Source organism: Sparus aurata, chromosome 6 (genome assembly GCF_900880675.1).
Source record: "Sparus aurata chromosome 6, fSpaAur1.1, whole genome shotgun sequence".
NCBI lineage: Eukaryota > Metazoa > Chordata > Actinopteri > Spariformes > Sparidae > Sparus > Sparus aurata.
The window spans coordinates 30,382,280-30,639,922 of NC_044192.1; the positions used below are offsets into that span (position 1 = coordinate 30,382,280).

A 257,643-nucleotide genomic window follows, 5' to 3' on the forward strand; every position below is an offset into this window, starting at 1 on the left:
TTGTCTATGAAAGATCTATTCATTATGTATTTTGTGCCCTAGTCCGTCCCATTGTTCAGTCTTTTGCCTTTCAATCCAGGGACAAGGCTTAAACTGGAGCCAAGGGTGAACTTCTCATACCTTTAATATCATAAATGTTGTCTTAACTTTAAATAATGCTATGTTGGCCAAAAATCAACATCTTTAATTTGTAATGGTGATGCACTATAATACTGGCATGTCATTGACATTGTACAATAAAGGCTTTGAAATGACATTTTTACTAGTTTTGGCACAGCATCGTTTTTTTTTGTAGTAATTAGCTGTTACAGACCCCTGCACATAGGGAATGCTATAACATTTGACTTCTGGTGTTTCATCAAATATCACAAATCTAACTGTGCTTTTAGACATATCTCATGATGTTAATAAGTAGAACTCAGAAACAAAAAAGAGTTTTACAGCTCAAGAGGTTTTAGGAGTAATGATCAAAACCAAAAATTGTTCCAATTGCCCCTTGTCTCCCCTAGAGGTTTGAAGTAGCCGGTGGAAACACTCATGTACAAAACATTTTGAGTACCTTAAAATTGTACTGAACAACTGAAACTACTTTATGTTTTATTCCACCACCGCTGGTGAGCACAACGTGCTATCTAGCTGGTGACTGATTATAAAATCATCTTTCCCCCATCATATCCTCAATATGTTCACAAACACAGAAAAATAACCCCTCTGATCACGCGTTGCCATGGCAACTCCAGCTTGAGCACCGTGATGCTACAAGGCCATGGATGTCGCTGTGATATCAGGCGTTTGCAGTGAAACAGCACAGTTTGTCTGTGACCAAAAGTATTGGGTGCCCGATTAAAGAAAGGCATTGTGAGGATGGATGGGGACATAAAACAAAACAACTAAGAAACTTCTGAGGTAAAAAGTAAACCACAGATATAACCCACATGATGTGAGGACTGCACAGAGTCTGCATTTATCAGACTAGTGAATAGAGACACTCTGTGGCTGGACTGAGAAAGAGATAAAACATGCGTTACAGCCAACCCCGACACGAAGAACTTGCCATAATCCTGGAGCTGCTTGTCATAAATAGCTCTATTCTCCATGTTTGCCCATGTCTCTGACCATGTGCCACATTCACGAGGAACCACAGAGGATGAATTGATCAGTGGACACACAGGTTCTCTAAGGAACATGTGAGACTTCTGCACAACGAGGAGCTGTGGGCCGGCCCTGAAGAACATGACATCCTGGTGACAGATCCCCAGCTGTCTCTCCGGTCCCAAGGTTGAGAAATGACAGCTGAGTCTACATTCTGCAATAACCGCTGACTGCCTCATTACATCACTGATATGGTCGTGACAGGAGACAAAGTGACTGACTGTAGGTGCTGAACGTATCAGACGACGCTCTGTGCAAGCTTTTCAACCCTTACCAGGCGCTTGCATTGCTAATACTGCCTTCTTTCACACTTTTTACAATCCTGACAACCTGCTGCATGATCAGGCTTGTCTTGTGCACAGGCATTACTGAAGGGTACATGTGTTGCTTCATTTGTAGCGCTTAACATGCCACGATCCCATCAGACATGTACTCCTTTTGTTGTCAGACTGTTCAGATTTATGCAAACAAACAACCTTTCAGGAAAACCATATCATTTCAGACAGGTGAACAACTTTAATAGAGTGTACCCACCAAACCCCCCTTAAATCCAACTGAACACCCCTCATCTCAACCCCCAAAACACTAAAGGCTAACCTGGCTCCAACCAAGAGTTAAAAACTGCCTCTAAAGCTCATTAAACAACGTATTTTCTTTATTTCGATTATACAAAAAAAAAAAACCACATTGAAAACAGTGACCAACCAAGTTTGAACAGAGCTAAGCTAGCTGTTCCCCATGTTTCCAGTTTATGGTAAGCCAACCGTCTCCTGGCTATAGCTAATGGCACACATGAGTGGTAGCCTAGCGATCTCGTAGCGTTCAGCAAGAAGACTAAAATTCCTTTAAACCTGTTTGATGAAGGATAAAGGACATTCACCAACTTGTTCCTCTCCAATAAGCTAACCGTCTCCTGATGCTAGCTAACGGCCAACCATTAGAGTGGTAAGCTATCGTTCTTTTCTTCCATAAAAGTGAAAAAAAAAGGCCCCTCAGATGAAGGACAAGGGGCCTGCAGTATTTCCCATAACTTGCTCCTCTAAAGAGTGAATTTCTTAACAAAGCCCAATCCCTTAGAAAAGAGTGACCCTGCTGCGTTGTGATGCTCGTCCATCGCTCCATCATAAGAGCGGCCAAGCCTGGCGAGCACGTCGTGAACAGCTGAAGAAGCATGAACCCAGTTGGCAGGAGTTGTAAATGGCCAGTATGGAAGCTTGGCTCCTCTCGGTGGTTGCAGATGGCACCCAGCGACACCGGGGTCAACGTTCTGCCTGTGCCCCGCCAAAAATACTCGTCCTGGGTAGGAGGATCCGTCTTCACCTGCCTCAGCACATGTGGGTGAGGAGGCAGCCGTGTTCGGAGGAGGAATCCAGTCCTGTTCGCGGGAGGTGATAGAACAGAGATAGCTTATACATTAGTGCTAATTTATGCTTGGCAGGGACACAGTTTGAGAATGAAGAATTAGCATCCTATAACACATTCAGACGCTTCGTCAGAAAACCTCGCCATGTGATTCCAGTTTGTCTGTAAACTGCTGGATTCTTTTGACCTTTGTTTCCATCACTCTGAGCATATGTGCGGCATCGTACAGTATCTGTCACATCGAGTGAAAAACCATCTGCTCTCTGAGTGTCCAATGTCTCGATCCATGATCATCCACTGTTTCCCGCTCCTGGTTTTATGTATATGTTTCCCTTCATGCTTCGTTGGTAATATGTGTGGACATGCGGACCCTTGAGGGTTTGGGTAAGGCGCAGAATGTTAGAGCATGTTTTCATCTCCGGATACAATCAGATGTCCGGTGTAGATGTATGCACAGCTTCACTCCAATTACATCAAAAGCCTACATTCTCATGTACAACTTCGAATTGAGCCAGGCTGATCTTTGGTTTTTTATCTGTGCAGGTTTTGAGATATCTTTTTCTGAGACCTCTCTTCAGCCACAACCTTTTTGATGTCACTGAACTACAACCCTGATTTGTAAAAAAAAAAGTCACAATGCTGCGTAAAACGAATCCAATCCTTGCTTGTGAACGACAGAACGATATGCTTGGTTTGATACCAGAAGTGTTGGTGAGAAGACACTGTTTCTGAGTTCTCTGTGAACAAACTGTCAAAGAAAGGCTGGATAATCTGACAGATGAAGAAACAGCTCCACAAACACTTACATCCCTGCATTTCGATCGGGAGGGACGCCATTTAGAGCGAACACTAAAGATTTTATTGCCATGAGCACAATAAGAGAATGTAAAAGTCTTTGGCGGTGAGACTGCATCGTGATGTCTTCATATTTGTGGAGGAGGTGAAGCTGTGTATAGTGTGGAGTCTAGACACTGGTGGTGGTGGTGAAGACAGAATTCTGAGAATCTGACGGTAAGGGGGTGGGGGGTCAATTCTGGTGAGTTGGACCTGGCCACTGGATATGAAGAACATTCACATGATTTCCTGGAAACGACAGCTGACGGCTTCTGAGAGGAGACAAATTTTTAAAGTTTGACTGCAGCGACATAACAGGATGATAGTGTTCTCGGCAAAATCAGGTTGGTTAAGTGAAGAAAGAGGAAATGAATCGCATGTGGTCAGCCGATTAGAGGAGAAGAGAGAGGGAGAGGTGGATGGCAGAGATCGTGTTCTTGATTGAACTCGCGCTAAGCTTCAATTATCTGAAGCTCATAAACAGATCAACTTGAGTAAGCAAGCAATGGCTCGTTGTTCGTGTTAAGGATGTAAAAAAAAAGTTGCTATTATTGAACATCGTTTCCGTTTCGGTGAATGAAGATCCATTTAAGATCCCCTCATTTCTCCACTTGTACATTGTAGCGTGATGTTGCTCCACTTAACAAACATGTCTTTCCGATTCCTGTGCCAACTCTACAGTATACTTCTATAGATATCTCAGCGTTTTATCGTCTGCAACTTTGTTTGCTTTGTATATTCTGTTAAAAGTTTAACATTAATTTTTGTATATAGTGTTTTGAAAAGGTTTCATCAAGGTTAGCTCGTCAGCTAGCCTTGCTGCCCTCCTAAAAAGCTCTGCATACGCACAGTAGTAATGCCACTCATCCTTCTCGCTGGATCGTTATTTGAATCCTGTATCCAGTAATGAGGTTGGATCTTGCACAAGACAGTGTACGTCCGTCAATGCCACTCCTTCAAGCACTGAGTGTAAAAAAGCCTAACAGACCTATCGTTAACGTGCGGGGAGGTAACCTCGCTCAGACTAATCTGTCTTCTCTTGATGCCTTTCCATCTGTAACTTAGTTAAAATATTTCACACATCCTTGAATGAGGTCGGAGCTTTAGCGTTCCCTTTAACAAGAGTCAAAGCACCCTGATGTTAGCGCGTGGCTAGCTAACATCGCTAACGGTTACCTATCGAAATGACCAAAAATGTTGAAAACACTTGCCAAAAACGAATGGTAAACTGTTAACAATATATACAGTTGGTCCATGACCTGTATTGTACAGTGTCTGGAGTGCTCTCCTTTTATTTTTATTTTCAGAGTCTAACCCTTTTTTTTATTTTTATTTAATTGTCTGTTAATTGTCAAATATGCATATTCTATATAAATAGGCTGGAAGCGTTGCAGTTGTTTTTCTCCCGTCACTGGCAGGGCCAGATTTGGTCACTTTCCCTGTTCGGCCATTGCTTGCAAACAGGAGGATCCATCTCTGCGCCAAGTCCCCCAGTGAGAGCAACAGGCTTTGAAGACAACTTCTGCAGCGGCCAAACTGTGTAATTGCACCGTCACATGATGCACGCTGGCCCCCGAAGACTTTTGCCCATAAGCTTCCATTGTGAAAGAAGCAGCTGAGGTGGATCATTCTTTTGAGCATCTTAACCCGGTGAAATGACTTGTTTCACTGTCATTATTTGAGCCTAGAGGTCTAGAGGAGCCGTACAATTGAATTATTTTATCCCCCTTCAAGTTGGACGTGCACTAAACCGGACGCTAGCCAGCTCGGTCGATGGAAGCGTCCAGTGCGCTCGCTCTATGAGCCCCACAACACGGAAGATCCGAAAGTCAACGCTCCACTGAGCAGCTGTCATGCACCTCAATCACTTTTTCAAGATTTGATGTGAGGTCCCGCTCTCTGCCTGTTGCCCCAGCAGGCAGGACCGCCTCTTTACGGAGTTCTCTGTCCTGATTGGCAAGAGTGGGCAGGGATACCAGAAATATCTTCCCTCTTTCACTGCGTGAACTCTAACTGGCGTTAACTGCTGGAACACAGAGCTATTTAACACTGACGAAATAACACTCACAGTGGCTTTAAGTCACAATATTAAAACTGCCAGGAAACACGTTATTAATGTGTCCATCACCTGACGAAGGCAACAATAGAGAGTCTATATAATTAGAGGCAGACTAATGATGTTCAGGTGAATATGAAACGAGGTAATTTCTGTTATTTATAGTGTTTTATGTTTCATTTAGCCACGATTGACATTTTAACATTCAGATTAATGTTTAGGGAGGGATGAGCCGCACAGGTTAAAATGGTGGTGGAGTGAAAGTGAGCAGTGTGTGCCGGTGGATCAGATGGAGCCACAGGCTGCACACCGCAGCCCGCTGATCCTCTAAACTACAACCCGCCCTGTACATCCGGTCCGCTGGGATCTGGACCCGCTCAGATTGCCTCTGACCCCGCTCCTCCTGTACGCGCGCTGGCTGACCGACTGTCCTATCCGCGGTGCGCTCTGGACTCTCACCCTCCTCCCCTCCTCTCCTCTCCTCCCCTCCTCTCCTCCTCACGGCGCGGAGCTCGACGCGCACAGGCACAACAGATGGTACAGTACTACAGGCTGCAGGAGCGCAAGAATCTGATGTAGGACAAGAAGAAGAAGAAGAAGAAGAAGAAGAAGAAAAAAAAGAAGAAGAAGAAACAGAAGAAGCAGAAGAAGTACTTTTATTTACCCAAACTTCACAGGAACGTTTAGTGTAGCAGGAGCGAGGGGGGGTTCTCCGAGGACCGACTCGACTTTGACAGTCACTGGATCCTACGTTTAAGAGGCGGAATTTGGTGTCAAGGTAAGTTGTTTTTTTTTTTTTCTCTTTTTTGTTTTTCGCTGGGGAGCCGTTCACATTTCCGAACCAATGGATGCGCAGAGGCACCAAATGCGAAGTGTTCGTCTCCTTTTATCGATGAATGTAAGTCTATTATAACACTTACAGTTGAAGTTTGTTACATAATATTTTACAGAATGAAGGACGATGGATGAAATAGCGCTCTGGTGTCAATTAACCCGCCATCAGATGTCTTAAACAGGAATTCCAATGAGGTTTCACACTTGTAGATGTTCGTTTTCACGAGGAAAATTTGAACTCTTTTACAACTCACTGTTTCCTGTAACTAATCTAAAGATATCCTAGAAACGAATTTCTTCAAATTGAGACGCAGACATGTTTGCCACGCACCGGCAAACTTGCCACAGGTGCAGCATTAATGAGGGTCTGAATTAAGAGCAAACAGACACATTAAACCTCCTCACCATCCTGACCCACGAGAGCCTTTAAGTGCCTGAGTTGTATACAGCCCCATCAGTCTCCTCCCGGCTCCACAGGACGCACGTCCGTGCAAGATGCTGATGCTGCAACTCTGTGGGGATGCTGCTGATGCCACAACACTGAGCAACATTCAAATGATCATTTCTACTGACTTACTTACCCCTCCCTCCCTCCTCCTCCCCACGGGGCAAACTTCTGAATGTGAAAAACCGCACAGGCAGCCCCGTGTCAGAGGTCAGTGATGCTGCCTGACAGCGTCTCTGGTGAGAGGAGGTGGCTGCTGAGGTTAAAGATGTTTTTTTTTTTTTTTTTTAAAACAGGGCGACCTCAGGCAGCAGTGGGACGACGATGACACAAGACCTCTGAATATGAATCCAGGAAATCTAATCATGACATGTGTGGAGAGCGAACGGCCCTCCTCGCTCTGCCTCGGATGCGTAATGAGATAAAAAAGCTTCGAGACGTTTTGAGGTTAACAGTCATCGAGCACAACGCGCAAAAGAAATGAACAATTTTTTTTTTCTCTCTTATTGTTGTTATTCAAAACACACGCGCTGACGACCTTTGTGAAGACATGAAAATTAATTAGCTCTGTTTTGGAACGGTGGCATACTCAGTGTTTAAGCATTCTGCACGGGGGCCGGAGTTCATCAGGAACGACTCCTGCTGCCATCAGCACGCAGGGAACGGATCAGCCTTTTCTTTTTCTTTTTCTTTTTTTTTTTTTTACTGTAACAGCCTGCCAGACTCTTGACACTAATCTCTCTGAACTCTCGCATGTTCCCTGCCTCAGAAGAACATCAGAGAGACACTCGCTCTCAGGTCTCAATCTGCCTCCTGACAGTCATTATTATTAAGCCGCTACTTAGATATAAATTCAGGTCGGAACCTTTGGCAGCTGAGTGAGCCAGCTGAGCCACAGAGGAGGGGGGGAAAAGGAAAATCCACGATGGGAGAGTTCCATTCACCCGTGTGTCGCGTCTTTAAGATGAGCCATGTGTGCCGGGTCACCGCTGAGCTGTATCTAATGATTTGTTCCGCCCCAGAGGAGGTCCAGACCTGCGGTGGACCCCAGGTGGCCCCCCGTGGCAGCAGCAGCTACAGGAAAGAGCCGCAGATTAGCACACAGCCTCGCAATTTGTACACAATTAGATCTCCGGGGAGAGCCGCTCCAACTTTGTGGTGCATCCGGCTCTCGATCCAGCTGCTGGCACGATGGAGGGAGGGGAGGGGGGGGGGACGCGTGGAAATGCGAGGATCGGGTTTGAGAATGGCAGCGCAGATGTAGAAATGTGAGAATACTCGTGTCATGACGAGGGTGACAGTGAATGGACACAAATAGGTCCGTCAGAGGAGGAGGTGCTCGTGGGATCGCTTCAAGTCTGCTCACCCTGATGTATGATTTCTCTAAAAAGTAGCGCACCAATACATTTCAGCACACAATGTCAGTGTAATGGATACAATCGATTTCTGCCTGTACTGGTCCTGTGGCTCTCTCTCTGTGAGGGGTTGGACCCATGTGGTTTTTTTCAGGGTTGATCCAGATGCTCATGAGTAATCAAGCGTTCCCTGTGACTGATCTTTGGAACTGAAATACACACGAAGTGAAAATAAGGTGTTCAAATTCCAATTAACCAGTGATGGAATGTAAACGAACCACCATTTACTGAGGTACTTTGCTGGAGTGTTTCCGTTTGCTGCTACTTTATACTTCGACTCCACTACGTGTATTTGATAACTCTGTAGTGAGTTACTCTGCGGCTTCAGGTGAGTCTGTGTTAGATAGCAGCGTTGGGAGGCTTACTTCAGAAATGTATCCTGATACAGTTACTGATTTCCTGTTGAAATGAATGTAGTCTGTAAAGTAATCCAAGTATCAAAGTATCAAAGTGATGTTACTCTCCGTTGCTTTTGGATTACTTCAGAACCAAACGTACACAAGTAAAGACGAGAGGAGATACCAATAAGATTACTTTTATTTAACGTTACACAACACACCAGTATATCATTCTTTACTTCGAAATTGCAATCAGTTAGTCATCTGCTTTCATACAGAATGTATCAGTAATCTAATCACAACTCTTTGTTCTGTGACTTTGCCAGAATACAGTTACCTTTTTTCCTTTCTTGTATCCTAATTATGTAATCCCATTACATGTGTTTCGGTTACTCTTAAAGAACTGAATCCGATTTTGATGATCAAGATATACATTTACAGTAAATATATATATATAGTCCTAGACTCCTATTCTTAATGTTTAGATGTAACTAAATGTAACCAACTACAGTTGACTCGTGTACATGTAAGTACAATTTCGAGTATTTCCACGTCATGCAACTTTACGCTTCCGCTCTGTGACGTGTATCCAATCACATCGAGTTGTGGGCGGGACACTGAGTGAGAACGCAGAGCGGTTTCAAAATTGCTTTTTGGTTAATCGGCGATCAGACGCAAAGAACACAGGTAACGGTTACTGGAAACGCCGGTCCACGTCTACTCTCTGTTTCCTTTGTCTCTAAGATATTGCACTTATATTTTTCTCTCCCTTGCTCGCGGCTTCATCTGCGCTCATTAAAATTTTTATGGGACCTGCGAGAGCCGTCAGTCACTAATGCTCCTGTGCGAGAGCCACACTGCAAAACTCATTTCGCCATGTGTGCTCTTACACAGTCGAGGGGAGCACTGTGCCGCTGAGTGCCAGCGCCTATCAAAACACACACAGAGCAGCAATATTGGAGTGTAAATCGGTGTGTACTGCAGCAAAGATATCACAGAGCGGGGAGGGGCGGGGGAGAGCAGAGAGACTAGCCAATATGTGAGATACTTTACTTTACATTAATCAAGAACACTCCGACAGGTGGAGGCTGTGGACGAATGCGGAGAAGTTTCCTTGTTTGTTTGCCCAACTTCCATGTGTCAGCATTGGGAGGGCAGGGTCATCCTCTCTGCGGAGAGTGAGGTACTCATTTTGACACTGAAGCGCAGGAGCTGTCGCCGTTGCCGACGTTATTGCGGGGCCAGGTACGCTCCTGATGTGGTATTTCATTATACTGTCGGTGGTGTTGTGAGGAAAATAAGAATAGCGGGCCCTTTGAGTGTGAGCGAGGGACCCGTATTATAAAAGAGAAGGGAGTTTAATGACTTAAGTCAGAGACAACATCCCTCAAGTGTGGAAGGGTTAGATCTAAAGTAATAAGACAGGACTGGCTCTTTTTATGAGAACTGTGGTGTGTGGACTGCGAGCCGAGTCTCTCGCTTTGAAGAGTGGAATCAAAAGCGTGTGGATACTCAGCCACTGCAGAGGCTGACTGTTGTATTGACTTTACATAACCCGCATGTGAGGTAGAGCTCATAAATACGGATACCTTGCCACACAAGCTGGATATTCTTTGTATCTTTCCCGGTCTCCGTTGACGGCCGAGCCTGTAGAAACGCTACGTAGCAGCAGAGGAAATCGAATAAAGTGATACATGCTTGCTCATTAGGAAACATCCCCGAAAACAGCCTGCAGATGTATTCTGTTTCATAAGTGTGAGGTCATGCAAATATGAATAGGATGCTTTTAAAAGGAGCTCATCCCCGTATACTAACACAGCCGTTCTGTGTCTTTCCACCGCTGCCACCATTAGCTCGGATTGAGCGTGGAAAATTTGAGTCAGTGGGCTCCTCCAGTTTCCCGGCTGCTCCCGTCCACCCATCACACCCGTCACCATCAAACGCTGTCCTCGCGTGACTCGACCGGCCGAGGTAAACGCAAGCGACGCCGCGCACTCAGAGAATATCAGCGGCGAACATATGGGCTATTTTTTGAGCGCTCTCCATTTACTGCTGGATCAATATCCCGCTGTGAGGAGCGAGCGAGAGTAAAACGGGGGGGGGCTCGGGGGGGGGATACTACAGTGGATAAATCCTGCAGTGATACCTGTAGCAGCCGTTGAGCAGCCGTGCCGTGCAGCGTCTTGACATTAAGCCACCTAATCTCAACATGAAAGGGAAGATGCTCGTATTTGTGGACGGATGATTGATGCGTTCAAAAAATGAACGCACTTAAACGTACACCGTGTGTGCATACATTAGTGGTTGATTGTCAACATCTTTGTTTTAAGAGCTCCTCCATGCACATTGTTCTCTGGTGGCTATTTATTCATCACTGTGTGTCAGTAAATGTCTGCTTCGCTGTGAGCGATCATTCAGCTCGTCTTCTCTCCGCTGACACACCTCGCAGCTGCTTATTAGTAATATTTCTACTTTCTGACTCTCATTTAGCTATTAGAAATCGTAACGTCGTTTTTCAGAGATAGATATTTTTGATTGCGGGAGGGCCAAACAAGGTGGGGAGTAGACACATCTCACAATCAGCTATACACACACACACACACACACACGTATATAAATATATATATATATATATATATATATATATATATATATATATATATATATATATATTTGTCTACTAGCGCTCTGGTAGTATATTTGGAATTGATTTTATTGTAGTATGTGTAGTATATATAGCATTAAGTATATTGTTGTACATGTTGTATATTTAGTATTTTATAGTACTATTATAATACTACAGTATTATTGTACTATTACTTTAGTATTTGGTATATTGTATATTGTAATTTATGTAGTATAACTAGTATTAAGTATATTGTAGTCTATTTAGTGTATTAGGTTTTAAGTATATTGTCTTCTAGTCAAAATGTCTCATTCAACTCAACATAAAACACAATCACATAGAAAGTAACTGGTCAGTGAGATATGTGGACTTGTTTTTTTCACCTTCATGGAGACATTTTAACTTGTTCCATAGCATTTTTGTACTTAACACAAACAAGAAATCCAGTTGTCCTGTTTTTATAGTGGCATTTCTTCCAGTGAGGAAACGCATGTGATGTCGTTGGACCGTGGAAGTCGCCACAGTCGCTCCCATTCCCTTCACGCAGGCAACACTCAGCATCTGCCTTTGGGCATTCATGTAGAAAAAATGAACATGAACGCAAGTAAAACAGAGCTGCTGTGCAGTCAACTGCGCAAACAGATTTGGAAACAATTCAGGTCCTTGAAAGGTCCTCGGAAAAAGGCAAAAGAAAAAAAAGCAGTGGGAAGTAATCATTCTTCTTCCCCCTCTTCTTCTTGAATCTTTATTTTACTAAAAAAAACATTGAGGAGGTAACCTCACTCAATGGTTAACAACAAGACAGCAATGTATTATAACTAAACGTTAAAATACAAGATAGTGAGCTAATGAGCCAATGAGAAAATAAAATTGGAAATGAATAAGATGTGTAAAGAAATAGAATAGAAATAAAATAGAACAGACGTGACTTGAAAAAATGCATTTCACCCTCTTCAGTACTGATTAATGTGGAGCAACATCTTATTCTGTGAGCGAGGCCCATGATTATGTGAGCCAGACTTAAAAGGGATGAGCTCCACTAACCGGTGGAAGCATCCGTTTGAAAGACGTGTAATATTTCTGCATTAAAATGTATTCAAGCTAGTCCTTTGTTGTATATTCTGTTGAGTTGTGCACTTACATCATTCCAAATGTTTCTAATGATGCTCAAACCCAGTTAAGGTAGTGGTGTGTTTCGTTTGAGGCACATTTATGCCCCCTTTACATGTGATAATAGACGTCAGTTCCAAACAGTATGATCACCACAGCCCATATACGGTACTTCCATGAGTTCTTCACCATAAAACCTTTCTCTCCTGTCTGCTTGGTTGGTCCGTATGCTTAAAGCTTTCAGAAAACGTGCAGAAATACAGATCAAATGAATGCAGAGTACCAACTGAAGGCTCCATCCCTATCCATACAGTATGCAAATCTGACGTAGCATAAATGAGCCTTTAGCCGCCTGCCACTATAGCTTCCTGGAGAGCGTCAGGGAGTGAGGAAGGAAGTCTGTGAACGTGTCTCAACGTAACGTAACTTAAAAAAATGGCCATGCTGTGAATATTTCTGCTTCAGTCGCATAGCTATATTTTTAATGGCAATAGAACAATGATCCTACACGCAGTGTTTCCCACACATTCATGTATTTGTGGCGGTCCGACACGATATCAACATTGGCCGCCACATGTTGATTTTCTAGTTTTGGAGCTGTGCGTCCCGTTTTCCCTCACTCATGACAGCGCACCCGTCAGTGCATAGCATGACGTCATATACTCCGATACAGTTGATGGCGGTGAGGTTTTTAGTCTGCCGGTAAAACCCACAAAGAAGATGAGGAGGGCTCTTTAGCGCAGTTGGCTCGACCGTAACTTCCTCTGCAAAGAAGCCTGTGGGCCTCATTGTTGAGATCAAGCCCCCACAAAGAGCGCCAGGCCTGGAAGCCAGCTTTTGTCGCGGCCAAGCCGTGTCATTACATCGCTATGTGATGCACTGGGGACTTCCTCCCAAAAGCTAATATAGTGAAAGACGCGTCTGTAATGCGGTTACAAAAGAACCACAGCCCCCGCAAAATGGTTTGTTTTATTGTCAGAATTTTGGCAATTCCGTCCAGTAAAACATGGAGAGTCTAAAAGAGCTGCCCGATTGCATTTTATCCTCATCCAATAAGCTTGGCGCTTAACCAGAAGTAAGCCGCCTCGATTGGCTGAAGTCTTTAGTGCCCATGCTCTAAAGTCTGATTCTGTGGGAAACACTGTACACAACTTGTGTGTTTTGTTTTCGTCTCGATTGAGAGACACATAGAAGCACAAACTGCATATTGTGCATTTAAACTGGTCCTGCCTCACAGATGAAGATGGCCAGGCAACCTATTGGGTTAAAGATGCTGAGTGCTGTAAGGATCACTGGTACCAAGCATTCAGGCTGAGTGGTAGATGGCATCTGATGATTTCAATGTAGAGGCAGCAGCTTATCTACTGTAGATATAAAATCCTCATAAAACAAAACATAAAAATATTGATAGCTCAAACATCGCTTACAGCAGCTTAATCATGTCTGTATGTTTTCTGTTGTATCTGTGTTATGTAATGTAATGTCAACTAACCAACTGATTTTCTGAATGAAATTTGTGATTGCGGCTGAAAAAAAATATTCAAAAAAAATATTCCTACAAATCATTCTCGAGATTTAAAAACCAAACCAACACAGACGTTACAAAACAGAGTAGCTGATTTTACTTATTACTTACTACTGCTCTAATACTGCTACATCCTTAGCTATTAACAAGTAATGCTGTGTGAAATATAAAAAACCTTATTTCAGTGGTAAAATAAAACCAGTACACTATCTATATATACGCCTGTACACTTATGTATTAGGAAACTACATTTCTGGCTGCATTCCAACTTCCTCAGGACTATTGACTGGCCTTTACTTCGTGTCAGATTCGGATCTCTACTTTTTAAAGACATATTCTCTGTCTCCGTCTCCTCTTCAGGTTCTTTGCAGACCTGCAAAGTTTGTTTTGCCTGTCAGTGTCGTTGAGGGAGGTAGTGTCATCTTCTTCAGGAAGGCTCGCTGTGGATTAATCACTCTCATCTGTGCTATTCTCTCCTGGCTCGTTTTCTTCTTGTCGCAGGTACCTCGGAACAAGTTGCTGCCTCTGTCATCAGTCAATGTGAGTTGTACCAGAGGGAGCGTTAAACAGCAGTTATGTTGTAACAACATGTCCCACTGCCTGTGCTGTTTATGAGACGGAACAATTATTGTTGATGGAATATAATTCCGCTGGACTGATTTAATCAGTGTCATCAATCGTGATGACGACAGCGGAAGCGTCCGCTGCGAACCCCAAACAGAAGCAGTGGTTCTGCCCTCAAACTTTATCTTTAGTGAAAGGGTTACTTGTGGCACCGTGCAGCTTCAAAGAGCCACCCTGCCTCGCACCCACAAATAGAGAAATTTGAAGGGGAATTTTAAATGGAAGTGGATTAATATTTCACCTCAACATTGATTCATGCCGCCACTGTAGACATTCTCATCTGCGAGCGAGCCGCTTATGCAAAAGCATGCGGTGACGTGACCGCGGTCCTGATCTGGCACATCCTCTCCTCTCCGCCGTGCATTAGAAGTAATGGGCCTCCTGTGTGGAGCATTGCTGTCAGCACCACTTAGATTGTCACCCCAGCTGCCTGCTCTGTCATTTCCTCATTCACAACAGTGGTGGAGATAACAGGGGCTGATAAAGCGATAAAGACCGACGTGGATGGGAGGTATTATTATTGACTTGCGGTGTTTCTGACTGCGTCCTGAAGAAATACATATCATTTTCCATGATATTTGAATGGTGACATTTGGATGCATTAATTCAGGTCTGCAGTGTGGTTCTGCTCTGTGCAACAAACACCTGATGAAATGGATTGAAATTTCAATCTTATGTTGCTCATCAAAATCAGTGGAGAAAAAAAAACAAAACAGTCAAGCTCCAGAAGATGTAACGCAGAGAAATGTGTTTTCTGAGGGAAAATGAAAGATTAAAGCTTCCAGGTTCTGTTTGTCATGTTTCATGCGTCAGTCCAGTTATTAAATTCTCGGCCCCTTTAATGCTGCCTCCTCTACATGTTGTAGCGGTCTCCACTGCATGTTGCACAGGTGAAGGACAGGGGAAATCTATTTTCATTAAAGTTGCATGACAGAGCCTGAAGACAACCTGCAGCTGCATCACTACAATCGATGCTGCTCCCACATGCTCTGGTAGTCTGTCACCGTGGTGACGCTGATAGAAATGCACTTTGAGTAGGCCCTTGAATCAGGATTTAATGACGCTCTGTCATTGGCTGACAGTAATACTACTGCACTGTTTTTAGACGCCTTGATGGGGAGGCTGAAAAGGCTTTCTTGTCTGTGTTTTTCTGTTTTTTGGATGGATTTTTAGGCGCACTTACAAGCTCAGCTTTGTCAGTTGGCAATTTTGAAAGGTGTAACAGTGCAGTTTTGGCTTCTGGCAAAGCAGGAGGGGGAGGAAGGCGGGGTATAGCGGCTTGGTAATGGAGCAGAAAACCTCTGTACAGAGAGTATGCAATTAAATCGGAAATGTTAAAGGAGGCCTGAGTCACCAGGGGGAGCAAAAAGGAATGAGGTTTTATCCAAACAAACAAAATTTAATGACAATGTGCCCAGCAGGCTTGATCACTTACAGTACTTTTTATATTACAAATGAGTGATTTGCAAATGAAAACAAATGATTTAATAGTTTAATTACCATTTAAAGTGCATAACAAAGTGAAATCATGGGCATCTGCCAGTATCTTTACTACCCAAGTAAATCAGAGCAATAAACCTGTGAGAGTATCATAATTATCACCTTTTAAGTTCACACAATGAACTAATACGTTAGCAAATACTTGTTTACATCCAGTTGCTACAGAGCAACGTTCATCCAATTAAAATGATGTCCGTTTAATATTCTCTCTCGTTTAGCTCTGTTTTTGGTCTTTACCAACCCTGGAGTTAAATATCTGGCTCTTTAGCTGCTAAATGTTCCAATATGTTCACTAGCTTCTTGCCAGCGGCTATTTGGTGCTGAGCAGTGAGTGTACAGTGGGTTTGAGGTCTGTGCAATTAATCAAAATATTATCCCAACTGCAGTATGGGTAAGCGCAGCATCCAAAACACACACAATATATTTTTTTTATACAGTGTGTGACAGAACAGCACTATAATGGAGTACCTTGGTGCTGCGGAGATGTCCTGACCCTCAAATCTTGTTCTCCAGATGTAAAAAAAAACATGTTTGTTTGGTACATACCCCAGCAAAAGTCACATCCTCATGATTTTAATGGATTTTTCAGTGAAAAGGAAAATTGTGACATGACATGATCATTCTTGCAAATCAATTAATTTTATCTCAATTGTAATATCAAAATAGTTGCATTGTTATTTTTCTGCCATATCATGGAGTCCTTCTTGGTTTTTAGAGATTGTTTTTTTTTACTGTTAACAACTGTCTGCTGTGGCCAAATTCAACATCATGAGAGCAGTGAGAGTAAACCACAACAGATGCAGTCAGACAGCCAAACAGAGTCGGCTGATAGTTCTCTGTAGGTTCATCGCTGTGAGTGTCACAACGGTTGCTCTGTTTGATTAGGCACCGATCGTTATCGGCTGATAATCTTTGTAAAAAGTTTGATCAGTTGTCTTCAAGCTAACCAGATATAAATAAAGTAAAGAAACATCCCTTTGATCACTGTTCGGTATCAGCTAATATGCTTCCAGCGACTGGTGATGGGCCCTTAAGCGACACCTTTAGCAAGTGTTCTCATTGTCATTTTATACATTGTTATAAAAGTGTAAATTACAGTCACTTTAGGAGAACTGGAGCACCATATTAATGGTTATCAGATACTTCCCTCAAATGATGTAGTCAGAGCTTGTTGAACAGAAGGTTGTAACCTTTCTTTGCCTCAGTCTTTCCCACATCTGATTCCCCTGGTAGCCTGAAAAGATCCCCGGCGAGGTTCAGTGTGATTCATAAAGTCACACTGAACCTCGCTCGGCAACAAAAAAAAAATATATTCTCACCTTTGTCTTCCTTTGTCTGTACTGTAAGAGAGGAAAAAATGTGGGCATGATATTGTTTAGAAAAACCTGAAATAAGTGTATGCTTCTGACCTGTGGGTGCTTCATTAATCAGCCTAAAGTTTTAAATTAATGAGATGCAGCGATTTCACATTGAATGAGATCCACTTTGCAAAATCTCTGTCAACAGATAAGGAGGAGGGAAACCAGGCTGCGAGAGCAGGTGGTAGACATTAATGAGCCGATCCAGTAAGATTCATTCAAAGCGACTGTTCCCACTCCTTCTGTGGAAAGACACAATAGTCGCACTGATCCATGCGGTAATGCACATGAATATTTAATCAATACTTGCTGTTTGAAGACATAAACAAACCTCTTGGACCTCCGAAAGACGAACGTGGAAAAGAGAATCTTCTAAATTTAGCAATATGCAGCATTCAACACGCACCCTCCTCCAAAGCAAACGACGCTCCTCTCTGCATTGAGCAGAAACGGTACTGTACTATGATGCCACACTGAAGGACTTTGTAACCAAGGCAACTAACAACAGGCGCAGAGAATGGTCAGATTAGCCGGTGAAGTGTGAAGAGGAAGCATTTCAGATTTTACATAAAGCAATACGCCGAAGCCGTTTTACACTAAAATAGTGAAAAAAACATTTCATAGCTCTTGTGCAGTTGTGTTAACGCATCAGTCTTTAAGGTGCATAAAAGAATGCGGCAGCTTTTGCTTCACAACCAGATGTTTTGGAACAAAATCAAGATTTCATCCCAAGTGCAAACACACAGTGGAATATTTGAGCACAGGGCTCAAAGGCTGAAGGCACGCAGCTCAACGCAGGGTTGGAGATGAGCTAATCACATACTTCAGTGAGAGAGTTTGGTGGAGGTGGATGCCTCCATTAGCGACAAGGACTCACACCTCAGTCATTCATCTCGCCACCTCCCACCGCACTGACCCCCTGTCACATGTTCTGAGTCACCTGGCTCCTCGCCACTCCACCCTGCATGTTCTCTCGGTGCGGTACGTCAGCCTCTCTCTGTCTCTTTCTTCTCATGGCGCACACGGAACACACCAAGAGCAGATTAACCGTATCACTGCCTAGACAAAGCGAGAAAACAGAGGAAAGTATATTTAGGTACAGACTGCTACAATTGACTGGAGAAAGGCCTCAGAGATATGCTTTTCATTCACGTGGGACGAAAAGAAGCACGAGTCCAGCTTTGTGATGGATAGTAGGTTTTTGTAGAGCAGTGAGCCTGGACTTCCAGCCATATGAGCTCATACGAGAAAAGCCGACCCTGTGGGCTTTCAGTGTTACGGCTCCAATTTTCCCAGCACACATTTCTGTGTAGACACTCCAGTGTTTTCCGATCGTTGCCTTTAGGGGGCATCCCACCCCCTCAGTGAGACCCCCCCCCCCTCAATGAAATCACTTATGTTATGCAACTAATTTATTCTCACTTTCAAGCAGGCGCGTTGTCAGTCCTGGGCATTCGGGGCTATTGGATGTTTCGGGAGAAATACATGGACCCCTGCTAAAAAAAGACTCTATCTGCACACAGTGATGCTGATAACGCGTTACTCTAATCTGACCAGTTTTTTCAGTAACGAGTAATCTAACTTGTTAATATTTCCAAACAAGTAATCAGATTAAAGTTACTTATTCAAGTCACTGCGGTTACTTTTTTTTGTCATTTTCCTTCGTAAAATATATATTTTTGCTTTCTTCTTGCGTCTCGGGGAGTGATGTCACGTGTGCGACAGGTCACGTTTTCAGCTTGAGGACAACTCACGTGTAACACCACGCAGACACACAAACAACAGTGGAGGGAGGAGAGAGATGCGCGTTTTCTAGCTGGAAATACAGTCATTATTTTGAGTTTGTGTCAGCTAAAGATGAGAATATGAAGGTTTGTTGTACACTCTGTGCTGGCTGTACTTTTTAAAGGAGTAATCAGTAATCAGATTACTTTTTCAAGGTAACTGAGGCAGCACTGTCCGTGGGGCTAAAGCCCTGGATGTTTTGCACTCCTAGCAACCCCCCTGTGTGAGAGTATTTACTGTGTGTTGCTGTCATTTATTGTTGCACTAGTTTCTCTCCTCTCTTCTGCTCTCTGTGTTTGACCGAGGGCAGAGAGCCTCTACACACACACACACACACACACAGAGCAGAGCAGAGCAGAGCAGAGGAGAGACAGATGAAATGAGGGTAACGCTGTTGCTACTGGTTACAAGCAGGCTCAGTACATGCTGAGGGGTTCTGTGTTTATAGCTGAGCTCCCCACTAGTTCTCTGGGAAATTGGGTGGAAGTGATGAGTTTTATGTGGAGTGTGCACTGGACTGGACTCCATAAAAAAACAGCCTTTTAAATGCTACATTGCTTGTCAGCAAGCAGTCATATGGTGACTTAGGAGGCAATTTGGCCTTGTGTGCTCTGATTAATTTGGCATGTAGTTGAGACACTGTTTATAATTTGGTTTTAATGAAAATGCAACTCCTGGCTTTGGCGCCTATCATTCTGCACCACTGTTGAAGGAAGAAGGAGATAATAAAAGAAGTAGGTATTAGAAGTGACATATTGTCTTTTAAAGTAAGTGCTGCACTCTGGCTCATGTGGATTTCGAGATGACTAATGATTATTCTCTGGTGTGTACGTTGGCATTTAAGCACAAATGTAGTATTTGAGAACAGACCTAGTTGTCATGGTCGACTGTGCAATGGCAACGTTTATTTGGGTGCAATGGAATCCTCTTTTGGTTAACTAAGTTAGAGGGTTAATTGGTACAATTCTGTCAACATCAGCACTGGACATTTTCATATTAATAAAACAGAACCGAAAGAGTGCTCAAACCTGGGGCTATCCGCCCTCTTAAAGCAGTCATCCAAGTTTGTTTACTTCCATGCCGGATGGATTTAAATGAGTCACTCAGTTCAGACCGGTTTTATCATGCCTGCACAGTTTCATGTTATTTCTGCCAGGAACACTGTCGTCATGAAGATAAAACTAGAACAGAGCCACATGTCACATATGACATAACACAGATTTCAGTTAAAAAGGCTCCAACATGGATACATAGCGGCTTTGTTGGATTAATAAGGACGTAGAAGAACAATTATTGTACAGAACATGCTCTTAAATGTAACGTTATCATGTTTTGTGTATTAACAGTGTTTTTTCTCTTGACCTTGGAAATGTGGCAATGGCACCTCAAGGTCCACTCACAGGTACCGTTCACGTGATCTTTATTATACGACTTTGTCCAATCGGAATTGTACATGTTTAAAAATAAGACAATTACTCTACTGCCATGCTAGCAGCTCTGAGAGGCTGTGCTTGAGTGTAGTTTGGCGGTGCTTTGAGCTAAGTACGAATGACTCTGAAGATGCCATTGTGAGGGAAAAGTGTCACAAGATGCTTTAAGGGTCACAAAGTAAATAATAGAAATACGCAGATCCCGTTGAAACTAATGCACCAGTTATGTGTGCTTGCATTTACATGATTGGCCAATGCAGTGCCTTGCTGGACAATGTTTTTTTATGTTAAGCAGGTTTTATGTAGGTTGCCAGAGCACCATGCATTGGCACCCTCGCTGTGCCAGTCGACTAGCTTCATTTAAATGAATGAGAGCGCTGCAACGCCATCTTATATTGTACATCTGTTGCAAAACCTGCAGACGGCTGTGTTTTTTCATTTTAATACATAGCAATACAAATAGACACGCAGCTTATGATACTAAATTTTAGTTTTTGTGTATGGAGGCAAGAAAACTGCAGAAATAAATGAGGTGTTGGCAGCTGTGTTTGATGTAGAGAACGTCATTGGTGTTTTTTGGGATCAGATGATAATTTGCTGAAGGGGTGTGCATGATTTACACATCCTGCCTGAGCTTCTTGCTGAGTTGATATAAAACAGTTCGGATGCACACATTAGCTCCGTTCTTTCTTGTTCTACTTCAAAAGTAAGTTTCTCTGGCTCAAACTTGATGATGCTTCATCTAAAAGCCAAGCACACGCATAAAAAAAGGGTTACTGGATGGATATATTGGACAACACCCTTAGCTACATACAGCAGAATAGCTGAGTTGTAGTGCAGCACAGGACCGGTCCAGCTTTGGACCTCGCTCCCTTTCCCTTTGAGAAGGACAAATGTGTTCACACTGTGGGTGTGAAACATGCATGAATGCCTAGAACAATTTAAGCATTGGCTGAAATGCAAAGCTGGATGACGTTTTCTGAGCGGCCATGTGTCCGTGCGTGTTCAACGGGAAGTGTAGCCAGCATGGGGGCGGGGTTTGGCTCTGCTAAGGAGCAGGTGGGTCTGACCGGTGGGCAGGCGGTGTCGTGATTCCACCGGGACTATCAAGGCCATATCGGGACAGCTCTCGCCCCTCGCTCGGTGTGTGTGCCTACAGTGAGCTGCAACACATGTACTCTACCCCGGCCTGAGGAGCGGGAGCGTGTCCGCCCAGCAGGAAAAGTTGTCCCTACGCTAAGAATATGTCGTCTCATGCATATAGAGGCGGTCCGCTTGTGCTGTGTGGCCACCGTGTAACCATGGAGACAGTGCTATCACCTACACTAATTTGAAACTTTGAAACCACTGCAGTGTTATTCAGCCTGTGATTATGACTTGGACTTTCTCTGAGCCATTCAGCGGTGCCTCCGACATCTGTTTACCTGCGCACAGCGAGACATACAGCTGCTCCAGTTTTACTGTCATTTGTAAAGCAGCTAGGAATTGAGTGCAAGCTGGCTTCTCTTTGCTAAGTATCCAGAAGCACACAGCAGTGACACAAGCCTAATTTTCGTGAACATTCTGTCAAGAGAGATTATGCATCCCTCATCCTGCTGGGTTTTCTCCCCCAGAGAGAATAGCTTGTAAACATGATGAGGCTGCGGAGGATAGAACAGAACTGACTTAGATTTCATATTTAGTTACTCTAGTTTTTTTTTTTTTTTGTGGGGAATGCATGGTTGAAACTACAGCTCGGAGATATATTTCTTGGCAAAAATCATTTTAAGATCCAAATTTAAGGACTGCACTGGTGCGGCTGTTAATCCGGCAGGAGCCGTCGTTCAGCAGCAGAAGCTTTGCAAATGATGCACGAACACGTTGAGAGTTGTTATTCCCGAAGATGACACAATGAGTGAATTAACCTGCGCTCGCTGCACGTCTGAAATCATCAGGGCATGACTGTGTTTTAAAGACCTCTGCAAACATCCTGCATATTTATCCCTGCAGCTCTCTATCTGCAGGGAGTCTGTCAAGTTGTGTCTGATCTAATTAATGACTCCTCGGCAGTTTACCGATGGTTCATTTGCACATGGCTGCCCCGGCCCACGGGTCGTTTTTTTTTGTGGTGACTGTCGCGCCAGAACGGCTAACTTATCAACTTTGTGTTTTATTCATTCAGTTCATAAATCATAGTCCGATTTTTCCGCCCTTCCCCCACTGCCGAAGCCTGCACGCACTCACACAAACACACACACACACACACACACACACACACACACACACACACACACACACACACACACACACACAGAGAGAGAGAGGGCATTCATTTGAGAATGTGATGCTTTCCTCTGCTCAGCTTACAGTGCCAGGAGAGTGTGGCTGTCAGATCAAGGTACTGTATTTGGACAGTTATTATGAATCCTGTCTGCTACACATGCATACTGATCAGTGTTCTGCCTGAAAGCACCAAACGCTTGCTTTAAAACAATTACTACAACACAGACAAAGACAAAGAGACATTAAAGAACGTGTCTGAATAATTTGTGAACATGACACAAAAAAAAGCAGCTTATAAAGCACACGATCGACCCATACTATGTGTTTTATGTTTATCAGAAAACATATACAGTAATTTGATTTCTTTCAGCACACATATGCACTTAATAGGCTGAAAGGTTATGCTGTACTTTATTTATTTTGTCAACTATGGCAAGGTCTCATTTCATTTTATTATACAGCATCTTTAGTTGTCTGACAGTAGGCCTTTTCTATTACATTTAAAAACAAATTTATTTAAACTTCTTATTTAAACTTAAATTCTTAAAAATGACTTTTTAACCTATGTTCAATTTATTGTAGTTCAGGATTCAGTCAGAGTGCTGCTCGGGTGTGGAAATTGTTGTGCCTCTGGTGCTCTGAGGGATCTTATTTGTTCAAAATTGTTAAAAAAAGTCTGAGGCACTCAAGAGAGTAATGCATCATGGCTGTTGACTCAGAACAAAAATAAAAACATGCCTATGTGTGTCGGCCATTATCGCTTTCAACTATAAAATGTCCACCTGACATTTATAGGCTAGCAGGAAGTCACATGATCAGTATTGACGGGTTAGTAGTAACATGATTGGTCACACACATTTGAGATCAGTTTGGACACTTTTTAAAAATGTGATTTAAACTGGCAGCACTTTATAATAACCATAATCAATAAATGGTAGATTGGTAACTATGTAGCTAATTAAACTTGACTTAATAATGATTTCACCGTTAACAAACAATGAAATGCTTTAGAAACTATTTATTAAGCAGTTGTGTACTGTGAAGTTGCAGCTGATGTTTATAATACTTTGTAAATGGTTAACACATACTGTGTAGTTCATCTGTAAACATTAGTTGGATGACCATTATGTCAATAGAAAGTTGCAGCTGATCTTTATTGACCTTAACTATTGCTTAACAAAACATTTCATTGTTTGTTAACAGTGGAATAAATAATAACTAGAGTTCAATTAATTTGGAATTTGTTTCATTTTCATTTATTTATTAATGATGGTTATTATAAAGCGTTAATGTACCATAAAACTTTACTGGACATTTCAAGTCTGAGGTCCAGCAACATCTTTTCAAGTTATCTTATTTAGATGAAATGATTATATTGCTTATTGATGAGTTCTGTCCTCATCTGTTCACTGCTTACTTCCACTGACACGAGTAAAGCCAATAGAGGCCAGAGAGGAAGCAACCTACAGACATACAGTGATAAAGAAAATCGTCTTTGAAAATGCATTTCAGTGTCAGCTTGTTTATTAAGCAGCAGAAGTTTTAGTTCCGGTTTCTGTTAACCTCAAAGTGAGGTGCTTGTATCTTACTATCGCAGACTGTTAACAATGCAGATTCAGTCAAAAACACTCAACAACGACCGTTGTTGTTAAGGCGCCCACTCATTTTCTTTAGCTAATTAATTTGATCTAATTTTGAATATCATGACTGGCGATGAGCTGTGTCTCCATTCATTCTCAAAGACAGAGCTGATGATGCTCTTATGTTCTTGTTTGCAGGTCTAAAGACACTTCTAGAAGTTTTAGAAAATGTTTACTCCAAGGTTTGACCGTGTCAGACCAGTCTGAGTCATTCAACAGTGAAAAATAAATGACCCAATGTATGGATATGTGGAGGCTGTGAAGCTGTATCACCAAAACCATGAACTGGAAAGACTTTTTTAAACAAGATATGAACTCTCTGCCACCTTTGAGTAGCAATAGATGAATTATGATGATCAGCTAGGCTTTCAAGCAACTCACACATAACTAACAATTCAGTGACTTGACTGCTGACCATACTGTGGTCTGTCATTATACTGTGGTCTGGGTGCAAACTCAGTAGTGATTGGCTGCAGGGTGACAATTAACTCCTGATATATCACCCCAGTGGACTCCTCAAGTAGTTCCAGTGAAACTGTTCACCATTCTAATTGTATAGCCTATATCTTATCAGATTTTTTTATTTACAACATGTATGTACCGTCAGATTAGTAGTAGTAGTGAACACTGTTTCCATTGCACAAGAACCTTATGGGATTGCAATGATTGTTCCAGCAATTTGTCAAACCCTCAGGTGAACTTTATATTTTGACCTAAAAACACATGAAAATATAAATTAGATGTGTAATTCTCGTCCGGCATCATCCTTTACTTGTGTCACATTTGGAGCGGGTAATTGTAACAAACCACCAAATAAAACCATATCAGTATGGAGTCCCACTGTTTGTTTTGTTTGGCCAGCAATTCAATTTGAACTCATGTTGAATCATTACAGTTGGAATATGGTGCCAACGACTCAGTCCATGTCCTCTTCCATTAGTCTCAGAAGTAAAGGCAGTTTTACTCAAATAGTGTGTCTGTGAGCTTTAATACTAAAGAGGAACACACACACACACACAGACACACACACACACACACACACACACACACACACACACACACACACACACACACAGAGTTAAAACAAGTGTATGCTCATAACATACATATATAATGTATTTTTCCTGCCTGAGGCTTCATATGAACATTTACTATAATGGTTCATTACTGAATTAAAACCTCCGGTCCTGACCTGAAGGCTCTCTGCATCTACACATGCATGTGCATTCAAACACAATAAATGTGCATGCACCTGCACAGCTGAGACATTCGTACACGGCCCACAGTTCCCAGATTTTAGGTAAATTACTGGAAACATTTTAAAGTGGGATTAATAAAAGACGTGATCCGACTCTCATTCAGGTACTCAATACCTCATTCCAACAACTGTGCCTTCGACGCTCATCCCTGACTGTGCTGCAGCACAAATTAAAACAGCAGAAAGAGTTGAGACAAGCATCACATTAACTAACACGAACTGATACAGTATCATTGTTCCATTTTCTAGGCTTCTCTCCAAAGCAGCAAGCGTTAGAGAGAAACTTCTCTTTGATTTCACACCAAGCCCTCAGACAACAACAGCTCTGCAGCAGCTTCTATCCCCTCCAAGAACCTCGTAACACACTTCTAACAGGCAGCGGCATGGTGCCCTGGCCGTGAAGTATCTTCATGCTGTTGAGTTTTATTTGCTCTCCCAGAATGAAAGAGAATTTAAATGAATGTGCGGACTGCTTTAAAGATTGGACTTGGACGGAGTGCTAACAAAATCCCAAACTACTTAACTTGAACAATGATGAGGCCTGTGTACAGGACTGAATCATTCCCCCCTAAATGGTTTTCATCTGCTACACCGCATTGTGCTCATCTGATTCCACTATGGAGTGAGCCAGGTTGATTCATACACATTAAAACCTTCCTCTGCAGTGTCCCTGTTTTTTGCTGACTCACAGTTTCCAGCTGAATATCAAAATCTGCTCCACTGGAGCTCGAACTGTGGCAGTTAGTCACAGGGCCGAGACAACAGATCTGTACTGCTCAGTCGTGTTGAAACAGGCGTGATTTTATTGGCCTGACTTGAATTAAGAAAATCCCACAATTGTAAATGTTATTGGCTTGCTTTCTCTTATGCATATTTTATGCACATTTCAGCATCATTTGATCTCTTACATAAAATATTTTGAAGTATTTTGCTCAAAAGTGCAGCCTTTGCACTGCCCCACTCCCTGCAGACCGAGGCTATTTCATTAGCAAAAAGACATCACATAGAATGAATCTAAACCATGCAGATAGCCACATCTTCATCATGCATATATTGCCTTTGAGCAATGTATTCATCATAGCCTGTTTCGGTTTCAGTTGTGCTGGACTTCAGACAAAACCCTCCTGATCTGCCTTGTTTTAAACATCAGGCTCCGGGTGCCTGCAGCAGCGGCAGCAGCGGCAGCAGCAGCAGCAGCAGCAGCAGCCCCCCCTCTGTCAAAGGCATTTTCATGCCCTGAACTTCCTATTTTCAGTTCAGTGAAATGATGATATAAGAAGCCTCCTCTCCCCAGTGCAGAATAGAGCTGTTCAAACTGAATGAGAAGAGAGAATAAAAGATGGAGCTGCAGCACGCAATGCCGCGCAGAGATAGAGCGGAAACTAATGAGAGCGTTAGACACAATATATTTACACAACAGACTGTGTGAGAGCACAAGGAGATGGTGCTGGAAAGATTTCATTGTCGTGCAAGTGTTAAGGAAAAATGTGTTCTCTCTTTGTGCCCGCAGAAAAGATCTCCGTCTCTTTGCCAGAGAGATCAGATGGATGACTGTCTTTTTCTCAGTGATGAAACCTTGTTGCATTTTCATGGACGGCGATGTCGTCCGGCCTGGTGGTCGGTCAGTGAACTGGTACATCAGTTTGTTTCAAACGGAAATATCTCAACAACTATTCCACTGATGAAATCGATGAATAGTCGAATACTTTTTTTTTTACAAACATTCATGGTTCTCAGAGGATGAATCCTCTTGATTCACGATATTATCCTGACAAGCTTAAGAATATGTTTAACACTCATAAAGTGGCACTAAAACAAACTGGCCGACTTTACTTTACATTTTGTCTAATGATGGAAGGTGGTCAAGCAGATCGGAATGCAAATTCGAGCTGCGGGAGCAAATTGCTCCGGCACTTTCTGCAGGTGTGCACCTCATCTCCCTGTTGTTCTTTAGTTTGGTATCCATCATATTTCCACACATCCGATTTGACGGGGATATGATGAGCAAGTCCAGTGCTTGTGACAGTTCAAAATAAATCAGGAAATCAATATAGGAATGTAGGCTATCAAACCACAAAGCTTTTTATAGCCACTCATGAAGATATTTATGTTCAGGATTATCCTGATTTACGATCCACTTTAAAATCTTATATTGTCCCATCCCCAGCAGCGTTTGGCCCAATGTAAAAATGTTCATACCGGTTTGATATCAAGCCAAATACTGGAATGGACCAGTAATACAGAAGTTTACCAGTCACTGTGACAGCCGCTCACACCTGAAACCTAATGAGAGCCCATGGATGAGAGTGTTGCGGCACCACAGTGGCCACCATGAGTAACCATTGAACTCCTTCTTCTGGAGGTTAACATCAAAATGACAAATGAAATAAGACTTTGGCAACTGGAGAAAAATGCCACATTTGGAGTGCATACAGGGACCTTGCAAGTGAGTCAGTCTTTGGTAACATTAATAAAGCCTTGTTAAGATATTGTCCGCTAAATCGCTGGAAGGCTATTCATTTGAAATGGATCCAGGAAGTGTTGAGTTTGTATCAACACCGTAGGGAGACGGGAGGGAATCAAACAAAGCCTCCTTGCTAAAGCGAGCGGCATAACCAGCACCATCTTACTGATGAGAGTTCCGTCTTGTGGTCGAGCTCTTGCTAACTATCCATGTGCTACGAGTCCCTATGTGTTTTTCAGGAAGAAAATGAAATATAGATTCTGCCCTTGTTAATACTGCCCAATTGACTGCTGGACCTTTTGTACGAACTGATATATTAACTATGAAAGTGCTGTAAGCATGGCCTTTGATTCTCAGGACTGACCAGAACTTCAAGTATTTTCAGGTTTATTTTCCTCCAGTCTCTCTCGTTCTTCCTCCCCGGCTTATCACGCAGGTCCATAAAGCCATGGGACGAATTTTTCTCCCGCGTTCAAACATTTGCCGGTGCGGCCACTGGAGCTCATAAAGTACTGACAGTTTCGGTTTTAGTGTCTCTCCTTCATGGGCCATCACAGCTGAGAATGCTAAAAGCAGATTCGGGAAGTGGATGAGATTAGAGTCGGAGGTGGCTGTCGCTGCAGGTGAACACAGTGTGAGACAAAGGCAGAGAAGTATGTGCGGTGCCGAGGCAAAGAAGCAGAGAAGGGTTCTGTTGGTTCGGATAATGTGATTTACAACTTTTTCAACATCAAGAGATATCAGTCGACGCGAGAAACGCTGATACCTTAGCAGACGGAGAGCGGCTGATCGGTGTACACGTGTACCGCTATTCTTGCGTGGTGTAATGTGGCTGTCATCTGGAATTCTAGCTGCGTTAATAACCGACGAGACGTATCAGCCGTCTTAACACCCCGCACACACACTATTAAACAAGGACCCAGGGCGGATGTCGTTAAAAAGAGACTTTATTGTACAGTGAGTCTAATGCTGTGTCGAACAAGACAATTATGTAATACCAGATGTGATACAGGAGCGTCATGAATGGGAAGCCAGTGCGTACGTGTTGGATGATATAGAGTTAGACTGGTCCACTGTAGCCTTAAATTGCCTTCGGCTGCGGTTCAGCTACAGTGCAATACGTGTTCCCTCGAGTTGGCCTCAGGAAATAGTCCATCCCACAATGTGGAGGCATTCACCATGGTGTACTATTGTTTGCTCCCAAATGTCATCAATTTACAGTCTCCTCCTGTCAGTTTCATTAATGGGCTTTCTTCAATTTACTGCTCATAATTTGTGTCTCTTTTGCTCTATCAATTTCACAGTCAGCACTCTGAGGGGACTTTCAATTAGAGCGAGCCTGACATTAACACCAAGCCAGCTTTATTTATCTCTGCCGTTAGATGATAATATTTCATGTAATGTCGATTTTATGCGCGGCAATTAAAGTTTCTGTCCACTGAAGCAGCGCAGAGGAACTGAAAGCTAATGAGATTTGGCCGTGCGAAGGCTCGTGTGTTGTAGGAGAAGTTGAGCCACTGGGGGTACTCACGGCAGCAAGAGGCAGGTTCAGGTCTCTGGAGGAATTAACATGTTTGGCCATATCTGCCAGGGAGAAAAAATACTGCTGTTAACCTCAATGTTTTCCAAAAGGCTAGTACAACAACATCTGTACACGTAGAAAAAATTTACCGTCAGTGCACGCAACTCTTTTATGATAGTAACATCTTTGAAGTTATTCCAATGGCGTATGTTTTTGTTAGTATAAAGTGAGGGAATTACAGGCAAAATGAGTGCAGTCTAATTCTTGCTTTCCCTTTTTTTGATCAGTGTCCCCTGCTCTGATGCATGGGCCTGCATTGCTACATTGCTCTGTGCCACAGTGTGTTTGAGGCTACTACCATTAGGTGGAGTCTGAAATACAAATTCTAACGGGAACTACCAAGTAAGAGGGCTCAAACTGTGAGGTTCGTATACTGTTATATAGCTTTCAGACAGCAGAAGAGCATATGAGAGTAACAACGAAAAAAAAAAAAAAAAGGTTCCAAAATATGAGTCTAGCCATAAATTCACTTGGCAGTTGATTTCACGTAGACAGCAAAAATACAGAGTGCACAGGATGAAGAGGAGCCTCTTCCCAGGGACAAGTCTGCGATGAAGGCAAAAGAGACATATATCTTTATTCTGAAATCATACCATCCACAGACGAAGTCAAGAAAACAACTTGCTTTGAGAAAATATTGTGGTTCGTGTTGAAATGTACGATATTTCTCATATTCCTGTTATAGAAAGGGACCTACGTAACGTCCCCTACTTCAAATAATATGTTACATTATGTCTACGCTATTGAGGTGTTTAAATGTCTGTTGTCGCATTTACCGTCATCCACGTCATCACCCTAATAAAAATGTTTAACCCTCCTAACAGCATCCTACATTTGAATAAAATGATTCAACAGATTTAATAAAAGGCTTCACTCACTTACTATAATAGCGTTAAAGCAGACTTTTGTGTCGTTGTGGTTGTGTACATTTAATTTATAAGGCGAGGTGTGAAAAGTAGTCGGGTCTCATTTTCCAGGTCGTCAGATGCTAACGCTTTCGGTTGGTGGCTCGTCTCTATCTGAAGACCTTGGAATGAACTCAGCAATCAGCAATCTTTCTCCAGAATTGCTGAGTACACATTTAAAAAAGCTTTTTTGCATTTGCATGTTGATTTGGAATTTGAATGCCAAGGAGTGAGGCTTCAAAGTATTCGACACAGCCCTGCTCTTACATTGACCCAGTCAGTCTCACGCCCTGTCTGAACCTGCTATCACACGTCCTTTGAGCTGCATCTGTAATTGGGGCGTTCAGAACCGTCTCTTTCCACCTTATGCTGCGATTCACCGCGCTCACACCAACACCCTCCTGCATGGAACTTAAAGTGACATAAAGGTACAGGAGTTTTGACAGCGGCGACATTTCTTGGGCTAAATTTAGAAACAGTGTGTGTACCCTTTGCAAATAGGAGAGGACACAAATGTTCATAGTACTGCCGAGTTGCCTATATGGATTCACGTCGTAATGCACACGCGAGCGTTCAGGCATGCGCTCGTGTCCATACGCTCACACACAATATCCTCCCCCTCAGGACGGACTGTCTGTCGCTGTTTTATCAAAACAAGCTGACATTTGTTCTCACACACTCTTTCCATAGGGAAAGCACTTATAAGCCGTCTTACCTGAAGAGTAATATACTGTATTTATAGGCTGTCCAGGTCACGCTGAAGCACCCTCAGGCAGACATATTGGAGGTCAACAGTGGCCGTGCAGCCGTGGGTGGACTGCATTTCTATGGATGCAATTGCCGCCTCAGCAGGTTCAGTTGTCACTGTGATTTATTTTCCTTTGTAGCTGCTCCTGACAGACGGATTTCTCAACTTCTTAGTTATTTAATCAAATGTATTTCTTTTTAGCTATCTGCAGAATTTCCTGGAAATGTTGCCAATGTTTAGTCATTGAATAACTCGTATTAGATTGCAGAAGCGTGTTACGGAATGATTCCTACCACAGGCAGTTTTAAATTGGCCAATGAGCACATGAGCCAGCCATCCAGGTTAACTAATCTCCTGAAGCTAGAAGTCAGTGTTTCGTAAAAATGGCTGCACTAAAGATAACATTCCTCTGGCAGTAACCTCTGTTGTACACTATCAACACAGTGTGTACATTATGAGTTGTGATTTTTAAATAACCAGTGTAGGGCCATCATGTAGCACTTACTCTTTATTGCCCTCCACAGAGGGAATCTGATGATAGGGTTAGATGGCAGGGCAAAATTAGGAAAGTTTGCTCTCTCTCATGGATCTAACAATTAAAATCTGTAAATATAACTTAGAAGATGGGGCCCAGTTCATTCCTATAAAACATGGACAGTATGTCAAGTTAAAAAAAGTCTGACTTCCAGGGTATGAAAATATCCAGGCCCTCCACGTCAAGTGTGTGCACTAGAGACATCCACTGACTGAGCCGGCTAACTCCTGGTTTAGAGCCCAGCGAACTTGAATAGGTATACAGTGATTTGACCATTGATCTTTACTTTCCAAATAATATTGGAGCGAAAAAGCTCAAATCATGATAGTGAAATTAGTCATTTTTCGTGGGTTGTGATGCTCAAAGAAATGTATCCACTGTTTTATAACCACTTCTTTTACAATGTAAGCTTATGGGAAAAAGTCTGTTTGGGCCACAGTGCATCACATGATGTTGCCAATATTCTTGCTGATAGTTTACTTGTTGACACTTGTTACATGTAGTTCATATAAAATGCATCAGCATGGAATTGAGACTGTTTCATAACTAGCAAAATGATAAATGGCTGCTCATTTATTATGTTTAGAACTGAAGATCATTACTCACTTACTGCTTTGTCCACTAAGTTTTGATTTATGTAGGCTAACTTGTGTTTGTAGGCTGTTTTGCAAGACGTATTTGTTAGCGTCAGACTTGTAAATGACTCCAAGTCATGACCAAAATAATTTAAATCACACTGTGTGCCAAAAACTCTCTACGCAGCAATTTTTAAATGCAGGAAATGAAACCTCTCCCCCTGGCGAGCAGAGTCGAGCCCACAATTACCATTCAAGCACAAGTAGCTGCGTCAGCTTATCTCCTGAATCAGTTTAATAATGGATGTAAGAAGACCACAGCAACACATATTCAGAATGTCTTAATGACTTACAGGTTTTACAGAGATACACACAAATGCAGAAAGAGGCCTGTTGGCCCTGTTGAGTCAGCAACTTACTGTTCTTATTAAGGTGCTTCTGCTTGGATGGGACAGGAATGAAAACCCACTCCTGTGTCATCCTCCAAGTCCCAGAAGAATGACCCGTCACACACCCATGTTTTGTGTGTGTTTTTATTTTGGTGTCTGAACCATGCATTGTTAATCCACTGTTCACACAAGTTATATATCACATAACATGCAGGTGGCTGCAACCAACCAGCAAACAGAGCTGGACAGAATAGAAAAGAAAACAAAAGCGAGAGACCGTCTTTTAATGGCGGTGCCCCACATGTTGATGTTCTGACTCATGACTGCTCAGCAGTGCAAAACGTGGTGCTGGAGACACCTATTGTAGCGCGGACTACTTGAAAAGCAGCCCTGAGTACTTTGCCAGGTGTTTATATTTCTGTCTGTGGACAGATTTTTGCCAGTCTGCTACAAAACAGCTAGGAATCTTCACAGGTGTGTAGTTGATATAAAAATGAAGGCCGAGTTCTGGGTTACGGTTCATGAATAGTGAGATTGAGAATCATTCTGCAAAAATATCTCAGGAATTCCCCGAAACGTCAGCCTGTACTTGGGTTGTTGTGCTGCACTGTAGGGTTTTCGGTTATCTGTGTTATTTTTCTGTGTGAGACAGACGCGGAAGATGAATGCTATCAGCGCTGGCACCATTAAAGAAGACACTAAAGAACCGTGCAGTCTCAGGTTCAAAGTGGTGTATTCCAGCTTTCAGGGTCACTTCTTGTCAGCTGTTTGTATAGATTGGTTCTTTCATTTTTGCCAGAGTGTACTGAGCCAAAGGAAACGAAAAGTCAGCCACTGCATGTTGCCATCCTGCTTCCTGGCTGTAATGCACACAGGCTCTTACCAGCTCTTCACTGGCTTCGTAATAATGAGTATACTGTAGGTGGTAACAGAAAGTCCTGTGCCCTGTCCTCCCTAATTCAGGCAGTGCTTTTTGTCTCCCAGCTCCGCGGCAGAAAAATAATGGTATGGTGGGCAGCAGCTGTAGAAAGGGCAGCCTCCTAGTCCAGGGAGGGGGCGCGATTTATCGACTACAGAACTGTGCACTATATGTTTCAGCGGGGGGGCTGTGATTTGCCTTGTGATCCTTGTAAAGTGTCAGGTTAAGGCCTGCGGTGTCCCTGGAAGTGATTCGAGAGGTTCTGAGTGTGACCGCGAGGGAGTTACAGCACAGGAAGTGGGAATGAAGTGAAGTGGACGAGAATGGGTGTTTTCTGAAGCGCGCACTCTGCTGCTGAAGAAGCCGCCGCAGTGTTCTCTCCTTCAGGAGAGAATGCAGCCGCGTGAGTCAGATATAGAACCTCGTTTTAATGAATGACAGCACATAGACTGTGACCGCGATCCAAAGGAATGATCAGGGTCCCCGGCCTTGAATAAGTCATTGAGAAAAAGTACAAGGTAGATTGCGAAGCCATCCAATCCTCCCAATTCTTGAGAGAGTTGCTGTGCGCGATGCTGACGCAAGCCCCAACGAGCAGTGCGGCGCAATGAACTGGGATTATGGGAGGGCTGAAGAGAGAAGGCTGGTAATTATTACAGCACTGCCAGAGCTGCCATGCCTCTGCTCCTAGCACAAGCACCCGGGGACACAGCGATTCCTCGATACAAGGAAGACACGTACCGCAGGCCCAGCGAGACACGCTGTGAAAAACGCCATGAATAATTAATTCAATTGTGTGTGCGCCCACTTTTGAAAAAACCTTTGCCACCATCTTCATTCTGATCCCGCTCCACGCATGCTGCTGATAGATGCAACTTTCCAACTCCACATTTATTTCCTCCCTAGCGTTGTGCGCCTGCTCCTTCTCCCCTCGTTACGGACCTTATCGCGCTCCTCTGCCGGCCCTGCAAAGGTTGAAACGGCAAGCCTAACATGCCGCACTGCAACTTTAATTAGTGTAGTAAAACCCCCCGGAGGGCAGTGCATGCAAACTTTTCTGTCAACATTTTGCAAGAAGTCACCCCCCATTAAAGTCAAATGTAAGAGGACATGATTCTTGTGAGTTGCGGTAATGAGGCGGTGTGATGATGCCGCCGAATGTTGTTTCTTTTCCCCCGTGCTTCCATTAATACATAGAATAGCCAGTGAATTAATGCATTTTTCACTGTGTACTGTGAAATAATATATAAAGCACTTTGATTCAGCCTTCATCTTGGTTGCTCAATAGAAATATAATGTGTTGAAATATTCAGGGAACAGCGCTGCGATAATTCGCCAGCGTTTTCAGAGGCTCTTTATTGCATAACATCAATATTCCACCTTTAGGATGATGTTCAGAGAGTAGATCTCAGCACTAATGGATTCTCTTGGCCGTTGGTTGAGCCCTTCATCCATGAAAGTTCAGTCAGAGCTTTGGCATTATTGGGTTTTCACTGTTCCTGTGCAGCAAGCATAAAAGATCATTGGCCCATTTATATTTGCCTGCCCGAGGCGCATAATAGCCGTGAGTTCAAAATTACATTTTTTATAAATGTAAATTGTTCAGAAGGTTGTGTTTTAGTGGGAAAATTGCAGTGTGGCTTCCTCGCACTTGCACACTATTCACACCTGGCACTTCGGTGATGTGTTATGTGTCAACACATGGCTTCAGGGGATTTTGTTCAACACTTGCGTCAGTCTTTTGTGCCTTTAAACTCCCTTTGTTGTCCAGCTTCTTAAATGCCATGTTCCGCAAGTAAAATCCCCGTTTTTTTCAGGATCATCCGATGATGTCAGATGTAATGCAAACTCAAGTCACGTCGGGTTGGTCCACACTCACGACCTGTGAGGAAAATCTCTGACCGGAATATGGCTAGACCTCCACGTGGCTAGAATTTAAAATAAACCTTTTTTTTTAACAATCATGTCAGTTCTCAGATCAAAATAAGTATTTAGTTAAAAGTACACCCACAAATCAAAAACATGTATTTTTCCTCTTACCTGTGGTGCTCTTTATCCCTCTAGATTGTTTTGGTGTGAGCTGCCTAGTTTTGGAGACATTTATCGTAGAAATATCTGCCTTCTGTTGAATTTAGTGTACCTAAATGGTGCCAAGCTTCTTGAGCTCAAAGTGCCAAAAATAAACCTAAAAAAAAAACCAGACTCAACAGCAATGTCTCTTTCCAGTAATCATGACCTGGTTTCTGAAGATAATCCACAGACCTTTTTGTGAGCAGTTTCATGAAGGACTTAGTTTCTTCCGGTTGTATCACCATGCAGAAGGAAGTGTGCGTCTACTCACAAGAGGCTTGTGCTTGTGACAGCGCTGGATGAACACAATGATGGTGTCTGGCTAAGCTGTGACTTTAGCTAGCATAGTTAGCTCAGTTGGCCAGCCTCTCATCTGTGAGGAGCTGCACATGGTGAAATGGTTGGTGGTTAGTTTGGTAGAAAGTATGGTGGAAATTCTTGTTTAGAAGGAAACAAATATGACATGATTCACACAAGGTTGTCTTTGTGTAATTAAATCAAGTGTTAAAAGCTAAAAGTAAACAGAGTTAACCAACCTTTCAGCTGAAAGGCCAGCCTCATCCACCAAGACAACCCTAGCAGAGACTGACCAAGACTCACAGACAAAGTCAGTTTATAGCACACTCAGAGAGACCTTGAGAAAGGGAGATTGCACAAAACAATATCCAGATGGCCAGACGGCCTTGGATGTACCCACAACACCCGACAAGCACAGAGTGCTATTGTGGACAAACACTTTCCCATTAATCAGCGAGGTCACTGCTCAAAAGTAAGTGAAACAGTTCACACTTAGGCGAGGTCACCATTCACAGTGCTATCAAGAGTAATAAACTGTTACGTTATGGGTCAATACTTGAAATAAAACAGTGCAAGCTAACGACATTACATGTGGTTAAATGCAAATCATCACTTTTGCTACAACAGAAAGAAAATAGTTCACAGCAAGGTCTGTGGATAATCTTGAGTAATGTAATTTGAATGACTGTTATTTCTTGGCCCCTTTCCTTTAAGCATTGCATAAGTTCGGTGCTCTCAGGTCAAGTCCACCTAGAACTTGTTTTCTATCGCCCTCCTGTCCTTATGTCTGCTCCTGGTTTAATAAGCACAGTTTCCTTCCGTTGTTTACTTGCAATCGCAAGAAGTGCGAGCGGGAGGCAACCAATTGAGCATCTTTCCTCGCACTGGTCTCTGTTAAGACACAATTGTCGCCTTGCCCATCTGTGTTGACCTTATCTTCTCCCTTCAGCTGAAGGCAGAATGCTATCGCAGTCTCTCGGGCAATCCCAGGAGATCAGCAGGGATGAAAGAAAATGAATGTCAAGGATGTTTATTTCCTAATAGCTGGAGAGTGTGTCCTTGTGGGGCTGAAGCTCCAGCCAATCTCCAGAGGGAAAGGCAGAGCGGTGGAGAGAGCGAGAGATGATATTTTAGATGGCTGAGCAGAGCCTGTCAAAACAGAATTACGGGTTTGTCCAAAACACTCAAGATAGGACCAGACTTCAGGGAAAGAACACAAAACAGTGCTGTGTGAAGATGTTCAGCCCAAGTTCAGTCAGGAAGTTTTTACTAGTTATTAGAAACTAGTGCATTGCCCATAGGAAGCATGTATTTCTATAGAAAAGTGGGAGGTTAAGTAGCTTTTTCATGGATGGCCAAATGAGGCTGTGTTTCAAGGTGGGACGTCAGGGATATAATTGGCTGTTTTTGATTATACCATTATATTTCACCTTAAAAAGTATTTACCTTGCCTTACTTGGTGTAATTATTTTTAGCACAACCTCACATGTGTGACTGTACAGTTATTTTTTCATTTTAAGGTACTATATTAACACTATGGACCTAAAATCACAAAATAACATAAAATCAGAGTAGAAAAAGTTAGTTTTTTTACTGTGAAAACCACAAATATGTTTAATGGACCAATTGCATTAGTTATATTGCAAATATAAATTGTTGTTTGCTAAATTGGTGCATAAGTTTTTGAAATTTACAAAGCTATGTGTAACTATTTACATTTAAATGCAGGCAATGCCTCAGGCTCAGGGCTCAGCTCATTCCTGCCTGTTCCACATTCAGCCGTCTCCTCCTTGGTTTGCCTCACAACACGACTCCACTACTCACTAAACACACCACACCCAACACTACATAACACACTAACTATACACTCCAAACACGCTATATGTCACAAATCTCTCAACTCTCAAAACTCGCTATCTCTGTCGCTGTCTCCAACACATCACTGCTGCTGTCAATCATCCGCCGATGTCCCTCCTACATCTTCCTGTTCCTCAACAACCAAACTTGCTGCTTGGACACTTTCGTGACAAAAGCACATTTTTACTGTTTCTTCCTGCACCAGACATAAAGCAAACATAACGCCAATGTTCGCAAAAAAGCGTGTTGGACATTATTTAACCTAAATCCGGTTTTGGACGTGCCGGTGCGCCCGCTCCGTCAACTCGGTAGGTAACGTTAGGCCGTGTGGGTCGGCTAGCGGCTAGCAGCTAGCTACACACAAACATCCACAGATTCTGATCCCACTTTGTTGACTGCGCGTCTCAGGATCTCCTCAGACCCGAACAGACTCAGTCTGGACTTGTTTAATCTCATTATAATCCACAACAGTCAGTTTAGATGAACAGAACAGAACAGAATGGGGCCGAACTGCCGGCAAAATCCCAGTCCAGCTCGCACCGCTGCAGGTATAAATCCGCTTGTTTTTTAAGGTATGTCGTGGGCTTGAGCTCTGCAGTGATTGGCTCTGGTGCCCACGTGACTGTGGTGGCTCCGGTGGACAATGCTTGCAGAATTTGTAAAGCATTTATGAAATAATTTATTCACGCTATCATTGCAGTCCAAGCAAATGCTTATTGCACACCACTTAACCACGCAGCAGCAAGTCTCAGGTCAGTCTGATCCTGATCCGCAGAGATATTTGAGGAACACACACACACACACACACACACACACACAGACAGACAGAGATTCCTTGTATTATAGATAGATGATAACAACTCTTAGCATCAGATCAGACAGCAGTGGTTGGTTTCTGAATATCAAACCACTTCCACAGCAAGTTAACAATATAGGGACCAAGAAAAGTGTGTATGTTGAATGCAGGTGAAAAACTGCGGCAGTACAACATGCTGTAACCACAGTAGTCTCACAAAATTAAGGGCAAACGCGACAGCCAACAATTGCTGACTTACACACTCATCAGACACAGAGCAGCATTGGCATTTCATTTAGAGTCATGTTTCTGGCTGCCTGATGAATGATATCAATCAATATTCACTCTTCATCCTGCTTTGTTGTGGTCAGACTCCTGAGGGAAATAACTGCCTCTGTAGATGCTAAATGTTTTGCTACAGCGTATTCACACAGCGGCCATTTTCCTTGGACTTCACGTTCAGGGTGGGAAGCTCCAATGCTGTTATTAAAAGGATGACGTTGTGATGCTGTGTTCCAGGACACAGGTCATATAAATGTACATAATAATTATTTTCTATTTCCCAAATTCCAAAATGATTAGCAACTGAAAGAAGATGATGGAAAGTACAAATCTTGGGGGATGTAATGGTAATTCAAGGCGAAACAGCATTTGACAAACCTTCAGCTAATGTTAGCATTTAACCAATTCCTCGCTCACATTAGCGTTTGATTACATCAAGTGCATTTCATTTCCAGACTCAAACAAATGTGTCCAAGATGTGCGCTGATATTTTAGAATTCATTTACACCTCTCCTATCATATTGTGTAACAGCGATGTTAGCTAGGAAGAAGTTGAATGCTAACATTAGCTGCACTTGAAGCTAATGGGTTATCAAATGTGCTGTTTACCTTGAAATTTGGCTTGATATCCCTCTGGATTGTCAATATCCATTATCGTTCCAGTTGCAGATAGATCAGGGACTTCTGACATCACGGTGATGTAAGAGAAACATCACTGGCTGCTGTGTGAATATGGTCTGTAGCAAGTTGCCATCCTCTGTTTGCTGCTAAGTAGTTTTTTCCACTGAAAACAGCTGCCTTTTGGGACGATGGTGCAAGTGATCCCAAGTTGGAGGCTGTAAAACCAAACTAATGACCTGAAAGATGCTAAAACACTCCATAAAGATAATCCAGAGTGATAGAAAAAGATATGGCAGGAATAATGACGGATCTTGATTTTAAAAATCAGGTCTATTTAGAGGGCTGGTATCTACGAGTGGGTATTGGCACTGGCAGAGGTATGCACTTACGTAACTGAGTGCCATTCTATTTATAAAGGTGATGCTGAACTTTATACCTTCAATTCATGATGTTTCACTGTAACCCAATATCCTAAATTCTATGCGCATATACGACTCATTTGATATAGGAAATGTCTGAAGGAAATGTAATTCAGCCCAGATGACATTTTATCCGGACACAATGTGCAAAGGTTTCCTTAAACATTTGGACCACTGATTTGACTTAGTTGACAGTCTTTTAGTTGTCTGAACTTATCAGCATGTAGGAGGCTTGGTCTCCATGTCAAAGTCCATTTCAAAGCAAATAAGCCAAATTTAGTTTGAAACTGGCATTGCGTGTGATTTGGCGCCCACAGTTTGCGAGTGCAACACCACTGTCGTAAATACAAACCCCGGGTGTATAACGCTGTGATCCTACCCTCTCACTGAGGTTACATAGTGCAGAAACAAGTGATAGTGTGGCGAAGTGGCTGAGACAGAGACACAATCCAAGACACTGTACCATCATCATGATTTTGAAGCCGTCATTTTGAACAAAGTTACACTATGCTGACTGAAATGCACATTAGGATAAGGCGCAAGTGGTGAGAGCTAGTCATCTATCAGAATGATGTACATTTAATTCAGAATATTCTATTTGATCATTTCATTTTGCTCAGGTGAGTGTTGTCCATGTAAAATACTGTTTGTTCATAGCTGTTGAGGCTCATCGCTGCTGCGGTTCGCCTTGGTAAATCTGTAATGACCTACAGTCAGCACAAGTGTGATGCATGGGGTCTGATCTTTACTGTGCATCCTCATTAAGTGGCTGCTGAGCCAGAGGGAGAGTAAATGCAGGCCGGGGTGAAAGGAGGACAAAAACAGAGCTGAATCAGTGAGCGATAGCTTTCCAAAAAACAAGCGAACACTAGTCTCTGCCTCTGAGAAATTTCATGGTGGGATTAGCGCAAACCGCCGCTCACTCACGTATGTAAAGGCTTAACAGACACCAGGCGTTTCCCTGAAGCGTAGTAGCACAACCTTACACGAGAGCAGGTAAAATAATCCCTTTTACTGCTGCCCTAAAAAGTCCTGACACAGCGCACATAAGTGCTGCGTTTAGCCTAATCTTAAAGTTCACCCAGATACAAGCGCAACAAGAGTTTCATCGATTCCAACAGGCAAAAGACAAACCTCATCATCTCATCGGCTCGCCCAGATGGAGGGTGTGTTGCGCTGCGCTCGCCTAATAAGCCATAGATCTTTATCACTATCCAGCTTGCATCCTGTAAATCTCCACCACATCTGCAGAAAATTCCGTGGTGATATATAGCGCGCGGGGGGGATCTGTCCCTGCAGGCGGACGCAGGCGTCACACTGGGCCATAAAGCATCGCGAGCCATCGATCGGTGCGCCTGAAGGGCAGATAACAGTCAGAATGCGGGGTGATAATGCTTGAATGTTGCCGATGGTGGTCAGTCCAAATGGGCCCATTATTGCAGCTTCTGTTACGTGATACAGCCGGCATCCTGCTCTTACAACTTGAAATGCTTCACAAATTCTTCATCCATTACAGCAAGTCGCACTGGGGGGGTGAATGGGAGAGGCTGACCGAGATGCTTTGAGGAAGTGCTTTTAGGTTGTTGTTTTTTCTTCGCAGAACCGATCTGCCTGTGGATTGTGTCGGCCACTGACTGCGCTCTGAAAAGCTTTTCCGGAACTACAAAGGTTCTGTTTGTTAGCTGGATTCCTTCATTAGATTTATTAGATTTCATCAGCATCAGAATTGCTGTTGTACTGTCTTTCTCTCCGGGCTATTTTCCCTCTCTGCGATGCAACAACTCTCCTGTGGACTGTTAGAGCTACTTGCAGAATATAAATGTTCTCTTGCGTAATATAGATGTTTCCTGACATGCTCGGTAATGCCGTGCTTCTGCCATATTTACTCAGAATTACCTCCGTTTAAGCCGCTGGCCCTGCGGAACTTGCCGCTCTCCTTTGCGGCGTAACGTCACGGAGCCGAAGCTTTTGCCACGGAGAGACGCACTCGCTGCATTGAGAGTGAAACAGAGAGAGACGGGTAGCGGGCAAAGGTCAGCGCCTCACGCCGAGCACACGACGCACTTTCGGCTTTCACCCGAAACGTCTCCGCGCCGAGCCTCGCTCATTTAGATTGGATTACGAGTCGGTTTACGCAGCCGCACCGAACAGATTGCCCTTCTTACACATAACGCACATACTCCTTACGACGGCTGCGCTCATTTACATGTGGACATCCATCACACAGACTGTCGGCACAGATGGATGCTGTGCGGCTCGGAAAATAAATATTTCTCAGACTTTATTCATCTGGAATTTTGCTGCGAAATGGCTTTTCGGCACCGCTTTGCATTCAAGCGGCGTCCCATAAAGAATATTCACAAAAGCAGTTTAGAGCTCGTCAGTGAGAGTGAGGCTGCGGTGTTGTACCGTTGGCCTCGGAGCAGCATCACTGGAGTAAAGTGCAGTGGAGCGCCTTGATCAGGGAGACATCAGTGGAAGAGGCAACAAATGTTTTCCCTTCAGATTTGATGTGTCCGTGGAGAGATTTGAACCAGCAGAACGTCTGATCGCACACTCGCTTGCTGTGACTGTTCTCGCTTGCTTTTTTTTTGGTTTCGCTTTTCTCTCACACTAACTTTTTGGAAAGTGTTGCCACGTCCGTGGTCGGCTAACGTTGCATCTCGAGCTGCACTGACATACACGTGCCATGCCCCGCTCTGCACACCCATCCACCAAACACCAAACACAAATCTCCCATCTCTCTGCTTTCTGTGTTCCTGTGTGGGTTTCAAAAGTGAAGGTAAAGTAAAGTAAAAGTTAGTAAAGGCATGGTTCAGCGTGTGTGTGTGACATCCCCTCCCCTCCACACACACACACAGAGGTTCACTGACAGGGAAGCGTGAGGAGTGTTAGCTTGGAAGGTATGAGATTGGAATTTGAGATGATGCTTTTCTGTTGTTATTAAACCTTAATCTGGAGGCACACTATGGAGGATCTGTTGATTGCTGCTTGTAAAACGCCTCTCAAAGTCGGCCTCCTCTCCTCAGCTCATCGAGGGAGACGGACAGAGACGGAGCGGAGGAGAAGGAGTGCTGGTGGCCTGAACAACGCAGTGGATCAGAAAAATAGATTGCTCTTTTCCGATTGTGTTACGGTTACGTTTTAAAGCGCAGAAATTGTCTTATTGCCAGATCTTGCGTGAATAGAGCCAAAGTGTAGGCCTCATCCTGTCTGCTGTGTGTGGCCACTGGCCAGCACTGTGTCTGTAATATATGTGGTTCAGCCACACCCATGGCCATGTTCAAACAGACACACACCTGCAGCTCAGTCACAAGAGAGCTTTTGGAGTTTATTTGCAGCAGCGTCATCGTGCAGAGACCTGTGTCACGTCACTTTGGAAACATTTTTGGAAGGGCTTGGGTATTACATTGGGCTACATTGTGTCTTGTGGTGGCTGTAGTTACATTTTTGACAGCGTAGCTACTGAGATTACATTCATAGCTGACACAGCTGCTCTGTAAATCCTTGATCCAGAGCTGAAAGCCCAGCTTTAGAAACACCGTCACTCAGACGTAGTCTGTCCATCAAAAAGTACTTTGGTAAAGTTTGTAACATTTTTGTCCCACCTGGCCACTGTCTTGACCTCAAAAACTGAAAGGGCAATTAAAAGGTTCTTTATACCATATTCTCTGCCAGTGTCTCAAAACAGATGCAGTCATTGTTCATTCACTCTATCAAGTTTGAAAAAACAAAGAAAACATCATCCGAACACACACAGCTCACTAAGCTTAGATCAAACTGTGAAAAAAGGCGGCGCTGATCGAATATGAATCGACTCTTATGTCTCTAGAGTCGCATTTAATTGTAATGCTCTGCAAAAAAAACATTAGAAACCTTCCTTCCAGGCTGCCGCGTTGAGGACTCTGGCTCCGGCTACCAAAACAAAGAACAGAGAAGCGCAGATCACAACACTGTATCCTTCCACAGCGGACAGTTTGCTGCTGTATTAATGTTCACAACATCATGTATTTGACCGTTAAAGATGATTTTTTTCCCCCTCTACACTTCAGTACAAAGACCGGATTAGACTGCGGCTACACTTATCCACGCTCCCATGCACGCACAAACAGAAACACACACTGTCTCGGCGGCAGGGGAGCATGAATGTTTGATTGTTGCACACTCACCAAAAACAGCTAATTTCTCATTTGTTTCACGGTCTCTCCTCCCGACTACAGCACAGCGAGAGAAATGTACAAAACAAATCAAAAAACATCTCTTCCCTTGGAACAGAGTAACAGTAAAGTCGCAAAGACCGGCCTCAAATTTCCCTCCATGCCGTCTGAGCGAGGCACAGGGAGGCTGAACCGCAATTAGGTGCCCGAGTGTTGATGCAGCGCTGCTGAAGCACTTTAATTCCTGTCGGAGTCCGGGGGGTGCTGGGCCTTTAATTGCTGCCTCCCTCGTCTTGATTGGAAATGCTTCACTTGTTGCAAGCGGTTGCGGACCGTATTAGCCGCCCGCTCCGTCTGCTCCCTGACCTCTACGGTACACAGCGTTCACCCCACAGAGAAGCGCTGGCACATCCAGTACATTCCCCTCACTGTTTTATTACTGCTATACGTTAGCACAAAGGCCCACCGCGGCTCTGCCCTTTATTAACGCAGGATCATGAAAGGCTCTGTTACAGCGTGTGGAACAATCCTCTGCGTGGATGCTGCCTCTGGTGGCTCTTTAGCTCTCATACTTCTGAAAGGCTTTCTCAGCATCATTGAAGTAATACTTTTCGACCGAGGGGGGGGGCTGCGTCTTAAGCCAAAGTCATCATTCAGCGTGATAAAATGGCACAATGTGGCGCCGGATTGAGAAGAAATCATCAGCAAGGGAAAAAAAAGAAGGGATTGAAGACAGAAAGTGTTACCTGTCCTTTTATTCCTCTCATCCTCTTCCATTTTTTGTCTCTTCTTGGATTTGTCTTTCCGCAGGTGAGGAGTGGCCATGCCATTTGGCTGTTTAACGATCGGGGAGAAGAAGGATTATAACAATCCTTCGGACGTGACAGATAAATATGACCTGGGTCAGATCGTCAAATCGTGAGTATCACGCCGGCTTCATCCTCAGCATCTTCCAACAGACTTCTGAATGCTGCTGTCTTTTCTCGCGACACCTTTGTGATCTGGGTTCATATCTCTGTGAATCCTTTCAGGGAGGAGTTCTGCGAGATATTCAGGGCCAAGGATAAAACCACGATGAAAATGTACACGTGTAAAAAGTTCCTGAAGAAGGATGGGAGGAAAGTCCGCAAGGCTGCGAAAAACGAGATCCTCATCCTGAAGATGTGAGTTGTCCGTGGCGGCGAATGTTTGTCTGGGTTAAATAGTGCATGATTAGTTTTGTGATGAGACTGTCAAGTTCTCTGTTTGTCTTTTTTCTTTCTTAATCCTCTTAAATGCTCATTTCACAGACGGAAACAATTTTGGAGAGGAGAAACAAAACAGAAAACAAATCTTTTACCTTGATGAAAGAAAAACGTCAGGCAGAGCTCATTTTACTGAGTGATCACCCACAGTCTCTGTTTTCTAAGTGCCTTGTTGTGTCTGAGACATATTTTCTCATCGCCTCTGTAATTATCTACTTTACCTCTGCCAAGGGGGTTAAAGTGTCTGTTTGTCTGTCTGTCAGCAGGAACTACTGGTCCAAATGTCTTGAAAATTCGTATAAACGTGTAAAACAAGCCAAAAATGAAGCCATTAACTACGGGGCGGTTGCACTAATTATTTCATATATTTCTTAACATAGTGAGAGAGAGCATTTGGCCTCGGCAGCATAAATGACAGACATTGTATAATCTGGTAGACGGTGGTAAAGTTCAGTAACGTCAAAACCTGAGTGCTGCAGGGATGATGTGTTGTTGTAAGCTAACCTGGAAGTAAGCCTCGCTCTGGCTTCCTCTGCAAAAAGCCTGCTGGACTTTTCCACTGAATGTGGATTACTGTAGAATATAATCTCAGCGGCAAACAGAAGTGTTCGGTGCTTCTGTAAAAAGCTTATATGGTTATAGGCTATGAATGAACTACATTGCGGTCACATGACTTCAACAACCCCACCCCTAAGCAGCATCTACGCTGTATTATACACACTTTACTATACATTGGTCAATCTACTAGTACAGTTAGAGTTAGAACAGTTTGCAACTCGTGTGGGCGTGATGATGTGTTGTAGTCTTATTTAGACAACCACCTTTTAAAACAGGGTATTTGCTTTGTCTCGTGGACCGAAATGTGAAAATCTCTCAAGCTTCTCTGAACCACAGAGCCTTTTTTTTTCAGCCAATTAACCCAAAAACCCATTCGAAAAACCCCCTGATTTGAAGACTAGGAAATTGGTTTGAGGGCTCATTTCTGCAGCACTCGGTGTGAATCTTCCGCAATAAACTCCGCCCGAGATATCAAGGGAAAAGAAATTCATACATACTATGAATGTACCTGGTTACGTACGTTGCCTGGATGAAAGTCCTGTGCTTGTGCGACCCGATCCTCCCTAAAATGACTTTTTCTGCTTTATACTCCTTGGCTTCAGTTCTTCCTCCTTTTCCTGCTGTAATAATTACTAAAGCTGTTAGAAGTTGCTGCCAGGCAGGAAACGTCGATACAGGTCGTAATAACCTGCTTTCATAGCGGATCTATATTGTCGTTTTTCTGATGAGGCGGGCTGCTTCATGAGAACAAGCAATAACATCGACCAGGAAGTTTGCAGATTTGCATATCAAAGAAGAGTGGACTGTTGACCTTGGTGGAGGTCTGCGCTCTCTGAGTGCCCCTCTAGTTCTAACCTCTAGTAAAAAAACCTGGTCATCGGCCTAATCAAATTGTCAAAGGCTGCGGATAATTGCTGGCAAAACATCAAATGCTGTCACATATTCGGAGATTCTGGATTTCGTAATCAGAGCAGAGTGGATTTGATTTTAAGAATTTTAATGAGACAATTGAACATTTCATTGCGGAAAAAACCCGTATCCCACTCATTTTCATGTCTTTTATGTCTAGAGGAGATATCTAATGGTGAAATAAAATTGGATATACTGTTAATATTGGTAAGACAAACCTTATATAAGGAGATAAAGAGGGTTAATCAGATGTGCAGGCAAAGGCATGCAGTGCACTTACACTTCTGAGTTTGCAAAAGTCACTCTGCTCCCACATGAAATCACAATTCAAAAATGTGCTTTAGAAATCCTCACAATGGAACAGTAATTGTGCAAAGGACGTGCACCACCCCATCCGATAACGCAGTGCTTCTTCCTCGGCTCCTGATATAACAGATATGCAAATCAGAGTTATGCAACGCTGTCACCACCTGTCAGCGGTGACGCAAAATGATAATGATGCATAAGTGTCCCAAAACTCAATGTCCCTTTCATTAAGTGAAATGGAGAGTCTTGATTAGACGTGGAAGTTATCTCCAACACAGATTTGAGTTCTTTTCACATTCAGTGCAACTTCAGAACTGATGAGAACGATCCTGAAGGCAGCAGGAATATTTTGTACCTTCCGGCGGGACTGACAGGCAAAGAACAACACTGTGAAGCCTCAAATACAGAAACTTTACCGGGCAAATTCCCCTCTGATGCCGTGGCTGTAGAAGTCACGGTCACCTGCTCTCCACCACACTGCTGATGGTCGTCTTCATGCCCACATGGATGCGCCTGATTACATAAATCTGGTCGTCTGTGTATGGTCAGTTGAACGTACAGTTCTCAGTGTAGTGAAGTACAGTCAGCTGATCGTCGCTTCATTTTTCTTCCTTTCACGGCTGCTCCCGCTCTCAGCCGGCTGGAGCCTGTTATTCATGAGCATCAAAGCAGATCTTTTGCATTATTTCTCCAACTGAATGAGCGATGCAGACGTCATCTCCCATATAACTCCCGACATCATTCTCCCTCTCTCTTTGTGCTCCTCTGCCTGCCTTCTGCTCTGTGTCACATCTCCTCAGGGTGAAGCATCCCAATATCCTCCAACTGGTGGACGTCTTTGAGACCAAAAAGGAGTACTTCCTCTTCCTTGAACTGTGAGTTCAGATGTCTGATGAGTCGAGGGGGGGGGGGGGGGGGGGAAGGCTCTCTGCCTGTCTCCGCAGCCGCTCGTGTTGGTGAACTCAACGTGTTGATTATAGACTCATGGGGAATGAGCTGCTGTAGCCTGGGGCCTGCTAGATATGAGAACAGCTCTGAACTCCACTCATTTGGTATTCAGATATGATTGCTTTCTAGTGGTGGAGGAAGTATTCAGATCCTCTCACCGCACTGTAAAAGATACTTAGTTACAAGTAAAAGTCTTCACTGAAAATGGAACTTAGGCTAGAACTCGAGTTTTACTACGAAAATGTTCTTGAAGTATTAAAGTAAAGGACCTCATGAATGAAAAATGTCCCCTGTGACTGACACACTGTTAAATATTATATGGCTTGATTATTATTATTCATGCGCTGATGAAAAAGCAGGATTTTTTATTTATTTATTTTGGTTTTTTTTGCTGTGGTTGCTTGAGGTCGAGCATTCTGAACTATCACGGATTAACCCGCTGATTATTTTCTCAGTCGTTTGTGAAAATTCTGAAAATAGTGAGAAACGCCATTGCAATAACCCAGAGCTGGAATTAACACCTTCACTGAGCCTGTTTAATTCAGTCAACAATAAAAACCATAAAAATCATTAGAAATTATCTGAAATGATTGAATTATCTACAAGAAAAAACTGCATATTTTCACATTTTGCAAAGGTGGAACCTGAACATGTTTCTGCATTAAGAATGACGGTTATCAAAATAGTTGGCAAATAATTTCATTTCCAATTAACTAATCAATTAATCAACTAATCAATTCAGTGGTACTTTTTTATTCTAAAGGCTCCTCATATGTTATATTTTTAAAGTAACTCGTAACCAAACAGTATGAATACAGTGGACTAAAGAAGAAAGTTCTTTATATGGCAAGCTTCTCCTCACTAGAATCCAGGCTGTCGCTCACTGTACAGATTATAAAGCCCACTGAGGCGATGTGATTGTGATTTGAGGCTTTGTCAATTACATTTATTGCTTCAACACAAAAGACTCAAGTACAAATTCATACCTGAGTGCAGTACCTCAGTACATCTACTCAGTTACATTCCACCACTGATGCTCGTTAGCGGCTCCGGTCTCATCAGCATGTGTTCTTGGGGAATTTGATACATTTCCATGTAAATGCTAATGTGCAATAGTTGTCACGTCTTCTCAGGGCACATGACTCGAGGGTTTAGGAGTTCTGCTTACAGAGAAAATGATCAAACACAGAAAAAATTTCCAAACCAGATCCACACTTTCACATTCCCCATGTCTGATCTGTAAAGCTCTGAATTTTAATGTGGTAAAACCAGACACTTTTTTTCCTTCTTTGTTTATAAGTTTTTACTATTAAAAAACTAACTTTATTTAAATATTATTATTTTTATATCATATTATTATTATTGTTGTTGTTATTATTATTATTATTATCATTATTATTATTACAAAATAACAGGGGAAAAAGTCTAGGTTACTTGATTCTTTCTGAAAATTGCCTCTGCTTAAACAGCAGACACAGCAGCAGGCATCACTAATTAATAGACTAATTAGCCAATACTAACAGAATTATCACAGGGCCAGAAGGATGTTGTCAAAGGGCCGCATTCGGCCATGTGGCCACCAGCTGAGTAGGTCTGATCTATAGGAAATGATTTCCCTTTTACAGATGTGGTGAGTTGTTTAAAAAGTCTGAAATGGTTTCGAAACAATATCATGACTAAACTTTGACATACACCAGTCTGTGATAATGCATCAACCTATGTGCCTCTGATCCTAACTATAGTCAAAATAATTCATAATTCCTGCTTATTTTACTCAAAAATTTGGTATAATTTCATGGAAATGAGCTTTATTACACCATACATTACAAAAATGAATGTCAAATTTGTGGTAATGTGTCGGAAACAAGTTGACTAAAAGGTGTAACACAAAATTGTGTTATCATTTAATGCTTTAAAAAACAGTCAGACAGGACTGGGTCAATTTGACCTGGGAGGACAACAGATGTGTCTAATTGCTGCCATTAAAAAAATTGAAATGGTTTCAAAACAATATAATGACTAAACTTTGACATATACCAGTCTGTGAAATTCCATCTACTTCTAGTGAAAATAATTAAGAATTTCTGCTTTGTTTTACTAAAAAAAATAGGTATAACTTTATGTAAATGAGGTCTATCATACCATACATGACAAAAATACGTGTTGAATATATGTTAGATATGTAAGATATATGTTCACTAAAAAGGGTAAACAAAAAAATTATTAGCAGTCAAAACAGACCGATCAATTTGACCCGGGAGGACAAAAGGTGCGTAGTAAATGGGAGGACAATACGAGGGTTAATCTTGTCAGCAATATGATAACTATTTCACTTTAAATATGAACTCTCTAATTAAAATTAGAGGTTACACGGTGCAAATCTTCCAATGCTGAACTTTCAACATCCGGCATGAAAACACATTGCTGCCCTTCTCTTTTCCACAGTGCAACGGGCAGAGAGGTGTTTGACTGGATCCTGGACCAGGGCTACTACTCAGAGCGAGACACCAGCAACGTGGTGCGCCAGGTGTTGGAGGCTGTGGCCTACCTCCACTCCCTGAGGATTGTTCACAGAAACCTCAAGGTAACGAGCTACAGGAGTGCCGGAGCGCAAGTGTTCCGCTACTGTGATGACATCTTACTGTTGTAAGACAAGCGTACGCAATAAAACTGTAATATATGTAAAGGATTTCACTTTTGAACTACTTTTGAACTCACGAGTGCTCAGGAGCTCCTGGAGAATCGGTCATGCGGTGAAAACGTAGTGATCTAAATGGTTCTGAAACAAAGATTGTAATCTGAAAAACCTTTCATCTGCGAGCCCTCTCGGTGCCGTTTATCAGCAGCTCCAACAATAACCCCCAGTAGACTCTGCTGCATGAAATCAATTTCACTTTAATTCAAGCGAGCGAGCCTGCCTATAGTACATATGGCTGACGGTCCAGATCAGCGGAGCAGAGCCGGAGTCACGCTGCGATGGCTGCCTGCAGTGAGCTGCTGCCTCGCACATCTCTCGCTTTGCCGGACCAGAATTTCGCTTAATTTGTTTCATGTGTGTTTTCAGATTTTCATGAAACGGTGTGATTATTTGAGCTCTATATTTGAAACTCTGCGCGGAGTAGGTGACAGTAACTTTCCTCTGAGGAAAACTCACCACAGGGTTCCCGAGCTGTCAGTCATGGAGGGGAGAGCCCTGTGTTTAAAGGGGATGAAAGCAGGTAGCCTACCTATAATGTATGTTAATGTATTCTTTCTGATCCCAGCCTGTTTCTAAGTGAACCTGGTGGGTCGGCCACAGAAAAGGCAAATATGTGATTGGCATGCCTGCAAGACGCTGGGCGGGGTGCGCAGAGTTAAAATAATGTAACGCTTAGTCTCTGTAGTAACAAAGGAAGAGGAGCTCGCCATGTGATGACTATTAATAGCAAAAGCTTAATTAGCTTCTCTACCTTAAATCCTTTATAAAAGTCCCTGTATGGGACTGTCAGCTTAAATGAAAATCCACGCAGCAGATATATACGCCAAACTTGGTCGAGACATTCATCTTTTGTCCGGTCACGATAAAAATGACTAAATTAAACTGTCTCTCGTTTGATTTGACTGGTTTTAATTTGCACTGGCTAATTAAACTTTTTAGATGCTTTCCGTCCTCTCATTATATTTCCATCAGAAAATGATCTCACAACCGCCTAAACGGGGACCAGATGATAAACTCTGAAGACAACATGAGTAGTATGTTAATAGTTGTCATCATAATGTCTTTCTTCTCTAGTTGGAGAACTTGGTTTACTACAACCGCCTGAAGCACTCCAAAATTGTCATCAGCGACTTCCATCTTGCCAAGCTGGAGAACGGACTAATCAAAGACCCCTGTGGGACACCAGAGTACCTGGGTGAGGATATACATAAGATGCTATTAAGCAGACAGATGAGTTGTGATGTGACAGCCAGAAATGATGATGCGTCTTGTGTTGTCGTGCAGCTCCAGAGGTGGTTGGCAGACAGCGGTATGGCCGGCCTGTGGACTGCTGGGCGACAGGTGTCATCATGTACATACTGTAAGTGATGGCGTAAATCCTGAAGAGAGGAGATGAATGACTCCAAACATATGATGACCTCGCTTAAAGGATACACGCTCATTTTCAAGTTCATAATCACATTTTTGCCATTTGCCTTTTTTGACGCTCTTCTCTTCTTTCGGCTAATTCAGGCTGTCAGGCAACCCTCCGTTCTACGATGAAACCGATGACGATGATTACGAAAACCACGACAAGAACCTGTTCCGGAAGATCCTGGCAGGCGATTACGAGTTCGACTCTCCGTACTGGGACGAAATCTCTGACTCAGGTGCGCGCTGGATAAAGTTAACACTGTGGAAGCACACAAAGGCAGCTTGCTTTGTAAACATTTCAAATGCCGCTGATTTCCTTCCTTCTTGCCTCTGCCGCGGTCAAAAACATGTCATGTTTGTGTTCCCATCCGTCAGGAGAACAAACGCCTTTTTGTTGAGCGTCTTCTGTGTATTTTTCTCTGACAGCTAAGAGTCTGGTTGCACGTCTGATGGAGGTGGATCAAGACCAGAGACTGACAGCCCAGGAGGCTATAAACCATGAATGGTAGGCAGCGGAGCTTTGATATTAGACTCTTTCAACTGTACTGAGACTGTCGACTGATCTGAACAGCAGCAAAAGAGCAGACTTTCTTTCTTGTTTGACGTGTCCCTTAAAATCACATCGAGAAACACAGTTCTTAATGAGTGCTCAGCATTGATTCCGCTAACAACGAGGCTGATGCTTTACTTTACAATAAACCTGAGCTGCCACCGGGGCAAAAACTATGAAACTAGGAGCTAGAGAAAGGCCGAACCAAAAATATGATCAGAATAATCCTCAAAGGTTAAACTGTTCCTGTAAAAGTAGCCTCTGGTATTAAAAGATAATGGAAGCTCTGTTGTGACGCTGTGTTTCTCCCACTTTTGTACAACAGGATCTCTGGCGGTGCAGCTTCAGATAAGAACATCAAGGAAAATGTGTGCGCACAAATAGAGAAGAACTTCGCCAGAGCTAAGTGGAAGGTGAGCCCTTTTGTTCTCTACTCCAGGAAGCTCCTCATCACAAAGTTCAACAGTAGTTGTGCAGTCCTTGATCAGGAAACTGTAGTAGTGTTGAGGAAATCCAGTGAGAGTTGATGTTCTTTGAGTAAGTTTTCAGGTTACAGTGCCGTCTTTGAACTCAGCTTGTTCTCCCTCCTCCTGCAGAAAGCTGTGCGGGTCACCACCATCATGAAGAGACTGAGAGCACCTGAGTCGAGCGAATCGAGGGCAACTACCCCTGCAGCTGCTGCCCCAGCGGACGCTGCGGCCCCTCCGGCTGCCGCCGACCCCTCCGCAACGTCATCTGCACCCGAGGGAGCACCTGCTGCCGTCACAGAGCTCCCCGCCGGAGCGGAGATAAGCCAACCGGCACCTGAGGCCGGAGCCGAGGCGGCGGCCTCAGCCGCGGAGCCACAGCAGCCCAGCCCGGCGCCGCAGGAGCCCGAGCCCACATCGCGTTGTAACGGAGAAGCTTCAGCTGCTCTGCATGCAGCCACTGAGGGTGGGGACGAGCAGGGTTAGACCCCCCCCACCACCCCTCCCTGTGTGACCTCTGCAGTCCCCACCACCTCCTGCACACTGTACATTAGCTGCTAGCATGGTGACACTGACTCTGCTTCTCTCTCACTTGCAGCATTAGTATCATCTCATGGAGGCTGTGTGCTACCTTCCCTGAGTGCTGCGTTGCGTTAGCTTTCTTTCTACATCTATTGTGTCTTTTTCCACTGACCCTCCGGTGTTTTACGTCAGATTATAGAATCCACGTCTCCCTCCGCACAGCCGGGTTTTAGGGGCAAAAACAGATCTGCTGTCAAACTGTGGCTCAGAGCTACAGCCTCCTCTCTGATTCTTCTCTCAGTGATGAGAGAGTATAGGAAGACATAATTGCGCTGAAAACGGCTCCGATTCCTTTTTAATGAGCCGACTTGGGAAACTTCTCCCCGTCAGTCTTTCAATTACCATATTTATCCTTCGAATCGGTGGAAAAGTTTTGCTTCTGAAATTTTGACCTTGTGCCGCCACACTCAGTCAGCGCTGGTCCTCACGCGCGGAGCAGATCATGTGTTGCTAACACAGGGGAGATATGGTTATCCCTCTTATCTGTTATTGTCTACACTAACCAGGTGTTGTGCGTTAACAATGCTGAGATTGGTGACTGGGAGTTATTTTCCCGAGTGCTGTATTTTGAACTACAGGCAGCTTCACACATAAGCACACACACACACAAACACTATGTTCCTTTGCTACTTCCTGCTCAGGAAAGAACCTCATAGCTGTAAGTGTAAAGATTCTGTACATAGAGACCTTTGTAGAAGTAGCCAAAACAGCATGCGTTCTCCCTTTTTCGCCGTTCATTTTACATTCGCGGCCACTTGGTGGGTAAAGACGCGCCACTGCCGACCTCGTCCGATCGTAGGCCACCGCTCCGTCGCCTCTCGCCACGTCGAGGCTGATGTTGTTTCCCGAAGCACACCACACATCAGACCGTCCGTCGCCGCTGTTCATTCAGCACCGCAGCTGTCTTCATTTCATAGCAGTTCTATGCATCCAAATTGATTTGTAGCTTTCCTTTTTTAGAAAGGTCACTTCACGACATCTTTATCCATCACGTGTTGGATATTTTTTTCTTTCTTTCGCAAGATCTCACTCTCCTTTGTGTGTTCAGTCACGTCCTCTGTTGGGATATTGACTCAGATGCCATATTGGTCTTAATATCTGGTGGTAACTGTAAAAACAAAATGTGCATTAACTGACCACACGCGGCTTTCAAGGGAAGACATGCATCATTACTGACTTTGTGGTAACTAGGGTCACCTTCAACACCTCAGCTTTGCTGACCTGTATTGTACTGAAAAACATGTATAAAGCATATCTTTGACATTTCTGAACTTATTGTTTGTTTTTTTTTATTTCTACTTTTTTATTTCTATATCTCTTCTTTGCCTCGTTTCAGTCACTTGTTAATTCCGTAGACTTTTGAGCTTATACTTGATCAACAGTAATAACTATCTCTCCTTTTCTGTCCCTGGTCCCCTCGAGCATTAATAACGAGCTACAGAAGGAGTTCTCTGTAATCCCTCTAGAGGAAATTGAGCAATATTCGACTGGCTGCAGAAACTGTGATTCCTGGTGTCCTTTCGATACAGTCCATGTACCTGTAAGTACAAGTCTACAGTCCTCACCAGCTGTCCGTTACTTAACTAACCAACACAGGGCTGCTGTCAGATAAGTGTGTGTGGGAGAGGGCCAATGAGACCACATGTGCTCCCCTGGCCTGCGAGTGCCCACATGATTTCCTGTGCTAACACACACTGAACCGCGGGCTTTTAATCGCCGGTCACTTACAGACAGCGGGCATCTCGTCAAAATTAGATTGATATAAATGAAGTGAAACATGTTAAGGCTCGTGCGCGGCCGCTCTGTCTGACTCTACCCAGTCTGTCGTCAAATTACTGTGAACACCTGTGAATTTATATGAAAGTGTCCACCTCAGATAAAAAAAGAGACTCTGGAGGAAACTTTATCGCATTTACTATCTGTAAAAAGTTTGAGTCTTTTATTTCTACGCGTCTCTCCTTTGAACTTGTGCTACGGTGGATTGGTAGACACGCCAATCATTCAGATAACACCACTGTATTGTTTCTTACATTGTTAAAGATGAATATTTAGATTTTAACGAGACGCTTAAATAGAAGAACAACAGATGAATTTTTTTATGTGAATAGATTATTTCATGTGGTCCGTTCTCTTTGTTTAGATGGCAAATAAACCCTGTTCGGATACTGTTACACAGTTTAAAGCAATGCTTTTTTCCAATACATTACTCACTGTATTTAGTACCCCATGTCTGTTCATTTCGCCATGCACTTACAGGTGTTTTTGTAGATGTGATGTTTGCCAGGACCAGTGGTCACCTGTAGGTCCTGTCTTGCATTTGTGAGCTCTGTACTGTACTCCTTGACTGAGTTGATGACTTTGATGGTAATAAAGTTCTACTTCATCTGTTCACTCATCTGCGAGTCTCCTCATTTCACCGAATCCTCTCGGAAACGAGAGCTCGATCGAGGATCCGCAGGATTATTTCGAGAAAATGTGGGAAACAGCCTGCGTCATCACACTCGCCCCCCCCCCCCCCCGAACTCTGAGGAGAGCATCTGTGTTACACGCTCTCAATTAGCACAAGCTTAGTGCCCATCCTGGTGGGGTGTGAACTCGTGTTTCGAAAAAATCCCAGCAGTGCCATTTGGTGACACTTTCCAGGATACTTGAATTGCATCGTGTCGGAATGAAAATGCAGAGAGCTCGCTTTCTAGGCCTTTTTGGGGTTTCAATAGACCTCCCCTTGGGAGATTTCCTCTTTTTTCGAGCCCGTTGTACAGTGGCACGCAGCCATCCACGCTGTCGCAGGGTCTCAGGGGGATCCTAACTCCGTATCTCTCTGTGTCATTTGATGACTTCATTAAGAGTGGTAGGGTGAGGGAAGTGTCAGTTTCCCGTGTGTCTCAACTAGCAATGTGGAGAAGAGAGGCTGCTGATCAGAATCCGTCCTTGCCGAGGGGAAAGGAGAATTTTTACAAGGAATACCAACATATTGCACGTCCTCTGGGCAAAACCAAACTCACAGACTAGCTAAGCTAAAAGAGGAGCTGCCTGCTGCACGTTGCAGACGGAGTTATGTGGAGCGATCGATACAAAAATACTTAGGTAACAGCAGGCCAGAATGAATCTACTTACACAAGTCATTGGGTTTTAACGCCGCTCTGCTTGTTACAAGTGTTTTCCTTGCACTATTGATGTTTCCATCTTGGAGGAAACTCTATCAGCCATCAGATCCAAACTGATGACAGTATTCCACGGGAAGAATTATGAAAATGATGCATGGATGCAGTGTGTAGCATTGATTTATTGGCACAGAATGGTTGGAAGGTGATCGATCACTGCTGCAGCCACTGAGGACCTGCAGAAAACACATAATGTTGCAGCTTCTTCAGTTATTAACTGTGATCAGTGTGAGGAGCAGCCACTGACAGTGATTACATTTTGGTTAAATCAGGTTTATAATTAATACAGGAAACACTTTTTTAATAAACATCATTAATGATGGTAAGTTAATAGATCATTTAGCTTTAGTTATTATTTAGTAAACTTATTGTGAACAACAATGCAATGCTTTTAAAGCATTTATATAGTAACTTTATTCCGAAATTTCAGCTGATCTTTATATTACTCTGTAAATGGAGAATAAATAGTGTGTAGTTCATCGATAAACATTTGGATGGCCATTCTAAAGTTTCAATTGAAGTTTATAAACCTGCTTAATGAATGGTTAATAAAGCATTCGCTGTTTATTGACAGTGCGATCATTTTAAAACAAAGTTTAATTAACTATCAATTTAACATTTATTAATGATGGTTATTATATTGTTATAATATATAGTATAATTACAACACAGCTGGTTTAACAGCCTATTTGCAACTTTATATTCATGGAAATGGTGTAGTGTATGACTGCTCATTCCTCTTTGTGTGACTAATTGCATTTACTCAAGTAGTGTACTCAAGCGCACTTTAGAGGTTCTTGTACGTAACTCGCACATATTCATTTAATGCCTCTATTCCACAGCAGCTCGGAGGGAAATGTCTTGCACCGACACGATCTAGAGCAGAGAACACAGCCTGTCAACATGAATCTCTTGCGGGATACAGGAACATTCATGTTGACTGGGAATGAGGTCAAATGAATCAATATGATAAAAGTCCACAAGACCGATGTTTATAGCAGAACTTTTCTTCTTCTTTCCTGCCTCAATAAATCACTTCATAACCCCCAAATTGATCGCGTGGCTCTTGAGAGGGGGCCAAGCCCGAGTTAGGAAAATACTGAGCTAAACTTATCGACTCTAACCCCTCACTCAGTCCTCCACACACGGATAAAGGCTACAAACGCGCTGCAGAGTCGCTATTGATCTCATAATGTTAATACCATAACACATCATAATACAACAGACACATGAACTATTTTCCGGCTGTGTGAGTACTTCTAGTTTAAAGTATTTGGGTGCATTTTGCTGCACCTATGTTGGACACATGGTTTTGACTTGTAATAGAGTATTTTTACTTGAGTAAAATGTCTGAGTACTTTCTCCAACACTGGCTATTTCCATATTTCATGTAGCAAACATTTTGCAAACAACATGTAAACATCAAAGTACAAATTTCATAATTTTTTAAAAATTTTATACATAATAACTTCAATCTTAATGAGTCTGTTTACTGTGCACATTTCTAAATGGAGGTTTTGTGTGTTTGCTCTCGATAAACAAGCCTTTTTGTTCCATGTGAACGGTCCTGCTGACCCTGTTGCCTCCTGCCATCTGCTGGTTGATCACGTGTAATGCAGCTGCACCCCTGTTGTGATGGCGCAGCAGCAGCAGAGAGCAGTGTTGCTCCCCCCCCCTCTCTCTGCTGTACTTTAGAGGGCACTGGTGGTCCACAATGGTTATTCCACACTTTCCCCAGAGTCTCATCTCCGTACAGTTGCTGCCTGAGAAAGTCTGACAATGTTAGAACTCAGAGCTCACGGGTGCCAGAATGCAGTGTGATGCGTCAAATAAAACACCCCGCGCTAAACTCTTAAACCCAGTTTGTGACGGATCCCAGGTCGGGGCATTAAGTGAATGTCAGCTCATCAAGCCTCTAATGGACTGAGTTTAGTTTTCAACGGCGGCCAAGGCTGTAGGTCTTCAGAAGGATGCCTGTGAACAAAGAACCAGCCTCATGGCATGCCAAATGTCTGCCTCTCACCGTCCAACTCCCGAGTCTCTCTGTTCCAACAATGCGGCGAGTGTCCGGCAGCTCTCGCTGTGAGAGAGACGGAGCAGATAACCAGAGAATGCCACGACTGCCTCTGAGCCACCAGAGCAGCAGATCAGACTGGACGATAAGACGGCGCTGGATTCCACGTCTGAGAAGTCAACTGAATGATGCGAGTGATGCCGTGGCCTGGCTTTATGTCATGTGATATGCACTGTGGAGAGATAATGGCCCCGCAGAGACACATCTCTGCTGTGTTGTGCACAGAACCGGCTGATGGGTCAACCGTCTTTGTGGGTAGTTTTGAATTTCCGCAGTGTTGATCAGCCTCTTGGTTTGAAGCCAGTTTCTGATTCAGAGGCGGAGGTGGACGGATTTGAAGCGATGTGGTGATGATGCAGATATAATTTTACCAGGCACTGTGTGGGAGGCTGACCCTGAATATTGGTGTCCTCTATTGAGAGCTGTCACCGTGACCCCCCCTCCTCGTCTGCTCCCTGCTTGGGAATCAGATAAGCGGAGAGAACAGAGCTCAGTCTATGCGGTGGAATGAAAAAAGTGGACAACAGAGTTCTGTAGGGCCCAGATGTCATCTGATGCCTGGAATGCCCCGTGATGCTTTTCAAAACCGTTTGACCTATTGTCTGCTTTGTCCCGAAACAAACCCGTGCTGCGATGAAAAAGGTGTCTCCAGACATGTTCTCATCTCTGCATTTTTCCTATATGTCATCCGGGCTAACTGGAGCGGAGGAGGTCCTCCTTGTGGGACAGCATTCGTGACATCCGCATTGAGCGACGAGCGCATCCCGAGCCCTAAACAAGCGTATGTAACAGGGGTAGGTATGGTGCACAGCTGTGAATTCGCAGTGAAGTACAAGGAGCACATCTGCACTCTGATCCGCTTTTTATTCATTATGTGCGTGAGTAAAAACAAGAATGCAACATGTTTTGCATCAGTGCCTTTTTTCCGGTTTCCTCATGTTTTAACTTTCATGAATTATGAAGCATCCGAGTTGGCCTGAGAGTTCGGCGAACATTCATCCCTCGTCACTTATTCCCATCGCAGTTTGTTTTACGGCTCTCTACACGAGCCAAACGTCGACGCTCGAGGGTCGATACCTCACATTATACAGTAGCCCACATATTCATCTGGAGAAATGATGAGGTGCCTGCAAACTTAATACGATTGTTGGCCTTTATGAGTGAATTCAGTGACATTTCGTTGAATGAATTTCATTATAATTGAATCCATTTTGTGGCACAATAGAAACAGTGAGACAGGTGTGCCAGGGAGCTCTTGTTCCCAGCTCCTTTTTGCCACGTTACCCACAAATATGAAAGCAATGCGGCAGGTCTTCTCGTGACCCCTTGCAGTCAGACATGACCTACAGAGTCGGTGTAACGTTGTGAGCAGTGCAGCTGAAGACGGTTTAATTAGAAAAGTATTGAGCGGCTTGAAAAGTATGACAAATCTGACAGTAAGTCCATGACGTCTTCAGGGAACAGCATTCGTTCAAAAACAGTGTTTGCCAGTTCGTCTAAAAGAATCTCAAACCTCCTCCCTTCAAACCTTTCCAACGTCTGAATTCAAGGACTGGATAGTTTTTGTATTTTACCAAAACTGACCCTCGATTATGTAATATAATCATATAATACCTTCATATTCCCTCACACCCCCGAGGACATCGCCATATTCCCATTGGTACGAGTCACTGCATCTTCAAGTGTGTTCATGTGGAGCACCTAGGCACTTTTTCCTTAAAGACGCAATATGTTCGACTTTTTGCTGAAAATATTTTTAAATAACTACAAACACTAAACAGCACTTTTGATATAATGTCAAAGACATCTATGTAATGGGCTGCAGAGATGTCTACTGAAGTTACTGAACTGAACATGCTAACCAACTAGCCCTGGATCTGAAAACGTAGGGAGGAAAACCTCTACCGGCCGTCTGAATCTTGTGTGCCAACAGTGTAAACGCCAACACTCCCCTGGTAGTCTAGCAGGCTGCACAGCTAACTGAGCTATACAAGCTGCCATCATGGATGTATCAACAGATTACAGATATGATGCCCATATTTATTGGGATCATCATTTCGAAAGGTGGCCAAACTTTTCCATTTTGAACTATGTGTCTCCTGATGAGCCCTTGTTGGAGTCCCGACTCTAAGTAAGGGAAGAACTGCTTGCTATTAAAGTTAATGCCTATACATTCCAGGTTTTTTTTTTTTTGTGTGTGTGTGTGATTTATTTGCATGTCAGTCTATTTTTCTCCGACTGTTGTTTTTGTCTTGAGTGCTGTCAAAGAGAAGGCCAATGTTACGCTGTGAAAAAACGATATGCATTTTTTTCAATCAGGATGTGCAGAACAGATGTCAAATCACGTCCCAGGAGGAGCAGAAACAACAGAAGATGCCCCACGTAGCCAAAGCCCAGAGGACCTTATTATCAGACATGTGACGGGAGAGCAGCTTTGCTCACGCTGTGCTGTGTGGTGTTTCTCTGGGCCATCTTTCTGACTGGAACTGAACACAGGTAACAGATCCATGAGGCGGTGGAACTTCTCTTAACTTAACATGTAAAATGGGATATACTCAAGATGTAGGATGAAGACAAGATCATCATGGATGATGTTGAATCCGTTTTTTGTTTTTTCTGATAAGTTTCGATGCAAAATGTTCGTAGCAGAGTATTTTCGCATTTTCTCAGTCATCTATTTGTCAGGTCCTCGGTGTGTAAAGGCCCTGACAGTGTCTCATGTATTTTCGTATTTCTTAAATATATTAGATACACCAGCATACTTCATTAGTAATGCATTTACTCACATTTAAGTATAGGTTTGTATATGCACGTTATGTACGTAATAATGAACCTACAGCCCTTGAAGATATTCTGGGAAATGTAAAGATGTTTTGTGTCTCTCATGCGGTGCAGACGTGCTCTTCCTCATGGCCTTTTCCTTCTTTCTCTCCTCTTTTCTGCCACTTTGCTCCTGACCTAGATTGCTGTGGGAGTATGTGAGTCACTCTTGAGCTGATCAGGGGTCAATTCCTCCATCAAGGCTTTTATGAGGTGAAGAAAGCCTGATGGGCTTGACTGAAGCACACTTGTCTGACCTGACAGCAGCCTGTTTCCCTCGGGTGGTGTGAGCCAGTCTCGCCTTCATTACTTCCATCGCACATTTCTTATGATTCATTATGGGATGGAAACAAACTGCTGACCAAGCGACCTTGATAGTTGGAAACACGGACAGTCATGGTCAATAAATGTTTATAGAATAACAACTGTAGACCTTAATGTGGTGATTTAGGCATCCACACCTCAGAGACAAACCTCAGAGCAGGGGACAATACTCTCTTCTGTGCTGTGTTCCGATATTCATACTTCCATGAGTACACTTAAACGTAGTGCACTATCCGCACTTACTAAGTACGCAGATTTCAGCAGGTGAGTGTTGTTCCAAATCTAAAACTCTGTGGTGCACTTGCCGGAAATTACGATTGCGACAGCCGCTGCGGCTCTTCACCCGCCAAAAACATCCCACTGTGAACGGTGAACAAAAGACATCTACGACTTTACTTTTTAACAGTTACAGTCCTACAATCCTGCAATATGGCTCCGCTGCAGGCGCTGTCGTCTCAGTAGCCCTTAAAACATTTTTTTCAAGATGAGTGCCTCTGCCTGGCTCCACTTCTTCCGCTACGTAGACAAGATGGCGGCCGTTGAGTGCGTAAAGTGTACATCGTTGCACACTCAACGTTTTTGCTGTTATGAGGGCAACATCCGGGTCCTTTAGGTACACTTCTTTTCGCCGCGATCGATATCGGAACATCCTAAGTACTCAAACTAAGTATAGTAAGTACGGGAAGTATGGATATCGGAACACGGCACTGGTCTTTAGCTGAACCCTTTTGCCTGGAGTGTGATGGAGGTATAGACGTCTCACAACAATATTTAGACCTGTAATAAAAGGACACCTATGGGTGTTACTAATAGTAATGCAATGATATTAAAAGCCACTAAAGCCCCTAAATGACATCACAAAATGTCAGCCCGTCCTCACCTGAAAAACACCTGTATAGGCCACATCTGAACGAACCACATCATGTTTATTGTTATGCTGGCACCTCTAGTGGTAGTAGTTGTTACGATGGGAGAAAAAGAGGAAATCAGATGATGGAGCTACGACCCAAATCTGCACAAGGACAAGGATGGAGTGAATGTCTGATGGTTGGGCCAAACAAGCACTCAGGTTACCACTATTTATGTCTTGTGTGAGAACCAAAGTTGATGGTGAGTCCTTTTAAGGTACTCATTTTGAAGTAATACTTTTGTACTTACTATGTCACAATGTAACATATTTTTAATGTCACAAACATAGCTTACTTGTTGTTACCCAAAACTGTGACCTTTCTTTTGCTTTCTTTTTTTTTTTTAGGTATAACCAAGTATTTCTGTTAGCTAAACCTGACACAACATTTTTGCTAGCTAAAACTAGCCAAGTAAACCAAGTATTTTTGTGCGCTTAGCCTATTGTTTCGTTTTCTTCCGCTTTTTCCGTGAGGGTCGCGGGATGTTACTGCTTTTATCCCCCTTTTTCAAGGGGTCGCGGGATTACTGGGGCCAAATCCAGTGAACCCTATGGGCGAAGGCCAGTGTACACCCTGGATGAGTCGCCAGCTCATCGCAGGACCCTTACTGATGGAAGCCGCACAAGGTGCCAACTGCACATCAGGAGCAATTTTGGAGTTCAGTATCTTGCTCAAGGATACTTCGACATGCAGCTCAGTTCCGCCCCAGGGGAGCCAGGATTCAAACCAGTGACCTTCAAGTCTCTGATCCACCAGCTCTACCCACTGAGCTACAGCCGCCCAGCCTATTGTCATTTTTCAAACCTCAACTTAACAAACTGCAACTATTTTAGCACTGCTACAGTTTGCAGGTTATCTCCAGCCGTCATATGTTGTAGTATCTGTGTCAGTGTGGGGTTTAATTGAAGCGATTTGTCTCAGTTTATTGTAAAATAGACATGAGTGAGATTTGTATGTAAAAGCAGATTTAGTATGATCAATGCAGAGAAGTTTGTTTGGTCATGGCTTACTTTATCACTGCGCAGCTGAAAATGTGAGACATTGTGTTTGTAGTGATTTTTGCAAAAGCCTCTGGCCGACTTGTTGAGAAATTTGGATTGATTAACAACAAAATCAATCTCCCAGAGGTATTTTCTGATTAGCTAGCATTATTAAATGCTGGAAATCTGAATTAATGAACTTTTGAGCACTGATCGTGCTTTACATGAACATATTAATCGAAGGGGATTAGGAATTTGTATAATCAATTCCTCTGAGGCTCGGAGGTGAAGACACACTAATAACAGAGAGCAATCTCTTCCCGTGTCCTTTCATTGGAGGCGTTTTACCTCCCAATGGATTCATTTTAACACAAATGCAGTGTGTATGTTTTATACAAAGTGCATACATATCTCTTTAACAGGTACAACTTTATTCCAAGGATCCAGAGGGTTCTGGGCAGAACATGGAAAACATCCAGTATCAAGCCAATCACAATGAAGGGGGGGAGCATTCCATTCTTATAAAATATAGAGCTTTAATTTATTAGTCAGCAACAACAATGGAAAGGGAAGATAGAGTAATTTACACGAGTCATTACAATAACATCACCTCTGTGCATTTAGTTTTTTTCTCTTTTTTTTTCTCCATAAAGTCTGATGATGCAAAAATACAAAACAAACAGAAACACTCAAAAAACTACAGACACATTTTTTTAAAAATACCAACAAATTGTACAACCTTTTCTTTGCATTTTTTTTTTTTTTGCTGTATAACCCCTGGACTCATTTGAAGGAGACCACCAGAAGCTGCGATTGATTCTGGGAATGCAGACAGACATCCCACATTGAGGAGCAGATACAGATACCCCCCGTATGAATTATGGATGCATCTTCCCAGAGGCGTTCAACATGACTTTTACACAGCCTGAATGGACGATAGACAAGGTGTATTAATTGCCTGGAAATGTCAGAATGATATGAAAATTAATTTGCATCTCGTTCCAGATTTGTTTTTTTTGTTTTTTTGTATCCTGGTCATATATTTTTATACATGAAAACGCTGTTAATCATACTTCCTGGAGAAGTGTTTTTAATAGCACAGCGTACTCGGGGTGAGCATACAAATTCTAATCAATAGAACTATCACTCATATTTAATAACAGCTCGCTCATTAAATTCAACTCTTTGTCTATGTAACTAATATGCTGTTTTATACATTTTAGATGATACCATATTATGTGCTATCCAAACGCGTACTTGAGATGATTTCATTCAATACTCTGACGGAATCTACGTCAATGAAAAGATGCATCACACGCTTGACACAGGGAATATTTGAAATGAGTGCATCTTTAAAGCCTGTGTTTTCCACATCGTCCTGTACTGAGACCGCGCTGTACACCGCTCGAGATGAAAAACAGAAGGAAAAAAAAACAAAAAACGACCACACAGTTATCAGAATTACAGTACAAATACAGGTTCATGCACACAATGAAAGCCAGCTTCCCAATATTTTGGTTAGTGTCACAACATTGTTACAATGCTCTGTTGTGTATACGGGCAATTATTTTTTTTTTTCCACACATGAATGTCAAAGGAAGAAAGAACAAAAGATGTCTCGTGTGCTCAGAGCTAAAAACCTGCTGCCTGATCCGGGCACCTCTGTCATCTTAAATTGGATTCGTTCTTTTTTTAACTGAAGTGAGCTATAGCTTGCCCGAGTGTGCTTGTAGCATTTGGCCCCAGCCAATGTCCCTTGAAAGTAAAAGAATAATGCCCTTTGTGCAGAACCTTGACCCGATATTGCACCTCAATCTCTGTTCAAAGGATGTTTGCATTTGAAAAGAACCCAGCTATTATATTTAATATATAATAGATGTCATAAAAAAAAAAAAAAAAAAAAAAAAAAAAACTGATCTGTTGCTTGTTTCTTTAAACTCGAGTTCATGGCCAGAAGATCCGGAAGATGATTAGAGCCACATGTGAAAACTGTATGAGTTGTGAATTTAGAGTTTAAAATCAGAATTAGTTCAGACTTTTGTTTCAGAATTTCAGCTTCTTTCTCAGAAGTCCTAGTTTCTTTCTCAAATTCAGACTTTTTTTTTCTCAGAATGTGAGACGGTTGAATACAATACGTTGAGAACAACAAGTACAACATGGCCCGATGAGCTACAACGGCCCGTGATTAATTCTCATTCTCAGAATGAGAGACGTCCGAATTCTGACTTACAACTCATCACTCTGACATCGTCCTATCCCTCTGCCGTAAGGAGAAGCTTCAGGTTAGTCGCGGGTACAACTGGGAATTAAATTATCAACATTAGTAACTGGGCTGAAAAGTAGCAAAGATGCTGCATCATTTTACAATCAATCCTCCGGTCAGGAAGGACATAACAAACAAAACAAAGGTTCTTATCAAGAGGCCAGAGTAGACCGGCGAGAATATCTGACCAGTCATCTGAACATCTGGGTTCCCATGGAGAGGGACTTTTTTTTCCCCTCAATAATTAGGACCACGTGTCGATGGTCCCCTTGCAATATAAAGTCTCTGTCCGCATGCAGCCACAGGGAGGCTGCATCGCAGGCGTTCCTGGAGTGTCCAGAAATAAAAAGAGTCCTGGCATCGAGTCAAAGCAAGAAGCAAGAAAACAACAGAGATCCCGTCACCTCGTATCAACATCTCATCTCCTTGTCACAGAGAGCTTCCTGGAGCTCGCCTCAGACAGCTTACACGCCTGATAACACATTCCAAACAGTCGCCAAGGTCATATGATGCTGACAGATGAGTTTTGTAATGACAGTAACAGCAACAATAAAATTAACAACATCAATAATAACAATAATATTTGCCCCAAAGGTACCTATACACAAAGAGCATGTTTTTTTTTTCTATAAGTACAAAGAAATCCACAGAATGATACTATATACAACCTACAATAAATACTGTGTATCATATATCTTACTGTTTGAGAGGATGTATGTTGGGGTTTTTGTTTGTAAGCCTATCTTTTTTCTCAGTTTGCTCTTTTTTATCGGTTTGTGGATTTTTTTTTTTTCACGTCGCTACTCTCAATGAGTCTCTCCCAGTTTTCACGGGGTGGGGGTGGGGGTGGGGTGGGGTGGGAGGGTGGCTGAGGGTGTTTCCGACACAAAGCTGGGCTCCTCATGTCTCTACCTCCTCCTGCTCCTCGTTCTCCTCCCCCTCCCTGTGATGCCGGCGGTTGCGGGGCTTCTTCTGCTCTTTGAGCTCCTTCAGGTCTTTGGCCTTGAGGGCGCCCATCAGCGGGTCTCCGAACTGCCAGTAGTCCTGGCAGTACTGATTGATCAGGGTCATCTCCGGCTGGCTCAGGATGGTCAGCAGGTCCTTGTACTGGCCTGCGCTCGGGGTCCACTGGGTGCTGGAGTGGAGGGAAGACGGCACCAGCCCTCCCGCGCCCTCCACCAGCACGTTGTTGACGGCCCGGCTGGACAGAACCACCAGCTGCAGCTTGACCAGCGCGTGCTTGAAGTTCTTCTCCGTGGCCGTACACTGGTACATGCCAGAGTCAGATGGCTGCAGAGACCGCAGGAGGAGGCCTTGTTCTGTCTTCAGAATCCGACCATCGGAACGCATCTGCAGCGGCAGAAAAAAAAACAGCAGCTCATTAAACACCTGTGAAGTGACACCCTGTGGATGTTAAGCTACTATCTGTACCCGTTTGATTTACAAAACAGCTGTAATTGTTAGGGTTTATACTGCAAATGGTCAGGGCTGACACAGAGATTATCCAGACCACAGGCCACCGACAGATAAAGAAAAAAAAACCAATCAATTCAAACTCAATCAAACAGCGTCTCTCTTAACCCATCTGTACACCCACAGGATGGAATCTGATTACGGACGACAGCTTTTTAGCTCCGGATCCGATGAGCGAGGCATCAGCGAACCCGGTTCTGCTTGTGGGAACGGAGACCGTCCGACACAATAAAAAGGGAGGCAGCGATTCTACATAGCTCGATAATAAAACTGTCAGCAGTGCCTCGGGGTTATATATCATGGCGGAGAGTTTTTTTCACAGCTCCCCTTTGTGTGTCCTTCCCCCGGGTGCTGAGGACCGTCGGAGGTCTGTGTGAGAAATCAGGCCTCGCTCAATCAGAGCCTCGATCGCTTAATCGTGTTAGCAGATTATCGGAAAAGAATTACTCCGGGGTCATTTCTCAGATGTGTCAGACTGCATATAAAAAACAAACAAACATGTCTCTCCATGACAACGAAGAAACAACACGAAATGAAATACTGTAGTTGTGGAGTGACTTCCGCCCCCATATGGACATTTTTCACGTTCATCTGTGGAAATGCTCATCGTCAAAGGGAAGTTTTCGAGCCAATGCGAGACATCAGGAAGTTTAGCAAGGGGGGGGGGGATGTGTGTTTGGGTAGAGTAAGCAGCATCTCTGAGAAACACGGTGAGTGGCAGCTCACCTCTTTCCTGCGGTCGCTGTTATCTCTCTGCAGATGCCATTTAATGACAGCGTGCGGAGAGCGGGCCTGACACTCCAGGAAGGTGCTGCTTCCCTCCACCCCGTACTGCACCATCTCCAGAGTATTCTTATTGGCTGCGGGGCACAGAGAGAGAGGGATTTCCATGGCAACCAAAACACTCATTACCATGAACTCCTTACAACCAAAATCTCAGTTGTGGCAAATCAAAGACCTTTTTAGCGATACGGCTTTCACATATTACCATAAAGCTGCCGGAGTACAGTCATTACAGCCCATAACAATGACAACCGCGAGCTGTTTGGAGCGGCGGTAATGAGACGTGTCGTTATTCTCAACCTTCTGAGTTCATTAATAAACAAATGGAAGTAATGGAAGCAGAGGGGGAAACTCAGGAGGTTGTAGAACAGGAGTCTTACCGTTGGAGTTGAAGCCTCGGCACTGGCGGATGGGGTTCCCGTACTTGACGTCCTGCCTCCGGCTGCGTCTAAAGGGGTCAGACCAGTGTTGCCGGATAAGGAGAGAAAAGAGGCATAAAGCAACTGCAAGCCATTCAAAGCCATACAACAATACATGACGCTATTAAAGGTGCACTGTGTAGTTTTGGTGATGACATTTTCATCGGACGAGAAGGATCCTAAATAAATAAACAAACTCTCTTCACTTTCATGACTGAGTAAACAGACTGACCTTAAAGGACAACACAATTTCATACCCTTTACTTTGCTTTTATTTGGCGGACCCCGCCACCTTTCTAGCTTCAAACAAAACTTATTTTCCTCAGAGAACAGCTTGTTTATTCAGTTACAGACAAAATAAATATTTCCGAGTTGTGTTATTCCCCCCCATAATATTGTAAATTTGAATTTCTTCTCCAAATCTACGTCATGCCCCTTTAAAGTAACACATTTCTCAACACAACCCATCACATTATACGTATTAATATATCGCTGCATTACAGGGATGTTTATCAAAATCATTTGCTTTCTGCTTAAAGCTATAATACCATATGAATATGATTTATTAGTCGTCCGTTAACCACAGATAACCCAAAGACTATGACAAATATACTATTAAAACACATTACAAGGCCATTAAAACAGCCGTTCAGCCATCCAGGCGGCATGATTCGAGCATCACTCAGCACACCAAATCGAGTCAGTCGGTTAGTGACGAAGTTAGCATCGCTCATGCTAATACCGCTGTCGGCGCTCACCTCTTCTGCGAGGCGGAGTAACGGGAGCAGGACTTGCCGTCCCAGGCGCAGTAAGGGTCTCTGGCCAGGCAGCAGTCAGCACAAGCCTCGCCGTACACGTCGCACCGGTGGAGAGCCAACTGGGTGAGCCCTACTCCAGATGATACGTACAGCTGTTGCTGTGGAGCAGAAGAGGATGGAAAGTGGGGTTAGACACAGAGTTGGAGAGCAGTCTGACACTGAGAGTGAACGGACAGAGAACACAACCTGAAGTTGCACTGAGCGGAGTTAAACACATGGAGGGAAATATGGGTCATTATTGACATTCTTTGTATTCAATTTTGATTTGTACAATTTCATAAGCTTCTTTTCCAGTATATGCATGTTTTTAGGGTTAAACCATTCATAGCCCAATATATGCTCATTTCTGATCTAACAATACATCTGGAGTCAAGAAATCTGGTTGATCAAAGTCAGGTAGTAAAATTGTAGATATGAAATTCAGACCGGGACATCTGGGATACCAACGATGAGCAATCAAGCCTGAGCTCTTCAGTTAACTATCTGAATATTTGAAGCCTAAAATAATGATTAGCATTACGAGGCTAAGCCTAACCCTAAGACTCGAAGACTGTTTTTGGCCATTTTTTGCTTCCATACAAACATTCTACAAACCCAGATAGATGTAATGAGATATATGGAGAATCAAGTCCTGTGCCTAAACCAGCTCATCCTCAGCAGGGAAATGTCCAGAACCAGGTCTGTAGTACGACAACCATGACAACGACCTATTTACATGTGAGCTAAGAAGAACCTCATTTGATGTAGTATAAGAGCGACACAGGACCAACACAGGACTTTTTTGGTCTTTTGTGAAACCCAAAGTCAATGGTGAGTTATCTGAAGTGACGTGACATGCTTCCTTACGTCATGTACATAACAGAACTTAATGCGACTCATTAAATCAAACCTCAAATCATGATCTTTTTCTAAACCCAACCAAACTGCGACCGTTTCATGGCATCAACCATTCGACGACCTCCGTCTGGCATGCCTGTCGAAGGAGCTCTCCAGCTGTGATGTGTTGCTGGGAGTCTTTGGCCAAGGACCTATTCAGTCAGCTATGAGGACGTGTTGGCTGAAACAGCGGCAGCCTCTGGATGATCTGGGACGACATTGAGCTCATCCCTCTCAGGTTGCGATCATAATTTTATGATCAGCTGTTTGAAATCTGTCAGTCTGGCAGGCTGCGTGTAACACTAACTCTCTGTCTGAGGAATGATGTCATACATGTGTAGGAGAAGCCAAGTATTTTAATCACTTTGAAAGACAACACCGAACCTTTAGTGTCTTTTCCATAGTTCTTCCTCTACTCAGACTAGCCGCTGATCTATGAGTTACAGTGCGAAGGACCCCAACAGTGAAGCACAGCTGTATTCGTGCAGCTTGTAACCTTTCCAAATCGCATTAATGTCATTTCCTTTCACTGGAGGATGGTTTTTTTTCTCTTTACGTTAGCAAAGGTTAAGAAAATGTCTTGCGCAGGCATGCTTACTCTTTTGGATGAGATCTTCATTGTTGTAATCGGAGTGGGGACCTGGAAAGAGAAAAGAATTCACCGTGAGCACAGTGTGTTATCTTTATAGCAGATTCAAATGTGAGTACGCAGAAGGGAGCAAATTGGAGAACAAAAAGGGGATAAGAGAGGACAAGACAACAAAGGGAGGAGACAAAGCCGAGGACAAAGATGAGGGAGCAACGAATCAAGGAGAAAAATAGTGGATCGAGCTCACCTTGAAAACCTCCACCTCCTCCAGGACCAGCTCCTCCGTCTGCAGGTCATCTCTGGGCAGAACGATGACTTTCTGAACTGTTCCCTTGTCTGTGGACCACAACACACACCTGTCAGCCACGTACCTGCAACCTCACACCCCTGCGCCTGTCAACAGCCCCTTGGATTCCCATTTTATTCTCTCAGCGGCCTCCAACAAGGGCTAATCCTCGTATCAACAGGCTCCACTGTGCTCCTCAACCTCTGTTACGCAGCTTCTCCCCAGTTTAACCTTTACTCAATGACGTGGCGCTCTGTCCCACTTAGTGTACTCGCTGCCACCACCATGACAAACCTCTTCTGTCATCCTCCGCTCCATCGCTCCATTCTTACTTTGACCTATTCATCTGGATACCATAAGACCCTCCCTGGCCTTCCCTGGCATGTTTCATTTCTGTGAGCAGGATACCTGAGATTTATTATGACTCATTGGGACCCGGCGCGGGGCTGAATGGCCTCCTCTGACAGCGGCTGAAAGGACATACATTCCTCGGCAGTGGCCGCCATCGCACACAAACCCATCAGTCTCCTCCCCGTAACGCACACATGAACAAAGACGGCGTCATATGCAACATGTGAGGGCTGCATGCTGTGCTGTGGCCGTCATACTGAGGCCTTATTAAAGGCTGACAAACAGATTATCTCTCTTACACCAGTGGGCAAGATTAAGGTGATGGATATGCGAACTTTACCCCTCCTTCTCTTCCCCTTCATACCCCCCGTTTCTCTTCTCTCCCTCCTGCTGCTGATCCACCCCTGCCCTCCAGGTACAAATCTTGTCTTGTTTACTTCTTGTGAATGGAGTGAGGCGCAAACCCTTTGATTGGTTAAATTTCCACTCGAGCACAAAAGGCAAGAATGCTTTTCTCTTAATGATAAATGATTACAGGGGAGACAAGCCCTCCACTTACATGGGATTTATTTCCACGGGGGGATTTTGTCCTCCATTATTCAACTTCCCACTGACACTGTCATTCCACATTCAAAGGGTTCATGGGATCTCACCGACTTCGTGTTAAAAATAACCTTAAAGAGGCACTTTGTAGTTTTGGAGACGAAATTCGAACTGAGAATTTTAATGATTACAATATTAATGAGGTAAAAGTATGCAATCTTTTCCAAAACTGAATAAACGAGCTGTTGTTCAGAAGACACAAAGGTCCCCAGAACACTGTAAGAAAGTAGAAAAGGTGGCAGGGTCTGCCACATATAAACAGAGTAAAACAGTATGAAATTGTGTTGTTAAGGTTTGTTCATTGAATGTATTCAGTCACAAAAAAGCAGACTACTTAGAAGACTTATATAAAGAGTTTGAGATTGAGATTGTTTTCTTCCCCAAAACTATGTAGTGCACCTTTAAAAAGCTCCCATTACTTAAAAAATAACAATTTTTATTAACCTAAGTTGAATGTAAAGTCTATCAAACACTCACCAGTCCCTAAGAAGAGCACCTCATAGTTGCCGTCTGCAGCTGTCACCTGGTCCACAGTGATGGTGGTGAACTCATAGTCCACGTTGGTCCGAACCACCAGGGGGCGCTTGTGTACCGGGTACACGGCGTTGTACATGGCAGGGTGATTCCTCATGAAGTTAATCACTTCATCTGGGTAGTCCTTAGTGGACTTCATGTTGGGGGTGAACGTACCCCCAGGGCACTGAAAGAGAAAAATAAGCACTTACACTCTGGAAAAAAATGGACATAATGACATAAAAAAACATATTCAAGAGCCAGTTTTAAAGCAATATTATCATTTGGGTTATGCTGATGCCTGTATCTTGTTCAGATGGTTTCTATTTGAGGTTGAAGTCGGAGAGAAGTCGCTGTTATGCCAGCTCGCTGTGGGATTCCTGTGTGGAGACAGTGTGGATTTGAAACTCACCGTGCCGGGTCGAGGGTAGGGGATCTTCCCAGTGTAGGCCACCCACTGGTAATTGGGACCCTCCTTGTGGGCGAAGGGTCCGTTGAAGACCATGCGGATGTCGGCCATGGAGTAGACACAAACTGCTGAGCCTTTAAACACAGAGCTGTGATGAGAGGGAGAGATAGAAACGTCAGGGAAACGTATTACATTAAAAAAACAACTTGGACGGTTTATCTTATAACATGTTGTGCATATCCAGGGTGTGTTACATTGCACTGACCCAGAGACAGAGAAGACTCCATATATCACAGGGTTTTTTGTGTCCTGTGTCGGCTGTATGTAAACATCTCCTGCAAGAGAAAAGAGAAAATCACGTCAGTTCAAACAGAACGGCTGAGGGAAACATCACGCTCCGCCGCGCAAGCACTCCTCTTTACTAATATTTACACAACTTTCAGCTAATACAACCTCTCCTAGCCCGAGAGACCTTTAGGCTGGACATCCCTGGAAGGACTGACGCACTAACAAAGAAGCTGAACCTTCATTGTGGCTGAAAACACACGGAACACACCACTGGATCTGGATAATGAGCAGAGTGGGATTTTGTATTGTCTCTTTCCGCTTTCTTTGAGAGTCCTTATAATCCGTAAGTGGACCAAAGGAAGAAAGGTCAGGGGTTCATGTGAGAAGGCAGGCTACAGTAGGAGCCCTAAACCAGGCGCCGGCAAGTTGGAGTTCAAAGACCAAACAATGATACTCTCCAAACTGTGTCCATCTGACTGAGGTTTACAGCCACGCTAACCGCAACACTTATGACACTACGCAATATAATGATGTCCAAAATAAGACAATACCTAGTCTCCTATCAAGGTTAACAGTATAATATCTGTATATTGCTGTCCCTAGATTAATATGCTAGAGTAGCTAAATAAGCTCAATGGTCACAAAACATTAGTTAACAGTCTAATTGAAATGAGAAAACTTCCATCCAGACAGCCGCGCGGTCAAGATGGAAACAGTCGGTGTAAAACCACAGCAACAAGAAACTGAACAATGGCCCCAGGAAGGACACATAAGGTGAAGGTTTTATTGACAAGACGCACTGAAGCTGATCCTTGAGAGGCTTTATCACCTAACAATCCTAAACGAAGCGATTCAATCCGAGCGCCTGAGCGATGATATTTAACAGTAGAGCAGTAAAAACCAAACAGTCCGCCTCTCTGCAGTCTAGACTGGAACGACGTGATGGCTGAACCACCTGAGACTGCTCCTGACCGGACAGAAAATTTAAACACGATGTGAGATTCTCCTCTTCCTGCGTCCATGGCTCACGTCTTTCACTTGGAGAGAAAGGAAATATCTCTTCTCTCCCCCAGGAGAAGAGCATCATATACTCTCAGGCCAATTGTGGAGGTCTCTAAATCACGAGCTCTCACGCTGTACTCCGTCCAACAGGGCTCTGACATCGGACACCGCCTGATTTAGATGATCCTTTTGTTAATACCGAGGTAAGGCCCACAGCAACAAATAAAGAGGGGCTAAACATGTGATGGGTGATAAGTCTCGCTGTTCTGTACCTGACCTAAATACTAGTCCCAGGAGGCATGTCCGCTGCCAACAATAGGACGAGGGCCTTCGGCACAAAATGGAGAATGTGCTCCCGATCTATTCGTGCCGGGGGATGACCGCAGAGGGAAGGCGTGATTGGCGAAAGACGGAGGGATCAAGCAAAATATACGACTATTAGAGAGTCAGAAAGTGTGGAAACAGAAGGAGAACCGATCGATGTAGTAAAAAAAATAAAAATAAAGTAGACAAATTCAGATTTATGCGCTTGTAGTCCATATAGACCAGCATGAGAAATTGGCTGTCAGGCTGTAGAATGATACATGGAGGGGCATTGTGTTTGAATCTGAACTGCTGACATGAGAGCGTCTGTACGCTAAGACTTCCTCTGGGGACCGTCTGCAGCCATACGTGAGCTCATTCCTCGAGAAAAAGGATAACACTGAGAGATAGCCGGCACATTGTGCTTATTTCTCAGCAGCTAAAATTCCCAAAAGTCACACCCATACACACACACACACACACACACACACACATACACACCCCACCAAGCCATCTTCCACAGCTGCCCCAGCCAGAGCAGTAGAAAGTTAGCATGGACGCAGCACGACGGGCTGCCACGGGTGTCACACAACAGATGAGCCTCGTCATGACATACAGCTGCCGTACTGCAGAAGCGGGCGATTTGCACGCAGGAGCAGGCAAGTGTGAGTACACGCAGACAAGATAACGCTCAGGCCAAGATAGAGCTATCGCGGATGGTCGCTAAAAAACAGATCAAGGCTTCGGGAAAACATGGGAAGGAAAAAAAAGCTTTGCGATTTGCAATAAAAGCCGTCCTGACAGGGCACTGATGACTTAGCTCCAGGGGAACTCGTGTGTTGATAACAGCAAGGAAAGGATCCAGTTTCCACAACCGTTTCCTATGTTAGTATGGCAATAAAATCTCTGTCGCCATATATATCATTTCCTGGAAAAAAATAATTTTCTGCTTGATCAGTTTATAAAAATATGCCGTCTGTTCCTCTTAGTTTCTGTCCTTTTTGTCTCTCCCTCTCTGCCGTTTCATCTCTCCAGCTTTTGATATTAAACTTGTTTTTAAAGTGTTCTACATCTAAGATGCAGGAGAGTCTTTCTATTTTTAATGTTATTGAGTAACAGCGCATCCCAACGCTGTGTTTTAAATCAATGCGGGTCATTTAGGTACAAGTTGTCAGGTAGAGCCAATAAGTGCAACATATTCCAACTGTAAAAACTCCCCAGGTCTCAGCTGTGCCATAATGCTTTTTCTGCACAAGACCACAGCAGCAGGAAAACAGCTGGTCCAGACATTTCCACAAACTCCTCAGTAATGACTTGTGGAGTCGCTTTTTATTAAAACTCTTCAAGAAAAAAGAGGGGAAGATTAAAAATCTTCACACTAGAACAAGACCGAGTGAGCTTTCCCAACGTGTCCTGGCATGAAACAACCTCCAGCTCTGCTGTGTAATGAATCTGCAGCCTCATTATACCACATGCCGTATGTAGGTACACGTTTAAAGAAGTAGTTCAACATTATGGGAAATATGCTTGTTTGTTTTCTTGCCAAGATTTTGATCAGAAAACGAGTCTTGAATCTATATTGTAAATATTAAGCTACAGCCAGAGGCCATTTAGAGTAGCATAGATATTGGAGACAGAAGGTAAATAGGTAGCCTGCTGGAGCTCTGTCCAAAGGTGAATAGGTCACCTTCCAGCACCTTTAAAGGTCCTGTGTGTAGGATATCAGGGGACTTTTATTGGCAGAAATGTATTATAATATTCATTATTATGAAGTGTTTTTACTGGTGTGAAGTTACCTGAAACTAAGAATGATTGTTAGATTGTGTCTTTTATATTCACAAAGGAAGGGGGGGGGGGGGGGGGGCCTCTGCCACAGAGGCCGCCATGTTGCACTGCCATGTTTCTACAGAAGCCTAGAGTGGACAAACCAAACAAAAGCTCTGAAGAGGAACTTTCTTGTTTTTCACCCACTGAGGTGAGGGGTATACAGGGCCGGATTAAATGGACAGATTACTCTAGGTGGACCTTTTTCAGGGTCCCACTATATGGACATTTTGATATTTGGTAAACAGATAGAATTACCTAACTGCCACATGGTTATTATTATAGTCATTACTTTATTTATGTATATATTTTTGTTAATCTATTACTATTTCGGTAGTTTAGATGCAATTGGTAAGTAGTATATGAAAAGTAAATCCACCCTTGCTCCCTAGTAGCAATAAGGCCAGAGACATTTATGCCTAAGTCCTGCCTAGTCTGTAAACAAAGCACTAGATGCAACTAAATCCTACACACTAGACCTTTAAAGTGAAGGACGTTCTGGAGTCTCCATTAGTTCAGATTGATTAGACAAACTTTGTCATTATTATTACACAAATAGACCGTATGTATGTAACATGTTAATCAGCTTGAGTAAGCTTCTGACACACTGGTAGGCTGATTTTGATACTTTGGTTGTAGCCAAGTTAGCTGTTTCTCCAATCTATATGCTGTCACCTGGCTGTCGCTTCATATTGAACATCAGTGGTATCAATCCAGCTCTCAGACACAATGAGACATTTCTGAAAATGCCCACCTGTTCCTTTAATTACCTACATGTGCGTTCAGTGTGCAACCGGTAAAGACCAATTGGCCCTTGTGAGATCAGGAAAATTCCACTTTCCTCTGTAAAGACAAACTCTGGCAAGACAGCTTCATAAACATTCAAACTGGACAGTAAACGTGAAGCCATTAGCATGAAACTCAATCAGGTCCAATTTACTGTCCCCTCCAGGAGTCCTTGGCAGGGACGGCTGTCCTGCAAACTGACGTGCAGTCTTTCCTTCTCTGTGGGCATGTCTACCCTGGCGCTCCTCTTCTCTTCTTATTTAAGCAATATATTTAAAAACCAATCATCAGACACTAACGACTGTCTAACTCCCTCACAGAACCACTGACCACTAAAGGCAGTACCCTCATTCACAGAACAGCTTTGGGTAAAGTGGCTGCACACACGAAAAGGCCAGAGAGTTTTCAAGTGTGTGCGGCTTTTTTAAGTTGTGCAAAGAGGGATAAAATAAATGTCACCTGTAACAACATGGCAGTGCTTTTAGGACTGCAGGCAGGTCGAGATAAAAGCAAAGAATGTGTCAGCCGGATAAAGAGACAAACGACTGCCCTCGGATTCAACAGGCACGGCACTTGTCATTCTTGAGATTAGTTCAAGAGCAACAGTAGCCCCATGCATCAGTCCCCTATCACTCTTTGGCTCTATTTTAAACCTGTGAGACCGAAAGAGAAAGAGTTTCCCCCGGAGAGGCTAACGGTCTCACAGTCACAGACATTCCTGCTCAGAGATCGAATCAGGCCACCTCCTTACAGGCACAAAATAACAGACACTTTTGTTTAAGCCATCCTGAGAGAAAATGACAACAACAGTGGTGGGAGTGTGTGTGTCATTCCCATTACAGTGCGCTATATGGACCATATGATGGGAGTGGGCTGCCATATGGGCCAGTGACTGAGGTCTGGAGTGTGTTTGCACAAGTTGACTGTTGGCAGGTGCTGCAGCGGACTGTTCTCTACTTAATATTTCAGACGTGATCATACATGACAGGAACCTGAAAATGAATATGTCTGAAATAAATCCAGCCATGTCCTTTTTGTCCTTTTCCTTCGCCATTTGATACCGACTGTCAAAATGATTAACTGCGCAGAGAAAAGATTTAGTTTCTTTTTAAAAAAAAAAGCTGTGGGTAACAAAAGTTTTTCGGCTTATATAAAAACTTACAGGATTACTTACTTAGAGGATCTTTTGGAGATATTGACATTGACACAGATCATCGCTACTTCATGTCACAAAGATTTCCTTTGCCATTTCCTCTCATGATATCTTTTAATCTAAATACGTTTATCGATTTATGTGTTTTACCAGCAAAAGAGGTAACCATTATCTAGCTGCAGCTTCTGTTATGTGAGAATTGGATTCTTTTCTTTGCCGTATGTAATAGTAAACTTAATATATTTTCGTTTGGGGGCTGGCAAATAGTAATGTTCTCTTTTGTAATTAATTTGGATCTCACAGCTCAAATAATCACTCAATTAAAAGGTATATAAATACTGTGAAAATATATAAACGCTGAGCTGAGCTGAGCTGAGCTGAGCTGAGGTCGCTGCCTTCTCAGGCCTGTGACAGCTGACCATTCAGAGCAGGTTGAGCTTTTCGGGGCACAGTGGCCATTAAAGAGACAGGCACTTAAAAGAGCTTTAAGACAGAGGGTGAACAGAGGTGCTGCAGCAATGAACAGTATGAGTAAAAATGTTGTTGTTTTTTCATCCTTATGTGTAAGATTATAAATATGTAAGAATTTATGTTCAAAAATCTACTAACTGAACAGAATGTGGAGGAATAACTGGGTTGATGTTTGGTCAAAGACATTTCTATTTGTGCAGAGGAGATATCTGCTAAAGTTAGCATGCTAACCAGCTAGCGCCAATCCTGTAAACCTTTTTCTCCAAGCAGTCCAAAGCTCCTGTGCAGCAGCCCAGCTAGCTGCATGGCTAACTGAGCTAACAAGCTAACAGTGGCTTCAGTCTTCGATGTATAAAAAGGATGCAGTTAGCAGTTAAACTGGTGATAAGCTGCTCCTACTTTGGGTTTATGAACAGCAGGTGTCCAATTCTTAAATAATGCACCTTTAAAGCAGTCAAAACAATGAAAATAAGCTAAACATGGGACCACTAATATGAAAAAAGAATCTATAATAATCGTAAATTGCCTCCCAAGGTGTGTAGGATGTAATCTGGCACAAGACCAGTGAAGCACCACCTACATAAAAATCAGAGGAAGAGACATGGCTGACATCGCTGACAGCATGTTTGATTGAAAGGAAGTCTAGACACCACCCCCACCCCCAGCCCCACCATGTAACCTGCAGATTACCACTCCAACTGAACACAGCGAAAGAGAGCCGCAGCATAATCTCAGGGTCGTTGTACTCACGGAGCTCATCAAAGTGCGTCTCCATGCCGTCGGCCCCCGGCACCGAGCAGATGAGCCTGGCCTTCAGGAAGGTGCTCCACTTGTTCACCAGACAGCAGTGGCCTCCGTCATCGTTCTGTATATGAGAGGGCGGAGACACAGTCAGGAGCAGTTTCTCCATCACTCAAACTCACATCCTCCTCTGTCGCCCCACTGAAAACAAACCCAGGTGGAGCCACCCACACACACTATACAGTGCATGTTGGTTTGCAAAGCCAGGAAGCTAAAAGGATGGAGGGTGGGGGGGGGGGCTGAGATGGTAAACACCGTCTCCTCCTATTTAGACTCTTCCATCTGTGGTGGAGCGAGGCCAGAATCTCTCCCAGTAAGAAAGAGCTGAGACCAGTATGTGCTTTAGAGTCCCTTTCCATAATCAGAGAAGATGTCGCCCTTCAGCGAAGAAGCAAGAATATCTTAATATTTCATTCAGAACTGTGGTTGTGTGCTTCAAATTCCTCACAGGCTTCTGTCGAAACATTTTCATAATTTCCAGCGTAATCACAGGTGAGTGTATTTATGGCGGTGTGCAGCGTGCAGAGAATGGCGGTAAGAGCGTCCAGATGTGTGTCCAAGTAAGAATGGCAGGACAGGGTCTCTGGAGGCCGCGGCGGAGCCCACTGAGACGGAGATGAGTGTTTGTGTGCCGGGTCAGCGCCTGACCCCCTCAAATAAATACAACGGCGAACAGCTGAGGCGCCGAGCACACGTAGGCCACATTTTCTCACTCATACCCGTGCTCGGACACCCGCTGAGGTGCTCAAACGTGCACGCAAGGCCATTAGGGACGCATACACTCGCACCCACACCGTATAAACACTATAAGGTGGGCAATAGGCCTTCCAGAGACATTTGTTGTTATTTGTTGTCGTTTGTGTTTCTAGGACACGGGATTTCGTGGAGGAGGGAATCAAGAGTATTTTTTTTTTCTAAAGGCCTCCATGTACACTTAGAGCCTCAAGTGTTTCAGGACTACCAGGGAGAAGAGGTCAGGGGATCACAGGGTCGGAGGTTAGGGGGCAATCTCACAGACAGAGGGATGCATTGTAGACAGGAAGGTTAAAGACACATGTGGATTCCAGCACATCAGCGTTGGCCAAACACTGATCCGGCGCCCGTAAACATTCAAACACAGCGGGCGACTCGCCTCGGGAGTCTCCGGCCTGTTTTTCATATCGATGCAGGCTTTCTTTTCATTATGTTTACGCCACAAAACAAACACGCCTCGCGCTGTGTACACACCAGGCAGATGCGTCCTATGCGCGACTGGGTCACAGGAGTCTGGCCCATCTCTGAGGACTTCTCCCGGAAGAAGAAGTACAGCTTGTCGTCGTTCCTCTCGGCGCTGTCCGGGATGAGGTGCACATGGATGAAAGAGGGATCTGTGGGGAGAAGAAGAGGTGGTAAGTTTGTGAAAACATCTGGCCTGAAATCTTTTATAAACTGTTAGCATTTCCTGTTTATCGCGTCTTATGAGGGATTCTAAACATATGCGGACACCGGAGTCTTTACATTTCAGCGACACATCTGAAGTCCTGTTTCGTATATTGAAAAATTCCTGCAGGGGGGCCGCACAGGCCGGATGAAAGCCATACGAATCATTTATACGCTAAATAAGACAGTTACCATTCAACCATCTGGAGTTGTACTGATCTGTTCGCATGGCCGTCTTTGTCCCCAGAGTACGGAAAATGGCAGAGTCTGTTCCCATAAAGTCAACATAGACCCCAGCATACAGTTCACCATCTGAGAAAGAGAGAAAACAGTTCAGTTGGGTGAAATTCCTCGACTCTGACATTATTCCAGCACCACCCTTGGCTCAAAATACCAAAGGCTTTTATTTCAAAGTGTATATTTAGAGCCCAACATCTCAATAATATCTCAATATTCTAAAGTCTTCATCTTCACATTTGCCCTCATTTATAGGATGATTGATGAGAGGCGCAGAGCGGGATAACACTTCATTTCAAGGGGCCCATATAACTGATAATGTGACTATTTAATGTACTATATAAGCCTGATTTGTTATTAATTACAGGGAATGCTAACAGCATTTAACACAGACTTATTTAAGCCCCACCCCCATATGGCCTGCAAACCTTACATTTTTGCATGGTATTTAAGCTAAGATGTGTCATTTTGAAAACAATCACATTCAATCGTACAAAGGGGTAAAATAAGAGCCTTCTTATTTTAAGTTGACTACCATGGATCTCGTTTCTGCTGAAATAACAACTGCCACAAGAGGCCTAGCACTTATATAAGTTTGTTGTATCATGGGAGCTACTGTCCTGGTTGTTGACCACACAGCAAATGACAAAGGAAAACCATTCCCGATCACAAATGAGCAATACAAACAAGGTTTACGACGGACTAGCTAGCTAATTCTGGCTAGTTTAGCGACTTCCTTCCTCACTCTGAGGCATTTTGCCCCTGAAGTAGAGGGGGAAAAGGAGATGCCCTTTACTGTGGGAAATGATGCTACCATGGTTGCTACTGTAGGTAGTAAGCTAGTTAGCCGGACACGCTAACAGTTGCATCTTACATTAAAGCTGATAAAGACCGTCCAAAGCTTTTCCAAAGTTTTGATTTTTAATTTGTTGTGTAGTACTTGCGCACAGAATAACATTTTACAAATATAAACAAATGCATTTTCAAAAAATAAAGTTGAGCTTTAGGTAAAATTGATCTCTATTAGTTACTATGTTATTAGTTAGTTTAATTTTTAGGACTTTCCTTGGGATATTATCGACTGCTTATAAAACCCTACCGCCTACTGAGCCACTGTAACATTTCCCAGCTGTTTTTGTAGTTCTCTCTCTAAAAACGTAAAATATATGTATTGGAGTTTTCTTTGTGATGCGTATCAATTTAAATTCTTCTTTCCACAAAACCAGCGTGAAATTACAGGACGCGTAAAATGAATTGTTACCGAAAAAACAAGGCCTCAAACTTCCTGAAACAGCCTTCACACGCACTCAGTAAAGACATAAAATATGAGCACATCCATGTGTGCAGCCTGACAAATGTATACAGCAGCCTTGTTAAGCCCCAGGAAGGCAAGGTGTTGGTTCTCCAGCTGCTACGAGGGCCCCACTGGAGAGCAGGTGTGACTGTCAGAGCTCCCAGAGATGGAGTGAGGAGACAGCAGGAGGTGGAGCAGAGGAAACAAGAAACACTGTCCGACCACCATTATATTCAAATGTCATGGTCCTGGGCAGCACTATATGGAGATTGATGTTGCATCATTAAAACGTCCACGGATGATGAGAAGTCTAATGTGGTGGAGAGCTGAGCAGTCGGTGGTCAACGGTGAATCTATTGTTGTTGTACAAGATTCTTAATCCTTATCCACACTCACTACGGTGTCCCTTGAATGATGCTAACTGGTGGGAGTGGGAGGTAAATCCATCTTGGATGACAGCACTGGTTCCATACTGGTCAGCTGGCACTGCGCTAATGTGGGAAAGCAGTGGCGGTGATTTACACCCGCTGTCTCACCACACAGAGGGAAGATCGCCTTTCACTGGTGGCAACTGTGTGGTCTGGACCTGACTAAGTGACCTTGGGCAGAGGGACAGGGGACACTGCCTTTGTGAATGCTACAACAGATGATAAGTGTAAATGTAAGTTATTATGATATGATGGATATTATGTCCTCACTGAAATAAACTGCCTAATTAAATTTTGTATATTTTGGTACAATGACATTCCTTTCCATTATAAACCACGTTATAAGTGTCTTAGTAAGCTATTAGGCCTTTATAAGTCTCCAGAACAGGTTCCTTGGCACTGATTCTCCAGATGGACCTCTATTGGAGGGTGAATGCCGTCGCACATGATGATCCCAACTGTCCCATACGTGTCTATTGGGTTAAAATTGGCTAACTGCAAAGGCAGCAGCTTATAATTATCTGGGTTTATTGTTTGGCTGCAACCTCTAGTGGCCATAGTCATTTTGAGGGGAGCTAAGGAGGAAATCAGGTGAAATAAAGAATGACAAAATCCAGACCAGGCGGATAGGGCTGGGAAAACCAAGCACATTGTATTTCTTCAGTCCCTTACTTACTTTAACCCAAACCTTGATCTTTTCCTTGACCTATCCAACAAGTTTTTGTCCCTAAACCTTATTAAAAGTTGACTGTTTCAGTCTGGTTTACCTGTAAGCACTTTCTTATGGTCAAATGTCATAGTTTTTGTGGGAACAGTCATATTATGTCATTTTGTGAGTCCCTCGGTAGCAGCCTGAGGAGGTAGTGTGGTCGTCCATCGATCTGAGGGTCTGATGTCCGATGTATCCTTGGGCAAGACACTGAACCCCAAAGCGCTTATGGTGGCTCATCGATCAGTGTGTGTGTATGAATGCCCATCACCCCTGAATAGCAGGTGGCGCCTCTCATGTTAGCCCCTGCCACCAGTGTGTGAATGTGTGTATGAACGGGTGAATGCTGACTTGTCTTGGTCAGTAAGTTTTAACAAAACTCCTCATAAATGCATTCCATTTACCATTTATGTCATTGTAGGAGTCATTGGCAGTCGACCTATTAAGTAGTTTGGTATGAGGGCACGTTGGCAAACAACCCTAGGGTCCGTGTAAAAATGGGAATAAATACTTTTCAAATGTTTATGTTAGCACTGAAGCGTTTTCCCAACATGTCCTAAGTGTTTTGATTGGATGCCACTAACTCCCCAGTGAGGTATTCGCATATTAATAGGCACATATTACTGTGTCCATCTCCCCCTAACAAGGGAAAATTCCTTAGCAAATAATAACGATTGGGCTGATCAGACTGAGCAGCTCTCTGTGGGAAATAGAGACAGGATGGAGAGGACACTTGGCCTGACCTTCTTGACTTTTACTTCAATGGCAGATGATAAATACTTTCTGCTACCAACATTTGCCAAGAATATAAATCACGAGCGGCGAGAAGGCCATATAAAGAAACAGGAGATAAAAGATGAAGAATCCATATGGGATGACACTGCCACTGCTGTGGAGACCGCTGGGCCTGACTGTACCCATGCCTATGCCCTTGTGTGACCAAACCCAGATGATACTCACTGATCAAAGCTGACACGCTGTTGAGCTTCGGGTCATAGGAGCACTTTCCCTTCCCAGATTCCACTTTGCCCGGCTCCAAATGGAAGATTTCTTCCTGAAATGGAAAAATCATATGGAGGCGGCAATAAATTCACCGCTCTTCATCTTGTCACTGTGATTCCCTTGTGTAGGGAAAACGAGCCAGCCAATGTGCTCTCTCTGACTCCTGTGGGACATATGCGGCCTGATGGGGGATGAAGTATTAGAATAATGAGCGTGCGTTCATACAGAAAAATACATGCAGGGGAAGCACAGAATTCCTAATCCATCTCAATGCCACTCTACTGCGGAAAACAATGTGTCGTGGGCTGCTTCTTTCGGCATAATAAGCTGCATGCCAAATATCTCTCAACCTCTTGGTGCCTATGGCTGTGCATGCCTACCGCTGACACCTGTAATCCAGCGAAGTGAAAACAAAGCTGGGATGGAGGCTGGATGACTGATGCTCACAGCTCATGGCGTCCCTGCACGCAAGCACTGAAAGGGTGATTGGCAGGAATTTGCGTATGAGAGCGGGGGAAATGAATCAGTGGCATGCAATGACATGTCCTGTAGCTCCGCCCCGCAGACCAGAGCACGGCCAATCCCCGCTTTTCATTCCCAACGGGTGAAGAGATGGAGACATCTCTGTCGTTGTCCATCAGCGCTACAAGCAGTGTGCCAAACACTGGATCATACACGCACCCTTTCGCAATTCCCTACTCATCATTGATTAAAATCACCACTCGTGCAAATAAGTAGGTGCTGGCAGCTCACTCCCAGCCACGCCAGATGCTGACGTGTAAAAAAGGTCACAAACATTTATGTGCACCGGAGGGAACCGTGCCCTGGACATGTTTTTACAACCCCGCAGTAAAATACGACCCTTCAGAAAAAGTTGCAACACATTAAAAAAAGAAAAACTGAACTAGAAAAAAAAAAAAAAACTTGCAACATTTTCAAAGTGTCGCACTTCACCTAAAGTCCTTATGTCCTTCAAAAGTCCCTTTCTGTGTTTCAAAGTGCTTGGAGAGCTCAAACAGTGGAGGCATGTTCAAGTATGCGGCTCTTTTATTTCCTATACTGCACAGCTAGTTGGCTACAGATGGCTGGTGTTTGCTTTGGGCTAACACAGCCTGCTGTGGGAGTGGGTCAGATGCTGACTAGCTCTGCCGCCTCTGTGGGAGCGACTGCACCACATTCCTACAGAAGGTGGAGGGCTCGGTGGGGTGATGGACTGATGGGTGGGACATCCTGCATTGTCCCAGATAAGCAGAATGAATGATTCTGGTATCGGTTGTAAAAATAAATGCTAAATATATGCTAAATAAAAGTGATAAGGCCATGCATCGAACAGCAGTGAAAGCATTTTTAATTAAATTTGCGCCTCGCAAAAGTCAACAGATTTTTTTGGAGCAGCCTGAGAAGCCATTTCCACTTGATAACCCAGCTCTGATGCAAAATATGACATTTAGCACATAGGCAAAGCACAACAAAAAAAGACAATGACTGATGCGAAAGGGTGCTCAGACAATGAGACACACACAAAGGAAGTATGGGTGAAACACGGGACGAACAAAATGACATGAAATTAAATGCAGTTCCACATGACACAAGACTTGAGGATTGTGCACGGACTGGAAAGGATGCATGCCAAATGTTATGGAGATGAACAAACGATGGCCGAATTAAAGATGGTGATGACAAAGAATGTGCTCAGACACAAAGAGAGGGAGCATGCTGCTGGTGACCACGAGCCCAGGGAGTATGCAGGGCTGCGGTGCAGACAGGGCCCACATCGCACCTTTAGTCCGAGGGTCTCGTGCACCGCGCTGGCATCAGCTGCGCGGCTAGCCCTTCCTCTGGCCTGGGCCATCTGCAGATACATGGACGTCTAAAACAGGAGACAGCAACACAGTCTGGATGTTACGCCGCTGAGGAGGAAGGATCCCGAACCTGTCCTGACTTCCAGACACGGTGAGAAACACCCCAAACCAACGCTCAAATGAACAAAGTGTAAGTGCATGAGGAAAATATATGAGTGTGTGCAAGATTGCTAAGGGAATGTGTTCAGCTTTATTTGACCAGATGGCGGAAAAGGCAACAAAAGTTCTCTATCCTGTGGTTGAGTCAATAAAGGCGCTCGCAGCATGCGACATAGATTTCCCTCAAAGCTGCTGCCAAAGCAAAACATTTGGCTACTACAGTTTACAAAAGCTACAACTCCTACTTACAGCACTGGAGAACTTAAGCATATACCCTGCAGTGGTGTAATCAAATGACAATCCATCTGACTGTTGAAGTTATAATGAAAGAACACGTTTCCTGATGTATGTCAACGTACGTGTGTGCATGTGTATCATTTGATGTTTTCAGACTCAGAGTGAACTCCCCGGCCCAGCTGAGAAAGGTGCTCACGGGGGGACGACTCAGACCTGTCGGTTCAGTGTGACGGACAAAAACACAGCCCCCTCATTAATGGACTAGAACTGGAACATTCCACCGGCACCCTATAATGGGAGCTCCCACTTCCAATTACCCAACGTCTCACATGGTGGAGGTTGGCGGGTGGCCTGGACGGATGCATGAAGGGGTGGATGGATAGGTGAGCGAATGGATGGAAGCCCTTCGTTAGTAAAGGGTCGTGTTGGAACTGGATGCAGCGAGGGACTCGTGCAAGCCCTGCTTGCCTAAGCTCTCTGCGGTGTACTGTATGTGCATCTCTAGGGAAAGTCAGATGGGAAATTTACTTTTTATTTGCCCGTGTTTAAAAAGTCCCCCGGCCGTCATTAGGGAACAAGTGTGATATTTAAAGAAGAGTGAGGTGTTAAAGTTGAGTATGGCGAGGTAGTGATGCCTGGTTTGGTTTAGGAAATTCAAGAGGTCCCATTAAATGCTGAGACTAAACAGAGTAGCTTTAACAGCTCGCTGGGGATGACAGCTGTGTGCTGGTGAAGCTGAGCTGGCTGCTTTGCCAGACGCAGCGACACAGCACCGCGAGCAGGCTTAATGATGGAGAAAAATCATCATAAAGGGAACCTAGCGTCAGGTAGATGGAGAGCAGGAACTTGGGTAAGACAAAGGAAAGGGAGAGGCCGAGCTGTGCCATTCATGATGCGGATGGAGAGAGCTGATAGCTGAGTAGATGTACCGAAAGATCATTTTTGACCCTTACCTGAGGCTTGCGTCCACGGTTGACAAAGGTACAGACTGGATTGTAAGCTCCTGTCCCGCAGACGTACAGTTGGGTCCGGTTCCATGGCTCGATCAGGCGGATGAAGTTTGCACATTCCTCCTGGAGACACAAAGACCAGAGTCAATTAAACTGCAACTAATGAAAAGCCAGTCATAGCCTTATTTTACTGGTACCCCTCCTGCAGATTTACCGAAAGTGACAAAAAAGAAACCAATAAAGCTGCCCTTCTACATGAATATATTCAGACAATATATCAAACTGTCAGCCGGTGGTGTTGTGGCTGGCAGAGAGGAGGGAGGTGAGACTGACTGAGATTCTTTAGTCCAGTTCATTCCTGTCTCCTTGGCCAGACAGAAGGGAACCATCGCTTTTACTGGGCCAAGTCCGAACTCCACAGGTGAGTGGCTTTTATACAGGTTCCCCGCATTAAAACCAATGTGCACAATGGAGACAGCTGTACACTTTTGATTCTGCGCATTTGAAAAACTACATCAGCCTATCAAGTCGACGGAAATCACCTCTGCTGAACAACCCTGCCGAGGTTCTGAGCGCTGTCAACAGGCGTACTTACATTGGCGTCCTTCCCACTCACAAGGCACTCCATCCTTCTTCGCTCGGACACTGGCCAGTGGATCTACCAGGGGGGAACAGAGGACATTATATAGTTACAATCCAACCCGTTATACATCACTGGCATTTATGAGATTTCTGGGCTAAAATTGCAAAAGGGATATCCACCCAGCCTAATATTAGTCCGGTTGGGATTGTCATAACCCAATTACAGGGTTTTTAATGACCCAACGCTCGGAAAACTGCACTCCAACAAAAACTAGATGGGAGCTAACCAAAATGGCTGCTCCTTGGGCAATAGAGCAGAATATTTTGCCCTGGGGGGCAGCTGTTGTACCACTGAAGGCGCTTGCTTCATCGCAGTGTAACAGCCCATTAGAGGGGCCACAGTTCGGGGCATGGGAATTATCTTACAATATGCGGGTCCTTGTTGATGTCATGGAGGTCCAGGGACAGGATGTGGTCCTTGCTGCCGACGTACATGCGGTCATGGTCCTCGTCCATACGCAGGATCCTGTAGTCGGTCGTGTTGAGGATGTAGGCGAAGTGATGAGCGGTGCCGGTGGATCTCAGCTCTGTTTGGGGACAGAGATATGTCCATTAATGACAGCTGTGGTGCACATGCACATTTTCACACAGACACACACACACACATGCATGCACAACTGACACATTCCTCGTGCCACTCCTGCATACCCGTGTGGAGTTATCTGATGGTTTTCCACCAACACTGCTGTAACTTAACACTGCACATTAGACACAAGTGCTACTGAGAGACTGTCACACTGTGTTGACGGCTTAATACCACCTGAGTGGATCAGAAGATCTAGAAAGCCTCTCATCATGGGCGGTGTGTGACTTCCAGTCCGAAGTCAGAAAAGACAAATAACGTTGACTGTTATATGATGATAGCTACAAGCTCTCGCCCATATGCATGCAGGACTCCAGACTAAATTGCACAATGGTGCAGATTTTTCACTAAGATGCATCTACCAAAAACTTCTTAACACATTGTGTAAATTATTTTCTACAGGAATAAAGGAACAAATGCTGTTTTTTTCTTAATTCTATAGAAATTCTAATAAAAAAACAACAAAATTGGGATACCCATAACAGTTCAAAAAATAAACTCAATTTACTCAATTTCAGGCACACCGCTGCAACCGATGAAAATGTTGAGATGCACTTGACAGATTTTTGGGCGTATGTGCAACAAAAACAGTCACACCCTGACATGACAGGGCAAGGTGGGTAAATTGATTAAAAGAAGACATGATATTCAGATTTTCAGGTTCATAATTTTATTAACTACTAGAAAAGGTTTATATGATTTAGTGCTAAAAAAATGATTAGTTGCAACACTTCTAACAACAGCAGAGCATCTTTGCTAAATACATTCTTATGTGCTAAACTAGCTGCTAGGCATAAGTTATGCAAATGTGTGACATGTTGATGTCACAAGGTCACAGAATTAAAGGCTGGACAACTGACGAGGCGTTTCAGGAGCAGTGTTTTCTGTGGGAGAGAGGAACGTCTTTGACCCTTTCGACTTTCAGGATCTTTTACATGCACCAGAACATAGAGTATAAAACACTAAAGGAAGGGAAGAAAAAGAACGTGACAGGTCTCCTCTAAGGTAGGTTTAAACTACTCTATCCTTGGTCGGACACAAGGTCAGAGGAGTGTGCGCCTCTGCTAGCACAATGCAGTCGACATGTCCTCTCATGTCAGGAGTAACCCAATCTTCCTCCAGCTCTGCGTTGGAGTGTTTGTTTGATATGTTCTTCTTGGTTCAGCAACCGCGTGCAGGCAGGCCAGAGAGGCCGCAGCAGAAGGCCCCATGCCACGCCATAGCCAAACACACTCCTCCACGATCTATAGGAGGAGGGTGGCATTCACATATTGTTGGACAAACACAGGGGTTTCACTCAAACAGCAGGAAAGTCCCGTTTCACTGTTTGGCTTTATTCTACAAGCAGCAGACCACAGAAAGCTGAAACAGGCAACCACACTTTGAGGTTACCCTGAGTTCTTTAGTGTTGACTTAGCAGCCAAAGATGTGGTGGAGGGAAACCAGAGGGTAAACTGTCAAATACAGTTAGCTTTGTTTGACTGTTTACAAATGACATATCAGACAGAGGTGTGCCAGTATATAGTAAAAGGAAGGAAGTGTGAAATGTAGTCGACGTGGGGAGTCAGACATTTAAAGCAACAACCCAGACTTATAAAAATAAGAAGCATTTCAGGATCCGAAACTGTTTCGGGCGGTTGAAATGTGGCTCTATGTGCAAAGTCGTGTTCAGTGTGTTTGAAGTTACCAAGAAGCATTCCTGTGAAGCTGTTAGGTGGTTGTGCGGAAGACGTCTGGACACCGAAGCATGCAAAGACATCAACATGTCCTCCATCGGGCCTTAAAATAAACACCAACTACAGACCTTTGGAGACAGACTCCCTATGGAATCTGATATTACCAGTCTTTCCAGCCAGATCTAAATTTAAAACGGGGTTACGTCAATAAGCAAAGATTAATAGCATTAGATTGGCTATATTTGTACAGTTTGATTTAATAACTGTGCCCACCAGAGGAATGTTTACAGGCCAGCAGAGTGACTGACAGCTGTCAGGGCCCGCGGCAGAGGAGCTGCAACATGTGGTCAGACCCTCTGATTATTTGTGTTGGAGACTTAAGTTGAATGATGAGTCCCCATACACTCTGCCTATGTGTGTGTGTCTGTGTGCGTGCGTGTGGGCAACAGACCGGCAAATTGTGCACACACACACACACACGCGCACACACACACACACACACACATTCCGAGGGCCAATCGTAGCCCTTCCTGTGGCAGGTTGTCAGCGACTCCTCAGTGTGTGTTTGCTGTCAGAGAGTAGCTGGATGGGACCATCTGTCAGCTGAGGAGGGATTGTGAACTGTGCATAGTAACAACACACAGAGCCACAGATCAAGAAACAAACACATGTGTAACCTAATCTCATAATCGTATGATAATGCAAGGGGCAGCCCGGTGTGAACGAACTCCGCAGCACGTCCAATTTCCACATCACAGCAAAAACACGTAACGAACTCTGAGGGAATATCCTCGCTCACACCTCATCCTCCATATCTAATTGTAATGTAGACAACGCCGCAGAGCGCTACGCCTGTTAGATGTCAGTGTTGTTGGAGAAATCCAACCCCTCAGAAAGCCCTGGTCTTTTATTATGAAGGAATGAATCAGGGCTTAAGTATGCTTCGAGGGACAGTTCAAATGTATGCTTTTCCTCTAATACGTGGTGCTATTTATCCATCTCGAGTCTTTTAGTGTGATTTGCCACGATTTGGAGACATCAGCCGTAGAGATGTCTGACTTACCTCCACTCAGCTTGTGGTGCTCAAAGTGGCAAAAAAAAGATGACTAGAGGCTTTTGCTGGTGACAGCGCAGGAAGTAAATATTAATGACGTACTCCTCGGACGCACAGAAAATGTGCATCAACGCACGGATGAGAGGCTAGCTAACAGTAAGCAAGACAGCCAACGTTAAGGCTAAGCCAGGGAGGGCACTGTCAATGTTTACATCTCGCAATGTCATGTGCATGAGCCTCACAAATTCTTTTGCCGCTTTGAGCACCACATGCCAAGTGCCATTTAGTTCCATTATATTTGATATAAGGCAATCATCTCTATAGCCAAAACCTCCCAAATTACATACACAGATAAATAGCACTACAGGTGGGATACAAAAATATGCATTTTTGATTTTAAATGTGCCTTTAAATAATGTATATTTAGAGATAATGATGGTCATGCTGAAGCGTAAATGTCGACGGGCCTGCTTATGCCATAAAATGTGAGTTTCAGAGTTTATAAAAGGAAGAAAGGGGAAGAAAACTGGTACAAAAAGTGTGAAGTCATTCTCACTATTCTGTCAGCCAATTTACTCCCAAAGTCAAGCCTCGCCTCAGGCAGGGCCACACGGCATTGTGCTCCTATGAAATGTTGATCAAGGACGTATAATGGCAGCAGACTGAGCTCGGCCGCTGCACTGCTCCGGAGGTCAGGCCGCCTGTTGAAACAAGCCCAGCAGGTCCCCGGACTGAGGCCGGTGCCAGGCAAACACCCAGTCACAATCAGCTTTGGAGAGGCATGCAGAGAGACAGCGGCGCTGTGTGCCAGATCGACTGATGCCGAGGAGCGGCTCTTGTGGCGCCTCCACTGAAAGGATGAAGAGGAATTTGTAGGATTATGTGTTCGAGGCATGTTTTCCCCCCCCTGCTTTTATAACAGATTTGAAGTTTCATGGACATAACATTTGCAAAAATATAAGAGATCCCCGATCTATTCCGCCAGTCACATATCACTGAGCTCAGATATATTCCACTGCATGCTCAGTCCACTGCCTCCCCTGCAACACACAACTACCCTCTCAGAGATTACAACTGGAACAGGAAAGGCTGAACTACTGTGTTCTTTGTCAGCCGCATTAAGGCATGACAGCATTTTCCGCACACGCAGACTTATCCTGGAGATTTAGAGGCTGGGAGCAGCGTACGAGTGTGTCTATTAGAGCCAGATAAACTCTCAAAGTAGCCCATTACTGCGTGTACGGTTTAGGTTCACTCTGGGGGGTCTGCACACACACAGCGGGCGCTTTGTTTCAGGCAACGCACCACTTCCCCCCGAGGAATGGCAATGGCTCTATTAGAGGTGAAAGTAAGCCAGTGAGGGAACCTGATCCTCGTACTCGATGTCTCTGCCTTTACTCTCACTCATTCACAGACTTTTTTTTTTTTTGAGCTAGTACCCCTGCACTTACATGCAAATAAGAAGAGGTCAGGCATTTTTTTTCTTCTCATTTTCAGTCTTAGTAGCGCGCATGTAGTCGTACACAGAGAGTTAAGTGATTACACAGGAGGGAGCCCATGCGTCTCCAGCGAGAGTCAATCCGGTCAGCTCTCCTCAGTCTGCTGAACACAGACAATCCTCTCCTCTCTCCCTGCATGTCAAGGTGCTGCTGGCTGACACAGCCCGCTGCAGGTTCCCACAACTCAACACTCCGCTCGGGCCGTAAGAGAGGTTCCTTCCTGCCCGTGTTTGTGAGAACATGGCGCCGAGTAAGACGAGTCCTGATCGCACTCTGGCTTAATGTCAGCGTCAGAGCCAACTGGGTCCAATCGTGACCCATGGGTTGGAAAGCAGTGCATAGCTTGACCAGCCACAGCAGTAACATGCTGCGCACATACTGATGTAACTGTATTACAATCTATAAATTATGTCATAAGGGACATGTTTCCTTACAATTACGTTGTTTTTTAAGGTAGAATTAGCTGTTAAATGTCTGTACTTCTATTTAAGAGAGATTTAAAATGCAGGACTTTAGCTCATAGTGTTCTATATTGTGGTACCGGTACTTTCACTTCAGGAAACGATCTGAGTACTTCTTCCACTGACAGTTGTTTTCAGTTTTGTGTCCGTTGGTCACCTGGAATCAACAGCATGACCTTCCCTGAGGAAAATAGGATAGCAAATCAATCCCGCTGATTAATGTGCCGAGACATTTATCAATAACATTCCAGAGAAGTTTTCAAAGTGGAATATAGCCACGAGCCAGAACACTGGGGTTTTGGTCCACTGCAACATGAGATCTGTACTATTGATTATCATGTCTTTCTTTTTTTCCCCCCTTTTTTTCAATGAAATGCATGCTGTTGAGTTTTAATGACATGGCTGTTTCCATCCATCATCTTTGCATAGTCTTTGCAGGGCCGTGGAGGGGCTGGAGTCAGTCCCAGTTTTTTATTCAATGCTAAAGTCAAGTTCTTGGCACACAACTCAGCGATTACCCAACGTTTATGATTAAAAACACTTATTCTCAGCGCTCATGTTAATACTGACTGATGTTCTTTGGCTTACATGCATACACACATGTACAGATGCTTCCAGGGAATTCCCCCAAGACTCCCCTGCAAACTCAAAGCCCTTTAAAAAGCTATCTGTCCTTACGCACACCATCACTACCTGCGCCGCCTCGGACCGCTCCGAGCCTGGCGTTCTGAGGTCGCTTCTTTCATCTCTCTGCCTGCACGAACAACTGCGAAATCTCAACACCGATATGTTCTCTGCATGAGAGAAAGAAACGGGGAAGTCTATCCAGTAGCACTGAAGCTGGGCCAATGCTGAAACCAGGAGCCAAACAGTGAGAAGTACACAGATGGTTTATTTCATTTATTGGCTAATATACTTTTATTGCATTCATTAGATTTATTTTCCGAGATTGAAAACAGGTTGCTGTGACCGAGTACCTGAGTACCACATAAACTCTGCAACGGTGTCTTCCTTTGCGGATATTAGCGTCACACATGCATGTTTGCAGACTTTCTTGCTAAAACCGCAGCAGCACTGGAGCGGGCCGGCACAATGCAGAGGTTGTACTGGGAAGTATTGGATGCGACCCACCATATGATTACAACCCTTACTCAGACTGTTATAAATATGAATGTATTTTTGTCAGCCTGCCTGGTTAAATGAGGTATAGAAGCTCAGAGGAGAAGGACATGCCTCACTGTCAGACTGAGCCAGCCCTCCTCCTCCTCCTCCTCCTCCTCCTCGGAGAATACTTGGCTGCTGACGGTGATCTCGGGGGCTGCAGGCCTGCATGTTATAGCATATCTCTCCATCTTAAATTAATAGCCAACGGGCCGAGTTTGCTTTGGAAATATGTTTGGACAGGAAAAGTTCACTGGCACGCCGCGCACTCTCAGGATCGCATCTCCAGAAATAAGAAAGCTCAGCGGCTAACGCTGTCTTCTGTGAAACGATTTCCCACCACACTGTCACACGAGGGGAAGTAGGGAGGCTGGATTTGACCGATCATGTTCGGCTGTTCGCGCATCCTAATACTCTGCCGGTAACATCAGAACTTCCTTTGCGTTGAGGAACGGTCACTGCGTGCACCGCTTTGAGTGTGACAAACAATACACACTCCAAACTTTCCTGGCAAAATCACAAGAAACATCGGGGAGGCGATTGGATCGCGGAAAACTCCGGACTTTGTGTTTAAAACAAAACATCAAGGACAGAGGGAGAATTAAGAGGGGGGGTAGATACACGTCCTGCCACTTGACAGCGCGGCAACGTGACACTCATGTGTGTCCCACCCCGCTGCATATTTCTCTGCTCTCAAATTGGGTAAATTAAAAGTGCAGGCTGCTGCCAATGACAGTGCAGAGCATGTTGCCGCTTGAAGCCTGCAGAGAGCTACTGAAGGTGAGGAGGATGGGGGATGGTGAAGGCAAGAGACAAAAAGTTTGCGGCCTTTTGCTTTGACACCGAACAGGAAGGGAGCGATGAGCAATGCGGAGCGAAGTGTGTGTAGCAATCACCTGCTCAATTCACAGGTCTGTGGTTTTCCCTCGTGGAGCGCGTGGCTGATAATTAGAAACTGCAGCCACCGCATCTTCTGTCCAACGATCACAGGGGAGCATTAAATCCGCGACACGCACGCTATGATCTATCCTGCTGAACGCTAAATTGAAAAGTCTCGCGTTAAATAAGGTGTAATTCAGTCTGAGGTTGTGCAAGAAAATGACAGAAATACCCCTTCAGCCCCCCGGCGCATCGTAAACAAGCTGCGCTACCTGAGCGCCGTCCTGAGGCAGTTTCCAACCCGTCAGAAAGAGGTGTGTTAGTTCACACACACACACACACACACACACCGGAGAGGCAGGAGTGATAATTGGGGTGTTTAAGAGGGGGCGGGAGAGGTGGCATGCTCTCACACATCAAAGGCAGCTACTTGTCAGGAACCCTGGCCAAATGTTTTGAATGCTGTCAATGCAGACGGGGGGAAGACTCCAGTCAAAACAGTCTGATCACTCCTCAGAGCGAGCACTTCATTTAGACGGCAGTGATGGAGCTCTGCACAGAATAACAGTCAAATTGGAAAATTGCGAGGTTGCCTGGTTGGCAGTTGGGTCCGCTTTTAACGAGGAGCGGTAATGAGTTGAGACGCCACGGGCGACAGTGGCGCAGGTTTAGGAGACCTGTATTACCTTATGGAAGACTTTATTAATTTAGTGTTAGTCAGAGGAATATTCAGCGAGTGTCTGCTGCCATGTACCTGCATAGAGGTGCATTTGTTCTCTTGACTACAGCTTGGATTGTTTGTTGATGTTCGGGGTTCAGCCACTTTGGTTCATTAGCTAATATTCAGCAGGTCAGAAAAAAAAAATGCATGAAATACTTTTTTGCAACAGAGCGAATCCAAAACACATCCACAAGTACGACACGTACAGCCGGGACTCCAGTGAGACAGGAGAAAACACTACAGTCTAAACACAACGTTTACATTTCTTCTTTTTAGAGTTTATCAAGCACTTTAAACATCAGCACTTAAATTTTTTAAAACTATAATGGTTGTAGCAATTTCTTAATCTCATTGTCTATTAAGAAATATCTTAACCTTTATTCCTGCGTAACATCATTCACATGAATCAAAATGAAATCTAACATTGGGTGCATCTGAATTTTGTGCTGGTGCCCCTGAAGGAAGAGGTTACGTCATTCAGTCCTCATCGTACCGTAACATGTTTCACCAGAATTCTTCTCCTTACTCATTAGAGACATGCCCGTCGCTCTCTGCCGAGAATAATTTGGGCTTGCGCATGGTGACTTGCTGTGTGGTTTGTTTAACAGTTAGGTGTAAATGAATAAGCACCTTCCTGCGAAGTGTCCCAAAGCCGTTAAAAGCACAAAAATAGTATCAGCCTGTACACCGGCTTTTCTTTGTGCATCGTGGAAAATTGGATTTTTCACTGTGAGTACAGTTTGTTGTTTATTCTACACTGAGGCCGCAACTAACTACCGTTGTCATTGTCAACAAGAGTTGATTGTTGAGTTTGGGTTAAAGTACATCCAGAGGTGCCCCCCTGGTGCCCCCATGTTGGTATAAATGCTGTGAAACTGCCCTCTTGGATGCCCCTATGGTAGGTAAAACATGATAAAGTGCCCTCTAGGTTGCACTTCTAGTGCCCTTTCTGCACGCTGGTGCCCTTTTAATTTTGTTTTGCCCCTGCCCTTCAAACTTTCTGAGTCCGCCAATGTTTGCCTACAACCCAACGACATTCAGTTTACAGCCACAGAGAGAAACATTCACTCATAAGAAGCTGAAAAGCTCAGCCCAGAGAAGAAGTCCCACATTTTACAGACTTTGCATAGTTCGGGTGGAGTTGGCTTGAATCCAGACGCCTCTATCTGAGAGCTGCTGTTCTCTCTCTTATCTCAATCTTGCAAAACTTTCTCACACTGATTTCCTGTTTTCTCTGCTGGATGAGGAAGCGCCTAATATAGGGGCGATCGCTGAGCTCACACTCATCAAGATGGAGATTAAAGCGGCCTCTCCTCTGCACGGACAAGCATGCGGCCGCTGGAAGGCCCGAGCCAGCACCTGCGCGGCTATCTTGTTAGCGCAGTCGCTTGTAATCAGCCGTTCTCCGGGCCCACAGCGTCTTCCTTCACTCTCCTTCAACAGCGCCTTTCAACACGACTTGTCTTCATGTCAAACATTTAGAGGAGTTATTTGGGTTTGTGCAAAGCTGCACGCTTCAAAGCCAGTCGAGAGGTGACACAGTTGTTAAAGAATGCCTGTGTGATTACTGGAGAGCGGCTATGAGGTTAGCTGTGCAGCTAAATGAAAAGGAACGATAACAGCATGTGAACGCAGCAGCTGCTCGCCTCGGCTTAGTCACTCTGCGGGACGGAGGATAATAACAGCGGTCAGAGCTCGGCCACTGTGTCACATCAGATAGGACGAGTCATTCAGCAGATAACAAATATTCAAGGGCACAGGATCCACAGATAGGATCTGGCCCGCTGGTAATGCCAAAGATCCCGGCCAACAATGAAAGGGGAATCTTTAGTGATGTGGTCAAGCTTCGCTGAATCCTCTGTATGTGTGTGTGTGTGTGTGTGTGTGTGTGTGTGTGTGTGTGTGTGTGTGTGCGTGTTGGAAGGAGAGGCTCTGCAGCTTGCTGCTAGGAGAAAAAAACACAGACATAACAGCATGCCTGTACAAACACCTGCCTCATACATACACAAGCACCTTCACTCCCGGCCACATTCTACCTGTTGAAATTAACTAGACATGACACCAAGAACAGCATTACAACAATCTGCACAGTTACCGCGGAAAACACTGTCTCAGATCAACATTACTATTCCTCATTATCTGTCTCAGTTTAAAGAGTGACTTAAAGTCCACTTTTTTGAGTTAACAAAATGGATGCACAGTCTCTTTCAAACTCTATTGATCCTGTTGCAGATTCTGTCCTCCAGGCTGTTAGGAGTAGCCTTTTTTTAATTTGAGAAGGGGGCGTGTTCAATCTTAACAGGGTGTTAAGCTGCTCTTTAAAGACAATTAAATGATTAACTATACATTTGAAAAAGAAAAAAAAATATCAGGCTGAATTCTTCAAATGTTTTCAATTAACCGCTTGATCCCTAATCAAGCTAATTTGTATGACATGTCATACAAGCACACCTGAAGGCATTCCAAATGGACACACTGAGAACAGGCCTCCCTTTAGGTTCTCCCTGCAGGAGTCTGGTTGGGCTCAGCTCACCTCGTCCAGCTGCGAGACCTGTTCGTCCTGATGTATCGCCAGGTGATCATATCTCATTGGAGTGGATAGATACAGAGATCACATTCAGACTTCATGATTATCATCTGAAAAACAAAGCCAACGGATATCGTCCACCCTTGGAAACTTAAAATAAGTCTTGCTAAACATTCCCTCTTGAAAGATTTCTGCTTTGTTGTCAGGTTAAACCACCACTGAGGTGACAAACCATGCTGTCTGTGCACTAAAAGGCTGCGGTTAATAGCCCAAAGTGGAAATACAAAACCAACTTTGACAGCCTCAAATGAATCCCAAATTACGATGAGCAGATAAAAGGTGCAGCTCCCATCCACACTGCAATAAATCATGATTGTACTGTAATTTAGAATATAAGTGATCTGACTCCCTGCCGGGCTACGACGGCTCTGAAACCACAACAAAGTGAAGCTGCTTAGCTATTCATGGCGTGCTGTTTATATCCTGTTGCTGTGCGCCACCTCACCAGGGAAAAGGTGTGACCCTCTCTTGTCTCAACACATGTTGAATGTGATCCGTCATAATGGATGCGCACTTAGAGCGTCCCGTATCACACATCATTAAGCGCCCCACCGTATTCACAACTTGCACCATGATGCTCTGTGAGACGTGACACCTCGCTGTTTACCACCGTCGTCACCTCGTTACCACCGCACCCCCTGCACCCGCCCACTCCCCTTCGACCTGGGGGGCACACCCACTCTATAATTAGGAGCCACTGTAGTGCCTCCTCTGTCCAACCGCCTCCGCCCCCCCCCTCCTTGCTAATGGCACCAATTTGTATTCACTGTCAGCTCTGATGAGCTCTCATGCGGAGAGATGGCCTTATCACAGGGCCTCTGGCTCCCATCACCTAAGCCCCTCTCCTGCTGCCTGCCAAGCCCGGCGCGATGACGGACAGGCAGAGAGGGTGCAGGAGCGGGGGTGGATGTGGTGGAGGAGGTGCACATTTGTCTCCATTTTCATATGAACGCTTGTAACACCAGACAGATGTCCTCTGGTACAGAACTGGGTGAACAACACAAACAGAAGGTGTTGAGGAATCTATGACCGAAACCCAAATCACACCTAACATTGGTGACTCTTTTCTAGACCTCAAACCAGAGCCCTTAATACATTTTAAGCTAATAATGTGACCGGTTAGTTCCCTCTCTAAACACATATAGACCTTTCTTCCTCAATCTAGCAGAAACGTATAAAGGTGGAGGTCCAGCTGAGGAGGATGTGAAATGTGGAGAACTAGTAGGGAAGGAGATCCTCCCATGAGAGTCTTGATCTAATCGCACACATCTGCACAAACACTGCTGTGTTTTAACTGACATGTGTTTTATTAACAGTCTCCAGCTCAACAGTGACACATCCTGCTCCGTTCCCATCCCACATGTCCATTCCATAAATCTACCGTTTAGATCTGGATACGGTGGAGCCGCTCAGCTTTGCTTCCCATTTCGCCCAGTGGCCACTTGCGGCATTGCAGAGAGAAATTCCCCTTCGGCCCAAAACGCACAACCAGAACTGCAAGCTGGGTCAGTTATGAGTCTTTCCATTATGAATTTTTGATCCATGGATGTTTCATATTTGTAAAACTTTCCTCTGACCCAGATAAGTCAATGAGCCAAGTAGGAAAATATACAACATTTGTCATATTTAGCGGGTCGCACAATACTGAGACTTCACCAGGTATTTCTCCTTGGAGTGGATCCGTGCCATCAATACAGACGACAAGGCGGCCAAGCCAGAGACCACAGATGAAGTCTGTCGTTCAAAATGTGTGAGCGGGACACCAATGAATATTTTTAAGGAAACATCTGGCCATGTTTGTGGCAAAAAAACCCAATGTTTATGACAGAAAGTCGGGACATCTCCAGGCTAGTTTGTGGTGATATAAACAGGTAATTTAAACCGAAACACTTTGTTTTCCTAACCCTAACCCTAACCAAGCACTCTTTGTGCCTAAAACTAACCACAACATCATCCAACACTGTGACAGGAGAAAAATGTCAAATTGAATGAAATGTGAAGTTTCAATACTAAGAAGAGTTTTGCAAAAACTTACTTTGCATTTATTCTAGCGTTGCGTACCAACCGTTGCTGGTAATCCACTGCATTTTTCAGTCACGGGGAACTTCACTGAAAATGTCAGTGATTGCTGCCTACATCGAAAGCAATCAGAGCTATTGAGATTATGATAAATGGTAGACGGGCCTCTTCTGCGAGTGCTGGTCAGCAGGGCGGCTGCAGGCTGGGCCAGGAGACGTGAGGAGGTCAGAGGTCGCCGGGCGGCAGTGGCAGCGCTTTATGTTCTGGTTTAATCTGGGATTAGCTCAGGGTCAGGGTTATCTCTCCTCAGCCTGAGTGGAATCAGGAAACAGGGATTGCCTGGGGTAAAGTGGCATTACTGCATGGCCAGTGCAGAATTGCAATGAGCCTGTATTCAACAGGGGTAAATAAAGGAAGAGGGAGAGAGAGAGTGCACGTCCAGTATGACTCACTGGGCTCAGGGTTGTAACCTCTCTGCCATCACTATAACACTCCCCAGCCCTGAGTTCCAGCTCAGCAGAGACCCACATGCTCCGTTGAATTACTACACCCCGTGAACCAATGAATCACTGGTATATGGTGTCTGTCTAGCCGCAGTTATGTGCATACCTTCTGGTTTCCTGAGTACATTTAGCATGGTAAATTCATTTTAATGCTGATTTAGTACAGAGGCCACAGGAGGCAAGCATACGCTCAAGTGTTTGTATCCGAGGAACAAAGGAAGAGCGCTGCAGAATTAGGAGGAGAAGAAGAAGAAGTAGGAGAAGAAGAAGAAGAAGAAGGGAGCAGCCACAAAGACTAAACATGAACCCTGAGTGAAGAGCCCTGTTACCTTTAGCCTCCCTTATCTTAACCTGGCATGTCTCAGCTTCATGTCAGAGTGTAATCCCCACATACTGGACACACTCTACCATCTCTGGTTCTGCTGTCTGGTTCCTGAGGGCGCTGCACCTGGAGGCTACGTCAGCTCAGAGACCAGTACAGCCTTGTTGTGATGAATATGGATCTCTCTCAGTCTCTCTCTCTGTAAAACGTTTAAGCCAGTGAAAATGGAGAGGTCTTAAACTCAGGCTCTATAGGAATGCCGAGAGTGAAATACGGAACCCTGCTGAGTTTAACCAAAAACAGAACTAGGATAGATACACTATAAGACAGTTTAGGGGGAGCAGGCCAATAAAAGTGAATGAATCCACTGTCTCACAGCTTGGGATGCAGTGATGAACTGATTTCTCTGTTAACACGGGCCCTGTGAACTCTGCAATAGACATGATCTGCGAGTGCCTACACGGGTATTTCTTAAGTATTTTTAACTGCTTGATATTCCTGAAATCTGTCCAACCTATGCTATAAGGTTATGTAATGAACAGAACAGTGTTTAAATGATTTAGTAATTAAAAAAAATATATATAAAATTTCATACAATTTTACTAATTTAAAAAACAAAACATATTGATCCAAAAAAATTTCAAATGCAGAAAGTGAACACAGTATTTTTCAACACTCCACAACTTGTTCTAACTATCTACGTGTTTCAGTTTTTTAAATATGCTATTTATGAGCAGCATACAAAGGCAATTTGAGAGTTTTGCTGCAATAGAATCATTCCCCAGTGCTTACATTTGTCTTTGGCTTATTGTGATGTCATTTTTTCATGACCTTCAAATGCTCAAAATGTGCACAACTACAAAACTGCACCACAAGGCATTGCAAGTCACTGCATCGCACTGCAGTGCAACGCAGTGTAGTGCAGTTGTTCCGTAGAAAACATTTAGAAAATATAAAAAACTGCCGGCACCAACCAGCAGGCTGCAGGTGAAATGAAAACATTTGCTGTGCAGAAACAAGTTTAGGTTCACATGAATGTTGACCTGGCTTTTTCTTGATTTTGTTTATTATTCTGTGCTGAATTATTTGGTTACTGGATTTTTCTGTTTTGAAACTACTGTACAAAATAAAAGGCCACCAAGGAATATTGTGGGGAAAAAAACCCATCACTGCTAGCTCATGTGATCTTATGCAGCATCGTGTAGTGAAATTAATTATTGCATTATAATCGTGAAACTGGGATCTTTAGTTTAGAACAGTTTTGCCAGAAAATCTCCAGTTGTAGTGAAACTGCCAAAATCTGTTGTCAAAATTCAGCACCAGTGTGATTCTTTGATTGCTGAATCCACAGTGGGTCTGTCATTTTTTATACGAACCTGCTCTGGGAGTTCCTTGGAACATATTTACCGTTCATCATAAATGTCACAGTGTAGCCTAAGATGATCTTTGTGATAGTTGTGGTTTGAGAGAGAAAATATTATGCTAATGTCACCTGCCACAAACAACAAATCCATCAAAAAGGCAGGTTGAAGCTGCCACAGGCTGACTTCCACCTGATGTTTTCAATTTTCTTTTTTGTTATTAACTTCATGTCAACTGTTTTCCACGCTGTGCTCTGACAAGCATCCTCTGCAGTCCAAGTAGTTTCCATCCAAATGAGGAAAGATGTTTTATTTGTATCTACGGAGCAACATCTCCTCCTCGAAAACAGTGAATTTAAAGGAAAAAGACTTTCTTGGCAGCCTGAATCCGCCACTGAGAAAACTACGTCAGGCAGCCCTGAAACATGTCTCAATGCAACAATACATCCTTGTGTCTCTCAGGTGCATCCTGACAGGCCGCTGGCAGATTTACAATTGAAGAGACACAGGATATGGCGACCTAATGTATGTGACACCAGTGGCCCACTATCATGCCCCGTGGTTATGAATGCCTTATTTGTTGAAGCAGTGTGGGGTCACAGTGTGGGAGGCCAGTTGTTGTTCCTGTTCGTCCTGAGAATGACAGGAAGGCAGGATGGTTTGTGACAGTAACCATTGTGGCTCTGCTCCAGGTCTTTTCCTCCCACCAGGCTCCTGCTGCTCCTCCACCCTGAGTAAGTGCACGCTGTGCCACCTCAGCGCTTGTATTCCCGCTCCCCGGGGGGGAGGGGCAGGGTGAAGGAGAAGTTGTGGGCTGGGGCAGGAAAGCCTTTACCATTTTATTTGAGTCTCTTTGGCCTATCATCTCATACATAACAAGAGGCAGATGATGTTGACTGAAGCAGGAGGCTGACGGGACATCCCCCTGGTTCATCCCCTCTTTGAACATCAGTTGACTTCCGATGAGTCCCTGATTCCCAGGCCCTGGGGACAGGAAGTGGGATTAGCGGACAAATCCCATTCTTCAACGCGTTTTTCAGCAGCGTCATCGCATTTTGCCTCATCACTTACTTTCTCTATCCAAAGGGCGCTCATCTGAAATGAAGGCGATTAGCTTTTATAAACAGCTCTGTGGTTTCGGCTGAAGCTGCACTGCTAGGCTCTTCGGCCAGAGGAAGACTAAAATGGTCTGCATCTTTAACACATGGCCCCATGGGAATGGAGGGTCACCAGGCTAAAGCTGCTGGTATGCTTCTTCTGAAGTGCTTTCCAATGTCATAGTTGGGGAATGAGGAGTTATGTCCAACAATGTCTGTAACTTTCTGAAACCACCAATCCAACATTCCAAATCCATGTGAACCAGAGCTTCAAAGATTAACGGATTATTGTCAACTACCAAATGAATCCCCTACTTTGGTTGAACTACTTTGGTTATCAATTAATCACTTCCGGTCAGTTTTTTAAAAGTCCAGTTTGTGAAACAGTCGATTATTGAGTCTCATTCCAGCTTTGGGCCGGCCACAAAGCGTCAGTATTTAATGAGTTGGGGACTGAGAAATTTGACCTTTTAAGTTAAAAAAGTATTATTTTCCCGATTCAAGCTTCTTAAATATATAATATATACTTTCTGCTTTCTTTACTTCACTATGACAGCAAACTGATTATCTTTGGGTTGGGGACAAAACATTTGACACATTTGATGACATCATCTTGGTTTTTGGAAAACACCAATTGATATTTTTTTCACCATTTTCTGACATTTTATTGAGAAAATGATGGACAGATTAATCAACGAACGGCAGAGGCTAAAGATGTAAAGCAGGTTGTCTGCTAATTGGAAGGTCGGCGGTGCCATCCCTGGCTCCTACAGCTGCATGCCTTGGTAAGATAAGAATGTGTGTATGAATATGTAGGCTGAAAAAGCGCTATCAAAGTCAAAGGTAATTTATTATTTACCATCAACAATGGGCATAATCACTTCCACTGTCTAGTCTGACAAATCAGAACAGCTATAAACACATTAGATCTATTTGCGCTCAAGCACAATCCTACAATAACCCCATCTGAACCAGCCGAGTTCAATGGCCACAAAAGCTCAGAGGTCAAAAGACAGTGAAAAGCAAAAGTCCCTGACTCCATCGTGCTCTCTGACGTTATAAGCCTGCTGTTCGTAAACCGTGGTTGTTTTAAAGGGCCTTCAAAGGCTCTGGACTCTTATCCTCTTTCCGAGTAAGAACGAGATAATAGGTTCCCTTAAGACCTGAGGAATCAATCCGGTGTCCAAACTGACCAATTTATGTTGCTGTATCTTTTCACAGTTCGGTTTTGGTTGATATAATGCTCTGAAGTGTAATCCAGACTTTTGGAACAATTACAAAGTAATGCCTGAATGTTGTCCATAATCCTAACACTTGATCATGTTTAGAAATTGTTATCAGAGAAGGTTCATTTAATTTCCTCTATTTGACATACTAACTAACCAGTACTGCATCCCAACTCCTTTGTTCATCATTCTAATTCCTAATTCAGGTTGTTCCTCTGACCTTTATCTGTTAAGACTGTTATTTTGGCAGACCACGCTCTACACCCATCTAAGGTGGTGTTAAGCAGATAGTGGCCCGGGGGAGGGGGGGCCCGGTGGTTTGCAGGGTCAGCGAGTTTACCAAGCCGATTTAGCCATCCCAGTTTGTCACTGGTAATCTCCCTGCAGCTAACAGGGTGATAAAATCGGCCCGATAACTGCAGGAGATGGATAAAGAGAGAAGCAGACAGAGTGGGTGAGAGAGATGAGCTGTGTGTGAGTCTGCATGACTTCTTGGACCTCATCCCTCAGTATATCACCCACACGTACAGATAATATGCATAGCATACACACATGGACACGCAAGTGAAGTTCCTCGCACACAACAAGTGTGACTCCTGATGGTTTAGACATGTGGCAGCTGGGGACATTTCAAATCACTGGAATCATGAGATTCAACAATTTTGTAATAGATTGGGTTCACATATGAAGACGTTCGTTCGTTTTCTTTTCCGCTTTTTCAGTGAGGGTTGCGGGATGTTGCCGCCCTGAGGGGTTGCGGGGCTTACTGTGGCCAAATCTAGTTCTACTCATGGGCGTAGGCCAGGGTACACCCTGAATGAGTCGCCAGCTCATTGCAGGACCCTTACCCCTTACCCACATGGTGCCAATTGCACATCAGGAGCAATTCTGGGGTCCAGTATCTTGCTCAAGGATACTTCGGTATGTAGCTCAGTCCCACCCCAGGGGAGCTGGGGATTCGAACCACCGACGTTTCCATCACTGGTCCACCAGCTCTACCCACTGAGCTACATGTCTGCTGTGAAACATTGGTGCCCTGGCAAACAAGATCCCATCCATGCCCTTGCAATGTTTAAGACATTTTAAAAAAAAACGTCCTGGGTGTTTATACAGATCTGCATCACATGTTAATTGAGTATATTCCGGGGCAAGACCCATCCTCCATCCATGTTTTGTTGAAATTTATACATCGGTATTTGTGTAATCATGCTGACCAACCAACCAACCAACCAACAAATCATTCAACCAATGAACCAATCAATCACCCAATGAACCAACCAACCAATCATCAATTCAGCCAACCAACCAACCAACCAACAAACTTCTTTTAATTCCCTCTTACTCCCTCCATTTCTGAGGGAACACACTACTCTCTGGTGTGGCGCCTTTAAATCTCGGTGTGACGACGGCACAGGACTCATTAGTCAATAGTCGGTGGATGAGGCCAGACTTAGTCATGGATACAAACTGAAAGTGTCCATTACAGCAGTTTCTCTACATATGCAAAAGCAATGAGGTAAGTCCAGATGGGAGACACAGAACTGGCGAAAGCAAGAAGCGTGTGAAAGGTTCATATTGGTTCCTCTGAGGTGGAATATGGAGGTGTTTGCTTTGGCAATGTTGGCGAAAAAAACCTCAGCGCTCGGAGAGAAAAAGACGGACACACAGCCAAAGCATCCCCACTCCCTTCCTTTCAAACCCCCTCAGTGTGGCCTCTTGTTGCCCCACCATAAACACTTCATTTGTTTTCCAACTCAGACAATATGCTTTCTAAATCACGGGAGGCTTCTCTGTTTTTCTAACATTCCCAGCCAAACATAATTAATCTGAAGAGGTGAGACCTTTGTAAACAAAGCTCTGCTGCCTGTCTGCACCAGGAGCAATGCACACAAGTTATCTTAAATAAGAGGCTCATAAGTGGTGAACTTGACGGGTCTTACCTTCCGCTGACAGCACAGCACAACCTCATTTACCCACGTTTTAACTTCAACACATTAAGACGAAGCTTGCTTGTCAAAATGTGTTTCATGACTTGAGGCGTAACCAGGTTAAACACTAACATGCAACTCTTTAGGGTGAAATGCCACTCCACAGGTTGTGTTGGCTGACCTCTAACTACAGGGCTATACGTCTTCTTTTCAACAATGTGTATATATTACAGGACTCAGATGGCTAAGAATAACACACAAAAAGTGTGATTTACTCATTCTGACTGCATTTAACAGCACAAAAACGGCCCTGTGGTTGTTTCAGAGCTCAGCTCAATTAGCTGTAGCTGTTACGGCGGACTGAAGCAGCACATCCCAGCAGCATTATGTCTAGCCAGGCGCAGATATAGTGGCACAGAGATCGATTTTCCTCCTCTCTCCTCTCAGCCGTGTTCTGTCCTGCTCTTGCGGCTGAAGTACCACTGTGATTGAAAGTCGTTCTCTCAGCTCGACCTCCCTCTGGTACGGCAAAATCCGAAGAGACAAAACAAAACCCTCTTTCTCACTCATCACTTGATTGCCCCGCAGCTCTTCCACACACTGAAATTGGCAAAGTGACCTTGATGAGAGAAATACCAACTGTCAATCATTGATTACCAGGACTTTTTACACATTCACTTAAGGGCTCCCCTTTCAAGTTTGATCAATATCAGCCAAAAAGTAGTCGGAGAGTAACACACAGGAGTGGCTATTAGGGGAGCATCGAGCCTCAGGGAAGATAGGGTATTTTAAATGGGCGGTCTATGCAGAGGAATGGGACGAGGGAGGGGGTCTGAGCACACCACCCTTCAAACTGCACCAAACGGACTTCTGAAATGAAGACACACACTTGATCCTGCATCTATCTCGCTGTCGTCTGCCAGGACGCGCACAACAGAGCGGCTTGTAAGGATAATGTTGTCGGTCAAGCATGATGGCTGCAAACAAGTGAGCATTGTGAGCTCGCTTGGTGATGTCACCGTTAAATGTGCATCCTAAAATTTTCTGTTCATTACGAGCCCAGCATGAATGGTCAGAGCCACTATGAGAGCCGGAGGTAGAGCCTGATGAAGCGACTGCACACAGATTAAAGGATCATTCATTTAATATAACTAATGACTGATGTTTCTGTAGTTTTCACTGTCTTCTCTACTAGTTATGATACATGGTACAAACTCGGTAAAAATTTAGAAATGTAGCTAAAAAGAAGGTCAAAAGGGGCAACGAACACAGGCAGTCAGACGATCAGACAAGATGTAAACAAATGTTTATTTGGAAGAGAAAATGAAAGCGAGAGGAAACCTCAGCTGCCTGTTGTAAACATCAATCATAGCTTAAAGATTAACCCCCTGGTTCTGCGTTGACAGGCTGCACAGTCACGGTAATCTGTGCAAAGACATTATCACCAGCGTTCCTGGTGAGCTCACTCAAAGCAACACTATGTAACTTTTAAAGAGATTCTGGAGAAAGACTGTTGGTTCTTGAGACTTGTCTCAAAAAAGTAATGTGTTAGAGTAGTCAGATTACTTTTTTCTTGTGATGAGTAACGTAACATGTTAGTTTTGCATTTCAAGCATACCGTTAATATAAGACTGCTAGTGTACTTTGCAGTATTTCGCTATGTCACTGAATTTGACAGTATTTTGCTGAATCTCAGTGTTTTACTGTATTTTGCTGTACTTCACTATTCGTATTATCCTGACCAACATTGTTTCGATTACTAATATTATCCCAATAATGAAAATATTCTTAAAACCTGACCTAAGCTACAAACCCTGAAGAGTCAGTATTTGACTGATGACACTCAACAGTCAGCTATCTTTCTCAGGAAGTTACATTTTGATGCTTTTAACATGTAATAAACTGGTATTAACCTTTAAACGCTTTTAACAGTGATCTTAGCTGGGTGATACCACCTGTTAAGTGCCTACCCTTTACCAGCCAGTTTTTTTTTTCAATAGAAGCTAAATCCTCTTTTCACATGAAAGAACACCTGAGACCACGGGGCAAAGACGAGCGCCAAGCCTTACGTGTAACCACCGCATTCCTCAGGAAGGCAGAATCCATAAATGGGAATTAAAATAAACCACGTCAAGGTAATAAACCTACTGGCTGCTCTAGCAATCTGAAAAAGTGTCAGGTGAAAAGGTTGATGCCCTGTCTCATCATTCCTGGATAGCATATTTGACAAGGAATCAACTGTTAATCCAGAGAAAATCCCGCTGGGTTTTTCTACCACACTGGCCTCGCTGCAGGTCGGTGGGAAGCAGCTGAGGGATTGCTGGGCTGCGTTTGCCGCTAAGCCACGACTGTAAGCATCCCGCTCTGGCAGCGTTTGCGGCCAGAGCTCTGCACTCCCCATAATGACTCATTGATCTGAGCTTCTCAATCCCTGCCTGCCTTATCTCAGCTAATGGGGCGGCATCGTGGTCTGTCACAGGCAGCAATCTCTCCGAGAGACTGAGTGCACTTAGAGGTCAGCGCTGGCGCTTACTAGCAGTGTTGCGCTACAGCCAGGTGGGGGAAAAAAAAGCTTCCTGTATCTCTCCGAACACTCGCTCTTCTTATTTGACAGGTCCATACTCCCTCTAACAACCATTGTGTTGTTTTTTTGGACTGGGATGATATACTGTCCCGCCAGGACTTCCTTTTATCGTTTCAATAACAAGCTCGCACTTCACACATCCATGATTCTTCTGGGTGCATGATAGCCTTGATTTGACCCCACACTTTTGAAGCTTACAAAAGGGACTCCCCTACACAAACCAATGAAAGGCTCCCAAATCCACAGTCGTTTATAACTTTTGAGGCTGGCATGACAGCGGAGCGCAGGAGGAGGGGGAGGGGGCCGATGGGAGGAGAACAGTAAATGGAGGGTCTATACGGAGCAAACAAGTTCACTGTACTACAATACATGCCCCCCCATGGCCCATTTAGCCTGCTTTCCCTATTGACCCGTGCTACTGAGAATACAAGTTGAAAGCATTTTCTCCGAAACAAGTCAGAAAACAGCAACTTCAAAACGTCTATTTGAATGAAATCCCAAACAACAGCCTGAACTGTGATCTCGTTTTAAAATGCCCTGTAGACTAGAGCCAGACTAAAGGAGGGTTAGGGTTAGTTGCAGTTTTCCCTATAATTTGCATTAAAGTTGGTTTAACTTTTTAGGCACAAGCTTCTCATCTGCCATTTTTGTAGCCGTAACTCTTGTTGCATGATTTGCCATCTATTTGTCTCCATCACTCTAGTGGTCCGGTCACGTAGCAGAGATCCAAATAAAGCTATGTAACGTTTGGAAACAGATGTAAACGGACATTAAATATCATGATCTTCTTCTTCACCTGAAATGTAGATTGTTATCTCGTGATGCAGATGGATTTGCGAGATCTCACAAATCCATCTAGCCAGGCTATGTGCATGGTTTAGGTGTGACGACCAGCAAAAAAAGCTGCCATCTAACAGCACTGAAGGCTTTTCAGGATGGTCTGATATTCTTGCTTTTTTCTCAACAGACTTCGATAAAACTGTCTTTCTTTTGATCTGATGGCTTGAAGTTAGCCTGTGATAGACAGATGCTTCATCCAATCACCTGCACAGTATTTTTTGACTGTCCACACCCTTTTCCAAACAGTTGCTAGCTTCACCTTTGCAGATGGCTCTCTATGACGGACCCAGATAGCAAAATTGTACCAGACACGGTCATCTGACATAATGCGTGGAATGATGGCGCTTGGGCGGTTTATTCAGCTCGCGCCTGGCTGACATCTAGCTATGGTATGGCCGGCTTGTGGCTCAGATCTGGCGAACAGAAGTGTGTCGCCCAAGTGCCATCACTCCGCGCAATTCTGCTACTGTGGAAACCATCTGGCACGTCAGGTAGAATGTGCTCCCTCCAGATCGATTGCAATCTAAAATCGGTCAAGACTGCCCATCCCTACTGTAGACTGTGACTCGCCTTTTCAATGCCATGTTCCTTCAGGGTCACTGGACTGAGAGGAAGATTGGTGCAGTCCCAGCATGCATTTCTTTAAAACCACTCTAAATCCTGTGGTGCATCTACTCTGTGCGCATAAACTCAGCATCCACCCACTGGTCACAATATTAATCCCCTACGACCCAGGGTCAGCACGGGGTCGACATAAAGAAAACACTTTCAGGGCTGATCACTCCCCCCTCCACACACACACACACACACCTGCAAACTCCTCATCTACGCCCCACCATCTTCATCCCTCTTCCTCATTAACCCAGAGGAAATCGCTCTCTCTACTCACTTGTGCCTGAGGTGACAGCCACACATGCCAGCAGACATACGACGAGCTTGACAGCTGTGGAAATATACTGAGCTCCGGAAGAAAAAAAAAAAAAAAAAAAGAAAATCAAAACTCGGCCTCCCTGCAAGATTTTAATGACTAGTCAGTCCTTCACCACTTGGGCTTAAATCTTCACACCTGTCAGCCCCGATGTTTGACTGACAGGCAGGATATCCTACGCTGTGACCCTGCAGCCCTCCTCTAGAGCAGCTCTGGCAGCGGGTAATGAGCTGCGGGAGAGGTTCGGAAGTATAGATTGCAAAGTGGCCAAAATACAGCTTTTGTTCCGAGTGAATTCCTAGATGGCAAAGACAAGAAAGCAGCGGGGAGGAGGCACGCCGGGCCCAAAAGTTTGCTCAGTTCGAGACAAGTGTAGCTGAGATAATTGCAGTTATCTCAGCTTTATCCCAGTTTGAGGCAGTGCTCTCGCTTTGATGGACCTCGAGGGCTCCTCTTTGGAGCTCAGACCTAAGCGGGTGTTCAGACCAAACATAGCACGGCGTAAGTGCTGGTGGGGGCGCGTTGCTACAGGTATGGGGAGGATTAAATACGATGTAGGAAGTTCAGTTTGAGCAATAGATCAACGAGTCTGAAGGCTTATCGGTGGCCAAAACACAGCACTGGGGTTTATAACACCAATTATCAAGGAGTATCTTATAACCTGTATTTCATTTGATCCTCCCTCTCAGCTATCGTGAGGTTAATGGTAGAACATGCCAGGAATGTGTCCTTTAATGTATTTATCTGGCCAACGCTGCTGCAGGATGGAGCGTGGCCCGGCTAAAGTTTTTTTTTGTGCATTCTTCTTCTGTATCATGCTGAAAATATATCCCTCAATGTAGCTGTGTTTACATTATTTCATTCACTTTCTGACACAGGCAACAGAGGGAGGATCTGTTTTTTTTCACTGTTGGATATGAGAATATTTCGCGCATTACTTCATGTATGTTGTTTCATTCATGTTGATCGCAGAAGCTCTGCAGGGAGGACGGCTTTGCTGAAAAGGAGGAAGATAACGAGAGCGCTTTAAAACGCCGCCTAACGCATCGCAATCTCAACTTTATCTACGTTAAAAGGCACAATTTTATTTTTTTGCCTTTTCCCACTTAGAAATGAATAAAACCCGAACATTCCAGTTTACATGCAACTGCGCATACACACAATCAGCACGCCCTAACAAGTCGTTTATCACGTCAAGAAATGGATGAGTGGATCGGCTGGAGCCACCGGTGACAGAGTTGAGACCTCCCACCTTCATTCCTTCAACCACTTCCTTGTGGTAATTGTTGTGATATTTGCATATCCAAAACCTTGTTGACATACACGTCTTTCATCATGTTATAAAGTAAAGGTGTTTCTCCTTCTGTTCAGAAATGTTGGCTTTTCCTTAAGGCATGCGTCCTTACACCAGCCTAGCAAAGGGTTGGCTAATGAGTTGATGCACAGCACATCCATGACAATCCACAGAAGTGACCATAAACAGGCAAGAGGTCAAAATCCCCACACTCTGAAAGCTCTGTTTATATGTTCAAAGAAAGCCCATTAAGCCTGAATAATATCCCCATATCCCACATGTCTTCACTGTAGAGGAGTTCAAACATGCAGCCTAACCCCATATTTAAATTAAGCACACACGTTTAAAGTTCTGTGGAGCACCAACGCAAACTCAACCGCGGCGTGAACTGCCTCGTTCTCACACTCTTTCGTGGCCTCGCAGCAATCGGCAATTAACCGCCAGTATGGTATGAAACCCATCACGGGTCGAGTCCGTCTCGTCCCAAAAGACAGCATTAATAGATTTCCTGCACGTCGCCAAACGGAACAAATCTCAGCTCCAATGTGTGAGCACTTAATCTGGCATGTTATGATTGGCTCCACTGACAGCAGATACGCAGAACACCATGGTGATAACCGCCACTTCAATTTCAATAAGGACTGCTGAAGTTAGAGTCGGACGGCCACACACCTCCCTCGTGTTTGAGTGACTTCATCCATTCATTTTATCATCAGTTTTGCTCAAATCTGCTCCATGGCATTCTCCTTTCTTATTTGATGACATACTTTAAATCGTCAGTACAGCAGCCAAGCCTTATCTCACACTTTATACACTTTACATCTTGATAAAGGTGCCCCACGCTTACTGCTATCTCAGAATTATACGATAATCTGATTTGGACAGGAAAACACACCTAATGCTCGAGTTCGCCCGTTCACCACTTTGGCTCCCGACCTCACTTTCTCTCACTCTCTCCCTGCATCAACACTGCTGGCAACACACAGCCACGAACAAGACAGAGCCTCGCACGGTCCTCCCGGCCCCTGTCCCGCCCGCATGATCTTCCTGAAAAATATTTTAATTGACACAGCAATTAAGCGGGACGTGTCAAAACAGAGCTCCTCTGGAACCTCTGTCTGTGTGAGGAGGGAGTAATCTGCTTCCCCGGGCAAGTTTATCTTGAGAATGTCGAGCATTCATCAGAGCAGCACGGCTCGTATCTCAGCCAGAGAGAGTTCAGTGCAAAGAAAATATTTGGGAATAATGTGTGATTAAGTGCAGGATATCACCACTGGGAACGGCGGGAGATGAATTGGTGCGCATCTCCATTATAGAGTCATGCCAGCGCTCTTGCATATTTTAGCCCGTTTGCTACAAATCATGTGTGTTGGATCGCTGCCAAGCTTTTTTAGCCCAGTCACCAGGACGAAATGTTGGCAGTCGACGTTTCTGCAAACCACTGGCATATAGTTGCAAGTGTCATTGGTTATGTACCATACTGCCATTTCTACAAAACGTATCATATCATACATATCGTGTTTTCCTTGACTTCACTATGAGTGCAGTGGATGACTGTACAGCTAGAAGCAAGGCAGCCGGCAACCAGTGACCACAGCTCGAGACTGCGTTTCTACATTTGTAAGCATTACACCACTGAATATTATTAAGGAGGACTCAGGACAATTTCAAACTGTGTTTGTGTCGGAATAAAAGATATTTTCAACAGGAAGCCAGCACATTTCCAGCCAAGTTTCTGGCAACAAAAATCAACAATAATACATCCATGATTTGCAGATACGAATATTGCCAACAACCATTCTGGTTTGGACTTTTTACGCCTTTTTGTCTACTTCCAACGTGGTTTTCATTCATTTCTGTGCAAAAAAATTTACCAAGTTCAGGCTTGAAACTCACTGAAACAACTGCTGTTATGATAATAACGCTTTATTTTCATACAACCTCCAACTTCTGGACCAAATACACGCAAACACAGACGTCTAGATGTGAGCTGACTGTGGGTCCTCGCAGTAAAAACGTCGCTATTCAAGTTATTTCTTAACTTTCAACTGCTTACATGATCTCAAACAAGTGTCAAGTTGAATCTCACACCGCACTGACGTTGTTGAATGTCACGCAAATCTGAGAAGAAGAGAACTACATGATGGTTTAGATTACGGTCAGCAGTAAAGACCATGTAATTTGCAGTTAAGGGAGTGAGACGTGCATTATTGGAATGATCCCGTAAAGTATATCATCCATTTCACCGTTTGCATAAACCGCACTGGGTTTGGCAGCGGCGTGGTGTGGGTGAGCTGCTACGTGCCACAGACAGAAAAAAGATCTGGGAACCTTCATCGACGTATCACGATGCAGACGACGAGTTAAAAGCTATTTCTACATGTGGACGTTATTGCCGGCACTTTACTCCGTAGTCCCAAGACAACATGACGCATCGCTTTTGTAGCCGCAGTTTTTCCAAGTACTTTTCCTGACAAGAAGGGGATACAAGTCGTAAATAAATATCTGCTCACTCCATAGCCCGCTGAGTTTAACAATGATGTATTGCAGGCGAGGGCTGTTTTTTTTTTTTCAGATGATATTCATCACAATCAACCTCAAGGCCTTTTTATTTCCTAACAACCATGCGAAGGATGAAATCTTAACCGAGGCTGCGGCTCCAACGTCCACTGGAATGGAGCGTTTAACTGATTTTAGCCTTGATTTATAACATTCATCCCTTGTCAATCTTAATTTCGGATCAAACTGATCGTGCGCCACGTTAGGGAGGATAAAGATCTAACGGTATAGTCCTCCATCTCTCATCTCCCCTGGAAAAAGCATTTCATTAAACTGGAGATATGTCGCTTCTGTAAGAGACCGATAACATCCACAGGCATCAACACATGTGGAAGTCTCCGTCACAATAAACTCAAAGTCATGAAGGAGGAATTAAAAAGGAGGGGGAACTCTCTGACAGCCCAACTCTCAGGTGTGCCAGTGATCGTCCGGGGTCATGACAGCTCTTTTCAGTGCTGGTTCACACTTACCCTCCGGTGAGAGCATGAAAGTGAATTTCCGTGACGTCTCGAGAGGCAGCCACCGGCGAGCAGCTGGTGCACGTTGCCAGGAGAGAGGACAGAGGACGCGTTAACGTAAGAAGGACGAGGAGGCAGGAGGTCGCCCCCCCCAGCTGTGAGAGGAGTCGACGCTACTGTCCTTCTTCTGTCTGCCAGGTGAGGCTATTTTAGAACTTTACCGCAACATGTATCTTGGATGAAGATGTTTGTCTTCCTGCCATGTTTTGACAAGGTGATGTTGTGCAACTCAACAGCGCAATTTTAAAAAATGCTGTGGTTTCGTCTCCCTTGTTGATTTTTATTTCAGTTGGTTTCTTGCTCGAGCCAGGAGATAATCCCTTGTCTCCTGCAGCCATGCAAACCATAATAAATAGAGCCATTGTGTAATGACTTCAGAGTTATAAAAGGTTTTTGATGGAGCCTTTGTCCCCATCTGGAAACAAAACGTGCGTCCTTGCCGGTGAGCGATCATGGACACGTACACGAGCGGGATCACGTACACGAGCGGGATCACGTACACGAGCGGGATCACGCACCGTCCGTCACGTGCACCAAGTGCACCTGCCACCCAGAAAAGGCCCAAGCAAAACAGACACTCCTAACAGCAATTTTTATTTCCAACGCAACACTTCACCAAAGAAAACACATTTCGGACCTCAGCTCAAAAAACAACTTAAGAGTCACGTTGGAAAATTCACTCGATTCACTAATAATTTCCACACGCTCCGGCGCAGCCAGCGAGTCCTCAGGTGCCTCGGAGGTTAACCCGCTAACGCGAACACGTGACCGGGCTTTGAGGAGTTAACTCCGCCGTGCATTCCATCCCCACAGCGCGTCGTTATAAACACAGCGTCTCACCTAACCATCATCTATCTCTCCAGCGCTAATTAGTTCCGTACAATTACCTACACTCAATGCTGCTACCACGTTTAAGAAAACAGGAAGTGCTGCTTATTCATGGCTGCTCTTTTTGCCAGTCTTTTAAACGTTCCCTCGGGTTGGTTCCACTACCTAGGGCCATTTTTTTTTCTCTCTCTCTCTCTCTACTGGGAGGCCTCCATTAATAAGCCATCGCTCACCACTGGGTCCAGCAAGTGACGGAGGTGGGTGCTGGGACCCTCGGAGCCCCTCTCTGGTCGCGCACTATGACGGAAAAAAAGAAGGGAGGTTGACTGACTTAATTAGAGGCTTTAAAATAGCAAACACGGTCACAGTTGAGCTGCATTACTAAGCGCCGTCTGACAGAGTTATGAGCTAAGGAGGAGAAAACACTGCGAAGGTGGGCGATGATATCAGTCACCTGAGGTAAAGTTGGAAAGTTGGACGTCTGCCTGATTACACACAAGTGAAGTGACAGAATACGGACACGTCCAACAGCGCTCAGTTACTGACAGGACTTTCTGTGTGTGCAGCACTCGACCCTGGGAGGCTCATCTAACAAAAATTCTTCGGCACTTTCTCGCAGCTCCATTCCTCACCGAGCGCCCTCACTGTCTGTCTTTTATTTCCATGCTGGAAGGTAAAACATAAGCATGTCAAAACTTGGAAGGTGGGAGAGGACAAGAGGGGGTAAAACTCGATCCACACTGTAGCCCATGAGAGAGACTTTGGACTGATTCAGGCTGAGGAGGGAGAGAGAGGCAGGAGTGAAATCCTATTCCTCCTCTCGCCGTCCCCTTTCTCTCCGTCTCGCCCTCCCTCCATCACAGCGCTTCATCCTGGACTCCGGGCCCGTTTGTCTTCTCACAGAAAGGAAATGCAAAGCAGGCTGCTCCGAAACTCTGGGAAACGCCGCAGGACGTCCCCGGGGGGGAAATTAAATACGGCCACTAAGATCCACACAGTAAAGTGGCAATAAAGTATTCATTAACCCTCCATTGAGGGGCTAAGCAGGAAAACAAGCAAGTTAAGAAGTCAAACAGGGATTTAGCGCGCGCAGCAACACCACCCCCACTCATTTTAGGATTTACAAAACAATGGGAGGACTCGCCGACCATGTACATCCCGCTCAGACAGGCAGGGGAGATCAGAGAATCAAAGACTGGGGGGGGGGGGGGGGGGATTTGACAAAGTGAACAACATTAGGGCATTACCAAATAGTTTCTCAAACATTTCCCCTGAGACTCATAATCCTCTGTGCTTTCATATTGCAACACATCGCCCACTACTGGTTTGGCCGCTTGCCAGGCCGGAGTGGAGGATGTAAACAATGCCCTCCGCTCCTCTTGACTTTCATTTTCCCTCCTCATTTTTCACCTCCATTCTACACCGCTGTCCTCCCTCAGCGGTGCTCCTTGGACCTGGGCTCGGGGGGAATCTATAGGCAGCACAGAGAAAGGCCCGCGGGACGCTGTGCGCCGCATTCATTGACAAAAAAGGCCCGATGCCAGTTTGACGCCCACCCCCGGGTCTCCCAGAACGTGAATGAACTTCTGTGAATAAGAGGCAAACCTACACAAACACCCCTGCGGCTATAGGACCTTCACAGCGGGAAGAGTGTGTGGGCGACGCCAAACAACAACAACAACAACAGGGGGAGCTGCATGCCAGGGTTCCTCTATTTCACCCCTTCAGAGGAGGCACCGTCGCAGGAGGGGGCCTGAAAGGATGGGCCGTTGACAAAAACGGCCTGTCGGGGGGTCACCGCCGGCCCCGGCCCGGCCTCAATGGATGTGAATGAGAGTCCGTCCCCACACATTGCAATTAACACCTACTCCACCAACAGGCAGGAGGCAGCAATGGGGAAATCTCCAAATCAGCATTTCAAAACCACGCCACAACAAAGGCATCAAAGTGCACGCATTGTAACATGCCTGAGTGCTCTTATGAGCTCAACTCTTCAGTGTGTCTTCCAAACAGCCTCATTTCCTCTGACAAAAACAGAGTGGCGTATGACCTCATCACTGACCAGATGAGGAGGTGGGCGCAGGGGCGAACATGCTGAAAGGATCGGATGAGGGAGTCAAGTGCTGACTGCAATTTACTCCCAACACGCTCGAATGAACTCTAAAACAATGATCAGGAGAGCATCCAGTTCCTGTGATCTCAACTTAAACCGACTTTCTACCAAAACCACAGGAGTAGACTTGATATTGAGCACATGTAGCTTGTTAATTTGGATTCTCTGAGTACAAACTGCTGCGCCGTGTCTGTATTCTATCATGTAGGTAAGACGTTTCTCAACCTGTGATATGAAGCCAAATTACAGCCGGTCTGGTTCAGATCAGTCTCCCGTTTCACCTTTTGATCTGATGTGTAGCCCAACCGAGACAACGCACCAAACTGCGCTGATTAACTACTGATTAATAGCAACCACGCTGCAGATTAAGTTTATCCATATATGGCTTTCATTCTTGTGTATTGCACATATATAGATCTGCGTCTTGAACACACTTGGCTACTTTAATACCTAAATCCAGGAGATCAACTCACCTCAGTCGGCATGACGTAATGTTTATTCAGGTTTTGTGGTCAGTATTTGAGCAACTTGTACCGATCAAACATTCAACTCATTAGCTGCTCTATCCAGATCTTATAACCCGGCAGCGGATCCAAACAAGTGCTTCTGTCTTTTAAGTCCCTCCAACTACTGCAGATATGACAGATCGTTCTCATTACTTTAACTTTATGTACTTAATTAGACTGCATACGTAATGTGCCTAATGTAACGTGATGTAATGTAACATCACACGCTCATTCTAAACCAAATCTTAAACCTAACCAAGTAGTTTTGGTGCCTAAGCCTAACCAAACTGTAACCATTTAACAACGATTACCAAATGTTAGAAAGGCTTTCCGGCAGTCTCATTCAGACGCAAAATGGTACCTTAGATTGTGACAAAACCATGTTACTTGTCGACCTGGACATACGATATGACATAATTCTACAATATATTGTACTGTTTGCAAGTTCCACTTTGGTTGCAACACAACAGAGAGTCACATTCCATAAAGAAAGTTGGAAACTAGAAAGAAAGACACAGTAGCTCCTCAGTGTTTCTCTCTGAGCTACTTACAAACTGATGGCCCTGTACAACATGTATCTCCACTTGCAAACTCAAATGCCTATCTGGTGTGTGTGTGTGTGTAATCTGTGAATGACACACAATTATTCTCCGCCTCACTCTGAGGTTATATTACAGCACGCTGTCTCACTCATGGTGTATTTACTGTAGACCTCAAAGATGAGAGGTCACATTAGAGGGCCCTGAGCTGCAGCTCCGAGGCAGCGAGACGCGTCTGAAACTGAATCTCCCACTGACAGAGGGTGAGAAATTATGTTGATGTGTAGATCAGAGGGGGGCCGTGGCCTTGACCTCTCCAGTGAGGGTCACGCCCGCCCACTTGACCTTTCCGAGAGACTCTCATATACTTAACGTCTACAGGGATCAACGCAGGCATGGAGACAGGCGGAAGAAATCCTCGTATGCACTTCTATTGGCCAGGAAGTACACCATTCATATAAAGGAGGCCCAGTGATGCAGTCTTAAACTTGGCCACTTGTGGATGTTGATCTCAATGCTTGATCCAAGCCAAAGTCAATCAAGATCGATCTTCATTCTAGAACCTGAGAAGACCTTTGGATGACCTGCATTCACATTAAAGGCCACGGTGTTTATCCAGAGGGACACACACTATCTGCAGCATTACAGTAAACTTTATTCTAAGATTAACATGGACAATAAAAGAATGAAATCAGATCTAAGGATACAGTCAGAATGTCGTTCCAGAGAGATTAGTGTGAGCAGGAGAGTTCAGAGCAAACATGACTCAGAGATTCACAGGGATATGAAGTACTCCTTGAGATGACAACTTCAAAGAATGGCAGAGAGGGAGTGACTCTGCTGCTCAGACCGGAGTGCTGTAACCATTTAGGAGCCGTAAGGAAGGGACAAGATTGAACATGTGACGGCTTGGCTTTTTGGAGCAAAGAGCTCGCTTCTTGCACCTTAACACAGCGCAGGGGGGGGGGGGCTCAACCACTGGAAGTACAGAATTGCATCCCTTCAAAGGTTTTGTGAGCCAGCGCTTTAAATATGATACAAGCAATTACAGAGAGCCAGTGGAGGGAGAGAGTTTCTACACGAGAGACTGCAGACAAGGCAGTTTGCAGTGTTCTGGGCGAGTTGTCCAGGGACTGAAGGCAGTGCTTTGGAATACAAGGGAATAGGAGTGCGAGGAATGATTATTGTTATTGTCAACTGATCTTTCGGTATTATTTTCACGCTTAACAGATTGATTGTTCAGTCCAGTGTTCCTCCATCCTGACCCTTGGGGACCCAGGTCCTGCTTCTTTTTTTTTTTAGATGTTTGTTGCTCCAACACATCCGATTCAAACGAATGGTTCCTTATCAGGCTTCAGCAGAGCTCCATGATGAGCTGGGCAGCAAACATTTAAAACATGCAGGACAAGGAGGACCAAGATTGAAGAACACTTAAGTCCATAAAAAGTCAAAAATGCTCATCACAATTTACCAGAGCCCAGAGTGACGTCTTTAGATTGCCGTTTTGCCCAACTAACAGTCCAAATCCCCCAAACTCTTCATTTACTGTCATGAATGACAAAGAACAGCAACAAATCCTTCCATTTAAGGAGCTGGAACAGATAAATAGATTATTCATTTTCTTTCGATTGACTTATCGATTTATTGACTAATCGCTGGAGCTCTCCAAGGGAACTGATAGAGCCAGATAAAATTACCATTGCCATGCACCAAATATCAAGCCCAGTTCTTTGTCTGCTGATATCAGATAACAAAATCTGTATGTGGATAGCTGAACGACATTGGTTGTCAAATCAACTCCTTATCCAGACAACAAGATAAAGAAGTACTTGGGACGGCCAGGCACATCTGGTGGAGCGTTTTCCCTACAATAACAGCCCGGAGTTTAATCCAACCTGTGGCTCTTTGCTGTATGTCATCCCCCGTGTCTCTCCCCAATTCAAAATATTTTCCATTCTATCTGAATAAAGGCTAAAAGCCTAAAAATAATGATAATAACAATATTTTCTGCATTGCATATTCTTACCCCATCATAACCAAGTCCTTTTCCATTGTGTTTCCTGTTTATTCACAGTGGTTTTTGTTTTTTGTTTTTTTTTGAACAAGAAACACTTTGGGAAAAGACATCACCGTTGAGAACATTCTCAAGTATAAACCCTTTATGAAACCATGGTCGCAGGTTTGAGCTGGGTCCACGCACACATCTAATCCGTCTGGACCATTATTCCACCTGACACCTTAATCTGCCACAAGAGAAACACTAGCGCTAAGAATATACAGTGTTCGGCCCCAGTGGCGTTCCCAGAGACAAAGCCAGTCTGAGTCCTCAACCTGTTTATCCAGTCCACACTAATGCCTTGCTTTCACAGGTGTGAAAAGACACAAAATCCCACAGGAAGTCTTAATCATGCCACCTAGAAAAGGGACCAACCTTGACGCTTGGCAGTTGTGCTACATAACGGGCTCAGATGAACCTGGCCACCTCGCTCGCCTCAACCAATATGTCAGGCCTGAGAACGCATTTCCTGAACAAAGGGGAAGTAAAGTAACAAAAGAGGGTGAGTGACAGTTTTCTCCACATCACTGGGAAGTTTCATAAAGTTTAATCACACCTGACAGGACTCCCACGATGTGACTGACACGGTCTCCAGCTACCACAGAGAGGGAGAAAACCTCGCCAGGCAGGCTTTGTGATTACAGGAAATAACCAAGTACAGACTTATTATCCATTTTTTTTTTTGGACCATGTGGGATCACTTACTGCTCGGACATGTTTGTGCATATTCTGCATAACAGGCATAAAAGGCATAATTGCGTCAGCTCTGCTCTGTTTGTAATGGCTGCTCTAATTCTGTTGTTTTGTCCATTTCATGTAGAGCTGGGTGAGGGGGGGAAAAAAAGTACCATTGTAGTTCCATAAATAAAAACACATGGATGGGCGGAGATGCTGCACCGGTGGGGAGAAAGTGATTCACAGAATCCGGACAATTTGGTTGGTATTTTCCAGTGCGGCGGGGAGGGGTTCAAGGGGAGGGCAACAGATGCAACAACATGCCCGTGAAAGACAAGACGGACAGACAACACTGGGTCCTCAGTCTTCTGGAGAGACGATCTCGGTTTCACCGGAGGCGAGGCACTGACAGAGCCCCGTAACCCGACTCAGGAGGCCGCTCCACAGGTGAAACCCTGACCAGAGAGGGAACGCCACGCTCTCAACACAACATATCCCTCTTTCTGCAGATGCTAAAAGAGAGCAGGGCTTCCATGCCAGGAATCCCAAACACCTCGGTCCCCGTGCATTTACTGCCCGTCCAGTGCCAGGGGAAGAGAAATGAGAAGGAGAGGGAAGACGGACCGAAGTGCAGCAGGAAACCGAGCATTCAGAGATGAGTGGGACTATATTTAGACGGCACTGTGTCACCTTCAGTTTCCCCTGCCAACGATAATACCCTGGAGATGTTCTGAATACTTGTTACCTGCACACACATAATATATGCAGCAGCCATTGGCCAGATGTTGGGAGAACCCAAAGACAAAGCACTGATAGTGTTCCCTCTTTCATCAGACATCAGGACCACCCAAGCAGCCCGCGATACACTTTAAAAACCGGCGGCCATATGGCATGAGAGTCAAGTAGCTCAAGGTGCCAAGTGGCTATATTCTATAACACTCAAACACAATGACTCGATTCATCGCTCATCATAAAGAAAGGCCTGTGTGCGTTTAACAACCCTGGGAAGGGGAGAATAAAACAGATATTCCAGGAGCTGCAGCATCAGCGCCGGGTGGGAGGCGCAGACAGCGCTCATGTTTGGCTCGCACGGCGCGGGGATGACACCGTGACGGCGTTTTTCATTTGCAAAAGGGAAACTGGCGCCATCAGAGACGGACACGAGATCACTGCTGGATTCGGGGGCAACGTGCTGAAAGGCGCCAGCATCTTCTTTTTTTTTTTTTTTGGAGGAGGAATATCACACGTCTGTCCCACACATACACCTGACAGGCAGCCGGGTGAGAACAGGAGCAGTGCTGTCTTGCAAAAAAAAAAAAAAAAACTGATGTGGCTGACAGATTTAATAGTTGAGGTTAAATGCTGAGCCTTATGGAGGCGGATTTGTGCAGCATAACATTCCTTTTTTATTATTGATGAGTGTAAAACATGCTCAGATCAAATGCAAAATGATGTTGATGGATCTCTACAAGCAGAGAGGGGAGATTTGCTTCGAGAGCAATAAATGAGGAATCAGCGTCAGACGCGGATGTTAATATTCCACTAATAATCAGAACAATAGCCCACTCAGGACAACACATACATACACTTCATCCAAGTGTTTCCCTCTGGTTGGAATAAAAAAAAATAAAAATTCTGCACGTGTTTGCCTCCCGTGTGACTAACAATAGGTGGAGTTGCATTCGTGAGGGACAGAAACACCTGGTCTTTGCACCAGAGGACCCACATGTTTCGAAAAAACGCAGTGAAAGTGCCCTCTTAGATGCCCCTATGGTAGATGAAACACGATACGGTGCCCTTCCGGTGGTGAAGTGCCGCCAAGGGTGCCATTCCAGTGCCTTTTCATTTGGCTGGTGCCAGACCGCATACAGCTGGTGCCCTCTTTATTTGTCTTCGCCTCTGCCCGTCAAACAACCTGAGTCTGCCACAGGGTCTATGGCCGACACAACTTCTTTGCTGGCCATCTTGAAAGATATAAGGATTGTTTGCTCCAAATGCAGCCAGAATCCACCAAACCAGAAACACAAATATTGTTCCAAGGACACAACGTCTTAAATATTGAATCAACAGGCGTAATGAATGAATGAGCTGAACTGAATTTTCTCCTCTTCTGTCATATTTCTGTCAGATTAGATGCATCACAGCAGGCGAAAACCACTTTGCATATGAGAGTTACATTCTGATTGAATGCTTTGGGGCACGTAAACACATCTTATCTGATCACTTTGTTCAGTGTGAACGATTTCGATCAGATCCGAATAAATATCATCCGTGCATCCGCAGCCTTTGAAACGCCATCTGCACAGATTTCTTGAATTCCAGTGGCGTTGCTCTTTAAATGTGACCAAACACCATGTAAATTGCACTATTGCCTTTTGTCTCCAGCTGTCATGATCATCTTCATCGCATTCAAATGAAAACAATGAAGCAACTGGACCGGAGATAAGTGCAAACATGTTCCTATCAGTCATCCGCCAAATAGGGGGCGTAGTTTAGGCACCAGGGTCTCAGAGGCAGACAGCTAATCAATCTCTGATTCCTAACCTGTCACCCTGAGACTATTAGACTTATAGACGTTTAACGATTGCCTCTGACTAGAAAATCACCCGCGCCTCGACTTCGGACGATGACTGCGGCCGGTCAGCAATCATATTTTATATCAGGATGATTGTTGTTATTGGAATGCAATGATGAGTACAGAGACAGTTTGACATGTATAACTATGTGCTTTGTATTCAGCTTTGTCAAAGAGATAAATGGATTCCAAGGTGGGCAACATTCAACTCTGACATCAATTCAGCTTTGAACGAATCGCGGGTTATTGTTTGACAGCGCAGAGATAAAGCAACTTGATTTTCCAGACTAGGGCTGCGCGATGTCACCAAAACCTTTTATCCCAATATAAGGAATTCCATATCTGCGACAGAAGCAGCCCCTCTTTTAGGTATTAGTTTCTCGTTTTGTCTCGACTTGTCAGAGTCCCCCTGCTGTTAACTCCATTCTGAAGGGCTTCAGACTAACATTTTAAATAGTTGCACTGGTGGGCCGAACTGTTTCATTTATGTGCACCTGAAATCACATTTTTAACTGAATTGTAATTTGTTTTCATAACATATTTTGTAAATGATTTAAAACAGGAATAAAGGTGTAAACATGTGTTTTCATTTGAATCACAGCACATGCAACGTGAAATTGCGATAACCTCTAGTGTGCCAGATTTCTGAGTGCGTGTGCAACCAAAAAATAGTCGCACCCTGGAGCCCTGTAATGTTTCACTTTCACCATTCTCCATCTTTGTTTGTGTTGCCTTCATGCAAATGTCTTGCCTACATCCATGTTGTGCCGAACACAAAGCCTCATCCAAAAGGAAAAGTGCTGGTGACAAACAATAGAGCATAATACCAAACGATAGACTTTTTTTTTTTTCATCATCGTCACACTGCACACCTCTATTCTGGAATAATACATTGACAACTGAAGGTTTGTTTGCCCTGCATGAGTTTTATACCGTTCCACGGTGATCCGTGGTCAAAATGGGTCACAAATTCCACTCCATTCAGTTTGCCGTTAGGTAACCTCCCCGACACAAAAACACACACCTCCAGATGCATTAGCTCGAAGGGATCGTGATTCTGAAGTCATGTGCACCACAGTGGAGGATTAACACAGTTTCTGGAGCACTGGGCTCAGACCAGACCTCCCACCACAGCCTTCTTTTTGCTACAACACCCCTCGACACCCACTCAGTCCAATATCAAATGTTTTACACTGTTAAGGATGGCTCCCGGCCAACCGGGACCTCGCAATAAAGTGACAGTCTCGACAGCTGAATCACAGCAGAGTGCGAGCTGTGCCGGACCAAGCTGCGTTTGCACTTAAACCACCGTCACCACCCTGCCGACCGTGTTCAATGGTTAACCACGGCGCTACAAATGACTGCCGTGTGCCTGCTGAGGGAGAGGAGTTTTACACTAAATATAACCTGGCTTAGGCTGTGGAGAGAAGCTGAGGTCTGGGGCATGGCCAGAGAAATAGTGGTTTGTCAGTCATTACTTCGCTGCCTCGCAAACAGTAATTAGGCATTGCAGCCAAACATCAGCATCGGTGCCAGACTACTGGGACAGTGGTTTTGTGGCTTCTATATGTGGTTTGACAGGACCGTGACATTAGAGTCAGGACGGAGGTGTACAAATGTGCTCCAGGTATCCTGATGATAAGACACAGGAGGCTTCATATTTGATCACCTCGAACAAACGCACAAGTCACGTTGCGTTTGCCTCAAAGTGCAGCCAAAGAAACCACATCATAGTTGTTCATTTAAACACACACTCAGGCTGCATGATGTCACCGTCAATCAGTGATAAGAGCGTCATTTCGACCGCTAATGTGTGCCTCGGCAGCGCAGGGAAGAAAGTGACCGCAGGAATGCGTTGTGTGAACGACAGTAATAAGAGTTTAAACATTCACCAGTGTAAGTGACAGGGCGGCAGTAAAAGGGAGAGCCCAGAGATGAACTGATAGCAACCCGCTGACCGATCACAACAACTACTTCACTGTATGGACACGCTCCTAAGCTGCTTTTAGCTCACATTTTCACATTTAATCCTCATCTGTTGGTTACTCCTGAGCACCGAGAACATACCTCCGGCATAACAAGGGCTGACACATGCCAGAATGCCTGGCATTTAACCCCAAAGGGGAGTTTCTAACCCGCTGCCCACTCGAACGCACTCACCCACACACTCGCACCCGATATAGACTAAAGACTTTGCTGAGGAGTATAAATAGGAGCCTGCTGTTAGCCGTTCACAGGAGGGCGTGCAGATGAGAAATATTTGGAATGATGATGAGCCAGAGCCGCTTCCTTTCACTGCCACCTGCCCCAGCAGCGGTGAGCTTGTGCGCTGTGGCAATTCTGACCCACATTCTGGTGTCGTCTCTGAGGATTTGGCCTCGTGTGTACTCAGAGGGAGGAGGATGGGGGGGGGGGCTGTAATCCTGTGTGCTGTTATGGTATTTAAAGGACTTTTCCTTTGTACTGAGAGACCATAATTCCATCGCTTTAGTTGTCAGAGCAGCCGTTTCAAATTTCATTAGCACCAAATGAGCGGTGCGCTGTGTTAATTCTCGCGCGGCTCCACCCTCGGCTGTAGGTTACGTCTGCATGGCCTTTACGGAGTGAAAATTTACTATCGTGCAGATTGTTGACCCTGTGCCTCTGTGCATCCTGAACCCGTGTTTACCTGCTGTCTGCTTATCTAAGCAGGCTGAGAGAAGCCTTGGTTTAACATCTTTAAGATGTCTCCAAAGGCTCTTTAAGTCGCCATTGTAAGCAAGTGCACATGAAGCGCTGATGTTTTGTGAATGAAATCGTGGGAGCCCAGATGAGGCGGAGGTTTATGTTGTGCTATAGGAGTTGCAGAGTCACAAGCGTGGATTTAGATTGGGATCTGCTTAATGCATCAACTCAAACTCGTCACAGAGGGAATGTTGGCCAACAGCAGTAACGTCACACTCTCTGCAAAACTTCCCTCAGGAGAGCTTCGTCCATTCAGAAAATGAGATGTCTTCTGTACCTCACAGTTTGATATAAAAGCCAGAATGTAAAAAAAAAAAAGCTCTTATAAATCAGCCGAGCTCTTAATGGATTTACGCCACAGAGGCACTTGCGTGACTTAGGAGTCTCACGGAGGGGCGACGCTCTCACACGATCCTTTCACATGTTAATTCAGGGTTTCGCTTCAGTGACGGGCAGCTTAAAAAACTGTGCAGACGTGATGGCACTAAATTTGAAAAGAGTTTAATCAAGAACGATGGCTTAAATATAGGCTATATTATGATATACAACCACTCTGCTCCTGTTCACAAAGAACAATATTGGTCTCATAATGTAACACCTACACAGCTCCACGGAACTTAAAGAACTGATTCAAGTTTAAAAGTGGCCAGGCTGGGATCGATTTATTATCAAAGTGAAGTGTGTCATTATAAAATGCTGTCACTTTGAACTTAGATCTACAAGCAGTGGTCAATTAATCAATTAATCAGTTATGAGAACAATTATTGTCACTCTTTATATTTCATATATGACAATAAACTGAATGCATTTTGGTTCTGGACTGATGGCTGAATAAAATCAGTGATTTTCATATATCGGCTTGAGCTATGGGACTTTTTTCTGACACTCCATAGGGAAAACAAGTAATTGATTTATCATGAGGATAACAGGCAGATTCATCAATAGTGAAAATTAGTTGCAGCCCTACTTGAAATGCATTAAATGTGTAGTTCAGGACTTGTACTTATAAATCAACACACGCTTCATTCAAGCTCTTGCCAAATTCACCAAGTTCACACAACACTGATTAAGCCTATCAAATGTAGATATACTCTTTGTATTTTGCAGTGTAACCGAGCTTTTAAATCTAGACACTGTGGAGATTTTCCTGTGTTGGCACACCAGGGGCGATGCCTTTTTCGTCAACCATTAAAGATTGGTTTGCCAGAGCTGACCCAACAGCTACAGTCTACATTCAATAGGACAGGTCACTTTCTCAGCAGAGCGTGTGTAGAGTGAGCACAGATTGTCCACCAGTTGTCCTATCACCTCGTTCTCTTGGACAAATAAAGAGTCGCTAGATATATTTGGCAATTGATATCCCCAGGCGGCCCACAAAAAAGTGAAGTTTATGTGTGGGAAACACTGACATTCATTGTTAGACGTTGACCTCTAGTGGCTGTTGTAATTAATGCGGCAGCAAAGGTGGAAGTCAGGTGACAGGTGAGTATAGAGAGGGACAAAGTCTGCATCAGGAGGCGGTTGAGTTGGACAGAAGGGTCGCCGAACTTTCACCCAGGAGACCGCTGTTCAAGTCCCGTGTGAAACCAAAAGTCGCATACATAAAGCAACATATGTAACTTAACCAACGTAAGTCTTATTTTTTTTTATTTTCCAATTTCTTTTGTAAACCCAACCACGTAGTTTTCTAACCTAACCAAACTGCGACCAACTGCTGCTAGTATGCTTCATGTTGTTTTGGGAATCGTTGGTAATCAAAGGATGTGGATGTGTTGGAGCAACCACAGCGTCAGAGTGAGCTACAGGAACTAGCAGTTTGTCACTGCCAGAAGGGAGAGACAAAAGTTCTGCACTGCAGATTTAAAGAAAAAAACATGACTCTGGTCCAAAACAGTGAACCATTTTACAATCAAATACCTTCACTCTGCACTACTAGCCCACGCTATTCTTGAATTTCATGCCAGGGGTCAATTTAGGTGTGTGTTAACTCATAAGATCAGATTCTCAGCAGTTCCGCGTTGACTTTTTAACATGAATCCTCTCTTGGGGGTTGCTGGCGACAGCAGTCTTGTCTCAACTAACCCTAAACTGCCAAATGATTATCTATGGCGCGTTTGCCTCACTCCTTTTCCTCATTCTACGAAACACTCGCTGTGCTCATCTGACACTGATTACACCTATCTTCTGTCTAAACTGAGGCAGACTTCTTTCTCCTGGCTCACTCTGCCCTTTCTCCTCCTCGGCTTACGAGCGCAGGAGACGTGATAAGCCTGAACAAAGTCTACTTCCACGGTTTATCCCTCAGACTTTACAGACTCTATTGAAATGTGTTTATTTTTCACCCTCCATCCCATGAATATTTGGAGACTGTGTTGGCTTCCTCCAATACCACAGGAGGTTGTCTCCCCGCCATAAAAATCTGTGCACACTTTAAGAAGCCAAAGCAAAGCAATTAGGTCCCATGATTTACTCTACCTGCTTTAATAAGGGAAGTGTGGGCCTCCCAGATGGAGGTCATGGTTGTGAACCTCGCTCCTCAGCTACCGAGTTAATCAGTTTGGAACATGTGTAGAGAGAAACGCTGGGCTTTATAGCTGCAACTTAAGTTTTTCTTAAAGGTGACTCGCTGCCATAATGATCAATAATTATAAACAGGGGACTGATAATTAAACACATTCTTTCCACCGCGTTAAAAAACCTGCATTTTGTCCACACTTGTCGAAAGACTGTGTTCCATTAAAGTCGCAGCTCAGAGGCAAACTGCCTTCCCCAAACTGCTCGAGCTAAAAAAACTTAACACCATCACGATGCATCAGGGGAAGTGCAGCCAGCTTGCCAAGGTAAGGACTACATGGGCCTCTCAAAAAGCAATTAAGGGAGAGAGAGTCATAATATTGAATGGAGAGGGGGGTGCACTCCTCCGAGAGAGGCAGCAGCAGCAGACTGTGAAATTCATATTGACTGGAGAGGCAAACACACACACAGGTAAGCAGGAGAGCAGAGCCTTTTTCCTCCAAGCCTGCGTGTCAGCCGCAGAGTAGTCGGCCGCTTTCGGGTGAGCTCAGCCATCCAAAGATGCACTTACACAAAGGCATCCAATCAGTGTGCTCACAGAAAGGCACCATTTGCGGAGCAGTCTGAAGACAACGCAGCGTTTGTGTAAAAGAACTGACTAAAATGATATTTTCAAAAAAAACTGCTGAGCTCTGGATGTGAGCTCACTGATGTGTTAAATCCCACTTGATTAAAGCAGGAAAACGCCTTCGACAATGAACTGTGCCAGTCCACTTAATTAAGTCAACTTGTACTTGGGGGGTGGGGGGGGTGGGGGGGGGGGGGGGGGTAGCGCTGGGAAATGGAAAGCAAAGCAAACAGGGGCGCTGCTGCTGCTGCCTCTGCCTCTGCTCGCTCCCTCCTCGGCTTTTCTCTGGATGCTAATCAAAGGCTTGATCTCGGAGCAGGACAGGCCTCGGGGACGTCGCTTTGCTTGGCTGATCCTGGCAATTTGCTCTCGATAATACCCCCCCCCCCCCCCCGTCACTCTGCACCCCTCGGAACCCGGCAACCCATCTCACCTAATCTGCACGGAAAAGCACAAGAACGGCTCCCCTGGAGTACACGCCTGCCTCGCCAGGGGAATAATCACATAATGGCCGTGGAGTTATTACATGCTCCTTATTATCCCAGCTCTCTTTGTGGCTCCAATTTAGGGATTCCATAATAAAGATGATTGAGGATAAAGACTCTGCGTTCGATTAACTAAAACAATAATCAAGTGTATTGTTTCAAAATGAGCCCCGACAACATTCACACAGTACATTCAATATGTGCATCTGCTCAGTCACTGTTTGCATTTTTAATTGTTTGCAAGTCAGTGGAAGCATCTGGTGACTATTACACTGAGGAGGGGGGGGGGGCAGAGGATGGGAACTGCAGGATCTGCTTGTGGTCTCCTCTGTGGTGTAACATGAGACCCTCAGCCCGTATCAGAGCCGCAATCGCTCCACTTACACAACCGTCGTGTCATCAGTCACACGACGAGCCAGCGGAGTTTGAGAAACCAGCAGAAAGTGGGAAGAGTTGGAAACACCAGTTGCAAGCCAGGAATGAGAGAGAGAGCGGAGGATTAGCCTCAGGTTCCTACCTTTGAAGGAGATGAAGACGCGGGGCGCGGCCATCGGATCGTTGATCACCGGGTTCCCGAGAGCGAAGCCGGACAGTGCCAGGAGGGCGTGGACCGTCCACAGACCGTCCAGCTGCATGGTCGACCGACCTCCAGTCGCTCACAGAAAGTGTTTCTAAAAAAAAAAAATCTCTGCAGGGAACAAAACAAAGAGAAGACGACAGGCGTGAGAAGAGATGCTCCTGCCACAATCAGTCTGTTTTTCGTTCACTAATTTATGTGACATGTCACACGGCGGGCTCCCAGGGGCCCTGTCATCCCCGCAAGTTTTTTAGGCGATGCAGCAGCGAGGTGTGGAGATTACACCCAGATCTGTGGCAGCTCCGAAGAACTGAGGAGCCAAGCTTTTTTTTTTTTTTTTTTCTCAGAGAGACGTGTACACACTTCCATTTGGTAGAAATTATGTTTGTTTTTCAGAGTTCGTGCCTGCGCGTGTGACGAACCGATGGGAAGATCGCGCTGACTCGAGCGAGAGGAGCGTTTCTCCTGGTCCTCTCCCAAAACACATTCCTGCCTCATGACACGATGTGCTGCTCTGTAATTACTGCTTCACCTAATGCCAGGTTGTACCACGTCCTCACACTTGCTAGAGACAAAAAGATGTTGTGATCGGTGCAATCGAAAATAAAATATTAACTTCTGGCTTAAAGGGGTTACAAATGATGACAGGCTCAGACGCCTACTGCAACAAGTCTTCCAGACAATGCAGCGGTGCTCATCAGTAAAGTCCGGAGTTAATGAGTGATGGACACCAGGGAGCGACCACAATGATCCCCACAAAACGTCACAAATCATCAGGGGGACTCGTCCAACAGGTCACCTCTTGCCCTTCCCCATCGAATCCACTCACAGAAGGTTGGATGAAACTTTTTCCCACCAGGCTCTACATCATCCTGACCTACAGACCTGCCCTCCTTGAGCAGGTCTCCATCCCTAACGCACCCTCGGAGACGTCAGCAGAGCCAAAGAGCACTCAGACCGGTCGGCTCTCCTGGCTTTATGAGCAATAACCAGCTGTTTAAACCTCGGCTATTTACTGACAATTTGTAAACCATCCAGCTGTTTGTTCTGAGACCGAGGCCAAGTGCTTCACACAAGCTGATGAAGTCAAACAGGGCACTGCTCGGGAGGCTGAGAGAGACCACTCGCATCACACCACGAAGACAAACACATCTATTCTGGGTCATTTTGTGTCGTACAATGAGTGTTCAAGTTTACAAGAGGACCATTTCTGTATGAAAAATGCCATCCACTGACGCTTTCAGCTTCTTCTTTCTTTATGTGTGCAATTTGTTCACAGCCACATGTTGGACAAATGCAATGCAACCATTAAAACTTACAGTCCTACAGTCAGAGACAAAACAAAACCAAAAAAAAGCAAATGCTGGTCAGGGATCAGTGTGTGAAGTTGCAACACAACCCTCCTCCTGAATCATGCGCTGGTTTATTCAGCGGACAATAAAAGGATCCATATTCTGGAGAGCTTCCAGATCATTACAGAAACACTGAGGATGATGATTTGTCACATTTGACAACAACTGAGACAAATAAAAAGACTCCCACTCTGCTTCAGCTCGAAAGGCTGGAAATACGAGACTGCAAACAGTAGAAATTTAAAACTTGATTTAATAGATTTTCATGATATGATCTGCTAAAAAATGTACGCAATTGTTTTTTTTTTGTGTGTGTTTTTTTTTTTCAATGTTGCTGAAACATGATATAGAGTAGAGAAATGTGTGCGTAACAGACTGGCAGCCTTGGCTACACATGGACGACAGAACTGTAAACAGTCTGGTGTGGTATTAGAGCGCACGGTTCAACAAATAGTGAGACTGATTCATGGGAGAATTAAGGGTGTGATCAGTCGGAAATCAAAATTATGGTCAGATATTTTTTTTTCTTTAAAGGAGGAAACAGAACAGCATTGAAGGAACGCTCCACATGATACAATACAGAGATAGAAAAAAATAAAAAAGCGCGCGGCTGCGGACAGGTCACCTTTATAAAGCATTCATAATAAAGCAGGTCTAATAGAGGATAGGAGGGGAAAACAGCAGCTCCATGAAGCTTACCTTGTTGTTACAGCTCTCCGAATATAACTTCAGATCCGACCTTACAAGTCATTGAACAAACCAATTCCAACAGCTCGCTCACTTTCGTCTCCAAGTTGAGATCAATAACAACAATAGAAAATCCCGGTGCAGCCTCAGCTCAGTCCCCGCTCAGGAGCGCAGTCCGTACCTGTGCGCACTGCGCGGTCAGACACTGGCCCCGGAGTTCTCAGTGTGCACTCACAAAATAGCAGTTAAAAAAAAAAAAATATTACAAAAACAAAACAAAGGAGGAAATGTTTCTTTAGTTCAATCTAAGAGAATCGCGAGGCGAGGAGACAGTGTCGTCGCGCGGCCACAGCCAACATCTCGTGGGAAAAAAGCGGCGTGTGAAACAAAGTCCCCGTGGCGCACAAGAGGTCCAGGCACGCAGCGTGTGCTCCTCAGGAAAACTTGGGCGCTCCTGACTGTAGGGAGGCAGGGCGCTAGCAGGTGGATGCAGAGGCCCATTTGCCTTAAACACACCCACAGGGCGGGCAGCGGCGAGCCGAGCCGCCCATCAGCCAGCCAGGCAGCCAGCCGGGGGGGGGGGGAGACGTGATTTACTGGCGCGCTACACCGTGTAGGCTGTCACAGGAGCGGGCTGGGCCGCAGGATGGACCCTGCTCATCCATATTCAACACTCAACGTTTATTACTGTCGTTTTTTTTATTCATGTAGTCATCTTTAGTACCACACCAGTTCAAAACGTGACGTTCTAATATGGCACCTTTTATACAGATGGTGTCACTTGATCACTGGTTAATCAATCATTTACTTTATGTAAGCCTGCCAGTAAGACATAAATAACTGGTGATAATGTTGTTTATTATGTTTATTGCTTTATCTTCACTTATAGATATAACAGATCATTATTGATAATGGATGCTGTTGTAAGTTGTAATATCTCGGTCCTGGCTGTCTGAAGCCCTTCTCTTCAAATATCTGATCAAATTGTCAAACCAATCAAAGGCAGTTTCCAAACTCTGGCAGCCCAACAGCTGTTCTTATTAAAGGTGCATTGTGTAGTTAAAAAAAAAAAAAAACAGAAGAGAAAGAGCTTCCTTGGCTGATTTTCTTATTCCTAACTTGAAAAATACACTTGCTTTAAATAAACTGAATAAACCAACCGACCTTAAAGAACAACACAACTTATACTGTTTTACTTATATATGTGGTGGACCCCGCCACCTCTCTAGCTTCAAACAGTGTTCAGATGACCTTATTTTCCTCTGTGAACAGCTTGTTTACTCAGTTGTGGAGAAGATACATATTTTTGTTCAGATTCTATTATACCCTCATTAATGCTGTCAATATTAAAATCTTGAGTTTTAATTCCTCCAAAACTTCACAGTGTCTCTTTAACGACTTATATCAGTTCTATAAGTATATATATTCAATTATTTGAGCATGGTAATTAAAATTATGCCCTCATTTGAGCAATATTGTCTAAAATATGACCTGTATTATTAAATTTGAAAATCCAGAAATCCATAAGCAGATGCAAGTTCAGATGACATTCTCTCAGATGGCACAACAGGACTTTTAAACCAGCAGCAAATGATCTTTGGGGCCGGGGAAATAAAGCTGAACCACAACACTGACAGACATTGTTATCAAACTCAAGATATGAAGCGACTTAGTATTAATTTGGTTCTGTGTTTCAGTCTATAATGTAATCGAAAATGATACAAAGTACTTGAGTTCACTTGAAGGTCCAGTGTATAGGATTTGGGGCCACCTATTGGCAGTAAAATCATTTTGAATATGATAACTGTGATTATGTTTTCATCACTGTCTCATCACCTGATACTAAGTACCTTCGTGTTTTCATTACATCAGAATTAACCTATTTTCTAAAGAGAGGGTGAGTCCTCTTCCACAGAGTCCGCCATGTTGCACCGCCACATTCCTACAGAAGCTCAGAACGGACAAAATAAGCACTGACTCCAGAGAGGGCCTTCAGATTTTAGGCATTTTTAGTGGCCACCGTAGGACGGGGTGAGACGAGGGGTTTTCAGTTGGTCGCAATCTGCAAACACGCCACTAGATGCCACTAATTCCTACACACCGGTTCTTTAATTTACACTAATAAAACAGAGGAAGAGAAGCACACTTTGTGGCCATAACACCTTTCCTAAGTGGACATTTAAAAAAAAAAAATGGCTGAGCTAAAAGATGCTGAAAATTTCTTCATACTTGGTTTTAATTCTCTGTGCGTTGGTCACTGAGCCGCACCTTCCACATCTAGTTAAGCTAGAGAAACAATACATTCTGAAATGTAACCTGTTGTAAACTATTTATGGGAAGAGGAAGCAAAATATTATCGTGAATCCAACATTTTGGGTCTGTTGGTTGGCTGAAGAGATACTGCTCGTATGGCGATGAGATGACGGTTGACACATTCAGTATCATCATCAGCTGCCTGAAAAGCATAGCGGTCTATATGGGTTATTAGTAAGTAGCTTGAAGTGATGCAGTTTTTAATGCTACTCATGTTGCTATTACTTGATAAAATACCAATACATCGTGAACTCGGTCTCTGTCCCTCCCACAGCTGCTGTAGTAAGATGAGCGTCTCCCACAAAGGAGGTGTTTGAATCAGTAGCCTGTATTTCCGCCTTCTATCGCTGTGACAACCTGGCGAGCAACCATCTGCCACCCACGCATGAGGTGGGGAGGGAAACCGTTCAACGGGGTTTGGCTTAAAATTGGTCTACATGTGTTCTTTTTCTCTCAATCAACAAGTAGGTGGATTTAAAGCAAATCCTTTTTACGCATTCTCACAAGTTCACTTTAACCTACCTGAGTTATACTTTCAAAAGTGTGCACTATGAAGACCACTCACTGGGTAAAAGTTTCATTATGCAAGTTTATCACAGTGTAACTTGACTTCATCCCATTCACTGTTTGACCTGCCCAGTCAATTTTACTCGACTTGGAGTGCAGACAATGTAATGATTGTTGGGTCCAACTTATCAGAAATTAAAAGCCTTATCTTGGTTATGTACCCACTGATTTGAAATAAAAAAAGGGGGGCGAGAAATGAAATTCATTTGATGGTACACGCAAAAAAAATGACGATTAAAATGCTTAATTTGCCGCTCTATTCAAACACTGATTGGACGCTTCAAAGGCGCAGAGTTACCGCCTGTGAAGATTTTCTAAAGCTCATTGAGAAAATTAAACATTTTCCCATTTTTAATCATATTCCATTCAGTGGTCTTTCACACCTGCATTATCTGTCCCCCCCCCCATTCAATCTGGAGCTTTAAATTACGTGTGCTCAATTCACCATTAAGCCAGTTCGTCGGGGGAGTTGGAGAGAAAGTTTGTCAGTTATTCAGGTGTCAGCTCAATGGGGTCAAAAGAAGCTGTCCGGCTCAACTTTCTCTTCCATATGAAGCCGTGATGTTGGCTCTGCGGTCTGACCCGACATAAAGGTTCTTTTTTTAAAGTGACTTGGCAGAAGTCAAATAGAAAAGGATCACTTCGATGAGTGCGAGTAGACTTCTTCCTCTTTTTTATCTATTCACCGTGGACACGGCATTTTTTGTGAGGATCTGGGCCTTCAGCGCCTCCAAAGCCACGTCGCTACACATTCCTCACTCGGTCCAGCTCTCTGAAAGAGACAAAAAGGAGCTGTCAGCCCTGATCGCCTGTAGATTTCTGCTTTGACTGTAATCCAAGGTGAGCTGTGTGCATTACACCCAGAAACGTCTCCTAAGTGGGCCTGGACTGTAATAATTCAGATAAAAATCTTTGCCAGTGCACGATTTCCAAGCTGCTGTTGACATCTATCTAAGTGGTGTATGAAGCTGCTTTAATGTTCTGCAGAAGGAACCTGCATTCCATATGAGGTGTGAACGCTGCTTTCTGCGGCGCTCTGCCTGCAGGGCATGAACGGATGCCAGGAGTTATATCAGCATTTGCGGTTCTTACACAGTTCAAGAGATCATCCGTAACACAATCCCGGTTTCAGTGAGTGTGGAGAGATGGGACACTGTTGCATGCTCCATACAGGCTGCTTCGTGTGTCTGTATTGTGTTGAACCATGAGAGGTTTCAGCTCTTATCTCGGGCTGGTGAGATGAAAACGCGGAGATGAGAGTTTTGTCTCGCTGTTGCTCGTTTTTCATTTACTTCACAGCTTTCGGATCATCTTTCCTCCACAGCCCTGTCTCTGTTAAGTCTGAAAACATAAATCATGACCAGTGTTGGGTAAGTTACTTAAATATCAATCAATTACTCAGAATTACTCAGAAAGTAAAAGCATTAACTAATTACTCGGAGGCAAACATATTAATTAATATTGTTCCTTTACTTTGTTGCTTAACTTGTCACATCTCCTGAATTTAACCTGCATAGAAGATGGAAGAAGTATTAATGTAGTTTAATCAAATAAAAGTAGTAATCCAACAAAGTAAGAGATTCTATAGTGATGTACTTTTAATATTTACTTTTAATGTGTCAGTGTTGAAGCTAATTTGGTTAGCTTAGCAGCAGGCACTGGGGCGGTTTGCAGCCGAGCGTGAAGTGGTTTGAATGCGGATCAGCACCTTGAAGTCCGAGGCCACGGTTTCTCTGCCTCCTGGTCTGTGGAGTGAGCCCCTGCCCCAAGTGAAGGAGTTTAAGCATCTCAGGGTCTTACCAACGAGCAATGGGAAGATGAAGCAAGAGGTGGCGAGGCGTTTTGGTGCGGCGCTGCCAAACTTCTGGCGTAATTGATTGTTACTGGGCAAACTAACTGTAATGAAATTACTGAACTTCTCGTTTTAATCACTGTTTGTTGCTGGCAAAAGGTAATCGCACTTTAACAAATTAGCCCTACTAGGTAATGATTTTCTGATCACAACCTGAGGTGCTGGATAGTCCCTGGCCCGCTCTCCAATAAGTGAATTTAAAGCACAATGTGCTCTTTGTTTCACATTGGCCCACGACCACCTCACTGCCCGGCATCTGAACATAGGCTAATACTGATTCCTGAAAGTATTAGGTCCGCAGCTAACACACTCTCTCTCGCACACACAAACACACCCACATGTTTGTGTGCACTGCAGGTACACAACAAGAAAAGCCTTCAAACAAAGCTCCAACTGCCTTTTGTCGCGCCAACGCCGGGACTTAGTAATATTTCAAATTCTGCAGGCGGGTGCTCACCTTGTGCTGCCACCAGATAGGAGAAAAGCTTTGCTCCCAGCACTTTCTGGTGATGATGTCCTCAAAGCTATTAGCATTTAAATGAGAAAAGAAAGGCATCATATCTAGATCACAGCAAAACTCTCAATGGTGTAGAACTTGTTCGACAATTCGAGTTGTGTTTAGAGCAAACTTTTCTCATCCCCTGAGAATGTGCCTCAGTTAAACAAGCAAATGAACAAATTAGGCGCGAGAGCAGGGAAGAGGGGGATTTCAGCCTCTCTGATCACACCGAATGGAAGTATGCAACTCCTCAGAGCGGAGATTACAATTCAGCGCTTGGACCACCTTCCTTTTCCCCTACCTGCGGTTGGTGCCTGTGACCAACAGTTTCCTCTGTTGACTTTGGCAACGTGCGGCGCTCCATACACTTCCCAGACTCTGCAGCCTCAACGATACTTTACTGCCAGTCTCGCCCCTCCTGCCCCAGGGAACCACAACCCACACCGGCCCGAATGAAGGAAATGACTTTGATTTCCTTCCACTTTTCACACATCAAATGGACAGGGGATCGACGAGCGTGCGCTTGAGTCCCGACCGAGCTGGATAAACAAACTCATGCCACAGTGTGTGTGTGAGTGTGTGTGTGCGCGCGTGCATATTTATTTCTGTGTCATTTAAATTGTGCACGTGTTCGGACACAATATAACGTGTGTGTTGAGGAACAGGTGAGTTCATTTCTACCCGCCGCTGCTCTACATCAGTGTTGACATTATGTGAAAGGTAAATGCTCTGTAATTGAATAAAATCACAAACCGAGACATCGGCCCGAGGAGAAATAGCCAACCCACTCCGAGATTCTCAATACACCTCTGTTCTCCGAGGCTGGACGCCTGGGTTCTCTTTTTTGGCTGTCACTGTAAAGTTGAGTGGCAAAATTTGTACAAATAATCCATCTACCCAAGTTTGAATGGTGATTTCATTCAGTTGAGGACTGGGCATGATTATAAAAAAAGAAAGCCCTCTAGGTGGGTCAAAAATGATTCATACTCAGTATGCATCATACTTCCTCATCACGCTGACTTTCTGGGAGGTACTGAACTAGGACAGAGTTTATGTTGTGCTGCGAGGACCTTTGGGAGAGGTTAAAACTGGATTACATCACTGAACTGCTGAAGTGTTTAGATACGAAACAGAAATCATTTTCACACATTGCCTGATTATGTATCAGAATCTGTAAAACTAGTTATCTGGGAGGTCCTGCTACCATCCAACAATATAACCGTAAAATTCACAGGAAAATGGGAAGGGCTCTGACAAGGGTCATTCTCCTCAACAGATTAGCTGTTACATATTGCCTAATACAGCCTGCCCATTCTCCAGAAAACTCCCTGAGTATTTCAACACCAGCAGGACTGCTGCTGCCCACCGAGTTTATCTATTGTTTACGTGAAAGGCTTATTTGATAATCTAAATTTCATGTGTGAATGAATGAATTGATTTTCGTGTCATGGAATTATTCAGACACAATGACTTAAAACAAATCAAGACATTTGGCATGTTAACCCACCATCATTTAGTAGCATAATACATCAACAGGGACAACATCAAACTCAGTAGTCCTCCCCCATAATAAATATTATCAAAGAGGTGTTCAATCAGAGCTCCATCCTCAATACCTATAAAATCTTAAAGTTGATTATTTGTTTAAGATGTAAATCATTCAACCAATATATCAATAAATCTATATGATGGAAGGAATAGATTTGGAATTGGAATTGAAACTTTCAGAAATACAACAACTCACACACCTGCATAGAGTTCGATGAGAAGATCAACACCACTCAAGTCTTGTGCCAGTAAAGTGTAAAGTATATTGCAGTAGGATGCTTGGTGTTGACGTTAGCCTAACGTTAGCTTTTCACTTTTGGTAGTTCATTTATGCCTCAAAACGTGGTGTTCATCTGTGAAAGTTCTCTTGCTGCACAAAACTTGGAAGTATCATAAACTTGTGTTTGCCACGGTGCTTAAGTTCAGCAATAATCCAAAACCCAATTCAAAAAACCCCATCTGGCTTTTTGCAGAGGGAACCAGGGCAGCGCCAACTCTCAGGGAAGCCTAGAAAAATTCATCATACCCGCAGCACTTTATACTTTTCTGTGTTTCAATACCCGAGTAGCAGCATTTATTGTACTAGCGCTGTAGTGTATTGGCGTACCACAAAGGACAAAGAGAAGAAGATGATCCGAGCGTATCTGTTCGTACGTGTGTGCTCACACTGGCACCAAGACATTGTATAACTTGAACAACACTTGCATAACAACATTGTTGACATGTTGTCCTGAAGCTCATTACTCAGAGTTTGCTTGGGGCATGTAAAACTTGGTTGACAGGCCAGCCTCCATCATGGTAGCTGTTGTCCCGGATGGTCCCACCCGTTGTCTGAATGAAGATTTCACCCTTGCTTGTTGTGTATGATAAACATGTGGTGCCAGCAGCCGGTTAGCTCAACCGCCGCTAGTAGCTTTTGTGCTCAGTTCAGAGACGATAAAGAAGCAAGAGGTCTCACTCCTGAGCAAATTCTGTTATCAGCTCTGAAAAAAAACAACACGTCTCCTTTGGAATGTTATTGAGTTAACATTAAGGATATTGAACTTGTACTGTTTATTCGCATCTCTCAGCTCAGGTTGTTTCGTGGCCAGATTTGGTGCATTATCAGTTTGTTCAGTGTTCCTGAGATGAAGTGCTCCCTCAACGTGTGCTGATCATATTGAAAAGCCGGCCGCATGATACCCACTCTGTTCCCACAGCTGCAGCTACTACAACTCTCAAACACTTACCAGAAACCCATTACACATCCACCACACTAATAACTACAACCACTCTTTCTGCCTCCGTCAGCAGCTCCTGCGTGCCTCCTCTTTGGGTTGACAGATTCAGAGTCCGTGCCATAAATTCTCCTCCACAAAGTTAAACTCCTCAGCCCTCTGCCGAAATCCTGACAAACACAGTGGCTTCCTAGTGAGTTTTAAAAAAAACAAGCGTGCACTCTCTTCCATTGGCTTGTTATCTATTGTGCTAGTGACTTGGCTTCATGGATGTTTCCTGAGGATGTCATGGGACACATAGTGGGTAGGAGCGCCACGCTTCCTCCAGGATTCAGCTCTCTTCCTGCCATTGGATAGGACACTGAGGTCGTGACCCCATCAATCGAACACATATTCACGTTCAGCTCATCTGACTGAGCGCCTGTCATGTTTGCATCAGCGGTAAATACGGTGGAAAACTCTCAAACCTGCTTGGCCAGTTGCACCTCAGGTGCATGTCAAGAAGATGATTGCAGACATCATTAGCAAAGACTGATGAGATCAAATGGATGTCAACGTTGTTTGTTAACATGGCATGAATAGTGAAAACAGAAGCCAGATCACGGATCGCTTGAGGGGCTAATCCCATATTAAAAAGACTGATAAAGCATGCATAATTATAGTTACTGAAAAGAGAGTGAAGGAAGAGCTCAACCTGAAGGTTTCTCTTGTCTCTGATCTATCATTTCATTTTCCAATTTACCATACCGAGTGTGAGTCAGTAAGACCCTGACATTAATTATTCTGAAAGACAAAATAACCACCAATTTCTGTGCTATAGTTTATCTACACTTCACCAAATCAAGTGCAGAAAAATGTGAAACAGTGAAGTCTTTGTAGATAATGCAACCCACCGGGCGAAAACCACAATTGTGGCGCCACTTTTGTTTTTCTGTGTCTCTATTTCCATGCCAACCGTGTAAACCAAGCCCGGCTGAGGTGTTGGGAGTTGCCACTGCCAGAGCTGAAAGGTTATCTTAAACTCTCTATGGGAACTAATCCTGCAAACTCTCAATACCGGCTCGTACAACTACTGTATTGTTTCTTCAGGGACAGGATACTCCCTTCCTCTCCCACACCCTCACCCGTGCCACCATGAAGTCACCCCGAGAATATCAACCTTATTGTATTTACTTGATTTACTAATGTAATGCAACTCCAAACATAGGATTTATATCTTTACTAAGATTTCTGGGTCTCTTTCTCTTGCACTGATTATTATACTTACCTTTGACTGTCAGATCTTTTTGTTTTGTTTTTGTTTTTCATATAAAGGACACAGAGTTGCAGGTTGGACACACTGGCTGTGTAAGCAGCACATGTCCGGTGTCATGTCTTGCTTTTTATTTCCGTGTCCATGTTAACAAGTTAGAGCAGCCACACTTCCTGCATGAGTCAACCTTCTCAGGCCTGTGTCAAACAAAGCTGCAGCGACGCGTCATTCAGAGGGTCTATTCTTACCACGGCCTGGAAACCACCTATAGACAGTCACATCAACACCATATCAGAGTTTCAATGTCTTAACTTTTCTCATCCGGTAAACCTCCTTCTTTTTTTTGGCTCTTAATAGTGCTGTTTCTCGCCGAAATTCTGCTGGAGGAAAGGTCAGACATCTCCTCCAGGAGTTGGTGAAAGGCATAATGGAACCTCTGAAAGATGAACAAAACAGTTGAAGGTGAAGTGTGGACATAAAAAAAAAAAAAATTTAATTGGATATTTCACAACATCTCTGACGAGGTTGGGTCAGATTATTTTGAAACGTGTAGTACTTAACACAAATAACATGCCAATTTTACATAACATAATATAGCAATATATTTTTTGTAACCAGATTACGTAATTCTGAGCGCATGTAATCCATTATTACCCAGCCCTGATTGCTGGGTAATATAATGTACTGCTACATACAAGTGTAACTCTAATCATATTTCAGGTATTTAGCACATTTTTTTATTTTCCAAGAGAGGATAAAACCCTTTTCTACATATTTGTGGACATAAAAATGTTATGTTTTAGGCATCTGGAGAGTACCGAGAGTAAGTCATTGTGCTGTATAGCGTACAAGCATTATACAAAAATGTTTTTCCTTATTACAGGCCCACATTGTGCGATCTAGCACTTACAACTTAAGTCATCTGTCCCTTTATATCAGTCAGCATCAGGGAGGAGATGTTGATGTTTTCATTTCACTCAGAGCCTGGAAACTAGCAAGCTGTGCTAACTTCTTTTGACTCGGAAAGTTTAAGCCAGTTAGCTTAGCCTGCTAACTTTAGCACCGACTCCCGCTAGACGACTACTCAGCGCTGGCTTCATCCAACATTATGTAAAGAGCTGCGTCTCGCTAACACGTATCTTCTCTCTTCATTGGCTCAGTTGTCCTGACTTTAACACTCACAACGAGTGGAATCCACAGCAGTCTGTTTCTTACACTGTGATTTAACAAAGGCAAACGGTTCTGGCTAACATGACTGAGGAACATAATGAGTTGGAACCAAAAGTTGATGTCCCCCGGAGAACCCAAATACAGAGATCATGGAAGACGGATGAATAAAAACTCAGTTTTCTTCTTTTGGTAAACAGCGTTAAGACCAAATAACGATGCCAAATTCGATGAGTTTGAATGAGACATGAAAACCAGCTATCTCACTAACAGGAGCTTTAAAGAGAACTGTTGACTTATTTTGTCCTTAAAGGAAGGATGCTGTGCCCTCCTTATTTCCTCTTTCCCCGCTGACGTTGGCGGTTTTCCTGTACACCGGCTCATGGGATACCCCGGCCATGGTTACAGTACCAGTAGTTAAGGGTGTGCCTCATACACACATTAGCGGGTGACTTGCATGTGAACCGCCCAATATCGATGGAAACCCACTTCTAAATATAAAGCTGTTGTGGCTGTCATGACATGGCATCCCAAAACCAAAATTTCCCTCCTGTGCCAAATCCCTGTTTGCTGACTCATGTTATCTCTCTGTTGCCGTGCCACTGTGACTGAGATACAGTAGGTGTGAGCCTGAGGAAATAACAAAAACACACATACTGGCACCTCAGTATCTCCCATAAATCTCTCAGCAGGATTCCAATAAAGGCTGGCAGCAGGAAGGATCTGAAAATGATCTGATAGCCATCTTCAACTGTAGCAGTTGCACGCTGCCTGTACACTTTGATGTCCTTCAGCTGAGGTTCAGTCCCCCCACAACGGCCTCAGCCTATGGGACGGCGCAGACACACGCCTGCATAGGGGTTCTGAGGGTGACAGGAGACTTAATAACGCTGCATTTCAAGTACTGCGAAACTCCCGCTCTCTATGTGAGGTACTTGCTGTCTGCCATAGTGCTGGAGGGGCTGTGGGCCCGGCATGTCTGGGCCGCTCTGCTGCTCAGCTTGTAGACTACACAGCGCCAGCAGGCACCGAAGGCCAAAGCCTGGATTGAATTAATTTCTTTGGGAACACAGTAACACTGTCAACATCAATAAAGGATAGGTACTGTATACTTTAACAGCTTCAGGTTTAGATTTATCCTTAATTACTACAATAGACTTTTGCGGACTTTACATAAACAAGATCAATCCTTTCTGATACATTAATCCTTAACTGTGTTTGGGTGTGAACTAAACCCACTGGGACTGAATGATGTCATGGGAGTGGCTGCTGCGCTGAACACCGTGTGCCCCTGGATGTCTTTAATAACTCCTCCTGACTTTTAAAAAAAAAGAAAAAGCACAGTGAGGTGACGATTGCCGAGGAGTTATCAGGCGTTTAGACCAAAAACAGCACTGTGTTAAAAAATGCAGTGGGCTGTGCTGCTGTTGGTACGATGCTTCGACATCGGTACAAAGTAATACCCTTTTATACCACGGTGAGGTAAACACAGTCTATTAACTACTATTGCTGTGTTGGTGTCGCTGCTGAAACATCATCAACGTTGCCTTTTGTAGCGCCATAGCTTTGTGACTCAGAAATAAGGCACATGGGAGAAGTTAACACACGTGGTTATGTTGTGTGAGGGTCTGTTTTAACCCAAATCCTGTTTTCTTAAATCTAACCAAGGAAACTAAAAGCAAACATTAATGAATCTTGCTTTTTGGCCAAACTCTGGTGACACATGTATTGAAGTGTATGGGAGATGCATGGAGAAACACATACCCTACCACAACCCTATCTTCTTATATCTGTCACCACGGTACAACTTGGCAATGCCATGACCTGCTCAGTCTTCCTGCTGCATCCACACTCTTCAACTAGTTTTATGCACGAACCATGTGTCAGATATTCTGTCAATTAAATGAGTTAACTGTGATTTTGGCATGAACATATAGAGGAAAAAAAACAGGTGTTAACCCGACTCTCTGAAGTGTGTTCTTTGATTTTCTGGAGGTATGTTGGGTTTAAGTGTGTTTCTTCATTTATCTTCCGTAGACATCAATGTAGCTGTCAGTGAATCTGGTGTAAAACACACACACGAAAATCAACAGCGTAACAAAATGTTCCAACAGGACATGAACTCCAGTCTCCTGTACTTAACCAGCTTTCTCCTTAGGTCACTGTTTGCTGAGTTACAAAGACGATCCTGGAGCTTCTTTAATTATGATGTTCCAGGAACAACACCAACACGAGCTGCTAAGCCATGACATCACAGCAGTGTGGTCGGTCAGGTGCAATGATGGTCCTGGAACACCATTAATTATAATGTTCTTGCAAAAACACCACATCAGCGATATCAGATATACTGCAGTATCATCTTGGCCGTGACTAAATGACCATGCTTGTTATACCTCCATAACACAACTGTAGGGTGCTACTGGACAACAAATGCCATTGTGCTTCCATGGAGCAATGATACAAGTGTATAGCCACCACCAACAACAACAAATGTATAAAGCTTTTCTTGAGAAGCTTTAAGCAGGTTTGATATTGCCATGAATCTGACATCTACCAACACTGATTCTGCTGCCATTTCAGCACAGTTGAGATGAACTGCCTGTCGTTTGTGGCATTCCCTGGCACTGAAAATGACATTTCATAAATTTAACAACACTGTGTCTTTCAGGAGAGAACGTTCCTGTTGCTCAAGATAACCCACAGACCACACTGGGAGCTGTTTTTCAGCCGCGAGATGTATTTTCTACCCAGAAACCAGTCCTCAACCGTGAACAGTATGTGCTGTTTCTGGAGACAGATGTTGGTGTTGAACTTTTAAATGTAGTTTTTCAAGGTTGTGAGCCCCACAGACACCTCATCTCTATTGTATTACTGTGGCAACAGAAATCTTCAAATCTGTACAAATAAAACCATCTGCATGGATGGATACCGCTACAGCTGGAAAATATGATTTTTTTGTCCTTTTGTTCTTAATTTGGACAAACCACTCCTTTGATTAAAAGCAATTGACCCTATCCATCAAAAGCAAATACTTATTCTTTCCCATTAATGGCGGTTAAAAAAAAAAGAGTCACTGAGCGGTAGTTCAGATGTGAGTGGACGAACTAGCGGACAGCTTTAAAAGACATCATGATCAGATGACATCCCATGCCCATATGCTGCAGATGTTTAACCCGGGGCTCCAGGTGACAAAGTCATCAGGGTTTATGCACTTCTAATTATTGAGTGCCACAGTGGATCGCCCGCTCCTCAGATGATATATGAGCACGTTACGTGATGGCCCGTGCCAAGGGGGGGGGGCCCCATACTCCCCTAACCACCATCTGTCATGTCCTTTAATAGTTTTCTATTTAGCATTTACACAGCGGTCCTGTCAGTAACGCGCTGTTTGAAATGACACTGGCTTTCATTTCATTCAAAACAAGAGCAGGAGACTTCATCAAACAGCACTCTGCATGAACCTTTTGAACCACAGACTGTTTCGGTCTCGGGGCTTGGCTGCGTTTCTGTCCTCCCCTGAAACCCTTTGTGCTCTCCTTATATGACCTATTGGCAGTGTCACCTCAAGAGGGTTTTCCAGCATGGATCTGCTCCCTGGCATCAAACATTAGCCCGATGCACGAATTTTACTAAGACCTCTGGCACGTCAGTATGACTCACATTCGAGAGACACCCTTTCACCCGCAGTCAGAAAATACTTTGCTTGTGACTTCAAAGCGGACTCTTTGGGTTTGCATAAGGAAAACATATTTGTGCAGGAGTTTACATCTAAGTAGGGACAATGCACAAGCCTGTCACCCAGTCGGACTCATGCCAGGTCATTAAAACAGGCCACAGATGGATCAGAGTCAAAAACACGACGTATTTCCAAGGGTGGATCTGTTGCTGTTAGTTCCTTGGAGCCAGTATTGATGACAGGCAAAGCACTCTTTAAAAACGCAAAACAAAAAGGAAAAAAAAACAAATCCGCTGTCAGGAGGGACTGTCCTAATCCATTACGTGACTAAAGACCACCTCACAGCGGCACAGACTAGAGCCAATGGATAAGCATGTTGGGCTGGTTCTCATTGAGGGGAGGTTCATTGTTTGCATGATTTGGAATACAAGTTTAAAAGATTCTTTCCCAGCTTGGACTGCAGTGTCCAGAGCATCAGTTTGATTTAGAAGTAAATAGCCGACAGCGCTATTGTTATGGCTCCGTTCTTATAGTCTGCCAATTCCCTTAAATGTTTGTACCACTCGCTTGTCTTTATTGGAAGTATACAGTAGGAAATGACCCTCTGTAAGCAAATATCTCCAGGGCACAAAGGCTATTTCCCTCTCGAATAAGAAAGGATGAAAGGATCTTTTGTTGGGCCCTGGAAGGACTCCTAACTTTTACATCGAAAGTTTTCTCGCGAGAAATACCTGCAGGGATACATGCAAATTTATGGCGTCAATAGTGACCCTCAATGGTGAGTAATTGGAGGACTGTCCCTACTTAGAAGGTGAGAAAAGGTCATGGGGGAATATATAACACAGGGAGGGCTAAAGAGGAAAAACAGCACCTGCAAGTAAAACTTGCAGCTCTCCCTGAGAGAGAGAGAGAGAGCGACGGAATGCAGTGTGGAACAGGTGATCAGATAATCCCCCTATCCCAGCAGGCAGCCCGGCAGCACACTCAGGTATTAGCAAGCACCTCTCTGATGGAGGTCTGGATAGTGACACACAGCTGAGCGATGAGAGAGGAGAGATAGGCGACCAGAAGATCAAGCATAATGTCTGACAACAAAAGAAGTGGAAGAGATGGGCACAGGCTGTTTTTTTTTTTGTTTGTTTTTTTTGCAAGACTGCACCACTTTATGTTTTTCTTGAATTTTTTTAGTACTGCAGGAATAACTGAGTGGTTGGTGTCAGTTTCATTCAGCTTGTGCAAACTCTTGGCGGTTTTGACATTAAAGAAAAGCCAGGAAGAAATTTCTATTTTAATTTGGTTTACTTTAACATTTCATATTGGAGAGGAATAATTAGGATTTGTTATGATAAGGGATTAATTTCATGGCACAATAATGTATTACCTTGAGTCATAAGAATGAATCATAAAATACTGCAGCCATGCCAGCAACTCTGTGATGATGCACGGGCATTGAAACACAACGTTAGCGTGGTCACATCATGCCAATGTCAATGCTTTGATGTTTAGCAGGTAATGTTTAGCATGCCAGAGGGTCTTTCAGACACAATGTGACAATCGGCACCACTGCACTCCACAGCCCGTTATTTCCATGACAGCTTTTTGCTGTGCACCACTCAACCAGGTTGAACCTTACGCCATAGCATTCACTGATTAGCGCTACACATGAATCAAAGCTGACTGATTGGTATTTCAATTGTTTTTCAAAGTCTTTGGACAAAAATCTAATTCGAAATTTTACCTGGTGAGTGCCCAAATCAGACCAGAGTTATTTAAAAGTTCCTGTAGTGGGCAGGAAGATTTGTTCATCTTAAACTGAAATAAACTTGATTAGCCTATTTAGCGAAGTCAGCTCATGAGTTAAATAAGAGAAAATACGACTCTCATGAGAGGACATAAATTTAAGGAACTTGAGGAAACAGGCTCTGTAAACTTAGAAATTCAATCCACAACCGTTAAATTGATACTCAGCGCAGTCACATCAGCTTTTCATTTCAGTTTGAAGTAACTGCGCTATATTTGACACAAAGATACTACTGTTGTTGCGCCTCACTTGGAACTGTTCTCTTTTGGTTTTCAGTCATTAGCACCTGATGCGTGTGTCAGTTCTGAGCAGACACTTGTGGGTGAAGTTAGCACACTGCTGGCCACTGAATGGTCAGAGAAAATCATCACTTGCATGATATAGAGCAACCACAGTCCTCTCATTGTCTGCACACTGATGTAGGATTTCCCAAACTCTCCTGTGCTCTCTCTCACGCAGGCTTTTGTCTTGTCTGCCTGTTCCCCTCTCTTGCTGTGTCGATAAGCCAAAAATCAAGAATCAAGAACTCTATCCCTTCGTTCCCTCTTCAGTGTTCTTGCATGTTTGTGTTGCATTAAAGTTGATTTCACGTCAGTTTTACTCACCATCACAATGACGATCAGCTAAGGGCCCTGCCTACATTGAGGGAGCAGTGGAAAATTAAATTAAGAGAAGCATCTCTTACCAAAAGTCACTCAAGTACAGAAGAGTCAAGTAGAGCCAAGCCGTACCATACAGTGGAAACCCTGTTGACAGTTATGTTAGCACAACTACCATGCTGGGCAGTCAGCTAATACATTAATCTTGTTTCTTCAGAAACTTAATCTGAACGAACTGTCATTCAATTTATCAAGTCAGAACAACTCATGTTGTAATAAAATATTGCTTAATTCCACTAAATGAATGTGTCATCTTTACAATTTACCATCATCAAGTATAAGGATTCACCCTCTGGGACCATGATTAAAATGGCTAAAATCCTGTCACCCACAAACATTGCTGATTCAAGAAGAATTTAAAATGTAAGAAGCGGGCATCCTGCCGTCTGTTTGAATTTGGTAAATTATCAGCTGATTTGCTGAAGAAGACATTCCCTCAGTTACAGAAACAAACCCATCCATGGCTTTTCAGCTTGTGCAAACAAACACTTGCAGAGGTTGTGGCGAGCGTGCTGCTCAGTGAACTCTGACCCCGCCTGATGTGACTTACGCAACCCGCGTCCGACAGAAGTCTTGCTCTGTCTCTTCGACCCATTTCTTCTCTCCCTCTTTGTTCCCGTCTCCTCCTTTCTCATGCACATTCATGCAAACACACACACACTCACACACACGCTGACCCCCCTCCACTGCATACACACACAAACATGCATACACGCATTCATTCGACCACTACCTGTACCCTCACCTCAGGCCTTCCCTGCTGTGTGTATTTACATCACAAGCAGCTGCGGGACCCTGGAGGTCCATTGTCAGGGAAATGTGTCTGTCATTAAGAAAACGGTGTATTATTAACAGCGGCATCACACAGAGATCAGTAAGAGTGTCTTTCCAGGAACAGCAGCTCGCTGAGGCGGTAGGAACATTTCTGCTCCTTTACTTGCACAGTTGCTGCTCGGTGCTCTCCTGCCTCCAGGTGTTTGGCTTGTTTGCTGTTGATGTTTGCTGGCTTTTACATAATAAATGCACTCATGTGTCGTGCCTCTCGTTGTGTTTTTTTACTGCTGCTGTTTGGTGAGTTTCATCGGAAGGGACAATACAGTGAAGTGATGCGATGTGAAGTCAGAGTTAGCACAGGAACAGGATGTTGACTATGACTTTTGGTTCGAGCAGTGATGAAACAAAGGCAAGGGTCCAAACCGGACTTTGCCACCTTCTGCCCAGGACTGTCCAAGACTGTTTGACAAGGGCTGTTTAAATCCACAATTCATCAAGAAGCTTCGCTCACTGCAGAACTATTGGATTGACTGCTATGATCAGACAATCACCAGAGCATGAAGCTGTTTGACTTTGCCGACCCCTTGCCTTTACACACGTTTTCCAATATTCTGGTTGGTGACGTGCAAAAATGACATTCTCACTGTGGGTTTACAGCTAATTAGCAAATGCTACCATGCTAACACATTAAACTGAGATGGTGAACATGATAAACATTGTACCCTCTAAACATCAACACCTGACACATTGACTTTGTAAATGCATTAGAATATAAGTATTACTATGAAGTACATTTTCAAAGAGCTGCTACACAGGTGTTCAGCTAAACCCACTAAAAATTTGGTGATTTGACTTGATTTCTCTTTGCCAGATGACATACCTGGTCCGTGACCCAGTGACTGAGGTAGTTTTTTTCAACACTGACAGAGCGTTGTTCAGTGATATAAAAGATATAAAAGGATTCACATGCTAGTGTCCTTAACTTCGGTACGCGTCATGGCGTCGCATCATTTGAGCAGGGAATGAAATCCGACCGTACCCTTTAGCATGGAAGATAAAAGCCAGATGTCATTGGGGGTTTTGTCCAGTGTGAAAGGGTAGTCTATGTTCGCGTTAGGCTTAAGAGTTTACACAAATGACTTACTTGAGTTTTTTTCAGAACCATTTTGAAAAAAAAAACTCAGAATTACTTTATCGGTACGTCTTATCACAAATACACATCCTATTCAGAAAACATTGTAATTGCCTTCTTGACCTCCACTACAGACAGCTGGGGGGACAGCAAATTGTGATAACTGATGCGTTCTAAAACTATACAACCAGTTCTTATTTTAAAAAAAACTTTGGCCAGCGCAGGTTTAGGTGAGTTGGAGCTTACGAGATGCCACTGTTTGATCCAGACTGACATGGAGATGGAAAGGGTGGTGGGGGGGGGATGAATAAACCAGATTGAAATTCTCCAGCCCTGCACTGTTGCTCCCACGAGAGCAACCAAGCAAAAGGAATATCTGATAAAAACAGAGAGGAGAAACAGGCAGAGAAACTTTGGGCTTTAAATTATTGAGGCTTTTTGAGGTTGTAGTGTGTGCATAGGATCGTGTTTCATGTGGGAGACCTCATGAATGGATGTGTGTGTGCAGGATCGTAGTAGCACGTCCTCTGATACCGACGACGTGTGGTGGAGTTAACAACGTGTCGAGTCAAATCCCTCGTGATCTGGCCCCACCACCCATTTTTCACCGTATTCAAAACGACGAGATGAAGGTAACTACGGTCATTTCGACAGTGGACCCCCCCCCCCCCATCCTGAGATAGTTCACCGGGCAAGAAGAGTCAAAGCTTTCATTTCTGATGCTTTGGATTTTCTGAGGTAGTGTGGCCTTCACACAGTGCCATGTGGAGAGTAATAGAAATTGGTGTTGAGTATGTGGTAACCATGGTGACCACCCCATAGTTAAAGGGAGGGTTTCTCTGCCAGCATTGTGTGTCTAGACCCTGTAAGTGTCTCCAGTTGGGCGAAGCAAGCCTGGCGCGTCTCGCTTTCATGTGCTAGATCAGAGCCATGCTAATGTTACTTTCAGCCGTATTAGCGGCTCTCAGCTCAGCCTCGCTCTCATTGTCAGGTGGCCATAGCAACCGGCGATTGTGAATAACACTGTTGGCTTTTTATTTGTTGGTAAGAGCGATGCCAAAACCATCAGGTCACCAAACCTGCTGTCTCTTTTATTGTGATTTTTCAGAACGACGTTTTTCTAAATTGAATCATTTGGGACAGTTTTGGTGATGTTTGACAGCCAACATTTCTCTCACATCAGAGTGCAAGAAACAACCCGTCTCATTTTAAGAGCATTTGTGGGAAGTTTTTAAAGAATTATTAATTTTGGAGCAACTTCTTCACTCGCCAGAATTTTGTACATGAAAGCCTGACATTAATTCAGAAATTTGACACCCAACCTTGTGCAAGTGCTGCTACTGTAAGACTTCACTGAATTCAATATGAATTATTGATGAAAGATTGAAACATATGTGTTTACCCAGTGAAGAGGGAAAAAAAGCAACTTTAAATGAGATATCAAACTTTCACTAGTGAGAAGAAGCTCCCATAAATAGCTGGTGCCCCGCTCTAAACATAACGGGCGATCAGAGAGGGTTTATGGGTATTTATAAATGTCCTCATGCACATGCCTGATCTAATCCACACCAACAGACCTGCCCCGTAAATCACTCTGTCGACCTACAATTCTACACATGTAATTGACATGAAATGACAGATTCATAAAGAGAGGATTTTTTCCAGTTCAACACAGATCCACTGAGTCCGTCCGATCATGAGCATGTCACAGTCCCCCGAATAATAATAGTAATTTTCAGCTTGTGTCTGGTGGAGCTGATTTGTCTCCCTCATAAACGGCTATTATTCACCACCCTGTCATCTCAGCAGTCTGCCAAACACTCAGCCTGACCGTGAGCAGACACGTCCAAGAGCAGCGCTGATGTGCGCGATCAGGACATCTAAATATGTGTGTTGAAGTAACGGAGACACTAATAGATATGTGGGCACAATGCAAGGTACTGAAATGTGATATATATTAATGTTGTCACAATACCAGAGGCACTTGCCTTAAAATAAAAAAAAAATATATATACTTGACACCTCTTTGGATCCCAGGGCATGAAGATAAAAAGTCTCAGCCACACAAAGTGGATTCTTTATTTTCATTAACAGCCTTTGTGCAATGTCGGTACAGAAAGAGTCACTGAGAGCACACACCAACACATCTGTAATGTTCATATCTGTGTAGCCTCAGGTTAAAAACGATTGTGGATCTATTTTTATTAGTTTTTGTACTTCTGATACAAGTGAATGTGGATAACATATTGATTTCAGTGCATGATATCGAAAGAGTATCAAAGCAGTGCTACCTTTGACAACCTTAATATATATGTAGTTGACTTTGGAATGTATGGTGGTCATAAACGAGAGATTTTATGCATTTCAAGACAGGAGGTATCTATTTAACTGTAGCATCTTAATTAAATGCAGTTAACGCCACTAGGGGGCTCCCCATTAAAACAAAATATGAGACATTAGCAGAGTGTTTTGTGGAGGGAGCCACTGCTCAGCTGCTCAGAGGCCCCTAGAGTGTCGGAGCTAAACCAGACCCAAGGAACAGACAGTCACATCGGATTCTGCTCTGATCTGGAGCAGTTTACTGATAGGTGATTATTTTTTATGTCACGATCGCAGTCTCTGGTGAGTGCCAAATAGTGAGAGTTGACCTGAATTTAGACACAGACACACTCTTATTGTGTGCCATTGCTGGCTAATGTTAGCTAATGGCTAATGTAGTAACGTAATCTGGCTGTTTCCAGCGGATAAACACCACATGAGTAAAGCAAACAAACACAAATGATCCTGCAGTCAAACTCGCTTCGCTGGTGGTTGATACACCATCAAACTATTACAGTTGATTTTGAAAATCTATATGATGTAAATCAGGCACAAATGGTAGTTTTTAAGTTTTATTTATGGGAAGTTTTTTCTTATTCTATGACTTCCCTAACCCTTAAGTGACAACAGCGAAACAGACTGTTAGCTTGAGTAAACTTGTGGATTTCTCTGGTTTGAACATGGTTGGAGACATTTGTGATAATGCAAGTACAAAACTCAAAATAATATGTAACAAAGGTTTAATCATATTTAAATGCAAAATCTCTGTAGATCCATATCTTTGATAGTTTAAGGATGGACATATGAGAACTGGAATAAAAACACAGTTTGGGTGACCTACTCAATTCATGGCATCAATATTCAAACTGGTCTTTTAATGTGATAACGCAAAAACAGATATTGCTTTTGAACCAACACTTAACTGTAAGATTAAGCGTTTCAATACACCAAAACATAAAAAGAAAATGGGGTTTATTTGAGAGGGCATCTGGACAAATCACGCTCATAACCATTTAATGAGAGACACTTTATTCACCCCAGTAAAACAAAATGTCTAAAGGTCATATTTCTTTCATTTTCATGCATTCTGTACAAAATAAACTCCATATGCAATGATATTAAGGTTAATGTAATGATGCAACAATAGTAATATTATTATTTTTCTCTGATTTTTATGTGAAACAAGACAAGTTACAACTCCTCTCTATTTGACAGCAGCAGAGAATCACAGTAACATGCAGATGTGTTCACACTTCCCTCCAGGGCAGCATCAGTTCACAGAGCTCATCAGTGAAGCCACAAGCCTCAAATAACACGGTCTGCTTTGGTTACAGTGGTTTGATGTTGTGGTATTAGTTAACCGTTGTGTTTCCACGAAACCTGACAGAGCAACTGCTCCTTGTCACACGAAAAAAGCAATGAGGTGTGAGTTATGGAGGGTTTGCGGGAACAAAGTCGGGGCCAAGTGTGAGTTGGATGTGCGCTGTAGCACCTGTTCATGTCTGCAGGCTAAAGCCACCACAGTGTGTCCGCACTGTGCTGTCACCTCGGCTTCTGAGTCCTGAAAGAAAAGTTGTTGTTTTTCTAAATTAAGCCTTAAGTACCCATAAGGGATATTTGGAAACTTGGCACAGCATGTATTGACCAAATCAGGTCAGAATTGTCCTTTTTTGTATCCTTTTAAACTATTCAACAGTTGTAGAATGGTTTCAGGTAAAGATGTGAATACAAACTGAGAACACACGTCAGAATGAGGCAACGAGATGTGTCAACAGCTGGTACTTGGTCATTTTAGGCAGTTATGGCACATCCATATTGTTAAGGGTTAATGACCTGTACATCCAGGCACAGACATAAGACACAGTGAAGATATTACATTCTTACTTAATGACCTGTTTGGCTTAACACTGGAATCATTTGAGTATTGTCTCTGAACATGGCCCAACTCATTATTTACCTGAGAGGCAGTGAGACCTTGCAGACCTGTGTTTCCTTTCTGTCCATGTCAACATGGCCAATAAAGCAAAACTCCATAAAAGAATAGAGTAGTTTCATATTATGAGATAAGCATCTGCAGACCCGGGGGGAACCTGGGAGGGGTCTCTCGAGGCTCCAATAAGCACTTACCACCTGTTCCCCAGAGATGCAGATCCTGGCATTTGATAGCAGCTCAATCAACATGGCACTGCTGGTATTTGGCAGCATTATCGAGTGACAGATAATCACCTCATTGTGCTGCATCCATGCCCTGCCACAGCTCAATACCAGGGCTGCAGCCAAGCAGCAGTGACCCTTAATGAAATACTGTATTCCAGCATCCCTCTGCTAATCCAGTCAGGTATCTCATTAGCTATCTGGTTGTGTGGTATTTGGAGCAGGTGGGCAGCCTCGTTGCAGATGCTGACTGACATCCCCTTTCATCTCAGGCCCAGACCTGCTCTTTCTTTCATGGCTGTGAGCCTCACAGAGAGAGAGAGAGCTGAGGAAAAGGCGATGGAGACTTTATTTCAGACACTGGCTGTATGTACATTATTTCTGGACAAGCACAAGAGGTATGAACGAGGTGTTTTTATAATAGCATTTTGGCTCACACAGAGAAACTATAACTATAAAAATGACATACATGCTTTAGAAAACATGTAACGGTGTTGAGTGAGGACAAACTGTATTGTATTGATCTAACAATGATTTATGAATGTGCAAAAATGCTGCTTGTCGCGGGACCATTCATGGTATCTGGGGCAGTCCGGGGTTGTGACCTATCACACACATTCACACACAGACTGACATGCTTTCCCACACACTGACCTCATGGTTGGCACACATGTTCCAGTATTTTACCACAGAGTCTTAAAGCCAGCAGACAGCTGTGCAGCAGCAGCAGCTCTGTCACACAGCAGGACAGTAACATGGACAACTGACAAGGAAGTCAATACAAAACATGAAGTAGACATAAATTACAGGTGGCAGCTTTGATTTATACCTCTATGGAACCACTTTCAAAACTGTGTTCAGGTGGGAAAAATTCCTTTAGTGTGTTGGTTAAATGTCAATTTTGTTCTTTTTATGCATTTAAATACACGTTTTCCATTCAGTGGAGTTGCTGTTTATTAAATATTTGTGGATATTCATACACTTTGATTACATTATCTCTAATACTATTATTGTATATTCCGAGTTAGATACATTATAATAATTTAGTTATTGAAATTCAGCTGCAATTAAATATCTATTAAGTTAGAGTTGTGGGTTTTCTTAAAGGTCCCATATTATACTGTTTTATTATCATATTATCAATTTCACACAGCTGTCAGAGGTCCAACAACACTGTATTTGATATGCATTGCCCCAAACCCATCCGTGGTCCTGAAATTCAGCTGTCTAAGGGCGTTTTCACACCTGCCTTGTTTAGTTCGGTTGAATCGAACCCTGGAGCGTTTACCCCCTTGGTGCACTTCGTTTGGGAAGGTGTGAACACATCAATCGCATTCGGGTGCAGACCAAAACAACCGGACCAAGACCTTGTTGAAGAGGTGGTCTCAGTCCGGTTCCAAACAAACTCTGGTACAGTTCGTTTGTGGTGAGAACATGATCCAAACTCAATCCGACCCAACTGCAGGAAGCATCAGTGCTTAACCCCGAATTTCCACTGGATACGTGTCCGCTGCGTTACGGCCCGATCAGGTGTTTTGCTCCGCTGTCCGGTAACCCCCGGTTGCGTTTCGAGTCAGACACAGTGCAGTACGGTAGGCAGCTGGCGTCGTGAGGCCAAGGAGTTCCCGCGATAATCACATGATCACTCGCGACCGCAGTTATAGGTCTGTGTCATAAAAACAACAACACGAAGTGTTCCCGACCGAAGGATCAGAAGAAGAGCTTGTGTTTGTCTCTTTTTTGAGATTTGTGTGCTGGTGTAAACACGGAGTGTTTTATTTTGAAAAGTAACCGGATGTCAAATTGTTGTTGTTTCAGTGCTTGACTTCCTGTCTGCTCGGTGCTAAATTCAGCTGATTGCTGCCTCGTTTTCGAAATTTAGACCAATTAGAGAGCAGTTTCCTCGCGCATCACGCATTTTGGTCCACTTGTAAATGCTGCTGTGTGAACACAAACCAAACTCGAGGCAATATGCAACATTGTAACAAGTTGGTCCCTCATTCGGACCAGAGCAAACGAACTATAGGTGTGAAAACGCCCTAAATGTCGCTCAAGTGAGCTCTACTGAGAGCAGGCTGTTTCTGTGCCTGCACCTTTAAATGCTAATGAGCCCCATCTGTCAACGCCTGCCCTGCCTGCTACACGCCCCTCTCAGGGAGAGGATGCCGCTTACGCTAGCGGTAGCATGCACTAATGTTTACGGTGGATGTATACATATGTATCGCTATGGCTTGCCGAGATGGTTCAACCATACTAGTATGACCCAGAATCGGACCCAGAAGGAGAGGCTTCTGAAGAAGTACAGACTCTGTGGCTGCAGCAGGACGTTTCTGAATGGTTAGTGTGTCATGATATTATTTGTTTGTTCGTATGTGTTGTTACAGTTACTACCATGTAGCTAATGGCTAACAGCTAGTGAAAGCTGTGTTTGTCTCCGACACAGTCTCCAAACTCTTGGACACTGTTTGCATCGTCTCTGTTTCCAGTCTGCACACGTTTCCAGACTTTTTACTGTGACAACCAAACTCCCTCGTAATATTATTAACATTAAACTCGCTTCAAACGCCATTGCATAGCGGACCGAAGCGGAGCTAACTAGTTAGCCAATTTCCAGCTGACTTCACCATACTCTTAGGCAACTGTAAGTACTATTAAAACGTGGCGACACTTACCTGTGGCTCGGGTGCAGTTGCTGGGTCCGTATGGTTGGGACTGATCCTTTTACGAGGGTCAGTGTGGAGGCAAAGCCAGCTTTGTACTGACCCTCGTTACTGAAGCAGTCCGATGTGAAGTGGTTAGCACACACATACAAGCTAACAGTAAGCGTAGCCGGCATGTTGTCATAAAAAATGAAACGCAACTACTGTCTATTCTGTTGTTCTGTAGCTGGGACAGAATACAGAGCGTGTCTAGCTCTGAGCGACATCATTGCGAAACACTGCTAGCTTACCACTGGACACACCGAACTTCACCTCGGGGATGAACGCCCCCTCACAGATATCTCCTATCATCACGCAGAGGAGGCCGACCTATGAACATCTCTCCTTTCATTACATAACGACAGGAGCTGAATCTGAACAGCCTGTAGGAGCGCTGTTTTACCAGTGGGTGGGCTGCAGACACCATGAAGGACTCGTTTGCTTTCCTCATTCTGGGAGTTGGTAGGCTCATGGAGAACCAGTTTATATATGTAGAGAACAGAGAAAATGTGTTTTTCATAATAAGGACTTGCTTTCTATCATCAAATTAATTTATTTAGTATGCTTAAAAGTAGTAGAAGAACTTAAAAAAGAACAAAAAGATATTTGAAAATGTAAGTAATATATTTAAGTTCAGAAAAAAATCAATTGAGTTAACTGAAAATATATTTTTTTAACTTATTTTACTGAAATAAATTATTATTGCTACTATTCTCAGAACATTTTGTTCAGCTTATTTGATTTTACAGTGTTGTTGAAACCTAATAATAATTAACAACTTTCAATGGAGATTATGCAGCAAATACTCACATTTGAGAAAAATTCTGACAGACATTTTATCACATTTTTATGATATTTTTGACTGAAATAGTTCAACTGTTTATCACTCTAAATTTTAAACTACCCTTGACGACTTCATCCTCATTCAAGCTCACCAAGAACATGCATAAGGTTGAACTTACTCATAGATAATGTATTTCTTTCATTGATATCCATGCATTATTAACAAAAATTTAGGGAAAGGCTCTATATTTTGCAATGTAAAAGAAAATGAGAAAAGAAATCCTGGATCCGTCCCTTTGTACTGATCTACACCAAGTTCATAGGGTTTATTCTAGGCTGAGACCCATCAGAGACATACAAGTTTTATGGAAATCCTTTTAGTAGTTTTTGTGTAATCCCGCTGACAAACAAACCTACCAACAAATGGGCACAGGTGACAACAACCTCCTCTCCAGTAAATATTGGCTACTGTAATGTATGACCTCTTATTGCCATGACTATGACTTTGCATTATTGTTTGTATTCTAAATCAAGGATCATGATAAACGTCCTAAAATATAGATATAGATAATACAACTAATGTGTGGATCTCATGTGGCTCTTAGCTTCTAGTGTTGTTGTAGACTGAACATTAGTTGAGACTATGAGCCTTGTGCTTGGAGATGCCAAAGACACAGACAGAAACATCTGTTTTGTATTTCTGATGCTGCTGCGAGAACTCACTCGATAGTGACACTGAGAAGTACAATATACAAGTGGAGCAGCAAAATGTGAAGGTAGTTTAAAAAGGCATTTTCTGAAACTGGGGATTATTAGAGCTCTGTCCAAAGCCCCCATTTTGATAATGTGTTATGTCTGCGACCCAAAACTAGGGGATTGGAAGCAACAGGAGCCCAAAATGCCAGGGACATTGTAGACATCACAGCGTCTTGGCGCTCCTTACCCTCCAAGCAGCAGACGATACCAACTGTCACATAACAGAGACGCTATATGATGGGGTTGTTTCCTTCGCCAAGGAACTTTTGTTTTTGCCCATGCCCGTTTGTTGTAGATTGGTTGGTTTGTGAACTACTGAGCAGATTTCAGGACAGCCCAGAATAGACTGTACTGATCTTTGGACCAGACCTAGATAAGGGAACTGATCAAGGTGGTGTTTCGCACTTTAACATCGAGATAGTACAGGGCGATTTTCAACATTTTCGTTAATTTCTTAGGAAGTAATGCATTAACATTGATGAAAAATAGTATTTAGGTAGCTGGTACCTAAGAGTGCAATTTGATGTAGATAAAGGGGACTGTTGGGCCTTGCTGGAGGTTCTAGATGTTCTAGTGTTCATTGTTTTTATTTTCTCCATGTTCTCATTCTCATTTTATCTGCCTTGTTTTGCCACATTATTTTAGAAAACGCTGCCCAGCGCATATGTAAAACATTACTCTAGACACAGATGCTGGTGTGTCATGAGTCACACACTGAGGCGGCATTATGCTGCTATTGTTTGGTTCAGTGTAAATTAACGAAGGGGGCTTAAAGAAGAATCTCCGTGGCAGCAGTACTGTGCGATCTCAGCGTCAAAAGGGCTCAAGTTAATCAAGACAGAATTGTCCAGATGCACTCGGTACCAGATTGCACTCGTGTGAAACAACTCCATTTTTAATCAGCTGCATGTGGTAAGCAGATCAGATCTTTGGAGGATCTCGGTCTAAGTTTCCATGTGTGAGGTCACAATGTTACACTGCTGTAAAGGTGAGCTACGTCAGAAATTTTGATCAGAAGAGAAAGACCGTCATTGATATTTTATTTTTCTGCCAAACTAAATAAACAAACTCTCCTCGATTTCATGGATGAATGAGCTGAATAAACAAACCGACCTTAAAGGACAACACAATTTCTGTATATTTCTGTAATGCTGTTTTATGCTGTTTATATGTGGTGGACCCTGCCACCTTTTCAGTGTGTTCTGGGGACCTTATTTACCTCTGGGAACAGCTTGTATTCTGTTCAAACCTAAATATTTATAGAGTTTGTACTATCACCTCCTTAATATAGTGAATATTAAAAGTCACAGTTTGAGTCTCTTCTCCAAAACATCATTCTGCCCCTTTAACAACTTTGTAAAGGTACTCTGCAGTCATGATAAGTGACGGCCATAGGTACATTACAAAGTTCGTAATAACTCAAACAATCTTGTCTCTCTGCAGAAAAGGAGTTTGTTGTAAATGCGAGAAGAAAACCCCTTCTTTTGAAAACCCAAACGTGTGGCTTATTATATAATCGTAGAGATCTCCATTATTTGACTCTCAACAGACCTTTAGGTGTAAACTGAATTATAGCCCTCTACATGGTGTCAAAACATAGAGATGTTTTCCGTATTAACAGTAACCTCTGGAGGCGGTCAGGCTGAAGCAGGTAGTAATCTGAGGCCTGAGCAGGCACCTCTCTCTGACCCCGTGGCCTCTGTCTCCCAGCCGCTCTGTAATTACTTTGACCTGCAAGGACTAACTGGCTGTGCAATTCACACTTCAAAAGAGAGCAACCCTCACACAGTCACTCTGAAGATGAATACAGCTGTTACTATATCATCTGTGGTGAACACCTCCGAGAGGTCAAATTCCTTCTTCTCACTGGATTCTTCGAGCGTTCTCTGGCTCGTCAGTCGACACAACATATTTGTCATCTTTCATCTTCTTTAGAGGTTGAAAGAGAAGGTGTGCAGAGGAGGTCAGCCAGAGCATGTAATGAACACATTACTGTAAGCTGAAGATTGTACAGAACACACAAACCTTCTGGAGTTCTGGACACTCACTGGTGAATTTAACCAACACAACATTTAACACGGAAATTAAAATATTAAAATCGTTAAAGTCTTAATAAACTGCAGGTCATTCATAAGAGCTTTTAAATTATAAACCACAGTCGCTACTGTACTGTGCATGCCAGGCCAAAATTATGACTCATCTACTACAGCAGTCACAGAAGCAGCATGGCAATGATTAACAGAGAGCTGTATTAAAGTGAAAGCCTCACTTATCTATTAAAGGTAGCACGCTGTAAGCAGTGTGTAGCAGCAGGCACCTGATTGGTCTGCCTCCTGCGATTTCCAATGTTCTTCTCTGAAGGCACAGCTGCACGACTCTGTGACAAGGCAACAATGGTTAAAGCTCTCTGCCAACACACTTCTTTAAATGTGCTGTACATGGTTTAACTCACTGGCAATTCAAGTTAGCATATTATGCTCATTTGCTCTCATCGCATAGCAGAACTGAGCATGGCTCTGCAAAAAAACCTTTGACATTTGTGTCCAAACTTTGGTAGTAATAGATCATTTCCATACAATCTGAATATGATTTACCACTAAAAAGTTCCCCTGCAGCTCCATAACAAACTCTCTCGTCAGTAAAAAAAGACAGCCAGAGTGCAAAGGTTATTCATCTGAATGTAGATTATTGCCACTATCTGGATTTGGTTCACTTCTGTCCAACATCAAACCCAATTTTTCATACTAGCATTGGCAGTTAATACAAAATAATAAAATAATAACTTGTTGTTATTGACTCTCATTAGTAACCACTCTATATATACTGTATATGTAGGTTGCATCATCAGTAGCAGAGTCCGCCTTTCCCCCACTGAACCCAGATGCAGGAATTTTCACATGAAACTGCTGGATGGAATTAAAAAGAGAGAACTAGCATGTTGCATGTATTCTAAATACTTATTCTTTAGTTTTGTTGATTGTTTCATCTTTACTTAAAGGTGTTATTGATAACATTCAGCCACTACGTGATGTGTTCCATCTCCTCCCTTCCATCACATCCACGTCACAAAACCGCTGTTGTTCGAATCATCTGCCTCCTCAAGTGGTTAGTTGTGCCAGCTAACGTTGCTAACGGTGGCTTATGGTAACATTGCCTACACTTGCTTATGTTAACAATGCTAAGGCTAGGGATCAAGTAGCTTTGAGCAGTGGCTGCTAAAGCACCAGCCCTGTCACTGGTGATCAATAAATGTGTTGTGTCAATGGAGCTCAAGCATTAACATTAGTAAAACTTACAACCCCAGGTGTCACCAGCTCAAATTCAAAATTGATCGAAATCTGCTCATAAGGGCGGCAGCAGGACCTCACTTGCTCTGCGGTCTTGTGTATACTAACATTGTTCAAACTCTTGAACAGACAGATTTTCTTTGACTTTCGGCGCCTGTGTCGGCCTCACTCATTGAGAAAACAAGTTCAGAATTACTGAATCAGCAGGCCTCGCTTGGAGCTGAAAGGAGAAGAAAAAGGAACTGCCCTCTTCCTCCTCCCTGATTTTCCATTCTTCATCAGCTGGTTGATTATCCGAACAAGCCCAAACCTTGTCTACTCTCGCTTATGACAGCCCATTACTGCCAGGCTTAGCATGAGCCTTGTTCAAAGCAGAGGGGATTAGAGGATAATTAAAATGAACAAGCTGATGTCATCTAAACGTACTTGTTTGGCAGAGGGCACCAACTAACACTGCTCCGTTGAATCCCCTCATCCACCCATATTCCTGGGTGCAATTAGAAGCCACACTTGTTCCACAAGGGAAGCTGCACAGGATACTGCGGTGACTGGCTGGAGTCCCTGTGGACGGCACGTCTTCTGCTGAAATAATGTGGGCAGAGTGGTGGTTGGTTGAAATCAGTGTTCGGTCTCAGTGTAAAATATCTAATGGCCAAGAGAAGATAATATCTCAGTGCAGGAATGCCCCTCTCCTCTCTGGGAGGCACGACTGTAATTCACTGTCTTCAGTTAAAATACCAGTTGTCATTGTGTAATAAAATGCAGTGACCTTTCTTGTAATTTGTAGTGACCCTACCTTGAACTCAGCTTGAAAGCATCATCAAATACAGATGTGCATGTGGCGGTGGGGCAACAACTGTGGAGTAAAATTATGAGCAACAATGTAAGCAGTGTAGCAGGGCCCGGTGTTGTGTTGCAGAGAATTCACACAGTGGAACATGTGAGGGTTAAAGGGTTGCTTGGTTGATACAGTACAGTATAACCAAATAATTCAATCGCCAGGACCAAAAACTAAATATATAAATAGAAATAGGGTCACAGTTGGTGCAGCGAAGTGTCAAGTTAAAGGTCAGTGACCGAGGAGGAGCTGAGTCAGATCAAACATCAGGGGTGAAGGGAGTGCCTTGTTTTCAGGATGTGACAACATTTCACCATCACTTTTGCTGATGCACAACAGGGTCCGCAACAGAAAGACCTAATTTTCCTCCTGGTTTACCTCATGCTGATTGTCGCAAAAAGCCCCCCTGAACTCCATCAGTGACTGGAAACATCACAAACTGGAAAGGCTCAGCATTGAAACTGCCCAGAGGATCATTGATACCCATCTACAGGGCACAACTGGTGTTGGGTAGGACTAAGGCTCTATAAGACAACACCCATGGCTGGGGTGGGTCTTTAACCCTGCTGCTGTCTGCCTAGAGATACAGAGGTATCCGTCACCATACCACCAGTCTACAGAGCAGCTTCTTTCCACAGGCTGTGAGACTCCTGAATCCATCTTCGACATTCTAGAATAAAAAAAGTTTTTATGCAGTGTATAAAGGGAGAGCCGTTTGTATGTTGTTGTAGAATGACAAATAAATGAACTTTGAACCTTGAGTCATCTGCCCATTCGAGTGAGCGAGTCCAAAAGCAATGAGTTCAGTGACAGAATAACAGCCCACAGGACTTATCTGCCTGCTTACTTACAGACTTATCCGGGAGTGGCACTATTCATAACTGACAGAGCAGAAATTACACCAACATATCCCATATAATGAGTTAATCATCCCTGAGCTTCACTCTTTTACTTCTGCCAAATCCCATGAAAAGACCAAAAACCACAATAAACTGATTCCACCAACAAGAGTTTTCTATTTATCCAAAGCCTGATATATCTCGTTCTGTGCCATCGAGCTCAATTAAGCTTATAAAAACACATTCATCAGTGAGTCACAGTTTACACTGGATGACATTCCTTCATTATAATGTGCACAAACACTTTAGTTTATTTAGTCTTGACTCGTCAGTCCCACATACATTGTTTTGCGTCCGTAGCTCAACAAAAGTGATAATGTGACTGTGATAATAGTGCTATTTACTTCTGTATGAAGTACATTAGCTGAAAACAAAAGTGTGCTGCTGATTTCGGAAGTTAGTGTTTGTGACACGTTTTTGAAAATGTATGTCTTCAGTAGCTACAAAAAGTTAGAGCCACATTCATTAAAGGGATAATACTGAAAAGCTGACTGATGGATCTTTGGTTTTTACTATATTCATTGGATAATATGGATGAAATTTAAATTGACTTGTGCAATATGTAAGAATTTAGTTGAAAACATTAAAAAATTGAAGACATTTTCGATAGAATGAGAAAATCAAAGTTTTGACTTCATGGTGCCTGCATATTATGTTGCAGAGATATCTCCTGAAGTTAGCATGCTAACCAGCTAGCCCTGCCCGATCCCGCTACAAAGCACCTGAGCTAGAAATATAAACACCAACACTCCCCTGGTGCCCCGAGATCCCAGTCCGGATGACTAGCTGCACAACTTACTGAGCTAACTAGCTAACCACAGTATGTGACTGTTAGCAGTTACTGGTGATATGATGCCCCTATGTGTTTGGAGTATGAATTCAATACGTGGCAAATTCTCATATATGTTACCTTAAATACTTTTAAGCTAAAGTTTTAAATTGGATAGTGTAAATGTTAAAAGGTGCTGCTCTTTGTTGAGAAATCCACAAAGAATTTGAGTCCAACTCTGCAGCTGCAAAGCATTTTAGGATCTTTCAGCTCATTGTTTTGGTTCACTCTCAAAGCTCCAACCAAACTTGTTTCCAGCAGCAACAGGGGAAAAAACATTCACATTGTATGCTACCTTCTAAGCACCTTTAAAGGCCAGACAAAGTTAGCAACTACCAAGTGGACATAGTTGAGCATTTAGCAGCTGAAGGGGCAGATATTTCCCTCTGAGACCAAAACAGAGCTAAAATAAAGTGCTAATGTTGCTCTGCAATTGTTTGCTGTTTGCCAAAATAATCTTGTTAATTGAGGGGACATAATGTTATGTTACCAGCTCGGTCTGCTGGCCGCAAGTGGCTAATAATCCATGATTCTCTATTATGCTTGTTACAATGTCCAGTATGCCAAAATTCCTTTAAAGCCCAAGAGAAGAATTACAGGTAGAACCATGATTCAAACACCACATACAGATCAACATTAAGAGAAAATGATTTGAGGTGTTCCATCAGTTTCAGATTAACATGAGTAATCGGAAACCTAAATCCTCATATCTCAATTACCCTCTCCCTCTAAATCTTTACTGATACAAATGCATTTATTTTCCTGCTTCCCCCCAAGGAATTAGAAGCAGATGTAGGGAAACACTACCGCTGGCAAAACAACACAGCATGATTAGGAAAAGAGGTTGAATGACAACATAAGGGGCCCCCAAACCCATAAATGGACACTTTGCAGGACAGGCAACACTGTGTGATCTGGAGCAGAGGTCCAATCACTTTGCGCCAGCAGAGACTCAATAGAGCTTTTTTTTTTTTTTTTTCTTAAAGAAGTGAACTCTGAGAAAGTGCCAAGCAGAGGCCTGACGGTGAAGGTCTGACCGAGCATGTAGATGAGTTAGCCTCCGCATCCCACTTTCACCAGGGAATAAGCATGAACTCCAAACCGTGTGACTGGTAAGATGAGCCAGAGCTGCTCTCTGTGTTCTACACTTACAGAAGAGGTGACCACATTCTTCTTGGTTCATCATGTTACAGTGAAGCAGATATCTTCCTTTTGGACATTGACCTTTGGCTGCAGTCTGTAGTGTTAAACTCAGTGGATGTGGAGCAGAGCCTGGCTGATTTTAGTGTAAACCGGTGGCAGCTGAATGCGCTGTGACAGTTCTCCCGCCCCTCTGCTTCTGCAGACAGCCTCTAAAGGAGACCTGTCAAGCCCAACGGTCTGGTTAATGCACTCTCATCCACACACACACACACACACACACATATACACACACACAAAGGCCTTTTCACTTTCCCTCTTAGGAAGCTAACACCATCCTGGTAAAGCTAAACAAATCACCTAGCCTCCTATTCTAAATATTTGCAGAGGCTTACACATAAGGTGTTCTGCTTAATAATGCATATTTCAATCATGGATAAAGTAATGACATTCCCAGAACAAACTAAAGAGAAGATGTTTGAGTTTGTCAAAGTTTTTCTAGAATACTTGATCTCCCTGGGCTCCAGTCCATTCTCAAACTCCACCAACACTTTCAAGGGAAATCCTTTTTTATGTTTTGGTGGGTTTTTTTGGGTGGTTTTGACCATAATTTCTATCTGTTACGGTTACGTTATTCTCATCAAAGTAGCTGCTATACAAGTCTAGAAGAAAAGACAATTATTGCCTAAAATGTCTGGTGTTAACACACATTCATTGATTACACAGGTACTCTGGAGTTTGGGCACTCGCGGGAAATCAGGTCTTTGTCTTGTCTAATGAAGATAAATAGAGGCATGGACACAATGTCAAAGCAGCATTTTAACTTTGAGATAAAACTTTATTGAACAACATGGTTTCCTAAAGGCTGTCATTTTGCATCAGCCAGTAACTTTCAAACTGAAGTCATTGCAAAGTACACCCATCCATTATCTGCAACCACTTATCCTTTGCAGCGTTGCAGGGGGCTGAAGCCGACCCCAGCTTACATTTGGTGAGCGGTGAGGTAAACCCTGGACAGGGGTCCAGTTCATCGCGGGGCCAACATATAGAGACAAACAAGCATCACATTCATTGGCAATTTAGAGCTGTCAGTTAACCTAACCTGCATGTCTTTGGACTGTTGGAGGAAGCCAGGAGTTCTTTCTGTGGAGCGTGCACCACCATGCCGCCCACTTTGCCACTGCAAAAATCAAACATTCTGCCCATTGATAATCATAAATGGTCATTTTGAACTCTCACAGGTACAGCAGGGGCTGAAGGGACCTGTTGTGATCTGTCACCAACATCTCCAGCCAGTCACCACCTGTAGTGAATGAGCCTGTAATGCTCAACAACAGGTTGGATCAGATGTGTTTCATGGTCGGCATTTAGGTGTACTGATTGATGCATGTGTGTGTGTATTGAGTGTGTGTGGCCCTAGCTCAATGTATGTTTTTTTTACACCAAATGTTTTTGTAGTTTTACTTTCAGTTCACTTGGTTGGTAGTAGTTAGATCCACTTTAATGTTTATGAGCTGGTTGTGTTCACTTTTAAACTAATATTTTATGGTAATGTAATATCTTTGTGCAGTTTGTAGCCTTTATATAGATATATATATATATATCTTGTGGGCACACCATGGTGCCTATAGTTGTAAACAACCGTCAGTTGTTGACTGGTCCAATTTTTAGTTACTGCACTTGCTTAATTGTGCAATCAGTCTCCCTGAAAGATGAGAGATTATTACCCATATTTCTCTGTGCTTCCTTGGATTTTATCTCCAAATACATCAGCTATGATCCTCTTGCGAAACTATTGGCTTGTTTACAACCTGTATGATTGTCAGACTGCTCATTTCCGCCCCATCGGACTTCGTTGTAGTGTTCCAGAATCTCAGCAATCAGACTCCAATGTCATCATAACTGATGGTTGACAGTGATGATTCAATAACAGCTCCCAGTCTGCCCAGATCAGTCTCTAGCTCACTTGTTGAACTCTAAATTTGGAGTGCAGGACCTGCTATCACAGCTATCATCTCTCCATTCTTATCAGTCAGGCGTGCTCTGAAGGCAAAACAACTCAAGACTGAATCCATGGCACGATAGTGTGCTCCGCATGCAAAGCTCAGTCATCTCCCACTGGTTCACATGCAGACTGTATATGGCAGTACAGGCTGCCAGCACTTTGGATGGTTTGGATGGTTTTCAACAACGTAGCATGTTTTAGCACACAAATATCAGTTTCCTCTAGCGAATAAGATAAGGACAGTGGAAAGATTACCAGAGGAGAGGGTTGTTCAAGGCTGAACCAGAGTTTGGCATGCAGGGCACGTTGACTCATTCCATCATGTGTTCAAGGCACAAGACTAACACCGACGATGTTTAATGTAGATCTTTATTGCTTGTGATTTCTTTACAATTGAGTGAATGATGTCGGTGTGAAGCCACCAACACATAGTCCTCTTGCTCTCTCTCAAATGAAACAGTGAGGAGAGGAAGGTCGGACAGTCAGTGTTTCAGTAGCTCTGCTATCAAATAAATACAAATAAATACTTCTGATTTGCAACACAATGTATATGTCATGCAAAGCACTGCGCAGATCCAGCTGTGTTTTGATATCTCCTCTGGAATCAGCATCCGATCCTATACAGCAAATGCATTCATTTGGATTGTTTCCCCGAGCTTCATCTTAGAAATGTTAATCACTAACAGTGAGGGAATCCAATCTCCATATTATGAGCTCTTGAACTTTTTTGGCCCACACTGAATGAATTTGGCCTCATCCTGAACTTTATTAAAACCAGTTGGTGCTCTTGTGATACAGGGATTCCTAATAAGCCTGTGACCTAGAATATTGATTTCTGCTCTCAGTACAGTTTTAAAACAAGCCAGTAGACCCTATGGGTTTCATTACTAGAGGTACTGGGAGCACAGCAGAATGAGGGTTGAAAGTTTACTTTAAATTTAGATTATCTGAACCCTGACTATATTTATTTCTCTCTCTGACTGATGTTGGACAGTTCAGATGAGAGGCCCGCTGTGAGGTAGGATCATCTTTGTGTATGTATGTCCCCATTGCCTCAAAGGAAGTGTTGAGAAAACCCCAAGATTATCGTCCATATTTTAAATGTTTAATTCTTATATCTGCTGATGTCAACAGATTCTTATATCTTTTAGATATGAGGATGTGACTCAATTGCCAGTCACTGACAAAACTACATAAATTACTGCTCCGCATTCTGGACCTTTGTTGTAATGTCACAGTTTGGTTAGGTTTAGGCAAGAAAACTGTTTGGCTAGGCTCAGGAAAACATTGTGGATTGGGTTACAATAAAAACCCAACATCTGTATCTTCAGTTATAAATGTGACGTAACTAAAATCTACTGTTGGTATGTAAGTAAAACAGATGTTTTAGGTTTCCCAACTTGTCAAATATGGACACTGACCTATAATCCCAAAGCAAGCTGGAAATGAGTCTCAAAAATCACCTATCTTACTCACAGGAGCTTTGACTACATTCATTAGTTGAAAATACTCACCACTGACTTTTGATTTCACACTGGACACGAACATCGGTGACATCTGAGCTCATTTAACCCAAACATCCATACCCAAACTCCACCGTATGACGACTTACTATCACACTGGACTTCCTCCTTTGTTGGCATAATAACTGCTGCGGCCACAAGAGATTCCCGCCTCACAAGAAAAGTATATACGGGTTGTGATAAGTTACCTTGTCAGGACAGGCTGTTAGATTTGCAGCCACTGTTTAGAACTCCTCAGTATAGGGAGTCGCTATTAGCTGTCCTAAAAGTCTCTAGGAGTCGCTAAATGCTGTCATCACTCAATTTGCGTAACTGGACATGTGCATTTAATTGTAATAGGCGCTGTAGATGAATAACGTGGGAGAGACAAAAAGTGAGTAAAAAAAACACCCTTACTATGTTTAGAATTACAAATGAACTTATTTTAGAAAATGTTACATATACATCAGCCAGCAGCAATTTGGCACATGCACGATTGGCAGTCTGGACGCGGAGGGCTGAACATCTCCAGCTCTAACAGCAACTGGGAGAGACTCTCGCTCTAACTGCTCGCTGAGAAGAGTAAGAGCGATTCGTGCTTTCATGTCAGAGTCTCCAAAAGTCTCGAATAACACCAGGAAAAGATTTGTCGCTTGTCGCTTTTATGCAAAAGTGGGTCTGAAAACCTGCTAAACACAGTGACAAAGTTTCAAAGTTGGCAACACTAAAGGCAGCTGCAGTGTGGTTAATGTTAGCCAACAAATACAACAGATTTAGTTTTATGATCAGGGTAAAAAAAAAAAAACATTGAACACTGTAAAAACGTATGTTAAGCTTTCTGTTCTCACATGGAACATAGCTAGTTGTTTTGCCACTCCAAGTTCTTGACTAATTTAAAAGCCTCTTATCCCTGATTATAGACTGAGGTAGATAAAAGCAGGCATTCCATTTGTATGTCGGAATCATTGAATTTTTGGCTGAAATGACACCTGTCACCAGCAGTTTCATCAGCTACAAGATACAAGGGTCTTAAATTTTGAATTAGTATTCACATCAGTATCTTGTGCAGTTGGTGATCCGTGATTAGCTGTTTAGCTTAGCTTTCATACATTTTCCAATTTTGGCATTTTGCTTTTTTCAACATTACAAGAATAGAGACTTACAGGATGAAGAATAACTGACGCCTCTGACAAAACATAACACCAGGGTACAGTGGCAGGGGTCACTATTCTTAACTTTGTCAAATCCGTATAAAGAGCAGCAAAAAGCTGCCAACGTTACCCTGACACTGATGATACACTTGTAGCATCTAGGATGAGGACTAATTGTGAACAAGCCTTTTTTTTTTACAAGAAGAAAAAAAGAAGAAAGAATAAATGTACTTTTTACCAATGCTCCTTGACTTACTTACTAGCAATTAGTCCACTGAACCAACCTTTACACACAGTCACCACCATCCAAGGTGCACTATTCCCTGCATTAGTTGTAAATGAATCATGAGGTGTGAATTCGTCTGATTCGGAGGTAATTAATAGGTTTGCCTGGTTGTGTGTGGCCACCAGACAGAGCATGCCAGGCTTTCTTGGCTACACCAGCAGAGAATCTACCTTCTGGCACCTTCACTGCTGCTCCTTCATCACACTGTCTCCAGGAGACTGAAAACAGGCTTTACCAAGAACAGTCTCTCCTGGCAGTTGAGCATGCCTACTGTCACCAAATGCTAACATTTGTACAACGCCCAATTAAAGCAAATATGCAATCTACTGCATGTCGTGGGTCTGCACCATGTCAAAACACTGTGATTTCAACTTGTATGAATAAATGAGCAAAACACGTCTCCATCAGAGCGTGACTCCCGTGTGAGCGCTCCGTGTTTACACCCATCATGCCCTGTTAATTACCTGCATGTCTCCGGAGCCTCCACTTATATCCCCAGCGATAACTGGCATTAAACAACCGTATTTCATAAATTGATCTTATCTTTTAAGCGCCTTAATTGCCTGTATTGCTTTGAGGATTACCTGCCTTGTTCCTGGCGAGTCTTAATCTCCGGACTTCAAAACAAAAGACAGACGTATGTAAAACAATGCCTGATATAAAAGAGGGGAGGCTTCGCCCCGCTGTGGGTCGAGGCATCTTCACGCAAGTTCTCCGCACGGAATACCAAGTGGCTGCTGGGAAAACCTTTGTTGTTCCATGATGGGGAATAGGGGTATTTGACTTAGATCTCCGTGATTGCTTGTGGGCTGCGGCTACACACCATTTGCTGCAGCTCTCAATGGCTTTCTGCGAGGGGAATGAATGGGCCAACATTGCTCTCAGCACAAGCATCAATAATTCATCTTCACCATAACCCCAAAATCATACAGTATAACATGAGAAGATTAGAAATATGATATTCCAGAAAGGTGAAGTTTATTCTCCAAAGTAATCTATATTTGGCAGAAAATCAGGAACATTTTGAAGTTTGTTTATTATGTTTTGTATTATTAACTACTTGTCTTTCACTTGTGTATTCTCCTCTGGCTGACTGGGCTTGTGTTGTGGAGTTGACCCCAGGCTGTCAGACACAGATGCAGGCACCCATGGGACCTGTCCTTATCATTACTGAGAGAATGCTGAGGTCCTCACAGATAGAGATGTCATCTCATATGCCTTTTGTTTGGATGGCTTTACACTTTTATCACTCGCACATGGAGCCTGTCTGACCAAGCCGCTCACGCACAGGCTGCACGCCGCCCGTAAACTCACAGCCTCCCGCTTATCTGCCTCAGAGGCCATGACTGTACGTCAGTCACATGGGCCATTCGACCACAAGGGTTTTGCCACATAGTACATCATCTTTACAGCTTACTTTCTGTTATGTTTCTGCACATCTGCTTTTCATCAGGCGACCGCATGCGCTTTATTTTTCGCAGGCCCTCGCAGTATCAGGTCTCCATTCAAAATTCCGCAAATGGCTTGTCGCTTAACAGATTATCAGGTGAAAATAGAATTCATATGGGGGGAGAAATTGAAAATGCATGTTTCGTAACAAACTGCTGATCATGTGTCTCTTCTAAGCAAGAAAAAACGCCAACGCAATGGCAGTCGAAACATCGTTCTGGAAGTTGGGAGGATGTTAGAGGTCTGTCTCTTATTTACTGTTAACACATACACATATGTGTGCACACGCTTATTGCTATGCAACCATCACTGGAGGCTTGGGAAATTTTGATGGAAGAGAAATATGACCTATATATATGTCATGTAAGTCACGTTTTATATATATATATATATATATATATATATATATATATATATATAGTATTGATCAAGCTTAGGGTACGGTGTGATGCAATGAAAATGGTTAAAAGCTTTTTGAAAATAATGACTGATACCAGTCTGACAACAAAATGTAAGTTTATTGCACATTGTGCCAGATGTTATTGCCAGATTGTGCCAATAAAATCTTGCTCACAATCAGCATCAGATTGTATGATATCCATTTGAGGTGGGTCAGATTGTACAATGAATGCGTTTTGAATAGTAGTGGCATGACAATGTGACAAAACAGTTGAGGTTTTCTTTTTCTGTCATTGTTTTGGTTTGTGTGCATGCAGGTTGTTTTTTTGTTTAACCTTACAAGTGCCATTACAAAGTGTTGTGCTGGCCAAAGTGTTCTGTTTTATTTCACGTCGCACTCTGAATCGTTGCATTTTGTTCAGTTTGAATTGTTGGTGTGTGTGATCAAGGATAAAATCTAGAACTTCTGGATTGATAGTTAAACACGTATTTCCCACAACTGTTGTCGCAAACAGCCTACAATTGCAGTGTAAAGTGACCTTAAGATGTGGGCATGCTTGACGGAAGTCCATTTGACACGTTGTCAGAAAACATCAGAGATCAATTGAAAATAAAGGTTTCACATGAAGACAGAGTGAAAAGCTGGCCATCAGAGGGAGCAGGGTAATACAATATCCCTTAGATATGAGGATAACAGTGCAAAACTGTTGACAATCTCTCTTGGAAGACATTATCAGTGTTACATTCACAGTGACAAAGTGACAGAGATAGATGTATCTAGAGAGAAGAGCGCTTAAGAGATTCTCATAGATGCCCAATCATGAGTGAAGTGGGGAATGGATGTTGGATTGTTGGTTGTGGAAAGTTACAGAAACTATCTGAAAGTGTGCAGCAAGAAGCATATTGGCACTCTAAGAGTCTACATCTACATCACCTGGTGGGGTGTGCTGTGCGCTAAGGCTGAGTCCTTGAAAGCGGCTTAGGTTCAGTCCCAACCGAGGCTCTTTGCTGCATGTCATCTCCTCTCTCTCTCTCTCTCTCTCTCTCTCTCTCTCTCTCTCGCACTAGCACTATTTCCCTAACGTGGCTCAAAAAGCAAACATTTTACTACATCTTAATATTCTCGTCTCGACTTTAATGGTTTCTCCTCTCACCGTCACCACCGTGCCAGGCATCACAATTGCAAAGTTGTCGTTTAATTTCAAAGGCAGATAAGGGCTTACACAGATACAGTATGCGTTACGTGTGTGTGTGTGTGTGTTTTTCACTGTGCAATGCATCAAAAATGATCTCCACTTGATAGTCTAAATATAATACACCGGGTCACCCAAGCTCCATTCTAGTCATCAGATTTCATTGAAAAGACTATGTAGGGGTACCATGTACAGCGACATCATCGGTCCACAGTCTTGCAACATGCCGCGGCGATAACACAGTCCTGATAAATCCGGCGCTGATTGAAAACAGTGAACCCTACACCTCTGGTTGTTGTCTGGAAATGGAGAGCCAGAGAGCCCGCCTGGCTGACCTTTCCCATCATTAATCAACCGGGCCAGGCGCGACTCTGCGTGCGCCTGACATGCCGCCCCCAAACAACACCATGCCACATTTAAACCCTCAAATGCTGCACAGATAGTTCCTAATCAATGTTAGCATGCTAATGAGATATGAGTGAGGCAAAAGGTCAGTCCTGTCAGAGCTCCGGGTGACGACCGGCGTAATATGGCCTCTGTTTCCACTTTATAATCCATGTTGTGTGATAGGAAACAGTATTTAGGAGGTACGACTTTCTCTCTATAACAACTTGGGGCTTTTATTAATCAATTATGTCACGCCACATCAAAGTTTGGCGACATGAACAGTTTGGATATTGAATTAACAGTTGAGAGATCAACTGCCGGGCTCTAAAATAGGACTCAGATCATTTGGAAACTATACCACATTTCAATGACCAGTGCGTTAGGTCGGGGCTCACGATCTGGTTGCATATGCTGAAACAGGTCCAGGAGGCACATAGAACAGGAAGGTCCTTCGGAGGCTCCGCTTTCTTTGGAGTATTTTCAAACTGCCGTACTCGGAAAGTAACCGATGACCCCCCTCCCCTTACAACTTCTCGCACGGCTTTGCATCTGCCCTTGGGCCATCATTGACAGAGTTCTCCCCATCCGCTGTAACACGAGAGGTGGCGACTTGACCACGATAGAAACACCGGAGTGGTGGGCTATTAGAGGCCTCCCACGTCACCTAACAGGGGACTTCATGCAGGGAGAGACAGACGAGACGAGCGGGGAGACGCCATGAAGATCAGGGCGGCCCTTTCTGAAGGAGGAGCGGCCGGCTGCCTGCAAGGAGATTGGATTTCCCTACAACTTGTTGCTTGGTGCTAAATAAACGCTGGCATGTTGTGTGGAGACACCCTACACCCTGGCTGAAAGGGCGGCTCACCCGGAGTTGTTCACAGCACCCGATTCCTGACCCTCTCTATGCCCTCTGAACCCCTTCTTCCCTTTTCTCTTTGCGACCTATCATCCCTCTCTTGCCCACTGCTGCTCCTGTCATGTCTGACCTGCCAACAATGCTTCCTAACTAGCCTGGCATGGCCACCCGTCACTAAGGATAGGATGAGGATGTGCCGTAGTTGTGCGTCTCATTCTTTGTGATCAGGCATTAAAATCCAACCCTTTTTTTTTTTTTATTAACTGCAAATTATTTGGCTGCTGTGCATAAGCAAACTATTGACCCTCGTCCTGGTGCTGCTGCTTTGCTGCAAAACTCAAGGCCAACTCCAGACAACGCAGAGAGGCGGCTCTGATTCTCCTGATTCAGAGCTCCAAGGATATGCCTCGATCCTTCTCCTTTGCCAAATCCATTTCACAGAGAAAAGGTCCGCCCAGTCCGCTAACTGGCTTCCGTAGCACAAAGGGAATTTATCATTAAAGAAGCACAATCAATATCTCTCGCCCCCTGCACGGCAAGGCAAAGCAAGGCCCTGATAGCGGAGCCCGGTGGTGAGCTCCGAGAGGGGAATGCGGGGTACCAGAGGAGCTAATTAGAGAGTGAATGTCGGCTATCTGGTTATCCCACATCCAGCTGTGGGAATGGTGCTAATGAGGCGTGCTGTACCAACACAGACAGCCTGTTATTGCAACACCGAAGATCACTGCTCTTCCTAATCTCGTATGCTTGTATAATCATTCAAATAATGTATAATTAATGCTTTTATTCCCATCTGGAGCTTCACGTTGGAAAGCAAAGGAATTCTGCCGGATACACGGACACAACATGCAATATCATGTCTGACACCGTGTAGGCACTTGAGAAACGCTCGGAAAACATTCCCGAGGCATGCAGAATGCTCTTCGCAGGAACAACATGCATGTTAGCCTAATGTGCTTACAAGACACAGTTTGTGATGTGATGAAACAGCATGTATGGTTTGCTTTTGCATGATTTTGTAAAGGTGTTTGTAAAAAACGTTCATCAGAAGGGAGACATCTTCAGTGTCTGATTTTTGTTACGTCTAAACTAAATCAACAAACTCTCTTCGGTTTCATGACTGAATATCCTAAATAAACAAACTGACCTTAAAGGACAACACAATTTGTTCTGTTATATTTTGTTTATATGTGGCGGACCCTGCCACCTTTCTAGCTTTAAACGGTGTTCTGGGGACCCTAAATTCCTCTGAGAACAGCTCGTTTATTCAGTGTTGGAAAATATGAATATTTCAGTTTTTATGTTATGATCTCATTAATATTGTAAATATCAAAGAGTTGGAATTTCTTCTCCAAAACTACACACACTGGCCCTTTAAGTGTATCTAACAAGGACATCGTTTTCCCCGTGCGTTTGCAAGAGTCCAGACGCAGCCAGCATTTAATACTTAACTTCAACAAATTAAATAAACCTGAGTGACTTCATGATAGGTACCTCTTTTGCTGATTAATCTAGTGATTACCAATTAGCTGTGGTAATGGCTCGCATCCAGCCGGACCGCGGTGCAGCGTGCCTGTTTTGTCTTCATTAGAAAGAAGGGGCTGTGAGCAGCGAGGCACATTTTGACCCCTCTCTCCTGGGATATATCACTTGGCAGCAGGTCAGGCTTCATATCAGACTGAAAATAATTCCTTTTTTTTTCCTCCTTCCTTTCCTTGTTCTTCAAAGCCCGTGCTTCCTACACGCTCTCCTGGGAGGGGTTAAATAAAGGTTTTTTACTAAGCTTCCCCAAGGTTCTCCTTCCATTCATTTAAAAGAAGAGTCATAAACCAACATCAGCCTAATCAGCTGTAAGCTAAATATGATCGTGTATCGGTATATCTCAACCACTCAGTGCTCTACAGGAAACTGTGTAATGTGAAATCATTGCAGGGGGCACTATGAGAGCGCTTATCTGAAGCGTATTATTCCCTCCACTTAAGCCCCTCCAGCTATGGGCTTGAGTTCAGAGCACATTACTGCCAGTTCTACAACAAACCTAATGACCGCCTCCTATAGTTTGGGTTTAAATTTCCTCCAAGCCTCTCCTGTGAAATTGGAATGTGCTGCATTACTGCAGCGCCTTTTCAGCGCGACCCCCGGGATTGAAAACACAGGCCGACGCAGAGGCCAATATCTGCCACTCCGTCAGCGTCGCCATGGACTGTGCGCCACCCTCAGTTTCGTACAGGCTTCCTACCAGGGTAAATATTTACAAATGTGCACTCAATAACATCTGCTGTGGTTTGGGCTCAGCAGCGTGCTGGAGCAGGGGACACGGAGCACATCGCGAACTCATGGGAACGCACGGGGTCTCAGGTTCCATCCGCTCATCGGGAGGCTTCAAATGCCACAAACAACTGGTCCCAGATGTATGGAGTGATGCAACACAGATGAATTAAGAGCTCAGGGGATAACTCTGATTGTTTAGCGTAAGGAACAGATAAGAGTCAGTTGGCGGGATTATCAGAGTGTGTTATAGACCAGCAGATGGGACTCATGTGAAACATCTGTGGAAATAAAGGCATTTTAATACGCTCTAACAAATGAAGTGTTAGTGGCAACTTAATGAAAACAATTGAGTTACTAAAATAATACAACAAGGGGGGAAGAAAGGAGACATAAAACTGTTTGGCGTGATGAGAGAATATGACAGACAATTAATATTATTGAATTGTCTTACAACAACCCTTGTTATTAAATGTTTCAATATAAAAGCTTTTATGGGCTGGCGTATAAAACTGATGACAGATATCTGCAGATTAGCTGTAAATTATTTTTATTTTCCGAGGCTAAGGCACAAAGCTTGCTTAAACACTAATTAGTATTAAAATGTGTGATTAATAAGTTATTTCAATTGTACAAAAATGTAATTCCAGTAGATGTCAAATGTAATAAATCTCCAAATCTATGTATGCATCTATTTATTTATACGCAAGTGACCAATCGAATACAAAAGAATGCAGCATGTCCCGTATTTGTACTTCAAGACAGTTGCAGCGCTTCAAGCAGGTGCAAAAACATCTAAATCCTTGAAACAAATGTGTCCCAGCATCAGTCTCGAACCTGTCTGAAAACCTGCGCATTCAGCAGACTTTATCAATGAACACATACACACGCCGAGAGGACACACAAATACTCCAGTGTACCCCCGACAGGTGCATGAACACACCCTGCTAAAGGCTTGTCCATGCTCGACCCTGGGAACCTTCACTGTATCTGAGCACAGGGAAGTCCCGTCAAGTGTTCAGCTTTGATGGAGTGAACATATGGGACATCTGGGACTGTCGGAAGAAGAGACATCGGTTAGAAGACAAACTATCCGGATCCTCTGTACACATGCCAAATACTACTTGTATCCTATAAATCACTCCTTAAAGAGAGTGACAAATCACAAGCACATATTTTTCCTGATTAGGTGTGAGCTGCAGAGTTTTGGAGATGTCAGCTAGCTAACGTTGCAGCAGACATTACTGTTTATCTCCCGGGCTGTCGTGAGTGAAAATCTTTTGTCTGTGAGCAGATGCATGCTTCCCTCTGTGCCATGAAACGGTTGGCGGGTGTAGTTCGGTTTGGTAGAGAGAAAATAGTTCCCACATTAAACTGCTCACAGCAAATACTTTGTGTTACGTTGAGTAACTGGAGCAACGTTGAGGAACGCTTTTTCAAATGTGTTTTTTGGGGTTTAAGCACCACAGGCCAAGGTACCATTTACTGTAATTCCATTATTCTCAGGAGAAGACATCTCTGTGGTATGTCAATATCATCAAAACACCACAACTCACAGCAAAATGATGTGCTGTAGATTGATAAATAGCACAACGGGTTAGAAATACGAGGAGAAATGTGTGTTTTTGATCTTAGGTTCCTGCGCTTTAAGTGGTATAGAAATTCAGGGGTAAACACGAGGTTGTGCTTTTTGATTTACACTCCAAGGATTTGTACTGATGGTTTGAATTATATTATACATCCCAGCAAAGCCTAAAGGTCCAATATTTAAGATAGTTGACTGTTTAGTCTCACTCTCAACCCATCAAACATGACCTACTATCCCAAAGGGACGGTATATGACGACCTGGTAAACTTAAAGCGTCGGTGTTGGATGAGTTGTGATGAGACTCAACAATAAACTATCTTACAAATTGGACCTTTTAGGGATTCTGAATAGTTGGTTAGTCATTTCTGCGGGAAATACTGCAACTGGACGTGCATAATACATTGGAACTGAACTGCCATCAGAACTGTAAAACAGCTGCAACAAAACGGCTGAGGAAAAAATATTTCTGGTTAGAGTCATATTTTGCAGCGCTGATGAGTGTGATTGTAAAGCTAACTTACAGCATGCGTCAGCCTTAATGCAAAGCACTGGCTTTTGGTCTGCATAGTTATGACACACTCCACAGAGATGTATGACGAGGATAGGTCACACATCACTATTGAAAGCACGTTTGCACAGAAAGAGGAGGGAGAGATTCATCCGTTACATAGCAGGTGGTTTCCCTTTTAGCTGGGTGGATGCGGGAAGGGCACAGCTCAAAAACATCCCTGAGATCTCTGATAAACATCTTACAGCTTGTTCTGCGTGTCTGTGAGTTCCTGGTACGTCATAGGGAAGTTTTCAGGAAAACACTTTTGTCATTTGGCAACATCTTGTGTAAAGAGCTAAGGCTTACGGTTAAGAGGTTCGACACGCACATTTCGATAATCGTTCTGCTTTATTTACTTTATCAGCGACTGCTTGTAAATGAAATGAAGTGACTGTCTGAGAGCTTTTCCCTGTAATCTGTATCAAATTGCGCTCTGTCAGATCTTTTAAAGAAATTATTTCAATGGAAAAATAACCAGGAAATGTCACGATCATCCAGATTTCACTCTTTCAGGTTGTTTTTTTCTTACACATACATATATTTACGCCGTCTTCCATTTGTATAGTGTGGATTAACCAAAATATCAATTTGACTAGGAACATTGTGACAGCAGCTGAGCACTGATCTGGCGATTTGAATTGGACCTGGTGTCACAAGATCTTCCAAACATTAAGATATGCTCATTTAAATGCTGTTATAATACCGAGGGAAGAGATGAGATATCCCTAACACCAGGTAGTGTCACAGAGGGTGTCTGCTGGGTTTAAAAAGACGGTTAAGATGATCCAGGTTGTCACATACTAGCTGCAAAACATTACACAACCCTGCTAACGCAAGTCTCTTATCATGTTTTTGTGTCCTGCCCTCCTTTTAATTATTATTGCACTGCTTGATTGGATATTTCTATTTCCCCAGACGTTGAGAGCAGATACCTCTGAGAGCAGAAGTAAAGATTTTATTACATTTATATCTCACTCTGTGTTACTTCCGACAAGAGAAAAAAAAAATAAAAATGACCAGAACCAGAATGTTTATGATGCTCAAAGGCGCTTCAGTAGTCATAGTAAGAATGCGGATATGACATTTCCGTACCTCAGTTTTGGTTGCCGCTGAATCATTGACAGAGAGAGGGATGATTCAGCAGTGGACTGGAGCAAATCAACCGAGGCTCTAAGATGTGGATTCGTCAAGCCCGCTGACGCATCGTACCACAAACACACATACACCCCTGGCTGAATGCATACGATACAGGAGAGAGATGAGCAACAAGAAGCGGTTCCGCCAAGCACATAAATTACCGTCGTTGCTCATCGTACAATCAACAGGATTGGAGCTGGATGATTTGAGTTTGCGGTCGTGAGCAATTTGTGGATGCGGCCATGTTTCATGCGTGTACGCTGAGGTCACGGAGGTCATGGTCTCTGGGCCTCCAACCTCCACTCTCACTTTGGACAATGCACCATAAAAAACCTCCACATATCCTGATGGCTAGCCTCCTTTCCCACGCCGGTGTGAGCTGGGGCCCCTGGCACCACAGGCTTATAAAACGGAGCCCAGGTTGGACCCCTCCAGCAGCGTGACAGACAGGGTACCAAACTGCCCCTTACTACCCTCCTGCACACCCCCAGCATAAATAATGCCTGTGTAAGTACGCTGCGTAGCCCCCGCAGCTGCTGTGACCATGTTTTTTATGAGTCGTGCTATGACACTGTGCCCCGTGTGAGCCGTAATGAGCCCTCCTACCACTACTGGCTTATTGAGTCAGGTAAGGGTGGGAATACTTTGTCTTTATTGGGTATGCTGTTTAGTGTTAAGTTACCCCACCATTAAAGTGATAGATGGCAATTAGGGTGTGGATGGTGCAGGCTGTCTGACACCACGCTGGCCGACTGCTGACATTAGATCAATTCAAATTATGGGATGGAAATTATTCTGATGTATAAGGCAGGACGATAACAAGGTAAACTGTCTTTATATCAACTGTCCAAGCATGCTTAGTTAGGGGGCACAGCAAGGCAGAGGTGTGTAGAATTAAATGACCTACTACCTAAAGCAGTACATACAAAGCACATATGGCACTATTCATTTTCTATCCTGATGTTGTCTGCAGTGTGAAATTCTGATCATAACTTTTAAAATTTCCTTCAGCTCTGGAATGTGTTTGGAGACCCGTCGTGGAGGTCAGAGTTCAAACTCAGTTGGACTTTCCTGGCAGAAAATCAGGTCAGTGTGTGTCACTGTGGCTCGTGCAGCGGCCCCAGGCCAGAGTCACTGCATAATGTTGCGCAAAGTCTCACTGATGTGAAAGCAGATTGACAATCATAAAACCACGATGACAGCCTTTTTGTTCTACAGTGATACTGAACAGATCAATATATCAATAGACAGAATAAGGGCAGCTGTAGCTCAGGAGGTGGAGTGGGTCATCCAGTAATCAGGAAGTCGATCATTAGGTTCCCCGGCTGCATGCCGAAGCATCATGGGGCAAAATATTAAAATCTGAACTCCTAATTGCTCCTGATGAACATGGCAGCCTCTGCTATTAGTATAGGAATGTGTTTGTGAATTGGGTGAATGTGAAAATTGTTGTAAAGTGTTTTGAGCGGTCAGCAGACTGGAAAAGCGCTATAGAGATGCAAGTCCAGTGTTTTTAATTTTAGGATAATAGCTCATTCACAACTTATCAAATGACCCTCTGCATTTCCCAACTTGTCTTTGGGACGTTGGTCCTACCATCCCTAAGACAAAGAGTTGGGAATGAGATTCAAAAAATGTTTTAAGCCATTTCAATATTTGTTTTCTGATTTCTTGTCAATAAAAATGCTAAACAAAAAAACCTTTCAGCAATAAGGCTACTTTTCACCAATCTATCTTATTTTATTTTTTTTTTGATACTATAAGGTTTTCTGAAGATAATTTAGCAATTACCTTTAACTACTTGAACAAATTAGCTAGCTAGCTTATTCCTGAGATAATATTTCAACCACGTCTCAATCAGGCGCAGACATTTATTTATTCAAGTTGCTATTAGAAGCATATAAGCCTGAAAAACACCAAGTAAACAATGAAAGCCAGCATTTAGCAAGTACTTTTGGTAACTTTACAAACATTCCTGTTATTTGTTATTTATAGACGTATCTGCTTGCAAGAAATTAAGTGTTAAAGCATTTTAACTCAACGCAAGCTAGCTAGTTAGAGATGATTCTACCTGCAAAAACTGGCATATAAGTCAATAAAATTCATATACGGTCACGAGAAATGAGTCTGCAACCTCAGAATCCCTTTGTATCAGAGATAGCTGTGATTCTTTGAGTGGTAAATCTGCCGTTATTGTCATTTTAAAATAAGTGACGAGTGAGATTGACAGGCCTGGCAACAGTGAGGGGGTTTGTGCACGGCCATACAGCACTGTGTATATATCATCCATGCTTATATGGTATACAAAGCATCCCCCGTACCACATGACAGGCTTTAAAGCTAGGAAACTGAGGCAGCGCTGTATATAAATCAACGGATGGCCTGACAAGTATAATCTATAAAAGTCATTGTTAGCAGACACTGAGGGAAAATGTGTGTCTTTTGTGAGAAAGGAAGGAAAATGTTTGAATAGACCTGTTAGCCAGCACACTGGAGAGCTGAGGGCTTGAACGTGGAGGCTCCACTCTCCCTCGTTTCCATTAAAGTCACACAAGCAGAGTTAATGCCCTCCAACTTGTGGTGTAGCATTACAGTGAACCCCATGAAACTGCGCTGGCTGTGCATTAACCAATGTCATGTGTTTACTGAGCGATGGGCCGCTGTGCCCTGAGACGTCTTAAAAACCCGCTCAGGACTATGAGACAGCAGGAGAGCTTTTAAATACTGATTCGAGGAGGCACTGAGAGACAGGTCATGTGAGTCTGAGAACTCATTGTATGTCTTTGTCAATCTGAGCTGAGCAGACAGTAAAAAGGTGCTCCATGAGGGGGAAAGTCTAACCTCTCTAGGTTTTTTTTAGTGCTAACACAAGTAAGGATCTCAAGACACGCTGTTCATCACTTTTATGAGGGTCAAGTGGCCATGGCTGTGCGGAGGAGACACAGGAGGAAGTGGCTAATGACTCCATGTTTACTCAGGCACACACGCAGCAAGACCGCTGGCTCGGTTCATACCCTTTCTGCACCACCCTAACCCTATGGCACCGTACAGGAACCATTTATAGTATATTTACTTAACCTGACTCACCATGTTACTCACGCAGAATGCTGAAAACTGCTACTTCATCACAGCCAAGACCCGTGACAGCCGGCGCATTTCTCCACATGGGGTTCAAGCGATACTAGCGCCTTAAATAATGCGTTTGTTTGCTGAACGGCGTGCTACAAACATTAGCAGGTCTAGCCAACTGCCTTGCTACCTACAGTAGGAAGCTAACCCGACGGCATGTCGTGAAAATCTGATATGTTGTTAAAATCTCCCCTCTTTCTGAGTCGGGATCAGATTATCTCCACCGAGCCTTTGCTCTTGTAAAAGTCCAACACGCTATTTAAATATACAAACCAATAAGCTTTAAACCTCTGCGGGGTTTTTTTTTCTGTCGTAAGCATCCAAACCGGGTAAATTTAGAATGAATAACACTTTATGCACATCACTATCCTCTAGTTTAATACTAGGATTAGCTAGTTCTACCCTGTGATACAGCTACTGCTCTTTAACCAGTATTCCTGGGTTGCACATGGATCAACTGGTGAGGATATTAATGGACGGACGACTGTTTGTCTACTACACTCCTGTCTGGAATCAATGACCCACTTTTTTCCCCACTAATGATCATGATACACTGTCATGGTCCTGTCACTGTGCTCACTGCATGTGTGTTTTGTGTGTTTTCTAGGTTTCTGTCATGTCGTTTGCCCTTTTCCAGTGTCCTGTTTTCTCCTCCTGTCTTCCCGTGCGCCTCACCAGCCTGATTTTGCCTCCACACCTGTCATGTATCTGTTCAATTAGCCCAGTCGAGTTACCTGAGATCTTCCCCAGTCTGCTTCCCCTCCACACCTGCACTGCATCTCCTTCATTAGCTCTTCTTCTGACAATTAACTGCATTATCTGCTAAAATAGAGAAAAAACTTGCCGGCATAGCGACAATATGGAGGGGGGCAGGGCTTAGCAAAGGGTGAATTTATATATTTAGATGGGTGCACAACCTGGATGAATAAGGGTGAACTGCATGCGGCATTCGTAGATGGCGCCCCGTTTTGGCCCCTCGTCTTTTGCAAGTTTTTTTTGCAATAACTTATCTTAGTTAAGTAAATGTTAAATGCACAATGTATTAGATACGGAATACTGAACAACATCTGTTTTGCATTGGTTCCCCATAAACCTCGATAGCCTAACCCTAACCCTAACCCACACCAGAATCATTCTCCCGCTGAGCTGATTAAGAGCACGGGTGTGTGAGACTTCCGCTGGCCGAGCTGGCTGACTGTTGGTTGCTTGCACACATGAATGGAGTAGCGATTATTAAATCATACCACTTTCCAAATGTTTTCCTGCTCAAAGGGAAGTTCATTCATAGTTTTACAACAGCCTCCTTTCCAATAGTTAATTATGGGAGGCATATTTTGAGCGTGGAAGTTGCAATACACCACGCAGCCATGACGCCGAAGTCGCCTCACATCCCAGCTCTGTTCACGTAGCTCGGTGCACATGTGCCACTGAAGGTGTGTTTGCACATGACTGTTAAATCCAAACAGCTCCGATAGCTGATGGCTGGAAAAGGCCGTGGGGCCTGCTCTGGATCACACAGGTGTTACTTTGTCATGTGTCAAACTGAGAGAGGAAATGTTCATTTTGACAGACAGCAGGCTCGTTGCTCCCATCCAGGTCATCTGAAAGCACCACACTGTGCTGTAAGCATTTTTTTTAAATGAGCGACTGTTAAGTATTTAAAACATGCAGACGGGGCCTCTTTGACAGACTCTTTATGAGTGACAGTGTAAAGGCCTCGAGGTCAGCAGGGACTTGATACCTTTGCCTCTTTCTTTTCTTCGGGGTTGAAGCACCGGTCCCCTCATGCCTCCTCGTCTCGGGCCAAGAGAGCCTGATGAGACCCAAAACAGGACCAGTGCCCTCTGTTCCCTTTATTCTCAGGGGACACGAAGCAATAGACTTTTCCAAGAAAGTGATACAGTAAGTAATCTGTGGTCAAGTCAGGTGATGTTATTATTTCCATGCCTAATCTGCAAGGCAACAATGTGCGTACCAGAGCATAGAGATTCTGCCAGGAAGTGGTCTGAAGCAGGAAGTCTTAAGGATTTCTTCCAGCTTAAATCCGACGCGAGAGGTCTTCACGCTGCTCTCCCTCACTTTGTTCCTGTGAGGTTCAAGGATTTCCTTCCGTGCCGTCCCACCTGAACGGTATCAGTTCCAGGTCAACCAACCAGACCGTCCTACACCATTCCACTGGGCTGTTGCTTCCTGTAATGAGAGATTTGTTGTGATTTTCCATCATTGTCAGCAAGGGCTCATTTAGCTTGCCACCAGATGACCGACTTCTGCTGTCTGCCTCTTGTGAAGTGGGCGAAGCAGCAGAGGGGGAACTACAAGGAGGAGAGCGAGCGGAGATGAATAAAGTTGTTTGTTCTGTGTGCGCTGGGTCACACAGTGCATGTCTTTGTGTGTACCTGAGGGGCTGCAGAGAGGTCAGAACACTGACAGACACACAGGTGTGGCTGCTGCTGATGAGTGCTGCTGCCAAGTCAGAACAGAGAGATAATACTTGACCCCCAGAGGGTCGACAGGTATGAGCGGGAGAGTGCAGGCAGGCTTGTGATGTCAGAAAAAAACGACATGGGCTGTGTAAAATGCACATATTTTAGTGAGTTCATGCATGAATGTGACATCTGTTTATGTGCGGATAACGCTGACTCCCCGGCTAAATGACCACAAGTCCAGTGTAGGGACACTGGTTGTTAACCTGAGGCTCGGGACCGCCAAGGAGGTCACGAGTTAATTTCCAGGGGTCGTCAGACGGCTGTGGAGAAAAACATAAAATATATTTTAGACTGGGGAGTAGATGTTACATTATATTGCCTGTCCAAGTAATATAACTGACTCCAGCTGACACATCATATAGGCTTACATGGTCGAAGTTCAAATAAGGTGACAGCATCACTGAAAATCAACACTAATTCACACTGACCTTTTGCATATAAAAATCACAAACAAGTGCTAAGGTGGAAAACAGCGTCTTAGAAAGAGAGATTTGAAGTCTCATTGGCTATAGGGTGCGCCAGTCACCCGGGGGCTGGTGTGTAAGTTGATCAGGAGAGTGGAGAGAGAAGAGAGAGTGGGTCGCTGGTCTACTCTATCATTCATTGCCCGTTGTAAGCTCTAGGATGGGTATAGAAGCTCATATCTGCTTAAGTGAGACGTCAATCAAACAGACGGCCATCTCAAGATCTCTGATGTGGAGGAATGATTGCTTCTACTCTGAAATGAGGAGGGTTTTTTTTTTTTTTTTTTAACAGATAAAAGCATTAAAAATCATCCACAGTCACATTTTTGTGTTATTGTGTCTCTACTCAATCATCAAATCATTGGAGTTAATATACTTAAATGGACTTAAGAGGACATTTGCAAATAAGAGTTTGATGCACTACCAAAACACCAAGACACTATTGGTGAGTTGGCAAAACTTTGAACACGCCAGTTTGTCGAGGCGTTCATTGATTTTTACCTTGCGAATGTGGTTTTATCTTGAACTGGTTTGCATGAATACAATCGCGAGAATCTAAGCATTCCAAATTGAGACATCAGCTTATTTGCTCATCAGTGTTCGTACTGTTTGGGTGGTGCGGACTGCAGAAGGTATTTACCGGGTCATGTGACCTTCATCATCAAAGAAACATAAACTGGAGACAAAAAAAGCTACTCGCTAAGGTTTAGGAAAATATGACATTATGTAGGTGGCGTAAGTTAAACTTAGAGAGCTAAATTAAAGCTAGTCATGTTGACTTCACACAAACAGCCGTCTCCTTGGTGAAAGACCTCTGTTTGTTTGACCCATCCATCAATCCCAGTCACCACCCTGCTTGGACATTCTTGCACGTTATAAACTGCACACCTGACATCTTTCTGTGTTATTAGGACACATTTATTTTCTACATAACTCAATGAAAGCAATCGCCATCTCACCTGCATGCAAAATGGCAGATTAGAACAGACTGTATGCAGATTAGAGCTGGACAGCATCCATCCATCACGTATTTCAACCAAAGCAGGCATGTGATGTTAAAAAACCTGAATTTCTTCCTTTGAAGGAGAAGTTGCTGGTAATACTGCTGTAGTCCAGCTTCAGCCAATTAAAGAAACTGCAACTGTGGGCCAACCCTACAATCCCCTCATTGTTCAGGACCTTCAACCTGTCAAGACCTACTTTGTTTTCAGTGTCCACACCATGTCTTCTGCTGCCACATTCCCACAGCGCCGCACAAAAAAGCCAGCCTGCTGCGGTCAGAGCTGCAGTAGAAAAACAAAACCCCATCGCCAGCTTCACATGAGAGGACTGTGAGATCCTCATGTGATATTGATGAAAGGCTCCGCCCAGACGGGTTATAGATTTCTCTCAGCCTCCTTTGAAGAATATCAGAATCTCTTGTTTTTGCTCAGAGATTTATCAGGAACAGAGATGAAAACCTGTTCTCTGGGGATTGCTGTCGAGATCAGAGGTATGTGCGTTCTTTTCTCTCGAACCACGGACGCACCCACGTGGTGAGGATGTCTCTGAGTCTTTCCAGGGTTTGCAAAAAAAAAAAACTGCATGAAATGATCAAACGGAGCCGCAAATTCTGACTTGAGAGTGCTGTCCAGTTGTCCAAACTCTGAAGTCTGAACGAGAGGAAAGAGCCTCAGCTTTTTATGCTCTCATCCCGGGGATGGATGACGGCAAAGTTTTCTCTTCCTGCAGCATCTTTCATCTCGGCCCAAAAGGAATATAACAGTGAAGAATGTTGTAAAGGCTTCTCAGCAGGACATCACACTCAAGTAGCCTCTCAAAACTCTCAATTGTTATTTCTCTTCTGAAATTCTTTTCTTTACTGTTCCTTTCCTCTCCTCTCAGCGATCCCGTCGCTCTTTGTAACCGCAGTGTCTGGTAAGATTTAACCATAAGTATATCCTGTCACCCTCAATCCACAAACTCTCACAGTGGCAGAGCGATACTTGCGGCTGACCACAGGTACATATCACGAGGAGAGCCCATACTTTTCCAATTCAGAGATTTTGGCTGCAGATTCATCGGCTTATCGTGGATTCTTCCCTGTAAAACCGGGAGGGGTTCAAATGCTGACAACACTTAGTCCCTCTGTGACCACTTACCTCCCAAATAACTAAAACCTGACCACAGATACATAGTTACACCACTAATTACATTACAGGGCATTACACTTTATGGCATTACATCAAACTGAGCACCAACTAGCAGTGATTTTGTTTTTTTCCCTTGATGTCCTCCGGCTGCTTTACCTGAACTCTGAGATTTACAGAGTTTCCTGAAAGCAACCTGTAACTGCTGCGTGCTGTAGCTACACATTAGCTCTGTTAGCTGACTCTACTCAGAGCGTCGCCGGGGAGGTTTTGGGGTTAACACCACTGTCATAGCAGCTTTGGACCACCTGGAGGAGAAGGTTGTCAGGTCCAGGGCCAGAATGGACACCAGAACCGGAACTGGGTAATCTCGCAATGGAACTTTGCTTCGCAGCCTTTACAGACATCATGACAGAGGTGGAGAGACTGAAAACTATGTTGGCTGAGGAAGCTAAGAAGACAAAATGAGACCTTGACCAAGCAAGAGGCAAACTTAGCCGCTGCTTTTACTTGCTGCTGTTGAACAGTGAGTAATATTAGCTGGCTTGCTAAGTTATGTCTTGTGTTGTTGCCCTTGCCTGATATTTGGCTTTTAGCACAGTTTTTAAATCCCATTTCAACAGAGGTTTGGCTGGTTAGCATTACAGATAACATGCTAATGTCTCTGGTACACGTTACGTAAGCTTGGTATTCCTGTTATGATTGCGCAGAAATCCCTGACCGTGTTTACCACACATTTTCAGGACATATCACTGTCATGACATGCCAAGTTTGGTTTGTAGTTGGCACGTGATGTTACATTACATCTGACAAATTGTTACAAACCTGAGATCTGTTGCGGGAGATGGTTGTGTTGCACAAAATACAAATTTCCAAATTACGTAGCTCTAATTCTGTAACGACTGAGATCAGAATCTTCAAACCTAAGATACAGTAACATCATGTGTAGTGTATTATGTTTCTTCAGGATTTTGCCTTTATTTTGATAGTGACAGTAGAAAGAGGTTCTACAGTAGCCCAGAACGGACAAACCAGAACACTTGCTCCAAAGAGGGCCTTTGTTATTTTTGGCATTGTAGGGAGGAGGGTGAGGCGAGAGGCAATCTGCAACCTCACAGATGACACAAAATCCTACACATTACAACTTTAACCAGTCAAGTGATCATTGGCTGTGTTTATTAAAGCTTTATTTAGTAATAAAGGAGACTGTGATCAATCACTCAGGCCAAGAGTGAATGTTTACCCTATATTCCCAAATTGTGTTTTGGGTTATCCAGCAGAACCTAAAAGTACTTAAAGATGCCATGTAACATTAGTGTTAGGTAAATGCTACATCATCAGTGTTCTTCATGCAGTTATCCTGCTGTCACAACAACGAGACTGATCGTTCCCTACACCACATCGTAATTTACCCCACTGTTGTGTGGAGTCCCTTAAATTTAAGTCGATGACCACAGATTTGCTCAAAGGCTTTGATGTCAGTACCCCGCCAATTAGCTCACAGCCAGAAGTTCAGGTTTTTTGCCTCTTTTTTTCATCAGTTCTTAAAAGCATGTGCACAAGCCCAGATCAGTTATAATGACTTTAAAGATCCAGGGTTGAGAGTGTCACTTGTGTGATACACGACATTTTATTAGTGGACTGAAATGAGGTACATTTCCTCAGTTCACAGCGGTCTAGCGTTGATGACGGCCAACAGTCGTCCCTCTTACTGTCCACAGTTTCTGCTCCGAGACAGCTACAGGCTCCTTCCAGTGAGGGACACACATGAGAGATGTGACTGTGTCAGTGTTCTAACCACTGTGTCTGTGCTGAGGGCTTCACTTCACAGAGTCATGCACGAGCCCGACCGCATCCATCCCAGAAGCCACATCTGGAGGCCACATGTGCTCAGGACCTGGGTGGACCGGAGCCAGGGCCCAAAAACAGCTCAGGGGGATTGATGCAAGACTGGGACGGTTGGATTAACCTGGCTGCTTGTCACTCATTTTTAATTACCAGCACTGCTTATTGATGTGAGTTCTTTCGCCATATTTGGCTGATCAGAGAGGTGGAGCATTTGGTGATTAGCAGGGGGTACATACATGGCATTACCTCTGCCTGAGTTAATTGAGCTCTGCTTTGAGAAACTTGGCTCCAAGGCTCCTGAAAACCCAACACATTCAGTGCTTTGTTGCAATTTTTATATTGTTTTATCAATTTTGTAAATCAAGGGATTCCCTGAGTACACACACAGTGTCCTATATAAAAACAATAATTCAAATCATTTATTTGGAAAGTACTTTTCATATTAGGGACAGAGGAAAATGTAGCTCTCTTAACTGTGGTGGCCCTGCGGGTCAAAACACAGCTTTTCAGATATTTTGATATATTAAACTTGTTTGCTTTTGAATGCATTTTGCTGCAAACCTGGTCCACAGCAGTAATGTGCTCAGCTCCCTCCACCGTTACTCATGCTGCTGCTCCAAACTGGGGGCGTGCCCACTGCCATCTACTGTAGGTACTACCCTGACTATAGATAAGTACCTCATACAATCCAACTTGTAAAACCTGAACTAACCCTTTAAAATGTCCCGTGGAACCCTGAAAGCATGCTTGACAGAATTAGGACTGAGGCTGAGAGTGGTGCACAATAGACACAGGAAGTGACACTGAACTGTAGCCAGGGACTTGTGTTCTGTCCAATCACAGACAAGCTGTGCTGTCCCACCGTTTCTGTATTCTGAAATGTTCCTGTATGTTGACCCTCAGGGCCACCGTCCCTTATCCTGTAAAGACCAAACCAGTGTTAAGCCATACATCACAAATCATCATTTTCCAAAGCACACACTGTCTTTGCAATCTGCTGAATGTTTTTGTTTTCAGAGCAACCATTGGAAAACCATTGGCTTGGAAAACGCTTGAACTTTGTGAAGCCTTACAGTAAATGTATCTTATTTTATGTCAGACTTTTGGTGCATTTATGTGCTGAGGAGAATCTCCAAAACCAGACCTCGAAGAATCCCAACGCTGTTGTTCAAGCCCAAAAGAAGCAGAGTGATTGTGCGTGTCGTAAAAAGGATTGTGTGACTTTGACAGTGCTTTTCATCAGGGTCTATCCATACCAAACAAATGTCGCTACACTGTTTCTGTTTTATTAAATAATTGCAGAGCGATGAGTTTATTTACATGTCTTGATTACTTTTTGGTCATGTTATTTAGACCGACAAGCGGACAAATCAGCCCGTGCATTTCAGGATTTAGCCTGTAGCAGAGCATATGTCCCACATAATAACATTGTCTATCAGCACGGAAACGTTTTCTGTTGTGCTCCCAACATAAACACGGTCAACAGTCTGCTCCATTCGGCTCAGACCCGTACAAACAAGTTAACAAAGAAGCATGCCGACACAAACATTTACTTCTCTGAAGACCACAGGTAATTACATTAGCTTTAGATATATTAAAACCTAGCAATTTCTGAGCTAGACATTGAGAATAAAAGAATGGATTTCTATTTCTATTCTGTGTCTATCTGAAAAACTACAGTAGAAGTGGATGAAGACAAATTCAATCGACCAATCACAGTGTTTCAGAGAGAAAACCCCTGCATCTACTAGTTTACATACGAGTTATTGTTGTTTTTCATGATTTTATTTCAAAGTGTATACATCACAGTCATTTAAATGCATGTTTGATGCTTTCATAGTGCATTAATGACAAAACTTTCACTAATGTTAGGGTGGAAATGGCCACAGACGGAAGAAAGTGACAGCTCGAGTTTCGCTAGCCTGAGATGTCCTGTTTGATAGATATCATAAATGCCAGCAAAGCAACGCAGTACATAAAATAAGCTCAGAAGAAAGATCAGATATTTCGGACCACTATGTTGAAACAAATATCTTTAAGTGTAACAGTTACGGCTGAAACAGAAATAAATTTGATGATATCAAATATCTCCACAACACAATTCAACCACCAGTTGCCCTCCTGGAGGTGGCTGTTGTTATCAGCGTGACTTCACAGTCGATATGAAACGAGGAATGTAGGCATTTAATTGGCTGATGAGAACCAATGAAGAGTTAAGCTCCTCTGACAAACATCTGTCATCACATCTGCCTCATTCTCACATGTGTAGCAACAAATAAGAAGTGAACTTTTGCTCATGAACCGAACGTGGGACTGATCGCTGATTAATTAGGTATGCCGAGATTGTCATCACATTGGTTCCAATGCTCGCTTGATGTTATCTCAGCGATGACAAAAAAGTATTTTTCGAGCCAACTTTGGCGAAGTGCAGATTAGTGGAGCCGAGCTGTGTGACACAGTGTTTGCAAAGAGAGATTTAAGGTCTTTCCAACGCCGATGACGAAACATCAGTCCGATGTACAAGCTCTCCAGCTCCACAGCATCGTCCCCTGCTCTTTGAACAGCGTCGGCTCTTCCCTTGATGCTCGCAGGCACCACTCGTGTGCGCTGACATATTTACAACTGTTGTGGAAGTTATTTTGTTTTTTTTTAAGTGTTCTTGGAAGTTTAAAGCCGAGGGATTTCAGGGACATGGAGGAGTCTCGTCATAACAGGCCGTCAGCTGTCCCAAGTGGAAACACGAATGTTGCTTTTCTTGCTCTTTGACCCTCGCTGGAATTTGCACCGCAGTTGTGCGTTTAAAAGGGAAAGTTCGCCCTGAAATGAAACTTAAGACATTATCAAGTCACTCACTCCCCATGCCGATGGAGAGTTGAGTGTTTCGTAGTCCACAGAAGATTTCTGGAGCCGCACAAGCACAACAGCGTTGCAGCATTCTCCTAAACAACTGAAGCAGGTGGGGGGACTTGTTTTTTGTTTTTTTTTCAAAGTATTTTTTGGGCCTTTTGGCTTTTTATTGATAGGACAGTTGAAGACTTGGACAGGAAACAGGGAGAGTGAGAGGGGGAGTGACACGCAGCAAAGGGACCCAGGCCGGGAGTCGAACCCAGGTCCGCTGCAGCGAGGACAAAGCCTCTATAAATGGGACGCCTGCTCTACCAACTGAGCTAAACAGCGCCCCGGGGACTTGTTTCAAGACATTAACAAACAGAAACTGAACAAACAAAATTGATCCAAATCTCCAGAAGCCCAAATATCCCTAATTGTTTTGAAAAGACATTATTTAAACCCTTTATAAGCTGCTAAAAGCTAAGCTAAAAGCGTTAGAGCCCTGTCTGTCTGAATTGGGTGCACGAGCTCGACCACGCAGTGAGAGCATAAATAACATCTTTCCAAAGCAATTTCAGATCTCTGGACTTCTCGATACTTGGATTACACCAGACAAGTTGTAGGGAGGTATTTTATGTCTTGTTTTTTGATAAATAAGTTCCCGTTTACTTCAGTTGTTTAGGAGAATGCTTTAACACTGTTTTGCTGTGGCGCTCCAGAAAGGTTTTCTTGACTAAGCATGGGAGTGTAATTTTCATTTTTGGGTGAACTTTTCCTTCAAAGCAGATGCGTCATGTGGGAACTGATCCTAGCTGTAGTCGTATAATAAGAACAAAAACACTCAATTTCGGTTGTTTATTGGCTACAGTTGCACGACGGTTCTTCTTTCTCAATGATGTATTGGAACGCTAAAATCCAGAAAACTGCAGGAAAAAACAACCATTGTTGCCAAAGCACTCATGCACATATAGTGAGAATCTCCAAGAGTTCAGTGACATGTATGCTACATTACAGGAGAATGTAACAGTCCTGTCCGCGTCCACTCGGCTGGAAAGAAATGGACGTACGGGGGGACCTGAAAAGCTTTTTGCAGCTAGCTGTTGGCCCTTGTAGCGGCTGGAGACTTTCAGTGTCGATTAGTGTCAGCAGGTAACAGAGTGTGGAGCCCCGAAACCTCCTGGGACCGGCATCTGCAGGCAGGACAACACTGAAATGAAACAAAAGGACATGTGGGATGGAATAAGAATGCGGACACACAACTGCAAAACAGGAGGCGCTGAGTGGTGAAAGGGCATGAAGGCAGCTGGTGTTTAACGCTTTGGGATATTAGTAGTTTGTAATCATTTAATGGTTATCCATCAGGTTTAACAGGATTTACTGTTAATGCTGCAGTATGTACATTTCTGCACTAATATATATATTTGTCAAAGCCCAGGAGCAAAATATAAACAGGATTATATGTCGAATCCACAGAAAAGATATTAGCTGCATTCCTGTGTAACCTGATTTAAAACTGAATGTGCAGGAACCCATGCATCCTAACAAGTCTGAGGGGCAGAAGGCGTGACTCTCTCCTGTCAATCACTCCTAGCCTATTAGCCAGCCAGCAGGGGGCTGGGAGGAGTGGGAAGCATATAGTTTCTTGTGCTGGTTTGAATTTCTGAAAATTGGAATTCCTTTCCTCCCAAACGTTCCGTACTCAGCTTCGAGATGGAGAAGATATAATCTGTTTAAATATCAAATACAAGGGTCACATCTGCTGGTCAACAGCGGTGGAAGAAGTATTCAGATCCTTTACTTATACCAATACCACACTATAAAAAATACACCAATATAAGTAAAATCACCTTAAAGTGCTCTGTGGAACTTCTGTGTTGTGCTAAAAGCCAGTTGTTGGTTTATGTCAGCAGATTTCTAAACTAAAGTTAGCTACTGTTGCTTTCTGTTAGACGGAGAGAGGCACTCAATTATGTGCATAAGGTCACATCCTTTGGACTGTCGCGGAAAATTCGACAAGGGCCCTTCACAACGAAATCCAGCATTAATGAAATTTTGACAAATCGTCCGTGCAGGCATCACCAAGAGCGACTGGGAAGGTCTTCATTTTGCTGATGCATGCTTATTGTTCCATAGAGCCCCTTTAAATAAAAGCTTATTCTGCAAAATGTAAAGTAAAACGGTCCCTGTTAGTTTCACCCTGCTGTAAGCTTACATGGTGTTTCTGTAAGGTATCATGCCAAACGGTGTAACTGACTCATCAGTCCACCATGTCGCTGTTGCATTTGACCTCTCCTATCCTTGAAATTTTCATCCTTCTGTTAAGTTTCTAATAACAAACATGCAGCACCTAAATGGATTTTCAACCCATCATTATCGTCCCCTTTGGATACTGTACCTTCATACATTCACATACTTTTCGCACTTCTGCGGCTCAAACCGTCAGCCTAACACGCTGACATCTGTTGGATCAGCGGGTCTATCTCACCAATGGTGTGAGGCACGATAGCATGGATATTAGCCTGAATTTCGATAGCATGGATGTTGGCCTGGATAGCAATAGCATGGATATTAGCAGGGAAAGCATAGCTGCTCACTTTCACGAAATGTATTTTTGGGTATTGAGGAGATGTAGAAAACTCCAGTAACTCCTGAAACTAGAGGTTGTACTGTAGATTTACTGCCACTAGACAACTTCACCACTTAACTTTCTCTCTGCTCCTGTGGCTAACACCTGTCTGCTCTCTGAACACACACACACACACACACACACTACACACTGCCCTATTCCTTAAAGGAGTCATGCTACTCTAATAGACTATATAGGCCAAGTTTGGAGGATGACGTATGTCTTCCTAAGTCTACTATGGTCATATGTCATTGTTACATTTTAGCAACAGCTTTCTTTTTGTATGTGTGAGCACAAAAAAGTTATTTGTCATATAAATAATTGGCAAAGAGTCAGGAAATGACTCAGAAAAATATGAACTATCATAAAAATGCCACAACACACTGGACAGGGACAAGTAATGTACTTAGTTAAATGTACGTTGTTGCATTCCACCACATTTCTTTAATCCACCTTCTCCAATTGGCAGGAACTCTCTTTGTTCAGTTATAATGCCATATAAATCAGAGCATGTCAGATTGGTTCCAAAATTGGCAGGGATATTCTGGCATCCGTTCAGCTAATAGGTGTGGCTGAAACAGCTTGTCAGTTTGAAAAGGTCACGGCGACTTTTGTTGTGTATCGTGGAAATGAAAACTCTTTTTTTTTTTTTTTTCTTGGTCTAACCTGCAGTGACTGCGGTTTTCAGACAACTCTAATTAGGTTTTCAAAGAGAACTCAAGTGGGTCTCGGGGTGTGCCCGCAAAGTATGTGAGAGGGAATAACACTGCTTCTTGTGTGCATGCGTGCACAGTATGTTTCACTGCACATATGGAGCATATGTGCGAGGTTGTACATGTATATATGTGTCGGTACTGTGTGCACACACCGAGCGAACTTTTGAAATGACCCAAAGTTAGTCATGCTTGGCACTGGTCCCCCAATATGAGGGAAATACAATCCCCCTTCTTCTCTAACTTTGAGGCTTAATAAAGGAAAATTGCGGTGCCCCTCAAGGAAAAATCTTTATGAAAACAGGTCCTGTTCAGCGCCTCACTCTGGAGTATGTAATCACAGGTTACAGGGGACAAACAAAATGACATTTCATACACAGGTCCAACTGTGTCCATATTATCGCTGAGCTGCTGAGCTGTTGAGCTGTTGGAGATTTTTTTTTTCTTTATCCCTGCTGTGTGGCACTTCTCACTCTGGCTCACTTCATCCTGCGCAGAGAGAAATATGACTTATTTTTATACAAGTAACAGCCATTTTTGAACATCAAAATGTAGAGTTCATAAAACTAAATGGGCCTCATTCACCAATATCTTCTTAAGAATCTTCTTAGATTCTTTCTTAAGTTGTTCTTAAGAGGTTCCTTAAGAAAACCCTAATTCAGATTCACCAACTCGTTCGTAAGCCTCAGAATTGTTCGCAGCTGTGTTCTTACATTGATGAAAGCCGCAGGAGCAATATATATGCCATTGTTTTGCGGGCCTTGGATGGAGAAATGCCACATATAAATATGGGGGGGGGGGTTACTAATTGATGGCATGTTTCCAATTTACTTGATTTATCCTAAATCATTGGCACATTTAATTTATTTTAGAATTTTAATTCTTTGTAAATTACCAAAAATATGAAATAAATAAATAAATGAATAAATATGACAGAATTATCACTGTAATATTGCATTTTATTGAACTACACAAGAGAAGAAAACACAACCATGCCAACATTTCGGCACTGAAATGTGCGTAAGAGTACTCCTGAGTGTTCGTAGGATTTGTTCTTGCCTAAGAAAAAATCCTAGATAAGAAAAAAATCATGAATGCCACAATCTTCGTAAAAATCTTCGTAAGTGGGACTTAAGAACAAATTTGTTCGTAAGAACGGTTCATGAATGAGGCCCAATGTTAGTAATGTTAGTTAAACTTCACCTACTTGACCTTTGAATTTTATATTTGGACAACTGGAGGGCTTTTAGAGGGGTTCAATGCATTACTTAGTTCTGTTTTAGGACTAGGTCGTATAATCCCTTAGTCTTTAGATGGGGCTACACTGTTGTATGATGGTGCCGTCTTGATATACATTTGCATGTTCAACTTGTTTCCACTCAGATACAACTGTCGAACAAGGAAGGCACGCTGTCCTCATCTGATCCACCACTCACACTCTGAAAGAAGCAGCTCGGGCCTCCAGCATCCGGCACACTGTGGATCCATTGGTTCTGAAAGCATACCGGTGAGGGTCCAGGCTTGCGGGGATGTTGTCTCTGACGTGCTGGAGAGTGATGGCCATGACACTTTTTAGACTTTTTCTCATGCGCGACCAGCAGGTTGATGTTTATAACTTTTAGTGAAATTAAGTATTGGATTGATTGCCTTGATATTTGGTACCAACAGATTCCCCTCGGGGTAAATTTGGTTATCAACATGAACTTTTAATGACTAAATAGCTGAAAAACCAATAACACTGCATTGTCATTGTGATTGTGACAAATTTTTTTTTGGCATCTAGCTATGGCTGCCTGGACAAACTCTTATCATACGAGGCCCTTCGTGTCAGTGATGATCCTTCAGTCGCTGCACACTTCATACACCTTCGTATTTACCTATTGTGACTTTTATCTGTATCTAAAGTGGTGACACATTCAATCTGCTGTTGTGAGCGTCTCAGATCAGGACTAGACAGCCATGAAACACACTCAACTGAGATGATAGCAGGAGACAGAAAGATAAAGGTTTAGATAAACAGACAAACACACTCAAACAGCCGGGGCAAACCTGTCATCCCACTGCAGAGACACTGCTGATTTCAGAGACATTATGCCCGCCTCATATCGTTCAAAAAAGATAAAAGACTGGATTCCTCTGCTTTGCAATCAAGATGCACGCTAACGTTTAAAGTACGCAACCTTTCTGTCTCCAGGGGGAAACTGAAGAAGGCACAGATGTTTAATCAGTTTGGACTGTGATGAGATCATGTGGAAACGATACGCATCTTTTGTTTTGTCTTATCGTGATGAAAACAACCATTTTGAGTGAATGCTCGGCCTCGATGTATGGCTCCGTGAGACGCTGGAACCAATTTAAACTGAGTCTGTTTTCTCACAACAGCAGCAAAGAAAGCGGCGCTTGAGCTGCTCATCGTCCGACAAAATCACCCCGATGATATACCAAGTATATAACCAGTTACACCATTACGCCAAGACGCTACAGTGATGACATTACAGCACATCGTCATGGTTGACTGCCATGTGGTCGGTGACATAATGTGCCTACTATGTCACATTGTGCGGGGGACATAGAAGTCACAGCTAGAGCCACAATCTGATTACAGAGGCACAGACATACTTCAAAAGCTCCTCTTACAGAGTCTGTTGAGCGGGTGGTCTTTTGAAACAGAGTCGTATTATCATGTCAGAGAGCCATTTTGGCTGCTTAAGGCCATAGGTGGCACGAGGAGTGTCAGGGAGAAGCCGCGGATATCGACATAAGAAAAGCAGGAATGCTTGCACACGGTAGTTAAGAAGGGCCCCACATGAAGCCAGTCACAAAGAACAAGGCACCTACAGCATGTAATGTAACCTTCAAGTAATAACAATGATCCCACCCACCAGAGGCGATGGATGTACAGTGAGCAGTCACATGCCGGTAAGTGTGTAGAATCAATTCCCCCGAGGACAGATCACCCACTTTCTTTCACCAACAACCAAAGCTGAAATACCGGAGCCTCTTCTAATTATTGGCTCAGATTTAATGGGAAGAAGCAGGAAAACGTTTCATCAGACCCAATGGTCCTATATTCACATGTAATATAGGGACATTTATTGAATTCCCATATATGACATCTGTTTACATTGTGTACAAACAGTCTATGCTACCTAGACATTGGAACTATTGCATATGTTGACATACTGTGGTGTCCAGCCTCCTCAGAAGTGTATGTCAACTTCACATTTTGACGTATATGTTACATAACTCTTGTTAAACAAATTGCACGAATGACGGATAATATAATATACTACAGTGGTTTTGTAACAGGTGGGAGGTCACTCACTGTGTCAGTGACTTAACTCTTGGTGCTAAAATGTCTTTCACCACAACTGCAACCTATAGAAGTAGAGTGTGTGATGAACATAAACAATGATTATTATAATTAATTCTGCCTACCTACCTCCAGTGCACATGCAGATTTTACTATGGGTATTTCATATATGTTATAAACTTCCCCAGCATATTACACAATATATAAATTATGCATTTAGACATTTTTAATATGTACCTACACATTTGATCATGTATGTTATAAACCTCCATCCCCGTATAACAAGAGGATGTACGTGCGCAGTTATCATATGTTGTCTTTAAGATGACTTGTAGATTTGCCATACAGACTCAGTAACATGCAGCTGTGTCAGGTTAGATGCAGGCAGTTTATGACGGTCTGTGTTGATGCTCCCACTCTTCTCCCTGTCAGTATGTGATCGGCCTGTGCTCGTGAGTTGTTTGTAGCGTTTATTTCACTGTTTACGTAAAGACACAAGTGCCTGCAAATGTAGCTCAGATTGATATTCAAAAGAGAGCTCATTCAGTTTAATGACTGCTGTATGTTCAGCAGTTATGATAATCCATAAGCATGTATTATGCATGAACTACTACTGTAAATACTACGCATATTTCCAACTCACAGTCAGCAGGTTCACAAGTTCAAGTGTTATCCTGGGTTCATACAGATTTCTTGTTCGTCTCAGAGTGCAAAATCTGCAAATTATGAGGAGAATATTTCAAAACCTCGGTATGAATTGCGGAAAATTCCGGTTCATTACACTTTGGCTAACCTGGAGGTTTGCTCATACTAGTGCTCACGGAGCTCAGCCGATGATCGTGTGAACACGCAGTGTAATTACGGGCTGGAGTGAGGGCCAAAACTAAGATCCAAAACTTATTACCCAAGAGATAGTTTGGGTTGCAATTTTCCTGAATTCCAGAGGAAAAACATACAGCACTGTTTAGAACAAGACGACTGTGGTTCTGCTCGCCTGGTTCAACCTAATGTGACTGCTGTAGTTCATCACACATAGGGGTTATTACTGACAAAAAAAGCGAGTTTAAGAATATATGATGAAAAAGTAATAATATTGATGATTTAGATACAGTAATATGGTTGAACTGCAGCTTGGTTCAATTCTGGTTGTCTGGCCACTTTTGCGTCTTTTCCTGTCGGACTCCGTAGCGATGTCCCCCGTGTCCTGAGATGTCAGTTCTTTCTGAGGTGATCTTGTTGTCATTACCGACAGAAGTGACGGCCAATCTGTGAAACTGAAACCCGAGTTGCGACAAACTTTCTACAGTAAATGCATACAGTCTCCTGATAAAACAAGGTTTAAAGAATTCAAAGACAGCGTTCCCGTTCATCAGTTATGTGCATTTTCAATGTATCAACGAGGTGCAATGGAAACTTAACTTGGTGAATAAATCATGATGTACATGAAACATGCGACTGAAACATCACTCAGGCTCCGCCGAAGAGGAAATACCATCGGATGCGTTTGGAAAAACAATTCACTGCATCACGTTTTCCACATGGTTCTTTGTTATTTGTTGTTCGACTACGCTGTCTTGATGAAGGTTGCTGTCAGTTCAGATCAGGAGCGCTATCTCTAAGCAACATTCACATTACTCTTTCAGTTGAGCCGCGCGGATTTTTGTCGCGATCTCCATCAGTCAATCATGTCGTTGCTGTCGAAACTTTAAATCCGTTCCCCTCTCTGCGACTGTCAGCTGTCAATTCAGTGTGAAATCATCGCCACTCTCCCTCGCCCCGTTTGCCTCCACTTTATCACATCCAGCGCCAAGTTCGAGACCACTCCATCACTTCTGACATATTAGAGTCAAATGTTTTGAAAGAGGGAATTTAGGAAATCTCTTTATATCACTCCATAAATCTGAGAAATGCTGTCAGGGCCGTTTGTGCCATGCCTTTATTAATCTCATGGAATATGAATCAGGCAAGGACTCTGGTGTGGAAAAACCTTCAGAGTAAAACAGGAAGGCCTGGTGTACGTAGGTGCTGCTAAAAGAGATTCAGAAGGAGAGAAAAAATTATAATCTTGAGAAAAAGAAAGCCTTTAAAGATATGTTTTGAACATTTTTAGACAGAGATTCTGAATCAGGTCAAATTGTTCTAAGATTTTATATTCAATTATGCAAATGAGGCCATCCAATTAAATATATGCTAATTTCCAGAACAAAACTCTCATCTAAAAAGGCATTTTCTTTGCACTACTTCTGAAAGGAGACATTTTTCGACTTCCCTTACATGTTTTGACCAGGCACATCAGTTTGTTGGGCGCCCACAATTCCCCGTTATAGACCTACTTTAACTTCTCCTACATTGTTACATTTCCTTCCAATGAAACCAGATTATGGTGATTCCATCGTTGGAGGTTTTTTCGAACTGAACTGAACTGGACAAAAAATCCTGCACAACTGTTGTATAGGTGGATTTAAAGTGTGACCTACTGTATGTGGGACATCAGAGTAAACAGGGGTACAGTGCCTGTGACACTGGAGTTCACCTCTGTCCTCCTGACATGAGAAAGGACTGCCCTCGTCCAAGCTCAAAGTGCGCCTAACTAACCACACACAAACACACACACCTCGGCTCAGACATCCTATGACCCCCCCCCCCCTTCTCTCTCCACCTCTAGACAATCTATTACTCACCTCTCCACCGGCACACACTGGCTCCCGCGGCTGGCAGGCCTCAGGGCCCCAGATCACAACCTCTGTCTAATTTATGCTCCACTGTGCCGTGAGGCCACGTGCCTGCCCGTGTTGTTTATGTGGGAGCTGCTGACAGGGCAGTAGACTCTTGACACTTCACTCTAACTTTTACTGAACTCTGAGGTCCTGCATGGCACAAAATAAATTCTCTTTAAAAAAAAAAAATGAAATAAATAATCTGTTTTGAGTGTCTTCCAAGACAGAAAGTGAGGGCCGGGTCTATAATTTTAAGGTTCAGTCGGAGGTTCTCGGCTGCAACGGGAGACAAATTGAGGCGATGCTTCTGACGTTAATTAGTGAGGGAGGCGAGGATGTGGAGCATTTTGAAAGATTTCAAAGGTTGGGAGGAAAGCAGTGAGGCACTGTCACAAGGCACTGTAACTAATGGATGCTAGTTCTCCATGAGGCACATATCATAACTGTCACACTCGTCTCTGTTTTATGTCTAAATATGACTCCTGGGCCATTTACTTTCTCCCTTTCTCTTCCATTCTGTCTTTTCAAGAGCCATAATTGCCCTCGACAGCTGCTGGAAACTTGGAAGATAATTTAGGAAAAAAAAAATCCTCAGTTTTTTTGACATAATTACCTCTGAACAGAGAGCAACCCGGACCCCCTTTGAGACCCACTTTCGACTCCTTTTGCTCTTGTAAACAAGCTGTTTCTTAAAGTGCTGCGTGGAGGAATTTTGGCATCGCGTTGCAACACCGAGGAGAGGAAACAAGTGTGAAAAGAAAAGGGGAGTGACACCAACTTTTCAATGAGTGATTGATGGAAACTTGAGGCAACAGAAATAGACGTCAAGTCAAGTCTGTTTTATTCATACAGCTCAAACAAAAAACAAACAACAAACAAGCGAAGAGCACTTTGACTTTTTTTTTTATTTGAAATGAGGAAACAAATCCTGCACATTACGAATTCTTCTACGGAAAGTCCTCTAAGTGACACATTCAGCTGGTGGCGACTGCGGAGATCCATCACTACTCTCAATTTAGCAACGAGTCAAGCGCCACCCTCTGTCCTTACGCACATGGATGAAGACTGATGATATTTTCATAACCCGGTTATGGTGAGGTAATAGGCTATAAAGGAAGGCCTCCACCAACAGCTGCAGTGAGGATGACATTGGCCCCAGACCCTGGGATCTCAAATGGACTGCAGCCTTTCCCTCACACCTCAGCCCTGAAATCCATTTTGTTCACTTAAAAAAAACAAAAAAAACACAGAACATAAAAAAGGTGCCATCCTGAAACCAGAACACTGTCAGCATTGAAACTATAATTTAGATTGATCATTTGTAATCAGTAGTCAAGCAGACCTGCTCTCGATTACTAACAAAAAAAGGTGCCATGTCAAAGGCTGGCAATTTAGAAAGAAGGAAAGAAGGTGTCGTGGCTTAAAAAGGTTCCAGAAAGTCCCGAACATGGAAAACAGCAGTGATGACAGAAAAGCGAAATAGCTTGCCTTTCATGAAAAAAACGCACAGATCTAATTATTTATCAGACATTTAAATGACCGAACTGGAGAAACTGCCGGAACAATTAAGTAATAAGGATTTTGACAAACAGCTTAATGACACAGTTAAGAGACCGACATAATAAACAACAGGAACACTCAGGAAATCCTGCTTTAGTCTCCAGTCAGTCACCTAAATATACATTACTCACTGGCGACGGTACAATCAGCCATCGCGCATAAAATAAACACGGCTCACAATCTTTATTTTGAGTAGTGAATGGAAACAATTAACTTTGAGAATCAGCGACCAGAGGTTCTGCCAACATCTGCATGTTGTCGCAGCTGTCCACATGAAACATGATGAGCACGTTTGAGTGTTTATGTAAGTGTGGAGGAACGCGGTTGGGGGGGTGGGGGGGGGGGTGACACCAGCCGTTCAGGTGTCTTACAGCCAGAGATGTTAATCCAGGCGGGTTCTCTTACTGTGTTTAAGACCAAAACATTATCTCCTTCTGCCAGGTTTCGTCTGATGCCAGTTTGAACAGCCGGGAGTGGAACAAAACAAAGTAAGAATGACGGCATTGTATCAAGTTCACAGCAGTCGGGTAGCTCGCTGAGCTCCCCTCAGTTTAGTGCTGCTGTCGTGCCAAGCTTTTCTGCTCTGGCATGGCACGAAGGAAAAACCAAAGTGTGAACAGGCAGAAGAACCACTGAAACAATGGGTCAGCGATTTCTGACAAAGGTAGTCACAGCAGCTTATCATTTCTAGATGCTGATTTTTGGCTGAAATAATGGCTGTCACCGCCATGTTTTCTTATCTGTTAATACAAAAGCAAGTTAGGCTAATGGCAGCTCAACAACTTGGTCGATACCTCGTCCCCAGCTGACTTTTGAATGTTTCTAACCGACGCAAATTTCAAGTAGCCTCAAATATGTCTTCATGTCTGTAAATATGTAGCATGGAGCGATAGGAGTGCGCGATATATCAAATATGCTTTATACGTCGCTGCTTGTTCTACATGTGTGAAATGACTATATCGCGACCATCGAGTACACGTTTTCACGTCAGGCCGTCAGCATGTGATTCACTTTGGGGGTTTCGCTTCTCTAATGCCCTCTCGCAGCAGACGGCACACTCCCCCACCCATCCGTAAAAAACTCTCCTGTTCACGTGCATTTTTTGTATGAGGAGCGGTGGGAGGAGAGCACGGAGAGGGCCAACTAAAGTGATGAGCCCAAGCAAGTTTGGGAGCGTTCAGAGACGGAAGCTGAAGATGGAGACCGTCGACTTGGCTCCGAGGGAAACACAGCGCTGGGTCTATCATCTGGCAGTGATTTTGATTTCACAAGGAATATGTTGAACAAAACACGGTTATCTGCTAAACATGCAGCAGAACACACCGCCCAAAGGCACGGCCCGAGTTAGTGTTGTGGAAATGCCAGGATTCAGAAATCTCATTAAGACACTTGATGACCTGAAGGATGATTTGCCTGATCTGGTGGAGAAAGTGCTACCAGAGTTTTACATGTCAGTGAGGGAAAAGCTAACAAATGAGACCCACTTCTCCGCAACTATGGATCTGTGGTCCAGCAGAACCTGTGAGCCTCATCTGCCTCGAGATGACCTTTTTTGCCTGATGACCATAGAGGAGAGCTCATTGCGCGGGGGCCGCAAGATGCTCTCCTGTCACGGAACCTTGGAATTACCAACAGGACTAATATAACCAAAGCTGTGAGACTGATTGAGTGGACAAGACTGCAGAATCTTGGCCATCGGCTTCACCTCGCCATTGGTGAGTATTTGTGTAGGTTTGCCTCCCCCTAATGGGAAAATGAAAATATTTTTTACCATGATAATGGTAAACATAACAAGGATAGCAATTCAAAAGTATTTCAAATTTTCACTTTAATTTATATGCTTTTGTCTTTCTTAAAGATTCTTATTGAATGCACTTTATGGTTGCTTTGAGCTCTGATTTTGTGAAATGTCTTTGAGAATAAGGCCTGCAACGATAGTATTTGTTTTCATTCGTTAAAAGCTAATTAGTACAGCTTCCTGGTTAAAAATAAAAGTTTGTTGAATTCAACCTTTCCCCTTTGTGCATGCATATTTAAAAAAAAAAGGAATCCAACAGAAAGGACCACTTGATTTATCATACTAGTGTCATTCCATGCATCAAAGGGTTGAATTCCAAATATCAAGGTATATATTGTGTATCGATACATAGCCTAAAGCCGCAATATTATTTATCGTCCAGATCACCCAGCCCTACGTGGAGACCTGTGATATCACCAAGGCAAAGTTAGAGTACATGTCCGGGACAAAAGTTAGTCTGCTGCTGATCTGTGTAGAATATATGAATACATGAGCTAAAGGACTATTATCTAATTCTCGCGTGTTTCTGTATGTAAAATGAGGACTAAGCAAACTTAACACAACATCTGGTGTCTGGTAAAGAGCTAAATAAAGCAACTACTGTTACCTCACTAATGCGGTTAGTTGTTAAATGTCTGTCTTTCTATGGCTCAGTGCGCACTGCTGTGGGTAAGGAGAAAGCCTCAGGCTGGTTATAGTTGCTAAGCTATGATTGGATGATCATTGTTTTGTGAGATGAGTCTAGCAGAAGGTCAACTGTGGCAGGTACATTTTGGTCAAATTGAAATGCTTTGATTTTGGTTTTGATTTAAAGAACAGATCTCTACTTGTGTAGGATGTATAAATGGTTTTCTGTTGGAAGCCTGACAGATGTCACTGGAATACTCTGAGTGACCATCTACAAATTGAGGTCTACTGTGGACCACAGTGGTGTGTTTGTTTTGCTTTGCCATACCTCTTGTTGTGTAACTGTGGCGGTTGTGGTAGGAATAGGGGTCCTTGGGGACAGTTAGGGCAGTCATCCCAGATCAGAAGGGAACAGGTGGCTATTCCTGTAACCAGGCCTTTCCCTAATATCAGCCCGCCGAGTGAGCATGGTGTTAACACTTTTACAGCTCCCCTTGGCTACTTAAGACCCACTGCAGGCTTGTGTAAAAGCCTGTGGTGACAGGTCACCTTGGCAGAAGGTGGTACTGTCAGCCTGGGCGCGCCGCCAGGTCACACGGGTCATATGTGTGGACAGACGTGTAACCTCGGCATCGAGATGCTGCCGGAGAGAAACACACAAACAGGTGGGGTGGTTCTAGTTACGCTTTACATTAAGGACTGTATTATCATTACAGAGATTTCTCAGTGTCGAGATAAAAATCCCATTACATGCACTGCAAGTCAGTAACCAAGTAACACAAAGTCAAGTGACAAAAAGGAAGTGGCAAGTAAAACATGACCCACATGGACAGAACCTACAAAATAAAACAGGAAATAACTGAACTATGAGACACATGTCAATCAAAACACACATAACACAAATCTAAATTTTCTAAAGTTTTAAAAAGATTTAAAAAAGTGAAAATTAGTATTATGATATATAGTAGTGTCTACTTTATATATATTGGTTTTCCTTTTTCATACTTCATATGACTAAATAGAAATGTATGACTTAATCTTGGCTCACTGACTCTCTCCAATAGTTATAATATGGTCCACTGCCCAGCCGAGAACCTCTCAGTTACATGTGAAGGAGATTACAAAGTATAAAGTATAACATATGATACTGGAATACCGAAAGACACCTTTCACCACAAATTAAATTAGTGGCAAATGCAGTGGATTCTTTTTCAGATTTCTGTTCTGCATTCATTCTCAAAGGAATTGTTCTCGCACCAGTGACAGCAACACACTAATGCAGTGATTCATCTTTGGTGTGATTCATTCAGATTTCTTTGGAACAACCTGTAGATATATCAGTCCACATGATCACTGGCTGTATTACCTTTATCTTACAACACTTGCAGCAGCTTAAAAGCTTGACCTCAGCCCAAGAGAATGAGCTAAGGTGAATTAATTTCAACTCAGCATCTGTATTTCAGCCAAGATGAACTCATCACCCCAAGCTGATAGATGTGTGTCCTTCATCGCGGGCCTTGTGTTAAGTGAGACATCAAAGGCATTACAGATGTATAAATACTGCTGCCTTTACCATGAATCCAGCAACCTTTCAGTTCATCAGGACGGTTGCTTTCACAAGATAAGGCTTTGATTTACGTATCAGCTGCAGTAAAGAGAGGCTAGAGTTTCACAGGGAAACACTATTAAGGGACAGTGATGTTCAGAACATCCTAGTTAATGTTAGAGGTCCAGAAATGTGCCTGCGGTGATATATGTGGGCTGTCTGCTGACATTAAGCAACAGTCTCCTGGCTAAGCTCAACAAGCTGGCTTGGATTAGTATGTTAAGTGCTTAATTTGTTGCACTGAGAAAGCTGAGCCCAGGCTGATCAAAGAAAGATACTGCAGTGTGCAGATGAGACAAGACAAAAAGAGCTACCAGCATGTGGCCGCAACAGGGAGTGGACAAAAAAACGGGAACGCCTTTACAATAAAATGAATTAGTTGTACAGACTGAATCTTTGTGATGTAGCGCTAACATCATCAGTCACTTTGTTATCAAGCCGTTGAAAGATATATAGTTGATCACGGTGGTCCGATCTATAACGTTTCTAGCTTGCTGATCTCATGCGCTGTGTTGCTTTGCTAGCGTCTTTGATATCTACCTAGACCAACATCTAGAGCTAGTCTGTGGTCAACTGCGGCTGTCATTTTCTGTACTCTGTGGCCCAACAGGTAAATTAGTTAGTGAAAGTGATGTAGAAATCAGAGATGCATTTTGATGAAGTAGATGTACACAATTGGAAGTAACATCGTGATAAAGGACAGTTAAATAGAGCGCTGTGGAGATGATGTATTTTTGTGGGTTTACCTGGAAGTTAGCATCGTCCTGGTTCCCTCAGCAAAAGGACTACGGGATTTTTGAATTGGATTTTGGATTATTGCAGAAAATAAGATGTGTGTCGAGCACAAGCCTACGATACTTTTTAAAAAACTTTTTTCAGCGGGATAATCTTCACAGATGAACACCACTTTTATGATTTTTAAAATGTAAATTAAACCCCCAGGAGTAAAAAGCTAACATTAATCTATAACCAAGCTATACTGCTGTCCCATGACTTAAATGCAACCAGCACTAAGCATCATACTACACTTTAGCTAACACATTTTACTATAAGTTGATCAGCCTATAAGTTGTAAAGTTAGAGTTAGAATTGTTTGGATCTAAAGTTGTCCTGTAAAGACAGACTTGTGAGTAAATGAGTCTCAGTATACGCTTCATAATTCAAATGTGGGATATTTACTGACGTATTCCGTTTCCTAAAAACCTGAAAATCTCTTTAGTTACTGTTAACCACAGAACCCATTTCACACATTTTAACCGACAACCCATTAAAAAAAACAAGGGAAGTGGAAGTTCAAAAATTGTAACTGAGTTTTGGCTTTCAGGACTCATTCCTGCGGCACTCTGTTGTATGTTAGTTAGTGCATGAAGCAGAGGTTGTCTAATGGGAAATCCTTGTATCAAACATTGCGATTGGTCCCTTTGCATTGTGGATTATTGTAGGAGGATATGAAACCTAGAATCTGATTTGTAGCCATGCTAGTAGTGTGGCAGTAGTGATGGCAACCGACGGTTGGTCCACATTTGTTCTGACTGAAGCACAAATACAACCCCTGGATGATTTGGGATGAACGGATGTTTTCTACAGACATTTGTACATTTTTGTCAACCGCTATCATCAATTTTAATTCTTCCAATACTTTGTATTGATATCAAAAACCTGCTAAAATAAACACTTTAACACCAACCTGTAGCTGTTATTTGGGAAAAGTGCTCAATTGCAAATGTGAGCATGCTAACACACTAAACCAAGATGGTGAACACTTTAAACATTCTACCTGCTAAACATCAGCCTGTGAGCCAGCTGACATGACATGAGCACTTCTGTCTATGCCGACTTTGAGTCTCATTCTTATGCAAGTTACATTTTCAGCAACTAAACTGAACCATAACTGAAATTCAAATAATGTGACCAGTGCAATTTTTGAAAGGCACATTCATTTTGCATGTCTAATATCAATAAATAACATATTAAAGGATTGCTTTACTCTTGCCTTGGTTTACATTTGGTGTAGATTTCCCAGAGCTAATATGTCCTGTACGCCCTGGGGCAGCAGTGACACAGCAGCTTATTGAGAAACCAGCCAGTATATCAAAATTATGAGCAATATCGACCCGCCCGAAGAGAGATATCGTACATCAACGGGGTGTATTGCTCTTTCATAAGTTCAACAAATGTGCAGTGTCTCCAGACAAATTCCATCATCTAACACAATACCAAGTTTCACAGAACCATCACAGCAAACAAACTTGGCACAATACAGCCATTGAGAATGGTTACATAAGCTGCAGGCTCATGGCCAAGCTGTCCACATTGCTTACCTTTTTTTTTTCCTTTACCTAGACAGTGATATTTATAATCTGAAGGTGTTGGGCTGCACAGAAAATAGGAAAATAACAATGAAAAATTAGCTCAGTTGAGAAAATGTCATGAATAGTATGTTTGCATAGAAGTCATGCTGGACTAGCAGATGCCTTGTTCGGAGTGTTTCTCACACAGATGTACAGAAGGTTGATAATTTTTTCCCGCAAGAGCCTTTGCTCATTCTACCCAAATATCCGTGGCCCCGGCTTTAGCGGGGGGGGGGGGGGGGGGGGGGGTTGGGGGGGTGGACATAAATCTCACCCTTTAAGAGATTACACACTATTAAAGGCATATGATCCAGGTTGGATGGAAAGCAGAGCGGTGGAGAGGGCTACAGGAAAGACTCCAGCTTGCCTCCAATGACTCTGGCTGACACACTGGCCCCATTCTGTGCTTCATTCTCAGCCCTATAAGCAGGTTTATTACCGGGGTCCTGCCAGGATTCGATTGCTGACGGTCAAAATCCAATCTAGTGTTGTATATCAAATTTAAGGAGAGGGTCGTAGTGGATCTATAAATGTGTGATAATGTAATGGCCAAGCGACCCGCATAGTCAAACTGGGCTGGGCATGACAGACAATATCTGTATCTGTGCTCTCAGATGTCCACACTGCAAGTTAGACATATGATACATCATTGTGCCACACACTTGTGAACAAGACTATGAATAGAGAACTGCTTGATGGACGGCTAGCTGACGTTTCAAAGGTTTAGGTAACAAATTGCAGCCAGCACATTAGAATAATCCAAATATGGACACACTTGACCCAGTCTGTGTGTCTCAAAGACAAGCGCATCGTCACTAAAAGACACAACTTCAAGCAGGTAGCCATATTGTATTGGAAATGCAAATCCCTGCCCTGCTGTGCATGCCAAGTCAAACTGAGTCAAACCAAGCCAGCACATGTGTATGGAAAAGCCCCAACAGCTTACTGGAGCCAAGTGACTGAGTGAAACTCAGATCATCCTCCAGGCTGTAACACTGACAAACACCAGCAGTAACACACCGCACACACTCAGCCGTGCTGAGATTTAGTGATCAACTGCGTATGACACGTGGAGGATACAGACAGCTGTGGGCACGGCTGTTCTGTTCACTGTTCTGGGTTGGCATGTAAACTGAGGAGTGATCATCCAGTGTGTTTTTATCCAGTGTTGGCGAGTACACACCTGATAAAATAGTTTTGTCTTTGCGATTTCACCTCACAGAGCACAAACACTCCAAAACAACCTGGAGCCATTTGCGCTCTCAACATGGAGGCCTCTCGGGGAAATGATTCTGAATGCACTCTGACGAGCTGACATCTGGATGAAAAATGCTGAGTGGTCTTAACGAGTCCCTGTTGTCTCAGTCTTGACGGCCACAATCAGCATTAATGCAAAATTGATGATCACTGGGCCGCTGTACCTCAGGAGAAGAACACATGAATGACAAAGCTGAACGTTTAACTGTTTATTGCATCTCCACATGCCAAGGTAGAAACAAGACCAACGCTGTATCCAAAATTCCTCTCCTCTTCACTCATCGACAGCTTGTGACTGTCTTCGCTTTGCATCAACTTTATTTGTAAATTGAGGGCACACATGTCCCATTTAGATATAGGACATTGTAACAAAATAACTTAGTGCAATATATAGTAAGTAGGAACTGATTTCCGATACAGGTGTGAATGTGTATACCATATTTCATAACAGGCCATCCAATAGTTGTGGAGACAACTCACATGACACTACAAATATCAACCTAATGGTGGTACAGTTGATGTTGAGATACTTCCGTCAGGACCAAAGTGGTGGAGCAACCGATAAACTGAGACTGATAATACACATATAATTGAACCATATTTTTTTGATTACGAGGCTGAGCCCGGTCTGGCTCTTGGGGATACACAGCACTAAGAATAATATAAGCTTAGTTAATATACTCATGGAGCCGTCTTTAAAGTGTAGCCCCCTGGGGTGTTCTTTTTGGTTGACTGAGAGGGGACTCAGAGATTACCATCTTTAAATCTCACCGCCGTTTGATCTTTCAACCTCTGGCACGTCCTAAAAGCAATCTTAGAGTAAAACCCTTTCAGCTTAATGATATGTAGACAAGATACAGACTGACACGTACACACTCAAAATCCCATTATTTCTGGATTGATGATACCCATGGAAACTATGAAACACTTGTCTAATGATGTCTACATTACCTTAAATGAAATGAAAAATGAACACATGCCGTGTGTTTGTGGTTACTAAACACACTCTGCCACTCCGTGAGTTGCTTCCTTTTCTGACAGTTGAACAAAAGCGCCTCTGTTTGAAACAAAACATCAGAATGTGCGAGAGGCCCCAGACTTCACTTGGCTTCTCCCCAAGCCCTCCAATGGCTCATCAAAGTGAGAATAAGGAAAGAACTCCGCTGTGGTTTTCGTTGCAAGCTCAAACAAGGGCTGAGCCTTTGAGAGGATGTTTGAAAAATTGCCATCTTTCTCTCGTCTTTTCTTCATTCAGGGTTTGTACTGTGAACACAGTAGAGGAAAACAGTGGTGCTATTAAAAAGATGTTTGAAAACCATTTCTTTGGACGAGAAAGACACAACTCGTGTGGACATCTTGTGAAAACCGAAAAATAAATGTTATCTATCTGCACTCACGGCCTATCTGTATCTAAAATAAGAACGTCCACGCCTCATCTGGAGTTAATACCACTTGGCAAAAGGGAAGCTCTTACAACAGGCTGCCTAACACCCAAGGGTGGAGTTGATGAATCAAGACACGTTTGTTAATGTATCTGTCCCTGGGTGGGTGGGAGGCAGGCGTCGGGCCAGCCAAGCAAGCGGGCCAAGGTCCCTGGATGGCAGCGTGACAGACAGGAGGGGGGAATGGCTGAACGAGGTGCCTGGGAACCTTGCTCCGAGAGGATGACAGCTCTATAAGTCAGGCCCTGATAAAGCAGTCAGGAGTGACAATCTCTGGGCCCCAGCCAACGCAGCGTCCGTCCTGCTCAGATAAAGTCGGACAGGCCATCCATCAGTCCGGAGACAGGGAGCTGGACTCATGCTCTCCTGCCTCAATGGAAACGACTCAATGACCAGCCGCCGCTGGAATGCGCGGAGCCTCTTGCTCTCGAGACGCAGCGGTGGGAGGAACAAAGATGGAGGAATCGCGCATAGAGATTAGTGGGAGTGTGTGACGCGTAGCCTGCCAAGAGGTAGAGGTGCCACGTCTCCGGGTGAAAGGGTGGCGATGGTGGTTTGACAATGGCGGGGGACAGGACACGTCGCTCGCTTCAGAGGACCACCACGGCTGCAGACAGCCGGCCAACACTAGAGAGGCTTCATACCATAATGAGAAAGCAATAAGCCACGGAGAGCTGCAAATGTCACACAATACATTCCACACGTCAAGCCTGCGCAGAGGCAGACAAAGGCGGTGTCACTAAGAATGAAACAAAATACCATCTCCAAGTCTCTTTTAAACAGGATACAAGATGTTACCAAATATGAGACAGGCGAGGAGATGTGATTTCAGATAAGAGGCACTGGGCTGGATGCAAATAAAGACTATTTTGAAATGTAATCTTGTGGATACACAAACTGTAAATGTAATTATTCAATGCAAACATCCTCACCTGGAAATGTCTCTTCTGTATGGACAACCGCTCGCTTTCTGCTGTCTTTACCAACACGGCTTTTGTGTGTCGGTCTCAAGCCAGGAACCTGTCTGTGTACTGCTCTAAAGAAAATATAACCAATTTCACAAGAACAAACAATAATTTCCCTCTCCTGTTTACCCAGAATTAGCCTCTTGGAGTTGCACACGACAGGAGTGGCGCAGGAGTGGTTCGATTGTGATGGAGGACGCTAACATTTTCCAAGCATTAAAAAGAATTTGCATGCATAAAATATGTTCAGACAAAACAAAAAGCTATGTATTTTTGTGTGTCTTTTGAGCCATAGAGAAACACTTCCAACAAATGAGCTCATTGTTTGCCAAGTGTTTAATGTGACTGGTTAATGTTTCTGATAACTTATGAAAGTGGAAGCGCTTGGCTGTTTAATGGCTCTGTCAGTGGCATCTGGTCTGTGTCACCGGGTCTGCTATAGAATGGTGATATTACACTGTTTTTATACAGATTTTCTTAACACCAAAAGAATAGTTGGACATATGAACATAACCTTCTTGATGAGAACTACGTGAGAGGAGGAACAACACGCTCGTGTCTGTCTGTTAAAGCTAGCAAGCTAAATATGGAGCTAAAGCCAGCAGCTTTTTAGCTTAGCATACAGATTGGTAACAGGAAGGAACAGCTAATCTGGCTCTGTCTGAAGGTTATATAGCTCACAACTGAAGGTATGATATTGTCGGTTATGCACTTTGATTAGCTTTAGCTTTGACTCGATTCATATTTAATGGTTATGATGAATAAATAAATAATTAGCTCATTTTGTTTCATGTGGCTGGTTAATGTTTGTCATGACTTGTGTGTGAGTGGTTCTTTAATGGCCCTGTCACTGGCGTCTGGTCTATGAATGATGATATTATTATAAAATATTAAAGAATTGTATGTAAGGTTTTTGACGAGAATGACATGAGAGGCTGAATAACACTCTCTCATGTCTGACCCTACAAGCTAGCTAACTAAATATGGAGCTACAGCCAGGAGCTGGTAGGCTTAGCATATAGACAGCTAGCGTGGCTCTGTGCGAAGGTAATGTAGCTCACCAATTAAAACATTATATTTCTGTTTTGCACTTAATTATCACAAGAGATAACGTGTCAGTGAGCTTCAGCTTTAGCTGATAATATTAAACTGTTTTAATAGCATACTAATTTTAATAATTTTTTTAAAAAATGGTTTGACATTTGGGGAAATATCTACCAAGTTTCCGATGATAATTAAATGAACAGATAGCTACCACTCTCATGTCTGTGAAAGCTAGCAAAGTAATTATTGGGCTACAGCTAGTTATTTTAGCTTTGCATAAAGACTAGAAACAGGAAGAAACAGCTAGCCTGGCTCCGTCCGAAGGTAAGATCACTCACTATTTAAAGGAGAACTTCGGTCGATTTAAACATGCAGCTTCATTGCTCAAGCTACCCTTGACTTGCCAGTACAGAAGACGCGAACAAATTTGGTCCAACCATTACAGAGCTCCGTGAACGGAGATGTAGCATTGAACGCTAACAGCATTGGGTCAGAACTTTACACTGTGTTTTAAGCGTCTTAACATGCTCCACATCTCACACCAAAAGTTATGCAACATCAGCAGACACCTTACAACACAGCACTGTAGCGTGTATGACTCAAAATGAATAAAAAAGTAGTTAAAACAGTGTGTTTGTGCAAGCAGCTACTTACCTGTTTGTTGACATCCGTGTGTTCCGGTAGCTAGACCAAACTAGCATATCCATCGAGTGTGCACTTAACAGGCTTAACAGGCTATTGTAAGGCTCATGGCTCATGACAGGCTGTAACATGGACATGTACATTATGAACATAAACACGAAAGTGCTGGATTACGTGTCCGTCTCCGCCAGTGAGGGAGTAAGTGCACGCTCGACGGATTGACTAGTTTGGTCTAGCTACCGGAAGACGCCGATGTCAACAAAAAGGGAAGTAGCTACTTGCACAAACACACTGTTTTAACTACTTTTTTATTCAGTTTGAGTCATACACGCTACAGTGCTGTGTGCTAAGGTGTCTGCTGATGTTGCATAACTTTTGGTGTGAGATGTCGAGCATGTTAAGACGCTTAAAACACAGTGTAAAGTTCTGACCCCATGCTGTTAGCTGTCAATGCTAAGTCTCCATTCACGGAGCTCTGTAATGGCTGGACCAAATTTGTTCGCGTCTTCGGCACTGGCAAGTCAAGGGTAGCTTGAGCAATGAAGCTGCATGTTTAAATCGACCGAAGTTCTCCTTTAATGAACTTTAGCTTTAATTAACTACATATCTAACAGTTGTCAATAGTGGCATCAAGCTTCTCATCTAAGACCCAGCGAGTAATTAACTGCTAACTCTCATTAGTTAGTTAGCTCAGTTAGCCATGCAGTTAGCGGTCCACACTGGGTGCTCAGAATGGTATTACAGGACAGGATGGGCCGGGGGTAGCTGGTTAGCATGCTTACTTCAGTAGCTATCTCTGCAACACAATACATACTCATCTTTGATATGAAGTTAAATATTTTATTTCTTTTCATTTTGTTTGTAATTACAGCTATTTATTTTAAAGTGTAAACCAAAACTCTTGCACATTGCTACTTTAATATATAATGATATCAGAAGGTATATAACAGAGCAAGGACGCTGTGGTTGTACTAGATTTGACCTCTCTGTTAGAAGTGGTATCAAGGTTTTCCAATGAGTCCCTGTCTTGTGTATCCTAGGACACCAGGTTATTGTTTACCACTGACCTCCACCAAGTGTCACCTTCAGAGGGGACTGTGCTGGCCTGGGGCCTGGCACAGTAACATGGAGTCATACCACCAGAAATAGCAACTTGTCCTTATTTCGGAGTCAAATGCCAACAGCAAGGAAACAGCATTCCTCTAAAACAATAGCATTCCAGCCCCACTTCATCATGCTGCATACAGAAGGACTCTCGGCTCAGAAGCTGTTCTATAAGAAAACCTTTAATCATGCTCTCAGAAATGCTTTTAACTTGGCAGCAGAGTGAGTGTGAAGGACATGCTAACTATGTCAAAGTATGTAAGTCTTTCTTCAGCTGGGACTGCCATGCATCATCTCCCTTCCTGTGTATCCGGACGCTTTTCTTCATCAGATCGTGTTGAAACACTTCTATAATTACACCATAACACATAGAGGTGGTTGGATTGGCAGTCCCTCACACAAAGCATGGCAACAGAATTAATGACTGGAAAGTTTGCTTTGGAAATGTCTCAACGACAACATGCTAAAGCGAAACTGCCACTTGGAAACCGTTGCAGGCAAGTCAGTGAAATTAAAATGGACAATCCATTAAACTCACACAGGATACATTGTGGAAAACATGAACGTGTTACAGGAAGGAAAAAGGGCGTCATAGTGAAACTCAGTATCTAGCATGTATTAGCGAGATTTCACTGTCACACAGCGCACGTTTTCTGTGTTCCTCTCTGCAGGCTGCCTGCAGCTGAAAGGAGTGTATGTTCAGGCAGGTGGCTGAAAGTTGCCAAAGAGCAATTTTCCCCTTTTCCTATGACTAGTATGGCTTATAGGCTACAGCTGTTTCTCATCAGCAAAACTTCGGCCTTCTCACAGTTAATAATGGAGCGCAAACCCTCAGAGGAAACGGTTGCTTCTACTGTACGAGCGAGAATAAATCATGTTGCTCAAGAGACAGTGCTGCGGATATTTCCCTTGTAGAAAAACAAATGAGAAAAAATATTCAAACAAATGCAGTCAAGGGGATTAAGCCAGAGGAAGAGCAGCCTGCCTCTTAAAATGACATCACATGCAGGAGGCCTCGTCACGAATCGCTTTTCATCTGAAGCTTTGCTAACTCCATCGCTGCTGCGCGTACAGAGTGATACTCAGCCAGGATGAGTGCATGCTCACCTTGTGTCTGCTCTGACTCTGGGAAAGTTGCAGGAGGGGTCCTGGCAAGGCATCAGACCAAGGTAAAGGCTGTTCTTCCATCTGATCGGCCTCATGTCGTCTGCCAAGGCCAGCTACCTGCGGAGGAAAAGGTTGTGCTCATATCAAAGGCAAGTTACCTGGTCTGATTCCAGCTGTCACCAGGTTTCCAGTCCATCTGGCCCGAGGGAACATCTGTCCCTCTCATTGAACTGAGTCCAAAGTCTCATCAAGGCCTTACTTAGAGGAGAAGGGGTGGCAGGACATGATGCATAACTCTTTCTGGCAGACAGGCTCATCAGTCAGAGGAAGACACACATGGAAATGAAATATTCTCTAAAATCCTGGGTCTTCAACAGAAGGTCGTGACCGTTCGGGGGGTCCTCAGAGTCGCAGTAAGGGGGCCACTAAATCACTGTTTGATGTTTTTATTTCTTATTCTTTTTATGTGCCTCAGAATCCAACAGTGGACCCAGCATATTATTACGAAGGTGAATTTGTCATACAAAAAACCCCACACACACTGAATTTTACACAACACTGATGATTGTCACCCGTGATTCGTTGTGCAATCATGTGAGCAAATAAAAACAAACTATACAGCACCGATCCAGCTAACTGCATATCATAAAACCCAGTGGCCAGTTATCCGCTCTATTATCCAAGCTACACTCGACAAAAAAGGAAACTGATTAAGTCGTGTTGGACTTGCATAGAATTCTACATCTTAACAGGTATAAGATTGTCATGTTGGGATAAACTGAGAGAATCTCATCGCTAAACAGGAAAATCAAGGCAGTCATCATCACTAGAAGACGTCACGAGAAGAGAAGACGGATCCTGAAGATGGACTGTTGGCCCATATGGAAAAGGTAAGCAGAAAGCCATTCTCATCCATCTAAATGCAAATAAAATACTGTACATTAATGGGTCCTATTCATTTACCAGGTTAATTTCTACTACTGTAATATTATTTAGATGAACTCTAATTAATTATTCTAATCTAACACCCAAACCTTGTAAATCATTTTAATCACCCTAAAAACATTAAGTTGAACCAAGAGAAGTTTTTGTTGTTGAAATTCTTTTCTTGATTTTCTAAAGTTAATTCAAATAATTTGTTTTGTTTTCGAGATTGTTGTCTAACTTATCGACACTCTGATCTACCTTCCACCTCAGAAACAACCAGAGAAAGTGCAACATTATCCATGCTACAACTGCTGCGGACATATCTTTAAATGACACATTAGGCCAGCCTACACAATATTTTAACCCCAGTTTAATATGTTACATAACCCTGTGCAATATATGTACCAGTGGGTCCCTGCTCCATCTCTTAATCAGCTCCTTGGTCTGAAAAATGTTGACGATCCCTGCTCTTAAGATCCAGTGCAAAACAAAACCTCAAATGGCCATGAAATCCCCGAACGTCACACGCTGAACAGGGCGTTCAAAACCGAGCCTTCAAGTCGCCACCCTGTTTGCACTACATTATTTTCCCCCTATCGTTGATCTTTTTTCTTCCAACATTCCATCCTGTAGTGCACCATTTGTCCTGTCAGCCTGTCTATTCACAGCCCACAGGGTGTTGAGCCATTGTCGACCTGAAGCCACGGTGACTGGAGGATAAAGGACTCGCCCGGCCCCCCCGTTAACACACTCATACCTGATGCTGCATGCCAACAAAGAGCAGCAGATTCCTCAAGCCTCCAGCCAGGAAGGCTGCGAGCGCACAGTGAGGACATCCTTTGTGGGGATTTGGACAACATTTATCAGAAAAGACACATTTTTGGTGACATGTTTATTTTCTCTTTATACAATTGTCTTTTCTCTCTCTCTTGAAGACCTCCCTGGGTTCAGTGTGTTAATGGTTAATCCAGTCTAATTACATTGAGCTCGAGGCTCAGTTTTAGAGAATAGCTGCACTGATAAATCAAGTCTTTCAGCACAACATAAGAAGAGGAAAACCTACTGTGCGCACTGAGTAATAAACACACAGTAAGATGTTTATGAGCTTTGATGAATCATTTTGTGACCAGAGTTGTATTGCGACCTAGAAACGGATTTACACTCAGTGTCCAAAAAAAAAAAAAAAAGTCACATCTTGTGTAACGTGTGAAAATGCCGATGTTGTTAATCAAAATGCATCCAAAACTAACCTACCCTAAGTCTTAGAGTTCATCAGGCTGTAATTAAATATATTGACATTTTGGGTAGTACACTTTGGCCTAATCGCTTTCTTTAGGGGAGTTAGATGAGATAAGACAATGATACCACTCACATGTTTGTTAAGTATGGATCTACTGCCAGCAGCCAGTTAGCCTAGCTTAGAATAAAGACAGCACACGTTAGCAGCACCTCAATAGCTCACTGATTAACTCATTATATATTGTTTAATCCATATAAAAAGTGTTCAGGCCCAGGTAACTCAAGGTGATAAGAGTCCGGGCAATCAATGGAGACTCCATTAAGTTTTGGGTATTTTTGTACTTTTGTGGGGTTTTTTTAGCCAGGTTGGCTTTTCTGCAACATATTCCCAGTCTTAGAGCTAAGTTATGGTAACTTGCCTCCTGGCTGCAGTTTCATGCAGCTCTTAACAGACTTGTATTGATCCTCTCCTCTAACATTCAGCAAGCGAGGGAATAAGCACATTTCTCAAACTGTTCCTCTGGCCCTCTAGCTGTGTGGTTGGCATCCCAGTGGACGAGGAATGGTGGGTGACCTCAGGAATGATCAATCTTGCTCCAGCTTGTATGAGTTGTCTGATTAACACATTCTATTCTTAATCACATGAGGTTGGTAGAAAACAACGTTCGCATGGTGCTACCGAGAGCGGAGATGTATACCATAACGAGCTGACCACACCACAACTAAGACATCTGAAGACTTACAAGTTTAGTGGTTCACAGCCTCTGCATTGCTATTCACCCCACATACCAAGTATACTCCCTTGTTCAAAGAATTACACTCCCTACATCAACTTTTCATTAAATATACATAAATCCAACATGGTTTAATAAAGTGGACTACAGTGAATCTGCCTTAAAATGCAGACTGATAAATACTCAATCTATATGTAAATATGAGGTACATCGGGAAAAAAAAAAAAAATCAAAACGCAGGAAAAATGCATTAGCCGCCCTATTTGATCAGAGCCCCAGGAGCCGAAGTTATGCTTTTTAATGGAATCTGAGGAGGGGAGAGTGTCAGAGCCGAGGCAGGGAGGTGAGAGTGTGAAAACATTCACAGGAGAGCTGGCTATCTGAGAGGACGCCGGATAACGGGTTGGACCTGAAAGATTACTCGAACTGAGTGGAAATGGAATTATTGCATTTGGAGGTCTCAGCAGCTTTTCTGCACTCCCACAATCGCACACAAAAAAAAAGAAGAGAAAGTCATGGTTAACATCAAATAGAAAAATAACTTTCTCAGTTGACGCTCAAACAGTGGTTTTCCGTTACGGCACACAGCCACTAAAACTGAAGCAACACTTAGTGAGAGCAGCGATGCTCGAGTGTCGTGCATCGAACATGTCCAACTTTGAGAAGTTTGTAAGCATTTTAGGATATTTTACTTGATTAACTGATCGAAAAACGCCCAATAGCTTCAGTAATCAGTGAGAAAGAGTATTCATGTAACACAAAAACAAAACAAGTCGATATTTTTTTTTCATAACTGGACAAAAGTCGACAGTGCAATCATGCTAGCTGTACTGAGGCACAGTGGTGCTGAAATGCAAGTGTCAGCATGCTGTTATGGTTACACTGACAGAGCTCCCATGCTAATGTTGAACAGGTGTGTTTACCATGTGCAACTCTTAAGTTCAGCATTCAGGCATGCTAGCATCTTCTTATTAGCGCACATTCGACTTATTCAAATTTGAACCTAATTGTGGCACTAGTTGAAAAGACAGGAGATCAGCAAGTGATGAGTTCATTCAGAGGGGGGGACACGTGTGTGGATCGAATGTGATGGCAGTCTATCAAGAGATTTCACCCAAAACCTCTAATGTGTGCAGTGGCAGTAGAAGTCAGCTAATCAGAAAAGTTACAAAGGTATGAGGTGATTTATGCTGAAAGGGTGTCATTATACAACATTGGGTTGCGTAACGAAATGAGAGTGTGTACAGAAACACATATATACAGGTGTTCACATTGCCTACATGATAATGTATACACCCAGGAAAAGTCTGTTTCTCTTTATCCAAACCCTGCTCCTTCCTCTCCATTACTGAATAATGCATTTCTGTCTTAAAAAATGTTTGCCATTCATGTATGTTTGTACAAAATATCATGACGAGCCTTCCAGCAGTTGCTGAAATAATTCAAGTGATCACCATGATCACTTGCTGTTTACCATAGTGCGCTTTATATTTACTGTCCTCCATTGTCTTTGTCTGAAAGTCTGAATATGCACCAGTACATGGTGCCTTCTGAAATTCCCCGATGGAACGAAAAAGTCACGTCTCCTCCTCTTTTTTTTTTTAATAACAATCTCATAATGCGATGCTAATAGATATATTAAAGTTCACTAAGTTGGAGCGAAAGAGAGAACAAGGGAATGTGTTTCGGACAAAGCCTCAGTCTGAACTGAAGTGCTGTGACCAAACCACAGACAGCATTTGCCATCCATGACGGCGAGCAAAACATCCAATCAGATTTTTTTTTAAAAACAGTTAAAAAACTGAAAATCACACCGGGTCAAACGCCCTCACTGGTGTATCAGCGCTAATAAACGTCAATAATTGCGGAGGAATGTATGCATCTACAGAGTCTTATTAATAAGGCATATTACAGGGTGTGTGTGCATGTAACCATCTGTCTTTTACAGGGTGTGGAGCCGTAAAGGACGGTGATATGTGCCATGCAGCTCTGCATGAATCATGTGACATTCCACACGCAGTGATTAGCGCCAAATCACGGTCCACAGGGGGACCTGAATGAAGTGTTCGCAGATGCCTGCCGATGCTGCGGCTTCAGACCTCTAATCCCAAAACTATAGTTCAACAAGTTTGGAGCAACTTATTGACATCTCATAAAAACAGAGGCTTGGGACAAATTACCCCACAGTTAGCTCAGCAGAGGACGGCGGCGCTCTGATGTCATCGCTGTCACAGGAACAAAGAGGGCTTAGTGGTAAATAAACAACTGAGTGCATGGGCCATGTGACATCATGTCTTCACCGGGACTGACTGTTTGTAGTATATGTAGCATACTCCATCCCATGCTTCAGACAGGTCAGCTTAGATCTGCTTCGTAATTCTCTGCTGGATTTAAGATTTCATATCTTGCTGTTTTAAATGCAGACTGACACAGGTGCTGTAAGTCAGTGAAATGACCGTAACCTTTAGAGCCACATGTTCACAGCTCAAAGATTTTAGTGAGATGTGAATGCTGCGTATCATAAACATTATGACTTTAAGGGATAAAAGTAGTATAAAAGTATTTTGTGGCTCCAGAGGAAAGCAGCGTGTCATCTGATGAATTGCCTCCAGTGTCTCAGTTGCATCGTGGGCAGGTTTTGAAAAGCAGTCCAGTGGTTTAGCATTGCACTCCCTCTCATTTATATGCTCAATGTTAGATATTCATACGGACGCAGATCTCTATCAGAGCCGTCATTTCCTCTGTATTTCTGCACATTTTCTGAAAGCTTGCGGATACAGACCAACGGAGGAGTACCGCCAGTAGTCGTGAGGGGCAGTGTAGCAGTGTAGCCAGTAGATCGAGATGTTTTTTTTTTTTTAAATGCCAGAATTGGATCACTGGATCACATGACTGGAGCATCAGATTCCTCAGATTACATGCAGGTTCCTGTGGAGCCACAAAAGACTTTACCCACATATGCAGTGCTCCCCCAAGACCTGTAAACACACTTTATCCCTTTATCTTTATGTGTATAATTGGTGGGTACACCCTTTAAAGTTGAAACGCTCGGACTGGACTACTGTCTGGAATTACAGAGACGATGAAGGAAACAGGGATGCTTCAGCCTTGATGGGGATGGAAGAGTAGTCACAACCAGGCGACAGTTCACCCCTGCGACAGCCACGGCAGCTTAAATCTGGGAACGTTTCTGTGCATCACATCAGACAAGACATTTTATAGACAGGATGCCTAATAGAGCAATGGTTTATTATGAATTGAGGGTAGACTCATACTTGGGCATAATTTGGACCGCAGTGGATTATTACAGAGCAGGCTACCAATAGAGCTATACTACACGAGGCTGGATCGACATTAGCATGAGCAGCCCTGTTGAAAGTTGAGTGACATCCTCATGATTCAAGACATCCATCGTGGTTTTAAAGAGGATTTGGTAAGCTCTGGGTTGTTTTGGTGGGAAGCTACGAGGGAGTGAATCACGTCTGGAAGATATTCCACAATTCAGTTTTTAGCAGCCTTTAATTCTGCTGATGAATGGTCATTTATGGGACTGACCGACGAGTCCGGATACTTGAGAGATCCAGACAGTGACAGGTGGCGGGCGCACGACATGTCATATTACATAATTAGCCCGCTGGTAATGGAGTGTAACTACATTAATAGTATGTCACGCCTTCAGGTCTTCTGTGTGACCTCTTCACGTAAATCCCTGTGGCAGATTTGTAAACCACTGCTTAATCCCTTGCGGTCAATGCAATTGTAAACCATACACACACACACACACACACACACACGTATATAAAGTTCCCATATGGACGCACACGACAGTCTCCACTGACCCATGGAATTCATCGGATAACACCTACATCTGTCCACACGTTCCAACTACTGCCCTGGCATATAATAAATGCCAGCAGCTGTCCATTAAATGTTGCGTCTAAGAAATGAGATTAATTAAGGTGTTCCTGCTTTAACAGCACAGGCCCGCTCTCCCAGCGGCTCCGCGCCGCTCCAGCTGTGAGAACACGGCTCACTTTATTGCCCCCTAGTCTGTGACACACTCCCTGCTTAGCACAGTGTTACATTTCTGTGCATATAGCCATTTTTTTTTTTCTGCCAAGAAACACTGCGAGGTGTTAATCATCCATTATGGGATCTGCATGTAACAATAGCCGCCTGGTGGGAAGTACAGAAACCAAATCTACATCAAGGAAGCACAAAGTTTAGCCTGCATGTGTGGCGTCATTGAGGGAATTGTGAGTGCAGGTAGGCTGCGCTGTGAGCACCTTGTTAGGAAATCCTTTGTGGATGAAGGCGCCCAAGTGAGACCGAGTGCAAAAGTAGCTGAAAACTGAACTGGGATCAGTCATCCTGCAGATAAACGCCTACTTTCAGTGTAATCTGAAATCTCACGCACGAAGAAAAGAAGAAAGCAGGTTAATGAAGCACCTAGGGCTGCTGCGATACACCAGTTTCAGGGAATACCTGGTTAGAAAAGTTTACAGTTATCATACCGTGTAGATTTGCTTATTAGGTATTGAATTCTAACAAACTGAAAATATATATTTCAAGTTCATATCTGGATTCATGTCTGTCAGGACATAATAGTTTTTAAAGTGTTTGTTTAAAAGAAAACACTTTTATTGATTATAACTGATAATATTTCAGTAACACTCTCAAACTTTGATGAATCAGAAAAGAACTTCATATAAAACTTGTCAGTCTGTACAGACTTTAGAGCACCCACCTTTTACCTTCTTTCCAAGGGCCTCTGCCGCCACCTAGTGGTGACGAGTTGACTCAAGGCCTTGAACAATTTCCGGGGCTGTCCGACTCTGACTGTATTTATTTTATTCTTCTTACCATATTCTAGCCGTCAGCCACAGGTGCCGTACATTACTTGATCCAAGAGAACGTTATCTTTCAGTCTGACTTATCTTTAGTCCCAGTCTTACATTTGCCTCGTCTGAGAATGGATGAATTCATCAGAATTTTAAATGCAAATTGGGTGGGTTTTTTTTTTTTTACAGCCATTTATTTGAATATTAACCTTCTATCCAGTGAAAACAGTGTAATCCTATATTTAATTGATTCAGCAAGTTATGTGTCTATGAAAGTTCAGAGAGCAAAGAAAGAAATGTTATTAAATCATAACAGGAGACATAGAAGAGCAAGCGGCTTTTCTGAGAAAAATATTATCCATTGAAGATGAACGCCAAAAGTAACTTGGCCACAACCATCGCATGATGGCCCAGAGGAAGAAGCTACCCGGGGTCCTTGATAAATCAGTGCTGCAGAACGTGATGCCATGTGTAAAAAGAAAAAAAAACAATGGAAAGCTGAGAAACTCTGCTTTACATAACCTATTAAGGCGTACTGATAGGATTAGCAGTTTACATTTTGTTTCTGGTTTCCTTGAGGGTTTCTACTTTGCAAGGAATTTGGATGCCACACTTGAATTCCTTAAAAATAAAAACAAATTTATTAGCAATCACAGGGAAAGAATGCATGACATCTACAGGAGCATTTGTGGGAATAAAAATGCTAACTTCTTATTTACAAAGTCTGCAATTGGATGTGAATAAGTTCAGCACATGCACATACAAATTGCAAATAGGCTATATTATTACACAGGTAACAAAGCTTTCCCCAAATTACCCACACAGTCACCCAAATTTTACAGCCCCTCACTGCTGCTGTGGTCCCAACAATCGACATTTAGGATTACGACGATCACCAACAGACACAGAACAACATATGAGATAACGGAGAGCGTGTGATTATGGAAGGGAAAACTTGTCCTGACGCAGCAACACACAACCATAGAAAGAAAAGAAGACTGTAATCGATCAGGATGCACTGGCCAAGCGAGGAGCAGATTAATATACAACGGTGAGAAATCATTGTCTTGTCGCCGAAAGGAAAAGACGTGTCAATCAATGCGTCGCTTTCGGAGGAGGCGGCGTTTGTCCTCGGACTGCTAAGGCTTCGACAAAAAGACATCGGGATTCGGACGAGGGCGTGGCAAGGCATGGATGACACTAGGCATCCGTCGTTTTGAACTAATGGACCGTCTTCCGCTCTCCTTAAGCTCAGTCATCGTGACTAACACTGGCTTTCTGTTATCCAACCCGAACTAAATAGGGATTATGAAACAGATACTCGGACACACCCATACTGCGTTTTCTTTTTTTAAAAATCCTCTGAACAACCTGAGAAGTGCAAGCAAACGTTAGCTCGCATTTCAGCTACATAAGAGTCGCAGGCTACAAGTGAAACAGCATTCAAAACGGTCAACGACAGAACAACATGTAACATTCTCTCACTCACCTCGCTTCATCCGCTACCTCACTCATCATCGTTATTACAGTCCTGCCTTTTCTCAGGCATCATAATGCATTCGTGATGACAACGTAAGACGAGATTGTCGAGGCGTGGTGTTAAGTGTAATCAAGGGATTTACGCTGCGTCTCTACCAAGTGTTTATTTAAAATAGTGGGTGAGAAGTTGCATTGGGCAATTACTGTCTGATTGGAACACTCACTGAGCCGAAGGCACTTAAAACTCTGCTTAGCTATCTTAGGATTTTCGCCTCAGACACAACAGCTACTCAGTCTTAGTTTCTATTCGTCTTTAGGTCACGTGTAAACTTTGATTCAAGTCACTTCATAAAAAGAGATACTTCCACACGCCTGCACATCAAATGCAGGGCTACATTGCTTAGAGTTTATCAGGAATAGAAGGCATTGCGCAAGCAACCATCATCGTTTGGCAAATATCTGTTAAAAACGACAATCACAACCTTGTGGCGTAAACAGCAAATGTTGACAGGCAACGGAGCGGATGTTTGAATGTGTGATTAGAGGAGCTCCATCTTTGTGTAGCTGGGGAACAGTACACTGCAACATCATTAGATTCTTGCGTCCAAAGGGACCGAAGCCATTAAAAAGAGAAATGATGTACACAGACACAGAGCATGTCCGTAATGACAGGCGATAAGGCATGATGGGTATGGACAATCCACCTTCTAGCACAGTACTGAAACAACTTCTCAAGACTCCACATAGTTGGGGTGGCGGTAGTGCTGTACAGGGGCTACACATCTATGGTAGTGTAGTGGGTGGTGCAGGTGGTGACAGTAGTGAGCAGATAGAGCTGGATTACTTCACAGAGGCAGTGGAAGGGATGGCTGTCGAAGGACCCATGACCATTAGGGGGGGGGGGGCTGAGGCCACAGCTGCGACTGGGGAGGCTTCACTTTCAGCTTCTCCGTGACTTTGAATGCTGGATGAGCCACTGCAACGTGATATCTGCAGGAGGGGAAACATCGAGACATGTTTACCACCTCAGCAGGTATATACAAAACCCGTTTCTTTGCGGCTTGATGTAGAATCATTTAAACACTGATCGGCTCTTTACCTATATTGTCTTTCTCTTTGCAGGAGACAGAGTAGCAGCAGATCTCTCGGTCCTGAATGGCAGATAGATTCCTGAAAAAAGAACAAATCACAGCCTTATGGTTAAGAAGAAGAAGAAGAAAAGAGTGATGTTCCACTAGTTTTCTATGACAGATCCTAGATGTATAGTCATCTGAATGTTGATTAAACAGTATGTGCCTGACACACTGCGATAACTGTTTCTAGACAACAAAATGTGGCACATGTGTTTATTAATCCAATTACCGCTCGTATTAAATTGTGAAATAAAATGTAAGTGTATTCAGAGATCCTTAGCAGAGTTGTTTGAACAACAAAAAACACGCGCAATTTAACGGTAATATTATAGAGTGGAGCATCTTCCCTTACAAAAGATCTTTGGCTTGGTGCATACACTTGCAGAGAGCACATTACCATTAGCGATATCTGATAAAGAGATTACACAACACTTGTCACTCTGAGAGGAGGAAGTGATAGTCAGCAATGACTAAAACTGAGAAGCCTGAATCCTCTGCACCCGGCTCTTCGCTAATAAGGCCGATAGATGGGGAGGTAACAGAACTGATAGCATCAAAGCTTAGTGCATCGTGTATTTTGCCAACCTCAATATCAGAACTTAAAAGTCAACAACTCTGAACTGTCTCTCTGGATTTTAACTGTATACACCACAACGCTCGCACTTCAGGATGTCGAAAAAAGCAGTTTTGCGGCACCAACAGCGAAGAAAAGGACTACAAATAAAAATCCATGAAAATACGTCCAGATCTGCCAGAGGCATTCTTAATAATTGTTGTGATTTTCAGTTGGTAGAGATGTCCTGGATCAATATTTGTTTTTCAAATCCTGACTAGTCCACCTCCAGTCTTCTGAGAAGGATTTTCACAATATTCATTAATTATTCATCAGGGAGGCACCGATATTTATCGGCAGAACATCGGCAAACACTCGCTGTGTTGACTTCTACTGGCTTATCGGCAGACAACATGAGGTTCACCAATGGCACTGGCTGATGTCTATCTGGTATGTTGCATCAATTGTGCACCGACAAATTCACGAGCTATTGGCTTGTGATCAATGCCCCCAATTTGTAAGGCTGTGTCAGTGCTGAAAACCTTTCATCATTGAGTCATTGAGAAGTTAATAGGTTTTAAATTCATATAATCACATTAGTCCTCTTTTAAAGATAAGGTAATGAAGGGATGAATGACTTTAAATAGATAATAACAAAAATGAAATAAACAAACAAAAAACATTGGTATTAGCATCAGCTATCTGCAAAATCGTTTTTTCTCAATTCACAATCAGCACATCCCTTGAATAGAAGAATTAGATATGATGTCTACATGCTCATGTGTTGAATTCAATGGACTGCAGAAAAAAAGTGCCGTATTTTTAATCAATCCATAAAACGTATCCATAACTATCAAATATTTATCATTGTCTAGATTTGACTTGAGGATAGTTTAAGTTTAAAGTCAAGTCCTGACGTTGGTGGAAAGGTATCACTAAATCTTCAGTATTCTTTAGCGCCCTTACATTTTTTCGATGAGTTGCTTCTCATCAAGTGCGTTGGGAAGGTCTCGTTTGTTGCCCAGTACTAGAACCTGAAACGTGAGAAAAGAGAGAAAGGGCTGATTAATATCCAGCACAGCAATGCATCAGCCTGACTGCTCAGCATGTTGAGACACTTTAAAGGATCCTTACTCTTTGGAATAAATAAAATGTGTGTGGTGTCAAGTCACAGCAGCTCGAAGCAGCTTTCGATTTAGCACATCAAACCCTGTCAGGTCAATTATCCTGTCAGCTTACACATTGAAAACCCGTTAAAAAATCCTGGCTTGGGTTCAAATGACCACTTAGTGCTATGTCATCAAGCCTGAGTCACTGCAGCCCATTAGCTGCACTGATTACTAATTATGGGTTTAATCCCTGATTGTGACTGGAGTCACCAGACCCTCAGAAATCAATGTGAAGAACCAAATCAGGGCCATGGTATCATAGCTTCTGGTCCAAAGATCACAAACAGTTTCTTACAGGAATTCCTTGTAGCTGTGGTTTGTCTAAGAGGTTGTGCAATTCATTTCTGGAAGCTTCTATCTTCTCTCTGTCTGCTGCATCCACCATGTAACTGCAAGAGAGAAAAAGAATACAACTTAGTTTGATACATAAAAAAAAAAACCTAGTTTCACTAGACCAAACCTGAATCTTATTAAATTAACCAAAAAAAAAAATACCAAAACAAGTGACAGTATTCAAACTCTGACTATGACATGACAGTTACTATTTAGAATAATCTTTATTTGAATGGTAAATTCAGTTATTGAAATTTCTGTTCGCAGTTATTTCAGTGTAAACAAACAATGAAATGCTTTATAAACCACTGATTAAGCAATAGTTGTAAAGTTGCAACTGGCGTTTATACACTTTAACTGCTACATAAATGGTTTATAAAGCATTGCAGTGTTTGCTAAGGGTGAAATAACTATCAACTCAAGTCTAATTAACTATACATTTAAATGGATAGATAAAAAGCGGAGCATAAACAAACGTAATTTCTACTTAAAGTTCAGGTTTCCGGATACCTCAGAAGACCAAATAGTAAATCTGGCCACCTGCTGTACTCACACAATAGCATTGACCCCTCTGCAGTAGCGCTCCCACATGCTTCTGAAGCGGGGCTGTCCTCCTATGTCCCATATCTGAGGCACGAAAGCACAATGTGTTGAGCAAAACAGGTGTGCAGGGTTACACAGGGCCACAGGCTGGTCCTGTGCTAAAATGATTTGATTTGAACAGTGACAGCACACGGCTGGGCTCTTGATTGTCGACCTACCTTTATTGTCACATTGCCTTTGGTGACCTTCCGCATGTTGAAACCGACTGTGGGAATCATGTCTTCGCTGAACTGGCCTGACTGTACAGGACAAATGTGAGACAAAACGATGGCACTGTGATACATTCTGCATGTTGCATTTTTTTTTTCCAAACAGACTGAGATCAAGTTAGATTACAGGCACTGAAACAGTATTACAAACACTTCCCCTTTCTGTCTTGCATCATATGCGTTTGAACTATAACCCTGTAAAAATCCACTATAATTTATTTAAAGCTCGGTTTCATCTGATTCAGAAGTCATATGAAAAGCCTTGCGGACGTGCATCATATCTGCGCATGTGGTGAAAAGTAAATTTGGCTTGTTGAAGCCCCTTGCTAAACACTTGCCCTTTAAAACTATGAATCACGTTAGGGTGATGCCATCCGCGCATCAGAATCGTTTGCTTCCCGCAACCAACAAGTGCTTCCTTGACCAAACATTACACAGCATTAAAGTGTGATCTATCCCAAAACGTGGGCTCTGACACCGAAGTAAACTGCTTTGATAAGGGAGCTGGTTGAGTGTACGGAGGATGACAACACATTTCAAATGTGCTGAATAACTTCCATGGCTTTGTGTCTGTGTGTGTGTGTGTGTGTGTGTCTGTGTGTGTGTGTCATATAGAGCCAGGGCCCAGTCCAACAGGCTTGCGATGACTGTGTGAGGCAGCTTTGTCCAAACCTGATTAAAGATCACCTGACATGACCACGCAGCAGGAAATTTTTTTTTATTATTCTGATGCATTCCGGAGAGGGGAAATGTACAGGGCTGTGGCCTAAAGCCTGGGTCCTTTTTAAGTGGTTTCTCAACCAGAAACAGACATACGCAAAACACATCACCCTGCTCCCACACCCAGTCAGAGGCTGTGGCAGGCAAAACAAGGTAGACGTGATAACAAAGACACCAGTCATCATAACATATATTTTAACAGTGACAGTGCAGGGAGGGGGCATGAAGAGGATGCTGAACTCACGCAATAAGGACATTCCGAGCAGATCTATACATCTATAACCTATACTAATAATGTAGACAGCTGGCAGCCTGTGGCCGACATGTCTCCAGTCCTAGTCGCTTCAGGACGCCCTGCTTATACGAAGTAAACACGACTAGACTGTTGACAGAGGTAACTGGAGGCCTGTGTTGTCAACACATCCTTGATGTTGACACACCGGCAGCTATTACAGAGCACTGACAAGTCCGTTCACATGACCGCCTTCATAAGTAAGCGCACAGTCATACTAAGAACTTCGTCATTCTAGCTAGCCAAACAACTGAGTGAGAGCGCAGCCCGCCTGACTGTCTCAGCATTTATAAAGGCGGTATTCAGTCACGCAGCCTCGCCCGTGAACAATAACCTATAAATGTCACAAGAACGTTCAAAGGTAACATATTCAACTTAAACCTTCGTCCACAACCTCTCCCAGGTAATAGCCCGGGCCCGCACTGACAGCACTTGCCTGCTAGCTACCGTCACTTACTGCAATCACATTGACAAACGTGGTTTTCCCGGAGTACTGCAGTCCCACTAATGTCAGCTCCATCTCCTCCTTCCAAAACAGGGACCTGAACCAGTCCAACAGCCTGTTTATGAGGGCCAGCATCTTGGATGACACGGTAGTCGCAGTCGCTGCGGCCGTCTGGATGTGAGTCGGCTAGCAATCTCCACAGGAAGTGGCTAGCTGCTTGGTCATATCATGTGATCCGCTGACAAGTGTTGCTGCTGCCGCGCGCCCGGGGGGGAGTGCACGAAGCTGACGGGAGCGCGCATGAGGAGACCAGAGGCTGGCTGTAGCTCAGTGAGGAGAGTCCATGTCTCTACATGGTCACACTCCTCCTCTCACTGTTTGCTGTCTGTAGGTTAGTGACAGAGAAAGCCATTAGCAGATGGCGTCCGGACTTTTGCAGTTACTTGCTGTTGTATTTTCCATACAGGGAATGTCAGACAAGAGTCATTCTACAGAGACGTCCACTTTTGGAGGGCCAAAAGTCTGAAAATGGACTTCCTTGTCTGACATTTAAAGCTTGACAACTCAATTCCATAACTCATTGAGTCTGTTATTGGACATAAATTAACCCTTAATGACTCGTCATCTTAAGAAAACAAACAACTGGTGTTACTAATAAGGAAAATAACACCAGTATTCATGAAAAATGCCTTTACAAAATAGCTGGCAGCGGTACCACACACCACATGCTGTCCATCATGTAAAACTCTCCTAACCGGGAAATTTGATCCATTCGTATTCCACTTTTTTCACACCAGAGACGTCAACCGAAAGCTTCGTATGAGATCCTGAGATAAATGTTCTCAGCAACTGAGAAGAGACAGTGGAGGTCAAAGGAAGTATAAGTATGTCATGAGTGTGATTTTAATTCAAAAATAATTACACGGCAGCAGTGATGCGACTGCAGAGGACATTTACTTTCATCATATTTTTGAACTCAAAATAAGGCACTTTCTTCCTATAAATGCCTGGGGACAGTAATTGTATAAATAACCTATTATGGTATTACAACGTTTGTAAAAATGTAAGTCTTAAGTTGCTTTAGGGTGTGATTTTCTGTAAGAATAGGGACAGTTTCCATCAAATGACCCGCCTACACCGTATTAAGCATTTATTCATGTGTGCCGGGGCGTCTGCATCGCAGGCAGTGGTGAGCAGACTGCCAGCTGACTTTTCCCTTTATACACGCTGACCCATTTGGCTCACAGCTGTGTCTCTGGGCTGGAGAGAGCAGACAGGCAGAGTGTCTCCAGGGAGGGCCGTGTCCCTCAGAGACTCTCCAGCAGCGAAGAGAGGCTCTGTAGCAGAAGTATAATCCAAGAAGAGCAGCAGCGGGCCGGTCATGAGGGACCACAGCAGCTAAAGAGTTCGGTGTATTTACTGGGGAAACTACAGGTCACAGGTTATTAGCACCGCAGCTAAGCACCGGAGGAGGAGCCGGAAAATGCAATGCCTTGAAACGAACTTATCGCATTCCGTGTGGTCGGTTCTTGGGAGGTTCTAAACTAAATTGGTAAACAAGATTAGCCTACATAGTACATCAGTTTTTACACACAGCCTTTTACAGCCTTTTACTGCAGACAAACTTTTATGACGACTACTTTCAATTCTAAGGATGACTGAAAGAGTGTGCGCTGTGCCTGTGCTTCGGTCTCACTCATGAAAGGCTGCTTTAACGTCAGTATGCCACTAGATGTCGCTCTTGCTGAGAATGAAGCCCTGACGCTTCAAATCATTTTAGAAATCCCCAAAGCCTCATAAAGCTTTATCCGCCCACATCTTCAGGGCTGAGATGCTTTGTGTGCAACGATCTGGTCAAAGGAAGGGAAAGTTTTTAGATAATGTCAGTTCCTTTTTTTCCCCTCTCCTAGTTCACAGACACATCACAGACACATCCCCTTTATACAGGCTGCCCGCAGGATTTCGGTCTTTATCTCTTGTTCCTCTGAGAACTTATCCGGCGACGTGTTTCACAGAAATCTACATGTGCCCATCCTGTCTGTTGGAGACAAAATGAACCTACACACAGTGTAAACAAATACACAAAATACAACAAACACAGAACCAAATGATTTCAGCTCAGTGGACACGCACACAGGACAGTGTCCTTTTTCAGTCCTTTTTCAAAGATAAGACAAACCTGTTCTGTTGTCAGACAACAAAACAAGATTAATCCAAGAGCAAAACACGGAGCAAACTACAAACCAGCATAACACGAAGGATCAAGAAGCAAATATAAGAAAACACACAGGGAAGACAGGACCAGGACGCACAAAACAGACGTACCAAGGAAGAGCGAGGGGAAAACCCAGAAAGATAGGAAGTGGAAGGTGAAACGTGACACATGAGGAGAGAACTACCAAACCATAAACTCAAAACATTATTAAATGCCACAAAAGCAAACACCAGTACATCCTCCAAGGACACATATTCTCCCCACCATTTTCCTTGTCCTGAACTGCAGAATCTCCACCTTCCGCATCAATAACCCAACAACGCCACCAACTAACTCTCGCCCCCTCCAAAGCTCTCCTGCTGGTTCTTCTTGATGAGCAGCGGATCCTTAAGGATTCCAAAAAGGAGGCAGCAGACAAGGTGGGGATGTCCACCACAAACCAGGACCTCTGGGAGACAATGCAGCTGTCGAAGGGTCGGTGTGATGTGATGTACAGTGTGTGACAGAACTCTTGCCGTAGGTAGGTCGGCCTAAAGGAAAGGAATCGCAGTAATCAAGTCTGCATGTAGAACCAGAAGTCCTGTCAGATTAAAAAATAATCTTTATATAATTTTCAATATGGCATTTAAAAATATGCTTGAATTAAAGTCCTTCTCTGTGCTCTGAGGGGGGCATGTTAGCACAGGAGATGCTTTGTACTGTGTCTATTGGTGGCTCTCACATGACGCCTTCTGATAACAGTCACCGTCTCAGATTAGAGACAAACTTGTTTTGAACTGCCAGTGGGAAGAATGAACATGTCCATTCTTGATTAACAGCGTGGATCTACCTCGCTCACAGATTCGATTTACAGATCTGATTGGCCGAGTAATATCAGGTGAGAGGACTGGTCTGAGAGATTCCTGGACAACACTGTGCTGAACCACCTGACTACAGAGTGGCCTCTTCCCTCAGGCTGAGACACCTCAGTCATCTGCAGCACTCCATCATATAAAAACGGTTCAGGTTAATTCTATGACTTTTCAAACCTTGATAAGATGGAATCTGCCCCAGAGACAGACATTGAAAATGACTACTTTAACTATACAGACTGATTGTGTTGCTGAGGGTCTCATTTGTTTAGGTAGAAAATCATTATTCTTAAATTGAGACTGTTTCATAACCAGTTAAGTTTCTTGCAGTATGTATAAGTTTACTTGATTTTTCTTAATAACTTGTTCATTTTTTTATGTCTGCGGAGCCAACGCCTTCCTTTCTTGTCAGTCACGCTTCCTATTGTACACCCAGCCTGATCCTGTCAAACTCTTGGAGGTGAGTTTGGGTGACTAATATTTAAAAACTGAGGGATTCACAGACTAGTCAAACTAGTTCATCTACACGCTCAGTTTACCCCATTGCACTCTGGGTTTATGTCAACGTTTGCTGTATTTCAAGTTTTGTCACTTAACCGTTCTTCAGCTGACTCCAGATGACTGCGACCATTAAGGTAACCAAAGTTTTATTAAGCTTGACATATACATTACAGGTACAAAGGTGATAAAAATGATCATGACATTTTTTGTTCATTAGAGGCAGAAAAGCACCTTCACCCTAAAAAATTAGTTGAATTTCCTTCCATCCTCCATTGATTATATAATCTCTAACAGGACGATGAATCTGCATAGATCTGTGATTTTCAGGGCACTCCGCGGCAAAAATCTGAAGGTTGTTGGCTGCTCCAACACCTCTCAGTTTGGTCGGCAGCCCTTGAAAGAGAAAGGTACGAGTGAGTCTTGTATGTCCAGGACAGAGAAATTGAGAGTTTAAACATCAATACGGTATGCATTCAAGTTGGAATGTAATTACCTGCTGCCTGACAAGTGTGCTGTACATCTCTGGCTTTGCTGCCATCATTGTTGTTGTGTAAACTGTAATCCTGGGAGATAATCAACATCAGACAATAAAGATGACACGCAAAACAATGTTCATCAAAACAAGCCGTGTTAAGGGCTCCTTAAAATATAAAAGCATACGAATAATAACCCTGTAGGGCGCTTAAAATGTTAATGCTCTGCTAAACATGTATTGCTGTTCTATATGCTACTCCCCATGTGTTGAAGTGTGGTGTCTAACAAAGGCCTACTGACACTACTGCTGAGGTAGCGCAAAGGGAACAGAAACTGGTATGCACACAGCAGCCCCACCTCAGCAACATTAACAGTCATGTGATTGCTTGAAACAAAAACACGGGAGCGTAGTGAACAGATGACGTTCTACTCACCCGTTACACACTGGAAACAGCGACAAAACCTGTAAGGGCAGGACCTCTGTTACAAATCCATGCGTTGACTTTCAAAATGTTCAGTGTTTGATTTGTTTCAGTATCATGTGTACTTTAGTCCCCTGACCTATTGATTCATTAGTGGGTACTCGCCTGATAAAGTGTCTCCATGTTGATGTGATCTTGGCCCGTAGCATTTAGTGCTTTTTCAGCTGCTTCTCTATAGAGTGAACACAAAACAGCAGTGTCGTTTAGTTCCAAGATAGTGCCACACTGTAACGTACAATGTACACTGGAAAAAGACGCCTCTCACTGCAAAAACTGGCTCTTATGACCCTCAGGGCAGTCTGTGAGGTGGGAATTGGCACCACAATGTGTTGAGTAAGCTTGACTCTCATGAGACCTAACCACCCGCCCATACACTGTTGGAAGGGGATAATGATCAGCTGTGATTGATTTGTTGGCAGCCACTTACAGTTCTTTCTACCACGGCAGCAAAGATACGTGAAAAAGACTGGCCTTCTAAACTGGTAGCGCTTGCAGCACTCTTGGGGCTGTAGTTTGGTGAAAACCAAACAGAAAAAAGTGGGAAGACTTTCATGTAGTAGGCAGTAACGTAAAGAAAACAAACAAACCCAACACTGATATAAATATATGTTTCCTATCAGATGAAGTTATGTTTTAGTTTGACGAACAAAGGTGGCAGACAATGAGCAATGTTCACCACTTGGATCAAATGTTATGAAAACCCTTTTTGATTTTTTGATCAGTGGAGCCTTGATGACTTATTGACGGCTAAATTTCTGTTTCAAAAGGTCAGGAGTCACAACCTTTTTCTGTCTCTTTTGCTCTCCGTGAAGATATCATTCAATGGTGTATATGGTTTCTATTAAATGTACTGAATGACTAAAGTACGGTGAAGCTAACCGATCTAACTATGTATAACATGTTCATACTGACAAAAGTTAAGACAAATATATCGTTATAAGCTGCCTTGAATTAACCAGGTTCAACAACATCTATGAACACCTAATTTCAGGTGGTAACGCATAACTGAACATTGTAAGTGTCATAATATTACCGTTAAAGGTGCAGTATGTAAGATTTTAGTTAAATATTCAAAAATTCACTGAAATTATCAACAGAATGTAAATAAATTACAGTTTTTACATTATAGCTAGGGGTCGACTGATATGTCAATTATAAACATTATACATTTGCAGTAAAGATAAAAACAAATCTTAGTGTCAAAGTTGAGAATAACCAGTGATGGAATGTAACTAAACTACACTTGACTCGAGTACTTAACTGAAGAAACAATTTTGAGGTACTTTACTTTAGTATTTCTGTTTTGTGCTACGTTTTACCTCCTCTCCACTACATTTATTTGCTAACTTTAGTTACCAGTTACTTTGCAGATTCAGCTTATTCTGCGTTACTAGGCTATTACTCGTGATGTGTAACCAATCAGATGATGAATATTGGCCCTTTTAATCGGTCTACCCTTGACTGCAATATCTAAATATATATAGATATCTCCTGAAGTTACCGTGCTAACAGCCAGCCCCGGCCTGTCTTGGTTCCAAAGCTCCTGTGCTAGCAGGGTTAAACACCGACACTTCCCCACTGCTCCGAGCTCACAGACCGGACCGCTATCTGCATGGCTAACTGAGCTAACAGCGGCTACAGTTAGCAGCATTTCGTGCTTACTCTCGTAACATTCTGCCTCCTACTTGTTTTAAGTGTGAATTTGACGGGTGACCGATTCTTACATATCGCACCTTTTAATCCTATTAGAAACGTGTTGTAATCATATGTGACGCATTATTGTTGCAGTGTGGTAACCCAACACTGCATCACAGCGTATTAATAGTAGCGACAACAAGAATATTGTGGAAGCATTCATCATGTGAGATGACTCACTTTCGATGATCTCTGGCTGGGGGAGGAAGCCAGTGGTCATAATTAGTCTCCACTCTGTACCACCTAAAAGAGGAACACAACAACGTCATATATTTAGGTTCAAATGTGCAACACACGCCTCCGATGTACCAGATTTTCCTCAGATTCTTTATTTCGCCTACCCTCCCGACACAGGCTCCAGCGGCCAGATATCAGCGGGTCCCGTCCGGTCTCTGGTGATGACGGCCCCCTCCCCGGCTCGGACCCCAGCCACAATGTAATACACTCCAGTGATGATGGGGATTTTTGAAAGGCGCATCACTGCATCCTGAAAGTCCTCTGCTGCCTCCAGCGTCTGCATAGTTTGGACGCCATCAAAGTTTCATTTCCTCACGCGGTTATATGCTCATTATTATTACTAACTTCAATAACCCACTCACCTCTCTGACCAACCAGCTCACTGGGGACCTCCGAAAGAGGAACGCGGACACCACATTCTTCCACCAGTTCCACAGATGTTCACTGCCTGATGATCACAAAGACGTTGATAAACATGGAGACAAAATGTCTCGGCACACGTGGCCGCTGAGAAGAGATGCTGTCTTACCTCGTTGGTCACCAGAGACTGTAAACTTGTTCGGACTCTGTCCCGTCCACAGGCCAACGTATCCGGCAAATGTGGTTCCCTGGTACGCCACCTGACAGCAATACAAATGTTTATCTTTTGCGACCTCATCGTTATACAAAGACCTTTAATTTTGCACTTGCATAATGTACTGCCTGATTTGTTATTCTGGATAAATCATTCTTGGCTGCTTTTTTTTTTTTTTTTTTTTATTTCCAGTTAGAGGAGGCACCATAGTTATTTAGTTTTGAATGCTGTGAATACATACTGTACCTCTCCATTCTTGAGGAAAACTACGTTGACAGTCATATTCCTCAAGACATCATGTGGATAATCAAGGTTCCTGCCGTGGTACACGTGCCCATTTTTGTCCTGAGCTACGATGCTAGTGCAAAATCTAGGAACGAATAAAGTTTGTTTGCATGCATGAGATGGCGTTCACCTCAATCCTGCACACGTTTCACACATTCTGAGCACCCTGCGTAGTACACACAAATGTGTAATCGGATTTAAAGCCATACATACGCAGTCACTTCATAGGCAAAGTTGAGAATGATGACATCTGAAAGGCTTCCTCCAAGGTTTGAGGCCATGCCGCGGATCTCCCCCGCGTAAGGCTGAGGAACATACTTCTCCAGGGCCGTCACAATGGGTATCAATGCCTGATGCACCCATTTTGGAACGGTGGAGCTGAAAACAAGGGGGAAAAAGCATGTCAGACTCAGTGCAGTCACTGTCAGCACACCAGAAAGATAAACAACAGGACAACAAAGTGCTCACCAATCCAGAAGTTACACTGCCTGCTGTTTCAGGGCTGGCACAAGGTGTTAGCAAAAAACCTAGCTTTCAAACTGGACTGATATATTTGCCATTTGTGGTTGTGTGATGATTATAGATAGTTCAGCCTGCTCTTTGTTTGCCGTCACTGATAATGTGCTTGGAAGTGAAAACCATGCAATCAGAAATCTGTTAGTTCCTTAACAATATTCCTAAACTATTAAAAACTACTTAGCCCTGCACTATTACTCCTGACCGATGGCTATCTTCTGCATCAGCTGATAAACACATCATTACATTGTAATGAGCACGTTCAACAGGTAAACAACTGTCAAACATAACTTCGACTGCTTCTTATCGTCAATCATAACAACATGGCTGTCTGCCAAACTCACTCAATGACCTCTGCGGCGGCTTTCTTCAGGTACTCTACGTCAAAGACTTTGGTGAGAGGCGCCCACCGCACCTCTGGGTCCTCGTCCAGGCTGATGTTGACTGTAGGTGGAGCGAACTGGGCCCGGCACGCGGCCAATAGTCCGAGCAGGAGCACCGCAGCCAGAGCCATCATGACCGGTCCAGTCCGAGACAGACACAGACAGACACAGACACACACAGGCTGCTGACTGACTGACTGAGACTCTGAGGACGGCCGTGTTCCGCAGCGCGCGTGCAGCAGGCAACAACACGACACACACTTCCGCTCCCACGTTTTCACAATAAAACCTGGTCAACACACACAAACCGAGATTATGCAAACCAATCGCTTTTAATTATGATATGGCAAGAGAGGAGCAACATGGATGAAACAATAACAACAATGACAATGATGATAATGATGATAGTAGGAATTTACTAAAATAAAACTACTTATACCCCAACTGTCAAAAGTAAAAATCCTCATCAAGCCCCAGCGTTCCACTGTGTGATTATTATATGATTGCATTATAATTAAAGCATTCACCTGGAGTAAAACGTACAGTGTTTACTGTAAAATATAATAAAAGTCAGTATTAAGTCAAATAGTATGGAAATAATCAACTTCAACTTCAACCTAAATTTTATTTATTTATTCACATAGAAATAAATATATATAAAGCTAGAAGTCATGACATAAGAACTGAGTAACATAAAATAAATAACATAAAAAACTGTAATATGGTAATATGATAATATAGTAATAATAACAATAGTAATAGTAATATGATAATAATAATAGTAATAATAATAATAATAATAATAATAATAATAGTTATTTTTCAACAGCATTGTATTTTTGCTTCATTTGTGGAACCTAATGATACGTAATTTCTCATTATATACTGAGATAATAGGGTGTATAGGGTGAAAACAAACATAATAATAATAATTTTAAAAAGTTTTTAAAGACCTAGCCACAATGTAAAAGGAAGTCAATAAGAGGAACCAGGGGAAATGAGGGCCAAAGAGGAACTATATGGTTTGGTTGTTCTCACAGTTTCTTGAGGCCCAGCCATGATTTCCCTGCAGAGTTATGGTCTCATTATCAGTGGGCTTTTTATTGAAGCAGCAATAAAAGGGTAAATAATGTGCATGTGTCACTAAAAGTGTCACAACTGTTCTGAAAACAAGGCCATGCCATTTATGTTGCATTGCAGAAGGACAGAGGAGCAATGCACTATTCACTAATGCTTACTGACAGGCTTGCATTTTGCTCAATTCTTTGATTGGTGTTTTTTTTTGACAGAGAAATACTCTTCACGGCCAGTGGCTTGTAATTAGTGGGCTGTGCTCGCCAGCCCACTATGGACACCTCTATAGCAGAGCTATAGGTGTCCATAGTGGGCTGTGCGGAGCACAGCCCACTATTGTTATTGCTCGCGCCTCTTTTTATTTTTCTTCTTCCGTCCTTTTTTTGGCACTTTTCACGCCCCGCACCGTTGAGCGAATACAAACAAAAAATACATCAAAACGTGCGGCTCGGGCGGACTCGGTATGCTATTATTTTTCTCCGGAAAATATGAATTTTTCGCGACGTGAGTCGCGAAAAACTGCGATAAATTTCCCATAAGGAATGAATGGGGCGAGGTCAAAAAAGTCGCAAATCTGCGACATTTTTCAAACATCTCCTGTTCGGGCATACGTTCACGTGGAAACACCATTCCAGCTTTAAAATGTAGGCACAAGTCCTGAGTATTTTTGTTGTATTTGAACTTTTTTCCTACGATGTGTAGTTTTTGAACTGTGACCCTTGAATGGCGGTGAGTGATTTTGGAGAAATTCAGGGTTTTCAATGAGTGTGTATGGCGGAATGTTCGTGCAGCACAGTGGAGAGGACCAACTGACAGAGTGAGCGAGATTCAAAAATTCGCTCAGAGATTTTCTCTTTCCGTGACGATCCTGGCCACAAATTAGGCTCAAAAACAGTGATACTTTCCAGAGTTGTAGCCACACTTGTCTTCTTTCTCCCAATGTGTCCACTTTATCGGTAGGATTTACGGTTTTTTGAATTATCGACCGCTAACCGACAAGAGTAGCTCTGAAATGCTCCATTTACTCCAATGTAAATCGGGAGAAGGATTTCCAAAACTGCACTCTTTTTTAACTCGCTGCCATTTCCACATTTCTGAAGCTAGGACCACAAAACTTAATGAGTGTGTTCTTGAAGGCCTTTCTGGCTCGATCGTGAAAAAAAATTGTCGATATCATGTATGATTTTGACCAAATAGCACTAGTTTGACGTCCTAGATGTGAGGCAGAAATTGCTCTCAAATCAGCTCCCTCACAGGCCGTTGCTACGGCCCTTGCCAACGGTCACCTAGCAACCAAAAACAGCTGGGCCAAGAGAGAGAGTGACAGACAGACAGACACTAGACACACATCAGACAGACAGACAGACAGACAGACACACAGGAGACACACATCAGACAGACAGAAAGACAGACAGGAGACACACATCAGACAGACAGACGGACAGACAGACAGAGCGACATGTAGACACACACACAGAGCTGCTTAAGCGTGCTCTCACATGCACACAGACGCACACACACAGTATATTTCCCAGCATTTAAACGACATTAAACGATCATTTTTTCACTCATTCAATGTGCGGCTTGATCGGACTCTGTATGCTATAATTCAGTTCTCTAGAATATTAATCTTTCGCGTCGTAAGACGCGAACAGCTGCGAGACACTTGCCATAAGGAATGAATGGGATGAGGTCAAAAAACTCGTCCGTTGCTACGGCCCCTGCCAACTGTCACCTAGCAACCGAAATCAGCTGGGCAAAGAGAGAGAGTGACAGACAGACAGACAGACAGACAGACAGGAGACATACATCAGACAGACAGACAGGAGACACACATCGGACAGACAGACAGACAGACAGACAGGAGACACACATGAGACAGACAGACAGACAGAGAGACATGTACACACACACACACACACACACACACACACACACAGCAATGTTTAAGCGTGCACTCACATGCCCACAAACGCACACACAGTATATTTCCCAACATTTAAACTACATTTAATGATTATTTTTTTGCTCATTCAATGTGCGGCTCGATCGGACTCGGGTTGCTATTATTCAGCTTTACGAAATGTTAATTTTTCACGACATAAGTCGCGAAAACTGCGATAAAGTTTCCCATAAGGAATGAATGGGGGGAGGCCAAAAAAGTCGCAAATCTGCAACGTTTTCAAACATCTCCTGCTCTGGCATACGTTCACGTAGAAACACCATTTCAGCTTTAAAATGTAGGCACAAGTACTGAGTATTTAAATTGTATTTGAACTTTTTTCCTATGATGTGTAGTTTTTGAACTGTGATCCTTGAATGACGGTGAGTGATTTTGGAAAAATTCTGGGTTTTCAATGATTGTGTATGGCGGAATGTTCGTGCAGCAGAGTGGAGAGGGCCAACTGACAGAGTGAGAGAACCGTGATTCCGTGATGATCCTGGCCACAAATTAGGCTCAAAAACAGTGATATTTTCCAGAGTTTTAGCCACACTTGTCTTCTTTCTCCCAATGTGTCCACTTTATCGGTAGGATTTACGGTTTTTGAATTATCGACCGCTAACCGACAAGAGTAGCTCTGAAATGCTCCATTTACTCCAATGTAAATCGGGAGAAGGATTTCCAAAACTGCACTCTTTTTTAACTCGCTGCCATTTCCACATTTCTGAAGCTAGGACCACAAAAATTAATGAGTGTGTTCTTTTAGGCCTTTCTGGCTCGATCGTGAAAAAAAATTGTCGATATCATGTATGATCTTGACCAAATAGCACTAGTTTGACGTCCTAGATGTGAGGCAGAAATTGCTCTCAAATCAGCTCCCTCACAGGCCGTTGCTACGGCCCTTGCCAACGGTCACCTAGCAACCAAAAACAGCTGGGCCAAGAGAGAGAGTGACAGACAGACAGACACTAGACACACATCAGACAGACAGACAGACAGACAGACAGACAGACAGGAGACACACATCAGACAGACAGACGGACAGACAGACAGAGCGACATGTAGACACACACACAGAGCTGCTTAAGCGTGCTCTCATATGCACACAGACGCACACACACAGTATATTTCCCAGCATTTAAACGACATTAAACGATCATTTTTTCACTCATTCAATGTGCGGCTTGATCGGACTCTGTATGCTATAATTCAGTTCTCTAGAATATTAATCTTTCGCGTCGTAAGACGCGAACAGCTGCGAGACACTTGCCATAAGGAATGAATGGGATGAGGTCAAAAAACTCGTCCGTTGCTACGGCCCCTGCCAACTGTCACCTAGCAACCGAAATCAGCTGGGCAAAGAGAGAGAGTGACAGACAGACAGACAGACAGACAGACAGGAGACATACATCAGACAGACAGACAGGAGACACACATCGGACAGACAGACAGACAGACAGACAGACAGACAGGAGACACACATGAGACAGACAGACAGACAGAGAGACATGTACACACACACACACACACACACACACACACACACAGCAATGTTTAAGCGTGCACTCACATGCCCACAAACGCACACACAGTATATTTCCCAACATTTAAACTACATTTAATGATTATTTTTTTGCTCATTCAATGTGCGGCTCGATCGGACTCGGGTTGCTATTATTCAGCTTTACGAAATGTTAATTTTTCACGACATAAGTCGCGAAAACTGCGATAAAGTTTCCCATAAGGAATGAATGGGGGGAGGCCAAAAAAGTCGCAAATCTGCAACGTTTTTCAAACATCTCCTGCTCTGGCATACGTTCACGTAGAAACACCATTTCAGCTTTAAAATGTAGGCACAAGTACTGAGTATTTAAATTGTATTTGAACTTTTTTCCTATGATGTGTAGTTTTTGAACTGTGATCCTTGAATGACGGTGAGGGATTTTGGAAAAATTCTGGGTTTTCAATGATTGTGTATGGCGGAATGTTCGTGCAGCAGAGTGGAGAGGGCCAACTGACAGAGTGAGAGAACCGTGATTCCGTGATGATCCTGGCCACAAATTAGGCTCAAAAACAGTGATATTTTCCAGAGTTTTAGCCACACGTGTCTTCTTTCTCCCAATGTGTCCACTTTATCGGTAGGATTTACGGTTTTTGAATTATCGACCGCTAACCGACAAGAGTAGCTCTGAAATGCTCCATTTACTCCAATGTAAATCGGGAGAAGGATTTCCAAAACTGCACTCTTTTTTAACTCGCTGCCATTTCCACATTTCTGAAGCTAGGACCACAAAAATTAATGAGTGTGTTCTTTTAGGCCTTTCTGGCTCGATCGTGAAAAAAAATTGTCGATATCATGTATGATCTTGACCAAATAGCACTAGTTTGACGTCCTAGATGTGAGGCAGAAATTGCTCTCAAATCAGCTCCCTCACAGGCCGTTGCTACGGCCCTTGCCAACGGTCACCTAGCAACCAAAAACAGCTGGGCCAAGAGAGAGAGTGACAGACAGACAGACACTAGACACACATCAGACAGACAGACAGACAGACAGACAGACAGACAGGAGACACACATCAGACAGACAGACGGACAGACAGACAGAGCGACATGTAGACACACACACAGAGCTGCTTAAGCGTGCTCTCATATGCACACAGACGCACACACACAGTATATTTCCCAGCATTTAAACGACATTAAACGATCATTTTTTCACTCATTCAATGTGCGGCTTGATCGGACTCTGTATGCTCTAATTCAGTTCTCTAGAATATTAATCTTTCGCGTCGTAAGACGCGAACAGCTGCGAGACACTTCCCATAAGGAATGAATGGGATGAGGTCAAAAAACTCGCAAGTCTGCGATGTTTTCAAACATCTCCTGCTCTGGCATACATTCAGCTAGAAACACCATTCCAGCTTTATGTAGGCACAGGTCTTGAGTAGTTTTGTTGTATTTGAACTTTTTTCCTATGATGTGTAGTTTTTGAACTGTGATCCTTGAACGATGGTGAGTGATTTTGGAGAAATTCTGGGTTTTCAATGATTGTGTAAGGGGGAATGTTCGTGCAGCAGAGTGGAGAGGGCCAACTGACTCCATCACAGTCCGTTGCTACGGCCCCTGCCAACTGTCACCTAGCAACCGAAATCAGCTGGGCAAAGAGAGAGAGTGACAGACATACAGACAGGAGACATACATCAGACAGACAGACAGACAGACAGGAGACACACATCGGACAGACAGACAGACAGGAGACACACATGAGACAGACAGACAGACAGAGAGACATGTACACACACACACACACACACAGCCATGCTTAAGCTTGCACTCACATACATGCAAACGCACACACAGTATATTTCCCAACATTTAAACTACATTAATGATTATTTTTTCGCTCATTCAATGTGCGGCTCGATCGGACTCGGGTTGCCAATATTCAGCTTTACGAAATATTAATCTTTCGCGACATAAGTCGCGAAAAACTGCGATAAATTTCCCATAAGGAATGAATGGGGCGAGTTCAAAAAACTCGCAAATCTGCGACGTTTTTCAAACATCTCCTACTCTGGCATACGTTCACGTGGAAACACCATTTCAGCTTTAAAATGTAGGCACAAGTCCTGAGTATTTAAGTTGTATTTGAACTTTTTTCCTATGATGTGTAGTTTTTGAACTGTGATCCTTGAATGACAGTGAGTGATTTTACAAAATTTCAGGGTTTTCGATGATTGTGTATGGCGGAATGTTCATGCAGCAGAGTGGAGAGGGCCAACTGACCGAGTGAGAGAGACTCAAAAATTTGCTCAGAAATGTTCTCTTTCCGTGACGATCCTGGCCACAAATTAGGCTCAAAAACAGTGATATTTCCCAGAGTTGTAGCCACACTTGTCTTCTTTCTCCCAGTGTGTCTACTTTATCGGTAGGATTTACGGTTTTTAAATTATCGACCGCTAACCGACAAGAGTAGCTCTGAAATGCTCCATTTACTCCAATGTAAATCGGGAGAAGGATTTCCAAAACTGCACGCTTTTTTAACTCGCTGCCATTTCCACATTTCTGAAGCTAGGACCACAAAACTTAATGAGTGTGTTCTTTAAGGCCTTTCTGGCTCGATCGTGAAAAAAAATTGTTGATATCATGTAAGATTTTGACCAAATAGCACTAGTTTGACGTCCTAGATGTGAGGCAGAAATTGCTCTCAAATCAGCTCCCTCACAGGCCGTTGCTACGGCCCTTGCCAACGGTCACCTAGCAACCAAAAACAGCTGGGCCAAGAGAGAGAGTGACAGACAGACAGACACTAGACACACATCAGACAGACAGACAGACAGACAGACACACAGGAGACACACATCAGACAGACAGAAAGACAGACAGGAGACACACATCAGACAGACAGACGGACAGACAGACAGAGCGACATGCAGACACACACACAGAGCTGCTTAAGCGTGCTCTCACATGCACACAGACGCACACACACAGTATATTTCCCAGCATTTAAACGACATTAAACGATCATTTTTTCACTCATTCAATGTGCGGCTTGATCGGACTCTGTATGCTATAATTCAGTTCTCTAGAATATTAATCTTTCGCGTCGTAAGACGCGAACAGCTGCGAGACACTTCCCATAAGGAATGAATGGGATGAGGTCAAAAAACTCGCAAGTCTGCGATGTTTTTCAAACATCTCCTGCTCTGGCATACATTCAGCTAGAAACACCATTCCAGCTTTAAAATGTAGGCACAGGTCTTGAGTATTTTTGTTGTATTTGAACTTTTTTCCTATGATGTGTAGTTTTTGACCTGTGATCCTTGAACGATGGTGAGTGATTTTGGAGAAATTCTGGGTTTTCAAGTGTATGGGGGAATGTTCGTGCAGCAGAGTGGAGAGGGCCAACTGACTCCGTCACAGTCCGTTGCTACGGCCCCTGCCAACTGTCACCTAGCAACCAAAATCAGCTGGGCAAAGAGAGAGAGTGACAGACAGACAGACAGACAGACAGACAGACAGACAGGAGACATACATCAGACAGACAGACAGACAGACAGGAGACACACATGGGACAGACAGACAGACAGACAGACAGGAGACACACATGAGACAGACAGACAGACAGAGAGACATGTACACACACACACACACACACACACACACACGCACACACAGCAATGCTTAAGCGTGCACTCACATGCCCACAAACGCACACACACAGTATATTTCCCAACATTTAAACTACATTTAATGATTATTTTTTTCGCTCATTCAATGTGCGGCTCGATCGTACTCGGGTTGCTATTATTCAGCTTTACGAAATATTTATTTTACGCGACGTAAGTCACGAAAAACTGCAATAAATTTCCCATAAGGAATGAATGGGGCGAGGTCAAAACAGTCACAAATCTGCGTATGTGTATGGCGGAATGTTCGTGCAGCAGAGTGGAGAGGGCCAACTGACAGAGTGAGAGGGATCCAAAAATTTGCTCAGAAATGTTCTCTTTCCATGACGATCCTGGCCACAAATTAGGCTCAAAAACAGTGATATTTTCCAGAGTTCTAGCCACACTTGTCTTCTTTCTCCCAATGTGTCTACTTTATCGGTAGGATTAACGGTTTTTGAATTATCGACCGCTAACCGACAAGAGTAGCTCTCAAATGCTCCATTTACTCCAATGTAAATCGGGAGGAGAAATTTCAAAACTGCACCCTTTTTTAACTCGCTGCCATTTCCACATTTCTGAAGCAACGACCACAAAACTTGATGTGTGTGTTCCTTAAGGCCTTTCCCGCTTGATGGTGAGGAAACTTTGCTGATGCCATGTTTGCTTTTTCGTCACGGGGCAAAGCGCACAGCCCACTCTCGCGATTTCCCGGCGGGGAATTGTCTAGTTAGTAGATGATATGCTTCTATTTTGAAAAATAATTCTGACCGGAAATCATGGAATTGTTCTTGCCAGTGGGATGCAGTGATGCCTGGCAGCTCTAACCCTGTCAGTCATTATATCTTTACTGAGTAACCTTTGTCTGGAGATCTTTGAACAAACTGTTCTTCACTATTTCAGCTGACTGAAACGTTTTAGGCTGAGGCTGTAGCCTGTGTAGTTTGATGAACAACATAACAGAATGGGTGGCATCATGTCGTTTAAGCAAGCAAACTAAGAATTAGTTTAGTGGACGGTGTAATGATCTCGGCTGGTAAGATACACAGAGTAAAGGGGTTCTGGATGCTCGCCCAGTCAAGAGTTAAAACAGTGATATTTGATGCTTTCAGGAAAAAGTTTTTGGTATAAATATCCCTATATATTTGTATAAGTGCTGTATCGTAGGAGACTGGACGTGTTTCAGTTCCTTGAAGACGGTTCACCTCACATCCAAGAGACTTCTTCAGTTCTAACTAACTGGAGGGGAATTGCAGGAAAGGAACTGAAACACGTCAAGTTGTCTACGATACATCACTCAGAATTACCGTGACCTGGATGACTGAGAACCTTCATTAACATCCCTATTTATACACACTGTACATGTTCTAAGCCGGGTCAGTTTATGATTTGTGTGTGTGGAAGGTAGAATTATGACCTATGTTCTCTGTAATGGCAAGAGTAGTGGCAGCACACAAAGGTATAGCTTCAGTGAATTTATATTACGTCTGAAGGAAGCTGGTATAAACAGGAACAAGTAATTATCGCTTCCTGCTCGCCTGCAGTGAACCTGCTGCACTCCACCTATTGAGGAAGTTCGGACCCCACCAGCAATTTGAATAAAATGCAGTTGATCCTGTTATGCATGAGTTTGGTTAACTTTGCACCAGCTGTTCAGAGATGGTTTCACTGAATGACAACATGACAAAAAAATAATATGTAAAGTGTGGCAATTATTTAGGGACTGTTCCACATACATTTAAGAATTCAGATGTCATAACCATGTTCAGCATTCCACTTAGTGACATCCACATGATGTTAGACAGAGCCAATCATTTTGTCTTTAACAGCTGGGACCACATCACGCATTAAAGTTAAAAACAGCAAATCCCAAAAATGGCACCACAACATTACTCAAATGTATACTGTGATCCATTCATTGACTCAATTTGCATGTGCAATACAACGTTAAATGTATTTGTCCATGTAATGAACTACTGAAGAAATTCAGGATGAAAATCTTTTGGAAGTTTAAGCGTTTGTTTTACACGTTGCGTGAGGCCGTAACACAATCTGTAAATCAAGGAGCTGCTTTTTATGATATCATAAAAAGTATTTTGCAAAACCTATTTGCACATTTCTGAACTGCAAACTGCTTTGACTTTTTTTCTTTTCTTTTCTTTTAGAAGCAGTTGACCAGTCACGCTTGACAAAAAAATGTAAGTTAGCTTACACTGCTGACAATAAAGCAACGTTATGCAAAAATTGGTGTTTTGAATGACTTGACGCCCCCCACAGTTTCTGAGTGTGACACCACTGTCGTCAATACAAACCCCACGTGTGTAACAGCTTATAAGAGGTAATGTAGCTGCAAACTAAACTCACCATGTCACAATAGTTTTATGGGTTGAAAAGAAATGTGTACGTTTGAGTAAACGTGTATGTAACGCTGTGATTCTTCCCTCTCACTGAAGTTACAGAGTGCAGAAACAAGTGATGGGGGGCTGGAGTGGCTGAGACAAAGACACCATTCACACTATTACAAAACACTGTACCATCAAATTGATATTTTAAGGTGTAAAAAAAAAAAAAAGTTACATAATCTTGCTTCAGCACAGTCTCTCTGTACAGTCACATTTAGTCATCCAGCTTCTACATCAGGTTCTTCTGGTGGCGTGTTTTCGTGATGTTTCTGGACCCTCTCATTAAGGTCGTCCTTTCCTTTGATGAGCTCTCACAGCCACGACAGTTCTCCCTGCTGCGTCATTAACGGTGCACACACTGTTCTCAGCAGCAATAACCCTGGAGGCCATACCCATGCAAATCAGGTCTACAGTCATCTCAGCTGTAATGTCCTTTTGTGACACCAAGTTTCCAAGTTAGACTTTAATCAGCCAGTATCTCAATAACAAGGTCATCCTTTTGATGCGATCATATTTCTGTGGTTCTTGGAACCCAGTCTTTATCTTGTGACCGTCTTTGGTTTTTGCTTTTTTAACACTGGTGTCAGTGTTTCCTGCTGTAGCCATCAGTGTTGCCACTTTAGGCAGAAAGGCCACATCCTGCCTCGGTTTAATTATGAATTCTCTCTCATTCAGTGAAGGATACATTTTGGTAAAAATGTGAACTAATTAAGGATGAAAGACACCAAACAGTATGAATAAAGAGAATCATTCAAAGTCTAATGGGGTGTAGCTTCATGGTTAGTTAGTGATAATATTACTGCAATTGTGAGAGCATGAGGCGGTGATTTCCACTGTGGCAGTGAAATGTAATGTGCTAGGTACGCCAAGACTCGCCCAAGTGACTTTGAGTGGTTAAATCTCCTTTGACAGCTTGAGGAACTATCCAGCCTCCTCTGTGGATGTACAGTAGCTGCCTCGTTGATACTGTCGGTAACCCTAACCCCTCTCCTTATGGATTTTAAACCTCAAGTAACCTCTGTCTGTCCACTTGGTGGCAGCAGATACCAGTTGGTAACATGTTTCACCTTATACACCAGTCAGCTATCACAAACTATTGACAGGTGATGTGAAAACCAATGACCATTTCATTGCATTCAGATGTTCTGCTGGGAAACCTTGGGTCCCGGCATTCACATGGTATTGACATGGTCTCCATTTGTTTTTGGGTGGGTGGTAAACCCCCTGACGGCAGCACCCCCCTCAGCAGGGCAATGAACCCAACCACACAGGAGAAACTGCTCAGGAATGGATTAAGGAATGTAAGTGCTCAGGACCATGACCTGGTCCCAATCCTAATCTGATCGAGCATCCTTGGGTTGTCTTGGAACGTGTCCAATCTATGGAAGCCCCAAGGTGGATTGGATCTGGTTCTGACCCATTGAGGCATGGATACAAGACCTCTGAAAGCATAAGAGAACCAGGCAGCAGATTCTTTGGGTTCTGTTGGTTGCGTGGTGGGACCTCTATAGTTAGGACTTGTTCTAACACATTCCACAGCTGTTAATCAGATTGGGATCTTTGGAATTTGAGGGTCAACAGCTTGAGCTCTTTGTCAGGGTCCATCAGGGCCATTCCTTGGTAGTTTTTTGCATTTTAGCGGGGGGCACCATCCAACTGGCAGGGCCACTGCCATCGGAGACTGCATTGCCATGAGTATTGTGCCTGCTCTGCAACTGTGTCCGGTTTTTCCCAGCAGCACATTGCACTGTAACAAGATGATCAATGTCATTCACCTCGTATTCTGTAAAGTTGATGGGGTGAACTTGTTATAGTTTCTTATTTATATATTAGTCCGATAGAAACAACATTAAAATTTAATTGGAATGGTATCTCCTTGCAGTTGGTCTTCAGCTATTAAATGCTTAACTATGTTCCCTGCTAATGTCGTCTTCTTGTTGTTTGGTGCCAGGCAGGTACTGTAGGTGTGTATATCAGAACGATTACATCGAGAACAACTTTCTGCTCTGCCTGGATACTAAATTGATAAGAGCGCTATGACTCCCCCCCCCCCCCTCAAAAAAGTGTGGGCAATAAAACCAAAACAATGAAGAAAAGATGCTGAATGAACTACAAAGTTGGCCGATAACTATAATGGGTCTGTCACTTCTAGAAACCCCTTCTACGTTACACAGCGTTTGATTTATGGATAATATAATACCTCTGCTCTCTTCAAGCTCAATAGTATTTAATAATACAAAGGACAATGACCAAAACCACAAGCACGGTATGGTATTTTATGAGGCATTTCATATGGACGGTATATAGCCCTGATCAATTCTACCTGACATATTCTCAGTCGGTGTTCCCTCGGAAGCTTCATATCAGTTGTGGTCTGATGAAGATTTATGCCACAGTTCACTGTGTGAAAA

The 257,643-nt window shown here is 43.5% G+C and overlaps 4 protein-coding genes across 8 annotated transcripts; 1 reads left to right on the forward strand and 3 right to left on the reverse strand.

Annotated features, from left to right (window-relative positions):
- The first annotated feature begins 5,665 nt into the window (after window positions 1-5,665).
- LOC115583629 (caM kinase-like vesicle-associated protein) lies at window positions 5,666-56,240 on the forward strand. Of its 3 annotated transcripts, XM_030420688.1 has the most exons (12): window positions 5,666-6,182; window positions 14,199-14,237; window positions 44,981-45,088; window positions 45,202-45,333; window positions 47,988-48,062; window positions 50,581-50,719; window positions 51,908-52,028; window positions 52,118-52,193; window positions 52,346-52,482; window positions 52,673-52,751; window positions 53,122-53,209; window positions 53,393-56,240. In XM_030420688.1, the coding sequence occupies exons 3-12, from the start codon at window positions 44,994-44,996 to the stop codon at window positions 53,747-53,749; spliced, it is 1,299 nt and encodes a 432-aa protein (XP_030276548.1). In that variant the 5' UTR covers window positions 5,666-6,182; window positions 14,199-14,237; window positions 44,981-44,993; the 3' UTR covers window positions 53,750-56,240. The 3 variants fall into 3 exon arrangements, with proteins under 3 accessions (XP_030276548.1, XP_030276547.1, XP_030276549.1); XM_030420687.1 differs by lacking the exon at window positions 14,199-14,237 and having other exon boundaries at window positions 5,671-6,182; XM_030420689.1 differs by lacking the exons at window positions 5,666-6,182; window positions 14,199-14,237 and adding an exon at window positions 6,195-6,302.
- A 10,987-nt stretch (window positions 56,241-67,227) lies between these two features.
- LOC115583927 (semaphorin-3F-like) lies at window positions 67,228-135,578 on the reverse strand. Of its 3 annotated transcripts, none has more exons than XM_030421182.1 (19): window positions 135,132-135,578; window positions 132,966-133,010; window positions 89,372-89,532; window positions 88,959-89,021; window positions 88,367-88,486; window positions 86,996-87,085; window positions 85,174-85,267; window positions 81,738-81,857; window positions 81,354-81,493; window positions 80,076-80,190; window positions 73,764-73,833; window positions 73,502-73,646; window positions 73,054-73,276; window positions 71,584-71,672; window positions 71,346-71,387; window positions 69,812-69,969; window positions 69,015-69,097; window positions 68,578-68,711; window positions 67,228-67,728 (listed from the first exon to the last, which is right to left on the reverse strand). In XM_030421182.1, exons 2-19 carry the CDS (start codon window positions 132,997-132,999, stop codon window positions 67,279-67,281), a joined length of 2,331 nt encoding a protein of 776 aa, XP_030277042.1. In that variant the 5' UTR covers window positions 133,000-133,010; window positions 135,132-135,578; the 3' UTR covers window positions 67,228-67,278. The 3 variants fall into 3 exon arrangements, with proteins under 3 accessions (XP_030277042.1, XP_030277040.1, XP_030277043.1); XM_030421180.1 differs by having other exon boundaries at window positions 132,966-133,136; window positions 135,077-135,578; XM_030421183.1 differs by lacking the exon at window positions 86,996-87,085 and having other exon boundaries at window positions 132,966-133,136; window positions 135,077-135,578.
- A 94,534-nt stretch (window positions 135,579-230,112) lies between these two features.
- Window positions 230,113-236,670, reverse strand: arl8bb (ADP-ribosylation factor-like 8Bb). Its single transcript, XM_030420864.1, has 7 exons — window positions 236,443-236,670; window positions 234,923-235,003; window positions 234,715-234,788; window positions 234,124-234,217; window positions 233,626-233,693; window positions 232,073-232,143; window positions 230,113-231,963 (listed from the first exon to the last, which is right to left on the reverse strand). Exons 1-7 carry the CDS (start codon window positions 236,563-236,565, stop codon window positions 231,914-231,916), a joined length of 561 nt encoding a protein of 186 aa, XP_030276724.1. The 5' UTR covers window positions 236,566-236,670; the 3' UTR covers window positions 230,113-231,913.
- Window positions 236,671-240,126: 3,456 nt separating this feature from the next.
- LOC115582598 (N-acylethanolamine-hydrolyzing acid amidase-like) lies at window positions 240,127-244,872 on the reverse strand. The gene is made up of 11 exons (XM_030418636.1): window positions 244,605-244,872; window positions 243,958-244,122; window positions 243,706-243,829; window positions 243,415-243,505; window positions 243,248-243,333; window positions 242,990-243,162; window positions 242,829-242,891; window positions 241,059-241,125; window positions 240,906-240,934; window positions 240,491-240,560; window positions 240,127-240,390 (listed from the first exon to the last, which is right to left on the reverse strand). Exons 1-11 carry the CDS (start codon window positions 244,775-244,777, stop codon window positions 240,373-240,375), a joined length of 1,059 nt encoding a protein of 352 aa, XP_030274496.1. The 5' UTR covers window positions 244,778-244,872; the 3' UTR covers window positions 240,127-240,372.
- Between the last annotated feature and the right edge of the window lie 12,771 nt (window positions 244,873-257,643).

Excerpts from the sequence above, each read along its gene's own strand:
- LOC115583629 (XM_030420688.1), top strand. The coding sequence starts at position 44,994 with ATGCCATTTGGCTGTTTAACGATCGGGGAGAAGAAGGATTATAACAAT. Across the intron at positions 45,089-45,201 it reads CTGGGTCAGATCGTCAAATC|GGAGGAGTTCTGCGAGATAT; the intron begins GTGAGTATCACG and ends GAATCCTTTCAG. Across the intron at positions 52,029-52,117 it reads TGGGACACCAGAGTACCTGG|CTCCAGAGGTGGTTGGCAGA; the intron begins GTGAGGATATAC and ends GTTGTCGTGCAG.
- LOC115583927 (XM_030421180.1), bottom strand. The coding sequence starts at position 133,083 with ATGCAGCTGGACGGTCTGTGGACGGTCCACGCCCTCCTGGCACTGTCC. Across the intron at positions 89,022-89,371 it reads TCAACAAGGACCCGCATATT|ATCCACTGGCCAGTGTCCGA; the intron begins GTAAGATAATTC and ends CCCCCCTGGTAG. Across the intron at positions 69,970-71,345 it reads TGAAGATCTCATCCAAAAGA|CAACAGCTGTACGTATCATC; the intron begins GTAAGCATGCCT and ends TCTGCTCCACAG.
- arl8bb (XM_030420864.1), bottom strand. The coding sequence starts at position 236,565 with ATGCTGGCCCTCATAAACAGGCTGTTGGACTGGTTCAGGTCCCTGTTT. Across the intron at positions 235,004-236,442 it reads CGTTTGTCAATGTGATTGCA|TCAGGCCAGTTCAGCGAAGA; the intron begins GTAAGTGACGGT and ends TGTCCTGTACAG. Across the intron at positions 233,694-234,123 it reads CACAGCTACAAGGAATTCCT|GTTCTAGTACTGGGCAACAA; the intron begins GTAAGAAACTGT and ends CTCACGTTTCAG.
- LOC115582598 (XM_030418636.1), bottom strand. The coding sequence starts at position 244,777 with ATGATGGCTCTGGCTGCGGTGCTCCTGCTCGGACTATTGGCCGCGTGC. Across the intron at positions 241,126-242,828 it reads CCAGCCAGAGATCATCGAAA|AGAAGCAGCTGAAAAAGCAC; the intron begins GTGAGTCATCTC and ends TTCACTCTATAG. Across the intron at positions 240,935-241,058 it reads ACATGGAGACACTTTATCAG|GTTTTGTCGCTGTTTCCAGT; the intron begins GCGAGTACCCAC and ends CTGCCCTTACAG.